Below are 280,552 nucleotides of genomic sequence, written 5' to 3'. Positions count from 1 at the left end.
AAAGGAGGCTTTCCAAGTTTCGTATCTGAAAGTCATTTGCATTATTTGCAGATCAAGATAATTGATATCAACAGCTACCTGCTGTGTATTTTGTAGCCTGCAGCTCACTGTTTCCTCTGCACTGGAAGAAGGACGAAGAAGCCAAGTGAGACACCCAGCTAGCACTTTCCCATTCCCCACCTCAGTGGCCTCATTTTTTAAAATCAATTTGTAATGAACTGCTAGATGTTTGTTTTGGAGGAGAGGGAGAAAGCCATTGGTTTGCTGTTAGCTGTATTTTTTCAAAAGTATTTGGGTCCTTTTTTTAAAAAAAACTTCTTGTTTCCAGCATTGGAAGCTTTGTTGTCTTCATGTAGAACAAGCTTCTCTACAACCTGAAGGGTTTTAATACTGCTGGACAATGTGCGTAAAGAAGATTGGTGGCTAGAGATGGCTTCTTTCATTCCTGGCTGCCACCTTGGAGTAGCTGGGCAGGTTCTGGTGCCATAAGAGGGTGACCAGCTGCATGTGTCACGCCTCAACAGCCATGGAACTGATGCCCCTCCCCCCAAGACCATTAAATACATTACGAGACCAATGTAGGCTGAATCAGACCACAAGTCCATTCCTGCACCAGTGAGATGTTTCTATGCAATCCTTGAATAGAACACGATTGCCATAGGACTGTTCAGCCGTTGATCCCAGGCGGTGGCCTTGAGACTCCTTTGGGGCACCAGCTAATCAACACAGGAGATGGAAGGCTCCTTCTGGCATAGTTTTGCTTGGCAATTTAGTCCTGTTTCCATATTAACTTTTGACTGGGAAAAAGAATGTTTTCATTTGAATATTTTGGTGTGAGACATCTCCCTGGGCTCTGAGCAGCATTCTGAAAGACCTAAGAGAATTATCCTTAAGCTTCCTTCATTCACCCCTTAAGCAGGGTGACTGGTTTCCCTGTGAACTAGAGAAACTAGTTCCTGCCACGGAGAATTTCCCAGGAGACGTGCGCCAAAGGGTCAGGCAATTCCCATCATGCTTGACTTTTGCCCATGCTGGTGGGAGCTGATGGGATTGAATTCAAGGTGCACAGGCGCCTTCACCCCTCTTACAGACTGCTTCAGCCGTACCACCTCCCTCTTTCAGATTCTCTGGCTTATTGTTATCAGGCTTCCCAGCTCTCAGACAAGGGAAGAAGAGAGAAAAGAAAAGAAACTCTCCCCCCCCCCCAACACACACACAGATCCCCAGTGCTTTGGCAGCCAAGACTCAGGAGTGGCAATTCAATTTTGTTTCCTTTTGTTTCTTTTGATTCCTGTCTAATGAGATGTTAGATTAGCCAAATTGCAATTATGATGACAAAACAAAAATCTGGTTAATCAGAAAAAAATTGCCCTTCTGTGGATTGAAAGTTCCAGTTCCTGGCAGGTTGCCCCAAACGGTTGTTAAGCCTTTGCTTTTAAAGAAAGATAATCTTTCAGCCGTAATCTCAATCTTCTTTCTTTGAGAAAATAATATATGAAAATAGTGAGTTTCTTGGCCCAGGCCAGGGGTCTCCAAACTTGGCCACTTTAAGATTTGTGGACTTCAACTCCCAGAATTTCCCATGGCTGGCTGGGAAGTCTGGGAGTTAATGTCCACAAGTCTTAAAGTGACCACACTTGGAAACCCCTGGCCTTAAAAAAGCCATCAGGGAAGGGTGTTTAAGAATTTATATCTATAATGCAATGGGGAAGGGAGGAAGAGAGAGGGAATCAGCTGAAAAGCAGTAGAGAAGACCCTTATCCAGGATTTTCCGGGGTTGGGTTAAGGCTAAAAAAATGTTAAGGTGGTGCCCACAATGGTATAACTGAACTCTGCTATGGTTTTTATGTCTTACAACTGGTCACATGATCAGCAATTGGGCAACTGGCAACCAGCATGTATTTATGACAATTGCAGCATTCTGGGATTGTTGTGACTGCCATTTGCAACCTCCCAGCAAAGTCAGTGTATTCGCTTAACAACCTCATGATTCACTTAATAACTGTGGCAAAAAAGGTCATAAAAATACTGGCCCCAATTGTGGTTGTTAAGTACTCCAGACCAAAAAAGGAGTGGGGGTTTCAATCACATAGTTATGGCTGCCATCTTAACTTTTTAACCCCTGACCGGATGGACAAAGCATAAGTCCACTCAAAAGAGTCACCTCGAAGGGAGATGGGGGGGGGAGGCAAACAAACCAAATAAATAAATAAACTAAATATTCAGATAGGACAAGCAGTTTTCAGCCGCTTGCCTTCCTCTTTTTAACTGTCCATTTCAGATCCAACTTGCAACAATCCAAACGTTTGGGTCCAAAACTCTTTGCCACCCACCTTTTCTCCAGGTACATACTAGTAGCTCCAGAGCAGGTTGCTTCTTCCAAAGGAGCAAAAGCGATGATGAACGGCTAAGTTCAACCCTGGAAGAAGTTTCTCTTTTCACACTTCCCGCAGACCGTGCTTACATAATAATGTTGTTCTGCAATCATGGGCAATTTGGAAAAATCAATGTGAAAACGGATTGATCTAGCAGGGGAAATAAGTGAGAGATGGTTTTTATCCTGACGTGACACTTCTTGGCTGTGTCCTAGGCAGCCACCAGTGTGATGGCAAAAAGAAAACCCAGCATGGAACTGAACCGTGGCATGCAATCCTATCTCAAAGAGGCACATTGAAGAAATATAAATGATTCCTTTGGGTGAAGAATTATCTCATTATCTGAGAAAGTCATCTAAGACCGATGAAATATGACGCCCTCAGCTGTAGCTATCTGCAATCTCAGAAATTTGATCATTTTCAGAATGGAAAATCTCTTTTTCTCTGCTCCAGAAAATCCTATGCTCAGACTCTGAGCTGAGCTGCCAAGCTTGTGCCCAACCCAGAAAAATCAAAAAGGTAAGTCCTCCGTCTTGGGGTGGCAAGTGAACAAGTTGCGCACCCTTACTTAACATGGGGAAACAGAGCCCCAAGCAGTGACTTTCGACCTCATCTCTCGAAGATGTGCGAACTTCAGCTCCCAGAATTCCCCAAGTTTAAGCTCACACAATTGCATCCCAATCCACTACACCAGAATTTAAGAAGATAGTCATTCCAGAGGCAAATGCGGGTGAAATGAGAAGGCTCTTCAGAATTCTTGCTTGTTCCAGTTTAGCAGCACCTGTGAGTAGGTTTAAGAGGAGGTGGTGCTGGACACAGTCCTGGTAAGTTGGACCCAACTTCTATGCTTCTTCTGCCCTCCTTTAAATTCCATCTTTCCTCTTGTTGCCACACAGAGACATCTCATGCACCCATTTTCACATCCATTCTCACAAAAGGCAGCTAGAGGCATATGTGAAAATATCTTCTCATAAAGGAACTCCCAAAGGCTAAATGTGGGGAAGTTCAGACTGAGATGTTGCTCATCTTTTACAAATGGTGCTGACCTTCTCTGGGCAAGACTCCCCAGAGACCGTGATTGCAATCATCAAGGCAATCTCCTAAGACAGACTGGGCTGCATTATCCACTGTTCGCCAGCAACTATGAAACGTGCTAGCTGGTTTCCAAAAATTCTACCCTGATGACTTTTGATAATCAGAACAAATACCCCAAAATATCTTTTTTTTTTTTTTTGAAGTTTGCTCTTGTAATGACCCAAGGAAATATTCCAGCAATGGCTATCTTGAAAGTGACTGAAACCACTCTATAATCAAGGGAATTAAATTCTATTTGGCATATATTCTAAAGCAGGGGTCCCCAACCCTGGGACGTGGATCGGTACTGGTCCACAGCCTGTTGGGAATCAGTCCACACAAGCGGCAGGTGAATGCGTGAAGCTTCATCTTCAACTTCACCAGAGACAGTCAGAAGAAACTGTGCAACGTTCAGAGTGTGTGAACCTAATGGAAGATGCACCTTGGGCCAAGGATACGTCCATCTGGGTTTGTACGCTCCAGAGAAGTGTACAAATGTCTTAAGTGGACATTTCTCGATAAAATCCTAACGTGAGACGCTGTCCTTCTTCCTGCATTCTCCCTCACCCTCTTCTCGCGTTCAGCCTAAGGAATTGCTGGGCAGGCTGAGGCTGCTGGAATTGGCAATGCCATCTTGCCAATACAGGAAGTCCTGTTCACTCAGTGACCATCCAAAGTTACAACGACACTGAAAAAAGTGGCTTATGACCGTTTTTCACACTTACGACCGTGGCAGCATCCCCGTGGTCTGATCAGCAAAATCAATGGGGAAGCCAGGTTCACCTAACATCCGGGTCACAAACGGAACAACCGCAGTGGTTCACTTAACAACTGTGCCAAAAAAGGTTGTAGAATGGGACAAAATTCACTTAACTGCCTCATTTAGCAACGGAAATTTTGAGCTCAATTGTGGCCGTAAGTCGAGGATTACCTGTAAAGTTATTGTCCCTATGAAGGCATATACAGCCCCCCTGTCCAATCTCCCTCCTCTGATTTCCCCCCCTCCAGTTTATCAAGTGTCTAACCGGCTTAGGAAAAATGCAATTTCACAGAATGAATTGGACAGCAGAAAATGGATAACACTCTCTTCAGAGAAGAGAGCCCGTGTTCTCATACAGGCTGCAGGATAATGGGACTTTCAGTGATGCCTTTTATGCTGTAGAAAAATGGTCAAAGCTGTCTTCTAAATCAGATTATATTGTCCACCAAAGGAGAGCCTTCAGCCTGGGTGGGGGCTGTAACAGCCGGAGGCTGGTTTTTTTAATTTTTATTTCAAGTAGAGAAAATCATAGGAAATGAGAGTGAAAAGGCAGCTTTTCTGCAACATATCTAAATGTTAAAGGCAGAAGATTTCCCAATCATTTCCTAAATCATGGCGTTTATATTTAATAATCCCCTTTTTAATATGATTACATGAAAGATCCTTTCCCTTCTTAGTGACTCCAGTTGCTTTTTCCTTCCTTTCTTAGTGACTCTCCTTACTCTCTCCTCCTTTCTCTTCTCCTTCTCCTTTTGTCTCTCTTTCTCCCTCTTCCCTTTCGCCTCTCTGCTCTCACTTGCCCAAGCCAAACATCCCAGGGCAGAAAACCACCATATCAAGGCACAGCCCCTGAGCAAGGCTCACATCGCAAGCAAAAACATCCCAGCAGCCCCACAAGGGTCATGATGTTAAGATTTGGGAGACAACCTGGTTTAACAGCTCCGGTTCTGAAAGGCAAAATGCTGAGAATTGGTCATTGTAAATTCTGTATTTAGAGGTGTGGGAAGTCAGCCCCCCCCCAGAGAAGAAAATATTAAAAGGGCAGAAAAATATATTTCCTCAAAGGTCCTTAAAGAGACAGAAAAGCATGTCCAGTTTTTCTTGATAGCCCCAGGTCTCTCTCCCCCAAGCAGAAGCCAGCTCTGTACAAATGCAGATGTAAACTGTTATGTCCCGAGCCTTGCAAACGGGCTCGGGGCGTTTGCAGGCAGTCCCGGGCAGGTGCAAGCTGCCCGGGACCAGACAGGCTGTCGCCAGCACCTGTGCGCATGCGCGGGTGCTGGCGCGGGAAAAGTAACACATTGACCCGGGAACTGCCTATATAAGAGGCTAGGAGCTTTTGGGCGTTGCTGAAGCCTTCACTTGTAAGCTGAACACAGAATAAAAGGAAACCTGAGAACTACAACTGCTTCTCGCGTCTGCTTTTCGCCAAGGACTCAACATAAACCATCAGGAAAGTTGGAGCTAGGAGATTAGGAAGACAAAGACCTAACATCTGCATACCCCACCTGAGACGGGACCTGGTAGGATTAACTCACAAAGGCCAAAGGGCACAGCCAAACTCAGGTCAGAATACATGACACAGGAAATAGCCTCAAAACAGGAATAGGAAATAACTCCAAACAAAAGGCTCCAGAGGGTATAAAAATCCACTCCCTACGTGTGCTAGTCCCCTTTTTCTGCCAGAGCCATCTTTCTGTCTGGCTCCCCTCTTCAATAAACTACAACCTTCTTCCCAAAGTAGTTGCCATGTTTATTCCCAGCTTGGGTGAACCACGATGAAGACTTTTCTTCCAACAGAGGATCCCGCTTAAAATTTGTCAGCACTCAATAGCAAAGTTCTGCAGCATTGCTTGCCATTCCCTGGGCATCTTTGATGCAGGCACTCTGCCTTCCATCAATGGTGTAGCTTCGAACGGTCACTAAATGAAATCTTATAAGATGAGGATTTCCCTGTACTTATAGGTAGTATTGAGCCCTTTACACTCAGAGGAATACCACTGAAAATGGAGAGTTGGAGGCACCTTCAGAACAATCTTCCAACAATATGAACAAGCAGTTCAAGTCTCAGGCGGGACCTCTGCCCTGTCCTTCCCTCTTAGCAATGACTATTGAGCACCACCACCATGGTAATTCTAGCTTTCCTAGTGAGTCTGCTTCTGTTGCTTTTGCACTTGAGAATTGCAGAGCAAAGTACCAGAGAAGGTGGGGATGGCTCAGGAGAAGCCTCCCAGAGAAATCTCAAAGGCTGGGTGTCTATCGAGATTCTCGGTCATCCAGGTCATGGTTGTCCAAAAGGTGCTTTTTTCAGAAGGCAACTGGACTTCCTTGTTTTTCTTTGAAGATGTTTTGCCTCTCATCCAAGAAGCTTCTTCGGTTCTGACTGGATGGTGGGGAATGGAAAGATTTATACTCCTTGCAGATAGCTGGCCATTTTCATTCTTTTAAAGAGTTGTTGAAGAATGAATGCAAATGGCCAGCCATCTGCAAGGAGTATAAATCCTTCCATTCCCCACCATCCAGTCAGAGCTGAAGAAGCTTCTTGGATGAGAAGTGAAATGTCTTCAAAGAAAAACAAGAAAGTCCAGTTGCCTCCAAAAAGCCCCTTTGGGACAAAGGCTGGGTGATTAAAGGAGACCACGAAGGCCAAGCAAAGCCCTGGCAGAGGTGTCCCTTAAGGACAGAAAGCTTCTCTTTCAGCCTGCCATCCTCTTTGGGAACACGCTGCTCTTGAAAGTAATGACTGCCATGGATCATTAGGGCATCTGCAAAGAGAAGTAAGTTCTCGTAAATTGCTTTCATAAACCTAAGTAAACTATCTCCAGGCAGCAGAGCAGCAAAAAAAGACAGAGGGCAAGTGATTGATTGCCCTGAAGCCACCGTACTTCTATCCCAAAAAGGGAAGTTGGAAGGAAGAGATTGTGTAGAATAGGTGATAAATGAGCTGGACACCCTTTCCCTGGCCTCTGAAGATATTTCTCCCAGAGCACATATTCCAGAGCAGGATTTTGGAATCTTGGCAGCTTGAAGATGAGTGGACATCAACTCCCAGAATTCCTCAGCCAGCTGTCCACCCATCTTCAAGCTGGCAAAGTCCAGAAACACTGGAGTTATCCAACCGCCATTGAGCCAAAAAAAGCACAATATAGAGACAGATGTAGCATTGCCTAAAGATCTTATAAGTTGGGGTGGGCTACAATCTTTGATTAACTGGGTTCCCCTCCTTTTTTATGGGACCACCCCTGAGTTATAGAGCTACTGGTTATAGATCCACTTTTTTTTTAATAGGTCAATTTGTAAGAAGCAGTCAAATTCCCTTCTCTGCATAAAAGCTAAGCCTCTCCAGAAAAAAAATAATAATAGAATACTGAAAATTCAGATTGAGTCAGATGCTGTTTTATTCCAGAAGTCTTTTTTTTTTTTTTTTTGAGAAAGAGGGATTATGAGGATGGCATTTTCCTATAATTGTTTATTGCATGTTGCAGATTTAGTTTTATGGCATGCTTGTGTTTGTTTGCACATTTGTGTTCCCTTTTTGGAAAGAACCCCCCGCCCGAGTAATCACTAAAACAGTGGTTCTCAACCTTTTTAATGCCGCGACCCCCCAACCGGTCATAAGTCAAGGACTACTCAACCGGTCGTAAGTCGAGGACTACTCAACTGGTGCAGCACCGTTTGCAGAATGGGACTTTTGGCGGGCTCAGCAGCAGGGCAGAGGCAGCCTGGACAATTCCTATTGGCTTTTGAAAGCCAATAGAATTAGACTCTATTCAAGAGAGTCTCTTCTATTGGCTTTCAAAAGCCAATAGAATAAAAGGGAGTAGCACAGCTAAGGAAAAGGGGGGGGGGAATGGCAGACTGCGTTGTTTGGCGACCCCCGTGAAATGGTCGTTCGACCCCAAATGGGGTCCCGACCCACAGGTTGAGAACCACTGCACTAAAACAATCAGAAAATGTTTTGTTTGGGATTCTGGGAATTAAAGTACGATTTGCAATCAGATGCAGATTGATTTTAGCAGCTACAAAAGGAAACAGGTGGGTCAATTCATCCTCTCGAACAGAGGATTGCATCTGGGCCAAGATGGGCCTAAACACAGAGAATCAGCTGTTACCTCTGCTTACTGCCCTTCAGGGCCAATGGCTCTCTCGAGGGCTGGCCTTGAACAAAGCCCCAGTACCTCTGCTCTGGTGCGTTTATGGGTCCACCTTGGGACAACCGAAATAACGTTGGCAATGTTCCTGCGCTTGTCTGAAGACCCCAGGGGAGCAATCAAGGTCATTTATGACTCTGCTCCTTGGGAAGGTCCGATCCAGAAACCAGGCGGTGATTTCTTTCTGCCTTCAGGGTTGAATGAGGGTTGGGACCATCAGAGACCAAGCAGGAACAGGCTCTTCCTTTCAATAGGTTCTCCTCTTTTCGGCCAATGGTTGGAGAAAGGAGATGGGTGTCTTGGCCAGGGTTGGGAGGTGGGGGGGGGGCGGAGAGAATCCCTGATGACATTTGGTGTGACCTTTCGGAAGAAGAAGAAGGTGAAGAGGACAGAATTCCCCATCATTCCCATCAGAGTGGACTCATGGAGGAGAAACATGCCTGGCAGCTTTACTTCGTCAAGAGTTCCTCAACTGCAAAGGTCAGCTCGGCCAAGAAACCTCAAGAAATTTGCTCTGAGCTGCATTGGGGGGAGGGGGTGGACAGGGGTGGGCAAAGGTTGCTAAGCAACCACACCTCTTCCTCCTTTTGCAGGCACTCCAGCAAGAGTAGAGAATGGGTAGCAGGCTGGGCAGGAGAAATCAATGGTTTGGCTCAAGTGAAACATACCCAAATTCATCCTTGGGTTGGACAGGAGTAAGCTGGTGCCTATGCACAGGAAGAGAGCAATGGGCACTATTTAAGGAGGATGTAGCTCCAGCCTAGTCAGGGCTCTCCCTCGTAATGGCTGATGCAGCCCAGAAGCCTTAAGAAAACTACAGGTTAAAAACTGTGGAGAGGCAACGTTCCGTCCTTGCTCTTCTGGCAGCCTCAACCCTTGTTAAGTGATGTTGTAGTGTGTCTTTGATGTTGTCTCTCCATCTTCTTCTGGGTCTACCTTGTGTTCTTTGGCCTTCTCCTTTTATATGTGCCTTGTACAGTATGGAATCCCAAGGCAGAATAAGAGAATAACAGTTGGAAGGGACCTTGGAGGCCCTCTAGTCCAACCCCCTGCTCAAGCAGGAGACCCTACACCATTCCGGACAAGCGGCTGTCCAGTCTTTTCTTGAAAGCCTTCAGTGATGGAGCACCCACAACCCCTGGAGGCAAGCCGTTAATTGTTGTGTCAGAAAATTTATCCTTAGTTCTGATTGGACCTCTCCTCCATAAATTTCCATCTGTTACTTTTTGTCCTGCCTTCAGGTGCTTTGGAGAATGTCAAGACCTTCTTCTTTGTGGCAGCCCCTGAGATACAGGAACGCAGCTATCATAAATATTGGGACATGGATTCCAGACAAGGATCCCAAAATCTCAGACTCTCCCAGTGGAGAGATCCATTGTCCCCATTCATTAATTCAGCCCCCTGGTTTAGCTATGCTGCTCCATCCCCCTCCCCTGCTTTTAAAAATGATGAGATACACTTCCCCTAATTGGGCTTGTCCAGCCATGTTGGACGACTCCCCAACCATCCATGGCCAATGTGTTATTTCACGGATTCAATTTCTTTTGTGCCTGAAACAGCCCTCAATCAACTAAACTAGCAGAGAGCAAAACTGGTGCTGAAGTCTCATCAAGGGATAACAGCTTTCGAAATTGCTTTTACAGATGTTGCAAACACATCCCTTTTCGGCAGGAGGACAGCAAGTACAAGCCAGCAATCAGTAGTCCTAATCTGAAACAAGGGGTGGGAAGGGGTTGGTGGGGGTGGGAAGGGGTTGGCTGCAATAGCACTGAACTGGAAGGAAGAGATGGGAGTTTAAAGCAGGAGTGTCCAATGTCTATGGAGATTCTCAGTCCTCCAGGTCACAGTTGTCCCAAAGGTGCTTTTTTCAAGAGGCAACTGGACTTTCTTTGTGTTTCCTTAAAAACGTTTTCCTTCTCATCTAAGAAGCTTCAATTCCGACTGTCAAAACTGAAGAAGCTTCTTGGTGATACATCTTCAAGGAAAAACCAAGTCCAGCTGTCTTTTGAAAAAACACTTTTGGGACAGGAGTGTCTAACCTTGGCAAACTTTAAGATTTGTGGACTTCAACTCCCAGAATTCCCCAACAGCTAGGCATGGTTGGCTGGGGAATTCTGGGAGTTGAAGTCCACAGGTCTTAAAAGTTGGCAAGGTTGGCGACACCCTACCTTAAAGCCTTAATCATCCTAAAGGATCTGTTGAAAAAATCTTATTTCTCATCTCCCCCACCCCAATAAATCTCTCCATTGCTCACTTCCTCTGTAGACTCTTCAGAAAAAAGGTGTGGAAATGTCTCATGGATACCTAAATCTTCTGCTCATCTTTTGCAGATACTTGAAAACCCCTGGCTTTTATCATTCCTTATCCGGCAAAGCCTTTTCTCTACAATTCTGCCTCAACAGTGTTTTATTGATTTACAGCCTCTCCCTTGCCCACCCTTTGCATTTCAGGATAGTGAAAATATTCACCATCTTGGTTTTAGAAATACACAATCACCAGTGAGGGCCAAAAGAGGAAAAATCCCATCAATCTGTTAGCTTAGACTGAACTCCAGGTCCAAATTAACAGTCCTAACTGCCCTCGGCCCTCTCCAAACTGAACTTCCAGCTATGCCAAGACTAGATGCCAAAGCCCAGAACTGCCTTTCCAGTTCTTAAAGGCTGGACTTCACTGATGGAGTAACACACTAATTCAAAATTGCCAAAGCTCCTGAAAGAAATCATTTAACAACCCTAGAACAAAGGCCCTGATACGGCTATTTTCATCACATTCATGATGATTTTGATGCAAGTTTGACTCTTGGTGACTCAAGACAACTTTACTAGAGTGGGGGGTGGGGGAGGTTGTCATTGTTTTATTTCAAAATGTGTTGTTTACTAGCCTACAGCTTTATTATTCTTTGCCTGGCCAAGATTACCAAGATATCAGCTAAAGTTGGCCGTCTACTGCCATCTGCTGAGAGGAGTCAGAAATCAAACTTTTAAAAACTGCGTGTATTCAGAACACACAGAAACAGCAAGGCAGAAGGAAGTCTGAGCACAAAGGGGGTCAGCAGTATCCAACTTTTAAGACCGGTGGACTTCAACTTCCAGAAGTCCCCAGCCAGCCTGGCTCTGTGGACTCCCAGAATACCCCAGCCAGCTGGGAGGCGACATCCACAGGTCTTCAAGTTGACATGGCTGGACACTCTTGGTAAGCGAAAGATGCAGATTGCTGATCAAAAGCAGTTAAGCTAGAATCCTAAAGTTAAACAGCTCCTGAGATTTATCGAGAGGCAACTGGGCTGGAAAATGAGGGACAAATTAACCCACTTATTGGGTTTCTATGGAAGGCCCATGCCAGCTCCCTCGCCTTGGGCAGCCAGTCCTGCGGCTAGCACAGGAAAAGCAGACCGTCTCAATTTCTTTAACTCAAACTTCTGGGGCTTGGAAACAAAAATGGCAGACTCTCCTGAGAATTTGGGTTTTATTGAAGTTGTATGTGTTTGGTCATGAAAAAAATCTCATGGAGGATGTAAATTTAATTCTGCTTTCTGAAGGTAATGCAAGAGGAAATACAGGTTAGATGACTGAAAACATATCCAAAAATTTTGCCCCCCAAAATAATTCAAACATTTACCCCACCCCTAATTGAGCACTTCTTTTAGTCTTTCAACAAGAGGGCAGGCACCGGTTTTTACCTTGTGCAGGTAGAGATTTAAATGCTAAAGAAACTCAAACTGGAAGAGGGATATCACACCAAAAGTACAACCTGCCCCTTCAAATCCTGGTCTTGAGGAGGATTTTATTACAGAGATGCTCTCAGATTCTATACATAGAGACAGAAAAAAAGATGCTTGCCAATAAGATGAAGAATGTTTGCAAATGGCCAATATGCAGGAATTTGACCAGAGGGAGACCTGGCATTGAGGAAACACAGCAAGAGGCATCTGGGCAGGTGCTGGGCATCAAGAAAGGGGACATAACGGAGCCCCAGCCTCACCTTTGCTGCTTGACCAATCAGCCTAATGCAGTCCCCATGCCAGACACTGGTTCCCTGAAGACCGACTTCCATGGGAGCAGAATTCCTGAAAGCCCAGAGGCTTCTCCCATGACACAGGGGTCAGCGGTGCTTGGGGAACAGGAAGTCGGGCATCCAGGGGGGGGGAGGGGACAGGACCAGCCACCTCGCCCCATTTTCCCTTCTTTTAAATCCATTCATTACAGTCTCCCCCCTTCCTCCTCCTCCTCCCAACGCCAGAGTAAAGGGAAAGGCTGGTAAAGTCAAGAAGGCTTTGGCACTTTAAGAGCCTTGAAAGGCTACTGGAAGGTCCCCCCGCCCCCCCCCCTTCAAGTCAGGTGTGCTTTAGAAGCCACTTGCAAAAGAGAAGCGGTTAAGGTGCGCAAGAGGAGGGCTCCCTTGGGAAGAAGCTGCATAGATGCTGTTTCCTCACATCCTGCCCAGAGCTTCAGCATGCCAGCTGGGCTTGGCCAAACGTGTCCAAGATCTGGACCAGTTGGGATCTTCTTTGGGTAGAAGATTCAGTCAGTTGATCACGTGTTCTGCCGGGAAAGTCGTTTTCTGAGGTCCGGAACTGCCACTTGATGGGCTTCCGACTGAGCTCTTCGACCACGGAGCACATCAGCCCCAGCCAGGACTCCACGAGGAGGAAGGGGAGACCAGGCAGGAAGCAGCCTCAGCCCAGGACGATCTTTCAGAGGCCACCAGCTACTTGATGCTGGCCAAGGCAGCTGCCCTCCGCTCTGTGTTCTGGAACAAGGCTCGGATGAGGTTCTTCACCTCGCTGGGGGAGAACTCGGTGGCAAGGGGCCCTTTGCTGCCTGCCCACCTTCAGAGAAGAAAGCAAAGGGGACAGCTGTGATTCCAGAAGGTGGGAGGAGGGATAGGGGGGGAGAGGAGGGCTCAGGGATGGGCAAGGCAGTCACTTTTTCCAGACCCCTTCCTACAGTCTGGTGGATTAGGAGGCTTAAGCCTTGTTAGGGCTTCCCCTGCTCACATCACGGATCCTTGCCCAATTTCGTCTTCCCTTCTCAAACAGAGATGCTTTTACGAAGGCAACAATCTCTTCTGCAAAATCGAGAACTCAGAAGAATCAAATATACCACAGCAGCACATAACTGTTGACACTTTAGCAGTCCAATTGGTTTGCCTAGATCAGGTGTCAGCAGCTGTAGACTCCAGATCCGAGAATTCCTGAGCCAGCCATGCTGGTTCAGGAATTCTGGCAGTTGAAGTTCACGGGTGGTAAAGTTACCCTAGCTGCCAACTCCTGGCCTAGATTAAACTTTCTGACTGGGAGGGAGCCCAGCAGAGGGAGAAGTCCCACCATCTCTGCCTCCTCTGGGTTCCGCTCCCCCCCACCCCCCACCCCAGGTGCAACTGGATGGAGGAACACGCTCACCGGTCCACAATTTCTTGCAGACTGGCCTGTAAGACCAACATGAGCTCCTGGAACATCATCCACTTGGGCACGTAAACGGGCACCTCCTCCTGGAAGTGCCGGTTCTCCTTTTCCTCCGGCAGGGGCACAAAGACCCGGGGGCCCTCGTCCACCACGGTCCTGCACAGGGCATGCAACCGGTCAGCATTCTCCGCGGAGATATCCTGCAAGGGAGGGGAGATGAACGAGGGAGGCAGAAAGGCTGGCCCCAAGCCTTCCAGGGTGGGCCTCCCTTACGCCCTGTCACCGAGAGCCACGTTCCCATAGGACCAAGTGAGCAGAGAGGCTGAAGCAGGAACGGTTTTCAAATGCACAGGAATTTAGTCTTGTCAAGGTCTCAATTGCTACAAAACAGGTAGTCCTCAACTTACAATAATAGAGCTTCCAAGTCCTGGCCACACTTTAGGATGGTTGTAAAGCAGGTCATCGTGTGACCAAATTGATTTTATGACTTTATTTTTGAAAGGGTTCACTAGCAAGCATTTTTTTACCAAAAACCAAAGGTCTTGGCTTCTACAGTAGCTCTCCACAATCTGGAACTGGTTGGGGATTATGGGAAATGAGGTCCAGGGCACCTGACTGCAAAGCCTTTTGGGCCACCATCCAATCCAATGACAGAAGCAACTCCAGAGGTGCTTCTCTTATGCGCCTGTCCCAAATGTGCTCTTTTTAACCATGCTGGGAAATGCACCTGGCAGCCCTCCAATGCAGAGGTGGTTTAGGCAAGGTTTAACTCACCATTGCTTCCACTTCTTCCAAAAAAACAACAAACAAAAAAACCCAGCCACATCCACCAGCTTAATTAAAACCAAGCCCCTTATTTGCCACACGCACATGGCTGTGATAAAACCATCCTTTTTAATGCAGCCCAGCTCTTTCCATGAATCCAGAAGGAATAATCCGAGATGCCGTCAGTGGAGGGAGACCATCAGGGGCTCTAGATGGCCAACTTTTAGATCTGGTGAGCCACCCCACCAAGAAGCAGAGCTGGATCTCCAGAAACATCGAGAATTCCCCGCCCCCCAATGCGGGGCTCCGTCCTCACCTCCAGAGCAACAATCCTGCTCGTGATTTCCACCAGGGCCGTGTTCAGCAGGGTCCCCATGGCCCGACAGTAGACGCTCACCGGTAGGACATCCTGCCAGATCTTGCCCAGTCTCTTCAGTTGGTGCAGAACCTGGAAGAGGGAAACGGCCCTTTCAGCCTCTGCCAGGAGCGGCCGACGGGGAGAGAACCCCTGAGCAATACGGCCACTTTGCGGGCAGGGCTGGGGGTGCAAATCAGTCCAGAGTGGAACAGCAAGGAGGGCAGAGCCCCCTCCTCCTCTGCTCTGCTCACACAAGGGTGCAGGGACATCTGTTGGAAAATGAACTGGCAGCGGGTTCAGGAGGAAGGAGGGGGGGACTCTCCAGCTGGACTGAAAAGAGGTGCTCAGTGGGGGGGGGGGGACTCGGGAATCCTTACACTGCAGAAAGCAGCAGAGAGGCCTGACCCCCCCCCAAAGAATCCCTGGAGCCTTACCTGACCATTCTCAAAGGAATGTGGTCAGTCAGTCTGGTAAGGCCCTTCTAACGTTAGCGAGGTAGTCCCCAACTTACAACCAGAATTGACCCCAAAAGTTATGTTGCTAAGTGAGACATCTGTGAAGTGACTTTTACCCCATTTTACCACTTTTCCAGCCACATTTGTTCAATGAATCACTGCAGTTCTTAAATTAGTAACACGTCGCTAAGTGAGTCTGGTTTCCCCGGCGACTCTGCTTGTCAGACGGTCGCAAAAGGGGATCGCATCACTCCAGGAGGCATCCAAATGTAAATCACGTGAGGCTGCAACGGTCGTAAGTGTGAAAAATGGCCGTCACTTTTTTTTCCAGTGCTGCTGTAACTCTGAGCAGTCACTAAGCGGACTGCTGTAACTTGAGGACTACCTGTACCAAGGAAGCTTGAGGCTATCAGCTGGTGCCCAACAGAAAGAAAGGACTTTGGCACACAATGCCTCATTCGGGGGGCAACTGGCCACAAGCATCAGTGCCTTCAAGGGCCAACGTGGAGCCTCCAGGAGCAGGAGCAGGATGCTGCAGGGAGGGACTGCATGAGGTGGGAGAGAGGGGCTGTTACATTCAGGCTCAGGGAGTGACCTCATGGAATCTGGGGGAGGGGGAGCTAATCTTCCAGGTTCCACCAAACCCTCCCACTCCTGACCTGACGGACAGCTTTGTTGGCCGCAGAGTAGTTGTCCTCGTCGTCCAGGCTGCAGAAATTCCGTGACAGGGAGAGCCTCTCCAGAAGCTCCTCCTTTTGAACCCGCATCTGGGTGAGGAAGCACCTTGTTCCTGGGGGGGGGGAGGAAGAGGCCAATGGCCCAGGTTTCCGGGGGGGGGAGGGAGAGAGGGGGGGGAGGGAGGGAGGGAGGGGGAGAGAGAGGGGGGTTTGCATCCTGGACTGCTTCACCAAAATACCACCAGAAAAGCTTCTTTTGTGGGCCGAGACCCCCACCCCTTTCGGGGGAACAGCCTAAAATCTGACCCAGCTCAGGCCTGGCACTGCTGAAGTACATTTTAATGCAGGGCTGCCCTGGGAGACTGTTTAGCCTGGGAGGCAGAGGAGCTACTTAAATGGCCCACAAGCCACATTCCCTTCAGGCTCACCCAGTTTCCTGAACCCGGGCACCAAGTCGACGAAGGTGGCCGTCCCATCACTCAGCCGGCTCCTGAACTGGTGGCCCATGGTCAGCAGGTGGTGGGCAATGTACATGCAATTGTTGTGGTGAATAGCGGCCAGCTGGGGAAGCTTCTGGAGGTTCTCTCTGGGTGGGCAGAGGAAGAAGAGGAGGGGGCTGCTCAGAGAACGCGGGGGGGGAGGCAATACATGTGGTCCTTGCCAGGTTACAGCAATTCATCGAATACGCTTTTGAGCAGTTATAAAGTCATTAATGTTTTAATATCTCCACAAATTTAAAAGGAGAACTCAACTGAGGCAGTCCTCTTGTAACAACCTGTTACTTCGTGACAATTCGAAGTCACGGCAGACTCTCCCAAAAGCTACTTATGACCCGGTTCCAGAGTTCTGATGCCCGCACACCCCCTGCGGCCACGTGACATTTCCAGCTTTTGACGACGGGCTCTTCTTTATGGCTGGCAGCAGCACTCTGCAGTCACACGACCACGTTCAACACTGTCTTTTGCCGGTTTCTGGCGTTTTGGGGGCCAGTTTCTGGCAAAAACATCCATAGGAATAAATGGATCTTCTTAACGACTATGGCGTTCGCTTAACGACCACCACACAAAAAAGTTGTAAAATCGGGTCCAGTCGTGTGGGTGCCTCGACTTACGACTGTCATGAAATTCCAGGTACTGTTGCGGTCGTAAGTTGAGGACTGCCTGTAATTCAACAGGCTAAATTGGAGCTCTGCCTAGCATCCCCCCCCTCACGGACGGCCATCACTCACTTATGATACATGGGCACCACGTCGCAAAAGAGATGGAAGATGTTGCGCACCAAGTAGAAGAGCTGGTTGCAGCTGCCGGAGAAGACGAGAGGGGATCCGGGTCACATCTACTTTTTCCAGAGCCCGAAAGGGGAGTTTGCCAGCTGCCTAAGCAGCCTGGGCTCAGCTCCCTTTGGATAGCCCAGAGGACCTCACAGGCAGAGGAAGAGTCTGCCGAGGCAATCCGGGGCAGCCTGCCTGCACCCCACCAAAGACCCAGCATCAAGACTGCCAGGGAGCGAGCGCTAGGGGGACACTCCACCCTGTCAGCCCTCACCATTGATCAGTGCTGGCTGATGCCTCCTGGAGGGTCTGATAGGCCAAAGCCATCAATCGGTGGACAGAGTCGCTGATGCGGCAGGTGGGGAAAGAGAAGGTGTGGCGGCTCAGCTTGGTCTTGTTCTCCAAGTTGGTCACCTGCTTGAGAAGCGCCTCGGGCCCTTCGGGCGGCTTTAACTGGTCCCCAGCTCCAGAGGCAGGCAGGGTGGGAAGCGTAACCACAGAGTCTGGGGTGACCTGGGGAAGACACGGGAGGCTCACGTGCCGCCGGGTTCCGTTCTGAGCATGGACCGTGACACCCCCCCCCCAAGGAATGATGCTGCTTTGGGGCCAAATTGAGGGTTGGCAAATGCCAAGGGCAGAATTGCAGGGGGCTTCTTTTTTCTCTCTCCCCGTCTCATTTTGCTCCACTAACTACCTGCCACCAGGTAATACAGCCTGGAAACAGGTGGGCAAAACAGACACGGACAAGAGGAAAGTGCGTCCAATTGCTTTCAGAGAACAACCACCTTGCTCTGATACCTTCACAGTGTTGTGTATTTCTGAGGTCATCAGGTTCCTGGCTGCCACGATGACATCCTGGCATTTCTTGTTGGCAAAATGGCAGTTAACATTGCGGGCGTAGGTCAGCAAGTCCACGGAGTTCTCCGGGAGGAACTTCATGTCTTTTAAGGCTTTTTCAAAGTCTTCTGTTGCTTTAATAACCTGCGGGGTGAGATGGGGGGGGGGGCATAAGGAAGCAGGTCAGCCAGTCCCCTGAGGTCAGCTGATGGGTGGATTCACTCTCCCCCCCTCAGAAACAGGCTGGCTGCAGTGATATTTAGCTCTCCAGCCCCACAAAGGCTCTTCCATGTTGCCGAGAATTCTTCAGCCACCTCGTTCTTTGAAAAGGCTACGGGTAGTCCTCAACGTACGACAATTGAGCCCCAAATTGCTGTTGTTAAGTGAGACCTTTGTTAAGTGAGTTTTGCCCCTTGGCTCAGTTGTTAAGTGAATCGCTTCAGTTGTTAAGTGAGTCGCACAGTTGTTAAGGGAATCCGGCTTCCCCTTGACTTTGCTTGGCAGATGGTCGCAAAAGGGGATCCCGTGACCCTGGGACACAGCAAAGGTCATAAATATGAACCAGTTGCCAAGCGTCTGAATTTTGATCACGGGATCGTGGGGACACTGCAAAGACTGTTAACTGTGAAAAATGGTCACCAGTCCCTCTTTTCAGTGCAACTCTGAACAGTAACTAAATGAACTGTCGTAAGTCAAGGACGGCCCGTATTAGGAAAAGCAGGTGCTAAAAAGCGTAACTTTCATTTCAATCTCCCGTGCAAACCTCCCCCTGCCTAATTTAAGAAGCAGCCCAGAGATCGGAGGTCGTGACACCCACCTCTGTGTACTGTGCAAGCTGGCTGCTGCTGCTGGGGATGGAGTGCACCAAGCAGTCGCAAATGAGGCAGTCGGACAGCTTCCTCCAAATCACACTGCTCAACACCTCGGCCAAGCCGGGCCAGGTGCTGTTTTCCTCCTCCTCTTCCTCGCAAGGGGCAAGTGGGGTGTCTGGAGAGGGGAGAATGCTCTGTGGCTCCTTCTGCAACCCCACCCGACAGGGGCCCCCTGTAAGCCAACAGGAGCAACAGCCCCCGTGGTCTTCCCGGGGTCCGTTTCCTACTGCCCCAGGCTCAAGGCTTTCTTCCAAGCCAGTGTGGGATGAGGTCCTTACCCAGCAGGTGTTGGTGGAGAACTTTGAACACCAATTGGAGCTTCGCAAACACTTCCAAGGGGGGCGGGTGGCCAAGACTGGAGCCCACTGACTCAAATTTGAGCGTGACGCCATCAGGCTGATCTTCCATCAACAGCCGTAAGGAGGGACAACAGATCAAAGGCTTGAGGATGTGCTTCAGCAGTAACTGTCCTGGCAAGAGGGAGAGGAAGGACAGTGAGCAAGGATCGAAGGATAGCGGTTTGATGGCACTTCCCAGGCGGCCTATGGCCTCCTTCTTTGCCTTGTCCTCACTCTGCTTGAAGGAAGGGGGCATTTCCCACAAGGACATCAGGTGGAGATTGGAAGAAGACGGGGGGGGGAGGGGGCTTCCTTTTGGACCAGACAAAAAGGAATTTTAAAGCACTGCCATCCCAAGAAGAGAGTGACAATATCAAAAGCATTTTTGGTATTTACTTAATCTCCTTCCCTAAGTGAGATGCTCCTTTGGACCACTCTGCTTTATAAGGCCATGAAAAATTATGCAGCTGTCCTGGATGGCCCATATAACACCAAGTGTTTCTGCCTCCGCTTATCTTCAGTTAACCGGACAGCACCAAGCTCTCTCCTGACCGTAGAGAGGAACAGGACCCCAGAGGAGCAGGCTATGGTTCAGGTGCCAAATTTAGAATATCTTTGTGCAGGACAAGAATGCAAAGTCAGAAATCGAACCTCTCTGACGCTCAGGAAGCTGCTGCTAGAGAGAAAGAACTTACCAAAATGCTTGAACTTCACATCCAGTTCTCCCAGAATGGCAAAAGCCTGCAGAACCGTTGAAACTCCTGGGTCTGTGGCAACATCTTTTCTGGGCAGACACAGGTACAACTCTGTTTGGGTAGCTGCCTCTGGACAGCTGAGTTCTAGAGAAAGAGAGTTAGAGCACCATCCAGATTACAGCAAACCATGGTTACAAAACTGTAAAAGAGGTGAAAAAATGGCAACCCGGCCTCTGCCCCCAATCTCTTGTCATCCTAAGCAAATAGCTGCAGCACACACTCCCCCACAGCCTTTAGGCCACCCCAGAAACAGCAAGTCTCTAATCAGAATTGCTCAGTGACACAGTTGAAAATGACTTTAGGGACCATCTAGACCAGGGCTTTTCAACCAGTGGTACGGGTACCACCTGTAGTACATTGGCACCTGGCAGGTGGTATGCGACCATCCTAGAAAAGTGGTAGTGGGGAAGGGGAATGAGCTGAACCAGTGGCAGCACCACACAAGCCTGAGCGAGAGATGGCTGGAGCTGCAGGGCTGTCAGGGCTCAGCGGAAGCGCCAGGATCAGTGCCAGGCTCCAGCTGGAGCTCAGCCCTGATCCTGGCGCTTCTGCTAAGCCCAGAAGAAGCGTCGATCAGCTGGAATGTTGCAGCATCTCCAGGGTCTTATGATTTACATTCAGGTGCTTGGCAACTGATTCATATTTATAATGGTCACTAGAGTCATGTGAAGTGACCAAAACTTGCTGCAACCACCCAGCAGACGGGGGGCAATAAAAACCAAACACCCGCCACCCCACCCCCACTGCCAATCCTCAACAGAAATGCTCACAATAATGAAAACTTCGGACAGGAGGAAGAGCACCACTGGTTGGGCAGGTAGGTGTCTTGTTCAGCTGTGGCTTGGGCACTTTTGCAGTGCCATTGTAACTTCAAACAGTCACTAAGCGAACTGTTGTAAGTTGAGGACTACTTGTACTTTATCAATTTTCTTTTTGGGGGGGGGTCATCAAGTTTTTGACACCTTGCTAGGCGACTGGTGGTACTCGGATGTTGCCATATCCTAAAAGTGGTACAATGGGTGAAAAGGTTGAAAAGCCCTGGTCTAGACCAGGAATCTCCAACCTTGGCCACTTTAAGACTTGTGGACTTCAACTCCCGAGGCTGGCTGGGGAATTCTGGGAGTTGAAGTCCACAATTCTTAAAGTGGCCAAGGTTGGAGACCTCCAATCTAGATTAACCCCTCAGCAGGAACGCAGAAAAGGGCCAACCAAATGGCCTCTGCACCTTGTGACTGGGGAAGTTTCCACACCACCATTCGCTGCCACTCCTGATCCAAAAGATACAGAATGTTTTGGGTCTGAATGGTGAGCTCCTGGCCGAGCGCCTTCAGAATCTTCAGCTCAAAGCCCCGACGAGACTCCATGGTTTTCAGGCTTCTCCGGGCCTGACAGGAAACAGGAAAAGGTTGCAGAGTCACACAAAGCCTGCCATGAGCCAAGCCATTCCACTGTAAAGGAGTCTGGAAGCAACCCAGGGAGGACATGAACAGTCCTCCATCCCCAAGAACTACCTTGTTCAGGTAGTTAGTTGCTGAGATGTACTTCTTCAGGGGCAGCAAGGTAGCGAACTGTTTGAGAGCAGTGTCGAACTGAAGAAAGCAGAAAAGAGGAATGCTGGTATCTCGGAGCAAGCCTCCAATCAATATAACCCAAAATGGGCACGCAGAGCTTCACCCTCTGGCTTACCTCCTGGAGCTGCTTCAGCACGCTCAGAACAAGTAGCTCTCTCTCCAGCTGCTGTTTCAGATCAGCAAAGTCTGCAATGGCCACGTTAACATCTTGCTGGACCTGTGGAAGCACCAGAGGTTAAAAACCCATTTAATTTCTTTGGTATACAAAAAAAACCAAAAAAAAACACCTGCTAGTAAGCATGGCGAGATTTCTGCGCGATTTTAGAATGCATTAACATACAACATAGAAAGGCTAGAGCAGTGTTTCTCAACCTTGACAATTTTAAGGCATGTGGACTTCAACTCCCAAAATTCCACAGCCAGCATTGCTGGCTGTGGAATTCTGGGAGTTGAAGTCCACATGTCTTAAAATTGTAAAGGTTGAGAAACACTGGGCTAGAGGAAGGAGGAAAAGAGCACTTTCACAACCTCATTATTTATTCATTCATTTGATTTATATGGCTGCCCATCTCAAAATAATGACTCTGGCGAATCTATATTTTAAAAAATATAAAAGGCAGGAAAAACTAAACACAGCAGTTGGGGTAAAAACGTCTCTCTCAGTAACTACGAATACAACGCATGACCAGGCTCAGCCCTCCCCCCTTCTACGGGGCTTCTTTAGCCAAGGCTAAAGTTCTTCCACATGGTCCTCACCTCATTCTCGATCCTGGATCTCAGCTGGTCGATGCCGGCTGCGAGTTCTTGCACTTGGCTCTCTAGATCCTTGGCGCTCTGCACGCTGGGCAGGAACTCGACGTATCTTTGGTTGATCATGCTGCAAACCTCCTCCTGGAAAGATGGGGGGGGAGGGGAGTAACCAGCAGGACTCCAAGATTAACATCAGGCCAACCATCAAGTCTCTTAGGGGGAGCCTGGAAACCCCCCCCCCCAGCATGTCCCCATGTGGCGCACTGGGGGGCCCTACCCATTATGGCTTTATACTGTAATGGCGAGTTGGAGAGAATCAAATACCTCCCGTGGACCAACAGGCCTGGTGAGTGGCAGCTGGCTCCCCAGTATCGACTAAAGGCGGAGACCATATTGGTTGGGAGGGATTTAGAAGAACACCACACCGTGTGGTGGCAGCCACTTGAACAGCGTGTGCATAGCGGTGTAGAAAGCAAAGGGAAGACTACTACACTATGTATTTCCCATGTTAATGGTGACAAAACAGGATCGCCAACATGATCGCCAACGTCCGATAACGGATATGGCACAAGAAGAAAAAGAAGAGCCATCAAGCAAACAACACCCCAATCCAGGAACTGCCAAACAAGCCAACGGTAAGCAGCCCAACCACAGACCCTCTAAGACAGTGTTTCCCAAACTTGACCATTTTAAGGCATGTGGACTTCAACTCCCAGAATTCCACAGCCAGCGTTGCTGGCTGTGGAATTCTGGGAGTTGAAGTCCACATGCCTTAAAATGGTCAAGTTTGGGAAACACTGCTCTAAGACCACCCATCCATCCCTGACAGGGCAAGTCACTAGAATAGGAACTGACCGCAAACAGCCCGCCAGCCCTGAGGTGGGGAATGAAAGGTCCGCAAGGAAAGCGCCCCGCTCAGGGAGCCCCCCGCCCTCCTCCTCTTCTCCCACAAACCCCCCCACTCCCTTCTAGCCCTGATGACGTCACCTACTTTGGGGCCGCGAAACGTCCGCTCAGGGAGCCCGGAGCTGCCCAGGCTCGCCTTCATCGGGGCTCTTTCGCCAGAGGTGAGCCAAAGGAGACCCCGGGGCCTTAGAGGCGGGGGGAGTCGCATGTCCGCAGCCCCGCCCGGCTCCTCCGCCGCCTACTCCTACTGCCGCCCGGGGCAAAAGGGGGCAATTCTGGGCGGGGGGGGGGAGGAAAGCCACGTGTCATCTCATGCACACGACTCTCCGCCTCGCGGGACTCCCGCTCCCCCCCCCCCGCGCTTCAACTCTGCACACGCTCAGGGGCCCGGCGCTCCCTCCCCTCCCTCTGCAGGCGCCCAGGGGCCGAAGGGAGCGGGGAGACTCCCGGGGGCGTGGCCCAGGTAAGTCCACCCCACCCCTCTCCACCCCGCGCACCTTGAGCTCCTCGGCCCGGCGGGAGAGGCGGGCGAGGCGGCCGGCCAGACCCTCCTTCTCCAGGCGCCCCGAGCAGGCCAGCACGGCCTCCACCAGCGAGGAGCCGCGCGCCGCCATCCCGCCGCCCTGCGCGGAGCCTCACGGGAAGGCGCGACGCGAGCGACGCCGACTACCGTTCCCGGCGTGCCCTTCGGCAGCCTTTTCCCCTCCGTGACCATGGAGTCGAGCTGGGATAGAGAAGGCCTGTTTCTGCCCCCCGCCAATAGTGGCGCTGGCTCCGCTTTTGAACCACAAAGTTGAAAGCCTAGAGGAGCTTCGGGAGGGTAGCTCTTGGGTTGCTGCCCCCCTGGAGGTGGAGCGGGGAACAGAGAAAGCGCGTCAATATATCTGTACATATATTCTGTTTGTGTGAGCGTGTGTATACCTGTACATGCAAATGCCTTTTCCTCAAGCAACCTTCAGGACTGAGTTGAACTACAGGTCTAATAATATTAGGAATTATGGTTTTTGTAGTCCAGCAGCTCTGGAGATCCCCTGCACAGCCCCCTAGCCTCAAAAGCCTTCAAAAAAAAAAAAAAAAGTCCCACTGGAAAAGAATCAGATTCCTCACTGCACTTTTTAAAGAGGCTTTTCAGAAATGATAGCCCAGCGTTGTTCTTAGTGCACTTAATTCACTTCCAGTTTCAGGGATGCATCTTGCAACAGGACCCAGCCTGTTTCTGATAAGATCCTTTGCTGGAGTGGAGTATCTTTTGGGTAGTGCCCGAGGTTAAGTCTGAGAAAAGCTACGAACAAAGAAACCTGAGAAATACGATGTGAGCCAGTTGGAACCAGAAGAGATGCTGGAGAAAACTGCACTGAGCAGGATGCAGCCCAGCCAGTAGAGCCACAAGCGGTGAGACCCCCGCTGAGGTGAAGTGGGGTGGCACATTATAAAAAGGAAGGGATGGATGAGGGACGTGCTTGGAAAACTCTCCCTCCACACCCGATCTCTGGTTTGGAATTCCTCTTCTCCACTCCTGATCAATCGCTTGGCACAGCTGGGTGAACGTGAAAGGGGAGTGCTAAACAAAACCTTGCCAGATTGCAATCAATAAAGCCAGGGGGATTAACAAAGAATTCCTTGTGTCACGTGGCATGATTCATTTGCCCAAACGAGATCACACAAATGTTGGCTTCTACGTGTCTGTGTGTTTCCCACAAATACAGGTAGTCCTCGACTTATGATCACAACTGGGCCCAAAATTTCTATTGTTAAATGAGACATTTGTTAAGTGAGTTTTGCCCCATTTTACGACCTTCCTTGCCACGGCTCTTAAGTGAATCACTAAAGTTGTTAAGTTAGTTGTGCTTCTCCATTGACTTTGTTTGAAGGTCACAAAAGATGTCAACATAATCTCAGGATGCTGCGACTGTCATAAATGTGAGTCAGTTGCCAAGTGGCTAAATACCGATCACATGACCATGGGGAGGCTGCAACTGTCCTAAGTGTGGAAAATGGTCATAAATCACTTTTTTAATGCCGTTGCAACTTCGAACGGTCACTAAACAAAGGGTTGTAAGTCAAGGACTACTTATACCCCATTGTTGACCATGGCTATGTCTCCAGCCACCTCAAGATGCTCCTCCCTGAGCTATGGAGCCACGGAACGCTTCAGGCAGAGGAAACCAATAAGATGTGCCTCGATGGGCAGTGATTGACTGGGAGACGTAATAGAAGGGACAAGCTCTGTGGCTCCCAAGTGCTCTGCGAGAAGGAACTTTATTGCTTTCCAGGGTCCTTCCTTCCCCTCCGGACAAAAGAAAAACTTGCTTACAATAATAACATGGACCCTGCAACAGGTACAGAAGGGGAGTTCGGAACCAAAGGCATCAGTTCGGCAAAAAAAAAAAAAACCAAAGGTAAGAGGCCCAGGTGGGCCGGTGGAGAAAGGGGTTGGGGGCAACACCCACCGTGAGCTCCTATGGCACCATAAAAGATGAAACACATTCATTGCCGTGGCCAGGCCAGTGGCTTAGGATGCTGCAGCACAGATACCTGCAAGGTGTGGGGCACAGCAAAAAGGACCGAGTGGCCTGCAGAACACGATACAAGTTAAGTCCCGGTTTTCCCTGTGGCAAAACAAATAAACACGTTTCAAATAACTGTGGACTAGTTCCACCACTTTGGACAAGGACAGGCATGCCTACAAAAGTAGTTCAACCTTTTTTGTTTTTAAAGTGCAACAGGTTCCACGTGCGATCTCTGCTTGCAGAAACCACAATTCCTAGACAATCCCCTGGGAGTGCAACATGGATTCTGGAATGTTTCCAGCTCTGAGTGGGAAGGGTGGTGATTGGAGGACTAATCCAAAGTCATGACTGCTTTAGTCAGGAGTTTTTGATCTGGATCCCAAATGGTATCCAAACAAGACAATGCTCTGCTTTACATTTGATTCCGCCCTGGATTGCAACACAACCACGCTACGAGGAAGCGATGCGCAGCTGTTTCCTTTCCTCCTTGTTGGTTCACAGAAGCTAAGAAAAGCTGATTCAAAATGCTTAGAGTCTGGTACTATGGTTCCAGTATTCATTGCTCCTCTTCTCCGTGAAGTTGGAGCAGCTTTTCTCGTTGGGACAGCCCCCTCGTTGGGCTTCATGGTTGGGCTCTACTGAACCACAAGGCTGGGCCAGATGATCCCAGTAGAAGTTCAATGTTGATTGCTCCTGATTCTCCATCTCCTTCACATTGTAGATCTCACGTGCGCTCAGCAGCGGCGTCTGCACCTCAAAAGTCTTCTCAAATTTGGTGTAATCTACGTGGAAGACACCTTTTTCCAGGGTCATGCAGGGCTCAAAGCGATGGCCCCAGAGAATTTCATTCTCGATGTACGATGTCCTGGCTTGACATGTCATTCCTAAAATAAGAGAATGTGAAAAGGCAAGATACAGCAAGGAGGGGGGGGGGAGTATGGAACAAATTTAACATTCATTGTGTAGGAGATGACCAGGCTGGGCCAGAGGGAGGTCTCCCCTCACCTCCTGATGAGTTTCCAAACACAATTCAAGGTGTTCTGCTTATATTTAGAGTCTTATTTGGCATATTTTCCTTCCTCTCGTCCTGACTAAAGACTGCCAATCTGGGGAAAATCCCCCTCCCCAAAAGGTGCTTTGTTTGGTCTGGGCTGAGCATGTTAGAAAAACCCAGGTTTTTCTTGTGGGTTATGCAGTACCCTCTCTAGGTAAAGAAATCTTGGCGTAGTACAATATATAATCCGCATAAAGGATGGGGGGATGTGGTGGTGACTGGATTACACGTGGATTGTGTGCAAATGGTGCCAGAATTGCACCTGAAATCAACATGGACTCTGTAAAGAGTACAGACAAGAGCAACAAAGATGATTAGGGGGCAGGACGCTAAAATATATGAAGAATGGTTGCAGGAATTGGGCATGTTTAGTTTAATTGAAAAAAAGGGGCTAGGGATGATACGATAGCAGTCTTCCAATATTGGAGGGGCTGCCCCAAGGAAGAGGGGGGGTCAACCTATTCTCTTGTCCTGAAGGCAGGACAAGAAGCAAAGGATGGAAAATAATCAAGGAGAGAAGCAACCTGGAACTAAGGAGAAACTTCCTGACAGTTAGAACAATTAATCAGTGGAACGACTTGCCTCCAGAAGTTGTAGGTGTTCCATCACTGGAGGTTTATAAGAAAAGACTGGACAACCATTTGTCTGAAATGGTATAGGGCTTCCTGCCTGAGCAGGGGGTCGGACTAGAAGACCTCCAAGATCCCTTCCAACTCTGTTATTCTGTTATTCTATTCTGTTATTCAACATCTGGATTCCCTGAGGTTACATGTATTATGAAGGTAGCTCTGAAACTTTAGAAGTGATAGCCATGATAGGCTTCCAAACCACACATCACAACTGAGACTACAATCTACAAAGTCTTTCCTACAGGAGGCCATTGTGTGACACACTCACCTGTGGCTTCCACAATGCCTTCGAGGATTATGATGATTTCAAACTGCTCCCTCTTCAGCGCCTCTGCAGACATCTCCCAGAAAGGGCTGACCTCGTTGATGATGTGACAAATTATCTGGGGTTCCACCAGGAAGAGACGGTCCTCCCCAGTGCCATAGCCCAGATTCAGTTCTGATTGGTCGAGCGGGATGAACTCTCCTTCCTTGGTTTGCCTGGATTTAATGAGTTTGCCTCTTATTTTTGCGTCCACCATGTGACTATCTCGAAGGTCTCCGATGCGGAACATGAGACAAAGCTTCTCATCCCGGCTGGAGATCACACACTTCTTGCTGAAGATTAAGGTCTGGGCACGCTTTTTGGGTCTGGAGATCTTGACAAACATGCATCCCACCATGAGGGCATCTATCATGGAGCCAATGATGGATTGGGCCATCAGTAAGAGGACTCCCTCAGAACAGTTGGCTGTCACAATGCGGGAGCCGTAGCCAATTGTGCGTTGACTTTCCACCGAGAACAGCAAGGCTGAGATGAAGTTATCGATGTTCTCGATGCAAGCCTTCCATTCAACATCCCCAATGTGGTTGATGTCGTCTCGTATCCAGGCATCCAGGTAATACGTGATGCCGAAGACCACCCAGGTAATGATGTAACACATGCTGAAGATGAAGAGGAACCAGCGATACTTGAGATCCACAATGGTGGTAAAAATGTCAGAGAGGAATCTTTTCTTCTCCTGAATGTTGCCTAAGCTGACCTTGCACTTCCCGACTTTGGTCACGTAGCGCTGCCTTTGCTGCTTATTTCTCCCCACGAACTGCCGGTCGTCGTCAATGAGTTTGCAGAGTTTGCTCTGTGCTTTCTCCGAGGTGGGCATCGATATGACGCTGCGGGTGAGGGTCTTGCTCCGGGAAGAGCTGATGATGTTGGGCACGCTAAAAGCATGCTGAGGGCAGAGCTGAGCGTTGAACTCCCGCAAGAGAGAAGGGGGCAGGGGGTCGGTCCGGGAGGGCCAGCAATACTTAGGCAACTTGTCTGTGCTGTTGGAGAAAGGAGGCTGGTGTTTGGGAGGCCCAGCTGCGCTGAAGCTGGCCTGTTCCACCATGCTGAGTCTTTTCTGCAGAAGGACGGACCTGACGTTGGACACATGCGAACTGCAAGGTACAGGGTGATAGTTGCAAGAGAGAGCACTTCTGTCGGCGCTCACGGTCGCTGCTGGCTGCTGGCTCATGTCTAAAGGTGTCATTTCAGGCTGTGGGGGGGGAGAAAGGACAGGTACTCCTCGAGTTTTGACCACAGCTGTGCCCAAATTTTCTGTCACTAAGCGAGACATTTGTTGAATTTCGCCCCATTTTACAACCTTCCTTGCCACAGCGATTAAGTGAATCGCTGCAGTCATTAGGTTAGTTAACACAATTGTTCAGTGAATCTGGCTTCCCCCTTGACTTTGTCAGAAGGTTGCAAAATGTGATCATATGATCCCGGGACACTGGAACCTTCGTAAGTACATGCCAGTTGCCAAGCATCTGAATTCTGATCACGTGACCCTGGCGATGATGCCTTGCTTGTTGAAAAATGGTCCTAAGTTACTTTTTCCAGTTCCATTGTAACTTTGAACGGTCGCTAAATGAACTCTTGTAAGTCGAATCCTCTTAAAAGCCCCTCTCCCGTGACTTGATTTCCTCCTCCAAACTGGGCTATCCTGAAAGTTTTTGACTAAAGCACAAATGCTCTTTTTTTTAAGTTTAAGAACAATAGTCCATTCCCTCTTGCTGACCAAGTATCGGTCAAATATCTGAACCTTCCTGTAATATTTCTCAAAATTGGCAACTTTAAGGTGTGTGGACTTCAGCTCCCAGAATTCTCCAGCCAGTGTGAGAGGAAAAGTCTATGCATATAAGTTGCCAAGGTTGAGAAACTCTGCATTAACGTCTAAGCCAGAGAGAGGTGGCTGGTCGCCCATGCAACTGAATCTAGTTCCAACCTGCCTGATTAATATAAATTGGAATATATATATATATATAAATAAATATATCAATAAATAAATAACTTAATTGTACTATTGCCACACATATTCTCTAAGCCAGGTTACTTTAAGAGGAACAATCCTGAGATACCGGCAGTCACTGACAAGAAAATGAAAAATTGAAATGGAATGAAGATCTGGAGCGGAGGTTTCCAACCTTGGCCACTTTAAGACTTGTGGATTTCAACTCCCAGAATTCCCCAGCCAGCCATGCGTGGAGTTGAAATCCACAAGTCTTAAAGTGGCCAAGGTTGGAGACCCCCGATACAGGGTTACCTTGGAGACTCTTCAGCTAAAGGGAATGGCATCCAGACAGAGGCGCTTGGCAACATTATTCACGCACGTACCTTCGGAGAAGAGGCCCCATGGCTATCTGTTTCTGTGGGAGGCCGTGGAAGAGAAGCCAATATGTACTTTGCAGTGGGGATCTTAGCTGGGGGAATGGAATTCCTGCGGACCCTGGATTCATCGTACTTCAGTGGCTCCTCTCCGCTGTTCTTGTAGACGTAAAGATTGTCATCAAGCTGCAATTCTATGTTGCTCCTACAATTAGGTAGCACCATGGCTACTTCAGATCAAAAGGTGGTCTAATCCCAAACATCGTGTTTCCTCCAAGGAGGGAGCCTTTCAGGGAAGATCAGAAAAGAAGAGGCAATGAAGAGAAAATTGCCATTTGAATATGGGCAATTCAAATTCATTCTTTTTCAGGCACCATCAAGTTGTCTTACCAGTTTTTGAATCAGATTTATGGTGCTTTATTCAGAAAACAGATTTAAAGCCGTTCAAACATTTCAGGATTGGGTTTTACCAAGTATATAGGTTGATTATGGAGAAAGTGACAAGGATATAAAACAAACCAGAGATCGGTAACTATGAACCTAAGTAAATGTAGCCTTAAAATGGGGCAGAATAAATTTGAATTTTTTATTTCAGTACCAACTCTCTTATCAATGCCCCAAATGGCAGCTGAGGGACATGAAACATTCAGTATAGAAACAAACATTCACGTTGTCAAAAGCTATATACAGTTTTGAGGCTTCCTGATAATTAGGACATTTCTATCCTTTGTCCAATTTTTGACAACTATTGTGTGGAGTGATGGATTTGTAGTGTCTCAGCCACTGCGTACAATAATGGAGTAGTTCATCAACATCTTGAGGAATACTGGTTCCTCAGGCTTGACCTATTGAACTATCAAGAGCACCCATACTGATGAACAGATAATAAAATAGTATCGTCCTACTGTTGTAGAAAAGAAAGTTCGAGTTGAACAAAATGGACCAGGAGATCAATATTCAAATACTTGTAAGCCAAGAGCACCTACAACTCTGACACCCCAATTTTATCCCAGAAACACCATCTAGGACAGGAGTGTTAAATACTCATCTTTCAAGGCAGATTAGGCTTTCAATCCGGATAACTGTATGCTTACCTACAGAACAAAATGTTGGCCCTGGAGGAGCAGAGGGCTGTCAAAGTAGGTTGCTTATTTCTGTGCCTACCTCGTTGGGGTAGCAGGGATCACCCAGAGCAAAAAAGACTGGATCCCAAGCAGTCAAAAAATCTAGGAAGAATGTTGAGATTTCCCGCCCTTTTAACTGATCGGTTGCTACAGTTCGGCTGTGCGTGGATGCCTGCGTTCAAAGTTGCGTTGGACCGTCCACGGGTTAAAATAATGGGTTTAAAATATGGCTATTTGGTCACATTGGGTGAGAGTATGGGAGACAGACTGATTTTTATATAACGTTCCCTTGCATGTTATTGATGTTTGTACTCCGTTTGCCTAGCCGCCCATCTCAAACCAGTGACAGTGAGTGACAGTGAAGAGCAGATGGCAAAACCAATTTCATGCCAGAGGAGCAGTTCACAGATGGTGAGGGCAATAGATTCTCGGCTCTCTTGCTCTGGATTTAAAGCCCTCTGGGCATATGCCAGGTGAAGAAGAGGGGCCAGGATTTTTCTTCCTGGGGGATGGATTCATCCAGCAGTCAGGCAGGCACACAAATGCCTTTAGGACTTTTTTTGTACCTTTTTTTCTTTCAATATCCTGCCATTGTTTGGATTCGTTTGGGGTGAGAGCTTTCTTGGCTTAACCTCTGGGTAAGGAAGTCCCTTCCCCAAAAAACCCAAAGCCAAGCAACTGGAGAATAGGAAATAACAAATTGCCGTTTTATGAACTCATCCTGCAGGAGCTAGGATGATGCGGCTGCTTTGGCTACATGCAGGAAGCCATATCATTCTGAGGGCCGGGAGTCTGGAAGGCGATGGGACGATGCCCAGTCTAGCCTTCCCCGTCTGGTAGCCTCCGTTGTGTTGGGACAGCAACTGTTAGAACTTCCAGCCTAGAGAATTCTGGAAACAATTGTACCAACAGAGTCAGGGGGCTTCAGATGGGGCATAGCTGACACAAACCATCCCAAACTCAGCTCTGTATTTTACACCAGCTGAAGTTTCAGAAGATTCCTCAAGGGCATCATGGATGAACATGGAGGACAATGACAGGAACGGCCATTTTGGGCTGAGGAGGAGGCAACCAAAGTGGAGTCAAAGCTCTGCTTCCGGAGGTATCCCAACCAACAAATAACTGTCTTTTGCCAGAGACAGAATTCTTTGAGGTAACCAAAATAGCAGCGACACCAAGGAAATAAATGGGGAAGAGGTGGAGATCCTCTCTCTAACTAAAGCAACTAAAGGAATACAAGGAATTGCCAGGGGAACCCCAGACTGGAAGAAGGATCCAAAGAGATATCTTTAGCTCAAACTGTTCTAATAGCAATAGCACTTAGACTTATATACCGCTTCACAATGCTTTACATCCCCCTCTAAGCGGTTTACAGAGTCAATCTCTTGTCCCCAACAATCTGGGTCCTCATTTTATTGACCTTGGAAGGATAGAAGGCTGAATCAACCTCTAAACTGAAAGGAATCAGGAAGCAAGGTTGTATATATCAATTTACATGGCAAGCAGCCCCTTCGGCCTCTACTTTCTATCCTAGACATGGCTGGTGTTATATGGTGCACCTACCTCATCTTTCCTGCAAGATGTGATTTGAGGGCCAGGCCAGGCAGCTCCAAAGTTACCGGGAGGCCTCTTGTTCTGCAGAATCTCCCCTGCTGGTCTTTCTTTGCGACTCCAGGGCCGTCCAGTTGGGCTCAAGACCAGGATGTCAACTTAAGACACATCCCTCTGCCTGAAAGATTTCCATCCATCCTGGAAGGATAAACCTTCTCTTTCTCCCATTCAGAGCCTTCAATATTCACAGAAGTGAGGAAGAGAGCCAGAAAACCGCCTTTCAATTCAGCCTTGCAAGGAGAAGGTCATCAGTTAATCTGCTTCAATGACATGCAGAATTATCTCAAGATGATTTAATCAGAGGGACGCGGGTGAGGAGGAGGAGGAGGAGGAGGAGGGGGGGGACTGCTGGGTGGGAGACTAAAGTGTCCACAGGGTTAATCTGCCAGCACTTCTGTCCTGGGAAGAAAGGTCCATGGGGAGAAGAACCCACTTCTCCTCACTTTTGCCCCCATTTTCCCAGGCTTTGCAAGAGACATTGACGTCTGTGGGACACAGAAAATGCCGAGTGAGAATGACTGCATACAGGAAAGGAAATACCGGGAATAAAATAAAAAAAGAGGCAATCTCGAGAAGAAAATTGGAATTCACCCTGAGTTTCATCTTCTCCACCTCGAAAATTCCTGAAAAACTCCTAACCTGTGGAGAGATTAAAGTCTAATTTTACACCTACACCTGCCTATAAAGGAATTTGAGGAGATGCACACCCAGGCAAGGCTAGGGAGAAGAAAAACCAGTTAACCGAAACGCTTCAGCCTAATCCCCACGAGGGATTCCAGATAGAACATTTGAATGACAAAACCATGATGTGGTGAAAACTTTGGCAAAAGACACAGCAGACTGAGGATCCCCATGAGACTCTCCGTGACTTAATTTCTCATCCAGGACCATTTCACAACTTCTTTCCCTCTTGCAGGCTTTAGGTAAATTTAGGCAATTTTTCCTGCTAAATTCTTAAAACAAGCAAATTAAACACATCTCTGAACACGGGGAACAGAATCACCATCTTGCTCCCCAATTTCATCAGCTTCAGATCCTCAACCCTCTAGGGATAGTCCCTGGTCCTACATGGATACTTCACAGGAAGGAACCCGTCCTAAGAAGGGTCAAGAGGATCCATCAGGAATCAAGCGAGGCCTTGACTCTGTTGAAATTAATATGGAAAGTGGAGAAGATTCTGGAGCGGTGTTTTTCAACCTCAGTAACTTTAAGAAGTGTGGACTTCCACAGTGGGAGTTGAAGTCTACCCCTCGTAAAGTTGGCTGAGGTTGAGAAACCTTGTTCTAAAGATTCCTTCACTTGCCCAGATATGAAATGGAGCAGTATTTTTCTAAGAAGTCACCATGCCAGGCGAGACTGGCATTTTGTCAGCCTTGCAAGGTCCATTTTTCCTTTTCTCTTTCACCTGTCCCTTCAGCAGGAGCCTCTGGGTCCTGAGACTGAGATGGTCCGTGTGCCCTATTGCCACACCTTAGCCCAGTCCTATAGGAAGGGCTTAGGCAATGCATTTGAGCAATTTATGGGTCAGGGGAGGGAGTCAGCAAAATGCCTTCTGCCCCATGCATGTTCCGTCTCTAAGAACCAGTGTTTTGCCCTGGAGCTTTCTTGCAATTGGAGATGGTGCTAAAGGCTTTAATATTAAATCCTGTCCAGTCTAGTAAGAGGGCAAGCCAATAGGGTTGCAGCAAAACCTTGGCTGATGTGACTTGGTCCATTTTTGCAATGAAACGTGTTGATAAAAAATGAAGAGGCACCTTGGCACATCTAGATGAGGCAGAATGGTGAGCTTGGATGCTCTACTAATGCCTGACTGAAGGAAGCTGCACAGGAAGAAACAGAGTGCTCAACCTTAGGAGTTGAAGTCTGACAAGACCCGTGGAGACCCTCAGCAGCCCCTCCTGACCTAAGCCACAGCTGGAACCCTGAGTTTTCTCTTTAAAACAGGAATCAACCCAAGGGTGCAACTTTACAATCCCTCCTGAAGGGATTTCCCAGTTTGAGTTGGGCTTCCCTTGTCCAGGACAGCTGCCCTCCCTCTTTTTCCACCAGGGAGGTATGCATTTCTGGTTGCTACCACACCAAATTCTGGCTCCTGAAATAAACACCAGTCCAAGCTTCAAATTGCAAGAAACAAGGAAGTTTGTTGCTATGTGGAACCTGCATTTAAGGGATATCAGAAACCACTTTGCATCTGGTGAAGGGGGGGGGGGAAGAAAGGTAAAGACGCTATGAAGTCACAGCCAATCACTGTTCTAAATCCAGGCGCCAAGGAGAAGAAAGCCACCAAGCTGTAGTCAAACCTTCCTGGGGAAGCCTCGAAATAGCAGTGGTTAACCCACTGGTTATAAATAGCTGTTGAGCCCCTGTTGTAAACGGCTCAAGGTTTATTAATACACACAGGAAATCTTAATTACTTTGACGGTGCTCTCAGAGAAGAAGTAGCAAGTGGCCTTTGCTGCAATCTTAACTTCCATTCAAGGCACTCCAAGTTGCAACATACCGTACCTTATTCCTGAGAAAGGGCCCTTGTAAGTCCAGTATCAGTATGTCTCAACCTTAACAGCTTTCCAGTGCCTGGATTTCAACTCACAGAATTTCCCAGCCAGTATGTTGGGAGTTGAAGCCCAGGCATTTTAACATTGTCAAGTCGGTCCTATAGACAGAACTCCAGGTTGAATCATTAAGCCAAGTTTGCTTCATCAAGAGTTCATTGCTAATACTTGGAGGTATGGATGGTTGTATTTTCCTGTAAGGCTACCCTTAGAGGCAGTCGTTAGTATCCATGAACTCTCAGACAGACTAGGATGAATGGATTTGATCCACTATTGGCTTTTCTTGGAGTAGACTCAATGAAATCAATGGGATTCAAGGGTTAATTCAATTCTAGTTGATTTATATATGGGTCTGCTCTGGGTATGATTCAAGCTGTCCTCTCTGTTCATTCCTCAAGATCTAGTGCTACTAACAGTGCTGTGTTTTCCTCTTTGCATAAGTCATCCTGTGCCCTGTTGAATTTCATCATCCACTTGTTCTGCCACTCCTGAATTTTGGACCCAGGTTTTGGGACAACTGGTTGAGTTGACCTGAAATTTATTTTTCTGTTTGCATTGTCACAATATGTCTTGAAAGATGCCAGCCTCTCCCTTTGGTTCCGTGAATTTTTATACCATTCAGGTTTCTGCACTCGTGTTTGAGTTATCTCCGGCTCAGGTGAGCCAGGGAGCTGTGCTGGCATCATCTGCCTAGGTCAATGTTGCATTTCAGGGCCTGGGATCTGAGTGAGACTCTTTAACTGTTGGAGTAACATTAATTGTCCTGTTGCTGTTGTTATTGTGCTTTTCAAGTGACTAACCAGTATGTAAAGGGAGCTGGATACGAATTGGGTTTTGCTTTAATTTGTTTTAAAACAATGAAAGAAGAAATCACTGCACAAAAGAAAAAAAAAGCAGAGAAAAGACATTGTCAATGGGAAATAAAATATTGGAATATGTTAACAATGCTGTACAAATAGTCCTTGACCTATGACCACAATTGAACCCAAAACTTTTGTTGCTAAGCGAAATATTTGTTAAGCGAATTTTGCCCCATGTTACAACTTTTCTTGCCACAGTTGCTAAGTGAATCACTGCACTTGTTAAGTTAGTGATAGGTTGTTAAGTGAATCTGGCTTCCCCATTGACTTTGCTTGTCAGAATTTCACAAAAGGGGATCACATGACCCCAGGACGCTGCGACCATCATAAATACAAGTCAGCTGCCAAGCATCCGAATTTGGATCATGTGACCCGGGGGATGCTGCAACAGTTGTAAGCGTGAAAAACAGTCATAAGTCACTTTTTTCAGTGCCCTTGTAACTTTGAATGGTCACTAAATGAACTGTTGCTAATCGAGGACTGTACATCCTTTGTTCCTATCACTGGTCCTTTGATTTGAAAAAGTTGTCCCTATTTGAGAAACAGTTGTAAGTTGTAAGAAATGGCCACTCTGACCTTGCACCTTCTACGTTTTTCTTGGGAAAAAATGTGGGATTTAGTCTTGACAGCAAAGATTAGCAGCAAGGGGTAAAGTGGTTTGGTTAGAGGAAGCAGATAATGAAGGTATGTTTGTTCTCCTGCTGAATGGATGCTAACTGCTAGAAGTATAATTACCTGTGCCGAATATGGAAAGACCGGGGCAGGCACACCCAGAGAGAGAAAAACCGGGACTAACTCCCTGCTCAAAAGCTCAAATAAGCACTCACCTTAACATTATAAACTGGACCTGGGAGCCTTTTTCCTCAACAGAAGCAGCCAGGAATCCCACAGGAGCCAACTATTCCTTCCAGCAATACATTCAAGATAACTTCTTTGCGTCGCCATCATCAATCGCAATGTTATGGTTTCTGGTAACTGGAAAAAGCGCCTCTCAAGTGGCTTTTTGCTGCAAGAAAAGCCTGGAATTTGTCCCTGAATCATCTTTCAAGAGAGATCAGCTGTGGAGGGTGCAGGTTTTATTTTGTGCCTAAAAGAAAAGAAGATACGGTGGTTGGTTTTTCATGAAAAGGTCATAGGAATTATTTTTCTTTTAAAAAACTGAAAGGTGAGGTTTTCTTTTCTACTTACTTATTTATAACCGATGTTAGCCTTGAAGAAGTACCAGAATTCCTTCCAATCTAAAGATCAAACTCCTGGAAGAGGAAATACATTAGCAGCGGCAACAGCATCTTATTTTGTAACAGAAGAAAGAGAGTAGGAAAGAGACAGTAATCCTGCAATAACAAGGAAAATCCTTTGAAGGTAGACCTTGTTTGTATGTTGGCTTATAGAAGGCGACACGGGGAAGCAGTCTGTGTGAAGTCCATTCTCTCTCTCTCTCTCTCTCTCTTTTGCAACACAACCAGCTTACATAAAGGAATGTAAGTGCAGGTTTATTGACATTTATGAACTGGGGACGTGCAGGTTTATTGACATTTATGAATTGGGGACATAGCTTGTAACCAATGAAACTCATTATTTGTTACACCATCCAAGAAATGAGATCCAGGATTTTAGTCCTTTGGTATCATCTTCGGATGGCTTTGTTTGTTTAGCTTGCTGAATGCAACACATCTTGTGCTAGAAGGGGATTGCAAGGTAGGTTTCTGGAGTTCAACAGTGAGATTTCTGCTTTTGGGATTTGGAAGTTTTTTAAGCCAGAAAGCAGAGGGTTTTTTTTTTAAAGAAACAAATAAGGCCAACCAGGTATGAAAAAAGGCTTGTGGCCACACCCAAGAATTAATGCTATCAGATTCAGTTTCTCCACCTATTCTGTTCTTAAGAAAGAAAAATATTGGCACCACAAAAGATCTATTCTGGCCTTACAGCCAATTATAGCAGGTTCCTGACAGCATAAAATGCTGCAGGAACATTTTCATCCAAGCTTTGGACAGAGCTCAAAAGTCAGCATAAGAAGAGGTACCCAACAGCCAAGATATGAACTGGCACCAGAGCACCACCATTCAGTTGAGTGGACTAATTGTCTCCCTCTTTGGTTGGGTCTTGTCATGTGTTACGACTTACGTGCCTCTCTGGAAGAGCCTCAACTTGGAATTAAATGACCTTGAAGTCTGGAATCTGGGACTTTGGCAGACCTGCGTCAGTCAGGCAATCACGCAGTGTGAGAACTACGCTTCTCTTCTGGCCCTGCCTTTGGAGATCAAGATTTCCAGGGTGCTTATGGTTACTTCCAACGGACTGGGCTTCCTCGCCTTCTCCTTGGCCCTTTTGGGATCAAACTGCCTGAAGACAAGTGACCCAAGACAGAAAAGACACTTTGGGATTACAGGCGGGATTCTCTTCTGTATCTCTGGAATAACAACTCTTGTTCCCATCTCCTGGTTTGCCTACAACACGGTGCAAGACTTTTGGGATCAAACCGTACCAAATGTTGTCCCGAGGTGGGAATTTGGCGAAGCGCTTTTCCTGGGCTGGTTTGCTGCATTTTTCCTCCTGTTAGGTGGCTGCCTTGTAATCAGTGCTGCCTGTTTCCTAAAGACCCCGAAGGCATCTAAGAGGCCGGCCATCCACCATAAAGCAGAGATAGCCACACTCGCCATCCGGCACCCACACTCATCACCTAAAAATGCAGACCTTGTCATCTGATGCACCTTCCTGAGTGTCTAGATCTCACCTGGAATGGGATGATATATCAACATGTGGAATATTAAAGAGCTGTGATTTAGATTTCTGCAAAGGATGGCTGGGCAAATCACATTGACAAGGGGACAACCTAGCATTCTATTGTGTCGTGTAGCTTTTTGTCCATAATTGCAAATAAGGAATGTATTGAGTATGTACTGTTTGAGGGTACTCGAGCCTGTATCTGCTCTGATGTAGAAGACAATGCTTTCTTCTCCTCCCTGCCCCCACATTTAATCTTTTGGAGAAGAATGAGGTAAAAACATTCTGTTTACTGATGGAAGGAATGTTGGTCAAGGAGGATAGAATGTCTGCAAAATAAAGGTCCATTCAACAAGCATTGTAAGGCTTTAAAAAAGCAATTAAGGGCTTACAAGAAATTGGAACTCTTCTACTTTGCATAAGAGACAGATCAGTAATCTTGAGTGGAGACTTTGGGATATCCTGTTTCAGAAGAGGGTAGAAGGAAGCAGTCCATAAATCTAGGCATTAGGGAGCTTCCAGGGATGAATTCAGGAGCGAGCCTTGTTTGGTTCAGTGAACTTTCCTTTCAAATTTGATGCCTTCTTAAGGCAACCTGTCATCAACAGGAGACACAACAGCTGGATTGTTGTGCCACCATTTTCTATAGAAAGGTCATGTAGGAAGAGTTATCAACTTCAAAACAGTTCTAGATTCAGCCTTCTGCAATCAGAGGCATGCACTGGCACTTTGAAGATTACAGCCAGAGGTGATGAAGCAATTTATTTATTCCCCAAATCTAAGGAAATTAAGAGGTTGTTGGGTTTTGTATGTGAAATAACTGCAAGAGGCAGGCCTTAAGTCTTCAAAATTATTGCTGAAAGTTAAGAGAAGATGACACTGTATTTTTCAGGGATAGAAAAAACTACAAATATCTTTAGGGTAATATTTATTGCACTTTGAAACCAGAAATCTCATCAGATTTGTATTTTCATCTCAATTTGTTAGCGTTCTAATAAAACAGGTTGCTTTAAAAGATCTTGAGGAAAAATATAACCATTAAAAGTGTGACTTATTCAACTTGGTTTTATCCTGACTTCAGTGCGTACTTTGCCAATACTACCCTGGTAATTAAACTTCGGTGATTGACATTCAAGAAATTATTTGGGGGAAGGTTCAAGGAAGCTGCTTCTGATCTCTCCGCTCTGCTGATTCTGCATTACTGTCCTCCGGCACAAATGCCAGTTCCTAAACCAGCAGCCAGGGCAGCAGCTGCATGCCAAGTGGTTCACCCATAAGAATGGCTGCCTAAGAGAGCAGATGGACTGCTAACACATGTATGGTCTCACTGCGAATAAACCTGGTTTACAATTAAAGTTCCTTTACCAAAACTGCCCCACGTGCTATTTAACCCTCTGGCGATGACTTGACTTATGCCTGAACTTGCTATGCTTGAAAGACAGCGAGGGTCAAGGCCCCTCGCCAGTATTCCACGCAGTCCTCCTCACAATCAGTTGCACTGCTGTGGGCTGATCCGTTCATGGAGCCCAGCAGTGCCCAATTAACACATGGGAGACCAGCGGGGGGGACGGGGACAGGCAGGTGCCTTTAAAGTTAAAGGGGTCCACACAACAGAATGCTCTCAAGAAGCACCTTAAACAACTGGCCAGATAAAGCACCCACTTGGCAAGATGGAATTGTCTATATACAACGCTTAGTTTAAAGTGGCAGAGTTCTTCCAAAAACGCCCCCAAGCTCCTTGTAGGAACTAAAGTCAATCATTAACGGGGAACCTCACTGGGCATTCCAAAACCCATGTCTGCATGCAGCTGGTGCACGTCCAAGAGCCCCACACCTGCCAGCTCTTCCCTAGACATGCACTGCATCACTGTTCAGGCTGAAGGTGGAGTCTTTCAGCACAGTCCCTCTCCTCAAGGAGCCTTCCCAGAGTTGTCTGCCCCCCCCCCCCAGATTCCACTCCTGGGGGGCTCAGGGGCCTCCAGGGTTTAAGCCGAGAGGGCTCGCTGCCTTATTTCACGGCCACCGCCGAGGCCCCGTGAATGGACTCCATAACAGCTGCAAACCGGCTGCAGAGATCGTAGGGCGAGTTGGGGCGGATCTTGGGGGGTTCCTTCAGAACCACTCCTTCCGGAGAACAGTCCAGCAGGCGGGGCAGAAATTCACCCAGCTTCATTTGCAGCTTCTCTGCAGGAGAAGAAAGAGAACATTATGGGAACCCAGCAAGCTGGCTCCTTTGAAGTAGCTTCTCAGTAGCTCCATAAGATGGAGGAGATACCTCTGCCGGTCCCTCAGGTCCAGCAGGAGAGGCATGTGGCAGGCCTGCCAAAGAGTTTCACCTAGAGCACAGGGGTCAAACTGCCGGCCCACAGGCCAGTTTCATCATACTGAAGCCGCACCCACCCCATTGCCGGCAATGCAAAAAGTTGTGATACGTCACGACACGTCACATGACGTGGCAAGTTTGACACTCATGACCTAGAGGAACCTGGAAGAGGGGGGGGGCTTCAGCTGTGGCTTTTGCCCTCTGGAACACCCCAAGGGGAGGTTAGCCCCATCCCTGCCAGGAACCCCCGAGACCCCCCCGAGAGGGGGAGCTTGTGAACTGGCTGTTTTGTCTTTGGGCGGTTTTTATTCCCCTACAATCTTGGTTTTCTTTATGCTTAATTGTTTTAATGCTTGTTGTATTGTTTTAGTGGTGGTTGGTTGTATGTTACCCAGAGTTGCATTCGGTGGGTTGGGCAGCTATATAAATTTCTACATAAATAAAAAATACAGCAGCTTCCAGATGACCATATTTTCTTTAGCTGTTTCTGTTCCCAAGAATAAGCCTTTCCTCTGCAGAGCCACCTGCCTTCCAGCTGTACGATTTCTTGTCTCAAATTTCCGTGAGAAAACTTGATGGGCTGCACTTTTCATGGCTCAGCTGAGGAACTGGATCACCAGGCTCAGCCTGCTGCCATGAAAATGGAGTAACAAGTACTATCCTGGGTGCAGAAATGTGCACCTAACCACTTCAGGCCACAGAGAATGCTTGCTGCAACTCCTCACCAAGAAGCAAGCTCAGGCATGCCCCCTCCCTCAATAGAGGAAGCCGCTGAAACTTGCTTGCACTGGAGTAACCATCAATTGACAAGCTTCTCCTCTTAAAGTCACAGAGAATTCCAGGTCCGGGATTTGAATATATCCAGGACTATCAACAACACAGAATGTAACATGACTAAAGTGGCCCTCCAGAGGGAAATCCAATCTTCCATCATCTTCGCCACCTTTGCAGCGTTGGTAGAGCTAGCAGAGATGGCTAAATTAACTCCTTTTATGAAAAAAAAATCCAATTTCATCTCTGCTTGGAAACTGCTTCTAGATGCTGTGCTTCTGACAGGGAAAAAAAAATGCAATCCTGATTTGCTGATAAGTTTGTTGCGATAGAAATAGCTAGTGTATTCCAAGTATGCAAAACTAAAAAGTTGAGGCTGAAATGTTATTACCTTTATTCTACTGCACTGAAAAAAATTAGAAGTTTAATGCTTTTCTTTCTGTTGTTTTCAACTGACACTTTGCACTCTTCGCTCCCCCTTCCCCGTTGTCCTACTATCTTTATTTTTACTTGTATTTCAGGATCACCAACGTCCGATAATGGATATGGTAGGAGGAGGAGGAGGAGGAGGAAGAAGAAGAAGAAGAAAGCCCAATAGATAAAGTCAAGCTGCATGAATATGCAGATGTTTTCTTACAAGTACCAATAAATAGAACACAGAGAGGCAACTAAAGTAGGTAGAAGAAAGTTGGCAGCGTGCCCAGGACACCTTTCTTACCACCCACATCCTTTCCCAGGTAGGCGCACCAGCGATTCCTCATGACCTCAATGGCATCCAGGTCGTCTCTGGAGACATGGTTGTTCATGATAAGGTGCATGCAGGGGATGATCAGCTCGTTCAAGACGCTCACCCCCTCGTCCACTTCCTTCCCGTTGCTGCTTTCAAAGAGGGCAGCTGCGGCGTCGTTCAGCCTCTGCAGCAAAGCAACGTCAGGAGTCGGTTGGTAAGGATCCAGAGAGGCCCGTCCCAGCATTCAGACAGCACATTTTAAAACAACCGAGCATGGGTATTTTGCCCAGCTGTGCCTTTTCTAGAAAGCAGAGTTTCTCAAGCTTGGCCACTTGAAGATGGCCGGAGGTCAACTCCCAGAATTCCCCAGTCAGCCACGCCTCTTAAGGTCAGTAAGGCTGAGAAACACAGTCCAATTAGTGCAGTGTTTGTCAAATGTGGCCACTTGAAGATGACTGGGGGGTTCTGGGAGTTGAAGTCCAGCCATCAAGAGAACCTGTTACATACAGAATCTGCCGGGGAGGGCTGGAAAAAAAAAAAAGGAAATAGCCAAAAGAATTACCCCAAAGTTAAACTGGTCTAGCTGGTATATGCTTCCAAATTTTAAACAACTTCTAAATTAAGAGGGGCAGGTTGGAAGGATAATCATTTGCAGGCACCTGATACGATCTTTTTCAAAGGCAGGCAGTCCTCAGCTTATGACCACAATTGACCCCCAAATTTATGTTACTAATTGAGAAATTTGTTAAGTGATTTTTGCCCTATTTTATGACTTTTCTGGCCACATTTGTGAAGTGAATCACTGTGGTTCTTAAATGAGTAGCACGGTTGTTAAGTGAATCCGGCTTCCCCCTTGACTTTGCTAGTCAAAAGGTCGCAACAGGGGAACACGTGACACTGCAGCTGCATAAATGTGAGTCAGTTTTCAAGTTTCCCAATGTAAATCAGGTGACCGCGGGGATGCTGCAATGGTCGTAAGTCCCTTTTTTTCAATGCCGTTGTAACTTTGAACAGTCACTAAATGAACTGTTGTAAGTCGGTGACTGCCTGTAACTACAGCGATGTAAGGAGCATTCGGCAATATCCCATTTTCAATCTAAACCCAGACGACAGCGAGAGGAATGATTTGAACACCCTGCCTCCGATCCACAGAGGGGGAAGGAGGGGAGGGGTCCCCCAAATACCCACCAAGAGGCACTTCCTTCTGTAAAGAGCGATCAGGGCGGAGTCCGCGCCCCGGCTGGGCCCTTTGGCCTGCAGGACAGAGTTGGTCTCATAGGCGTACACCAGATAGGTCAGGGCCTCGCAGTACCTGAGGAGGGCAAGAAAAAAGGGCGGGTATGTGCCTCACGTCCGGCCACTGTGATGGATGGACACAAACATACCCGGTGTCAGGCTCAACCCTCGGACCATCGTTTTTATTTGGTTTATTCTAGAGCAGGGGTCCCCAACCCCCAGTCTGTGGACCAGTACCGGGCTGCAGCGTGCCAGCAACCGGTCTGCACAGACAAGCAAAGCCCTATCCGCCGGATGCAGGCAGCACACAAAACCACGTCCCCTCCGGTCCATGGAAAAACCTCTCTCCATGTGAACGGTCCCTGGTGCCCAAAAGGTTAGGGGCCTCTGTTCTAGAGGTAAGAGGCTTTATCAAGGGGAGTTGAAGTGAAGTAAAGAAGTTTTAGAATGTCTTTCTGAACTTAAAATCACCAGAAATACATCATTGTTTTGATCCAGTTAGGAATAGCAGAAGGTAGGAATACCAGCAACTTCAGGGAGCCCTTCACAAGTGCAGGAGGAATTTGAACAGCCTGCCTCTGTTCCCAACAAATCTCTCATGACAACGTTCAAGGTGTTTGGAGTCACACAGATTTCTGGACAAAAGAGAACTTTTATTATTGTTTATTAAAATTGAGTAGTTTCTCCTCATATTGTACAAAACCGCACAACCATTCAGCTAAGTGCATAAAACAGAGGCAGAGCGGCCCAAACCCAACTCTGCCCACTTGCAAATAACTTAAGACATGTGGGGACCACACACAACACATTGACAACCTTACACGGTGCGTCTGTCGAAACATCAACTCAACAGGCCCGAAGTCTTCAGCTGCCTCTAAAATCTGAGCTGAGGAACTTACTGGTTCTTCTGATACAGCTCCAACCCGGTCAAGAGATAAACGGACACCTTGCGGAACAAGCTGTAGTCTTCGTGCCATTTCTGCCCAGAAACAGAAAACACAAGCCTGGCGGTGGTTACGTTCAACTTCCTCCCCTCCCTTCTTGGTGCTTGCAGCCCCAGGCGGTCTCCGGCCTCCCCAGGTGATGCCAAGCCACAGCCGAGGTCGGTTATTCCATGTAGGGGCATCTTGTGGCTTAAAGGTGAGCTACTGGACACGCTCAGCCAGCACTCCCCAAAGCAGCAGCAGTACAAGTGCTATTTCAACACAGCAGGCTGTGACAGAGAATCGGGAGCCAGCCTGCTTTTCACAAACGCTCTGTATCTGTGTGTCTGGTTTGAAAATCAGGGCTTCTTACCTTGTACTCTTCCATGTCCACCTCATCTGGGCCAATTCCTTTCAGCTTTTCTCGTGCCACCTTCATAATGCTAATTGATCTGTTTCCCAGAACAGAGAGAAGGAACAATGGGAATCCAGGTGGTGGCATCCAGACAAATATTTAAATTTAATTTGCTTCCATCAAAACTGAGGATAAGTGGTTTTCCAGCAATTCCTTCAATGCCTGGAACCTGATGATGGTTCCTTTATGTCTCATGCTTGTCCCAACCCTAATGAAACCCCTGCAAGCAAACCGCCAAGCTCAGAGAGCATCAAGGACTCCGAAGTTCAACTGTGGGCTACAAATCACTTCTTTTGGTATTGCGTCCCTCTCCACCAGCTTTGGACCAACCTTTCATCGTAGCTGAGGTTTCTGTCTGCAAACTGCTCCAGGAGAGTCCGTTCCACCACCTGCTTTGGGGCGCTGTTCTGCAGCAAGTAAACTAAGACATGCTGAAGGCGGGGGTCACTCTGGGGCGTTGGGGTCTCTCTTGACAACGAGTAGAGTCTGGAATATTCTTCACGGAATGCCTGGGGAAGTTGGTGGTCAAAACTTTATCATTCTGGCTCATTATGAATCCACAACACAGATGCTTCCTTTGTGTTGCAGCTGATTTCAAGGGGAAGGAGATTTTTTTTTTCTCCCTGACATGTGACAGGAATCTACAGGAATCTGCTGGATGCGGCAGAGAAAGCACAGGAATCTCTAAGTTAGTAGCATGAACAAACATCCTGAACAGGTAATCAGTCCAGTGTTAAAGATGAAGTGATTACCCTTTATGATGGTCTAGCTTTTTTTTAGCTCAGTTTATTTTTTGGTGTTTTCCTATTTTATTGTTCTTCAATGTTGATCAGAAAAGGCTGCTTGTATAGCACAGATGTATTCTAAGTGTCTAGAATTCCTACAGTTGTAAAACACAATGGTCACTTCAGATGCTAATGGGCACCTTAAGGTGTATATGATCTTGGACAGATGAATAAACAATTCATGAAGTTTATCTTGAAGATTTATTTTTTCTAACTGTGGAAAGGATTTCCACAAAGGAGTTGGATAACTCCTACTTTCTGCTTTGAATCAAGACTTCCAGATTTTTGGAATTTCAGCCGGGAAGATGAACCTTCCCTAGGTAGAATTTTTTATAAATACGAAATGGGCTCAGATATCAAACAGATACACTGCATTAGTAGGCAGAGCAAGTAATCACCTCTGGCTTCCATTTCTTTTAATGTCCCCTCTTCTCTACTGGATTAATGCTATATTAAGCCTAAAACTCTCCCCCCAAAGGACAAAAGCACCACTCCTGCAGAACTTGGCATCCAGCTGACCACCTGGCCACCACCTGCCTCTACATCCCATCCCATTCCAAGACAAAAGAGGGAAGCAAGGCAGACAGGCCCCTGACCCAGAGAATATACCTCATCCCTTGTGGACAGAAAAAAACAGACATGTACGCTTAGGTGTAACGTACTACCTTGACTAGCCCTGCTTCAGACCCATCGCGATCAAAGGTCTGACGAGCTTTAGCAATGGCCAGGATCACCCCTTGCATGGCGGGGCTAAGCATCACCTGCCACGGAGAAGAGAGGAGAGAGGGAGAGAGAGAGAGAGAGAGAGAGAGAGAGGAGGGAGGAAAGAGGCTGGATTGAAATAAGCTCTCCATTATCCCACAGGCAAAAGAGCCAAGTTCAGCTTAGGGAGGATATTGTTTGGGTGGGTCCCCATATCCAGATCCTTGGAAGGCGACTGACAGAAGAGAATCTTTATAGCTCAGGATTGAAATGTGGGGTCCTTGGTACTCTCTGAGCTTGGTTGTGATCTTGCAGACATTTCATGACCAACTAGGTAACATCATCACTGCTAAAAGGGAGTGGGGTTTGCACTTCTACTACTGATGACGTTACCTAGCTGGATCATGAAATATAACACAAGATCCCAACCAAGCTCAGAGAGCACTACGGACCACACAGATAACCAAAAGCGATAAAATAAGGAGCCACGTAGCCTTTCCTTACAGCACAATCACATTTTACAGGCAGACCCGGATATGATGCACGATGTTAGCTCAGTTGTATATTGATAGCCAGCCATCAATAAAACTGCATGGGACAGCAGAGGAAGTTTCAAAGTGTGGCCGGGGTTTTCCATTTTGTGAAGGAGGCCATCAGGAACAGAACAGCTCTTGGGGCCAGGGGTCGGGCAGTTTCTTGCACATAAACCCTGTGAGGCTCTGGAAGGCTGGGCCGATTCGTCCAGTTTCCCCAGTTCCCAATCAGGCCACCCAAGCTCTCTACTCCCAGGGCTGCCCCCGCAGTGACGGTACCTCCTCGTTATAGCCGTCCGCATCCGACCTAACGAGGATCTTCCCCACACTGGGGATCTCCACCTCCGAGACTTGAGAGCTGGGTGGGGCAGAAGGCTCCATCCGCTCCGCTTCCTGGGGCTCTTCTGCCTGCGCCGTGGGGTTGCCTTCCTCTGAGGGGGCCTTCTCTGGATCTGCCTCCTTGGGCTGTGGCAGCACCGGGGGGGGGGGAAGAGGAGGAGGAGGAGGAGAAGGGAGTGAGAGGAAGGCAAGAGGAGCAGCAACAGAGGCCCAAAGAGGGCAAGAGGCTCAGCAGGACAGGCAGGAAGAGGACCACCGATGAGGACCCTCACCTGGTCCAGAGCGGCCGGGATGCCATCCTTCTCGTAGACATCGGCCGTCTTGGCGATGGCTTGGGCAGTCTGCTCCTTGGCCATCACGGCGTGCTCGGAGGAGAGCGAATGTGGCCCACCCTCGCAGGGGAAGGAGTGTTCTGGAAGGAGAAAGAGCGGAGAGGAATTTTCCAGGTTTTATGCTCCCCAAAGATATTACGGGGAGCTGTTGATGTTGGCAGGACCCAAATCTACAGCTAAAGGATGCCGGGGTAGTCTCCAGAAGACTTCCAGAAAAAAAGGAGCTACTAAACAGCGCCCACATTTAGCGTAGGGAAGATTCAGGGGGAAATGTAAATTTAGGAGCCTGCCCCAGCTAGGACTCCCTGCAAGGATCACACACGTTTTGGTCACCTCCGTTTTACCCATATAGAGTCAATGAGGACCTTCTGATCCAAGGGGGTTCTCCTTCTGGAACCAGGGCCACAACCTTCGTGGACTTTAGAACCCTTAGTGTTTATTCTCTTGCTGCAACCACAGACACAGGTAAGCTTGCAACACAAGAAGGCAGTTCTAGTACATTTGAGGGAACCGCCCAAAACAGATGGAACAATATCTTGTGCTGTTCTCTGCTCACAGGCCCACAAATGTGTTTCTTTTAGCCTGATCAAAGCTCTTTATGCTTTTTTGCGTGACAATCATTTCCTGGCCTGCAATTTCACTCCCTGTTTGCTAGTAGGGTTTCTGAACGGAGTGGGCCTTTTTCTCACCTTGGCTTGAGTCAGAAGACAGGTTCTGAGACTCCACAGGGGCGGAGGATTGCTCTATCTGGGCCATTTTGCAGGACTGTTCTTCCAGTTCAGCCATCTCCTGTTCTACCCTCCAGTTGTCTTCTTCGATGTAACGCTGAAGTTCCAGAGGCAGCACTTCTACTTCTCTCTCTGGTTGCCCATCATCATAAACTACCAAAGAAAGATAAGCAGAGGTTCCCCAAGGAAGACACATGGTTAACTTTCGTAGTTTGTAACCTGTCCTTTGCTCTTATATTGGGATGCTGGGGCCACAAGTTGCTACTGGTGGTCATGATGGTTATATACGGTCTCCAGCATCAAAGACCAGCTGTTGAGAACAGACTTGTGGTGCCTTGTGTGCACGTACAGGACCAAGTAGATGAAGAGTACAGAGTCCCATCTCTTTCCTGCCTTCGCAACCCAACGATTTATGAACTGCCTCTACGTATATTTGGGCCTTCAAGTCAGTCTCGATTCCTGGCAATTGCCTGGACAAGTTCACCCAGTTTTCCTGGCAGCATTTTCGGAAGTGGTTTGTCCCTGCCGTCTCCAACTGGCCCCAGGCTGCTTACCGAATCCTAAGTTTATTCCTCTTGGAACTAAAGTGAGGCTGCTTCCATCCCAAATACACAGAACCAGGATGGAGAGAGAGATTCTCCCCAAGGGCCATTCATTTCAAGGGATGCATATCTCCTCCACAAAGGTACAGGAGAGGAGACCATGGTCCACTCCTAACCAGAGGACAGGAAAGCTCTTCTCAAGCAGCCCTTCTTAACTTATGCAGGGGCATCCAGCCCCCAAGAGGGAAGAGGCATCATCAAGAACTGAGTTCAGATCCTCACCTGCTGCGAAGTGTGGTAGTTTTTTACTAACATAAATGAGGCAATAGGCGCTAGTGTTTTTCAAGCCCCCAAACGAATCCCTTTCCAGTTCTTCCCAGGAGGATTCTGTCACGGCGATGTCGTTGTACTTAAGCCAGGTCTTTTGAGGCAGGCCGTAGATGTAGGCCCAATAATGGCCAGCATTGGCCTGGCCTTCGTGGACCAACACAGCATGCAAGCGATAAGGGACCTGGAAAACACATACACAAACGCAGACACCATCGGTTTTCAGGTTTATTTTTATCAGGTGAAGTAACATGACCACGGGAAGATTTGATGAGGCAAATTCTCAGCTGTTGCGCCTGTTAAGAATGATCCATTCATATAATCAAGGCTTAGCACAGATTCTTTTCCTGGGGGAACAACAAGGCTTTAGATGTTGGTAAGCTGGGCTGCAGAGACCGTTGTGGCCAGAACAGTCAGGGCCACGGCCAGCTACCAATGACACGTCCAACCGAGTGGCACTCAGTGGAAGCCATTCGCCAGAGAGAACTCTTGCAACTAACAGGACCTTGATGTTTGATCCTGCTGGGGATGGAACAGCAAAACACTGTACAATCTGGAACACGCCCAAGCTCCTCTTTGTTATGTACCAAACTTGGCAACTTTAAGACGTGTGGACTTCAACTCCCAGGATTCGGATTCCTCATCTTGGCTGGCTGAGGAATTCTGGGCACTGAAGTCCACAAGTCTTGAAGTTGCCAAGTTTGGAGACCCATGTACTAGAGAGAAAAGGCAGGAGCAATCCCAAAAAAACCCAGGTTCCAGCTCTTCCATTAAAATGCTCAGCCTCTTTTGCGAGACAACAGTGAACCAACCATGCCAGGTGTGATACTCAGAAGTTCCACCTTGCATTTCAGTGTGTGGCAAAAAAAACAGCAGGTAGATGCAAGTGCCTGTGGTTTAGCTTTGACTGACATGAACAAATCATTTTCAAAAACAAGGTAAAGTCATTGTTTGTAAGAGAATATAGAGTCTGAATTCCCAGGTATTCCCAAATCCTGGAAATTTAGTCTGAGACCTCCAGGCTAATTTTATACGGAGGAATAAATTACCTTATCTGAAAAAAATGAAAAGTATTAATTAATTCAACCATGAATCCCTCTCTTATATGACAAGATTTTATTTCTGGGGAACCGGTGCCAATACGATGTCAGAAGCGCTCATACAACCAGGAAGACTGGCAGACACCCTACCTGGCAGAGTTGAGGATCAGCATAGACATGATCCATCGACTCAGAAAGCCTCAGCATGGAAGTCTTCAAGTCTGTTAATCAAAGCAAAACAGTAAGCCAGCGAGCAACAGTTATGTTTTCTTAAAGAAAAGGTAAGATTTGCTTTACCAATCTCTAAAGATGCTTCTCAACTAGTTGTGCAATCAGGCCACCTAAGAGATGTGTGATCACAGATGTCCTCAATTGCATGTCAGGACATTTTGTGGAAAGCAGGGCAAAGACCCCATTCCACCCCCACCCCCCCTGGAGACAAACTGGGGTAATGCTCATATTCAAGGAAAGGCTGGCCCTGAATGATGGCTGGATCTAGAGAGGCCACTTGGATGATTCAAGAGTTTGAAGATGTTCCTCTTTGGCCAGACAAGGTGTTGTCCTTTGCCAAGGAAACTTCAGCCATGAAAACTGCAAAATGCTCTGAGAGAGATCAGTTATGATTTCCTGATCACATCCCATGAACATAAAAAAAGGAGACTTAATACTGTGACAGGCACATGGCATCGATACCTTGCCCCCTTCTCCAGTTCGGGTAAGAACGGAATGGAAATCAGCCCTTATGCAAATAGGGTGCATATCTCAGCTGCTAAACAACAACTCTTGAATGAATGTGAAATCTCTGGGCACAGACCTTCCATGTCTTGCTCAGCCTCCTCCCTCCACTGCTGCAGGCAGGAAATGACCAGACTCATCTCATCTTCGGAGATGGCCCGAGGAGGAAGGGGCTCATCTGACGTCTCCCCTGGGCGCCTGGGTGGAGGGAAAGAGGGGCTCAATCAGCTGCTGCCTCTCGGCCTGGGCTGCTAGCGCTACTCAAAAGCCAGAGATGGCAACAAGACGGAAATCAGGAGGATGGATTTAAAAATGCAGCTGATTGGGACCTACATGCATTTTTCTTTGAGTTTCTAGACCTCCCTCCCCCCAAACAGGCATAATTTCTAGGAGGCAAAACAATCGGATTTATCATCTGATTGTTTCAATTTAGATGCAGCAATGATGGAAAGCCACACCAAGCTTGGCCCAGTTTTACCTGCTTGGCTTGCTATGCGTTTCCGAGGATTCTTTTTCTGCCTTCGTTTCTGCTGTTGTCATAGTTGCTGCGCAGGAAAGTTTGGTCCTGGCAAATTCAAGAACGGACTGCAGCATATCCGGCAAAGGGAAGCGGTCTGTGCCAGAACCATATCTCAGGTACCTAATTAGGAGCAAACCATCATCAGACCCACTTCAAAATCATCAGTCTTCCCTAACTCAATTAAGCAAGGCCTTCCCTTTCAACGGGATCAAACAGCAATAACAATATAGCAATTAATAGACTTATATACTGCTTCACAGTGTTATACAGCCCTTTCTAAGTGAGCATATTTGCCCCCAACAATCTGGGTCGTCATTTTACCGACCTGGGAAGGATGGAAAGCTGAGTCAACCTTGAGCTGATCAGGATCGAACTGGTGGCAGTGAGTTAGCCTGCAATACCGCATTCTAATCGCTGTGCCACCAGGGCTCAAAACTACACCAGTGATAAAAGGGTTATTTTCCTTTGCCCCTTGAACATGGGGCAAATATTAAATCATGGTTGACTACTGATATTTTTGGATATAAGTCCTGTCCTGCTCCTGGGCCTCTTCGAACAGATTCTTCAAATGGTACAAGAGACAGAAGCCTCTCCTTCCGGGCCTGCATTACAGCAGTCGAACAGAGAATGGGCTGGCCAGCTGCAGAAAGGGATGGCAGGTTGGCTGTCTATATCTGAAGAACAACCTTGTGCAGCTCTCCAGAAAATCTAAAATAAATCTACATCGGTAGAGGCTTCTACAAAGCTTCATCACAATACCCCTGTCCAAGGACAGACAGACAAGCTGAAAGCTGGGTTTTTCTCCCCGACAAGAAAGTGGGAAACAGACGCCAGTTGGCTAAGCCTCAGCTCATCGAATCCGCAAGGCAAAATTCAGAGTTTGAGGGAGACTACATACTTTTCCAATTGCTGCTGTAGAATGGCCATCTGTTCTTTCAGTTTCCTGATCTCTTCTCTTTTAGCTTGAATAATTTCTTTATTGTCATACATGAACCTAAAGGAAACATAGTTTTGACAGCTGCGTGCTCTCTCTTAACACAACCCCACAGTATCTTTTTTGCAGGTTTGAAAGTCTCAAGCCACAAAGCTTTTTTTTTTTTTTTTTTTACCTATCCATGTAAATGACTGGCGGGAATTCTAGCTTGTTGTGAATCTTCTCTGGCTGCCCGAGGGACTGATTGAACTCAAAGCGGGAAAGTTCAAAGGTCAGGACTGGGGGCAGCTTTGTAAACCAGCGCTGGAATAGAGATGCAACAGGCTCAGATGCACGGATGCTAATTATAAACCACCTTTTTTTCATTAACAATGTTCTCCACATACAAGCAGGAAAAACAATTACTTGGATCCCATTTCACATCAGACCCAGAAAAAGAGGAATCGCTATTTGAGTTCAGCAAATTTGATTGTATGGTTTGGGTGAAAAATCAGTATATTTTCAAGAGAGTAAAGGCCTCCCACAAACCACCTGCTAAGCAGGAAGCAGATGTACAGAACTTCAACTGATTGGCAGCAGCGTTTCTCAACCTGGGCCACTTTAAGACAGGTGGACTTCAACTCCCAGAATTCACCAGCCAGCACAGCATATACGAGTTGAAGTCCACCCATCTTAAAAGTGGCCCAGGTTGAGAAACACTGAATTAGAATTGCACGCTGCAAATGGATGGGCCAAGACGCTTTTTAGGAAGAGCTGGAAGTTTTAGGGGGCAAACTTGGTACTCCCCATTCCCACTTTCTTTCCACACCCCTTAAAATATAGTTAAAAAGCCGAAGGTCACCAGGCTCATCCATTCTGGAGGATTGCAAAAGTGGAGAGGGATGTTTGCAACCTGCTACACAGGTGCTCCAGAGCCAACTCCTGTCCCAATACTATTTTCTAATTTTTACAAAACCATTTCAAACTGAACATGGGATGAGAACAGTTTCTCTGCAATTCTACAAGCCCTATTGGAAAAACCCCTGCCACGAACTCCAGCTTTTTAATAGACCCAGATGGGCTCCTCATGATTAAAACTGCACCTCCCCTTGGAAGCTATTTGTGGCTAGTCTGTTCTAAGAAGGTGCTGTAACATTTACTCTTTCCATTGTATCTGGGAGAACCTCCCCAAGTTCCTGAAGAAGAAATGAAATGAGTGCTTAACTAAACCAGCCAACTATTTTCAAAGTTTCCCAGGGCAGCTGGAGCCCTTCAGATTCCCCTGGATACCCAGGTGGAAGCTGAATTATTACGCTTCTTCCCACAGTGACCGTGGGAAGGCTTCCTTGGGTGAAGGCCTATGGAGTTTCTCAGCCATCCAGGTCAGGGTTGCCTCAAAGGTGCTTTTTCAAAAGGCAACTGGAAGTTCTTCATTTTTTCTTTGAGATTGTTTCGCTTCCCCATCCAAGAAGTTTCATCAGTTTTGGCTGGAAGGTGAGATCCTGTCCAGTTGACGTTTCTTGGATGCTTTAAACGTTCTCCATATATATGGTCTTCGGACCACAGAAACTGAACTACAATGCTTTGGTTAACATCTCCTAGGCAGATTTAGAAAGTGTGCAAATCCTGAATTCTTTTATTTTCTCTACACCAGTGTAGAAGCCTGGAATTCAACTCCCAGAATTCCTCAGCCAGCCGTAGGAACTGCAGGAAGCAAACGAGGATAGTTCTGAACAGATTTCAAGTATATCAGATGCAAGCAACATGATCACTTTAGGATTTGTTAAGTTAAGATCAGTAGATGATTTTTGGAGAGTGAAAAAAAAAAAGAGTGCCACATATACCCAGATACAAGACAAAGTTATAGACAGAAAAAGCATACCATTAAATCAAAAACTGTAGTTTTATCCCCCGAAAATACGGAGGCACTGGCTCTTTCCTACAGGCAGGCTTCAACAGAAAGAAAAATATTTTTATCACACTCGCACTCCAGACTCAATGCATGAAATATAAAGGTCATACACTGCATGCCGCTAAGTCATTCCACAACATTCCCTCAACTCCAGCCTGCACTCGTACATCATATTCTATGTTTTCAAGTTGGTAACTATCAAGTCTGTTCTGGCTCCCTGTGAGTTGTATAAATGCCACAACACTAACCTCTTGTGTATAGGTCACCGTCTGCTTGGAAGGGTCTGACTCGCTCTCCTTCTCCACCATGGCTCCTTCCAAGCATTCATGCAAATTCTTGTAGCCGTTAACCTGCAGGGGATACTGGCCAAAGGTCTCGATTTTGGAAAACCTCTTGCCTAAATAGGGGAGGGGGGGGGACACCCATCAGTTTAAGGAGAACAAAACCAAATCCCAAACAGATTGTCTTTTTAAGTGTGGTAGAAAAACACCGAAGGAGCCAGCAACAGCGCTGAGAAGACTTCCATGACAATTTGCAAGGTCTTCCAGCTTACCTTTGTGAACCCCTTCAGTTAGAAAAGTCCCATAAAAAAGTTGAACCATGGGGTTCTCCGATTTGTCCTGGGAATTCCTGTCACAGAAGGAGAAAGCAAGGGAACATGAATTGGGTATGCCTAGTTTCATGAAAAGGACGAGCCGGGGTGACACAACAGCAGCGTTTCAATATTTGAGGGGCCCCCATGAAGAAGAGGGGGTCAACCTCCAAAGGACCTGAGAGCAGGACAAGAAGTAACAAAGGGAAGCTTATTAAGGAGAGTTCCAACCTAGAATTATGGAGAAATTTCCTGACAGAACAATTAATCAATGGAACGACTTGCCTCCTGATATTGTGGGTGCTCCAACACTGGACAAGAGACTGGACAAACATTTGTCTGAAATGGTATAGGGTTTCTTGTCTGAGCAGGGGTTGGACTAGGAGACCTCTAAGGTCCTTTCCAACTGTTATTCTGAAAGCAAACTCACCATTTTTCTAAAAAACAGGTTGACAAGGCTAATCGCCAAGGCAACTTGTTTAGAAGCTAAGCAATGCGCTTTCCCCATGTTTGGCTTTTGGAGGATTCATCTGGATCTCACCAAGCTTGGGTGGCAGATGGGAGCTCAGGATGCAATATGCTTTTCCCTTCAAGGAGTCCCCCATTTCTATGAGAAGCCCTCATAGAGGAGCAGACTCAAACCCTTCTCCCCACATATGGGCTTCCTATAGGCAGAGAGCTGCCGGTTACAACCAGGAATTCAGCCAGAGCTCAACCATTCCTGGGAGGTCCTAAACAGCCATACATGATGGGATGTTGTGTCAATTCACTAAAATGTACAGTGCTTAGTCATAGTGAGTCCGGCTGTGAAACCTGAGACCTCAGGAATTTTAAGAGTTCACTTGGTTACAAGCCAACTGTATTGGAACTCATGATCCCTGATAATTTAACTCAGGTGCTCGGAACAGGTCAAGTTACTTGAAGTCAGAAATATACTTTTACATCATTCAGGTTCACCCACAGGCCCACCCAGCCCCCTGACACTTTGCTGTAGCAGAGAGAATCACACCACCGTACAAAGTGGAAAACAAACAGGCATTGGTTTTGGTTTTTTTAATCTTCTTTGCGGCAAATTCTGGCAATTGGGCAGCTTCACAAAATGATCACCGAAGCTCCTTCAGACTCACTCAACTTCCACTGTCAGCTGGAAAGCATCTTCAAGCCAGTCCAGGAGTTTGTGGGTGAACTCGCTCACATCTTGCTAAAAAGGAGACAGAGGGAACATCAAATGTTACTTTGTGGAGACGTTTACTCTGAACAGTTTTCTTACGTTTTTACGTAACCTTGGATGACTTTAATTTTTAATTTTAAAATGGCTTTAAATTTATAATGTTTCTGTATGTTAGAGTTGTGAACTGCCTTCAAGTTAAATCTCTGCAGGCTGGGAAATTTTGGGTGTTGAAGTTCAAACATCTTAAAGTCAGCCAGGTTGAGAAACACTGCTGTACAGCATAGTCCAAGTGTGATCCTGGGCCAAGCGGCCGCCCAGGCCTGGGAAGACCTTCACCTGTTGCTCCTCGGGAGACCTGAATGCCCCTTTCAGAAGTTCAAGGGCGGTCGCTGGGTCTACAAATTTGCGGCGTGTTCCCAGCATTAAAGCAAAGAGATATTGGAGTTCCTGCATGAATGCAATGTTCCTTTTTTCCTGCAAAACAACAAGAGGTGCCATAAACAAGCAGAGAAACAACAAGCCAAGAATGGGTATTAGATCAGCAGAAGTTGTATCTGCTGGAGTGACTGGTGGCGCACAATTCACACAACCCGAATTCCGTTTATAAACCATCTAAGCCAAAACTAACTAGGGCACATTATGGATTAGTATGGGCTGGCTTTGCAGCCAAGAGGAAAGGGACTGGCATCACCATGCTCCCTTCTAGTTAAAACCTGGGCTATTCAACAGCACCCCAACCTGTTTATTTTCTCCAAATTTTCCATCAATAAAAATTCAAGAGAAAGCCTTTATGGGGTGGCCAGCAACCCCAGCATCGTCTCTCTAGATCAGAGTTCATGACCACACATCGTTGTCAAGTTGGTTTTAAAGATATTTGGGATAATTTAATCAAAAGGTAAACTGTAGTAAAAAAGCCAAAACAAGTAGCAATGGTATTCCAACATATGGAAAGCCTTAGAGGCCCAGACTGTGATTAGAGTGACAGTCAAAAGACTGAAAAGGTTTGAAATTTGCTAGAGAAAACAAAAATTGGAGACTCCTGATAAATCATGCCATCGAATCACAGAAAGCTTGGCACAACTTTTGTGTTTTGGATTCTGAACACAGGAGAGTCCTTAAATTTTTTGGAAAAATCAGAAACCCTCTTTCATCTTTAACTATCTCCCACCCCTGCAGGTTGTCAGTGTTCAGCTAGCCCTGTTGTAACAACAAGGAAGTTCCCTTCCTGTCACCCAGGAATCACTTACATTTCGGCTGCGGCAGTTGTCAAGGATGGCTTCTGGCAGGGAATAGTTGAGCACCAGGTGCCGGAATTCTGGCAGCTGGAAGAGAGACTGACAACCCCCCTGAAATTAACCTTCTGCTCCTCAGGTGATTGTATGTTGAGTCTACACGCTCCATTAAGCGAGTTAAAGCCCAGCCCAGTGACAGAGAGCAGGAAGGGAAACCTGAACTAATTAGCTCTTACATCAACTGAAGAAAAATAGTGGTTAATTAGGGAAGTGGTGCTTAATCTCAGCCACTTCAACCAGGTGGATTTCAACTCCCAGAATTCCGTGGCCCACTGAAGTCCACTCACCTTAAAGTGGCTGAGCAAGAGTTTGATGGAGCCCCATTCCAGCAGAGACCCAGAAAAGCATCAGCACCCCAAATTACCTGTATGACTGCACTGAACCAGCAGGTGTTTCCAATGTTCTTCATCCCAACTGGCCATCCGCTGACCCGCCGCCAGTCACGCTGAGTGGTGTTCTCTCCCCAAACTTCACAGCGTTTCCTTTTGGAACGGTTTTTGTTTTCGGCTACGCTCAGCTCACGGGCTCTGCCAGAAACAGAAACAGCAGCAACTGCAAGGAGGTCTTTTTGGCTAGAAGCAATTAGCCATCTTCACTAATTCATCTATCTTGATAAGGTGCTACAAAACAACATGCAATCCCCGAAGGATAATTGTCATCCCTCTTTCAGTAGACTTTGGCCCTCAAGAAAAGCCTGTTCTGCTAGGAACATAGATTATTCTAGTCAGCTGGACATTTGCTGAAAATGGAAAACTTTGATTGGAATAGATTTGGCCACGTTTCTCTTGTGAGGATCGGGAGCATGCAAACGCAGCAGCGACCTCGATAGGGGCAGAGTGGGACAAGGCTGCTGGAGAGAAAGGAGCGTGGGAGATTTTCCCACAGGAAAAATGTGAGAAACAAAACAATGGCATACGCATTCATTGTTGCAGCAAAATCCTTCTTCCCAGTTGAGAAATCTTGGCCATCTGAAGAAGCGGGTTCCTGAAGATCAGCATCCTCTTGGGGGCTCTCATCCTGAGCTGGAAATCAAGAGAGGAACCAATATTAGTCATCAGTGCAGTTCAAATGCTCCGTCTCCCCACCCAAAGAAGCCATTTAATAGCAAAGCTCTCATCCAGAGAGGCAGAGAGAGATCAGAAGGCACCACTGGCCCTTTGTGATCTGCTGACATCTTACCAGCTTGCTTGGCTCTTCGCGTCATCCTCACCCTCAGAACAAGAGTGACTCAACGCAGCCTAGCCACGATGACGGAGATTTCTGAGAACTGTTTTTTTCCACTATATCCCACAAGCGCTAGCTGGGGCTTAGCAAGAGAGCTGAAAGGCCCTTTCTGGTCTCTGGTTCTATTTATAAAGACTCCGTCCCAGAGGGACAGAATGTGTTGTGTAGATTTTCACAGTCTGCACACAGCCTCCCTTGGAAAATTTAATGCTCGCGGGCTGGGAAAAGTCTATGAAGAAAAGTAAGGGCTCACCAATGGCCTGTCTTTCCCTTCCCTCACAGTTGGAAGCAGTGGGGGCTCCCTCTGACTCTCGGTCACTGACTTCTGTGAGGAAGCCAACCGCCTGCATAAGGTTTCCATCTGCAGCCTGAGGAGAAACAAAGGTGGCAGAAGGGGACATTCTCCTCCTCTACAGCAGTGTTTCTCAAATTTGGCAACTTTAAGATGTGTGGACTTCAACTCCTAGAATTTGCTGGCCGGGGAATTCTGGGAGTTGAAGTCTACACTTCTTAAAGTTGAAGTGCACATATATTAAGTTGCCAAGGTTGAGAAGCACTGCTCTAGAGGATTTTTTGTTAAACTTATTGCCCTGGTTTATAGCTAGAGCAAGACAACTTTAAGGAAGACGAAAAAGTATATTTAAAATTGGATGCTCAATTTCATGTACCATGGGGGAACAGTCCATGCACACTCCAGACCAGACAGCACTGGCTGCGAATCACAGGAGCAGAAGCAGAGCAGAGCTGCATGTTGGAGAAGGAATGTGGACAGCTGTCCAAATGCCACTGTTTGTCGAGGCTGGGAGCAACCCCTCCGGGAGAGCGGGGCTGCCCGTTTTGGATTTCAAGGGCCAAAACAAGCAGAGAAGCAGTTGGAAACAGAGTGGATGGCGATGCAATGGTGGCATGTGGGGGGGGGGTCTGCCTTCCAGAACCCACTTTAAACTAATTTCAAGGCAGACCATCCAATGCCCTCTTAACGGGGAGCAGGTTAAGGATTCCATTTCAGCAAAGGGGACTAACCTTCAGTGCCGCCCGGAGGAACTGCGGATTGTGGATGCCCGTGATCTCTTTCAGCTGGCTTAGGAGCAAACTGCAGGTCTGGGTTAAAATGGGAGAGAGAGGGTGTTATCAGAAAGGGAAGAGGCAGACAGCAGGCCTGTAACAAAAACAAGAAAACATGAAAGCACCTTTTTTAAAAAAATAGATTGGTAGACCTTTCCAAGAGCCAATGGTCTGAACAAAGGCTTTTGTTTATTTAATTCTGGGCTACTCGCTACTGCAACCAATAAAAACTAATAAAACGGCCCCACATTATACAGAAGAAGTCACCAGACTCCCAACCCTATCACCTTTGCATCGATACTACTTATGTTGTCAGGAACATGGTTACTCTCGATTAGCAGGTGCCCCTATTCTTGTGACATCACCAGCACATAGCCAAAGTCCCCGCAAAAGTAAGACAAATGCCATTTAAATGGATTAAGTAAACAAAATTCTTTGAAGAAAGCCCTGTCTCTCTTTTAGTAAGATCCTCCTAGCCTGATACACCTGGCTTGGCTAAAAATAATTCCATGCTGAATGTTTTGAGTCTCCTTTACAGAAAAATCCAAACATCCCAACTGAGATGGCTACTTATCTTCAGGAGACCAAAACACACAACCTGAGCATCTTTTCAAGGCCAACAAGTGTTCATAAAACAAAGCACCATCTTCCGGTTTCTTTTTCAAGGCAAGTTAGAACTTTATTATTTGGAAGGAAAAAGAACAGAGCTGTTATCTGAGAAACACCAGCCCAAAGGCCCTTTTCTCCCCCAAATCTGGGAGCAGAGTATTTATTCTACCCACAACACTGGCAGATGCTGCACACAGACATACAAGGAGCCCAAAGAATGCGCAGAGCTTTGGGGAGAAGCTATTTTAAGCTGGCTGCGCATGCCATCGCGGCTGGTCACTTCTCATTTACAACAAGGTGTTGGATATGCAGCCCGCTGAAAATGGCACTCTAACCAGCAAATTGGCATTTGCACAAACCAGTTTAAAAGAAAATGTTAAGAGGTACCGGGAAGCAGACCAGAGTTTAGGGAGTAATAGCAGAGCAGCATCTAAGTTAGGTTCAAATCGACCAAATTCCAGATTACATTTCAAAGAGGTCCTAAATTCCTGTTCAGCTTTTGCTGAAGCTTTTCTTAAAAAAAGAAATGAGCAACCACATTCCGTTACTTTCCAAAGTCCCATTAGAGAAAAAACGGAGAAAATTCTTATTGATGCTTGGCCTAGCATCAACATTATGCCTACATATTTGCTAAAAAACTTATCTTTAGAGAACACAGATTTCAAAAAAACAAAGGCTCAAAAGCAGAGAGAATTCCAACAAACACAACTGTGAGGATCCTCTATCTCAGCTACTGGCAATAACAGCTACTTGTTCTATTAAGAAATTTTGTAACTAATTATCTGACCTGTAATTTTAATTTTTAATATCTGAGGAACTCTAACTTCAGAGTGTTGTATGGTATTTTCAGAGTATGATTATCCCAAGAATTCCTTGGAAGTATATGGTTAGATGACTCAAATAAAATCTACAAGCAAAAATAGCTAACCACAGAGAGCAATTCTTGGAAATATGGCAATCGGACTGAGTGGGTGACACAAGTTAGGCTAAACTGTATTTATCCTGGGAGCTCGAAGTGATAAAATTTGCAATTTTTAGCAGGCCCTGCAATTCCAGGAAGCATTTGATTAATGTAGGACTCCCAAGCAAGATTATTTTGTTATCCTACCCAAATATTAACATCCCATCAGTTTTAATCATTTACAAAATACCATAGGGGCACAGTATACATTGGATCCACGTTACTGGCTTTGATATTGTTTGGAGACCCATTTCTATAAGACTAGGAAGACCATCATCCTGCAGAGGCACCAGGGATCTGCCAGAGTTCTCTCTGGTCCTGTGGAAATAATCATTTATCATTATAAGGCTTGACCCCCCCCAGAGATATCTTGCTCCCTGCTTTGCCATGTTTGTCAAATTTAAGTCAATTTAAATGTTAAAAGTTATTATTCTAATATTTTAATATTTCCTCTCATTTTTTCCTTGTTGTAAACCGCCTAGAGTTATCTCTAGGTGAAATGAGCAGCACACACATTAAATTATAACAAGACTTGATTAAATTTTGTATTGGGTCCGGGTCGGTACAAAAAGTGTCCAATCCCCTTAAGACTGCTTCTCCCAGCTCTGGACCCAGGCAACCAAGGGTAAACTAACGCAACTGCCTTCCTGGGCAGGTAGCAGCTCCCTCATCACACCTTGGCGACTGCAACTTTTTGTCAACAAGGATGAGCTGGGAAGGTCTTTTTGTCTTCGGCACCAAAGTTGGAATTTAAAGGGGCTTATGCAACAAGCAGGCCGGGCAGCTCCTGGTGGGCTGGTGGATGAGGGTCGCAAAAGAGGGCAAGAGGGAAAATATTCGGGGGGGGGCTCTTACTTTCCGAGGAGGGGTCTCCAGCCTGGCTGGACTGGAGAGGCGAGGAGAGGTGTGTCCTCCAAGGGGACCTAAGGGAGACCCCCTGCAGGGGACGCCCCCCGGCCCGCCCCCCCCCGCCATCAGGTGCTTCCCCCACCAGAGCGGGGTCCCGGGGGGGGGAGAGGAAGCACGAGGCTGCTTAAGGGGAGGGGGCGCGCCTTGCCCCGCAGAGAGATCCTCCACACACAGCCCCGAGGGGGAAAGGCCCGTGGGGGGCCTTCTGGTCGGGGGGGCGGCCGAGGGAGGCGGGGAGCCGAGGTCCCGGCCCACCTGGCGGGGCTGTTGTGGGAAAGGTCGGGCGGGGGTCGCTGCCTCACCTGCGCTGGCCCTCCGGCCGCGGCCCGTTCGTCCTGGCCCTGCAGCTGTTGCACCTCGGCCGTCATTCTCCTTCCGGCCCTTCGCCCGCCGGACAGCCCGCCAGACCCGACGCGGCCCAGAGGGAGCTGCCGCTCCGCCCCTTTAACGGACGCCCACCGGCCCCGCCCACCCGCTAGCGGAGAAGACGGCGGCGCCGATTGGTCCGGGCCGGCCGCGCCCCCTCCCGGGCTCCGCCCTCGCGGAGGCTCTTGCCTTCGCCCCCCCCAGGAGACCTTCACAGCCCCGCCCACTGCCGTTCGCCAGGCCAGCGCAGCCGCCCCCCGAAAGGCGCCGGGCAGGTCGAGGGGCGCCGACGGGTGGAGGGGAGGTCACGTGACGCCGGTGGGCGAGGTCCTCGGGAGCGCGGGAAAACGCGGGGCTCTGAGATCCAATCAGGAGCGGGGGCGTTTCCCGTTGAGGCGCTCCTCCTCCTCTTCCGAACTTCGAAGCAGGCCGAAGACCAACCGGTCGAGAGCGCAGCTTCGCCCCTTTTCAACTTTTTCAACTTCTATCACCCCGCTTGGGCTGCACCCCTAGACGAGGCTGGTCTCCAGGCCCCCTTCTCCCGCTGTGGAGCGCAGGGAGAAAGTCCCCTGGGTCCCAAGCAGCCAGTCGGGGGAAAAGACACCACGGGGTGATCCGACGTGTGCCTCTGACTGTAGTGAGGCTGGGGGAGCCACGGACGGGCGCGGGGCTTTGCAGGGGTGAGATGGATGACCTCCCTGCCCTCTCGGTTCGGCCTTGACCTCGTGCTTCTCGGGGCGCCCCGGGGCGCCCGCCCAGCCGGGAGGATCGAGAACCACTCCGGTTGGCCGCTGCGATGCCAGAAGAAGCGGCTCCCCGAAGGACCGCCGAGCCCCTCGCTGACAGCTGCCCCTGCTCGACCTGCCTCGGCCCGCCTCGCCCTTCAGAAAAGCCGCTCTTTTGCAGGGGGGTGCGAAGGGGCCTCCGACGTCATCCAACCCACCCTCGGCCTGGTAGACTGCATCGTGCTTAAGCGCTTCTGGATCGGGGACGGCAACCGCGTCGCCCGTTCCCGTCGCCCGGCTTTCTCTTCCGTCTTGCGGGCGAGGCAGAATTAGTACTGGGCTCACTAATCCTGCGATTTTCCGGCCAAAAAAGCAACGCCGGGAGACCCGCTCGGTTCTCCCAGGACGGTGGACTACCGCCCACCGGCTATAGGACTTAACCGGCAGGACTTCTGCCCTGGTTGGCTGCAGCGAATCTAGGAGAACATTTGTGCGGATCTCATGGAAGCATCGCCTAGGTAGGATAAACATCGCCTAGGACCCCGGCCTAAATATTCCCAAAGGAGAATTGCAAATAGGGCCTTCCCTCTCTTGAGTGGCGCGTCTTCAGCCATTGACCCGGAGAAATGCCCTGGCATTTTGCATCATTCAGACCCCAACCCATTAAAATAATAAAAAAATATAAAATTCAGGCCCTGCATTGGAATGAGGTTTCCAAAGGAAACCCAAATCAATCCCAGTTCTCTGAACCTGCCTGTTTTGTACCCCCAAGCAGAGAAGAGCAGGCTTGAGCCACTCCCCTCCCCAGGTTTGCCAAAGAGTTAATATATCTTTGGAACCAGCCCCCCCCCTCAAAAGAAAAAAGACAACAGGCTTCATTTTGTGGAAAGTTTGGTGGGAGGATTGGTGTGCATATTCACACATGCACAAAGCATAGGACAAACGGAACAGAAGAATCGGAACAACATGCACATTAAGAAGAAAATTATGCTAATGCACTGATTTTCCTGGTGTGTGTGTGTGTGTATTTACCTTGTTGGCTTCCGAGCAGGGGCAACCTACAAGCCATGTAAATCAGCAAATATCTCCTGGCAGGTCCCACTTGGCATGTTTGCAGCGCCCCACTTGGGGAGCTGTTGATGCTGCTTCTGTTAGCAATAATCCAACCTAATCCTCCTTGCTGGGGAGGGGGAGGCCTTGTCACCCACCTCTCCCTCCCCGCTCCCCCCTCTTCTCCTGTCCAGATGTGGCATGAAGAGAAAGGGGGAAGCTCGCTTGCTTTCCTCCCCTCTCCCTAAATTTGTACATCTGTCATCATTCCCGTCATTTTCAGCTCCACTGCCAAGGGAAGGAACAAAGGAAGCTGGTGATTAACTTCAAAGAACTTTGTTGGAGAGGAATAAAGATATTTAGGGCCTATTTTGCGAACTAATTGCATTTGCATATTTATGGGATTTACTGATATAGCAGTAATTAAAAACTATTTAGTAGTCTTAAAGGACACATAACTCAGTTGCTGTTTGCATAATAAACACATCCCTTATTACGTTTATTATGTTTGCATAATAAACCTTTCACATCTCGATAATTCAGAGGGCCATTCCGGAGAGGCCGTGCCTAGATTGGCGGCTTTCCGAGCGAGCGGAACTGGGGCACAGCGAAGAAGGAAAAAAGCCCAAGTTCACATTGGTGGCATCTCCTCCCTGCTAGGAGGAGGGAGAGGGAGATTTTCAGCCCCCTTCTTCCTGTTCTTCGCAAGAAATGATCATGGGATTGTCTCTTCCTGCAGCTCCCCCCCCCCAATTCACCCAGCAGTCTCAGGTCTCTTCAGGATGCAGAGGCTGAGCTGGCCCTAAAAGTCTTTATTATTTTTTTCCAACAAATAAAGATGCATTTTGGAGATCTGTTAGTCTGGGCTTGATGGAAATTCTCACATCCAAAGCGATCTGTTTCTGCCAAACGCAGCTTCTGTCTCCTGGTGGACTCTTTGAGTTTTATAGCCCAACGGAGCAGCAGAAGGCGCTATCTGTCTGTGGAGATGATCAGTCATCTGGGTCATGGTGATCCCAAAGGTGCTTTTTCAAAAGGCAACTGGACTTCCTTTGTTTTTTTCTCCTGAAGACGTTTCGCTTCTCACTCAAGAAGCCTCTTCAGTTCTGACCGAAAGGTGGAAAATGGAAAGATTTATGACAGCAAGGAGTGTAAATCCTTCCATTTCCCGACCCTTCAGTCAGAACTGAAGAAGCCTCTTGGATGAGAAGCAAAACATCTTCAAGAGAAAAAAACAGTCCAGTTGCCTTTTGAAAAAGCACCTTTGGGACCATTTGGACATGCTCAGGAACCTCATGACTTGGTTCACAATACAGCTGGAAGTGGATGGGACCAGCTGTTAGCAAATAATTTGCTTGTGCTTCTCAATTCCAGGTCCATCCCCCTGCACAATTTGATATGCTTGGGTAACTGGGCATCTCTTACATTCCTTGCTGTACCAGTTTGTTGTCGCGCTGGAAAGTACCCATCTCCGGCTTCCTTCCATCAGTTCCTCACCATCAGCACTGGAGCTGCTGGGATGGAGCCCAAACGGCATCCTTCATGAAAAGTGGGGAGAGTCAGCCAGCCCAGCATGTGATGGCGAGAACATCTCATTTACGGTTTCCTGCTGGGACTCTTGTGCTTCAGCAGCTCATCAAAAGAGCCATCAGAAGTGCGGCGAGCAAGCGAAAGCCAGCCAGCGCCAGCGTGTGAGATTTTGCTCACACATGTTGGCAATTTGCTGCGGCAATGCTGGTTCCCGAGGGCTTTTCCGGCATGGGCAGCAAAAACAAAGAGAATCTTTTTGCAGTTCCGAGGGGCTCCTCGGGAAAGTGTCACTTGTAATTTGGGGCCTCTGTGTCACCCTGTGTGGCCTGCTGGGATATTTTCCTCCGTCGCCCATTTTGGGGACTGCAATGGTAGCCGGTTTGCCTAGAAAAGGAGAAGGGAAGGGATGGAAGCACCTGCATGCAGGATCCAGACAAAATCTCATTAGCTCTCAACCCACAGGGGTTTCTGGGTTCACTAATTCCCGTCTCACATTCACTTCCTTAGCTGAGATTCCCTGAGTGAGATCTGCAGAAGGGAAACCCTATTAGCAGGCAGCTGAGTCTATTATCACCACCATGACCCCCCTCCCCCAACTGGTGAGAGAGGCAGGTGGGGAACTCTCAGGGGAGAGCTGTCTGAGGAGGAGGCTCAGCCCAGGTTAGGTAGGACCACACCTGGCTCATCTGCCCACCAAGGCCATGAACTGATGCCCATTCTGCCCCACTGCCCACCTGAGCCCTTGGCGGCCCCCTCCATAAGAAAGCTGGGTCCTTCCAAGTAAGGGTGCACGAGATGGCGCCCTTCGTTACTGTACATCGGCTAAGATCCAAAGGGCCATTAAGGATCCACCAGGATAAGTTCTCATTGGCTCAACAAAGCAGCTCCTCTGTAAATGACAATCGGAAATTTTTTGTCCAGAATGTTCCATTGTTGTGAGGAAATAGAATGGAAAAGTTTCAGTAGTTCTAAGAGTAGCTTTTTTGTCTGGATCCAGAGCGGATTCCCTTTAAAAAGAGCGTGTTTCAGGCTCTCGTTTCTCTGGACTCGGATCGCCTGATACTCTGGGGTCCCTCGTAGCCAAGTAAGGTTGCCCTAAAAGACCTTCTGCAGGAACCTGGTGGAGGTCTTCTCAGGTGGGACAGATGGACCCTGGGCTGGCTCCCAATAATAGAACGGCTTCCAATAATTCATGGGGGACAGCTACCGCATCTTTTGTTGGGGCAGGAGAAGAGCAGGCTGAGCTGGGATCGGAGTTAAGAGTTAACCATCATTAGCCCAGAATCATTACGTCCCCACAAAGGTTTAAGTCAAACCCTCTTGAATTCTGTTGACCCTTATCTGGCACCAATTGAGTACTGAACTTGACCTGACTAGATTCTTCTGTGGAGGCTTGAGCAATAAATCTTCTGAACTGCAACTTTTGGTCCTGTTCCTTTGCACCTGATAGTTCAAGGCCCATCTGCAATGGCCACAAGGTGGGAATACAGCAAGCAGGAGGGACGGCCTTTGCTCCTGGGGCCTCACTTACTCAATGGGGGTCTCCGTGTGTCCTGGAAAAGCAGCAGCCTCCGAAGACACGGCAGCCGAGGACAGCAGGTGCAGCCATTAATCGAGGCAGCCTTTGGCAGCCATCGCTGCGCCTAAAGCTCTCTCGCTCCGTCTTGGCGGCTTCCTTTGTTGATCTTTTGCCTCCTGTTTTATGCCCATAAAAGGGGGGATCAATCTGACGCTCTCCCGTTCTTAGGAGGGCCTTGGGGAAATCTGATTAGACGGATAATCTAGTCAACAAAGAAAAAGGCCCAATTTGTTTAGATTGAGTTTCGTCACTGATGCCGAATTCCACGCACCTTCCCATTCCACTCCAATGACTAGAGCCTCCCTGACAGACGCCAAACATCTGTTCCAGCAGGATGGCAAACCGGCGGAAGACAAATAAGAACATGGAGGAATTATCGGGATGTTTGCTAACCACCAATTTAAGGCTAAGTGGGCTCCCTATGATAGGAAGACTAATGAATTCCAATTCTCCCAAATATCTTTTGCTTTTAACAAGCAAGATGGGAAGGAGGAAGGATTGTTGAGTTGTGAACAATGCAACAATGGGAAGCAATTATCTTGAGAGAACATCAGAAAAGAGTCAAGTTTCGCTTCTGTCTTCTTCCTAACTTTCTCCCTCTTTGGGTGTTGGAGGACGAGGTCCCGGCAGAGAGCTTCCTCAAAGGGGGCAAAAGCTGCTAGGGAATCCTGGGAGTTGAAGTCTTAAAGTCCACCAAGGTCAGAGACCCCTGCTTGGAGCCTGATCAGGCTCTTCTTGAGATCTGCCGGAAGGAGGGAGCTCATGTCTTCATGCCGTTCCCTGGAGCAGGGATGAGGGGGAAAGGAAACGTCCTCTTTGTTTAGATGAGCTTCTCAACTGGGAGCAAACACTTCATTAATTTTTAAAGGTAGCAGCCTGCAAATGTTATTAATGTTGGAGCAAATAAAGGAAAGTGTTTAAATAGAACCATGCCCAAAGCTTCCTCTGTAGGAGTGTAGCAGAGGAAGCGGGTGGATGCATTCTCTGGAGAAAACAGCCCCCCCCCCCGACGTCCATGTGGCCAATTAATTCTGAGCATTTCTGACTGGTCTTTGGGCAGCTGGACAAGGACTCCCTGGCAGTTGCTTCCCTCCCTGTTTGCAAGGGCAGAGTGGTCCTTCAAACAAGCCCAAGGAACCGTATCTCAGGAGTTGAAGCATGGAAGGATGGTGAGCAGGTATCAAGTGGATTCATAGATTAGGAATCTCACCCCTGGGTTGTGTTTGAATTATGCTCACAAGCGCCTTCATGTGCTGGCCATAGATGGTGAGTCCAGTGGGACAGCTATCGTTTCTCTCCAAAATTACCCTCGAAAATGTAGGATTATTCCCGTAGGAAACTGCTCTAAAGATGCAGCCAGACCTTCAAGAGGCATCAGTTTTTATTGGGGGGGAAAGGGAGGGGAGGGTAAGCTTCAGCCACCTCGTACTGAAAGACAACGTTCTTTGCATTTGCACATCTTCACACTGATGGAAGCTGCAGAAGTATCGCTCACATATTCAATTAGCTGGGAGCAGACTGGTTGGCTGCCTGACTGCCTCCCTCCTCCTTCCTCTTCTTTCTGTACAGGCCCCACATTGTTTGATGCTGGAGAAATGAGGAGGGTGGGACCTTGTGGCTGAAAGTCAGCCTCTGTTGGTGTCACAAGGCAGCTATGCAAGATTGAGTGCCAGTGGGGTCCTCTGCCGATCAGACAGTTGGCATCTAACCTTGGGTAATATTCTAGCTCAAGCATGCAAGTGTGGAATGGGGATGGAATGAGAGTGCTTCCATTCATTAGCACCAATGGGCTGCAAATACCTTTTGCGTACTTATTACCTGGTGGTAATGGATAACGAAAAGGCATAATATCACTAACACCTGAAGGGTGTCTAATGGTCGATGTGGCTAAATGGAAACCGTGTCTTCTTTTGCTTCCATTCCTTTGCTGGGGAATTTGAAGGCAGCGAAATGGCTTACTTGGAAGAAAAGGAACAAGAAGCTGAGCAGATGAGCAGGAAGCTCAGGACCATGGACAGTTCACCAGGAAGGGGGCCAGGAGGAGGGCCAGCTTCCCTGACTGGATAGTCAGATCCAACTATCCATCAAATTCAGCAGATTGGCTATCTGAACCGAATCCAACTTTCCTATTGAATCAAAAACTCTACTCAAGCTGTGGAGTCAGATGCCTCTGCATTGATCAGTTGACCGAGGACTTTTCTAAATGTATTTCCTAAACATGGCTTTTTCCAACTCCATGTAAGAGCCCTGGGGGCACAGTGGTTAGATTGCAGCATTTCAGGCTATCTCACTGCTCACCCCAGGAGTTCAATCCTGACCAGCTCCAGGTTGACTCAGTCTTCCGTCCTTCCCAGGTCGGAAAAATGAGGACCCAGGTTGTTGTGGGCCATATGCTGACTCTGTAAACCACTCAGAGAGGGCTGTAAAGTGCTATGAAGTGGTATATAAGTCTAAGTGCTATTGCTACTGGAGAATCAAATCATTCGAGTCAATTCGACTTGATTTCCCAAATCAATTTTAAATTTCAAATTAGTTGATCCGATTTGAACCAATCTTGCAAATACAACAGGAGCTGTTCTGCACATTTAGAGTGGAATCTTTGAATTATCTGGGATAATTTCAATAGGCAGGTAAATCTGGGTAAGCTGATTTCCCCCAAACTGGTGTCGTTCACGCTTCAATGTCAGCTTGAATACGGTGTGGCCAGTCTAGGAACTGGGATGAGCGCCCAGGGGGTCTCTGGGGGTCTCCTGGTCTCTTCATAAACTCTCACTGGAGCCAGTCTGAATCAGCAAGGAGGGAGAGGGTCCCGTTGGGTTCCCTGTGGTCAGAGTACGAGTGACCAGCTCTGATTAAGATCACCCAATCTTTTTGGTACAGGGGGTCCTTGGCTTGCGACCACAATGGAGCCCAACATTTCTGCTGCTAAGTGAGGCATTTATTAAGTGAGTTTTGCCTCATTTTACAACCTTCTTTGCCACAGTTGTTAAGCAAATTCCTTAAGTTTTTAGGTTAGTAACCCGGTGGCTAAGTGACTCTGGTTTTCCTCCACTGACTTTCTTGGTCGGAAGGTCAGAAAAAGTGATCACGTGACCCTCTGGGATGCTGCAACCGTCATAAGTATGAGTCAGTTGCCAAGCGTCAGAATTTTGATCACGTGACCATGAGGGATGCTGCAATGGTCGTAAGTGTGAGAACCAGTCATAAGTCACTTTTTTCAGTGCGTTGTAACTTCGGTCACTAAATGAACTGTTGTACAAACATACACACACACACACACACACACACACACACACACACAGAGAGACAAGCCACCCCTTTTAGAGCTCCAGTAACCCCTTTCAAGATGCTACAGAAGATTTCCTAAAATATCATCCTGATTGTCATAAAATTAAATAAAGGCTCATCCAGTTAAGATCGTATTGCGCCTGAGTGCAGCAGTTGATACATCAACAGCAATTAAGAGGAGCAGCGGCAATTAATAGAAAGCAGAGGGAAATAGAAATGTTTTAAGTGGTTTCTAAAAAAGTTCCAGCTAAAGGCTCTAATTTGCTTCCCAATCCTCCCACCCCACCCCGGGCTTCTACTTTCTCCACATCCTGCTCTCTCCCCTCCCCACGCCCTGACCACTAAGTGGCACAACCCCTTGAAATCAGTGGAGCAGTTGATGAGCAACTAAGTACCATTGATTTGGATCCAGCAATTCCGTCTCTGTCATGGAATTAGATTTAAAGTCACCTGCATGCTTAATCCAGGAGTGCCATCCGCGTCTGCTGGAAAAGGCAAGCCGGAGAGTCCTTTGCTTAAAGGGGGAGGCTATAATTTCTGCAGCCACAGAGAAAACATAAAGAACCAAGAAGGCGAGAGGAGGCCTTTTCCTCATCCCAAACGTATCTTGAGGGCAATTCTAAGAGAAAGAGGGAGTGAAGCCACGCTATTGTGGCTGACCAGACTCACGGACTGCACTGGTTTTCATTCTTCAGACTGAACTAAGAGGACAACAAAGGCCTGGATGTCACCATTTGGGCTGCCTGAGAATGTTGGCTGCTCCTCTCCACTGGATCATGCCTGCTTCCAGCATTCTGGCAGCTGCTTTTGGCAGATTTCATTCCAAACTTCAACAGGATCATGGTGGCTCCATCCAATGATCCTGTTGAAGTTTGGAATGAAATCTGATGGATCCTACTGGGATCACAGGGGGCTATTTTGCCTCCAGCGGATCTGTGTCTAGACCACAGGTCGGCAACCTGCGGCTCTTTGAGCCTTCCCCTGCGGATCCCAGCCTCCTCTGCCATTTGCATTCTCTCTCTCTCTCTCTCTCTCTCTCTCTCTCTCTCTCTCTCTGTGTGTGTGTATATGTGTGTAAAAAAGAAAGTAGCCTCACCCTGTTCCGATGAGCTGACAAGCTTATTGGGCGGGGCTCCTCCCTTTGCTGCATCTCTGCAGGAAGCAGGAAGGGCAGGAGAGAGCTAGCTAGCCCAGCTATGCTGACTCAGGAATTCTGGGAGTTGAAGTCCATGAATCATAAAAGAGCCAAGGTTGCCTATCCCTGAGCTAGCCCAATAAGAATGTGTGTCAGCTTGTTGGAGAACAATTTGAAGTCAGCTTGCCAGGTGAGCAGAAGATTGGAGAGAGGGAGAGGGGGAGAGAGAGAAAGAAAGAGAGAGAGGGAAAGAAAGAGAGAGGGAGGGAGAGAAAGAGAGAGAGAGGGAGAGAAAGAGAGAGGGAGAGAAAGAGAGAGAGGGAGAGAGAGAGAGGGAGGGAGAGACAGAGAGAGTGACTCTTTTGACATCTAAAATGAAGATAACACTGCATATATCCTTTTTTACCTTTATGATATATACAGTGTTATCTTCATTTTAGATATCAAAAGGATTTTGCAGCTCCCAGAGTTTTGTTTTCGTTGGGAAACGGGTCCAAGTGGCTCTTTGAGTGTTTTGGGTTGCCTACCCCTGGTCTCTAGACAAATGCCAGCAAGGATAAAGTATCTCCTCCTTAAGCAAATCAACAGCCAACCCCCCCACCCGCCTTAGTTCTTTGCCACCCTGCAAATTCTTAACACCAGTATCTTCAACTACTCAGCTGTAGACCACGGCCATCTTCAGGTCCCAGGCCACCTCTGTTTAGGCTGAGTTATTTACCTAAAGAGACATTTACAGCTTTGTAATTAGCAAGACAATGCACGCGCCTGCACACACAGACACAGACACCTAACGCTGGTGATGATCTGCTTCTTCGTATAGGAGCAAAACCCATCAGTATTGGAAATGACCCATGACAGCAATTAAATTAGCATGGGGTGCGGCGCGGCTGCCTCCCTCCTCACAAAGTACTCCAAGCCTTCCATGGATCAGATCCAGGAGCGGCAGGGAAGGTTTCGGTTTCATTTCGTCGCACAGCAGAACCGAATTACAGCCACCCCCTGGCTCAGCCTGCGGGACAAGCGAGAGGGAGAGTCTGCAGCCTTTGAAGAAAAGCTTTCTGCTTCTCTGGGCTGCTGATGTGGTGCCACATTTCTAGCCCACTGAGAATTGTCTCCCCTAAAGAGGGATGTTAAAGCAGAGGGGGAAAAGCTGGAAAGAATTAAGGAGCACAGGAGCACGGAGAAGGACTGCCAAGGATTTCGTTTCTGGGAATCTGGGTGGAATTGATGGCTGAACCTCACCTTGCAAAGACAAGGGGGTTCCTCACCCCTCATGAGGTCCCTGAGTTTCTAAACCCATGTGTGGATCCCAGGCTGATAAGTTGCCCAGAGTTGTTTTGTCAGAGCTGCAGAGGAAGAACAGTGACATGGCAGCCAAGCGATACAGAAGATGGCAACTCTTTGCTGCCATCGATGGTCATCGGGTGCCCAGATATGGTGCAATAAGTTCATTGGTGATTTGGGGCAAAGAGATGGGTGGTGAAGGGGATCTGGTGGCAGCTCTCAGTCTAGAGTTACCTTCACTATCTTGCAATCAATCAGAATAGAGCTGGAAGGGACCTTGGAGGTCTTCTAGTCCAACCCCCTGCTCAAGCAGGATTCCCTATACCAGTGGTTCTCCACCTGTGGGTCGGGACCCCATTTGGGGTCGAACGACCATTTCACGGGGGTCACCAAACAAGGCTGTCCGCCATTTTTCCCCCCTTTTCTTTGGCCACGCCCCTGGCACCCGGTGATGTATAAGTGGTTGGGGGTCACCACAACATGGGGAACTGTATTATGGGGTCACGGCATTAGAAAGGTTGAGAACCACTGCCCTATACAATTTGAGACAAGTGATTATCCAGTCTCCAGCGATAGAGCACCCACAGCTTCTGAAGGCAAGCTAAGTTAGGAAGTTTCTCCTGGAATTAAGGAGAATTTATGGCACTGCTGCTGGCCATGGAGGCCCCGCAGGAGAAGGTGGGGACATCTGCAGCTTGTAAGCTACCAGCAGAAGAACAAGGGAGAAGCACACCTTAACCCAAGTCCACCTCACTTTGGCAAGCTGGGCTCCACCTGCAAAGAGGAGGCTTGCAGACCTCTTTGGGGTGGGATTAATGGCCTTTACCTTCTGCTTAGCCTGGGTCTCTCTCATTTGCAAGGAGACATTCTCTTCTAGGACCTCCTCAGTGCTCTCTTTTCAGTGCATCAGAGACTTTGTTCTGGGCTAGCCCTCTGCCCATTTCTCCACTTCAGAAGAAAGTGGCATGCGCTGACCTTGCTGCATTTGTGCAACTGATAGCATGCCACCCCAAGGCTGTGTCAATTTCCACAAAATGGAAGGCTCGGGCAGCCCAACATATTGTCACCTGCCGGATATCCTTCAAAAACCCATTAGCTTTTATGGGGAGCTTGTCTCCATCAAGGAAAGGAATGGCTCACTGCTCAGCCCTTCAAAAAGCTGCTCTCCATCTCAGATGGGGGGCAGGGGCTCTGCCTTGGGGTCTCTTCTCTGCAGCTTCAAGGATCTTTGCTAACTGCAGGAAACGGTGTGGGGGGGAGGAGAAACCAGGGTCCAGTCCTATTCTTTCTCCTGTCCCACTTTCTCAGAAAGTAATTGGGAAGAAATTAAGGGGGTGGAATGGGATGAAGTCAGCAGACTGAGACAAGCATTTATGAAGTCTTTCTTAGTCCTCGCTCTCTTTCTCTTCCTTTCTCTCTCTCTCTCATTTCATTTTGCCTAGGTAGGAGCATCTCCAGGACGTGAGAAGAATATTAAGTACAAGTCCACTTTTAATTTCAGGTCATGTGGAACCATGCAGATGATCACAACTCCACTCTTCCCCCTGTTGTTAATTTCAACTTTTGAATAGCCTCCAAGGGATGCCCCAATACCAAACCTAACAGAACACAATATAATTTAACTTGGGAGTTACTGGAGTATGAGGGATTGAAGCCAAATGATCTGTTCTGGAAGGAATATGTTGAGCCACCATTCTATGCTGGTAAATGGTGCCTCTTGAGACAAAGATAGACGGATCTCTTCTTTCACCCTCTTCTTGTACGTAACAAACACAGGGGTCACAGGAATCCCTTGGTTGAGTTGCTCCCATTTTGTCTAGAATGAGTGTCAGTTGCTTAGTCCTCTTCCAGATGGTTAACCAGGCCCCAAAGTCACCTTGTGTTGCTTTGCTTAAAAGAACAAGAGAAAAAGGAGTCCACCATCACTTAGGAAGAAGGATGCCATTGTGTCTTGACCACCTTCCTCCATAACTATCTCCCTGCCCACTTTTGATCCAATCTCCCAGGTTTGGTGGGCAAAGGGAGAGAAGCTTATACATTGTTCCCTGCTGAGGTGCAGTCATAACCGGAAGTCTCAGGAGTAGACTCTCTGTGCGCTCCTCTCCTGGGGGTCCTCCCTAACATACTCTCAGCCGTGCTGATGAAGTGTGTGCGCACGGCACGCACGCCTTACCAGCAGCCCCTGCGCTGATAAAGGGGCTGTGCCTGTGCTTGCCTGTCAGTCGGCGGCGGCGCAGGCTGAAGTTTGCGGCGGGGACACAGTGAATGAGTGAGTGTGGGTGGGGGAGATCACACGTCCCGCCCCCCGTTCCTCCAGCACAGAGCGTATTTCTTTCATCCTTCCTGGATCCAAGGCCGTAGTGGTACGGTTGCTCTAGGGGGGCGGTAGTCATAATGGGAGAGTTTTAGGGGTTCGAGTCCCACATAACCTGGTGACCTGCCAGGTATCCGTGGGGATTTCTCTTCCGTGGCGAAAACAAAAAAAAAAATTCTTTCATCCTTGGCGTGCAGGAGCCGAGGATGAATTGCATAAAATCGCATGAAATCCTGCGCGTGTCACCCCAAATGGCGTGTCATAGGTTCGCCATCACTGTTATACAACCTGAGACACTGAAGTGTGAAGGTCTCGGCTTGGCCATCAGGCTCAACCACGGACTGATTTGTTTGGAGACAGCAAAGTTTGTTACGGCCCAGGGAATGCTCCTTCCTTCCTGCCTTCCTCCACTTGGCTGTCTCTAGACGCTGAGAGTCTTTGATTTCCTGGAAAACCAATTACTGAACAGCAGATTAGAGCACTAATAAAATCCCATTATACCATTTTCAGAAAATAAATCTGATCAGATGCTGCCAATTTATCTCTGATGGCCCGCAAGGCAGGCCTCCATTCTGCCGGGCATCCTGTGAGCCATTCAAGATGGATGAGACAAAGGCAGGGAGGTGGGGGAATAGCAAATGCCAGGCTAGCAAGTTAATTAGATGGGGCATGGAAACTAAATCTGTGTCCCAGCTTGGAATGAATAATTTGAAGAGACCGTTCCCTTTATTTGTTTTATTAAATTTATTAGCACCTCCCATTCCAAGAAGGAAAGAAGGTCAGCCCAGCTCTGAGGTAAGATCAGGCCAAGAGCTCCTTTCCATCTCCTTTCCCACATTGAGGGATTTCCAAGCAAGGGACAAAGGCCACTGACCTGCTTCCCAGCAACTGGATGTTGCCTGTGATGGGTCAATGCCTACGGAGAGTCTCCGTCTTCCAGGTCATGGTTGTCTCAAAGGTGCTTTTTCAAGAGGCAACGGGACTTTCTGGTTTTTCCTTTGAAGACGTTTCGCTTCTCATCCAGGAAGCTGAAGAAGTCCAGTTGTCTCTTGAAGAAGCACCTTTGGGACTTTTGATGGATAATAAACCCCATAACATCTCCCCACAATCAGTCCCTTTATTAGCTGGGTCTTCTGTGAATTTTTCCAGGCTCCTTTTAAACTTTAAACTCTTCAATGAGTAGCTGTCAACCTAAACAACGACTCCAGTTTAACAGCGTGAAAAAGGGTTCATCACGGCTGATCAGCTGTGATTCAACTGCTCTCTGCATTTTATTTATTATCAAAATTCAATAACAGCTAGCTGTCTTTCTGAGCCATTTCCACTTGGCCGGGAGGAGGCTTTCTATCTGCTAACAGAGTCAGGTAATCAAATTAGCACTGGTTTTACACTCGCTTTCTCTGCAACACGACAACTGGCAACCAAGGACCAAGTCCATCAGCACTGTGCACTAATTTCCTAACTCCCTTAAGTGACTCTGGGCTGCTCTGGGATGCAGCTGGATCTGGACGGAGACAGAGGAGGGGATGTGAGCACCCTCCTGTCTCCTCTCCTTTCTGGCCTGTTGGTGGAAGATGGGATTCTCTCCCTCTCCATATTAACAACCCCACCCCGTCTGTCTACATACCTATTATCTGCTTATCTAAAGGAGCACGGTGGCTCATGAAGTTAAACTGCTAGGCTGATGATCGGCAGCCTCATGTTCAAGTCCCATTGCTGACATGGAGCCGGGTGAGTTCCAGCTCCAGTTGACCCAGCAGTTCAAAAGCAGGCAACTGCAAGTAGATAAATGGGTACCACTTCACAGGGACACAAAAGAAGCCCCCAACTGGACATCCTCCAGGCAACGATGATGTCAGCGGCAAATCCTTTCACCATGGAACCTCTTCAGTGCTTCTGACACAGAAGTTATTAATATTATCTGTTTATCTATATCTATCTGTCTCTATATAGCTCTATCTATCCATCACATTATCTGTCTATCATCTATCTATCTATCTATCTATCTATCTATCTATCTATCTATCTATCTATCTATCTATCTATCTATCTATCTAACTATCCACCCACCTACAAGGGATTAACAAGAGAATAAACTTCACCAGGAATGCAGGTTCTTCCTTCCCTCATCTAATTTCCAAGATTGTCATGCTGAAGTTTGGGATTTCTGTCCAATCCTCACCTCCTACCCAGATGTTCACACTGGAGGCAGAAATTGGCCACTGCAAAGGGTGGTGGACATGGTGGACACAACAAAAAGGGAGAGCTTGGGTCACGGAGTCATGGCTGAGTCCCTGGTCCTGGCTTTTTTGACTCCCCACTGAGGATGCTGCCGTGGGCTGCCCGAGAGAACTAAGCTCCAAACTGGACACGCTGATGTGGTGGTCAAGGGGATGCTGTGAGACTGGAGAGATCCAGATTTGAGTTCACCACTAAATGGGGGCCAACCTTCTCTCTCTGACCCACCCCACCCACCCACCTCACAGATCTTTTCTTGAGTGGATATAATCAGAAAGAACATTGAGAGAAACTCCCCGAAACTATTGGGGGAAGGAGACAGAATACAGGTTGATAGAATAGCATTGTTGTTGTTCTCCTCCTCATGCAGAAGATCAAAGGGTAAAGAAGAACTGGGTAAAAGGGCTGCCAGATCCCTTTTCTGTAGCCCCTCTGCACGGCTTCCAACTCACGGAACCATGGAGTGAGAGCCGGAGGCCCCCAATGCTAAAGGAGGGGTCTATTTCAAGCTGACAGCCACTTCCTGCACCCATCCTGGGTCCACCAAAGAACTTGGCTCTTCCCTCATTAGAATTCTTGTGCTGTGGAGCTGAGGGTGCCCCGCCAGGGATGGCGCCAATATTATCTGCCCCTGATCACCATCCTTGAGAGGTTAATGGGGAGACACTTGCTGAAACCTCCCCAGCAATTTGCCAAGACAGCCTCAAGCAGGGCTCGTGTAATGCAACTCCTCTCTCGGGTTGTCACACGGCATGGATCTGCCCCTGGTGGCCGTCTCCACAAGAGGCAGCAGCCAAGAGGATCCGTCCACAATCAGTTTGCATGACATCAGCTGGGGGAGGGCAGGCAGAGAGTGAGTCTCTTTGAATCTTCTCCGCTTGAAACTTGAGGCACTGGAGAGGGGCTGATGGCCACATCAATTATGCATTTTTGAAAAATCCAACGGACAGGGGAAAATGAGAAAGGAGAGCCAAGCCCTCCCAGCTTCCTTAATTACATTTAATTTCTCTGCTGAGGCAAAGGCAGAGGAAGGGGTGGGAGCAATTTGCAAGGCTTGCTCTGCTGTCCACAAGCTGATCCGAAGAAGGAAAACGAATTAAGCTGTTTCCACCCTCTTGGAAGCATTCATGGCTCGTTCTGCCCTGGGGGTCTCCCTGCTCCTGCTTGCCGTGGCTTCCATGGTGCACAGCAAAGGTAAGAAACTCAACAAAAGTTCCAAGGGATGTCTCATGGCTGGGAGGATTTGCATGAGTGGGGTCTGTGTAGAGAGATGGCCAGGTCTTCCAACTTGACAACAGACCTGTGCTTCAAAAGTTGAGGGACATTGACAAATGTTGATAGAAGAATGAGGGTGAATAGCCCTTGATGCTGGTGTGAAAATGAACTGGTTGAGGGCAGTCCTCTGGACTTTGTGCTAAATATTCCTCATCATAAAACAAAAGTTGCAAGAATAAGTAAAATAAGTAAAATTCTTGTTATCCAAGATGAGGGTGCAAATGCTTGCTCCCAAATGCAGAGATGGATACTATCTAAAGAATGAGGAAGGAGGATTAGACATATTAATAAAGGATGGCCTGGAACAGAAATTCACCAGGATATCTTAATGTAGAGCTCCATGTTCAGAGACAGTCTACTTCCAAAGAAAAGATGCAGGGACAAGTGACGGGACTTGCTCTCCTGCCCAATCTGAGATAGTTCCAGGGAAAGGGAGCCATTGCTAGCCAGGCTTGGAAACAAGATGGTCTATAGACCTTTGGTTTACACACTCGTTTAGATCCCTCAGAACCAAGACCCTCTCGCTGAAGGTCCTGGTGGATGTTAAGAACATTCTCAAAGATAGTTGTTTAGTGGTTGCAAAAGTTAAGTCTAAATTCATCATTGGTGCAAGAGGAACTCACTGTGGGGTCCTTGGTACTTTGGGTTTTCTTGCAGACCTTTCATTACCAAACTAAGTAACGTCATCAATGCTACAGAACTCACATTTAGTGTCCCATTCGTTGTCTTCTCCACTGTAAGCCTTCTTTTTGCACATTTGGAAAATTATTAAAAAATGTACACTGGCTGAGAACCACGCACCAATATATAATGACACAATTTGTGAAGTTGAAGTCTAAGACCAGTGGACTCAGGAAAACACTCCTAAATTCTTTGTTGCTTGGAATGGTGAGGGCTGAATCACTGGATGATACCAAGAGCACAGAGAACAGATGACTGCATAGCTGTTCAAACTTCCTGTTTCCGTAGGCACCATGTGCGGGTGTTCCTAATGTTAATCTGTTAATTAGGAGCTTTTCATCTTGCTAAGCCACAAGAACAGAAACGCCAGGAGCTGAAAATACCAACAGGGGACAATTGGGCTTATTTGGTTGCTATCCTAGGACACCTTTTGAGACACACAAACACATCCCCTGTGTTTTGATTTCTTTTGTCCAGAGTGATCTTCCTGACTGGCACTAGTTTTCTATGTTCTCAGGGGTCCAGGAAATATCCACACATGTCACCTGTAGAAAATCTTTTATTATTGTCTTTAGAACTTTATCTTGGACTTCCCATCACCAAGAGTCAATACTCGACTCTAAAGCCAAGAGATGTTTGATTGCATACCAAACATTCCATAATTAGGGCCGCTCTGTTCGCTCATGAAACCATGTTTCTTGGGAACTGAGTGAAATGGAAAACTGGGTCTTCACATTTGTCCCATTCCTCACAATGTGATCTCGTCCTGCTGCATATGAACACAAAGCTGGTCCAGAAGGAGGAATCAAGATGACGACACACAAGCAGCTTCAGAAACAAGCTCCCGGCTTGCAACGTGTCTTGCCACTTCTTGGCTTAATCCAACACCCCCCAAATGTCACCCAAGGGCAAGAAAAGAACCCAGACCAGCCCCAGAAACTTTACCAAAACCCATAAATCTAATAATGTGGTCCAGCTGTTGCCAACAATCTGCCGCTTTACCTTTTTCATGGGGCAAAGGACTTGGTTTCCCAGGCATCGTAAAGCTCTAACTGATAAGGGGGCTTCTTTACGGATCCCACTTCAACTGCTGATGCAAAAAAAAAAAAAAAAAAAAGAGGGCAGAAGTGATGGTAACTGTCGTCCTCAAAAGATGCTAAGCAATGGAGGCAGAGACACCCCCAAAGTGTCTGCCAAAGATCAAGGTCTTCTTCATGAGAATGGGGGTCAGCCAATTTTGGCACTCCACCTTGGACTCCAAGAGAAGGTCAAACGTGTTGACTCAAGGTCTTCCTGAATGGATGAAACATATTTATCTGAGACTTCTCTTGTAGCCCGCAGAACTATCCCTTTTCCTTTATAATAATGGGAGTGAGATGGGATGGGATGGGGAAGTGAAGGCATCTAAGAGCTGATCCTGGAGCCCGGCCAGCTGTAGAATTGGCCACCTGTCAGTTGTGCTTTAAAGGGTCACTGAGACAAAAACAAAGGCACACCCTGCTGCACGGTTAGGGAGGCCACCTTCTTGCTGCCAAATCCCCTAATTTGTTTTCCTCCTTCTCTTCTGCCCTCTTCATCGTCTCGCCATCCAGCTGCCCAGAGGTGCTCGTGCACAAAATGAACTCCCAGGCATTAGGGATTGTGTGAAAAGGCAGAGGGGCCTGCTTGAAAAGCCGCCTCTGAGCCTGCTTCCCCCAAGCCCTGGCAGATCTATTCCAATTAGGAGCTGCTTGGGAGGTGCAAATTGTGCCCAAGTGGAAGAAAGTCATGTACAAGAAGAGGCTTTGCAAAGAGCAGCTTTGATGTTTGTCTCTCGTCACGAGTTGCCTTACAGGGGAAGGTTGTCTCAGAAGCCACAGTTTTACTGCTAACGCTGGAAAAATTGTTCCTGGAAACTTGGACAGTATCATAAGATTAGCCAAATATAGTATTCAACCGGTTGCCCATCAGCTGGCCCCAAAATTGAATCCTCCTGGGTAGAAAACATTCTCTCAACATAAATTGTGTATAGTTAGTGGTTATTTATTATTGTTTACCCCATCTCATCAAAGCATATAAGAAAGGCTGCAGAAATGCGCCAGGCTTTGGCAGAAGATGTTCCGTCTAAATGTCAGTAAATTAGCAAACAAGGTTCTCTGGCTCCGGGTGGGTTTGGCCAAAGGATATTGTTAATGTCATGGCTTGAGTTATACAGTAGCATGGATGGAAAGCAGAGCAGGCAGGACTGTGAATGTGGAGGGACCTGATCTTGTGAATGGGGAAGACATGAGCAAGCCATTGGGGAAGTACTTGCAGAAAAAAATATTTGGTCCTGAGAATGGGGTGAGTATCAGAAAGAAACTCAGAATAACCCCACCCATTTTTTTGGGTGTGAGACGGGGCAGAGAGGAAGCTTTCTGGGAAGTCAGCCATGCCTGATTCTCGATGTGGCCTACCTCAAAGGACTGATGGAAACCAGCAAAAGGCAGCCAAACAGGAACTCAGACAATGAAGAAGAAAAGCGCACCTAGGAAAGATGTGGTGCTGCACAACAGAGCATAAGGTTAATAGGAAGCTTTAAGAAAAGATACAGAAATAAGAGGAGGCCAAGAGCACAGAAGGCTTGCGTGGACAGGAGAAGGCTCCCATGCTCTGAATAAGAGCCGGAAGGCCACAGCGGGAATGCTAGGTAGGAAAGATGGAGAATAACTCTAATAGAGACAAATCAGTAGTGCTTACAATGGCGTGCTTGGTTTGTTTTGCAGTTTCTCAGAAAATACCCAGCAAAGCGTCCAGCTCCAGCAAGGCTGCCCTCCGCCAGCTCTCCGATTATTTATTTGCCAATTACAAGAAGGACGTTCGGCCAGTCTGGAACTGGAGGAAGACCACCAATGTGGCCATCGACGTCATGATTTATGCCATTCTGAGCGTGGTAGGAGCCCTCTCTTCCCTCAAGAAATCCCCTTTTTTTTGGCTTCTTTGGATACATGGGTGGGGAGCGGGTCACAGGCCACATCAGGGTTTGAGAAGGGTTTAGTGCTAAAGGGCCCCTCAGGAACCTCCCTCACCTTGCCTTTTTTTTAAGATCTTTTTTTTAAAAATGGAAAATACAAACATGAGAAGTTTGAAATTGTAGGTATTTAAAGCATCTGAAGCTCCTGCCTCTGCTTCATGTACATTTCCTGCTGCTGTGAAGCTGAAATTCAGAAACTGGCCTCATAAACAGAATAATTATCTAGACCAGGGGTTCTCAACCTTGGCCACTTTAAGACTTGTGGACTTCAACTCCCAGAATTCTGGGAGTTGAAGTCCACAAGTCTTAAAGTGGCCAAGGTTGAGAACCCCTGATCTAGACCCAGGGCTGCTTCTTCTAACTGACAGCTGCTCAGGGAACTCTCCGGTTGAGGTTTTGCCTGTTGGCTAGAAATGCCAAGGACAGAATCTGCTTTAGGATGGGTTTTTTTATGTACTACTTTTTCGAATTTAGTTAATCTGGCATCCAAAGTATTCCTGATATTGGACAATAAAACTGCACAATCATGATTAGTACAGACAGACAGACAGGCAGACAGACCTCCTTTAGATAAAGCCAACTCTCCAGACTTGGGTCATGAGAAAAGCAGCAAAATCTTCCTTCCTTCCCTATCTTGGCTAGTTTTGGAGGCAGACCTAGGAATGACCCAACCTTTCCAGCCCTTCAGCCTCATCTTTGTTTTTCTGCTTTCCACAGGATGAAAAAAACCAAGTTCTGACCACCTATATTTGGTACAGGCAGGTAAGAAGGCTGAGCCCTCTCAGTAGCGTGGCGTTTGACTTTATCTCCCTCCTGGTTGGTTCTCCTTCACTCCTTGTACTAAGCAGGGCTTGTTTAATTGTGGATGGTAGCCTAACGTTGCTTGAATGGTTCAGCATCTACTTGTGAGGTAAACACAATATCTGCCACCATTTCCCATCCATTTTGCAGCACTGGATCGACGAATTCTTGAAATGGAATCCAGAGGACTTCGACAACATCACCCAGATGTCCATCCCCACCGAAGCCATCTGGGTCCCAGATATCCTGATCAATGAATTGTAAGTCTGCGGAAGCCTCCTCAGGCTCCTCTCCCATGCCAATGGTGTGTGTCAGGACAGGTTAGTGGGGAAACCAGACAGTTTGGTTGGTCCTCCCTTCCCCCCCCTGGTGCTTCATTGTGCTTAGTATTCCCAGCCTGTTTTTCCTTGGCTCATAACTGGCTCCATCTTCGGTGTGCTGTACATTGCAGATGGAGAGAAGGCTGAGGAATTGGGATGGTTCCAGGAATGGAAAACTATAAACAGCCATAATTACCCTTCTTGGGCTGGGCGTTCTGAGGAAGTCTTTGTGGAGACAATGGAGGGGCAGCTGCAGAGCTGCCAAACTCCTCTGGAAAGAATCAGAGAAGCCATTTCTGGGGCCAACGGGCCTTCTATTGCTGCTATTGCCAGACCTTTGCAATAGGGCTAGAATGGCCCTCTGGGGAGGAGAACTCCTTCCCCCCCTTCCAGAGCAAATGACTTCACCAGCCAACCCCCGTTTTCTTAGAGCAATACGGTGTACAGAAGTCACCAGGCACCCCAAATGTTCCTTGTTTGTTCTCATTTCCTCTTCCTCTTGATCTGAATTTTGAACAGATTCTTTTGCACAAATGAATTGGTGGGAAGCAGGCAGGTTGCAAAACAGAGTGTTTTCTTTTAAGGTCACATTTCTTGAGAGAATCCATTCTCCACCTTGGAAAATCTGCTCTGGGGATGTTCCAGGGTTGATCTCCACTTATGAATTTGCCTATAAGTTAGACCATTGGGGTAGCTTTTTCTTGAGTTCCTGTTTCTCCTCTTCCATTTCCTGCAGTGTGGATGTGGGCAAATCCCCCGAAATCCCCTACGTCTACATCCTCTATAATGGGGAAGTGAGGAATCTCAAGCCTGTCCAGGTAGTGACCGCCTGCAGCCTGGACATCTACAACTTCCCCTTCGATGTACAGAACTGCTCTCTGACCTTCACCAGTTGGCTGCATAACAGTAGGTCACACGCTGTATTGCTGGACTCTTGGGGCCTCCTATATGCTGGGGACAAACCATTTCTACAGTCCAACTAGAGAGGGTCAAACCGATGTCTACCACCTCTGGTTGCTGACAATATCCTCCTGTCAACCTAAACAATCCTTTTGATGATGGAGAACTAGTCTAGCAATGGCTGATCTCCACCCAGCTTGGCGGGATTCTACAATTAGAAGCTATCTGCCCTTTTGCTCCAGAGAGAGTCCCTGGGGAATTTGTTTGTTATTGCTGAGTACAGTCTCCTGCATGATTGGAAGGATCCAATGGAGAAAAGATTCCATTTTCAAGACTCAGATGGTCACTATAGAACCATTAGAAAAAGAATCGTGCATGACTGCAGACTGAGTTGACTTAAGAATGGGTCGGCTGCAGCCCGTTTGTCTTTTTGTTTTTCAGGAATTTCATGACTGTTGTAACAAAACTTTCCTATGTTGCCAGGGAGCTAAAGTGAGGTGACCTGAGTAAAGAGCCCAGTCAGGCTCTGTGACAGTTTTCCATAACACAGCACTTGGATTCACATAACATGCTAAAGTCTTGATCTGGGTTACACGTTGGCTGTCTTCTCATAACTTGCTATGAAGCCTGTGGTTCACACCTTATTTAAGTCAACAGTTGGCTTTTGATCAACCAGTCTAGTGCTTGGTACAAACCACTCTTCTCTGGCATCCTTTTCCATTTCTTTATCTTCAGTACGAGACATCAACCTCTCCCTGTGGAGGACCCCAGAGGAGGTGAAAACTGACAGGAGTGTCTTCATGAATCAGGGCGAATGGGAGCTTCTTCACGTGCTCAGCCAGTTTCGAGAGTTCAGTGTGGGGGACAATGATTACTATGCTGAGATGAAGTTCTTTGTAAGTTGCTGGGGTGAGCATAGGAGGGGAAGCTGGGCTGGGTGCCAGGAGCCCCACTGGCACTGTAACTACCCAAAAGACTGGAGGTGGGAGGATGATGGGATCCCAGAAAGAACTAGTAACCGTCTGATCAGATACGGTAGTTATAACATAGTTTATGGGCAACCATCCTTCTCATGATCTAGAAGCTGCAGCTGGGGTAATGTATGAATAAAATGGCTGTTGATCTTTCATCTACTGAGCCAGTCTGAAGGTTTTGCTTTGGGCCTCCATATCTCTGGACAACACCCAAAGCTTCCAGATCTCTCTTTCTGTCCCAACAGGTAGTCATTCGGAGGCGTCCCCTTTTCTATGCTGTCAGTCTGCTGCTCCCCAGTATCTTTCTAATGGTCATGGATATTGTGGGCTTCTACCTGCCCCCTGATAGTGGGGAAAGAGTCTCATTCAAGATCACCTTGCTCCTTGGCTACTCCGTCTTCCTAATCATTGTGTCTGACACGCTGCCTGCGACTGCTATCGGGACCCCCCTTATAGGTACGAGAGTAACAGCAATAGCATTTAGACTTCCTTACTGCCCCATAGTGCTTTGCAGCCCTCTCTGGATGGTTTACAGAGTCAGTCTGTTGCCCCCAACAATCGGCTCCTCATCTTACCAACCTCGGAAGGATGGAAGGCTGAGTCAACCTCGAGTCCCGCCAGGATTGAACTCCAGACTCTAGACAAGAGTTGGCCTGCAATCCTGCACTCTAACCAGAACTCCTAATATACCTTCAGTGTCTTTTGCACTGCTGGGATATGACAACTTAGTGGCAACACAGTCAGGTTGAGGAAAAGAAGAAAACCTTCTGAGATCTGCAGTGGTCAGATGCAATCCAAGAAGAACATCCGTCTTGTAGAAAACGTCCTCTGGGTTGCTATAAGAAATGGTGCTGGGAGTGATCGCTAAGACCAGGGAATGTCACATGTAAAGAGTAGCTGGGACCAAACATGTTACCTGAGTTGAAATCTAGGATCAACTGAAGAGGAGGCTGGAATAGATGAGAATCAGGAGAAACTAGGATCCTGGATATGAGTGGTAGAGAGGAGTTAGAAATGAGGGCTTGCTGAAGTTGCTGCTTTGCTCCTGCAGGTATCTATTTTGTGGTTTGCATGGCCTTGCTGGTCATCAGCTTGACAGAGACCATCCTCATTGTACGCCTGGTGCACAAACAGGACCTTCAGCCCCATGTTCCTGACTGGGTGAAACGCTGGGTTCTGGAGCGGGCCACCATCCTGCTCTGCATCCAAGACAGGAAAGCCTTCCACCCCGTCTGCACTCAAAGTTCAAACATCTCCAGGAACATCGAGAATAACGACAGCACAGGTGAGAAGTCCCAAATCACAGCCTGATCACTCAGCCATCTGCCACTGGAGTCAGACTGCATTAAGCCATGATTTGTCAAATACACCCCAGTTGGCTGGGTTCACACAAGATACAGTTTTGTGTAAGGGGTAAACCTAGCTACAGGTAGTCCTCAGTTTACAACACTTCATTTAAATACAACGGCACTGGGAAAAGTGACTTAGGACAGTTGCAGAATCCCCAGGGTCACGTGATTTATATTTGGATGCTTGACAACTGACTCACATTTATGATGGTTGCAGTGTCCTGGGTCATGTGATCCCCTTTTGAAACCTTCTGACAAGCAAAGTCACTGGGGAAACCAGATTCACTTAATAACCGTGTTACTAATTCAAGAACTGCAGGGATTCACTTAGCAATTGTGGTGAGAAAAGTTGTAAAAGGGGGCAAAACAAATGTCTCACTTAGAGACATAAATTTGGGGCTCAGTTGTGGTCGTAAGTTGAGGAGTCCCCATACATTGGGGTGAATATTTCTCTTCTGCAGAGAGAGAGGGGGATTTTACTTGGTGAGCCTTAGAAGGTTCTTGAAGGTTGGTGACAGGCTAAACCTCGTACTGAGCCTCTGTTTCAGCAGGCAGGGAGGGTCACACATGTCTCCTCTGGGTCTGATTCAGCTTTCTCCGTTCCGTCTCCACCCACTTCCTCCAGCCAAGCTGAACCACTACAGCTGTGATGCCACACGTGACTTCGAAGGCAGAACAGGGGCTGTCACAGACCCCCTGCAGGGCGAGAGCCCAGAGTCGGTTGCGCATATCCTACAGGAGATTGCAGCCATCCGCCAGTTCCTGGAGAAGCGAGATGAATTCCGAGATATTGCCTGCGAGTGGCTGCAGGTCGGCTACGTTTTGGATGTCCTCCTCTTCCGTGCCTACCTGGTGGCAGTGCTGGCCTACAGCATCACCCTTGGCACACTGTGGTCCATCTGGCAGTATGCCTGAGTGCCCGTCTTACCAGAGAAGGGCTCAGCAGACCAGGCACCACGAGCCTTTGGCAGATCTTTGGAACCACTGAATGAATATTGGTTAAACTTTTACGTTCTCCATAAAGTCCCAAACCCCAGTCTGTCTTGCTGAGGGAAGAGTACCAGTTATTGTAAGCCTCTTTATCCCAGGTTTTTACATTTCAGGGTATTTTTTTAGTTAGGTTTTTCTAAGGACTTTATGTCCTTCGCATTTTCTTGTCTTTATTTGTGTAATCTGTTTGCAAATGGAAGTTTTGGTCACTGGGAACTATTTCTTTTTCAGTGAATTTCAGTCCCCAAGATGGATAACAGAAAGTTTAAGTGTGTTTTAAAGTAGTGTGCAACAGCATTTATATATTGTGTGGCTATTTGCACTAGCATTGTAAATTGGCCTGTCTGTAAAATGGGCAGATGCTTTTCTTGCTGTGCTTCTATTTGTTCTACAATAAACAAAATTAAACTGAACACATTCAAGAACCGTGGACCGGATTGCCTAGCTTATAAATGAAGAATCACAGAAGACTTCTCTGTTGAGTATCTAGCAGAGGTAAATTGTTGCAGCTGTTCTTAAAGGGAGCATTGATTCGAGTGGAAATAAAATGCTTATTTAAATGGCTAATTTAAAGAATTACCTTCAGAATTGTAAACTGCCCAGAGTCACTTGGCTGAGATGGGCAGCTATAGAAATTGTATAAATAAATAAGTAAACAAACAAATAAATAGTCTTGAACAGGGCTGAATATTTTGAAGGCAATAATAATATTTCAAAAAGGTAGAAGGTCTGAAACCGATTTGGGATGAGGGAGATGGAAAACGTCTGCTTTGCACAAGAGCAAATTCTGTTGAAAGTAACAGAAAAATCTGATAATTTCCTGGAATGTAAATGATTTAGAATTACATTTCACCTCTCAAATTATTTATCCTCTTGTTCTGAAAGACCATCAGCACATCCACTGCCAACCTTAACATAATAACAGATTTGGAAGGGACCTTGGAGGTCTTCTAGTCTAACCCCTTGCTCAGCCAGGAAACCCTAAACCATTTCAGACAAATGGTTGTCCAATCTCGTCTTAAAAATCTCCAGTGATGGAGCACTCACAACTTCTGAAGGCAAGCTGTTCCACTGATTAATTGTTCTAACCATCATGAAATTTCTCCTTAGTTCTAGGTAGCTTCTCTCCTTGATTAATTTCCATCCTTTGCTTCTTGTCCATTGTTGATTAGTTTTCATCCATTGCTTCTTGCTTCCTTACAAGATGCAGAAGTTAAAGATTTAGGGATGAACTGGTAATTTGATATAACTCCATTAAAAAGTTCGTGTAAGCTAAAAGAGCAAGGAACGACATCGATCCCATATATTGTATCACCTGATCCACTCCAGCTTTACACACGTTTTCTCAAGTCAGAGGTTTATGGTTAGGGGGATCTGGTTCAGCACCATGGACAGAGCAAGCGGATTTGCAGCCGGGCAGGGAACAGCTCCTGATCCTTTTTTTAAAAAAAAATCTCAAGAATCCTAAACTAGTAAGTACCCGAGCATCTCTCCCTCCGCATGGTGCTAACCAGGGGTGTAAAAGCCACGTGTGAGCTTTAGACCACACAAAACTCAAGAGAATGAAAATTAGAGAGAAATAAATGCCTCATTCTGCATGGAAAGAGCTGAAACAGGAGCTGGTGTCTGTAAGGACTCACCACTTACCCTTCTGCCTATTTGCCACTTTGGCAAATATTAGAGCAAGTCTTAATGCATCCCAGACAATGGCCCTTGATGCCAAAAGGCACAAGAAATAGGCAGAATAATCATCAAGTTCCCGCCCTTCTCTTGGATGGCAATCATTTTCCCAGATTCATCCTATAGAAGCCATACATGGGGTGACAATTCCTGGCCAATTAGAACTTTGCATTTCAACTAACTTAGAAGAGCCTCACCAACCTGGTGTCCTTCCTCTATCTTGGACATCAACTCCAGAATCCCTAACTCTTTTTTTTTTATTAAAAGTTTTAAAAATTTCACACAGTATATATCCCCAATCCCTCCCCACCTCCCCCATAACCTACTTTAACTCTTCTTCAAAATAAATATCAACAAATTGAAAACAAAAATAATTATATGATTCTATAATTATATAATTAAACCATAATACTAAAAATAATATAATATAAAATAAAGTAATATAAATTCAATCATATTAAACTATTAATAATAATCTAAAAATTACTCATAAGAAAGATAATATTTTTCAGTCTGATATTTCTTTTGAATATAATCAATCCATCTTCTCCAAACCGAAATATATTTTTCTTGTGAGTGATCCTTTAAATAAGCGGAGATTTTTGCCATTTCTGCTAAATTAGACACCTTAAGTATCAATTCTTCCATAGTAGGCAAAATATTTTTCTTCCAATATTGCCCCACCAGTAATCTTGCAGCTGTTATAAGATTCAATATCAAATTAATTTCTTTAACATCAAAATCTACAATAACACCCAACAAAAAGAATTGCGGCGTGAACTTTATCTTTCTCTTAAAAATCTTTTGAATATTCCACCAAATCTTAATCCAAAAAGCTTTTATATCTTTACAAGTCCACCAAATACGAAAATAGGTTGCATCTAAGCTTCCACATCTCCAACATTTAGGCTGTAAATTAGGATACATACAGGACAGCTTTTGAGGAACTCTTGTGCATGACTAGAGATTCTGGTAGTTGGTTCAGGGCTTCGGGGAGAGGTTGGTATTTTAAGTCCTTGAGCAATTCTTTTGGGATGTGTGACAAACAAGCCTCTGAAGAACAACAGCTTACAAACCGTCATCCAAGCATCCATCTGTTGGGGAAACGAGTGCTAGTCACATCCCACTGTTCCTCACCATCAGTTATTTATAAAAGCTGATCTTTCAGTCCCTCTCCATCTTGCATTCGCCCAGAAGGTCAGGGCTCCAGCTGAAGCATACATCAGCTAGAAAATGAAGGATGATGAGTTTGCCAGGACCTGCCAGGAGGAAGACACTCAAAATGCACAACCAACAGGAAGGGAAATTTGTCACAAGCTGCATATGTCGTATATGCCTTGCCAGGGAATGCAGCATTAGACACCAATTAATACGGGCCAATATTTTATAGGTATCAGGTGAGTGCATGGAAGTCTTGGCTTCTGCTAAAATATCTACTAGCAGCTATAATTTTGAGCATGCAACATTTTAGGCTAAAGACCAGGGACTGCATTCCAATGCAGGGGTGGAATTAAGTCCAACACAGAATTGGATTCATTTTAATTGAAATTGAATTAAAACAGAATCACATTTCAGTTAATACTATTACCTGCCATGTATTGTATTATGTTCCTTTTCTGTTGCCTTACAAATTAGAGCTTCAAACAGAACTGTTGGGCTACTTCCAAGTCCTTGTGCTACTCTGGAACTGAAGTTGTGCCCTTCGAAACAGCACCTGCCTTTTTCTGTGAAACATCTGGGCTTGCTGTCATCCCTATGAAAAGCATTGAATCTCTGGCAATATGTTAAGATAGAGGTTTTCAAACCCATAATCAGCTGAATGCTTCACTTCCAACACACTTGTATGTGTACCAAAATAGTGCAATCTTCTCCAAAGTTACGATTCAACTGATCTTTGTGTCATTGATAGTTCAGCCTGTGATCTTCATACATTGCACATCAAGTAGAACTTGTTTCTCTGAAGCAATTGTGTATTCCACAGCCAGCCATCAAAGAACAAACCAGATTTTCAACAGGAAGGGTGAATGAGTAGCACTGAATATGAAATGGATATGGAATTTACCTGAAATAAATTGAAGATCAATGCATTTAGAAGTATAAAAGAGCCTTCTAAAGAGTCAGAACAAATTGGCCCTTTAGTCTAGTCTTGATAGCACTGATAACCTTCCAGAAGATGGCAGAACTTGACTTTGGAGCTGTCTGCATGTAAAAGGTAAGTACTTTTACTACTCAGCAATGAATCTTCCCCACATAATTTTTTTTTTAAAAAATCACACTCTTATGGATAAGACATTTCAGAAGGTTGAATTTTGCCTTGTTCTAGCAAATCTCTCACCTACAGGAACCATTCAGGATGACTGGCAAGTGGGAAGTAGGTTGGTGCCAGTGTGGGATCTTGGCAATGGGGTCCTGCAATAATGTACTGATGATCTGTAAGTGGCTGGCTATTGATGAGGTGTCCTGTTAAAGAGTTAGTAAGACACTAAATCAGCCCCATTGATCCTGGTGAGATCGATGTTGCTACAGACCTGATCACTACAATGGGCAATTAACAAGCACTGGAATGAGCTCCCTTCATGTAACATCAAATGCTTCAACAGACAAATCCAATCGACACATCGATCTGGTACTTCCTGGTGCTCTGACAAAGTATGTGTGTGTGTACATATACCATATACAGTTGCAAGAAATGAATGCCTTGGCACTCTGGTGTCTGAGGAGCACTCCTGCCTGTAGGCTGGGTTACCATAATATCTAAACCCATTCAACAAAATACAACAGTCTATTCACATAACATGCTATGTCCAAACAAAGAAATCCTACAGCTGGTTCATGAGCCAGAGATGGGTCAACTTCTGAAAATGGAGAATGGAGATCAGCATTGTCTCCCCTGTCCCCTCTCATCTTCTCCCCACCAGGGCTTTTTTTTGCCAGTTGTCTCATAGGTTACAAATCCCAAGAGATCCTCTCTATATGGCGTTGGTCAAGCTGCACGCAATTCTCAGCACCTACATTTAGAACAGAGCATCTCAAGAGCCCAGACAGTAAGGGGTTGCAAAGAAAAACTTGTAAGGAATGGTTGGAAGAGTTGTTGTGTTTAGTCTGGAGAAGCCTAACTAAAATCCTTCATCTGCCAAGGATCACAGCCCAGCCAAATGGAGGGAGCAATCTGGCTCAGAAGTGGGTGACTCTTGTAGGCCTCATCTCTTCATTGCCCATGGTTGGACATCAGAAAGAAGGTCTTCTGAAAGAGCTGTGTAGCCATGGAATGGAGAATGGATTTCCCTCTGCTGGAACATTTCAAACAGAGGCTCTTGTGTGGATTCCTGAACTGGGCAAGTGTTGGATTAGAGCAGGGTGGGGAACTAAGGCCCTTTTTTGACTTGTGGACTTCAACTCCTAGAATCCCTGAGCCAGCCAATTCTGGGAGTTGAAGTCCACAAGTCATAAAAGGGCCATAGTTTTCCACCTCTGCATTAGGGTATCACTTTGTCTTTTTTCAGCCTTGCACTGAATGATTCTGTGAACTGGTGAACACACAAAGCAATTTCCTTCACGGCTTTGGAATTCTCTCCCAGGCAGCAACACAGCTTGAACTCAGAAGGAGATGGTAAGGGTTTATGCAGCCACCCAAGGGAAAGAGACCAGCTCTCTCTCTCTTTTGCCAGAAAAACTGTGCTTTCTAGTTACTCACATTGCCCTGTCCAGCAAGGTTAGGGCTGTGTGTTTGAGCTGCCCACACGATGGCGGCAGAGCCCAGGGATTCCGTGGCTTACAAGCTTCCAAAGACAAGGAGACATTCCCGCTGGCATAGATATGCTGGATAGTAGATATATTCGGATAACGAGGCCTTGAAACGGAGTGTAGGATTGTCATGCAAAATCCACAAGCGGGCTTTGGGGACAAGCCCTTGGTTTCCAGTCAGGATAGGAATGGTGGCAGTAGCATCTTCAACACAGGATGGTGGCTTGCAATCTCAAGTCTACGAATTCTCTGGCCCATAAGCTTGCAACAGCCTCATCTTTGCGTGGTGAGTCGAAGCTCAAAATAATTTTTAAAAAGTTCTCCTTGACTAGAAGTGTTAAGTTGAAGCAGCTATCGACATGTTGAGTGAATGGTTTGCAGCCCAGAATATACGGAATTGCTCCAGAGTTGATGAGGCAGAAAATCAGGAAAAGCCTTCAGAAGATCTGGTCCAGCTATATTAGGTAGGGACACCCTAACCTAGTTCCAGAGCTTTGGCAATTAAATAGAGACAAAGGCTTGTGGGAACAAATATGCCAGAATTCATCCGATATTAAAGGGAATTTCTGTTCTGGTCACACACATCTTCCATATCTTGAAGTTCTAAACAAATTCTGCCCAGAGTTCCAGCATATCAGGGTGGGGGAAAATCAAACAGATTGACAGCTACAATAAACAAGAAGTAAACTATATAGCACCAGAAGATAAAGGACTAGAAGCTGGAAAGAGAGTTGAAGCTTTGAGAAGGCATAACTCTCTCTGAAGCAACAGAGAAAAGTTAATTTTAGTACTGAGAATTTGCAGTGGGGTCACAGGCAGATCTTCTGAAAGGGCCTCTTTTCTAAAGCTTTATTGTCTGCTGATGTTCAGAGTATTTACCCTCCATTTGCCAACCGGCTAACAACCTTGAGTTTCTTCAGCTCTTCTATAGCCCATGTTCCAGTGCTCCTGTTCCCATAGGGGTGCTCTGTCATCCTTTGCAGTGTCCCTATGGGTTGCTCTCCAAAACCCAGGAATGTGGGAGGGACAGGCTGTTCTTTGCCATCGTGTATCTGAACGGCTGACCTCACCAGAGGTTAGTAAATGCACTGCATGACATGATCTATCCAAAATAGCACATAGGCTAAAAAATAAAAGCTGATGAAGAGCTGGAGCAAATGAGGATAGTATGAAAGAGTAAGACAGCATTTTCAAATAAAATCTCTAAAATCATCCAGCAAAAGAAACAGGGTGGGGAGAGATATTATTTTAAAATATGTCATTCTTTATGTCTTGGTTATGATGCTCTGACATTTTATTTCAGGATAGAAGTGCATAAATTCAGTGCTGCTGAAGAAGTAGCTGGCTTGCCAATGTTTGCAAAAAGATATATTTGGCACAGACTTAAATTACTCTGTGCTTTTTCATGCTGAAGTTATTTAAACATGATTTGTTGATAAATTGTAACGGCTGACTCCATATAACATAGCGAATGAAAAAGACGTTGGCACGGGGAGGGGGTGTTATTGGGCATGTAAACTTGGTTACTTTGACTAGGGAAGTGGAGGCTAAAACATAGGAAGAACAATTGCAGGAATTGGGTATGGCCAGTCTAGAGAAAAGAAGGACGTGGGGGGGAGGGGAGACATGATAGCAACATTCCAGTATTTGAGGGGCTGCCACAGAGAGGAGGGGGTTCACCTGATCTCGAAGCACCAGATGGCAGGACAAGAAGCAATGGATGGAAACTCATCAAGGAGAGAAGCAATCTGGGATTAAGGAGAAACATCCTAACAGTGAGAACAATTAATCAGTGGAACAACTTGCCTCCAAAAGTTGTAGATGCTCCATCGCTGGAGGATCTTAAGAAGAGACTGGACAGCCACTGGTCTGAAATAATATAGAGTTTACTACTTGAGCAGGGGGTTGGACTAGAAGACCTCCAAGGTGCCTTCCAACTATTATGTTGACTAGTATGCCCAACATGCTAAACCATTAATCATCATCGACTAACCAAACGAAGCTATGAAAAAAGGAAAAAAATGGCCTTCTTGCCTTGTTCTATTATCCCAGTTCCTTTCCTTCCTGGGGAAAAGGAAGGAGGCAATTCAGCCATTTTTCTGGATGGGGCAGCTGAAAATGTCTATATATGCTCATAAATAATTTGAATATAAACAGCACACTATATTTAAGTAACACTAATTACCCCGTTGCTTCCATGTAATTAACGTTTAACTGCATTTTAATTTTCATGGGATTACGCAGCTTGGCAGGGCAAATCTCCTCTGCTCCCCTCCTCCCAGGAAGGCTAAAGTCATAAAAATCCCACCGGATGTCCCCATTTTCAATTTAGAAGCCGAGAGCCGAGAAGGGGCAACCCTGGCAGAGCTCCCTTAAGCTGGCATGGATGATGGCAGCTCAAGGCACATTTTAAATTTGGCTTGGGGTGCTGAGCCGGGTGGAGGCCCCAAAGGACCCCCCCTCTAGGGACAGCCTTCTTTCCTGCCTGCCAAAGCAGGGCGGGGCGGTGTCTGCCCACCGGCTCTCTCCCTGCTGGGGTGTGGAGCTGCTGCGTGGTGCCTCCCCTCCCCCCCAACCAAGCGGGTGCCGAGCCTCGGTTGTGGGCAAAGGGCTGTACCGCTTGCATCTCAATAAAAAGAGGGCCGGCGCAGCAGTTAATGTAGTCAGTAAATAAATAAAGGAGGGCTTAAGCATAGTGTACAGCAATCAGTTTAGAACTACAGGATAATTAACCCAGCAGGAGGCCAGAGCAGCCTATAGTCAGGTTTAAATGAGCGAGTTCACTTTCATTGAAGCAAACTTGCTCAGCTCCCTGGGGAGCATCAGATACACCCAGAAGAGTCGGCAAAAGACCCAGAGAGAGAAGAGGAATGCCTGGGTCGGCAGCAAGCCCCCCCCCAACCCCCCAATGCTCAAACCCAGACCAACTCTTGTCCTAGAATGTACTCGATTCAGGGTGTCTTATTTTGAGACAGCAGGTGAAATACCCGGCATCTTAGGACTCAGCTTAGCTTCCCTCCCCCCCCCCCCGCCGCCACTCAAACACACCCCTGCCTGGATGGGTTCTGTTCCTCCCTCCCCAAAGCCAAATGTCCACTTGGGTAGACGCAATCCGAGAAAGCCATGCAGGAGTCACAGCTTTTTCGAATTCTGACTTCATTTAGCCCATTCTCCATCCCCAGACCTGTCTAAATATCCAGGTCATTGGCACGAAGTCAGCGAGGTTCTCGCTTGGATAATAAAACCCTGATTCATGAGACAGATGTAATTATAATCATAGGCGGCTGACTTCTAGCTTTCTTTGTGTCAAGACCACGAGAACCGACAGCCCTCCCGGTGATGATTGTGGCCCTTTCCAGCCCGCATGGAAAGACGGTCACGGATGAGTATCGGCATTCCTTCCTAGCCTCAGGGCTGGGCATCTGACCATGTTCCGAAAGGCACAGGGCAATGTTTCTCAACCTCAGCCATTTGAAGGTGGGTGGGTTTCAACTCATGGAATCCCCCAGCATTGCTGGTTGGGGGATTCTGGGAGTTGAAGTCCACCCATCTTCAAGTGGCTGAGGTTGAGAAGCACTGCCCTATGGAGTTCATTCCCAGAACTACAGCAAAGCTCCAAGCTTTGGGTGCAACAGAATTTGTATCTTGTCTAGTGAAAATCTGGAGAGCTGTGGGAAAGGGTTTCATTCATCACACAAAGCCTTTGTTAGACTTGGCTTTGTCCGGATCAGTCCCGGTTCTGGCTTGGTGAACAGATTTATGGCTTGGAAGACACGAAGCTGGTCGCCATACATCAGTCAACTAACCACAGTTGTGGCTTGGTGTGCTGTATGAAGCCGGTCTCTCTCTCTCCTCCAGCGGCCAATCCTGGACGATGACTTTGCAAGGTGACGTAAGGATAAGATAAAGTTCAATGGTATCATAAATTGACTCACAGACCACTCCTTTATCCCAGCTGTGAAACTGCAAAGAATAAAAGCAAACAACGAGCCGCCCGCATCAACGACTGAATTAACTTTATTGGGTTTTTTTCCTAATTGCAGATTCAAGGTATACAACTGAACATTGCTATTTTCCTTATGAGACTTATAAATAAAAATACAAAAAATGTCCACTACAAAAAAATCTACTGTTAGTAGGATGTAAAAAATATTCTCTTTGCTATAGAAGGCACAAACTTCACTTAGTGACAAATGGAGAAAAAAAAAAACCTGCAGCAATACATCTTTTTTGGGGGAAAAAATCCTTTTGTCATTTTTTTTCCCCCTCGCCAGAAAACTCAGGTTTACAGAGGACACTCCTGTGCCTTACAGAATAGATGCAGGAGAGAATTGGCAACTAGAAAAGGGACATCACAACTTTCTTTGGGAGGGTGTGTGTGGAGGGAGGACTTATTTATTTGTTTTGTGTGTATGTGTGTATGTGTGTGTGTTTAACTTAAATGCGTCTAAGACTCTAGAGAAAGCTTATAATAAGACGCACAAGCTGCACTGCAAAAGAACTAACAGAAAATATACATAACACAGTATTTGAAAAATAAACTAAATAACAAAAGAACAACTGGCACCTTCTTAAGTCAAGCTAGCAGGAGGTGCTGAGGTAGACCGAGCCAGGACAGCAATTAAAAAACATGATTTCTCTTTTAACATGAAGCAATCAAACTGACACTTTTAACTGTGACAACATGAAGAGATAAGAGATAAAACACAACAAGTGAAGAATAAGCTTTAAGTTTGCTTGGTCCAGAAGGACAAAATTGGTCCTCAGTGCTTATGAACATCCATGGAGATTTAGCATGGCTTCTGGGCCTCCAAAAAGTCACGCCTCCTTTAAACACTATGCCCAACAAATACTGAGACGTGTGTTAAGAAAACAGCCCTGGGCTGAGGGAGGTCATGGTAAGGGGAGAGCGAAAGCTGGCACAGATATCCAGCCCCAGGAGACCCTGAACATCTTTCCCACCCCCCTGCCTTCTCTGCCAAAAACCTTTGGCACCAATCAAGGGAAAGCAGACCCCTCTTGCAGCCTTTAGAGACTGGGGGCGGGGCCAGGATGAAGTGGGTGGGGCTAGGAGAACAATGGCATTGCATTACTTTGAATTGAAAGACTGCTTAAGAGATTGAGACTGCTTAAAGCTTGGAAGGTGCCCATTCCCTGCGCTTTGACTAATTCTCTGCAGCTGCCAACAGAGTAAGGCTTGGCAGCTCTGGCATGGGCTTTGAGTGCATGTGCAAGTCATGTTGCTGTGAAGCAAAACACAGCCTTGTGGGGTGGGGGTGGGGGACAAAGGATGGGGGTGACTGGAAGGCAATGTGGCCTGGGCACCCTTTCTTGCACCAACAGAGCCCCTTCCACCAGCTCTAGGGGACCTCGGGTTGAGAATTGCAGGGGTGCCAGATTTTGTCCTCCAAGAATAAAGATGGGGAATACCATGACATTCCTTAGCTAGCAAGTCCCACCAGATCCCCCAAGGTACCAAATCATTAATTAAGAAAGCACTGCAGCATTTTATTCCTCCCCCCCCCCAAAATGTGCAGAAATCAACACACACACAAACACACTCCTTTTCAGGCACAAAGGTTGACAAAAAAAAAGGAAAAAGCCATTTTTTCAAAGCTGTGTTGAGGATCGTACTATGAAGCCGTCCCGGTCTTGTTTCCCACCACAAAGAAGCCACAAAGTTATATTTCTCCATTGGACGGATACGCACGAAACACACACCGGCAAGGGTTTGTATACAATAATCGTACTGCTTTCAGTTTCTGAAATGTAATCCCAAAGCAACATTCACAGACAGCCAGGAATATATACTTGTAAAGGGAAGCCAAATCAAGCCCACAAAAGGGGTCGGGGGACACCACAGAGGGCTGGGTTGGTGGGAGGGAATCACACGTGGTAAGGCGCTCAGAACAGGGAGCCAGAACGGCAAACTGTTAAGGGGCCAAGGAAGAGAGGAGGGGACCCCAGAGAAGCTATGGGGCTCTAGCCCTTGGAAGCCCCCGAATTCCATCTGGTTTGTGCAGGTCCCGTCGGGTGGCACACCCTCTTCCTCCCTCCCATGGCACCAAGCGCTTTGCCACCCTGTCACCAGTCAAGCTAGCTTGGATCATGCCATGCAATGGCAGAAAGCCAACCATCATTAAGAGAGAGGAAGCGAGGGAGGCAAGTGGCAAGAGGCCAGCCCACCATCTGCTCCCCAAAACCAGTTGAGTGCCCTTCCCACTCTGCTCCAGCCCGTCCTCTCCACGGCCCATCAAGGGTCCCCCCCCGAGAAACCCGGGATCCTGTGCCCTTTCCAAATGAGCTTTGCAAGCCGGGATTCCCGCCCACGTTGAGTACCATCTGATATGGCAAACTCTTTACAACAATACTGCATGATTTATTATTTAATACTAGGTTTCCAACGCAGACCCGCAGACGCAAACATGTTCCTGTTCACATTTACAAAGGGAAGAAGAGGGACGACATCCTGCTTGACACAGAGACTAACAAAGGTTACAAAAATATTACACTTTTGAAATAATTTATCAGTCCAACACTTTTAGCTTGGTGAGGGGTGGGGAAGGGAGGAAGACTCCCCAAACACTTCCCCCTCCCCATTTTAAAAAGACAAACCCCAACAAGGTTGGGGCTACATCAGAAGGGCCGGTTGCAGTTGCCGCTTCTGACAAATGTCACACTGGTACATTTACTGCATGTTGTTCATTAAACGATCTGCTTTAAATGCTGTCATTTCTCTTTTTTTCACATTATAAACAAAACTCTACTTAACTATTCACATATTCAAGTTTAACTGGTTTATTTTTTTTCTTTTACCAAATTGCTAAAGGTTTCACTAAATTTTCAGCTCTCTGGACTTACAAGGACATAGGGTCTCTTTTATCATTTTTTTTCTCTCTCCCCCCACCCCATTTTTAAGGCCTTCAGTATTTTCCAACATTGAGGAAGGATCGGGGTCAGATTTAGGAGGGTAAGTGTGTTGGGCAACAGGATAGAGAGATATCGCTTAAAATTCTTCCATCTACATCAGTGTTTCTCAACTTTGATCACTTTAAACTTCAGTTCCCAGAACTCCCTAGCCAGTATAGCTGGCTGGGGAATTCTGGGAATTGGAGTCCACACCGCTTAAAGTGGTCAAGGTTGAGAAACAATGATCTACACTTTCTTTGCTAAACATTTCCCCATATATAAAAAGCAGCTAAATTACAACATAAAATGTACAATTGCAAATATAAAGCATGAGATGAGAACTGAAGTGAAATTTACAAAGCCACCCACCCACAAATATTGCAAAAAAAAACCTGTGCTTCTGTAACTGCCAAACAAAAAAAACAAAAACAAAATAGGAACAAGAAACTTAACAATAACAACATCAACTGAAAAAGAGGTAGCTTTTCAAGATCATCTCTGAACCCCGTCAGGCTGGATCATAAAAACAAACACCAATTTTGGTAGTAACAATAATAATAATGCACAATCAACACGAAACAAGAAGGCTGGGGTAGAGAACACTGTCCGTGGGGTTTTGTCGGCTGTGTTTGAACACGGGTGCAAACCTTCCTTTCCAGCCCTGCCTGGTGGCCTCTTCAGCAATGAACCCCCAACTCATCCCCCTTCCCCACAGAAAGCCAACTCAAAGAAGCTCATGAGGTCACAAGAAACTGAGGTCTTTTCAAGTACAATGTGCGAAAATGAGAAAATCATCAAAAGGAAAGCAAAGACACCACAAAGACAGAGGACATTGCATTCCCCTCTCAGTTGCGATGGTGACAGAAGTCTTGGGCAGGAAGGGCCTCAGAGAAGTCTTGAGGGGACCGTGTTCAATGGGGGGGGGGTGCAAGAGAGAAGAGAAAGGACCTCTCCCCTTGGTTGAAGGCACCAAGGGTCAAGATGGAGAAGCAAGGAAGCCTCAAGCCACTTGCCAGTCTTTCAAGCGGGCAGAAGGCCACCTTTTCAAGCTAAGGTGGCCCTCCAGAAGGGGCATCCCAGGACAAGGACATTGAGGGAGGGGGACAAGTAAAAATTTAAACTGGATTGAATTCTGATTGCACTTAAATCAAGGGCATGAAGTCCACTTAACAGTTCTTCCAGACCTGTATGCCTTCCTTCCTTCCTTCTGCCCAATTGCAATTTGGTAGCTATTCTGGGAAAAGCCCTGGAAGCTGCCCCTAATCTAAGGTTTTGGAGGGGCGGAGAAAGGTCCCAGGGGGCACAACTTCCCTGGAGTAGAAAGAAGGATGAGCTGGAAGAGAGTCTCAGTCCCCCCCCCCCAAGAGATAGGACTATATAAGGACTCTCCCGTCCTCTTGGCAATGTTGTTATGTGCAAAATGGAAATGGAGGAGCCTCCCCAGAAGAAACTATTGGGGACGTGAAGATTTGCTGATGGCTGCAAGGGGGCCACTCAGTGCAAAAGGCTCTCTTGCCTCTCAGAGAAGCCCAGGTGGCTGTCAGGAGACACACCTGCACAGAGACAGCATTAGCTGCTCTACCTCTTGGAATTGGTCTTCCGAGAGGAGCAAGCAGTGTTTCAAGGGACTCTCAACTTTGGGTCAGACCTGCTCAATCCATTTCTCTGGTTGTTGCTGATGCACAAAGAGCAGAAAAAGTACGAGGCCAAAGCAGCCCTGTCTCTTTAGCCACCCATCCCCACATTTGCTAGGCAGTCCTGGGCAGAAGAAAGATCCAAATTGATCCTTGGAGAGCTCCATGGGCCAAGAAGGCTGCTCTGTGGGCAGAGGTCAAGACTGTGAGTTCCCCCCCCCCCGTTCTGCACTGCAGCCTTGACACACCTCAAACCTGGGTTCCATGATCAGCTACAGGAGGTAAGACTCTTCAGAAAGCCCATCCACATGAACAAACGAAGCCACGGCTGGGTTGGTTCCCATCCACTGATGGCGGGTTCTCTCCAGCTTCATGTGAGTGGAGCTGAGACTTCCATGGACTTTGACTTGTGGATCTACAGAGGAGGGAGTGCGACTGAGGCTGTTGACTAGGAGAAAGCACAGCCCTTTCACCCCCATGGAAGTCAGTGGGGAAGGGCTGGAGAATGGGGGCTTCCCAGAGCTTCCCCAAAGCCTTGGCAGGTAGGATCGGGGCCTCTCCAGCAGCTGCTGGGCTTCCCTTAAGCCTTGTCATTTGGCTTTCTCCTCTGCTCAGACACGGCTGGCCGTCCAAGCTAGCAAATGTGCAAACTTACGCTGCCTCTCTCCTCCTCATCCCTCCCTCCCCTCTTGCTTCAAAAATAAATAAATAAAAATAAATGCATAGAATGGTCTTTGGTCAGAAGAAAGGATCGCCGCTCCCAGGGAATAACTGGAGGCCAATTCCGAGCACATCCAGGGCCACGTTCTTTGAGGCAACCATCCCCAATACTTGAGCTGCCAAGGCCAAAACGTGGTCAGTTCTAATCATGCTGTAGGTTCTAATGCTCTCCTGTAGCAGACCCCCGGGAGAACCTCTGCACTTCCTAGATCTTCTCAAGCAACCGCCAGATGGGATCTAGGATGTCCCAAGGCAGCTGGTACCTTCCCCACAGTTGTGGCATCACAGAGCTCCCTGGCTGTTCTTCTCCCTAACAGTTCCATCTCGCCCAACATGTCCTTGAAGTTGGCAGCTAGGTCACCTCTCAAAGGAACCAGTGAGGATGGGGAGTGTGTGTGTGTGTGTGTGTGTGTGTGTGTGAGAGAGAGAGAGAGAGAGAGAGAGAGAGAGAGAGAGAGAGAGAGAGAGAGAGAGAGAGAGAGAGAGAGAGAGAGAGAGAATTTGGGGGGAATTCCAGGAGGAGCATGGGTGTGTTAGGCATCAGCAATGGAACAAAATGAAAGGAACCCAACAGAGACTCCTCATGATGCTACAATTCCAAGGATCCTTGGGAAACCAAGGCAGCAGTGCAGGGAGTTGATTAGATCTCAGCTTACACCATGACAGAATTAGCCGTCCCCCCCGCCCAAGGAGCACCAAGGGCCAGACGAACCCCAGAGCCATGAGCCTCCCCCCCCACTCAGGAGACATGACCACCATGCAAGACAACTTCACAGCTGGCCAGGGCTTGCGATGGGCTGAGGGGGATGCTCTTTTGGGGATTCTTGGAGGGACCCCAATGGGGTCTCTTCCCTTTTCCTTGTTTCTCCCTGCCCCACTCGCTCCTTGCAACCTTAAGGACAATGGAAGCTGGGAAAGAAGGAGCCAGCAAATCCTGGATGAACAGAACCAAAAGCAAAATAAGAAAAAAAATTGGGGTGGAAAAAAGGAAAAGGAAAGGGAGCAATTGAGGGGGTTGATTCTGTCTAGTCCTTTCCAGTTTCTTTTCTCCATGTGTCCCATCAGACGTAGCACAGGTAGAGATAGGTCTTCTCTATCCTCCAGTCAGCTGGAATCTCCTCCGGCTTGTGGCCTTTCATGTGTTTCTGCATGGCGGAAAGGCTGGGACAGTATTCCAGGCAGATGGTGCACTGGTAGGGGGAGGCTCCGTTGTGGGTCCTGAGATGCTTGATCATGGCGGAGTAATCTCGGGACCGCTGGTGGCAGAGTTTGCACTCAAACGGCTTCTCGCCTGTGGAGTGGGAGAAGAAGGAAGAGGGAGAGGAGAAGGGGAAAGGAGGAGAAGAAGAAAGGAGAGAGAAAAGAGGAAGAGGAGGAAAAGAAGGAGGAGGAGGAGGAGGAGAAAAAGAAGGAGGAGAAGGGGAAGAAGAAAGGAGAGAGAAAAGATGAGGAGGAGGAAGAGGAAAAGGAGGAGGGAGAGCAGAAGGAGAAGAAGGGAGAAGGAGGAGAAAGGAAAAAAGAGGAGGAGATGTAGGGGAAGGAGAAATAAGAGAGGAAAGCGGAAAGGGGGGAGGAGGAGGAGGAAAAAGGAAAGGAGGAGGAGAGAATCATGGGGGGGGGAGGGGAAATGTTTCAATTATTGCAACCATGCTCAGGGAACCCTTTTTCCTGGAACCCCCCAGAGCTAGGGAAGTGGCCTTCAGAATGAGAATGGCCACCTGGTCTTGGGCCTTCCTTACGCTGACCAGTCAGGGGTTAATCCTGCAGCCAGCTTCCCCTGCAAGAGCCAGCTGGGCTGGTGGTTCCTCTCAGGAAGCCCCTCCAGATGCTGCAGGCAGCAGCTGCGGTGGAAAGGCGAGGAGGCTTCCTTCAGTGCAGTAATCAACAGCCTTGGTTTTCCTCAGTATCAATACCCATTCCATGCCCAGGCAGAGCAAATAATGAAGTAATGAACAGAAAAAGCAATCTAAATATTGATCTGCTATTTACAAAAGCTGCAGGCTGCCAGCGCCCAACGCCATGATATAGAAGCTGCCGGAGGAAAAACTGCCTCCTGCGGGCTGGGCGTCCCCTTACCCGTGTGGACCCTGTAGTGGGTTTCCAGCTGATGCTTCAGGCTGAACTTCTTCCCGCAGCCGTTGCATTCGTAGGGCTTCTCCCCGGTGTGGATGCGCTTGTGTCCTTTCAAAGTGCTCTCGTCTCGGAAGCAGCTCCCGCAGAATTCACACTCGTACGGATGGTCGCCTGCAGCCAAGACAGTAGGGTCAGAGGGAAGCCATCTGTAGGCCAAAAGACCAAATCCATGCTTGCTCACAAGGTGCAGCTCCTGGGCACACAAAGGGTAGGCGGGTGGCTTCAGCAAAGAGTCTGCAAGGGAGGCTGGAGATGGTCAACCGACCTCTACCGTGGTCAGGAGGTTCTAAGCTATTGTTTAGTGGAGGACATGCCTCCAAGGCCTGGTGGATGGTCAGGGTCATTTTGGAAGTCTGGGCAGGAGAAAGGAGAGTTCAACAAAGGGGAAACTTCTACCACCTCTAACAGAAGCAAAGGAAGAGAGATCTTGGCCCATTGATCCTCAGTGCCCAAAAGCTTGAGTCATGAGGACCAAGTGGGAAGAGAAGGACATGCCTCAAAGGCTCTTTCCTGACATTTCAAAGTTAGTCTCTTCCCTCCCATCTCCATAAAGGTGTGACAGTGGATGCAGAAACTTTCAATGCCCATTTATAAAGCCTGCATCCTCTTCTACCTATCCCATTGGACCATGGGATCTACCTAGAAGAACCTCTAGTCCAGTGGAATGGTTTCCAAAGACTGAAGAATTGACCCACTCCCTCACTCCATAGGGCAGATTTCAATCTTCTACAATCCCCAAATAACTTTGGTTAATGAGGAGTAAAATAATCTCCAAGAGGGTTTTAATCTTGATTCTAGAAATCTTCCAGAAGGACCATAGTAAAATTTGTCAAATGAGCTTTCTGAAGTCGCCATGCTTATGAGGGGAGCCTTCCTGGGCTTGAAACCTAGAGCCTATAGGAAAGCAGAATGGTTACCAAGAAAGCCTCCTTTTATGGCTGAGAAGCCTATCTAGAAAAGGCCTTGCCAACTCTAGAAGAGGTGAGGAAGAGTCTAGAGATGTGCAGAGACCTCAGCATGTTGCTAATGAGGTGAGTCTATGGTGGAGACCAAAAAGGTGGGCTTGATCACTTTTGTGGGTGAAGTGGAAACAAGCCACATCTTCCCAAGGAACCCAGAAGGTGAGGTTCTTCTCAGAGGTGAAATGATTTTTTTAAAATTTCATTTGTCCTCCCCACCCCCAATTTTGGAATTCTACTAAATTTGCTTCATTTATTTAATACACACATGCAGTACCTATAAACTTCCATACTAAGGAAGGAGAATATAAAGATTTGAAATGAGTGCTAGGGACTATGTTACTGATGATATTGCCTAGTTTGGGTAATGAAACGTCTGCAAGAAAACAACCAAGCTCAGAGAACACCAAGGACTGTAATACTAAGTAATTAGCTTACAATTGAAATCTTTATTGTGCAACGAATACTTAGAAGCAATTTGCAGTGGTTCTTATTCAATGTTATACTCAACTTCGGGTAGAAAAGACAAAATAATTTTATGCTTGTAATGTTGACATCCTAAATTATAACTAATACGGATGGTGTAGTTTTTTGCTTTATCTGTAACAATCTAAGTTATCTAAATAACAGAATGCCAATAACATTCAATTATGGTTATAAAAACATCACTGTGATGAAAGAATACATCTCAAAGTTTATAACAATATAATAAAAAAGGGGTGAAAAATTAGATCTACTCTGAAGGTTCAGAAGCCAGGATGGCTTGCTGTGGTCCTGTCGGAGAATCTGATCACAAGGACTAGGGATCTCCAAGAGGGATGGAGATGTGCTTTAGTAGACCTTTGAGTACAAGGTGGTATCCAAAGAACTGTGGGATGGAAGCAGGAGTAAAAAAAAAAAAAAAAAAAACCACAGATTCTGGGCCACCTCAGGGAATGACTTGTCTTCTTCTTGAGATAGACCTTATTTCTGGAGTAACTAGTCAACAGGCTGTGGAATATGGAAAGCTTTTTCACCCAGGGATGTTGGTTCTTTTGGTGTCTTCTGCTGCTCTCCATCCATGCAGCTGCCCAGGAGAAGTTCTCAGTGAATTGTTCACCCCTTCAGCTTGTTTCTGGTGACCATGGCTGAGAAGATCCAGATTTGAGCACCAAGCTCTCCCTTCCAAATCTCAGGACTCCTTCTTTGGGGGGGGGGAGGGGGGAGAAGCAGAGAGGGAGCAGCTTCAACTCCCATTCCCTCACTTTTAAAAAATATTTATTACAGAAGTCGAATGGAAGGACAATAAAGATAGATTGATCACCCCAGACTTTGTTCATGAATATTTAAATATTGCTGATTTGTCTTGTCAGTGTAATTACAATCTTCTCCAGGCTCGGCAAATCCGATGGCCACAAGTTTATGGTAAAGAATGGCCCCACTGTATTTCACTTGTCCCGCTGCAGATGCGCGGAGCTGCCAAGCGTGTAATGCTGCTCCCATTTCATACATTTTCCTCCGTTGCTGAAAGCTTAAGTCATCCACAATGACCTACGCTTTTTCATTATCCCCATGTCAAACCCAACTCGTGCCTGAGCATAAATTCTCCTCCTTGTTATAGACTCGCAGGCGGCTGCCTCCACTTCCTTGGGCCCAGGATATTCTGCTCCCTTTCTGTCCTCCCTCCTGCTGCTTCCCAACTCCTCCTCCTCCTCCTCCTCCTCCTCCTCCTCCTCCTCCTCCTCCTCCTCCTCTTCCTCCTAGCTTCTGAAAAAGCTGCTCTGTTTCTCTATTTCTGATACCAAACGAAAACTAGTTTGCAGAAGGGGAGAAGAAGTTGGCTCCAGAGCTGACCCAGGAAATCTGTTGGGTTTGGAGCAAAGGCAAAGTGTTGGTTCCCTCATGGCTAGAGATTCTTCCTTTGAATTCTCAGCCTCAGTTTTCCCTCCTTGTAAAATGGGAATGGCTTCAACTAACTTTCCAGGAGCAGGCACACCTGATTCCATGTGGCTGTAAAGACTCTGGAATTCTGCTTGTGATGAGGGGTGTCCATAGGGTGAGGTCAGAAAAGTCAAGATGGAGGCTGCAATCGTGGGATGGGAACTTCAACCTGGTTTTACTGTTCGGGTATCCCACAGGGTATCCATCGTCTTGGCTTTTTTAAAGCACCTTCTATGGTCACTCTGCCTCTGCTGCTGCTTTTCCCTTATTTCACACTTTTTGTACTCCTAAACTTCTTATTCCTGGAGACAAGAGGAAACACACACACACCCACACCCACACAAACTCTCCATGCAGCAACAGTCCCCTCTATGCATCTCTGTTGGGAGTGACAACAGATCTGTCAAATTAATTTTTCAGAGGAAGCCACTCTGAGCCTTGATGATGCTCAGCTGCCACCGAAGTCACCTCTTCCAACTGCCTGCCCTGGGTGGGGAGCTTTTCAAAGTGCTCAGAAATATTTTTTATTCCCAGCTTGTGGTTATTTAGAATAGGCTCCCGAGGCTCAACCAGGGGCTAATATCTCGCAGAAGCCTCTTTGGGAAATTCAGCGGAGTGTGCCAGGCCCGTGTTAGCAGGTTTAAATCTGGCCTCTCCTGGTCTAGCCAAGAACAGCTGGCCTGACAAGCTTCTCAGAAGCCGGAAGACGCGGCTGATTCTTTGTCTAGTGTACTACTGTTGGTCCTTTTGTTTTTTCGTTTTAAGAAAGATCCAATTTATGGCTCGTTGATTCACTTTGCAAGGCCACTTAATGAGGTTGACATGAAGTCCAGGACAAGCGGGACTAATTATAGCCCCCTCTGGCTGGTGGGCTGCACCTGGGACCCAGTCTCCCTCCCTCCACCTCCCAATCTCTTGTTACCTGGTGGACTCGTTAGCCAGGGAGGCAGCCAATTCTCAAAGCGTGAGCCCACCACCTCGCTGGTGCAGCAACCTGGTTTTATTACCCAATCAGCCAAGTGAATCAGGGATCTGTCAGTGCCAGGATCTGGCCCGGCCTGGGCCCCAAAGGCAGCTCTGAGGCTCAGGATGCCCCTCCGGAAGCAAACGGCTGGAGGAGATGGAAGAGGAATCAGCCCACATGAGGCTCTTTGCAGAGGGCAAAGGGCAGCCAAAGGGAAAGGGAGCTGCAGTCCAACAGGTGCAGTGAGCCCTAAGACTGCTTTCAGTAGTTAGAGGACAGCAATCCAGGACATCATACCCTTAACACTCTTTTTCTTTCTTTCTTTCTTTCTTTCTTTCTTTCTTTCTTTCTTTCTTTCTTTCTTTCTTTCTTTCTTTCTTTCTTTCTTTCTTTCTTTCCCTTCCCTCCCTCCCTCCCTCCCTCCCTTCCTCCCCTCTTTCTTTTTCTTTCTTTCTTTCTTTCTTTCTTTCTTTCTTTCTTTCTTTCTTTCTTTCTTTCTTTTTCTTTCTTTCTTTTTCTTTCTTTCTCTCTTCCCTTTCCTTCCTCCCTCCCCTCTCATTCTTTCTCTCTCTCTCTCTCTCTCTCTCTCTCTCTCTCTCTCTCTCTCACACACACACACACACACACACACACACACACAAACACACACACAAATGTGATTTGTGCTAAAAGTGGCTGGTGCATCTGTTATGATTAGGTTCAGCCAAGCCATGCCTGCTGGTGCCGCAGCAGCTGTGGCATCTCCTGGATGGTGCCCTCGAACGCGCATAATGCAGAGACACAATTCAAAATGGCTCAAATCTTATCTGACCCTTGTCCAGGAAGCTGGAGCTGAGAATGAACAAATAGATTCTACTCCTTGAAATCGCATTGTTTTTAAAAGCTCACAGCATCCTGAGATATTTTGGGACAGTGTCTTTGGAGGACAGATCGCCAAGGACCCACTCAAATGAAGCACCCATCAATAGCAAGTGAACGTTTAAGGTCTGGGATGTCTTTCTGTATTATTTGCAGCAAGGAGGGGAGCAGGAAGGATGAACACCAATGGGTAAACGAGCAGCCTGCCCCACTTCCAAGCAAGCACTGGCCCTTCCCTTTTTGGGAAGCGAGGACTAGCCAAAGCAATGGTCCTCAACCTCGGCAACTTTAAGATGCATAGACTGCAACTCCCAGAATTCCCTGGCCCTAAAGGTATATTTGAAGGAGAAGCACTAGTGGAGCCATGATGCGCCCTGTGCTGCTCATCAGAACCAGATGGTTAAACCTCACCCTCATGCCCACCACTGTCCGGGCACGTTTCCCAGGCAGCCCATCCTGCTTACCTGTATGCGACCGTAGGTGCCTTTTGAGGGCTGTGTGGCTGGGGAATGTGCGGTTGCACTCGCTGCAGATGTAGCTTCGCACACCAGCATGCACTTCCATGTGCTGCTGCAGGGCTGTCTGCGTTTGGAAGCGTTTCCCACAGAGCAGGCAGAAGACGGCCATGTCTGAGCCTGGAGGAAGAGGGAAATGGAAGGTCACCTCCAGAAGAAATACCTGGCCAGATCGGCAGAAGGCCTGTATCCTCAGGCTTCTCTTCCCTGTGTCTCTGACATGGACAATTCCTGGTAAATGGCCAAAGAAAGGGAGACAGTGGCCAACATGTCCATCGGTCACAACCTTCAGTAATTGCTACCTGGATTGAACAGCAAAGCCAATCAGGAAGACTTTGCAAATTAGTTTTCAATCATCACCTATATTCATAGTTTCTTCTAATTTTGATGATCTGGGAAAAAGATAAGAATTATGTATGGATCAGGCAGGTTTTCACAAATTTGTGAAAAAAAGAGTTTCTGTCACTAAAGAACCTTTTCTCTCCATGGTTGACCTTCACACAACATGCAGAGAACATGGCCTGTTCCCCTCTTGGAAAAATGAAATTATGCAAACTTGACTCAAGAGGACATTCAGCATTCAGAGTTTTCATCTCTTTATTTATTTGTCTTTGTGTCCATCGGTCCGTCCATCCATCCATCCATCCATCCCCCCCACCCCCTACCTACCTATCTACTTGCCTGCCTACCTGTTTTACAGCATGGAATACAAGCAAGTTTTCACAACACAACTTCCTTGCAAGAAGACTATAGTAGCGAAGCTTTTGACTTTTAATATATTGAATTCTATCAAAGGCAACAATCAAAGGAACTTATTAACTAAACATTCCTCTCCCCTTCACTAATGAAACCTGATTATTATACTAGTTAGGGAGCAAATTAGAACAGAATAATATAAAATGAAATAGTAGGTAAATTAAAGAGAGACGGAAAATAAGAAATGCAAGCATATTCATAGGGTAGATGTGTAATTTCACCATCTGAAATTGAGAAGAGATGGTTTCTCTAATGGGCTTCCCACATATCCAGAGGCAAACCAGAGATTATTTTGGAAATGTAATTTTTTTAAAAAAATAACAATAACTACTGCTGGAAAAACTTCTGCATTTAACTCCAAAAGAATCAGGACTTTCTTCACATGGCTCTCAAAACCTGAACTCCAAATATTCTGAAAATTATCTTTCTGGGGTGGGTGGGCAGGACCCATCTTGGCCTCCACAGTTTGGGGGAATCAAGGACATTTATGGGGTTTTCCTGAGCAATATGGGCAGCTTCAGACGATGCTTTCTCTTTGAAGCAGGAACCCCCCCCCCGGCTCAGTTGGAAACATTTTCACAGCTGTGAAAGACCTGATGCCACTTGAACACCTGATTGTGTCCCCTCTGATCTGTCTCCACAAGCATGTCCCTCACTTGAGACACACGCGTGTGAAGCCAGATCAGAAGGAAGCATCCCTCATCCTCACTGCCAGCTCAGCACAACCTCCAACAGCTTCCACACAAAATTGTGAAGGGGTGTCTGGATGTGTTCAGTCACTACAAGGGTGGGGGTCAACGTTTGGACTTTTGTCTCCTGCTTATGAATCCTTGGAGAAACCCCAGGCAAGTATCTACAGCCACTTGACACAAGACGCTTCTCCGCTCTGTGTCTGCAGAGGTGACAAATCTCTTCCACCCCCATTTCAATTGTTACACATGGCCGATACAGTACGAAACACCCAGTGTGATCTTTTGCACCATAAGACCCATTTCTCTTACTTGATGCATAGTTGAGTATCTTGAACCATATGAAACAGTAAAAATCACATCACCCCGGCAAGAATAAAGCGAGTAAACGGCGGCTTTCTGAAGACTCTTTCCGAGAAAGGTGAAAAATAAAATTATCTAGAAAATTATATTAGCAATTCATTAGCAGCAGCACAACATTACAAGGTAGCCACGAATCTGTGCTGCCTTTAAAGAATGAAGGGGGAGGGGGAAGGGAAAAGAAAATGAGAAGCAATTGTGACTTCATTTGCATGCCAGAAATGAACTGTCCATGATTATGTTTGCGAGGAAACTGGGGATGGGAGAGTGATGCCAATTGCCTTTATTACAAAGGCTAAATATGGTTCCATGCAGAACGGGGTCACTCCAGGGAGGTGTCCAAAGTTAGAGCTGCCCCTGAGTAATGTCCTTTCGGTCCAGAAAAGATCTCCCCCCCCCTCTAAAGAATATTGGCAATACATTTTGAAATCAATTTTTGTGGCTTCCAATGAAAGAAAACCATTGGGAGGGGGGAACCAGCACTCCAAATGTCTCTGCCTCGTGAAATCTTGCAGCATTTCTACGTGTCAGTTTTCCACTTGTGAGGTGGAGTTTGGTTTTTGAGAGAGGACAACGTGATGGGCAACCCAAGGGGAGGAAGAAGCTGAGAAAAGTGGTTTTTGCCTCCTTCTTATCAGGGAGGTTTGGAAGGGAAGAGGGGCTGTGTTGGGGGACAAGCCGCGACAGCTTCATCTGCAGCCAGGCAGGCGTAATCTCAGGGTGGCTTTTGCAGGCAACCTGAAGACCCCCGTCATGCTCAGTTGTGGGGCTTTTATTTCTCATGCACTTCTAACTTGGTTTGGCACAGACAAAGAATGTTACAACCACCTTCTGGCCATTACAGTATCATCATATAAAACAAAGGCGATTAACACAGAATAACAGAGTGGGAAGGGACCTTGGAAGTTTTCTAGTCCAACCCCCTGCTCAGGCAGGAAACCCAACACCAGTGGCCCCCAATCTTTTGGGCCCAAGGACCGGTTCGGTGGAGAGAGGTTTTTCCATTGACCTGCATCCTGCTTGTTTGCATGGCCTGGTTTCTGCTCTGCTGCAGCCTGGTGCTGGTCCATGGCCCGGGGGTTGGGGACCCCTGCCCTGTACCATTTCAGACTAATGGCTGTCCAGTCTCTTCTTGAAACCTTCCAGTGTTGGAGCATTCACCGCTTCTGGAGGCAGGTGGTTCCACTGGTTAATTGTTCTCACTGCCAGGAAATTACTCCTTAGTTCTAGGTTGCTTCTTTTTTTGATTAATTTCCACCCATTGCTTCTTGTCCTGCCTTCAGGTGCTTTGGAGAATAGCTGGACTCCCTCTCCTTTGGGGCAGCCCCTCAAATATTGGAAGGCTGCTATCACGTCACCCTTCTTTTCATTAAACTAGGCTGCATTCAATCATCAGACTTAGACCATAAGCCATGGTTTGGAAAATGCAGTGGCTTGGTAGTGGATTGCAATGGTAGATTAGGTTGACTGCCTCTTCTTTGTGACAGATGCTCAAAAATTGAAATATTGCTATCCTGTCCCCCCCCCCCAGTCCTTCTTTTCACTAAACTAGACATACTCAGTTCCTGCAACCGGTCTTTATAGCTTTTAGTCTCCGGACCCTTAATCATCTTTGTTGTTCTTCTCTGTATTCTATTTATTTAATGTATATCCTGCCTTTATTATTTTTAGAAACAACACAAGACGGCGAACAACGCTAGTACTCCTTCCTCCTCCTATTTTCCCCACAACAACAACACTGTGAGGGGAGTTGGGCTGAGAGAGAGATTGACTGGCCCAAAGTCACCCTGTGGCTTTCGTATCTGAGACTGGAACTAGAACTCGCTGTCTCCTGGTTTCTAGCCTGGAGCCTTAAAAAAATGTACAAAACACATTAAGTATGTTTGGTGTGCCAAAGATCCCAAGTGGGCTTCCAAGACAGGCCAACTTGAGACCCCTGGGAAGCTGAAGACCCCCCCAAAAGCCAGGGGTGCTGAGAAATCGGGGGTCCTGGGGGCAGCAACTGCTCCTTCTCTTCTGGGTCTTTGCACAGAGCTGCTTATGAAGCCACACAAGCTGTCAGTTGTCGGCAGAGCTTTTGGCAGGCACAGGTCTGCGATAAATACTTCCTGATGCCGATAAAAGCTCAGATCCTTCCTCTCTCTCCGACACAGCCACGCGCCTTGGGAGCCAATCCAACTGGGGTGCCAGCAAAGCAGCCTCTCTGTTCACACCTGCACTGGCTTCTACCCCAATTAGACCCCAGAGGGGAGGGGCCCATCTGGAGCAGGTCCCAGGTGCGCACACCTTCCCGGCGCAAAGCTCTCATTATCTTGTGTGGCAAACGCCAACTTCATTGTGGAAAGGGATCTCTAAATAGACACAGGCTGTTTTAGGGCGGCAATTTGTAAAACAGTGGGCATTCCAGTGCCGGTGATTTTGGGGGGATGGAGGGGGGGGCTAGAGGACAAATGTGAAGTCACTGAGCCTACTTGTCTCCCAAATGTAGGAAGCAGCCTCTGAGTTTCTCAACTCTCCAAGGCCAGGAGATGGACAAGCAGGGATTCCAGGCATTCATACTGGACTGATAAAGATGAAAGCAGAGTTGTCGTCTTCATGGAAGATATGATGGCCCTCAGAATAAGATTTGGAATAGAGCTGGAAGAGACTTTGGAGGTCTTCTAGTTCAACCCCTGATCAACCAGGAGACCCACTACCATTTCAGACAAGTGATTGTCCAGTCTCCTCTTAAAGACCTCCAGTGTTGAAGCAGCGACAATTTCTGGAGGCAAGTTGTTCCACTGGTTAGTTGTCCTCATTGTCAGGAAGTGTCTCCTTAGTTTCAGGTTGCTTCTCTCCTCGATTAGTTTCCATCCATTGTTTCTTGTCTTGCCTTCTGGTGCTTTGGAAAATAAGTTGACCCCCTCCTCTTCTTTGTGGCAGCCCCTGAGATATTGGAAGACAGCTACAGATTATACCCTCCACTGTGTAGGGTATAATCTGGCTCACTGTAAGGGTGTCAAATGGGCCAAGTAGGAAATACAACCAAATAAGCTAATTCTACTTTATTATACGGCTGCTTTAACAGAATCTTGCAAATCTGAAAGTCCAAATCTCCCAGTGCTTCCTTTACGCTGTGAGGATTTAGGGAGAGTCTCTTCTGAGCCCCTCGCCCTGCCCACTATCCAGCTGTGGCTAATGCTGACCATTCCCTTGACAGCCTCCCTTGCCCAGTCTTTCCCATGTCATCCTCACATGCCATGACAAATGGCCTGGTCCATAAAAAGTCCTAAAACAATGTCTGGATGCCCACAAAACGCACACCCACAGAATACCCAACTCCGTTCATGTTAGCTGAGCTTAGTGTGCTGTGTGCCCCCAGACTTTGAGTTGTACCAACCTCATGGAGGAATGACCCCAGAGGCTCTACATCACGTAGTTAAAGACCTGTATCAATAGTCAACTTTTATTCAAGATATTTCAAAATTGAGAGGTACGTGAGATGCTGCAAGGAAGACCGACAGGTGGCCTTTGACTTATGATCTCGATGGGGGCCGGAATTTTAATGGCTAAGCAAACTGGTTGTTAAAGTGAGTTGGGCCCGATTTTGCAACTTTTTTTTATGCCACCGTTGTTAAGTGAATCACTTGGTCCTTAAGCAAATCCAGTTTTCCCCATTGACTTTGCTTCTCGGAAGCCCCCCCCCCAGAAGGTCACAGCTGGCAATCACATGACCCAGGAACACTGCACCTGTCGAGAATACAGTGCCAAGCACCCAAACTTTGATCATGTGACTGTAATGGTTGTAAGTGCGAGGACAGGCTGTAAGTGACCTTTTTGGTACTGGGGTAAGTTCGAACAGATGCTAAACTAATAGTTGTAAGTTAAGGACTACCAGTGCCAAGACAGGGGGGATGAGCCAGCCCTGAACCAAGATGAGGGTTTGAGTCCCACAGGTGTAATCCAAGAGCTTCCAAGCCAACAGAGCTGTTTCCATCATGCATCCCCTTCTCTGCATCCCCTCCAAAGTGTTTGCCAACAGCCGTTTTTTTAATCCAAGCACACACCTACCTCCTCCCCCAGCCCTGAAGCAGCTCAGCTCTGGGGAGACGGCTGTCCGTCTGCATCTTAAGAGGATGCAAAAGAAGCTGAGTTGACCAGAGCAACTCCGGGTTGGTTCCTCCTTCTGCCCTTGTTCCCCTTCTTTCCCTGGGAGCACCCCTTTCACGCAATATTTTCATTTTTTTATTTTTATACCTTGCATCACAGAGGCTTCAAAAGGAAGGAGATAAATGCCATTTGCACCACAAGAAACTCCATCCATGAGTCTCTCTTTGGGATGCACCCCTTGCCCCATTCCTTAGCTTCAGACTTATTAATGTGGTCCACCGGCTGGATGGGTTGTGGGCTTCCAGCACTGATGGTGCTACCTAGTTGCGTAATGAAAGTTCTGCAAGGAAACAGCCAGGTTCAGAGACCCAGAGAACCCACAGTTCTCCTCCTCCTCCTTCTTCCTCTTCTCCTTCTCCCCCTCCTCCTCTACTACTCAAACTCCCCTCCCTGCTAACACTGATAATGTTCCCTAGTTTGGCAGTGAACGGTCTGCAAGAAAACCACCACTTCGGAGAGGACTGAGGACCCCACAGATATAGGCTTTGATAGCCAAGACAACAGGAGCAACTGGACAACTGCCCTTTCTTCCCTGAGCGAGTCTGTGAAAAGTGCAGCTCCTGAGTGCACCTGTTGGTTTGCAGACGTCCCCATCGCCAAGCGGGGGGGGGGGGGGAAGCAGGAATTATCCGATCTCTGCCGAGCCCTGCCAGTGACAAGCAAAGACTGTGCCTGGCGATGAATTAATGAGGCAAAGAAAGAAAAACACACTTTAACAGAAGCCATGGCTCTTGATGCGGGGCAGAATCCCTCTTATCTACTTCCCACCTGGGGAGGGGGAGATGAGGCAGGCCCCCCTCCCCAGCCCCACACACAGCCTGGCCAAGCCTCGCTGGTGTTCCCAGCCCTGCCACTTCTGGCAACAAAAGGGGGGAGGCACCCACCAAGAGTAAATCCCCCGAAGTATGCAGGCCTCGGGCTGTCACTTTCAAAATGTCAGCAGGGCCGGGGGCAAAGGTCAGGGGTCCGAGGGCCTGAGCACCTCGGCCAGCTGTGGCAAAGCGGCCCCCAGCCACTGACCAGAGAGCTCTCCTGTAAGTTGCACCCGCTGAGGCCAAGATAAAGGCTGCCAGCAGGAGAGGAAGGCTGGACAATGCCGCCGGGCTGGTGTGCAGAGCTGGAACAAATCCACAGAGGCACCCCTGGATCCTCATTTGTGTAACTAATTGGGCCCCCCCTATGGGGGGAGGGGCAGGAAGAAGCATTATGCGTGCTAAACCTGCTTCTACAGCCATTGCCCAACACAAAATAATTCTGTCCCCCAAAGAAGATTTGGTTTTCAACCCAACTGGGTAGAAGGCAATGGCACCACCCGAGACCATCCAGCTCGCTCTTGGGGAGAGCAGCAGATTCTTGAGATCTACTTCCAAGAGGCAGGGATCCTGTCTTGGCAGGGCTGGATCAGTTCCCTTCTTTGTCCAGGGGCTGAGGCAGCAAGGTGTCCAGTTGGGGACCACAGCAAGGCCTTTGGGGAGAGCAACTCCCTACATCTGCAGGGAGCCCCTTTCAGAGGGACACCTTCTCTGGGAAGGCAGGTCAGCTGCAGATTCCAGCAAGGAGAAGAAATCAAACCAGGCCATTGTACCCCCTGCTTTGCAAAGACCAACCATCACGAGACTGAGTTGATTCCTTCAGACAACACACAAGGTGGTTCTTCAAAGAAACCATGTTTGGGGTCTGCATGATGCAAGGAATCACAAAAGTGCAACCCCCTCCCTGCCACTTTAATTTTGGTGCCACCTACTCCAGAGGAGTGCTGGGGAGCGCAAAGGGGAGAGGGGGTAAACAAGCCTGGCTAGGGGCCACGCATGCTCGACCTAAAGAAGCACAGGGGCTTGGCTGCACGGCAGGCCTGGCCGGGGGAGGCATAGGGCTGCCACCCCAACTGGAAGCTCCCTGAGGTGCCATCACCTTGCAAAGGTTCTTCTAGCCCAGCTCCATGTCTTCAGCTGCTGCTTGGAGGATCAGGGAGACCTCCAAGGCAGGACTTAAGGACAGGCTCAGCATCTTTTCCTTCGCAGGAGAAAGAGGAGACAGGCAAAAGGGATTCTCTTGCCAAAATGGCTCTTTTGCCTCAGGCAGAGATCAAGTTGTATTTTCATGGAGTTTGCAAGAAACATATTTTTGTCCCAAATTACTCTTAATTCCTGGCCCCATTGCCAATACCTCAAATAAAATCTTTTCCTCCCACCTAGATAACACTTTGTTTTCTGTTGGTATAGTTATTCACTGTTATTCAGTTATTCTGAAAAGACAAGCAGGCTGTGCGTCCTTGTATAAACTAAAGGTGCTCTTAGAGCATTTAAGCAGCTACATGGATCTAAAACTTCTGCCTCTGCTGCAGAATCTTTCCATCATTTGGGGGGAAGGGGCGCCTTTTTCTCTGCCAGACCACCGGAGGAGGGGTAGCCAAATCCCTGGACCATCATTGGTGCTGTGGACCCCTTTGAGAGTCTGAGGAAATCTCAGAACTCTTTTTAGAAACATGTCTTTAAAAGCATAAAAAGCACAGATATAGGTTGTATTGTAGTTATGTAAAGTACAGTTATCCAAATTTTAACAAATATGCAATATACATGCTTCTCTATTAAGTCATGGAAGGAATAGGAATATAATATTCTTTTTTAGGATTTCAGATCATTTGAGACAGTGAGATTTATTGAAATTATCCAACATTTTTAGAGTCCAGAGGGCTGCATACAATATTGAATAAAATCTAAGTTTAGGTTAAAGGTTAGTCAAAATAGAGTTAGTACATTTTTCTCATTTGGGTTCATAGACCCTGGGACTCCTGTCTGGTCAAAATCTTCCTAGGTATTTCTCCCCCATGTTTGAAGAACTGGGAGCCATCCAGGTTGGCTGAAAAATGGGTGGCTATGTAAATGTCTTAAATAAATAAAAATAAACAACTCCATTGCAAGAATCTCTCCATCAATCACATCTCTTTGGCTGATACTATACAGTCCTCTTGTCCCCAAATGAAATACAGTAAGAGCGTGCAAATCTTATTTTATTTGCAAAATTTTGTAGGCGAGTGGGAAGCAGGACGGCTGGAAGACAGAGGGCTGCTTTTCCAGCAGCCTGAGTATTAAGAAGGGGACAAAGGGCACTATCCTTTCTCCACTGTTCCCTTTGGCCAACTTTGGCAGGTGTTCAGCTGAGAGAGAGCCTGAAGGGGCCGGCTGGCATGGGGCCAGGAAATAAAGAGGTTTTCCTGAGCCAAATCGTGTGTGGAGGTGAGGTGGGGGCTTGACCCAGTTCGTGGCAACTGCCAAGGCTGTTTGTCTAGTCTCTGGCAGCCTTGCCAATTGCTGGCACAACACCCTTCGCACCATTGTCCCCCCAGGCAGCCGCTCAATCTGCCACGTGGCTAATTCCCACAGCCAAATCTGTAATTTTAAAGAAAAACCCTTCCTCCAAAATATATTCATTCCAGATATGGGACTAAGCAGCAGCAGAAATGCCCCGGCTCTTTCTGTTTTTCCATCTTTGTTTTATCATTGCATTCTCAAGGCCTTATCGTTTTTTCCAAGTATTTCTTCTGCTCGTTGAATTCATTTAAGAATGTGATGCTGAGATTGTTTTTCTTTTCTTTTGGTGGGCCTCATCTTCCTACTGTAGCTTCTTTGGTTTTTCCTCAAGGTATCAATATTCATTGAGACAGGGATGATGGCCAGCAAGTCAAGATGGCGGCTGCAAGGCCCCATCACAAAGGCGGGTGCATCCATCCTGCATTTGCAAGTCACCAGTTTGACTTTGGGGGACTCGGCTGCTCTCATGCTTCCTGATCAGCCAAAACCTGGAGACCTTCTCAGGACTTGATTAAATCTAAGAGGGCATGCAGAGTGCTGGAGAGATGGTTGTCCCAGGATCAGCCCCATGTCCTTCTACCTCTGAACCCCCAGCCCGATTTCAGCAAATGTTCCTGTTTTAACAGAATAATAGAGTTGGAAGGGACCTTGGAGATCGTCTAGTCCAGCCCCCTGCTCAGGCGGGAAATCTTATAGAGGCTCACAAATGGAGGCTAGAAGCCAGCAATGGAGCTGGGGAGGAGCAAAGCTTTTAAAACTGGTCCAAACTATAAATCATGTAGTCCATTTGCACTGAATTTGTGTGTGTGTGTGTGTGTGTGTGTGTGTTGGGGGGCACCATTTGCTTCTTTTGGGGGCTCTTAAGAACAACCCTTTTTCCATCATTTGTCCTGTCCGGAACTGGACAAATTGGATCGCTTGTGAAAATGGCAATTCCTCCTCCTTGTTTTGAAGATGCATTTTGCCATTGGAACATTCAGGCCTGGAAAGGAAAGGAATATGGGGAGAAGCCACCCCCAAATAACATCCAGCCCCAGAGGCATTGGGGGGGGGGTGGAAGAAGGGAGATGCAATCCCAGAAGTAGGAAAGGGGGTAGACTTATTCATGGGCTTGACATTTTAATGTTTTTCCCTCCCTTTTTCCTTCTCTAGAAGATGATTACAAATTTAGAGCATTTAAATGCTTTTTACTGTCAACAATTAAAACGGGAGAATATGGATGGGGAAAAGCACTGCGGCCATTCATTTCCACGGTAACGGCGCTATCAGAAAACACCACGGGGCCTCGACAGGACTGTACGGCACACAATAGCCCAAAGAGAGAGAAAAGTATACCATTAATTTTGTAGGACATTCAAAAGCAAATTAAAATATAAAAAGCTTCCAGCACAAAGATAGATATGGAAAGAAGGGGCAGGAGAGGTCAAGCTTGGGGAATTAAAGTCCCCACAACAGCGGAGGAGGCTTAAGGAGGGCCCCGTGACGTGGTGGCACGGCTTGGCCACCTTTTCTCTCCTTTCTTGCTTTTGGGGGAGGGGAGGGAGGGGAAGGAGATCAAGGGGTGGGGGTGGGAGAGAGGAACAAGTGGGGTCAGGCATGTGTGGCTTTGTCAGGGAAACACCCGGACACAGGCCTGTTTCCTTCAAGTCAGCAGGAGCAAACCATAAATGCAACATGCATCAAAGGTGAAAACAGGCTGGCACTCAGTTTGGGAGACACAACGGAGTGGCTGAGAGAGACAGAGAGAAAAAAAGATGCAGGGAGCCATGAGCTGGTCCCCTGTGTGCACAGTTGCTTTTAAGTATTAGCTGTTTGAAAAGCAGCATTTGTGGAACTGATGCTCTACCAGGAGCTGTTCTTACTTGCAAACTCCAACTTGCTCACTGCTGGATGTTATAAATGCTAGGATTGGATCATTCCTGATTTATCTTTCAAACCCTTCCCTTCCCTTTCCTTTTTCGTCCTCTCTCCGTCCTTTCCACTTCTCTCTCTCTCTCTCTCTCCCTTCCTTCCTTCTTTCCTTCCTCTCCCCTTCCCCCTCCCTCCAATGCCCACTTCCTCCCCCCCTCCCCAAAACCAGAGGCACCACTGGCTAAATGCACAGCCGCGCATCCTCCCCCAGCCGTCCGAGGTGGCTCTGCCAGTGAGCGTGGGGGAAATAAATACGTCTGGAGACACACATCCCATTAAAAGTTAAACCAGGCACAGTTTCTTCTTCCATCCCGTCATGTTTAATATGCAGCAGGCAGGCCGAAGGCATAAAAGAGACACGTCCCCTTTAAAAGGAAATATAATTTACAGTGTGCAGCCAGGCGCTCCATAGCTCCAATCTCGTTTACTATAGAGAAAACTCTGCTAGCTGCTCTGTATCCCACAAATCCGATTTAATCAGACAAGCCAGCCAGCGTGGCTTGAAGTAAAAACGGATAATTAGTAAACAGAGAGCTACTTCAGTGCTTCATTGGCATTCGAGCCAGGCTACTGTGTCGCATTTAAAATGCAGTCTGATGAAGTTTACAAAATCAAACCATTTGTTACTCCTATTGAAGAGGCTTCGGGCCACTTGCAATTAAATTGGAATTAGTGCTCGGAATGAGATACAGCAAATTCATACTAAAAAGGGATCTGACTTTGAGACATTTGACTTCAAGTCTTCTTACCCTCCACCCTGAAAAAAATACAGAAACACACACCACTGTGGCCCGCCTGGCTGAGTCCACAGGACACACACTTTGTGAAGCTGGTTAGGGTTGGGGAAGAGGGGTTTGTGAGGCAGCATCTTGTGAGACCCCAGCTCTGGGGGCTGTGTGTGTGTGTGTGCAAATATTGCAGGCATCCTGGGCTTTCTTTTGGGGGTGCAACCTGTTGTGTGCGTATGGCCATGATGCTTGCTAAGGTACCTTTAGAGTTTAGTGGGTTGGGTGATTATTGTGTCTGGTGCTTGGGGATTGTGTGGGATAAATCTATTGTGAAGCTTTCCGAAGGGGGGTCCTCGGGAAATGAATGTCTTGGGGTACAACAGAGTCCCGAAAGAGTCCATAAGACCTCTCCAAAAAGCAGAGTCTCAACCATTCTCTGTCCTTGTGCCCCTCACACAATATGGATACAGGGCCACCTTCTTCTCTTGCTTTGAATGTCACCTTTTCCATGAAATATTTTGACTCAACCCCTCAGGAACTGTCCTGAACTGAAATTCCTGTGAATATTAGTAGTGTGGTTTCCTGCACTCACCCACTGGTCTTCTTAGGGAGTCACTGCCTCAACTAACTAGATCCACCTAGCTCAATAGCATCCCTCCCAACGGGGAGAAGTTCTCCAGGATAGTCTAGCAGTTGTTCCTTCCTGACCCTCTCTGGAGATGAAACTGAATCTCAAAGAGTTTGCTTGCTTGACTTTGAAGTCAACCCTGATGTGGTAACACCCACAAGGACAAGCGGGTCAAAAGAAAGCCTGCCCTGTTTCCTGAAAGCAAGGTCCATCATCCTGCCTCCTTTTCACTTCTGACTCCTTATCCCAATGAGAACAGTCTAGCTGGTGTTTCTCAGCCTTAGCAACTTTAAGACAAGTGGACTTCAACTCTCAGAATTCTCTAGCCAGCAAAGCTGAAGTCTACTTGTCTTAAAGCTGGCTGGGGAATTCTGGGAATTGAAGTCCACTTGTCTTAAAGTTGTTAAGGTTGAGAAACACTGGACTAAGCAGACTCCAATACCCATCAATTGAAATATGCTTAACTGGAGAAATATCTCATTCCCACAACATTTCTGAATGATTTGGCCATCCAGTGTAGCTGTACACTTTAGGAATGTCAATGATATACTTTTGAGGAGTGCCTCACAGATTTCTGGAAATGGCCAGAATAAATAAATATTGTGTAATTGGGAAAGCAAAATCTGTTCTTGACCACCAGCTCTACTGGATTTTTTAAAAAAGCATGCCTGGAAATTCAATATTACAATTCTCAAAGATCATTGATTAAGACACAAGCACAGCAGAGGGTGGGATCAGCCTTCCTCAGTCGAACACCCTCCATGATCAACAGCACTCCTGGTTGGGGATGATAGGATTTATAGCCCAATGCATCAATAGATTGGCAGCTTGAGGAAGTTTGTGTTTCTGGAGATAGGCTCATTGAGTGATCAGTATCAAACTCTGACTGGATCAATAGAGACCTGCTTGGCCGCTGAGATTCTGGAATCCTTTTCTGCTGAGCCTTAAACAGGCCTTCTGGAGCTCCATCAGTGAGAGCTCAATAGACTTCCTGGCCTCATCTGGGATGTGTTTTCCAACACAGAGACATGGAGAAGCAGGGTTTGGAAGGAGCTAGCAAAGCCACAGAATAGAGTTTATATATATATATGTATATGTGTATATATGTATATGAATATTTATATGTATATGTAGGTCTTTGGTTGTTCGGGTTTTCTCCCGCGTAAAATTGGAAGTGTCTTGGCGACGTTTCGACGAAGTCCCATTCGTCATCTTCAGGCTGGTGTTTTCAGCTTCGTGCTTTACTAAAAACCGCCAAACTTTCTTAGCCCTGATGATGTTGGGAGCCTCCCAACGAAAGCTCGGCGGTTTTTAGTAAAGTATATTTTTATACCTATATTCTCCTGGTGGTCGCATTTTATTTGTATTACATATATATGTGTGTGTGTGTGTGTGTGTGTGTGTGTGTGTGTCTTTGGTTATTCGGGTTTTGTCCCGCGTCAATTTGGAAGTGTCTTGGTGATGTTTCTACGAAGTCCCATTCGTCATCTTCAGGCTGGTGTTTTTGGCTTCTTGCTCCTAGAAGCATGAAGCCGAAAACACCAGCCTGAAGATGACGAATGGGACTTCGTCGAAATGTCACCAAGACACTTCCAATTTGACACGGGAGAAAACCCGAATAACCAAAGACCTACATACAAACACCCGCGAAAACCTCAGAAAACATATATATATATATATATATATATATATATATATATATATATATATATATATATATATATGTACTTCCATGGTCTTTGATGGAGACTATTTTTTTTTTCAGGAGAAGGAGGTCCAGAGAAGAGACATTTAACTCAGAATAGAGCTGGAAGGGAACGTGGAGGTCTTCTAGTCCCCCCTGCTCTAGCAGGAAGCCCTATACCATTTCAGACAAGTGGCTGTCCATTCTCTTCTTAAAAACCTTCAGTGATAAAGCACCCACAACTTCTGGAGGCAAGCTCTTCCACTGATTAATTGTCCTCACTGTTAGGAAGTTTCTCCTTAATTCCAGATTGCTTCTCTTCTCGATTAGTTTCCATCCATTTTTTCCTGCCTTGCCTTCAGGTGCTTTAGAGGATAGCTTTGACTCCCTCTTCTTTCTGGCAACCCCTCAAATACTGGAATACATTTTCTGAAAGAGACACTCTTGTCTCTTGGGGAGAGAGAGGACCATGTGCCTTCCCATAGGGGTAATAAAGGTGTCAGGAAACAAGTAAGCCGATTAACTTGTTCTTGCTATCCTTTGCACTCATTGTGTACACTTTGTGGAGAAAGCCACATGGAGAGTGGCTCTCGCCCCAAATAGCTTTTGCAATGAAATCCAGAGAAATAAACCTTTCATAATTACTGGTTTCTGGTGACATTTTCATTCCTGGACAGAACACACAAACAAGCACCTACACACGCAGAGAGGGTGCCCCCCTATTATGGCCATGTTTGCAAAACCCATCCTTTTATACATCCTCCCATCTCATGTCATTCAGCTGACACACACTTCTGCATAAAACAATGACACTTCCAAGGGATGATTGCTGTTTGTGTCTAACGTGGCAGCTTCACAATGCTAAGAGCACCCTTCCAAAAAGGATATTGTATTTAAAAACTCTGTCAAAATGGAAGCAAGCTAGAACATTCTAATGCTGGATTGTGTTGGAAATTGAAGAGAAAAAAAAGATGCAGGTATGCCCATATGGCTCAGAATAACAGAATTGGAAGGGACTTTAGATGTCTTCCAGTCCAACCCCTTGCTCAAACAGGAAACTCTATACCATTTCAGACAAATGGTTGTCCAAGGCTCAACTGTTCTGCCCGGCCAAAATGGAGCCAGTAAATTTTGAGTTACTTGTTATCAAAGCAGAATTCTGGGCCAAAAGGACAGGGATGGAGGCTTGGTTTCATCACTGACCACCAGTGAGACTTTGCTGTTCTGTCTCAAATGCTTGGGGAACATCACTCAACCAGCAGAAGCCCAAAGTAAAGAAACCTATGAGTAATTTTCCAGCAGGGATTAAGAAAAGAAAGGCTGCCTCCAACTGGCAGAAACACTGAACTTCTAGAGGTGCTGATGTAGACCTCCTGCCCTTCCTAAACTGGAGAGTGATGTATTTCAGTTACTTGCTACTTGAGAATCTTTTATCTGAAGATGCCCCCTAGACCAGGGGTAGGCAACCTTGGCTCTTTTATGACTCGTGGACTTCAACTCGCAGAATTCCTGGCTCGCTCAGGAATTCTGGGAGTTGAAGTCCATGAGTCATAAAAGAGTCAAGGTTGCCTACCCCTGCCCTAGACCAATGCTTCTCAGCAACTTTAATTGGTGTGGACCTCAACCCTTGGAATTCCCCATCCAGTTGATGAGAAGCATTGCCCCAGACTGAGGTGGGGGCAAAGCATGAGCTTCGTTCTACTTAAGGACACACTCTTCTGTTGTTTAAAATCACAACATGGATGAATGTCTTTTGAACGAGAGGGGAAATAAGATCTTAGAAGACACGCATAAGTCTTTAAAAAAACTTAGTGTTTGTGTTAGAATGGATTTGGCTATTTCTCTAGCTTAACTTCAAAGGCTGTTTTCCAAAACTTAGGACTAAACTGGGCAAGGAACAAGCAAACACAATTTCTCACACAGGTTACATGCTGGTCATGTTCATAGCAAAAAGGACAGCTTCTTTTCCTAAGCATTTACATGGAAGAACTAGTTTTTTTCCTCCCTGAGCTGTGTGGAACTTATCCCTCTACCAGCAGGGTTTCAGAAACTGAGGAAGAGATCTGTTCAACCAGGACAGCTGTATTTCATCCCTTTTAAGCATGTCTCCCACCCACAAGAAGAGTCCCCACCTCGCAAAGGAGCAGCTGAGAGGTGTGTAGAGTAACCTGGCCATTCCTGCTTCTTGCAAAGTTCCTTGACCCTTCAATTGCTCTCAGCCACTTCCAACAACAACAACAACAACAGCCTCACATATACAGGCTTTGCTGCCAATTCAGGAATGACAGAACAAAGTATCCTATGATAATACACATAACAGAAGTTGAGAATTTAACAAAAGTTAAATTCTCAAAATCCCTAAAAGTTGGAGTGTAATATGTCTTTAAAAAAAGCAGAGACCCCCAAATGAAGGGAAATAGAACATGCTTGGACTGGCTGCAGTCTGAGAGGAATTTTCTGGTGTCTAAATGTCTGTTTCTGAAGAGCAGATCCTGGGTCTGCCTCCCCATTGCATTAGTGAGTTGTGAACAAACTTTCTTGCATGCTGGAAGACTGCTTCGGCCTCCACTGATTTATTCCAAGGGCCATCTGGACTTTGGAACAATGTGGTCCCATCTTTGAATGACTGGCCACGTTAGTCACACCCTCCTCCCTCGACCTCTGCATCCCTCCTCTTCACACAGCCCCTTTGAGTGCCACAAAATGATGGGATCTCTTTCTCCCCTCGCTTTCGGTGCCTGAAGTTCAGAGGAGACAAAGAGGCTTGCCACCCATCGATGCAACCGGCAACATAAAAATGAGATATGGGATGACCAACCGGACGGCCCAGAAGAGCCTTCCAAATCCCCAACCAAAAGCCTCTTCACCATCTCAGGAGTCACCCGTGTTGGGTTCTCCATCTTTGAAGCGTGGATTTTCGGGGAGAGCAACCCAAAATGCCCACAATGGGGAAACCATTCAAAATTCTTTCTGCTCAAAATCCTCTTGCCCAATGAAGACCCAGCCTACACATCTGCTTCGAACCATCTCAAGCCAAGTTCAGGATGAGCGCCAGTTTGGCCTAGTGGTTAAAGCTCCAGCCAGATAGCAACAGACCATGAGTTCAAGTCCTGCCTAGCCATGAAAGCCAGCTTGGTGACTTTGGGCCAGTCCCTCTCTCTCAGACCAACTCATCCCACAGGGTTGTTGTGGTGCGGAAAATAGGAGGAGGAGGAAAGTGTTTGCTGCCTTGAGTTATCTGCAAACATAATAAAGACGGGATTTAAGTAAATATGTAAATAAAGAAAATGCCCAATCTTAGATACCTAAAGGAAGACAAGAAACAACAGATGGAGACTAATCAAGGAGAGAACCAACCTGGAAATAAGGAGAAACTTCCTAACAGTGAGGACAATTAACCAGTGGAACGGCTTGCCACAAGAAAACTGGAGGTTTTCAAGAGGAGACTGGACAGCCACTTGTCTCAAATTGTATAGGGGTCTCCTGCTTAGGCAAGGGGTTGGACTAGAAGACCTCCAAGGTACCTTCCAGCTCTATTCTGATTGAGTGACCTTCCTTGGGTTTGAGATCTTCTAAGGATCTCAAAGCTTGCCTGAAGAGGATTCCCCAAATCTCTTGAGATTCTATTATGGGTGACGTTATGAGGACAACAGGTTTCTAGTCAGTCAAGGGTTGATGCAGACTTCATCACGTGCCACAAAGAGCACTAAGGTATGAACGTTTATTCAGGAAAAGGCTATGCCAACCAAGGGCCACAGTGGAAAGCTGGACTAAGTCCTCTCAAAAACTTATCTTCCTTTTGGGGTTGGGGAAAAATGCTTTTTCTCTAGGAGGCTGGAGCAGCGCCAGGTCTGGTGTTCTGGACCTTCCTCCTCCTGTCAACCCACCTCCCCACACCATCCTGGCCAGCCGCTATCCTCAGTTTACTTAAACTTTATTGCGCTTTTTCCGGCAATTGCCCAAGGAAGGCTGATTATGCCAAGAGTGGAGGCAGAAAGGACGGGAATCAAGCAGCTATTAGTGGCAGCCGTTTTATGGCAACAGGGACAAAAAACGTGTTCCTTTCATGTTGGACGGAATATAAAAGCCTTGAAACATTTTAATTTTAAATTCTTATCACTGAATTTACTGCTTTTCTCTCCCCGTGATTTGTGTGGCTTTTTAATTTTTACTGTCTCTCCAGCAGCCAGATGCTCACGCCTTGGGCCAAAATAATAAAAAGAAAGGCTACCGCAGTCAGGAGTTACAAAACTGCCCCTCCTCCAAAAAGGCATGCTTGAAAGAAGTTAATATCTCAATTTAACAGTGCTGCATTGCTAATGATGCTTTGATATGTGGTTATTTTAAAAGGTCTGATCCGATCTGGATAGGAAAAGCAAAGCCACAAAGTCTTCCTGAGAGGGGGAGGGAGGGAGGAAAAGAAGGGAAGGGTGGGGTGTCTGTGTGTGTGTGCAGGATTTTATTTCAATTTTACCTTGTGGACAGACCATCATCCAGATAGTGAGACTCTGCATGAAAAGTCCCCAAGAGTGGAGGAGACCAGCTTCTTCCCTGAATGTATGGATGCATGGGGGTTTCAAGGAAGGTGAGGTTAAGTCTGGGGTGGGGAAGAGAAAAAAAAAATACCGAAGCTATGGGGTCTGCTCCACTTGTGGGATCTGCTGGCTGACTGAAGCTGAGTCCGGGCGATGGAAGCAGAGGAAGAAACGAAGCCGGTCTGAATGTTGCTCTCCCGGCCATCCGTCTGGGGGAGCCCATTTGGCGGGGAGAGCCTAGTGGTGAAGGTACCAGGTTAGAAACCAGGAGACCCTGAGTTCCAGTCCTGCCCTGGGCACACAGCCAACTGGGCCTGTCACTCTCTCTCAGCCCTAGGAAGGAGGCAACTTCATTTCTGAAAACCTTGCCAAGAAAACTGCAGGGACTAGTCAAGGTAGCTTCCAAGAATCGGACATGATTGAATGGAAGGGGAAAAAATGGAGGTGGCAAATGCGACTGGTGGGGTTAATTTATTTAGTTTTATTTATGTATTTATTTATTAAATTTCTATGGGAGAAAAGTGGCTGGCTGGTTTACGTGAAGACCAGTATAAAATCCATCGATTTTCTGTGTCCTTGAGGAGACCCGTCTGTTTTATGGCTGTCCCACTAAAGGGACTGCAGCGGGGGTGGACAGGATTCAAAGCAACTCTCCGTAAGCTGGCAGACCAGAATCAAACCCTGATTTGGCAATAATTCTCAGGATGGTCTCCTTTCCTTGGGCACTGAGCACAGCAAATGGAGGAGCAGCTCCTTCAGACGGCTAAAAGCAGGTGGTTGGCTGGTTGCTCTGTTTTTTCACAAGTTGTGAGAGGTCCACACAGAGCAGTAAATGGGATTCTCCCCTGAAAGACTTTCCATAATCATGAGAAATAACATTTCAAACCTTGGCTGGAGATTATGGATCTGGCGGTTGAAAGTGTCTAGGATGGGGTCCCAAAGAAGCAGCTGGGGAAGGGAATGAGATGATCCATAAAACCAGTGAAACAATTAGCTAAATCTAATGAATACAAACACAGAACAGCCACAACGGGAAATAAGAGATTGTATAATTCAGTCAGCTGCAGACATGAGAGAGGACAGTATCTAGCATTTGCACACTTTCTCAAACTTGTGCAAGGCATGCACGCACACACACATGCACACACACACACACACACAGATGTTGACTTAGGTTGTTCTTACCAAGAATAAAGTTTAGAAAAGAGGGCTGCATCAGGTTAAGCAGCTGAACGGTGAACGTTCGAAGAATCTACTCCATCCCAACCGACAGTTCTAATATTTAGTTTCACAAAGTTGAAGCAGCTGCATTTCAATTTTTAGACCAGGTCAAATAAAGCTATCGTTTTGGATCTAGAAGGATCATGCTAGGTCCTATGCCTCCTTTTCCCAGCCTGCAGCCCTTCCCACCCCCATACCAAACTGAGCAATTTTCAGAATGGGACCAGCAATTAAACAAGCTGCCCCATCCAGGCAAACTGTCTACAACTCAGCAGCTAATGATGAATCTTCTCCGTAAAATTTCCTGTTTCCAGATAAAGGCAAATGTGAGGTGGGAACTAATGTAAACCAAAGCATCTTATCATCTCTTTTATCAGATCCCAGTCTAGACTCTGGCTTAATAATAAAAAATAAAAAAAAGCTTAAGAAAACTTAACACATTGCATATGACTTCCTATTTATTTGTCCCCCCCACCCTACTTAAAGTAAAGGTCATTCATTTTTTTAAAAAAACCCTTTGTTGCAATAGTCAAATTCAATTACAAATAATTTCCTTGTCTTCTTGCAGAATTTCAGAGCTACGTGTCTTCAGAAATGAAGTATTTTAACAAAGGAAATGGTAAAGTGAGACCAAAGACACGGTTAGGCCCCTGAGATACAGGAAATGAAAAGGTGAGGACGTATCAACAGTGATCCAAACTAGGACCGAGAACTGAGCTGCTGCATGATGCAGAAAGGCTGGGGAGATTTTGGATATGAAGCTTATGGTCCAAGGGAGTCCAAGAGTCTGGACATTTCAGGTTACAGGGAAAGAATAGTTGGCTTTATCTCCACAGAATCAACGCACCATCTCAGGAGAATGCAATCAGCTCCAACCTTGAGGACCTCCTTGCTTTAATTGAGGAATGTGCTCACCCCTTTCTGGATATGTGAGCAGAGAAGGGTATCCACAGAAGAGGGTATTTGCAGCTCAGGGTTGAACTATGTTCTCTGAGCGTGGTGATTTTCTTGCAACTGTTTCATGACGCAAGTAGGTCTCTATTCCTTCTAGCACTGATGATGTTTTGTAGTTAAATAATGAAATGTCTGCAAGAAAACAACCAAGCTCAAAGAGCACCAAGGACCCCAGAGAATATTAAGTGCCCCAGAGAAGTTAGTAGAGGTGATGGGGCTTAATTTTACTCAAAATAGGCATACTAACTGTATTCAGGGAGCCAGTCACACTTTTTTTTAACGCATTGTCCTGTTTCAGCCATCAATTGGCCAATTCTCAAGGGTTACCACTCTCCACCCTGTCATTTTACCTGCATGGGGTTGGCTTCCCCTCATTGCTTCTCCCAGCTGCTCAAGAAGTTTGGTAGTAAACAATATTTGGGAACATTCCAAACAAATGACAATCTCTCTTTGGAGAAGTTGTTCTTGGAAGTTCTCATCGTTGTGAGCCAGCTCAAAATAAAGCAGAGTCTCGCAGCCAAAAGGAAAGATGAAAGACTACACAGGAGAAGGGAAGGGACCATCACTGCCACCCTCTGGAGCTATGAGCACATTCACAATATTCTCTCCCTAGATTCAGATTTAACCCGTGCCCCCTTTGACAATATTTTCCCTGAAACTGACCGTCTCTGAGGGGACAGCCAAATGACCCCAGATGTCATGGTGGAACATTTTTGTAATAGATATTTAGGAATTTGAATGGATGAAGATAGTCACCTTGGGGGAAAAGTCCTATATTTCTATAACTTCGCAGACCCACCGGTGCAGTGCCGAATCTTGCTGTCAGAACCAAAGAAAAATCTGGGCAACCCTCCTCTAGAAAGCTGTCATAGTTTTGAAAACCAGATGCCCAATCTGCAAGCATATTCCACATTGTTCCCATTGTTCCCAATGTAAGGCTAACAATGCCATCTAAAGCTGTTCAAAGCGAGTTCCTCTGTGTCGTCAATTATCACCAAGCTGCATCAATTAAGAATTTAAGGTTTCTTGTAATTCTGGGCTAAAGGGAATCCTAATTTCAAAGCCCACTGGAATTTTTCATGGATTGCAAGGCCCAAATCCTCCCACAGAATTGCAAGAACCGATGAGATGTACCCCGGTGGGCTTAAAAAAAAAAAAAAGATACACGCAACCCAACTTTTGATTTTGTTCCTCTTGTTTGAGACCCAGCTTTAATTAAAACCATAGACCAACTCGTTAGTCATGCTGGAGCGGGGGAAATCAAGAAAACCCACCCCCACCCAGCAAATGTGGGTTTGAAGGTCCCAGGACAGCACATAAGGTAAGCTAACCCTTGTCAAGATGAACTTTCCCCTGCTACTTTTAATTAAAGTTCTTTAGAATTAAAAAGGACACTATTCAGAATGGCTGAAGGGAAAAAAAAATCATTGACACTGGTCTGTCCCCCTCCCCTTTTTCCCAAGGAAAAGAAAAAGGTGCTTTTTGTGTGCTGCTCACCCAGCCCTCACTGTACAAAAGGAAACGGATTTTCAGCAGGACACACAAGATGACCCCTTGACCCGCAACTGCTGAAAACTCCTCAGTGGCATAAATACCAGATAATCAATCACATACCAGGAGGCCTGGGCTGGCTGCCCTTAGCCCAGCGGTGGAGTTTATGAGGGATGAACTGTAAGTGGACACCGGCTTAAGAGAGGCCCCTTCTGGCATTCCACAGGCCCTTCGGAGGATTTTAGGGTGGACGGAGAGGCGGGGAGGGCCTCTTTATACATTTTCAGGGCTAATTATCCAGAGGAAGGCTTGGGGGCTTGCCCTGCCGGGGATGCTCCTGCTCCTTCGTGGACACGTCAAGGGAGGAGGAGGAAAAGGAGGAGGAGGAGGAACCTGGGCCAACAGAAGGACTGGACCTGGGACACCCAAAGACAGGACTCAACTCCTGTCCTCCTGCACCATGTCAATGGAAGCAAGCTCAGATACAATCAAAACCGAGCAGGAAAGGACCTTGGAGGTCTTCTAGTCCAGGGGTCCCCAGCTCCTAGTCCGTGGACCAGTACCGGGCTGCAGCATGCCAGCAACCAGTCCGCATAAACAAGCAAAGCCCCAACCGCGGGATGCAGGCAGCACACACAACCACGCTGCCTCCGGTCCACGGAAAAACCTCTCTCCACGGAACCGGTCCCTGGTCTCTGTTCTAGTCCCACCGCCTGTTCAAGCAGGAGACCCTGTAGCATTTCAGACAAGTGGCTGTCCAGTCTTTTCTTAAAACGCTGCAGTGATGAAGCACTCACCAACTTCTGGAGGCAACGTCCATTCCACTGGTTAATTGTCCACACTGTTCAGAAGTTTGCTTGGTCTCCCCATGTGGTGGAGAGCTAGTGCCCCAAAGCGCTGATTTGGGCACCACGGAAGGAACATTCATGGGAAAGAGCCTGTCCGGCATACTCAGCTGAGCCGAGGGCAGGCTGGCTGAAGACCTCGGGGGTCCTTAGAAAACCACCCTGGTCTGGTCCGGCTCACCAGCTTTTCTATACCTGTTCAGACAAGGTCAGTGTTTGCTCTTCTTCTCCTGTCTGGGTCCTGGACACCTTTTCAAATTTCACCCTCTATCTGAAGAAGAGATTTCAGAAGGGTCTCATCGAAGGATAGATTTTGGGGAGGTAGGGGAGGGAAGAAAAAAAGGGGGCAAAGCCCCAAAACAAACACCCCCTCCCTTCCCCAATGCCAAGATGCTGAACTGGCTCAGTTAAATGGAGTCCCACTTGGCCACTAAATTTGATAATGCTTTTGTCCAAAGGTCAGAGGCTAAATATGTTCACGCTAATCCTGTTCATCTAGAATTAAAGGACAAGAAAGGTTTTCTGTAGCTTAGCAAAAAAGGGCTTTTCTCATCGCTCCCTAAATAGTTTTTGCAAAAGGGGAAAATTAAACTGGGGCTATTCACTGTTCTTGCATATTTTCCTATTCTTTTAAGCAGATAGAGCTGCAGCTTCAGAAAACCAGCAGCCCAGAACTATAACTTTGCTACCGACTTAAAAAAAAAAAAATCTGAACAGGCTGTTTCAGCCCCCTCCCCTCCTTTCTGTGTTGAAAACCAGGGAGATTTCCCGGTTTTCAGAATGTGTACTTAGATTCAGATTTCAAATGCTGTCACACAACATTAAAGTCACACAAAGAGTCTCTCTGTTTAGATATCTTAGAATTGGGGAGGGGAAAATGCTTTAAACCTACAAGAGCCCAAAAACTCTAACCTTAACTAACCCCTGATTCTATGCACTGCAAACACAACTTGTGATATATAGCTATTTTAAGGCTGGAAAACCACATTGCCAAAAGCTCACAAAGATACACTAGAAGGAAACCGAGCCTTGCAAAACACAACTTATAAGCTTGTGTTGGCAGAAATCCCTAATATTTGGCCTTCTAGCTGCAGAGAGAATTAGGTAGCCAAAAAGAGAGATGGAATAAATGTTATAGCAAAAAAGCTGTTTCAGTAATGTCATCTGCAAATTAACAGCAAGAATTTGGGCCACGACTCTGGAATACTTTTTAGATTGTTTCACCTAACAACAGCGCTACAACTACAGAAAGATAGTTGTTCAGTCATGGGATAAACGCTTGGGAAGACACAGTGGATCCCTCTTCTGAAACTCTGAAGAAGAACCACCAATGCAGAAGATACCAACTGAAGTGGGCCAAGTTTGAATTGTCCCTTGTCAGTCAATGTATGAAGTTGCTTCATACTTCAGGCTGAAGGGAAGAGAGGGAAGAGGCTACCAGCGTTGGTTTTGCTCAACATTTCATTTTTCCAGCCTTAAGGGGGTTTACTCCTGCTTGTATATCAATTTGCAATAAGAACACAAAAGGTCCACATAAGAACCCCCAAATTGCCAGATGAATTTCTTCTCTTCTGATCCTTTGCTGCATGAAGGTCAGAAGGACCTAGCAGGAATACCCCAAATCAATCCAGAAGGACCATCCCTGGTCTAGAAGCACCTATATCGTCATAATGAGTTGTGTGATTTTGGCAAAACTGTCTGGATGGAATCAAGGAAAACTTTTAACTCCATATAATAATGTAATAATGTACTACTACTACTATTAATAATAATAATAATAATGGAAGGGACCTTGGAGGTCATCTAGTCCAACCCCCTGCTCAGGCAGGTAACCCTATATCATTTCAGACAAATGGCTGTCCAGTCTCTTCTTAAAAATCTCCAGTGTTGGAGCATTCACAGCTTCTGGAGGCAGGTGGTTCCACTGATTAATGTCTATGTGATTTCATGTCTATGTGATTCATTAGCATCCTATACAAGATTTCTGTGACAGAAAGATGGGAGATGAATATTCTCTCCTACACTTAATCAACCTCTGCGGTAGAATTCAGAAAGAATTCTATGCGAGACAAGCGCATATGAACAGAGACCAAACCCCATTCCCTTCTAGCACTGATGAGGTTACCTAGTTGGGTGATGAAGCCTCTGCAAGAAAACCATGGGCCCACCATTCAGAAATACTAGGTTAGAGAAAGGCACCAAGACGTCCTCCAGGTGTTTGGGAATCCTCTCACTCTCAATCACTGGGGCAATGGCAGGGGGTTATGGGACCTATCCAAAGAGCAGACCTCCCATAACCCTTCTGGTGAGAGAGAAGTTCCCCGAGGATGGGCTCCATCACAAGTCCAGAAAGCTCGGAAGACTAAATCCCTGGTCCTAGTGACTGACCCAGACTGGATCCTGAAGATTGTTTGTTTCCACCTCTTCCCTGGCGCCTTTCCCCCCTCTGTGTTCTTCTATCATTAGAACCATTCAGAGCAGGAATGAGTAAAAACGAAAAAAAAAACCCGACTCTCCACTGCAGTTTGAGGTGGTGCAGCTGACAGAGAGACCTCAGAAAGCACATGGGATGTTGGGAGTTTGCCATCCGAGGACTGTGCCCCTCTGCAAAGGAGACCTTTGGGGCCACCCTCCCCCCCCCGAGGGAAGAAGGCATGAATTGGGCAGTGTGCCCCGTGAAGGGGGAAGAGCCCAACGGCCACCCTTCCAGGGCTTCCTCTGATGCTCTCTTGCCCAAACAACCTCAGGAGGGAGGGTGAAAGTTGTTTTTGTGTGAGGCATTTGATTTTCAACGTCGGAGCCAAGACTCGCAGCAAACTCATTTCAGCTGCAAGTCATAAGGCTCCGATTATAGAAAGGAGCCTTTTCCAAAAAGAGACACCAGCTCCAGGACTTTCTGTTCCTCTCTAAACATTCTGATGGCCCCTTTTCAAGTACATCAGGCAGATTCTGTTACAAGGAGGCAAAGTAACGCCCCGCGTGGCCAGGAGCCAATCCAGGGTGGAAAAAAACACATGTCTCAAGCGAGACTTTTAGATCCAATACTTAGGCACCAAAAATAAGTGGTGGGATTGTTTGAGGCCTCCTAACATAGCTTCGACCGTCAGCCGCGGATGTTATTGCCAGTGAGAACTTGCTGGGGAAAATGCGGCTGGACTTATTTATTTGTCCTTGTCTTAGACATTCACACCACATCATCTAAAATGAGAGGGAGGGTGAGAGAGAGAGAGAGAGACAATGCTATTTGTAACTCCAGCTGTCCCATCTCAGAAAAGTTGTTAGGGAATACACAAAAGAGTAACTAAAACAATTGTAGAACTAGAACATTTTCTGTATGAAGACAGAGGGATTCATACAAAAAGGTCAGCAATGAATTTCTTATTTTCACGAAGGCCAGCAGGATGAGAAGGTGGTTCCCTTCTCTCCCAGATGTTGCTGGAATTCTTGTAATACAAATAATCTCTGTGATAAGCAACCTTTCACTTACTTGTTTGAATCCCCCATGAAAGACCGGAAGGGAAAGAGGAAGAGGGTGATGACAGAGTCTACCAATCAGCACTGGGGTAGAGAGGGAATCTCCCCCTTTTTTCTTTCAAGGTTTACATAATCCACTGAAAGATTTGGGCAAGCAGGAACAACATGGATGATGGATTCCTATGGTATCCCACTGATTGGTCCATCAGAACACGATGGCTGACTTGAACATCTTCCTTGCAAATTTAGGGAGCCATGGCACACATATATAAAGAGGCATGCCTTGCTAGCAAAAAGTCCCCAGATCAATAAAAATCTACATCATTACTGAGAAGGAGGCCTGGCTCAAAGGTTCTGGGTAGGATCTCAGGACTTAGGAGTGCTGCATTGCAGATCTCTGCAAAAGAGGGCTTGTTCCAGGCACATTGGTCAACTTTAGAAGGTCCAACCTTGCCAATTTTAAGACCTGTGGACTTCAACTCCCAGAATTCCTGCTGGCTGGGGAATTCTGGGAGTTGACATCTACAAACCTTAAAGTTGCTAAGGTTGGACATCCCTGCATTAGGGCAAAATGTGGTGCTAGCTACCGTTGTGGAGGATCTATGTAGGGAAGACTATTCATCCTGAGGCCTCCAAGTTACCTTTGGATCAGAAGACTTGCCACTTGTGGAGAAACAACCAAGAGAAAGGGGAAGGACTCAGCCTTCTAACTGACCACTCCTCCAAGGTTAGCCACTGTCAGAAACAAAATGCCACACTAAAATGGGCATCAACCTGTTCCAGCAGGACTCTTCTTATGCTCCCCAAATAGTCTTATGGTCCCAAATATATAACATTTATTTTGGATTGTAGATTTCCTACATTCCCTTAATGTAGCTCCTTGGCTTTGGGTCAAGAAGCACATGGAACAGTTTGTCAAAGTTTTGATTTTGGGTTGTAAATCAATCAATCTTGAGAAAGTCAAAGAGAGATGTTGGCCTTGGATTACGCAACAGCTGTGTTATATCTAAAGAGGTTCGTAAAACTCTCCTTGGTTATAAGTTAGAGATCAGCCCAAGACTCAGCTAGCAGAAGAGTGAAAAGGGAATTCCAAACTTAAAAGGTGTGGTGAGCGGCGGTGGCTAGCGAGGAGAACAATGGGTCCTCTGTGACCGAAAACCTCCTCTTGAGAAAACCCCATAGCCATCCTTCCCTCAAAGAAAGCACCTCCCTTGACAGGTAAAGGACAAAAATAAGTAGGGGCCAGTGTTTCACCCAGGACCCTTCCTGCCCTCCAGGTGCTCCCTTCACCTGTCCCTGCTGAATGTGGAGTCCGAATTCCCCTTCCTCGCATTTCTTTCCATGTAACCAATATGAAAAGGGGAAAGATAATTACCCTTAAACATACTTAATGCCAACAGTACATTATCCCGGTCTGTGGAGTACCAAGCTGATAGTATTTTCCCCACAAGCTTAATCAAGCTGCTATCTTAAAACTCTCTAGAGTACTGTGAAACAGTAATAGAAACTCATTTGCTTCCCAGGGAAGAAATTTTCATTTATTCAGGCTGGGGAGGGAGTGGGGGAGGGGGAGAGACAAGCTTCCAAGAGTCAATGCGGGCATGGATGGCACCGTCAGAAGGGAGGAGAGTTCTGGATTGTCCAACAAGGATGAAAATCCAACGAGACTCCACCTATCCATTGTTTGCCTTTTTAATGAATTATACACACACTTGTGGTGACACCAGAGTTCAGACAGAAGCGTTTATTGATAGGACCTGGACTTCGGCCAAGGGAGAAGAGAAAAAGGTCAACTAAAACCAAGACCCAGCTCCAAAAACTTCCCTAAAGAGGAAGAGACACATCAGAGGGTTTATCAACATGTGCTGTAACTGCTGAGGTGGACCGAAAGACCTTCTTCTCTCTTCTATGGCATTTCATGGAACTGGTAGAGGAGTCAGGATGGAGAAGAAGACTCACGCCAGAAGAAAGATGTGGTTGCTTCACCCAGCCCATTACTAAATTTTGGAATTATTACTTACAAAATGTGGGCTGGCCATTGTCTATAATAAAATGTCCCCAAGAATTAGATAATATCATGAAGACAGATCTATTAATGCTTATTGCTGGTAATTCTGATGGCAATCTGGAACCTCTATTTCAGAGGCTGTAGAGAAGTTGCTTGAGGAGAAGGACTACTGGTTTCCAAACGTTCCTTTGGATGTCCCAGGGACTATTTGAGGAACATCTGAGAGAAACCAGATGCCAGTCTTTTGATATTAGCATGTTGCTTCTTGAAAAGTTAAGAACATGGTCTAAGGTTCCACACACCCCAACATCTTCAGTAGAAGTTAATGGAGGTGGAAATCTCTGGATAATGGAGGAAGATCTTCAACCAGTCCAGAGAGTGAAGTTTGTTGGGTCAGATCTTTTCCATGCATGCAGTAAACGTGCGGCCACAGCCATTCTCTCATGGGTTCTTTCATCAGGGCCATTACTCGATCCTCCCCCACACACAATTATTTGTAGATTTTGGGTTGCTCGTATGGATACAAGCACCAATAGGATCCTGGTGGCACAGCAGTTAGAATACAGTATTGCAGGCAAACTCTGCCCACAGCCTGGAGTTTGATCCTGATGGGCTCAAGGTTGACTCAGCCTTCCATCCTTTGGAGGTCGGTAAAATGAGGACCCAGATTGTTGGGGGCAACATGCAAATAATGCTGACATTGTAAATTGTTTAGAGAGTGCTATAAAGCACTATGGGGTGGCATATAAGCCTAAATGCTATTGCTATGCTATCCTCTTGCTGGGCATTTGTTAGTGCCCTTTTGTGTGGGTGCAATGCCACAGAAAGCTGGCATCCTCTGTTCACATGGAATGAAGGAGGCCCCTCAGCTGCCACAAACTGATCTTTCCAGGTAAGACGGGCACAAAAGCGATCTGTATTGTCTCCAGATGTGAAAACTGGCTGGAAAAACAGTCCCTAGCGCAATCCTTCGACAGTTCTGATCGGAGGAAATGAAGCTTGTTTTAATGCTTCCTCCGAGGTGCTGCCAGACAACTTTTGCTCTTTAAAAAAAAAAAACCATGCCAAAAAAAAAAAGAGGGCAAGTTGTGAGCTACACACTCCACTCTGTCTCCTTCCCAGCAATTGCCACCCTGGTGGGAGACGATCCCCACCCTCTCCTGGTACCTCCACTTACCACAATACTGTTTTGAATCTCTAAAATAATGTGACAACTTAATGATGGCACAATTATCTAAATGTTTAACAGACATGTTATCTAAGTGAATCGGATGGAGATTCCATCCCGCTGACAATAAACATCAATGGAAGCAGCGAAAGTGATGGGCAAATTATCACAAACCCTGCAATTTCAATGCTATTAAATTTGGAAGAATAATAGCCCCAAGGCCTGGGAGTGCTGAATAAAAAAGACCCTTGTGTTTGTCCAATATTAAATCAAAATGCTACCAACATCTCCGGGAAGGGGGCGGGAGGAGTAGGAAAAAGCAAAAGCAATCGCTTTTCATGTTTCGGTTACACATTGGATTTTACTGACTTCTCCCTTCCTTCGGGATAGGCTGTTTTGGGGTCTTCTCCAGAGATGCTGGAGCAAGGGGACAACTGCACATCCCAAGGCTTTTACCCAGAGTTACAAGAAACAGAGGGAGGGAAAAAAAATCCTCTTTTTTTCCTCTTTTTGGTTTGCCAGCAGCAACTGCAGTGATTTTCTAACGTGTTTACTAACGATCTGGAAAGAGATGGAGGGGGAAGGGGAGGGGGTGTGGCAGAAGCTGCCAATAACCCAAATCAAAATCAGAAAAGGCGTCAAGCAGGGCTGAGATGGAAGGTGTGCAGGAGCTGAGGAAGCATCTGGCTGACCAACTGAAGCAACAGTCAGAAGAGCTGGGGAAGTCAAAATGGTCAGATTCACACATGTGGACAACCCATCTTGGCCTCATCATGCATTATGTTCAAATAAGTCAATTCCATCCATTTCTCGGAGAGGAAGAGACCCATCAAATGCTACCTTCAGAGCCCCACCTTTACCCCACTTCTAATTCTTTTGGGGAGAAATTCCTTCACACTCAGTCGGGACAAAACACATTTCTTGACTTCAGGGCAGAAAGTTGACAGCTCTTATGGTGGCTAAACTCTTCTGCCTTCAAGTCTCCACTTTGCTTGGTTGTGACAAGTCAACACCTATTCACATCTGGGCAGGCGTGCAGGTGTTGGGCTGCCTGGAGCAGGACAGGTGTAAGCAGCAGGTACAGCTGAATCCTTCAGGAGGTCCGCCCAGCTCTGAAGACCAGGACTGGGTTATGGCTGAGAAATGACAGGCTCATAAACTATCCTTGATATTAGTCACCCCACATGTCAGGGTAGCGTGAAAGAGTGGACTGTGGTTAGGAGTCAATCCTTGCCAGAGGATGGGTGTACAATGACAAACACACTTCCCTAGTGGGACGTCAGACCCCATTCTGCTGCAAGAACTTTGCTCATGTGAAATATCTTGGCCGGCCTTGAGAAACCTGATACAAACCACCTCTGATATTTTAAAGTCATCTGCTTCTAGAGAAGAAGAGAAAAAATAATGCTCGCGTACACAACCCCTGGGTAATCTGGATAAGGTGACCAGGCTGCTGGCAGCTGGCAGGAGTTGAGTTGATCTTTTTCTCATTTGACAAGAACATGGTTTCACTCCCCTCACCTTTTCCAACTAAGGCAGAAACAAGGAGATTCCAATCTGCTTCTCCAGAGATTTGGAAGCCTTGTTCTTGAGAAGAAGAAAAATTGGGAGGGAGGAAGGCATATTTCCACTTCCACTACAACCAAAAATACCACACACACTTTGGTGTGGCCCAGTTTGATTAAACTGTTGGTCAGGATCAACAGATCCTCAACCTGTACCAATTGGTTGCCCTCCAGATTTGGGAAGATGGAATTGTGAAATATCTGGAGACTGAGGAAGGCTGGAATAGAAGGCATCACTACCAGGATCTGTTAGAAATGTCCAGTCATTCCAGAGACTCATGAAGAATCCAAGTATCCACTTCTCTGAATGTCCTGCCTGCATCATAGATGCTACAGCAAGTGGAAGACATTGCAACCAGCCTCCAAAACGTATCAGATCTTCTTGATGTTCCTCATAACCACAGAGCCTAAATGCAACGGTTCATTCCAGAGTCACACCTGTGGGTATACCCATGCTCAACAATTATCATCCTCGTTTTTAGTAATAACACAAAAACACTTCTTCACTTGACATTTCATTAAAAATAACTGTTTAATCTGTTCAATTAAGCTCAGTTCTTGGTAACTGCAAAGATGTATCCATGTTACTTTCTTGGCAAAAGTAGGAAAGGGCCTGCAGCCCTGGGACATCTCATTAGTTTGTGGAATTTGCTCTTATGTGAAGGGACAGTTGGCTTTGAAATGGCATGGACCAAATCCAGAGATGACAGATGATAGGATGGAGATGTCCTACCAGTTCCTTAGAGGGACGTTTCAGGTGTGCCCTGATCTTACCTGTCTTATAGCAATATAGTAAAGAGACACATTCTCCACTTTGTCTAGGCTAGCTTTTCCAAATCTGCTAGCAATAACCACAATTCTTATAATTTTAGGGAGCCCACACATGTAGAAGGAGCAGGTGGGAAAGACCTGGGAAGCGTAGAAAGAAGATAAAAAATAATCAGCTTTTCTTGCTGGGGCCTGAAAACCAGACTGCTGTTACACACAGCACTCCTGACATGGTGGGGAGGGGCATCACTGGGCCCCTCAAATCCAGTTTGGATCCTGTACAGGCATCCCAATGAAAGCCTCCAGGCTCTGCTCCAATCCCTCTAGCAAAGGGGGACCCGGCACCTGCCTGCCTCACTGGTTCCGCTGTTGACTGAATCTTAATTTGGGATTTTGTGTCCTGCTCTCTGGAAGGATGGAGCAGAGGTTGGAGGCTTCCTCTGGGAGGGCATCCCTTTGGGTCATTAAAGGGGGCTTTTATATTCCCCTTCTGTCTCGTCTTCTCAAGGTTCAGCACCCTGCCTAATTCCCACGAATAAGACAGTATCCAAGTGCTGCAAGTGAACCAAGTAGCCCATCCATTGGATTTTGGTTTTCTACGTTCTTAATTCTGCATTTGGCTCAGTTTCTTGGTTAATTTCAGCCCATCGATCTAACTTCCTTTCCACAAACGATCCATTCCACCCCGCAATCAGAAGCCCTCTTGGCTCTGCCAATGAACTCTTAGAAAAAAAAGACTTATTTTTGACCCACCAAGGCACCTGATATTCCCTGAGACTTAACCGATATTTGAGGTCCATTTTGACCCTCCCCCCAACCATCCCCAATCTGAAGGGGGAGGCAGCTAAATGATGCTTGCTCTCCCCAATGGAAGTTGAGGAAACTCCTCAGCCTTGTAGGATTTTGAAAAGGTGCCTTTGCTTGGAGTACAGACCGTCTTCCTCCCCCAAGGGCAACCTCATGTCCTGCTCAGCAAGAGGAAGCTATCCATTTCTTGGCAAGGAGGCAGCCCACTCTGGAAATACGGCCCCTTTCTGACACGTAACCGAGAAGCCCTTGTTTACAGCTCAAGAGTGCGATGATAAAGCCTCCCATCGGGTCACAGTGACCCAAAGCCGCCTATTTTGGTTCCTCTCCATTCTGCGTTTCGATGTCACCCTCGGGGCCCTGGCACAGACGCCGATCTCCTTGGCAGCCCCTGACATGTCATCCCAAAGTTTTCAATCAAAACATACTTCATGCCTCTTTACGAGTCCCTCCCTGCCCAAGGTCATCGGAGATATTGGCAGCTGACGACTCTCCCTGACTTTAGTTCCAGGAGGGCCCCTGGGAGAGATGTTTCCTAGAAGGAAGCATGATACAAACAGGTGTGGGGGGGTCCTCTTTTGCCCCGGGACAGGAGAGACGCAGAACGTCCACCTTTCCCTCTGCCTGGCAGCTTTAATCACCTGCCACATGTGATCTTTCGGTCTGGGGCAAACTCCAAGGACATCACATGTGACCAACATCACTGCATTAATTGTATCATTTCATATATGAAGGGCCACGATGCACGTGCTGCCTGTTGGCAGACATACGTGCAGAGGCATGGGAGGGGTATCAAAAAAAATATCACAATGATGTGGAAAAATAGTGTGGAAAAGCCAGGCACAGGAGAGCATCCAACGTCTTATGCTTCAGCTCGCAAATGTAAGTATTTCATCCTTAATGACCTGTGTTGCTTGATCAGTACTAAACAGATTTGTTTGCCCTAATGCAGTCCAGGAGACAGCTTGGGGAATTCCCTTGTGGTCTCAGAAGCCAAGTTCATGCACCATGCAAAGTTGCCACTTGTTGCCACTTGTTTAATCAGAGGCTATTGTGAAAACTACCACCGGCTAGTTTCTACCAGCACTAAGCCACATATTTACATCTTGCAGCGTATGGAGCCATATAATCTTCTAAGCCAGGGGTGGGGAACCATGACCCTTCTATGACTTGTAGACGTCAGCTCCCAGAATTCCTGAGCCAGCCATGCTGGCTCAGGAATTCTGGGTGTTGAAGTCCAAAAGTCATAAAAGAGCCATGGTTCCCCAGTTCTACTGTAAGCCAACATCAAGATCCCACATGATCTAATCTAAGTGTGACAGTAGGTGACATGGGTGCTCCCCATAGATCTAATGGAGCTGATAAAATGTTTGAACAGATTATTTAATACTAGAATGGGTCAGCTGGATGAAATCAGTGGCTATAAGGCCAGGATTTGCCTCTCACCTTCCCCTTGATTCCCTAATGGTGGTTGATAACCTAACAAAGGATGCCCAATTTCATTTCCCTGAGCACCTTTTCCTAAAGTCTCACTCAAAAAATCTGGAGAGGTATCTCCCCTCCTTTCCTGCTTTTGAATAGTAGCAATTCTCCATGGTTGTTTTCTCTTCCAGATTCAAAGTTTAGCTGGCAGGCCTTGAATTGCCTGAGTATTAAAGGCAAGATGTCTTCATAATGGAATAAGTGGATCCTCTCCTCATGTTTTGGAAACAACTGACCCATCCTGGGATGCAGCCATACCGACTGGAGATCAGAGTTGTTGAAAACTTCTAGAAGGATCTTGGTTGCTACGTCTCTCCTAAGGGATCAGAGTTTCACACACTCTGGGATCTACATGATGGTAAGCATCAGCCCAGCACCTCAGCTGCCCTCTGGGACACCCAGTTCAAAACATATCTTGTTTCATACTGTATGCAGTGACAACTTGATAACTTCTCCTTGCTATGGAGCAATCACCCCGTCTTCTGGTGGGAACCTCTGCTCATCAGGCATATCATATCTCAGGTGAACCCAATTAAAACAGGCACTGATCCAATCAGAAATGGGGCAACCACCGTTGAGCAATAGCTGTTGAGCAAAGTGCTGATTGGCAGGGTTCATACCCCTCCTCACCTCACCCTGCCTCTCCAAAGTGGGGCCAACCCGCCTCACCCAATTAGAAAACTATTGATGATCTACCAGAGATGACTGTTGCAATGTCTCACATAACACCCACACTGGTTTTGCTAGTGGTGGAACCAGTCCAGGAAGTTAACCTTTCCAACAGGAGTTTCTATTCCCTAGATCGGGGTGGGGAACGATGGCCCCTTTACAACTTGTGGACTTCAACTCCCAGAATTCCTGAGCCAGGTGACTCAGGAATTCTGGGAGTTGAAGTCCACAAGTCGTAAAGGGGCTATTGTTCCCCACTCCTGCCCTAGATGTAGATGCTTTACATTCAGTAGGCCTACCTATTTCTATTTATAGACTGCATAACTGAACAAGATCAGCTTTCCCAATTGGTGTCCGCTACGTGGTTATCAAACTTGGACAGTCTGGGACCTTTAGTCCCAGTGCCTCTGAAGCTACCATGAATGCAGATCTTCCAGTTCCTTTCCTGGTCAAGCTCACACTGTGAAAACGTGGAGGAGAAACTGGGCAGAAGAGAATTAGACTTCCTCTCCAATGTTAAGAACTCTTGTTGCCTTCCATGTCAACATCAGCAACACCCACAGAACATCCTAGTGAAAAGCTGGTCTAACAGCCAATTTTACTGACACACCAGTTCAAGAAAAAGGCCCATATTAGGAAGAGGTGCCACCAAACCATCTCCAAGAGGATACTATCTCCAGATGCAGAGGAACCCCAAAGGAGACTTACCAGTGTGGGTCTGCCTGTGACTTTCCAGGGCATCTTCTTTAGAGAATTGTGCACCACAATGGTCACAGAGAAAGGCTTTGGCACCTGCTATAAGGAAAAAGAAAGAGAGAGGGGGAAAAATACATTAATATCAAGAAATCCTGACAAATCCTTATAGCAGTCACTAAACTGATTCTGAGTCACTGAATTGTGACCACAAACTGAAAGATCCCAAAATAGAGTTGACCGTATCCAGGGCAAAAATTTGTTTTTAACTGAATACTGGAATCCATGATCTTCACTCAAATATACATGTTTCCTCTTGCAAGGCATATCATGCTCTTATTCCATTTGGGGACATTATTCACTCAAACGTCACAAACATCAAATATACAGTCCAGAGAAAACTGTGCATAGAATTGATAAGAGATCTGAATGGTTCCCTGATATCTAATAATGTTCTTATTTTTGTACTTTTTCATTTCCGTGGGTTATGGAGATTTGCAAGATTGATTCTTTTTAGCTAGTCCAGCATTAAAACCACATTTTAAAATTATTCAGCGGTTGAGGCTGTGCTTAGAGCAGCACTACACTATCACCACCAATCTAATCCTGAATCATGCTACAAACAAGCTCTGATTTACATGTTTTTGTGACATTTTATTGGCGTTTGGAATAAATGAAAATCTAAAGAAATAAGCCATATACTGAAATGGTAGAGATATTTATACCGTAGATAGGGATGGATGTAAAGAAAAACAGGAAGAAAGAAAATTTAGATAGATAGATAGATAGATAGATAGATAGATAGATAGATAGATAGATAGAAATATAGAAATAGAATGTCTGTATATTACAAATGCTGGAAGTGAATTAGATGGTTTTACTTTCAGCAGATCTCAGACTGGACAACTGTTAGCAGGAACAAAGTTTGGGTGATTTTCCCTGAAAACAGTCCCTCCTAAATTTTGACAATACATGATGTAATTACATGATCATTTCAAGAAAGGCTGGGAGAGACGCTACCCTTGCATGAAGAGTCACTTGGAACATCTGGAGAAGTTATATGAATAAGAAAAGGAACAGAGATGCTCTCCAGCTGCCTTATACATCTTCAAAGTGCATATGACCTCTCCTTCTGCTAAGCAAGGCAGCACATCTTTTCTCCAGAACTTTTAGTTTAAAAAATAAAAAAGATAGAGAAAAGATACAGGATTGGAACTCTGCTCTCCACTACAGGGAGATAAATGGTGCTGATGTGAAGGGTCCATTCAGTCCTTTTTCCTGGTGTTCTAATTTCCTCCACTCTGAAATAACTGCTGGCCTCTCGTCCTTGAAAGGGTCCTCAGGCTAGCAGCAGCTGAGGAAGGAGAGGTGGAACTTCTTGTGCTCCTAAGAGCAGCTTCTGACCAGACCATCCACAATGCAGCAAGGAGGACCTGGCATTTATCCTGCACTTCACTTCATGGCGATGATGGTTCCAGAAACAGCCAAGTTGGATTGTCAAGGAGAGAATAGCTGAATCCTCAGGAGATCATTCGATCCTTTACATCACATGGAGCCAGCAGTGCTACTCTTAGTTGGTTCCCTACAGTGAGCTAAACTCAGGGACTGAGGAATCCAGAAGATCCTTTCCTGCCTAGCCATCCAAGGCTGCTACAGACAGGCTCAGATGCCTTTTAAGAAAACAAAGAGAGCAGAAAGAACAGAAAAAGTTCACCTGGATTGGAGCGCTGGAGAATTATGTTGGCTGAAGAGGCCCATTCCATCATCCAAGCTTTGGGCTGTTGTGATGGAAGGAGGAGCCACGAAGGCACAACACAGGGGTTAGAATCAACCCGCAGAAGAACTGAACACAAGCCGAAGCTTGCTCCGAGGAAGTTCATCCTGTACTTGAGAATGGCCTCAACAGAGCATCTCCAGGCCCTTGTGATGTGGAGGACACGTGCTCATAAATCCCTTTAAGTTCAGGAAGAAAGCAGGCAAGCAACCCAACTGGATGTCTATGGAGATTCTCAGTCCTCCAGGTCATAGTTATCCCAAGGATACTTTTTCACCAGGCAACTGGACTTCCTTGCTTTTCTTCGAAGATGTTTTGCTTCTCATCCAAGAAGCTTCTACAGCTCCATCCAGTCAGAGCTGAAGAAGCTTCTTGGATAAGAAGCGAAAGGTCTTCAAAGAAAATACAAGAAAGTCCAGTTGCCTCGTGAAAAAGCATCTTTGGGACAACCCAACTGGATGATGGCACAGAAGAAAGATGCCAGGAGTAAAAAGAAACCAAAAGGCAATGCCAGGGGAAAGTGCTTAGGGCAGGGCTAGCCTGCATTCCCAGTCTGCTCCGTGAGAGGGGAAGAGAGCCGGTATCCTTGTCAAATACTCCAGGTCAAGGGCCCAAAATGCCCCCGTCTGTGGAGCTCCTGGCTGGGGAAAGATGGCTGAATAGATGGATAGGGGATCCAGCAATGCAGAGATGGGATTATCTGGGCCACGTGAGTTTCTTTTTTAAAAAAAAAATATTGATTTTTTTCCCATACATTCAGTAGTATTTGTTCAACAAACATGCTGCTGAGTTAACATTCGCTAATACATATTTAGTTCCTAATCCTTTATTTTTTCCCTCTAGCCAAGTCCCAAGTTTGATAATATTCCGTTTCTTCTTTTTCTTTCAGTCTCAGAGTCAGTCTAGCCATCTCCACCCATTCTAATATTTTGGATACAATATAGAATTAGAAAAATGGCAAAATTTGTGGGAAAGAAATTACAAACTGACAATGTCAACTCCCTACAAAGAAAATTTATATCAAATGTTTCATAGATGGCACTTGCCACCAGCAAGACTAGCAAAAATGTTTAAAAACATGTCAGATAGATGTTGGAAATGCAAACATAAGTCAGGCACTTATTACCACGTTTGGTGGACATGTGTCAAAGCAAAGAGTTATTGGAAAAAGATACACGCCTGGCTAGAAAAGATGTTGGGAAAACACCTAGATTTTAAACCTGAACTTTTTTTTATTAGGTATAATGCCAGAAAAGACTGGTAAACGAAGCATATACGGTATTTGACTTTGCATGTTATAATAGTGGCAAGAATTATATTTGCGCAGTATTGGAAAAATGAAGGAACACCATCAGATGGGTCGTGTGAGTTTCAATGTGGACACAAAGTATTCTCTTTTGCAAAAAAGAGTAATGAAAAACAAACACCGAATTTCCAGCTAGAATTAAGAGGGTCCAACATCCTGATTAGCAGAGTGGTAAGCAGCCTTGTTTTTCTGTGCTTTCTAACACTCCCCTAATGATCACAACACCCCGTCAGCACACAAAAGGCTCGAGACAACAGCGATGACACTATCAGATAAGAACGACACACCAGACCGAAAGATAATTTCCACAACTATCGTTAAAGTGTGGTATTTGTGGGATTTCTTAGAAAATGTGCACCAAGGCAGGAGGCAACTGTTGGTTGGTAGGGCTCTTATTATAACAAGGGAAATGAACCCAGGGCTCCCATCTGCACAGCCATGAGTAACTGGCAAATTGAAATAAAGCCCCTTAGAGAGACTAGGCCAAAATGGTGAACTCAAGGGCTGGACCCGGAAGTTTGATTCACCACTTCCAAGGAGATTGAGGGACGGCCTGACAAAAGAAAGGAAGAAAGAAAGAAAGAAAGAAAGGAAGGAAGGAAGGAAGGAAGGAAGGAAGGAAGGAAGGAAGGAAGGAAGGAAGGAAGGAAGGAAGGAAGATAAAACCTAAAAATGGTTTTCTAGAATGAAAAGGTAGGGGGAATTTCGTCTTTAAGGAAGAGAGGGCTCTCCTAGAAGAACCCCAAGTGGGTGATTCCTCCCAGCCAAGACGTAGAGCAGCAACAGGCCCACCACTCTGAGGCCACCTTTTCTCCCCCTCCCCCCAGAACAGGCCCCGGTCCCAGGGCGGCTCTTCCAGAAAACTACAGCCCCGTTGGACTAGATCAGCCTCCCACACCAGCCATGCCATGCTCTCATCGCTTCCAGCCAGCCATGCCACAGGTTGGCCAAAGCTGTTCTAGAAGGCATAGTTTCCCCGTGCCTTCAAGTAGGCATCGAGAAACATAATCCATCAGCCAGAGTAGAGTGGATGGGGATGAACCCATGATGCTGCTGGGTTCACTATGGAGAAGTTGCAGGTTGTGTCTGGGGTGTGTGTATGTGTGCTCCTCAGTGCTTTCCAAAGGCTGGCCATGCGAGGCCTCTGCCGAAGACCTTGCAGCAGAGACTTAGGACATCTGAAAACCTTCCGGGCTTCTCGCCGTGTAATCCGTGGCCTGACTGAGCAGGGCCAAAATCTCCTTCCAGCCCTCATGGACAACCTTCCCTTAGCCCTCCACACCTCTGCCTTCCCACCCCAGCGACCCTCCCAGGTCCTCCCTCGCCCGGTGTGCCCCTAGAAGGGAGGAAATAAACAGATGCCCCTTGCCCCCCCTCCCCTCCAGAGAATAATTCCCCTGCCTTTAAATTGCCTCAGTAACGGCTGGCTCAGAGGCAGAAAAATTTGGCAGCAGTGAAATTAAAAGTGATAAATTTTCTCGCCAAGCTTTGATCGATAATAAAGGCCTCATCTGTTAATCAATAAGACAGTCTGCCTGTTTACTGTGCGTAAGCCGTTCCCGGCTGCTTTGTGGGGGGGGAACAGGAGGGGTGGATGTCAAGTTTGCATTCAAAACAACTCAAGTGTACCTAAGCCAAATGGCCGGGCCCTCAAAAGAAAGCAGGATCCAGGGGGCTGGGGGAGTGGGGTGGGGGGAAGGCAGGGCCCTGACATCACAGCCAGGGCGGGGAGGAGAAGGCAGGGTAAGGTTAGCGATGCTCCCGCAGGGGAAAGAGACAGGCAGCGGGAGCTGGTTTGCAAAATCAGGGCCCTGCAAGGCAGCACAGATGGGCCCCAGGGCTCTCTGTCCGAGAAGCAAGAAGAGAGGAAGGGAACGGGAGGGGATGTCACCTTCAGCCAGCCCTGTTGCTTAAATAATAAACACGGCTTCATTACCTTCCTAATTAGAAAGGTCAGCTCTACTTGAGAAACCGGAGATGCCTGCCACCCGGGGGAGGGGGGGCTCTTTGGGAGACGTTTTGTTCCAGAATCTGGTCACAAAAGGGCAGCTCTCACTGCCAGGGTGGGGGGCAAGGATCAGAAGGTTTCTCTTGACCCACCGGCAATCTCTTCGGTCCCTGCAGCTCCGCTTCCCCACTGGACTACTGCCAGCAACTCAGGGAGAAGAGGAAGTAACTCTGCACATGGGCAGGGGCGAGGAAGGAGTGGGGCTTGCAAACCGAACTCTGGTCTGGGTTTGAAAGCAGCTTCCATAAAAGAAGGTGATTGGCTTGACCAGGCATTCTTCAGCCCTTCAGGGGGCCCTGGGCAATTGGGGGAGATGTGTGTGTTACAGGAGGGTTGTATAGCAACAGTTTCCATCTGGGCCTCCTTCTCCAGCGTTTCTGATGGACAGATAAGGGTAGAACCCCAAAATTATGCTGTGTCAACTTCCATTATTTCAGCAATGGGTTTGGGGGCTAAGCCCAATGCAAAACATTTTATTTACTCCTGGGTAGATCTGGTATATCTTGGGTTTCTGTTCCAGGAAACACTTGAAGTGACCAGCAACGTTAAACTCCAAAACAGAATAACAGAGTTGGAAGGGACCTTGGAGGTCTTCTAGTCCAATCCGCTGTTCAGGCAGGAAACCCTATAGGGTCTCCTGCGTGAGTAGAGGGTTGGACTAGAAGACCTCCAAGGTCCCATCCAACTCTGTTATTCTGTTATAAAAGATAAAATTAATTAAGCGTGATCATGGACAACTGGTGCAAATCCAGTATCCATGCTAAGCAACCACTGGCAGCCAAACTGGTCCTTGAAAGTCAAGGGCAGCTTGGGATTCCTGTGTGCCTACCAAGATTTACTCTTATGTAAACATATACAGTACGAAACGTAGCCAGTTATTCATAGATGGCTCTAAAATGCTAAACAGGGAAGTAAATATTAACGAAACATTCCTGATTTGCATTCATGCTGCTAGTCCTGTGTAGGAATCACCAGTATTTTAGATAACTGGGGAGAGTCTGGGAAAGCTTCAGGCTCAAGTGAAGTCTACCAGCCTCTTTTAATGCCCTCTTCACAAAACAATGGTCCAAGAGTTTATAAATGTCCTAGCCAAACTTGTCCACTATCCACAAGGAAGGAGAAAGGAACAAGAAAGAAAAGACACAAAAAAGGAGGCAACATGAGGCTTGGAGAAACTCAGATTGAGAGGTTCGTCTTCACCACATGGGATGCACTTCCAAAAGGCAACTGGACTTTCTTGGTTATTTTCCTTGAAAACATGTCGTTTCTCATGCAAGAAGCTTCTTCACTTCAGAACTTCTGAAGAACTGAAGAAGCTTCTTGGATGAGAAGAGAAAAGTTTCCAAGGGGGAAAAAAATCCCAAGAAAGTCCAGTGGCTTTTTGGAAAAAGCACCTTTGGGACAACCATGACCCAGATGATCAAGAGCCTTCCTAAACACGTGAAAGGCCAGAGGGCAGAGATCTCCAGGTCAATTCCCAAACATCAACATTTTGCCATCATCCAGTCCTGGAGACTTTCAAGACTCAACCCAACCCAGCCGGGACTTCCAAATAAACATCTTGAATGTTCCATTGAGGCTTGATTGCATAAGGGAAGTACAGCGCGTACCCAGAGAGCTGACCCGAAAAACACAGCGAGAGAACAATGAGTGCAGGCCGGGGCATCTTACAGCAGCCCGTACAGTCTTATTTACAGTACTCCTTATCAGTCAGGGAACAGCGAGGGAAGCGGCCTGCCAGTTTCCAAAGGCCAGGGACTGGCTGTTCTTTCGCTCGCTCAAGTAGATGTGTACTGGAAGCAGAAACTGCTGCCTGCCCTCCAGCACACACACACACACCACACACACACACACACACTACACAAATGCGAGCATACACACCCTCCTGCCCACCCCGTGCTAAATCAAATCAGGAAAACAAAAAGTGAGACCTGGGCAGAAATCTTGCAATCTGCACAGTCAGGCATAAAAGGACCAGAGAAGCGCGTGTGTTTGTGTGTGCTTATGTGTGTGTACACACACGCGCACACAAACACAGGGAGAGGAAAATAGGAGCCAGGGAACACAGCGGCTGCATATGCAAATAGTTCAAGGTTAATTTTACTATGTGAGTCACCAGGAAAATGTCAGCCAGCCTCAGCCAGCCTCATCATGACTCCGGGGTTTCAGAAAAACAAGGAGAGAGATTTATTAAAAGCCCAGAACATTGAGGACAGAACACTCAAAAGTCATACAGTACATCAAGGAAGGGTAACTGGATTCAACCTCCCTCCCCCATCATAACAAAGCCCAGCAGCTTTCACAGAAGCAGGACTTTTAAAAACAGAATAAAACCCGGCACCACTTTGGGGAAGGTGCGGTCAGCGAAAGGAAAAGACAAAAGGAAGTATTTTTAGCAAGCTGCCCATGGTGGCAGCCGACTTCCTGATGGCTGAACCTGGAAGGACGGGACCCAAGAATGTGCTGCCAAGAAGCTGCAATGTGTTGGAGGAGCTGGATCAGACTGGGCACCAGATCCTAAGCAGATCCTCCCCCTTCAACAAGGTTGGCAAAAACAAGTGATTTTTCTGTACCACGAGGATTCTGCTGAAAGCCTGACCTTCCGGAATAAGACCATGTTCTCAAGTTGTCCCACCTGGCTGCCCCTTTACCTTTGCCATGTGTAATGGGGGCAGGAGGGGGGGGGAGGCACACCTTTTGAACTCTTAATCAATGGGAATGGGTTGTGGGGGAGGAGGGGGAGGACTGTGGGGTCCTTGGTGCTCACTGAGCTTGGTTGTTTTCTTGCAGTCGTTTTATAACCCAACTAGGTAGCATCATCAGGGCTAGGAGGGAGCAGAGTTTGCCCTTTATTTATATGCAGTGGCTTATACTATCAGTGCTGGTGGGATTGTTCTTGGTTCTTCCTTGATTAGGTGGCTTCCTATTTGATTGCTCATCTGCATGTTGGCAGAACTAATTCAGACACTCTTTTCATCAAATAAATTCCACCTAGGACAGAAAAGTGGGATTGATGTAGAACATCTCTGGGGCGACAGCATCCATTTTTCTCCACCTGAAAATGGTCCCCATCCATTCGAGAGAGGCCATTCTGATTTCAGAACCCAACACACCTCACCTGGACAAGGCTTTCTACTTTCCCCTGGAGGCAACCAGCCAGAGGAGATGCAGAAGGTGAAGACCAAGGCAGGAAGCACGTTCCAGTTGGAGACCCAAATCCACCAAGCTCCATCTGCCAAATCTTCCTAGGAAAAGGGTTGTTTTGCATTTGTTTAAAGGGGGAAAAATAGATTCCCTTCTATCCCTCCTGGGATTTGAGGCTGAAAAATGCAGAGGCAATTGATCAGCTGCTGCCTGTCTAGATCAACTCCTTTGAATAAAAGCCAGCAGCCAGTCTTTTAAAGATGGGTTTATGCCTTCTGCAAAAACATTCAGTGGGCCACGAAATATGGGAACCCAGCAGAGCTGTGTCTAGCCCCCCTTCTTTCTGCTCACCAAACCCCAATTTTACTGGCTTGATGGAGGAGGCAAATCTACCCTGCTCAGAAGGTTGTACTTCTGATGTTAGGAAGTAGTAAAAATGTTCTAACTGGTTAAAAAGTGACACCTACCCAATTGCCTTTGGTGTGTATAAGCCTTAACTGTCACACACAGACACGGCTGGATGCAAAGATCCCTCTCGCCTCCAACCCTTTGATTTCTCCTTCCCCTTCTCTCTCTAACTGAAGTGTGATGTTGTACAGTGCAACGGTTGATGTTCTGGAAAGGGAGATGCAAGCAGACACATCCAAACAACAGCCTGCGTGCACACAAACGCCCCTCCTTGTCTCATTTGTCTCTTCTTCATTTTAAGCAGTGCGAGAAATCTGTATGCGAAACCTGTTTTTACTACCTCCTTTCCAAAGCATTATTAAATGGCACCTGCCAGGTAAAAATGACATTCAAATTGCTGGTTGAGAAAGTGGAAAGATTTGGGTGGTTAGAGAGGAAGTGAAAAAAATGGGCAATGCTGATGCAGGCAGGGCCAGTGATTAATTTTTGTGCAGCCATTTGCATGAGGGAGAGATGGGATCAACCTGCTGAGCAGAACTGCGACCTCACCACCCTCAACTTATTTATTTATTTGTAACAGAGGAGTTGAGAGCATGACTAAAATATGTGGAAGACACTGCCAGGGCAAGAGGCAACCACACGCATCAAGCACATTCTCTTTTCCATGAATACTAGCTCAGTGATTTAAAAACCAAAATACTCTGTCTAGCATTCCCCCTTTTTAACCAAGTCAATCCACTGCTATCAAGAATATCAACAAGGAACATCTGTTTAAATACTAAAGTGCCCTTGACGCTTTCCTTTCCTTTGCCTAGGTGTACAAATGCCACCAATAAACCTGTTGTCTCTTCCAGAGGGCCAGATAAATGATGGCCTATTAACTTTATAAACCTACTAATTCAATTATTTGCCCGTCCCTAGCATTTTATGAGGTAGAAGAGAAAAGGAGATGGAGAGAAGCAAATGAGGAGAAACAGAGAGCTGGAGGAAGAGCTCCCAAAGTTGACAGGATTTGAGAATTCAGTTCTTTCCAGTTTGGTAAAAACAGAAGGATTTGAACCAAGGACTAAGGACTATATTTGTCCAGAATTCATGCTCTGGGACTCCCACAAGGGTACTGTTTCTCATGGGTCACAAGACCATTTCTCTTTAGCCCTAGTACGGTATCTCTGTGAAGAAAGGACTTGGCTAGCCCTTTCTTTATGGGTGGTGGCAAGCCAGATGTTTGATGTTTCCTGGCTTGGCCTGAGATATTCTGCCGTCCTTCATAACTTTCAACTTTACTCATCCCAAATCTCCTGAGGTCATTGACTAGAGCAAGGAGAAGCTTCAACTCTCATGGGCTGAGAGAGACAGACAGCACCTCAGGGCCGTTCCTCCTTGTTTAAGCAAATGATCTCTCTCTCTCTCTCTCTCTCCCTCCCTCCCTCCCTCCCTCCCCCCCCCGCTCTCTAAGAAATAGATTATCAAAGGCAGGATATGATCACATTTCCATTCAATGATAACAGCATAAATGTGTTTTCTGAACATTTAAAAAAAGGGGGGGTAAGTTGGACAACGTACCGGTCAGTTTGTGAATCTGGGCCTTTCAAGTTCAGCTCCAGTATGGGTATAGAGTTGGGTCCTCATCTACTGGAATGACTGAAATTGTTTTATGAATGTGTGTCCAGGTTGAGAAAGAACCCATCCTGCTCCAAACCCCATTCCTTGAAGATCTCTCCACATTAAATTGAGTAATCATCTGAAAAGATCCTCTCACATAAAACCAACCGATTCAGACACCATGAAATAAGCAAAATTCTATTGTATGCTGCTTTGGGAGAGGTGGTTGGGATAAGATTGGTTAGATGGCAGGTTGAGCTGAAGACACCAAGGAACAGAGAGCAAATGCTTCTGGGATCAGGCCACCTGGATGTGATTGTACCCTTTTCCCTCTCTTTGGGTGGGACTGAGGGCTCTCTTTGTTCAGCAGGCAGCGGTGCAGAAACGAGACCCCAATGCTCTGACTTTGGAGTCCTGGAGTGATTCACTGCAAGTGGTTGTAAGTTATGAGGTCACATTGTTCCTGAATGCAACTGGGCTACCCTTATATGATTCTGACGTGTGATGTCTCACTTTTTAACACACAATTGGGCTCACAACCAAGGAGGGGGATCAGGACAGGATGCTGCAGATTTGGGGAGGGGGCAGATGGCAAGATGTGTGCAACTGGCATCCTGCCCTTACCTCAAATGAAATCTGACCAGAACCCCCCAAAGGTACACCATTCTCTCTTTTCTCTGAAGGCCTCTCAACTTTCCTTGCTGGCAGCCCCACTTTGAGGACAGGATTGCCATGTCCATGGGCCTGAATCCTGAAGAAGCTGGTATTGAGTTCCAAGGTGCTCCAGATCATTATTGATGCATCAGAAGGTTGGTTTTGACGGACAAATTTTAAAAGATGATATGCACTGAAGTCAACAATTTGTCTTCTAACTGATAGAAGAGAAGATCTGCAGCTCAGGCTTGAACTGTGGGGTCCTAAGTGTCTTCTCACTTCCAATTCATTTATCAGTCTTCATTTTTGCCTCTTACCTTTGGCCTGGAGCCACTACTGGGGAGGGGGAGATCACTCAGGTGAGACTGTTGGTTCGAAAAAGTTGACCAAAAGTTGGGCAGGCCGTGGGAATCAACCAAGAGTTGAGGACAGAGAGAGCTGTCAACCCGCCTCTCTTCTGGACCAGGCAATGGCCAGTGCAGACCTGTCAGCCTGGACTTTTCCATCGCCTCCTCTACCAGTGAAACCCGGAGGAGCCAAGCTGGAGAAGGGAAGAAAGGGATCTTCTGTTTCTTTTCCATGTCTGAAAACAGCCTATAAGGAATAGATGAGGGGACCCTTTGGCAGATAGGCTGGCTCTCTGGCCCTTGGTTCTGGGCCTCTTTCTAGTTGAGACTGGCACAACAGCTGCACACCACACTCTGCAAAACAGGGCCAGATTGGCAGGCGGTCAAATCTTCTGCTGCGAGAGCCCCCCTGGACAGGCTCTGGCCCCAAATGCAATTTGCTTGGCCCCTGTTTTGGGGGTCCCTGGGATCAAAAACATGACTTGTGTGTGCAGAGGCACATTGCCCCTTCTTCTCTTCGTCCCCCCCTTTCCTGTCCTTTTTTCTGCCGAGGGTTGCTGTTTCTGTTGCTGTTAGCAGGGCCATATAACTGGCCCGGGTGTCAAGGATGGCACCTCCATCCTTCACGGCTTACAAATGTATTTCGCCTGTTTACATCTAGAGAGACATGAAAGAGAGCAGTCACGTTTTTTGGCAGCCTCTCCCCATTCCTGAGTTATGGCCAGCCATGACTCCGAGCTGCCTTCCTTTCCAGCCACAGTTTCATAACTCGCATATTTTCTGACGTTGCAATCCTCCAAAATTTCACAGGCACCCAATCTTCCCTCTCTCCGCTTGCCAGAGCACACCGTGTGCCATCAGTGACCCTAAAATGCGCCCTCAAACATGATTCAGCCAGCGTCAAAAATGGAGATGGAAGAAGGCAGGGCCAGACAGAGAAGGGGAGAAAGGTGGAGGTAATCAGATGTTTGCAAAAGAAGAGGAAAATAAAAAAAAAAAAATTAAAAAAACTTGGCAAAGCAAATTTATGCCCTGCCGTCACTTTACTACCTAATTAATTCAGTCATTTCAAAAACAATTTTATTTATGTCCCATTTACCACATCAAAAGTGCAAAAAGGGAAAAAAAGAAGAAAAAGAAACATTCTCCACACACTGATGCTAAAATAATACCTCAAGGCATCTATTTTTAATCAGTCTACACACATACACACAAACATACACCTACAGAAAAAATATCACACAAAGCCCGGGTTCTATAGAATCTCTCTCGGGCAGACCACCAACTCTAAAAGAGAGAGAGAGAGAAAGTCAGCCAAGTCTTCAGAGCACCCTTGCTGGTTGCCGAAAACGGCTTGTCAAAAAAGAGGGGGTGGGGGGAAGTGGGGGAAGGAAGCAAAAGGGGGGGGAAGCTAAAAAAAAAAAAAAACCAAACCCAGAGAAATCCATAATGGCTTGAGGCTCTTCTCCAATCTATTTTCTGCTCAGCTGGTTTTAAATGAAGTTATTATGAGTCATTAAAACACCCGCAAGCTTGTGGAAGTCAGCCAATTACAATTTTAAATTTAGCCTGTTCTCTACCCCATTCCCTCGTTTTCTTCTTTTGCCCAGGAAAAAAGAAAAAGGAAGGGAAAAAAAGAAGAAAGCCACTGGGTTTACTCTAGTTTCCTCTCTCTGTTCCCCCAGATAAAAGTCTCCCCTCCTCACCGAATCTGGTCCAAGACCCATTTCCTTTGCTGTTGAACATACAGAAGACAATAATTCAGCTTCCAAAGCCACAGACAGAAGCATATTAAGGGCAGGGGTATGTGCTTTTTTTCTTTCTTCTTTTTTTTTTCTAAACAGATCACAAGGCAGATTTTTAAATTGAAGATCCATGTCAATGTCTTATTTCCTTTTTTAAACCACAAAGCAACACTCTCTGCAGGATTATTTGAGCCTCCAATGCTTCGTTTTCTGGGTTAAGGCCCCCCCCACATCACCAACTTGGCCATTATCGCTATTACAGATGGGGCTGATGTGGCTTTGGTATTTTCATGCAGATTTTCTTATTTTTATCAGTGATCTGCCCAGAGGTGTAAAATTTTAATAAATAGAGAAATAAAGTTTCCGAAACTAATTCACGAAGGGGAAAATAAGCACAATTTGAATTCTGCACTGTGGGTTTCACCGCCAAGCTATATCGCCCCATCATATTCATTACTCTCATGGGCTGCTTTAAAGGGAACATTGTCAAACATATGGAAAGCGGACAGGACAAAAGTATACTAGAGCAGGGGTGTCCAAACCTGGCAACTTTAAGACTTGTGGACTTCAACTCCCAGAATTCCCTAGACAGCCATGAATTCTGGGAGTTGAAGTCCACAAGTCTTAAAGTGGCCAAGTTTGGAGATCCCTATACTAGAGGAACACACACAAACATACAAAGAGACAGAGAGAAAGAGAGACAGAGAAAGAGAGCACTTCGGAGAAGTCTGAAGACATCTGTCCAACCATAAGGCATCCTGGACCTCTCTCCCCTCTGAGCAGACTTTATCCAGAACATCCATTCGCGAAGCTCCCTCAAAACAAACCAGGAGTCATCCATTTCCCAAAGGACTCAGCCATGGATTCAGTACCTCTATAAGATTTGAAGCCTCCATGGAAGAACCAAAGGCCACAGCAGAACATCTGTGTTGCCTACTGAAGCCTTGGTTCAACTTTCAGCATCCCCAGGCTAAAGTAGCATTTCTCAACTGTGGCAATTTGGAAGGCGGGTGGACTTCAGCTTCCAGAATCCCCCAAGCTAGCAACTGTCTTCAACCTGCCAAGGGCGAGAATCATTGGTCTAAGCGATCAGAGAGCCAGATGTGATCTCACTGAAGGTCCCTTTGGATGGCACATCTGGGGACATCTGCACCTGCCCCACGGCAGGATTGTATGGTCCCTGTGACCTGGAGCAAGAATCACAAAGGATGCATCAGGAGTTCCAGTGCTTGGCCCAGACTGTGGTTCCGTAGAAGACTATGGCGGTTAACAAGGATACTGCAAATTAGGTTGGATCCCTGGTTGTTGGTTCTTTGGGCTGCAGATGAAATGAAGCAGAGCATCCTTACTTCTGGACCACCGATGGTTGAAGCTTCTGCTTCACCCCAGCCCTTGCTGATCTGAATGGACTCCTAGCTGGGTCTAAAACAGAGGAGCCTAAACCTCCTCACCAGGAGCAAGTAGTGTTCCTGAGTGTGTGTGCTTGTGTGTAGAAGGACTTGCACCATACACCATCAAGATATTGATCCAACCTCTGCCCAACTTCCAGACAAACAAGAGTGTAACACTAAAAACACTTCCTCCCTCTTGCACACTAATCCTCCCTAAAGGAGACTTTTAAATCCAAAAATCCAGCCAGCTCCCCGAAATGCCACACTACACTGGAAGAGCCATCAGAGGGTCACACTGACCACCCACCCCCTAAAAAGGGAGGGAGAAAAAGCACGGAAGGAACAAAATCTTGATCTCTCCCTCTCTGACACCCTCCCATCCTTTGAGGCCCCAAACCCCAACTCTGCCCCCCAAAAGTGGGAAGCGAAGTTATTACACAATGTCCACCTCCCTGCTCCTGCCCCAGAAAACCAAGTTCTCTCTGACTGTGCAAGCTGGGGGGGGGGGAGAGCATGACACCCCTTATCCAAAATTCAACAGCCTGTGTTCCGTTTCAGAAGGCACGCAGTGTACTGTACGGCCTATAAAACTCCCCAACAGCCTCCAGACACTCTGCAATCGTTCTCCATCAAAACACTTTGCCTTGCATACAAAAATAAAATACAGTGCTGAACAGAATACACAATCAGCCCATTACAGTACGGAGAGCGGCTCCTTAGCAACGCGGGGGCTTTACAGCGGAGATGCTCAACAGGAAGCAGAAATCTGTCGAGCCTGTTGGCAAATGATAAACATTAGCAAGGTTTTTTTTTTTTGTGGGCTTGGGTTTAGGGTTTTTTGGGGGAGGGCACAACAACCAAAGCCATGTAAAAGTAGTAAATTGTCTGCATTTACCCACACACCCTGCATTTCTGGGTGGTGTCCATAAAAACAGCATCCAGGCTGGATGGAGACTGGGGACAAATCAGCTCCCCGTCACAAACTGCTCTGATTTTTGATCCTGAAACCATATTTTCTATTATCCTGGTCTCTGCTAAACTCTTGGAAGTTCTGGCTCCCCTGCAGAGGACTAGCATCTTAAAAAACAAAAGCTTGCTGAAAGGTTAGTCACCCTGGACACTGAACAGCAGCAAACAGCCTGAAACAAGAAGCAGCCAGGGCTGTTTTGCTTTCCCAAGGGTGTTGCAGAAGCGAGCCCTTGAAGAAGAGAAAAATGGGGGGGGGGGGGGGAAGAGGTCTTCAGGAAGACCGAGTACGGAGAAGGAAAAAACCTGGATCGTCGGGTAAAAGCTGGGTGGGGAGAAGGGGGGGCAGAACAGGGGCAGCAGCTCAGCATCCCTGCCAATACAGGAGCTGAAAGCAAAAAAACAATTATTTGAATCAGCTTAAACTCTCGAGGCTGAAAATAAATAAATTAAAAGATAGATTTAAAAAGGTATGCGCAGGAGGAGGAAGGGAAAGAAATGTATTTTTCATCAGCAAGTGTATAATTTATAAACAGCATTAAACAGTTTGTGTTTTCTCTCTCTCTCTCTCCCTCCCCCTCCCCCCCTCCAGCCCTGCCGCCCGCCTTCCTCTCTTGTGTATCGGGGTTGGCCTCCACTCAAGCCTGCATTAATTTCTGCTGCGGGTACAGTGTGTTCTTGGCTGCGCATCTGCCAACGATCATAAACTCGCTGGAATGTTGGCAGAACATCCAGCCCTGCCGGCAAGCCGATGACATCACTTGGGGAATAAATTTGGGCACCCGGCCAAAACCCGAGGAGGCCGCGGGAGCCCGGCCAGGGAAGAGCAGCAGCAGAGCCACCCTGGGCAGCCGTGGGAAGGGGCGGCCGCTGCCCCCTGAAGAGGGGCAAAGGCGGATGGCTGGCCGGCAGGAGGGCACCCCAAGAGGGCAAGGGGCGCAGGGGCCCTTTGCTCTGGGAGGAAGGCTGGCTGGGTGGGGGGACAGCCTGAGCGTGAACCTCGAACCCCAGAGGCATTTCAGAAGAGACGGGACCACCGTTCGTCTGAAACAGTATGGGGTTCCTGCTTGAGCAGGGGGTTGGACTAGAGGACCTTCAAGGTTCCTCCCAATTCTGTTATTCTGTTACAGATGGTCCTCAATTTACAAGAGTTATTTTAGTGACCGTCTGAAGTTACAAGGGCACTGAAAAAAGTGGCTTATGGACCTTTTTCACACTTACGACCGTTGCAGCATTCCCCTGGTCACGTGATCAAAATTTGGATGATTGGCAACTGGCTCATATCTATGATGGCTGCAGTGTCCCAGAGTCACGTGTTCCCGTTTTGTAACCTTTTGACAAGCACAGCCAATGGGGAAGCCGGATTCACAGAACCGCCGTGTTGCTAACTTAACAACTGTAGTGATTGACTTAATAACTGTGGCAAGAAGGCAAAACTCACTTAACACCCATTTCAGTTAATGACAGAAATGTGGGGATTGTGTTCGTAAGCCGAGGACCGCCTGGATTCTGCTAATCTGATCCTGCACCTTCCAGGTGGGCTTCCCGCAGGAATCGAAGGGGAAAGTGAGCTATTGGGGGGCTGCACGGAAAGCCCAAGTGCTGAGATGTGGGTCTTCCAGGGCTGCAGGGCCAAGAGAGGGGAGGGGGCAGAAGCCCCTCAAGAAGGCTGCTCAGGGGGCAAACCCCCCTCGGGGAGAGCTGGCATCTACAGGTCTTGCCCCCCCCCCCCTGAATGGATGGCCAGCACTTTAAGTGTGGGGGGGGGGCTGGGCTCCTCTGGTTCATCCCAGAGGATCCCATAACCTCTGGAGTGGGTCCAGCTGTGGCTCCATCAAGGATGCTTCTTATCCTGTCAGCCACTGGAGCTGAGGACCTGGCCCCGTTTACCTCGGCGGCCATGGAGCTTGCATTCCAGGGGGAAGGGAAGCAGGGGAAGCAGGCATGGTCTCCAGAAAAAGGGACACAGAGAAGACCACTTGGACAGGGGGGGGAAGGGGGCAGGCACTCCCCTAACCAAGAAAACAAGGAACAAGGGCCACCTGAGTCTGAAGGGCTACCACTTCAGTAGATAAACCGCAGCCGCCTCGTGAGAGTTCACACAGCACCTCCGCTCCAGATGCCCAGATTGGCTTCCTCAATGAAGTTTAGACTGCAAGTTCTGATCCTGTAGAGTTAATTTCCCTAATATGCCCCCTAGAAAGAGTGGGCTACTTTATGAATGTGGCGGGTGTGGTAGGTGCCTAAGGTCCCATTCTACCTGTCCTTCAAACAATCAACCATTTCCTCAACTACAGCTCCAGAGGTGGCTATTTCTGTCTTCCATCCAAGCACAGTCACCCTCTTGCTGCACAAGGTCAGGGGTTGTTTCCTGAGGCTGGTGGGGCTCAACAGACCCACCTGCCCTTTGAAAAGGCCCGGTGAGCTATGGACCCCAAAGCGTGGTCAGATCCCAGCCTCAACCCTCCTTGGGCCTCTTTTGTGATTTGGAGGAAAAAGCAGAGATAGAAGAGTTGCGGTTGCTGGTTTTGCACCACCTTAATTTTTTCAGGGGTAACTTTGGTTTGCCTCATTCCTGTCCTAGTTTGGGAGGAAGGAACTGGAAAAAAAAGTTTGTACTAAAATCTGAGCTGTGCACGTCACTCCAAAGCTATGCTTTTCTTTTTAGAAGCTCTTCTAAACAATATTCTCCAGTTGTGTTTTGGTGCCTTAGTTACATGAGGGCATGCATTTTTGAGAAGACATTTCCCTGACACATATTGTACTGTTTAAAACTAAATTGACAAATTGCATTATAGTATAAAATTCAGGAGATGCTCAAATTTGTAATTTGAGCATTGGCTTGAAAACATGGAATTAAAGAAAGCCACGCTGATAACATAGACTAAACAGATTTTCCACCATCCCTCTTTCCAAGCCATGCATTTTTTGGTCACACACCCAGGTTACCACATAGGTGTTTGCATGTGCATGTGCTTTCCACAGCTATAATTATCCTGCATGTACACGAAACAGTTGCTATAAACACTGCCATGAGAAAACACACCTACACAATCTTTCAATGTAAACACAACAAGAGAGCAATTTTAATGAAAAGTGGCATTTTTCCAAGGGTAGGCACCATGTTTCTCTACTTTTCAGTTGCTGCAGGGGCACACTTGAGACAGTGGGGAATAATGTCCCCCCTGCACTTAATTCTTCTGATCCATGGCTCCATACAAAACTGAAATGAATATCTAGGGGAGGGATGTACCCAAAGGCACCTCTTCCCCAAGACCAGTTCTTCTTCCCATTCTCTACTTCTCACCATCATATCTTCTCAAAGTTTGACTCTTTTCCTACATTGTTGATGTTAGGAACAACCTTAGATGGGGTGAAGTCCTCCTGACATCAGGCACCAATTTTAAGATCAGGAGCAACAAATATCAACACCGAAGACCCTGCTGTAGATGTTCCCACAACCACTTCTTTGCATGGAAGAATGGAGGAACTTCCGCCACTGTTGCTCTTTACCGATGAAGGATCTATGGAGGCCTTCTGCTCCACCATTCGTTCCTAAGAGGAATGGGGTAAGGGGTTCTAATATATAGGAAGGAACTAAAGGGATCCATCAGGTGATCCAAAGGAGAGTGATGATTTGTTCTTGCTGGTCATTCTGAGTGGGATGCTCACTTGTGGCCTTCAAAAGACCCAGCCAGGAGAATGTCTGAAGAAGGAAGGGAATTTGGAGTTGAGCACTGAAATCAGTATGAACCTGATTTCATTCTAGCAAACTTAAAAGTACAGGAGCCACGGGATTATCCTGATCTACCTTGTTATTTAAGGGCTGGCTTTATTGCTTGAAAATTAATCTTAAAGTATACCTCACACCTGAAGATTAGCGCTCTCTTAAATGCCTGCTTAGCTGATGTGCATCCAAAATTGATTGGAATTCAATTCTTTAACCTCAGGATTTTGCAAACGCTGTATGCGCATTACACCCCCAACAGACCAGAGGCTCCTCCATGTGGGGAGCCGACTTCTAATTAAACAAGTCATGAATTTCTCTGCATGGCCCCCCTCCCACCCTGAAAAAAAGCCCTCCCAAAAAAACCCACAACCCCATTGTGGGAGCATTAAGAAGCGGCCCTCCTCCGGCCCTTTCTGCCTCGGCTTATCTGGCGAGAAGGGGACTGCACAGCTTGGGAGGAAAAGAAAGTCCAAGGTGTAGCTGGTGCTTTTGTCAACAACGTGTCTGGAATTTAACATGGCTGTTTTCGAGCATCAGGGCGCCTCCCCCTCCCACCCAGGCAGGAAGGGAAAAAACATAATCATCTTTCATGATGACAAACTTGGCTCAGCGCTGGCTTTACATACTGTACCCTCAAAACGGGCCGGCAGCCAGCCAGCGCTTGGCATGAGGCCAGGGCCACGGCAACAAACAGAAGCCGCGTGCGCCAAGGGAGCGGGCGGGGAGGATGGGGGACGGGGCAAGAAGGGGGAGGCAGCCGAGAAGCAAACACATTTTACACCCTGCGTGTCCCGGGCTGCCCTCCGACTAGGGAAACGATGGTTGGGAAGTTGCCAGCCCTCCTCACCCCCCCATTTCCTCCCCACACTCCCAGTGGGCCCAAGGAAGGGACACCTGCTGATAAAAACACAAATCCTGTACATGCATAATTCCCCAGAATCTACAAGGACCCAAAAGGGAGGTTTCTGGGGGACCCAGCTGCAGTTGGCATAGCTCCCCCAGGGGCAAAAGGAAAGAAAGGGGGGCTTTTGAGGAATTTGTGAGGTTCATGGAAGTTTCCTGAAATTAGAGCCCCAAGAGCAAACAGATCTCCCCAATTTTTCTGCCATGGCTGATTCACCAAGATCAGCCCCAAATGCAGTGCTGTCCCACTGACGGTCGTTCCATGACCTGATAACATTTACTCCCCCAACAACAGAAGAAACGGAGGAAGAGGGCGGGCGAGGGGGGCTTCTGCTCCCCACGTATTTGTTCCTCCTCCAAATTCAAATCAAAACCTCTCTTGGGTAAGATGTGAGCATTTTCCTATCCATTGTTAAGCTTTATGGCGATGTTTCCTCTAGAGCATTCTTCTCTCTATTTACAGAATTATTAAATGGTCCCAGAATTAGGCTGGAAACAGAATGTTACAACTTCCATCCTTCTCTCCTCCTGCCGGGACTTTTGCACCTCTCAGGAATGAGGAGTAAAGCTTCACAACCAGGGGCCTTTACTTGGGAGTGACAACTAAATGTTGCAGCACAGCAACCCTGTTGAGGACCCTCAATTCCATCCATCATCTTTATATAGTCCCACCACCCCACCTCACCCCGGGTGGTCCTCCCAGAAATTAATCTGTATGCCAGTTTGCCTGAATAGCATCAAAAAAGTTTCCAATGATGAAGATGGTAATGGTGATGTCGGGGATTAAAAATCTCAAGATTTTATCCAGATTCTTGGGCATTAAGAACACTATAGTGGCACCCCAAGAACCGAGTTTTCTATTAGTGTGGGTGCCCACAGACACTCTGTTCAGAGATGCCCCTATGAGAGAGTTGGGAACTAAATTAGCTCCTAGAAAGCCAAGTATCGTCACAAGCTTAACATTCTAGTTCCTCTGTGTACATTTAATTAAAGGGCCTGCATCATTTCAACCTAATAGTGAAATTCATTAAACAAGTGCCCAGTTCTGCCACTTTTGCTAATGAAACTTTGGTAGATGCTTGAATTTGGAGAAGAGATGCACAACATATGTTTGAAACTGAAAAATACATCAGTGCAGAAGGAAGACAGTGGGTGGAGTAGAAGAAGGCCTGTCCAGGTTGGAAGCTGATGGACGAGGCCTCAAATTCACCCAAGCCAGAGGGCTTCCTGACTGCCATTCAGAGCTTCCCTTGTACAGCTGGGGAGCCCCGAACAACCTTTATGAACAAGAAGGTCTCACTCTGGGCCTCTCTAAACATCCCAAGCAGGAAGGACGCCTGGTCCACCATCTCAGAAAGAACCCAGATACTCTAGTTTTTGTTCCTCTGCAGGGCAGAATCAAGAGCTCCTGATCTGAATGCCTCAGCATCCAAATAAACTGAATCCCCGGCCTGCAACTCTAGTTCTGTTTCTTGAGAAATCTCTGGACCAATGATGGCCACAAATCACATCTCCCTCCAAGACTCAAGAAACCGCAGCAGCTGAGCCCCATCGCTAAATCCCCCCACAACACAGCCAGGGATGGGATATTAAAGACATCAATCTGTTTCATGGTTGGTTTTACTCTCTTAAAAACAGCCACAAGAGTTTCTTGCCTAGATGGGTTTTTCCTCAGGAAGATCCATGACAGTCAGTCCCAGGTGGCATTCACCCCAGGAAAGAATCTTTTTCAGTGGAGGCAAAATATCCAGGACTAACCAGAGTTCTGGGAAGAGGGAAAAGGAGAAGGCTGGAGGCAGAGGTAACCCCCTTCTTGTACACTACTATCCAAACAAGGCATCCAGCCATTTAGCACCACGCCTCCTGGGGTCCTAAGCACACCTGTTGGGAACATACCTGCCCTACTGGAGGACCAGGTTGAATGCTTTACAACCAAGGATTTGAGCAAGTTATAATTCCAGGACAAGACCAAACAGCATGAACTTTGGGAAAAGAGGGGAGAACACTCAAATACACATACACACACCAACAACTCTAAACTTACCTGAATGAGCCAGTAAGTGCATCCGAAGGCGGAGACTGTCAAGGAATCTTTTTCCACACAATTCACACCCGTATGTCTTCATTGCACTGTGCAGTTTCCTGGGGGGGGGGGAGGGAAATGAACAAGATGAGAGAAAGTCTAGGTCCATAGCTTATGGGAAGTGGGGTCTAAGTGGGGAGAAAAACTCTTGAAAAACTCAACCTGCATTAGGGACCCTTCCCCAAATTCTATTGATGCAGAGATTCTCATCTGCTCAGAACACCACCACCCCCCAAAAAAGATTGCCTGTTTTGCTGCAACAACCATCATTAAAGGAGGGGCAGGATTCTTACATGGGAGGAGAAGCAATGACATTAATTTTACAAGAGTGGCTCATATTTCTTTAATTGATCTGACATCTTAGTGAAGATCCTGTATACTGAAGGACATACACACACCTCGTTTGTGATGGGTGTGTATTCAATGGGTTGACTTATATTCTATTCCCTGCTTGTCTCCACACCGCACTTCTGGTTGCCTTGTTTCATCTGGGAAAGAACTTTTTCACATTTCCAAAACAGGGTGGAAATGACTGGTGAAAAGAAGCAACAATGTCCGTACACATGAAATGCAAACAACATGGTTGGAAGAGGCCCAAAGACACTAAAACAAGTCTTGGAGAGGTTTACTTTCCTACTTCCCGCTTGGGCTGTGATCTTCCCAAGGCAGAAGCAAAAGCCGACTGATGGAGACCCCCTCAACCTCTTCTATAAAGAGTCAGCCTGCTTTTGGGGAGCTTCAAAGCCACTGATCAGCTCCCCAAAACACTGAGTACACTCAACCCTTCACCAAAGATAGCAGAGTCAACCAACCAAGAGCAATAATGGGAGCTTTTTCAAGCCCGCTAAAGGCGATCCTGGAGGGTTTGGGGCACAAGAAGGAGGAGCCACACAAACACAGACTTTTTGGTAGGTGATGGAGGGGAGTCTCCAGCTTTCTAAAGTGAGGCCTCTTCAACTGTAGCCTGTGTACTATCCATGTTTTTAACTCGGACAGGATTCAGACAACGTATGAAATGGCAAGCAAGATTTTCAGAGATTTTAACAAAACTATCAATGTTCCCACTTCTTAAAACCACCTTGCTATGTTCTCAACCTTTCTAAAGAAGGATTTTTCCCCCTGAGATTTATATAGCTAAAGCTCTAATCCAGCAGCACAATCAGATATCTGGCACTTCTGAATTTCGTCAAAAGCAAACATTTCAAGGGCAGTTTTGAGGTTTTTCTTCCAGTGGAACATTTGAGAAATGTTGCAGCAAACACAGTTTTTGTTAAAAAGGAACAACTTTTCTCAAGACAAGTACCTACAGTACTTACACAGATTCTTAGTTTGGTTGTAAATAAGGTGCTACGTTTGGCATATTTTAGAACTTCTGAAAGACACAGTTCAGCTAGAAGCAGGGAGAGGTTGGAGAAGACAGGGAAAGGAACAAATTTCTATATCAGTTTTATTTATTTATTGTTTTGGCTTTCCAGCCATGTTCACAGTCCAGTTGTGGGCAAAGCAAGGGTGGGTATTAGAGGTGTCTATGTGTAGAAAGATCCAGCAGCTGCTTGTGGCAGTTGCTGAAAAAACAATTCTTCAATTGCACAGTTTCAAGAAAGGGGGGGGGGGAACCCACTAATTATAACCTTAGAAATTACACAGGGACAGTTGCTGCTATTTGCCATCTAAATGGCCGTTCAATTTGTTTCTAGCTGAAAAGAAAAGAAGAAGCAAAACTCACTGAGATATTTTATCTAGAACAGAAAAGGAAGAACACAAAACCTTTTAAAACTTCATTTAATAAAAGGAAGATGATGTGCAAAGTACCAAAGCCAACTCCGGGGGACTAAAATGCCAGCCATGCCCCAAAAGAACAATTCTCTATGCCCCCTACACCCTGGATGAACGGTAGGAAAAGAGTACAATAAACTGCTTTTATTTTCGTACTATGTAAGCAGGTACCAAAGGGTTCATTCAGCTAGCTGGAATAATGAAGCACATCAAACTAACATAAAAATAAGAGACTCTGCTTGGACCGTTTCATAATGTCAGATGATGACATATTTATCAGGCTTCCAATCCGGCACAAATATTTATGAAGACCATGTGCATTTCTGAGAAGAGCTCAAGATGACACAAGTGTGGGCCAGCTACAGTGGAAGAAGAAGCTTCTTTCAAACAAACAACACATGGAGCAGAGAGTCTGCCAAAAGTCACCACAAGTCTAGATTTCCTGAAGAAACTGGGAGGGCTGACTTGTTAGACAAGACTCTTCTGAATCCAGAAGCGTTTTCTCACCAGCTTTGCGTCCTGCCAGGACACACTCACAGCAACCCAGAAGCCCTGTGGAGTTAAGGTCAAAAGAAGACGAAGCTTTTCCAAAGAATTTGTGTAACCTGATTTCTCTCCATGTAATTATCCTCAAGATGTTCCTCAAAACAGTCCCATCAGAGTCAGGTGCTGGACCATTGGCAAAACCCTGCAAAGCTAAACATGAAGGAGACGAGAAGGGGGGGAGTGGGGGGGGACCAGCAGCTACTGGGATCGGATAGTTGAAATGAGCAAAGACATCACATATGAATGCCAATGGGGAGGTTTAATGTAGGGGTGTCCAACTTTAAGACATGTGGACTTCAACTCCCAGAATTCCCCAGCCAGCAATAATAGTGACCCATCTTAAAGTGACCCAGGTTGAGAAACCCTGTTCTATGATATTAGAGCTAGGAATGTTGTATTAATTTAATAGGCAGGTGTTGTCTCAGAGAAAATTAGTTTGATCAGATGGATTTGTAATTGGCTCCTTAATTCAAGCAATTGAGGTCAGACACGGCCATCTTCACGTGTCCTTGATCCTTTCCCATCCTTTCCCAGTCAATTTTTCCTGTGCGGGACGATCTTCAACTACCCCTATTAATTTAATATTGGTTTCTCTAAACTGGTATCTTCAAGGCCAAGAGGGAAACTGAGGAGCAGAAAACCAACACTTCCAATGGAGGACCACTTGGAGGAAGGAGCCTGGATCTTATCAAAACACAACTTTGTGTGTAAGAATGCCAAGAAGCTTGTGTTGCAGTTTGCAATGAGTGTCTGATGGAGAGTTTCAAAGATACCCCAAAGTCTGCACACTTTCTAAGGGTCGTCTTGCCACTTCGGAGCCCAATGTTCTCTCCCAGGACCTTGACTCTCTTCTGGACGAAGAGGGACAGCACGATAGGACGGGACATACAGGTAATCCCTGACTTACAGTTATTCGTTGAGCGACATTACCACAGCACTGAAAAAAAAGCACAACTGCTCTTCACACTTATGACGGCCGCAGCATCCCCAGGGTCACAGGATCAAAATTGGGTTGCTTAGCAACTGGCATGTGTTTATGATAGTGGCAGCATCACATCTGCAACCTTCCCAGACGTCTTTTGATAAGCAAAGTCAATTGGGAAAGCTGGCTCCACTTAACGGCCGAATGATTCGCCTAATGACTGCAGTGGTTCACTTAACCACCCTGGCCAAAAAAGGTTGCAGAATTGGGCGGTCCTTCCCGCTTAACAACTGCTTTGCTGAGCAACAGACATGCTGGTTCCAGTTGTGGTCCTAAACTGAGGACTGCCTGTAAGTCCCGTGTAATATAATAATAAAGAGTCCAGGAAAGGCTGTCAAGGGAAGTGGCCGCTGTTAAGCCCTCTGTCAGCGCAAGTTCTTTGGCCGTCCTCGTGATTTTGCAAAGATGCACAAGAGGCTATTAACCCCCCCCCCCAATGTCTTCCTCTGCCTCCTCTGCTGCTCCCACCTCCTCGAACAAAGTTCTCACCGGGTGTCAGAAATGACAAAGGGACAAATTAATCTCACTCAGGCCAACTGCTCACCTAGAGGTCTACACCAGCTTTGCTATTGGTTGCATAAGCAGGCCCCTTTGTTTTAAACAAATAAATAAAGAACACGCTGGCCTTTCGGCAAGTAATTTATTTGAAATATCTCTATCAACAAATTTCAACAGGGAACAAAAGTTTTCCATTTGGCACCTGCTTAGAGGATGATGTTATCACGCTCTGTTTCATGCCAGTCTCCTTTCAACGAGGTCTTAAAGCACGTTATCTCTGGTTTCCGGGTAGCAAAATATGATTGAAATGTTCTATTTATGCTCACTGGATTAAGGCAATGTTGCAGAAAAAGAGGAGAAACCATAGCAGATGTAAGCAAGGTATTATAGCCTCTTGTGCTGTTAAGATCAGACAGGGAGAGATCAATAGACAAGCCAGCTATTTTTGCTAAAGTTGTGCTTTTAGGAAGGAAGGAGAATAAAATAAAACAATTCCATAGATATTGATTCTCAATTATAATCTCCAAAAGGCAGGGCACAGAAAAACGAACTGTACTTTAATAATTCAACACCCGACTGATCTAACTTCCAGATTTCATGTGCATTCTTAAAAACTAAGTTCCGTACCAGCAAATTAAACCCACAGAGTTGGTGCCCGGGGATTAGACTGACTTTCCTATCAGAAAAGACCATTGGGGTATATACAACCAACAAATTAACAATAATGCACCACGGAAGGCATTGTGCTGGAATAATTTTGCCCGAGTGGCGGAAAGTCACTGATTTACAGAAGCATTTTACAATATTCTTAAAGGGAAAAGAAAAACTGGAAATCTGTGCCATCTCTTGAATGCATGCAAAGAGTGTAGCGCATGGTGAGGAATCCTGGGGAAGGAAGCAAAAAATAAATCTGCCATTAAAAAAAAAAAAGACTTTAAGCACATTGATGATGCATCCACACCTGGAATGCGGCCTATGGATTTGAGAGCTTCATTTTAAAGTGAAGCTAGAAAGAGTTTGTAAAGGTAATGAGGAGCTACCAAAAAGACTGAGCAAAAGAAGCCACACTGGGATCCTTGCTTGTGTAAAGGGGATGCAAAAGAGGTGGGTGAAATGAGGCATAGCGTGGCAAACATTGGATAGCAAGGTCTATGGAGATTCTCAGTCATCCGGGTCGTGGTTGTCCCAAAGATGCTTTGAAAAAAGCAACTGGAGTTTCTTGTTTGTTCTTGAAGATGTTTCACTTCTCATCCAAGCAGCTTCTCCAGGTCTAACCAACAGGTGAGGAATGGAAGGAGTTCTACAGTGATAACAACTGACTGGCTCCAAACGGTATAAAGGAAGAGACTCCCACTCTGCAACAAAGGTAGAGCCATCCTGCTAATTATGGCAAGTCAAAGAAGTGGGGTCCTGGACAACAAACTCTGTTTGCAATCATGTGTGGGGAAAATTGTCTTCAAACCCTCTCGCAAAGCCTTTTAGGGGGCACATTTAGTGACATTCCCTTGGGTGAGTTGTGCTGTCTTGCATTTGTCTTTGTCACAATGGGAGTGGGGATTCAGGGTATCTGGTGACTTTTAATAGATGATCCTTTCTCCCGAGTCTGCAACCTCGTAGAGTCGAGTGACAATGAGATGGGCGGAATATAAATTTAATAAGTAAGAAATGAAAGCTCCCTGGTTTCCTCACTTCCATGAAGTCCCAAAGAAAAATCCCAAAAGAATTGCCTTCAAGGGGCTTGTTCTGGGAGCAGCCCAGGAGGCTGTGGGGGCAAAAAGGGCGGATTGCTTTATTTAGTTACTGACTTGGCTTCTTTGCTGCTCCAGTTACAAAACTGGCCCTGAGTGACCAACATTAAAGCATCAATTAAGGAAACAATCCAACACACACACACAAGAGCCAACAAACAGCCCAACATCATACAATACAACTTGCCCCTACAGGAAGGCAAATTCAACACTGGAAAAAGCCGAGAATACTTTATGAAACCTTCCAAGAATTAGGATTTTGAATTGCAAGGAATACTTTGCAATAATAATGAAAAATGAAAAACACCCATGTCAAGAAAGTAAGATAAGCTGTCAAGTATTTGGGGAATGTGATGGAGAAAAAGGAATCTCTTTAGCCCAGGAAGGACAACTCAGAACCAGGAAATGTTGACACAGTTGGAGGAAAGTGGAAGGATTAAGCCAGAGCATCCTGATTATTGGCCAAAGCATAACACCATCCAGATTTCTTTGCCAAGTCCTTAAGCACCAGCACTTCATTAGCACAGGGGTCCTCAAGCTTGGCAACTTTTAAGACTTGTGGACTTCAACTCCCAGAATTCCTCAGCCAGCAAAGCTGGGAGTTGAAGCCCACAAGTCTTAAAGTTGCCAAGGTTGAGGAACCCTGCATTAGCAGATCATACTTCTCCCCATCAGCCAGACTAATGCCAATTAGCCCAGAGGGTTGAGATGGGCAGACAGATGTAGCATCTGAGCAGCCATCAGAAAGAACAGCATATTTTAAATTCGAGAAGCTTGTTTGCTGCTCGATTTTTTTCATATAGATGACTTATCTGTTATCTCTCTCTCTCTCTCTCTCTCTCTGTCTCATATGGCTGCCCATCTTACAAGAGCAAAGAGATTCTGCTTTGTTTGATTTTATTTTCAAACCCTGATGAAGCCTCTTCCTCCATTTCTTTTCAGAGCAGATTCCTGATCCAGGAGACCAAACAACGAAGTCTTCTTTCTCCAACAAAAGGGTTAAAGTCCACGTCGGCCTTTGGCACACCTATCTGCCCTGAATTGGACAACTTCACAACTTAACAGCCATTTAAAATCAATCTGAGTGCGAAGGAAGCGTGTACAAGAGTCCAGGCTTTTGGCACAGGCCAGTCTTGCCAAGATTGTGCAGGCGAAGGCAGTAAGAGGACCCAGCCCTCTTCATAGCCCAGGCCAACCCAACCACTTCTGTCAGGGTGGGACATCACAAGTTAAGAAAAGAGGACCCAACTGCCTACAGCTGGCCAATAATTAGTCCTGAGCAATTTTAACTTCAGGAAAGTGGAGGATCTTTGGGCCACAGAGATCAACTGTAGAGATAGACGATCAACCTCAAGTTCCTGCTCTATTCAGAAATTTGTCTGTTTGATTGCTGAACAGGCTTCTAGTTCTTTCACCTTGGGCTACCAATCGCTGGATAGATTTTTCTTCTGTTGACTGCCACTCATCTCTTGCCTGAAGAAACTAGGAAGACGGAGGGCAGAGGTTTTGAAAGAAAGCGGTTCCTAGGATGGCCTCTCTCTCTCTCCCCCCCCCAACAGGAAGCAGGACCAGGAAAGCCCAAGGGGGGGTTCTTGGGAGAATGACAGAGTGGTGGGCTAGAGAGGGGTGGGCTGGGGGGCTGGTCTGGGGAATTGCTGCACCTTGGCTTCTGAACAGGCCACGGGAAAAGAACAAACCATCAAAAGCTGGACTGGAAAGGCGGCCTCTCACAAGCTGTAGGTAATTAAAAAGGCCTGTAAAATCTCCTGCAAAAAGCACTTCAAAGCAACAGTCATTCCCACGCTGACCAATCAGGACCGTGAGGTGTAAAAATTATGAGTTTACCCAACAGGGTGCTCGGTGTGAAAGAGAAGGGGGATTGGTGGCAAGTGACTTCAGCCCATTCGGGAGAGTCTCATGTTTGTGTGTGTACAATGGGCGTGCACGGGCATTTGTCAAAGCAGATTGAATCCACCCGCACACAGGAACAGTAGGGGGGAAGGAGGAGGAGAGAGGGCCTCGCACACCCACCCCACAGCTCATGGGAGGGGGCTTTGTTCCCACAGAGCCAAAGGAACTGCCATTCCTTCGTCTTCCCAGTAGCACAGGGTGAAGCGGTCAGTGCTGTTGGTCTAGCAACCTGCCAAGGTAACCACCACCTGGTCTGGATTAGGACAAAAAAAAAAATCTGCCTGGTCCCATTCTTGCTTTCCAAAGTGTTCAATTCAATCCTCTGAAAAGGTTCCACGATCCGCAGTTCTGCGAGGTCTGCAAAGATACCTATCACCCCTGCACCCCAGTACCAAGAGGTCTTGAGGGACCGGCCTTCTGCAGACAAACACACTTTGAAAAATCATGGTTTTCCCCACCACGGAAGGTAGAGGGTTCCCTGGAAAACCAGTCAACCCTACTTCCAGTCTATTGCGCCAAGTAATTTATAAGAGGAGTTCAGAAAGTTGTCTGAAGAAGAGGGAAAGAGTTGAGAACATTGATTTGATGATCCCATCTTTACTGTAAACCGCAATCTAAAACATCCCGAGGCCATCAGAATTCCTGACAAATCACAATTTGGCTTCTTATAGGGTTTAGAGGGAAGGTTGGAGTCCAACGTCCTCACTCTCCAATGTGCAGGTCACGTAGGAAACGCACTTCCTTTCTCTAGGTGAGGAACGTCTACAAGTCCTGCTTCCTGTTTGAGGATCCCAACTCATAAAAGCTCACAAAAGCTTTACACTATTTTATAGTCCCACTCAAGAAGGGTTTTCATCCCTCTCTGGCTGAGGGTCATTTATTGAAAGATAAATAGCTGGATCAAAATTTACAGAGGCTCAAAAAAGACCCTCAATGTTTCCGGGGCTTTGATTAGCTGTGGCTCGTTTCCTCCTCTACAGTAATTTGGGGCCCTCTATTCAAGGCAGAGCTAAATCTGAATCCAAACAACAGAAATTAATTTTCTAGCAGAAGTAGGTCAAGCCTGTATTACTGGACTGTGCAGAGATAAGAAGAAATCTGATGTAAGCTTTTCAGACCCTACAGTATTTTTGGGATACTATGGAAGGTTGCATCTCCCACAGGTCTAAAGCAGGGATGTCCATCCTTGGCAACTTTAAGACTTATAGACTTCAAGCTGTGCTGGCTGGGGAATTCTGGGAGCTGAAGCCCACAGGTCTTCAATTTGCCAAGGTTAGACACCCCTGGCCTAAAGCCATCCCTGAAATGGCCAATTCTGCTGGTACTATATGCAATGTGGTCATTATTTTGTTCCTCAAGCTAACAAAGGGGGCATACCCACAAACCCTTGAAAACTGGGACAAATGTTATTTCACAGCACCTGAAAGTGACTATTGGGAGACTCTCAGAGCAAAAATCTCCTCCTTAAAAATTGGTGCATCCAACCTCCTTGCCTGCTTTAATGGGGTCCCCTTTCCACCTACCCCCTTTTCCTTGATTAATGAGAAAGAAAGGGGAGAGGCAGGGGTGGGGCAGAATGCAATCCAGGCCATATAAAAGCAAAGGTTAATAACTTTGCACCCGGATCTTCTTCCTTCTCCAGGTTTGAGGAAACCTCCACCCCACCACCCATCCCCTAGACAAATTTTAAGGCAGGCGTGCATGATCCCACCCCCGACTCCTCAAACAGACCAAGCACAATGCTTTGAAAATTTGACAGAAAACTCTTCCCAGCCATTTATTGCCTTAATATGCACCTTTGTCCAACAGGCAGTTTTGACAAGAGCAATAAATTCCAAATTTATGTCAACAGAGCATATGTTGAACACCTCATTTCTGAGCTAAAACGGCAGGCCGTCCCATAAATCACAGCTCTGTTTGAAATGAAAGTAGATTACACAGCCGGGTTATTGAGCAGTTAGAGCCACAGTCATATAAATCAGAACTTTTAACTCTGGGCGATCCGTCATGCAATTAACTAAAGGGTGCTTTGTCATTTCAAGGGTCCCTCACAGCCTTGGCCAATTGCACGGTTCAACTGGCAGAGATATTTGGCGACAGGGTGGGGAGAGGGGAGGGGAAGAGAGGGGGAAAAAATGTTTGTTTGTCATCTGGAAGATTTGGGGCTCGGGAATCCTGTAGGATCAGCTAGCAAGCCAATCCTTTCCAACTGTTGAGAGAGAAGGAAGATAGGGAACTGGGTGGGCGTGCTCCCCAGCTTTGTATCTAACAGGCACTAAATACCTCAACTACAGAAGAAACCCTAACAGATTAGAAAGTAATTTAGTGCAGCTATTGTGGTGCAAAGTTGGGGCCTTGGAAAATACAAACATACTACGTGTCAGGAAGAAACTTTAATGAACACGTCTTTTTCCCTCAAAAAATCAGGGGCTTGATGGCATGCCTATTTAATATTTAATAAAAAAGTGGATTGGGTTTTTAAGTCTCATATTATAAGAAACTCTTTGCTAAGAGTGTGGAGAAAGTATTATAAAAGTGACTTCAAAATACCATTATGGGCTATACCTCGGCATGCCATAGAAGGTATAAGGAAAGGGGTAAATATGGACAAGGTCTCTTACGTACAGTTACTAAGATGGGATGGCCAAGACTGGCAGTTAAAATCTTTGGAAGAATTAACACATGAAAATTTAACTTATTCATGGTTCCAATATAGACAAATAGTGGATAGATGGAAGATGGATTGTAAAATGGGCTGGCTTAGAGAAGATGAAATTTTTTTAAAACAAGTAAGAGATCAAAGGCCAACCCATATTAAGAGAGTTTATGGGGTTTTAGTGGAATTAGATTCAGAACTTGAACTAGTTAAAGATTGTATGATTAAATGGGCACAGAATATTGGTGAAACGATTTCAATGGATACTTGGGAACTTATTTGGATAAGAAATGTTAAATTCACACAAGCGCAAAATTTAAGAGAGAATTTTTATAAGATGTTTTATAGATGGCACCTTGACCCAAAGAAAATGTCCATTATGTACCCTAATCTACAGCCGAAATGCTGGAGATGTGGATATTTGGATGCTACCTATTACCATATTTGGTGGACGTGTAAGCATATAAAAGCTTTTTGGATTAAGATATGGTGGAATATTCAAAGAATTTTTAAAAGGAGGGTAAAATTTACTCCGCAATTATTTTTACTAGGTATTGTTATTGACTGTGATGCTAAGGAGGTTATATTGATGTTAAATTTGATTACAGCCGCTAGGTTGTTAATAGGACAATATTGGAAGAAGGAATCTTTGCCTACTTTACAAGAATGGTTTCATAAAGTTTCGTATTTGGCAGAAATGGCAAAGATTTCGGCTTTCTTAAAGGAGCAATCTCAAGAAAAATTTTTTGCGGTATGGGAAAAATGGATAAATTTTATACAACATAATTTGGATATGGAAAAATATTATTTAGCCTTTTTATAATTTGTAATGATTGTTTTTTCTTTCTTTCTTTCTTCTTTTTCTTTTTTATATATATACATTTTTTACGTATTATTATTCATATATATATTTTTTTTTTTATATATATATGCTTTATTCTTCGTCTACTTTCTTCTTTCTTCTTTCTCTCTCTCTCTTCTTTTTTTATTTTTTTTTCTTTTTTAGTATATATTATTCATTTTAAAGTTTATGTTATGCATATTATTATTATATATATTATTACTGTGATTATTATTATTATTAATTATTTTATAAATTGCAAATGTTATTTTTAAAATATTTCTTAAATAATCCTATATTCAGTTCTGGGAAGTCGGGGGGGGGTGGGGTGGTTGGGGAGGGGAGGGTGGATTCTTATTTGTAAAACTTTTGAAAAATTTTAATAAAAAAAAAAAAAAAATCAGGGGCTTATGCGTCTCCAGGGGGCTGTGAATTCTTTGTTAGAGGGCTTCACTTATCCCACAGATGTGGCTAATGTTCCTTGGAGTGGAACATGTATGTACAGTAGTTTTTGATATATTGCACCTGCTCAACAATCTGAGATTCTTCATGAAAAGGTCCAAAGTTCAACACCAACATCTCTGGGCTTAGCAACAATCTAACAACCTTCACAAAAAGGTTTGAAGTTTAACAACTAGCATCTCTGGGCTTAGCTTCAGGTAGCAGGTGATGGGAAAGAGTATGCCTAAACCTTCCAACCAAGCCACTGAACAACTGTCCTCAGAGGACAAAATGCTGAGGTAGATGAACAAAGAAACCATCTCCCCCATATTCATTTTATCCAGAGATGGCAACTCCAGAATTCCCACCTGGCTGTGGAAATCTTGAATAGTTGGGCAATTTCCTGATTCAGACTTCAGAATGTTATGCTGAAAAAGAAACCATGTGAAGTAATCTTGAGTTGGCCAACAGACAAGAGAACCCTCCAGAAAGTATCCTCTTAATAAGATACTTCTAATCAGCTCTATCACAGAGAATGGACATACTTGACTATATTTTATCAACCTGCAGTCTACACCTAAAGAGTTCAGCCTGCAGATAGCAATGTCTGAGAGCATGTGGAACCACACTTGCAACTCATCCTAGAATCCTCTAAGGCAGATATGTCAAACTCGCGACGTCACATGACGTCGCACGACATATCGGGACTGTTTTGCCATTGCCGGCAATGGGATGGGCGCGGTTTCCACATGACACGTCCGGCTCGCGGGCCGGCAGTTTAACACCCCTGCTCTAAGGGTTTGGATCATATTACAATGGCCAATAGGAGGACAAAATGCTTCCAGAGTACCAAATGATCCATAGTTGCTCATAAATTTCCTTAATACACTTTGCTACCTTGGCATGTAACAGAAAGAGCCTCTTAGACTATCAAGTCCTGGCAGAATTGTTTGAAGACAACATAAATTGGGCGAGGATTGGAGTACCCAACACAATGGGAGAATGTCATAAACATCTAAAATAAGAGATGTGTCTCTACAGGGTAGGGAAGAGATGCCAAAGATATTTGGGTAAATCAGCTTTTCTCACATCTGGCTCTTGAGATGGGTAGGACCGAACATGGTATCCTTCCATGCTGGCCAAAGACTATGGACTTTGTAGCCAAGCACATCTGGAGGGGCTGTGATAGGAGAAGGTAATGTGCACATTTCAAAAGGGTGAGATCTGGAAAGTGACTAACACCCAGCCTCACTATAAAAAGATTCAGACACACCATGTATTTCCTTCCCCATAAAATATTCATGGGAGCACGCGAGAACTAAAGAGCTGAAACCTGGAGACTTTTCCAACTTTGCACTGCAGTAATAACAGAGTTTTATAGAACCTTCTCATTTTATTTATATCAGGCTATAAATATGCTGCTCCATCAGAGACAGAATCGCAGGCCTAGACTCTGTGGGGACACAAGACCAACAATGGAAAGGAAGCCGGATTATGCAATCTGATGTTGGGTGCACATTTTAAGATGAATAAATCAATACTATGATGTTTAAAGGAAGGTGGAAAAATTAACTACCTGCGTTGTTATTTTTAAAGCACATCCATTTGTAAACAAGATTTCCACTGCTGCTTTATTGGGGGGGGGGTTAGTGCAACGCAATAGTACACAAACAGCCAAATGTTAGCTTAACCTCACCTATCATAACAAGAGTTAAATCAGTGGTCAGTTTAGACTTTGGACTTAAGCGTGTGCTTAAGAATATCTGCTTTGCTTTGGGCATGGACAGTAGGAACTGGCAAAGATTCTCCAGCAGGCAGGAATTACAGCCCCCTCTCTTTTACCCATCCTTCTCTCTTTTCATCCCCCCAAAACTGTTTAAGGAGGGTTTGGGAGAAGAGATTGCAGGAACGGCTACAAACTCAGGAATGTAATGCAAATCAGGAGGGAGTGTGTGACCGGTGGCTTCCTTGCTATACCCCAAGTGCCTAAACAGGAAGCCACAGTCAGGAAAAGAAAAACTCTGCCATCATTTGTCACGGAGTAGGAAATGTTCCTTCTGATCTTCGCAGGCACCATTCATAGCTTTTCACAGCTTGCAGAAGCTGGGCATGGAAATGACATCTCCTGGCTCGGAGAAGAGCAAAAATCTCTAACGGAAGCAAAAATATCCAAGAGCTGAATGTATTCCAGAACTGAAGAGAGCAACCAGGCAACCAGCCTTCCCAATGGGATGCTGAGTCACACCTCCTGTTTGGAGGTGAGGTGCAGCTGCCTACTGAGGATCAGCCAAGCTACTCATTACACTTCCTTCTATATCATGGGTGTCAACTCGCCACGTCATGTGATGTGTCGTGACGTATTGTGACTTTTTTTGCATTGCTGGAGCTGGGGTGAGTGCGGCCTCTGTACAATGCAGCCGAGGTGGCGCAGCAGTTAGAGTGCAGTACTGCAGGCCACTTTAGCTGACTGTGTTCAGTAGGTCAGCGGTTCAAATCTCACCGGCTCAAGGTTGACTCAACCTTCCATCCTTTCGAGGTAGGTAAAATGAGGACCCAGATTGTTGGGGGCAATGTAAATATATGTATGTGTGTGTGTGTGTATATATATATATATATATATATATATATATATATATATATATATATATATATACACACACACACACACACACACACACACACACACACACACATTGCTTACTGGTGTACACCGCTTAGAGAGTGCTTGCACTTAAAGCGGTATATAGGTCTCATAAATAAATAAATAAATAAACTGGCCCGCAGGCCGGCAGTTTGACACCCCCGTTCTACATCATGCTTCTCATTTTTCTTTGCAGAGAAGCTGTTTCCCCAGCTGAGGACCAAGAGCATCAAGTTGTGTTTGGGGACTGGGAAATGCTTGAAATATTTACTTCCCTGCTTTTCTGATAGCTGTCCCCAAGCCTGTTTTGACAGGTTTCTTTTGAACACAACTGACACCACATAAAAGTACACAATATCAAATTTCATGGGTTGCATCACACTGAGGTTAGGGGTCAGGGCACACTCCAGTATTAAATCTGAATCTGGTGGGGAAGAGGGTCCCGTCTCTTTAAACTTGCAGCTTGGCATTCTTTTAGACAATACAGCTTAATGGCAGAGAGGTTTGATTGGGTCTGGAGAGTTCTTGTCCTGACAATCAGGATGGTAACAATGCAGCTAGATTATTCAAATCAGCATGTTAACTGCACAGCGATGCCTTTGAAATGGTTTAAAGCTTCAACTGGTGAAGCAAGTAGCTGGGCCTAGTTGCTGTTCCAGGCTGTGAACAAACTATTCCATCATTGGTTGTTTATTTTAAACTATGCTGGTACCCCATTAGCTCTTCAACTGTTTTTAGAACATAATTCAGCTAACTAGCTTTGGGTGTTCTGTGTTAAGGAAAGTTGGTCTAAACAAGGCATTTGTCCATGGCTCTATTTGGACTGTGGAGTCCTTGGTGGAGTCTCTGAGCTTGGTCATTTGCTTGCAGATATTTCATTACCCAACTAGGTAACATCATCCGGGCCAGTGAGTGTGGGGTTTGCTCCCAATTCATATGCAGTAGTTTGTCCTTCTACCTCTGGTGGGGATGTGCTTTCTCCTTGGCATCTATGAACACTAACTGGTAGTCAGAAGACACAATGGAAACTCCTTAATTGCACAGCACATGTACAGGCTCAATCTTTACTTTTATTATAGACACGCCGAAATAAACCATATTTACAGTTATTCAAATGAGACAATAAAAAAGCTAAGAAGGAAACAAAGCGATCAAGACATGCCCCCTGCAGCAACAAATACCCAGATAAGCAGAAATGGACTCCAGACAAACCATCAAGCAGAAACTAATACATTACTCAAAGAACTAGCAAGGAGAAAGCCACACATCCCAACATTGGCAGGACAAGTTACTGTGCATAAACTAAGTGCAAACCTCACAGCCACTAGTACCAATGATGTTCTCTAGTTGGGTAATGAGGTATCTTAAGAACATAACAAGCTTAGGCAGCACCAAGGAGTACCCAATTTGAACCCTGAGGAGCGTATATTTTCTTCTATTGGGATCTATTTGATTTTTTTTTGATTTTTTAAAAAAACTTTGATTTTTCCTCCTATCCAATCAACCACTGAACTAACCTTGCCTGTCACTAAAATAGGAAGAAGAATCCCGCGAGTCTCCGCAGGTCTTACGGGAGATGCTGCTCACTTCTGCTTTGCCTCTGAATCCTTAATGCTGTTGGAATAGGGCCCTCCACAGAGGGGGCCGGGTGGGAGAGGGCTGCCCACTCTTCCCCACTTGTGTCATTCCCTGCAGCAGTAAATCAATATGAAAATCAATTCATCCACTGATATATTTTATCAAGATACATGAGACAATGCCACATTTCATTTACAGTGCAGATGCTTCAAAAAGCCAAGGTCATCAGGCAGAAAAGCAGGCTGCCAATGAGCAAAATTCCAGCGCTCCAGATTGCCTGCAAATCAAAAGAACAAATGGGACGGGTAGAAGAAATGAACCTGCAGAGGCGACAATTACAAAGCCACGGGGAAGGCTGGGCCCCTCCAAAGAGCCCTTGCAAAGGACTGCATCCATGTGGGGAGCAGAGCATGGCACGGCAGCGTGAACTGTCTGCCTTCAGTCGGGTGACAGAAGCCGTGGTCTGTCACTCAGCAAAGACACGTTCAAGAATAATTCCCCCTCTGCTTTCAAGTCATTTTCTTTCTCAATAACCTCAATAAAAATGAGAACCCAAGAGGTTTTCTGGTAACATCTCTTGTGGGACTAGAAAACCACAAGGACTCAATGAGTGGTGTTAACTCAGCGGGAGCTCTGTTTTTTGTTTTACTTCTCCTCTTTCTTGGAAGCAGACATGAGAGATGACAGCCTTCGTCTTCACCGTTTTATTTTCAGGGCTTCAATCTCAAGACTTCTAGATGAGGTCCCAAGGCAGCTCACAAATAAAGGCATGTCCACAAAACGATGTTTAGTAGCACTGGAAAACACAGAGAGGCAGACCTTCAGCCCAGGCTGAAAATATGTTCCAGTTGAGGACATGAAGAATCTGAAGCGCCAAAAAGTTAGTAGAAGCTCAAAGCATCAGGATATCCTTAGTCGAGGTCAATATACTCTTGACAGGGCCAAAAAAATCATGTCTTGTGAAAAGGTCCCCAATTTAAGCCCCAGAATAGGTAAGGCCCTTTTTCTTTGAGGAGCCTTTTGGTTGAACTGGAGATACCTTAAATGAATCACTGGGCAGGTTGGTTGCATGAAGCGAGACTATCCCTTAAGCATCTTGAGACTTTTGAACCCCAAACTTGCACCCTACACTTACATGAAGCAGCCAAACATCAACAAGTCATCCCTAACATGCAAGGGGGAAGAGGCCCTCTTTTGAACCCGCCACAATTTCTGAACACTCTTTAAAGACAAGCCTCACCAAGAATAAATCATCACAGCAGTGTCGTCCTATCTAGCACCTTGTCAAAGCAATAATATTCTATATTAACAGTGCCTTAACACACCTTAACACACTTTAACTTTTTCTGGCTGTGATTAAGACAATGAACGTATCTGGGAAAAGTCCAGGGTATGCCAACAATCCCTTGATGATGGGCATATCAAGGAGAGTTGAAGTCCAAAATACTTGGAAGGCACAAAATTAGCACTGATGAGGTTACCTAGTTTGAGTAATGAAAAGCCTCAAAGAGCACCAAGGACCCCTCATTTCAACCCTCCTATAAAGGAGAATACAAATATTCTCCTTTATATGCATAAAACTGCTTGGTGCAATTCTTTGTGGGCCTTTTAATATTAACTCCAGCTTCAGAGCTTGTAGCCCCTTTGCCAAAGTGAGACCCCACCACTGAAGAAGGGAGGGAGGCTGCTTCTGCAGAGCACTGTGCTCCCAAAAGTGAAGGAACTGATTTTGCAGAGGACAAAACCCATCCCCCTTCATGTTGAGTCTGCTAGAAACAAGTTTATATTCTTTAAACAACCTCACTGATCAACAAGCCACAAGTATGGAACTGATGTGCTGCAGCGATGAGGCCACCATCGTCCCGCTAATTTTGGAAGCTGGATGGACCACTGAGGATGGACCACTCAGATGTCTGATGGTTCATAGAAAGCTTATCTGATCTGCTCTCCTCAATGCTAATAATTATCACAGTAAAAACAATCCAGGTTCCTTCTCTGACAGTTTTAAGCCTACATGAGTTTCTGTACTGGGTTTAGCTCTTGGGGATTCACTGAGAGCCCTGCACTTGTGTCCCAATTTCCTTGAACTTTAGCCAGGTCAACCTTCAGCTGAGCTGACTGACAATGACCTGGATTTTATAATCCATAATATTTGGGAGGGACTAAATTAGAGATTAGCTTACAAAATTATCTGATGCCCTCCAGGCACTTTGGATGGTCTCTCCCACCATGAGCTCTGCTGGATGGAGCCAAGAAGAATTGAAATCCCAACCTCTGGGAGCTGTCAGTCTACCCAGGTGAGCCCACCTCCTCAGCTCAACTGAAACACAACCCAGATTGAGAGAGATTGGTTTATTTAGTTGCAGGAAAGCAATCAAATATGCAAAAGATGCTAATTTTGTGTGCACACCTGAGGTCTCCTGATAACGTCAGTAAGGTCTCTATGCTGCCGGTGGATTAAAATTTCATAGAGCCATGATTTCATCAGTTGCTAAACTACAAAGGATTAATTAACAGCCAGGGAAGAGCTCCTGGGGTGGAAGAACAGTATTATACAGAAATATCTCTATCTTTGCTCTCCAGATGTCACTCCTCACAGGAGGGGAGTGGGGGGCTTTGATGAGAACACACACTCCCTCGTACTGTGAAAAGGTTCAAACTACCTATTGTTTCTGAGGCCAGATTTCAATTGGGAGGACCAGATTCTTCCTAGGTTGAGGGAAGCTGCCTCAAAAGGTAAAGCAATGGGGCCTTTCCCCCTCCGTAGAACAGAGGGAGGGAGGGAGGAATTATCTATTTATTTTTAATTGCACTCTGATTATTTTTAGAAAAAACTCAAAGTAGCGAACATAACTAATACTTCTTCCTTCTCCTAGTTTCTTCACAACAACCCTTTGAGGTGGGCTAGATGGAGAGAGAGAATGATTGGCTCAAAGTCACCCAGCTGGCTTTTGTACCTAAGGCGGAACTAGAACTTATGGCCTTCCGGTTTCCAAGCCTTCTGCTTTCACCAATTGGCTCTCCTTTATTTTGAATGGCTTAAAATCGCCCTCCACACACCTCTTCCCTCCTGAAGTAAGGACTGTGACCATTGGAGTCAGCATACACAGGGCGAGAACAGGTCTTGCGCTACGAACCGTACCTCAACTTCCATCAAGTCATTTCCTTAGCAGGTTGTGGGAATGCTGGACTTGTGCGAAGCCTCTGATTTGGAGGGAGACTTGGCAACCAGCCTCAGAATGCGCTCTTCAATCGTTCTTCTTCAAACGGAGTGAGGCCCAGAGTGGAGGACCCCAAGGGTGAGTCGTGAGCCTGGCAGCCTGTCCAGAAAGGCTTACTTTGCATTCTGCCCTGAAGGGAGGCTGGGCTAGATGGTCTCGAGCGCCAGGCCCAAAGGGGTGATCTTAGCCGGCTCTGAAGAGATGGGAGTGAAATCCGTTTTAGAAGCTCCAAGGAGCTTCTTGGCACCTATTTTAAGCCCCGTGGTCTTCTCCACTCTCTCCAGCAGCAGAGAAAGGAGACAGAGGGGCCACCTCTGCTCCCTGGAAAACTAAATCCCTGCACCAGGTTTTAATCTCCGCAGGCAAAGCGTCCACAGCTGATGGCCCTCGTCCCTGGAGAAGCCAGTGTGGCTGAAGTTTGCCTGGCACAAGTGGCAGAGGGAGCGACCCGCTTTTCTTCCCTTCCTCTTGTCCCGGGGAAGATAAAGGAACGAGCTGTCAGCCAAAGGCAGGCCAAGCAGTTGTATTTCTGTAAAGGGGCACTGGAAGTGTCTTTGATTAATGAAACCCTAATACATAGTTGCTCCAGAGCCCCTTTTCAGACAGGAATCACAGAAGAGAGATTCCTCCCCGGTAAGGAAGGAGGAAAACGGGTGGAGATTCCCCAGGATTCTGGGCAAAGAGAAAGGCTTTGACAAGAGAGATGAGGAAGAGGAAGATAGAAGAAGCTTTTTTACACCAACTTGAAGAAACCTCACAAGCAACCCCTGTTCTTGCCTGGCCGAGGAATGGCAAGTCCCGGGTAAAAGCCTCTCCGATCCATCGCCTGGCGGGCCCTGCCCTGAAGCCTTAATCGTGCATCCGAGGTGAGGCTTTCAGGAAACCAACCAGCAATGTGGGTCGACCCAACAGCCACAGCAAGAAAGCAGCAGGAAAGCAGTCTTAATTTGGGGAGGGCAGCTGGACAGTTCTCCTAGCTTAGGCCAGCGGCATCCTGCGCTTCAGTGCGTGTGGCCTCCTTGATTCAGTGGGGAATTCAGCACCTTGGAGGGCACCAGGATCTGGTTGAGTCTGCTCTTCCTCTGGGGGAGAGAGGAAGCCTCCCTTTATCCCTAGTCCCCTGGCCTTGAGCGTGCCTAAGAAGGGGGCCAACAGGGCTCTCCCTCCCTCCCCATCCTTCACAAAACATCTCTACTGTCCATCCGTGGGGACCACCTTTCTTCCAAAGAGCTGAAGATGGACTAAAGAGTTGTCCCTTCCTCCACTGTGGCCTTGCAAGTTAGTTGGGGTCCCCAAGCTGGAGACCTCCAAGGAAGTGGTTACTGAACAGCAAACTCTGCTCCTTCGTGGCCTTTTTCAGAAGAGTCCAGGATCTTCTTAGCACGAATTCTGCTATTTCCTTTTCAGCCACAGGACGTCGGCTGGAGAAAGGCGTCACAGACCCATTGCACAATGCTTTCCAACAGAATTATGAAACTGGCCTTGTGTGAGAAACAAGTGCAAAAACTAGAGAAGACCTACATCCCCTTTTGAGCCTTGGAGGGAGCCCGGGGGAAGATCTCCAGAGAGCCTTTTGGCCCCCCAAGCTGTTCGTGACTTGGACAGATGCGCGTATGCTTCAAAATGTCTTTTTTTAATCAAAGAGCTGCCAGAACCATCATCCTGCTGTGCTAAAAACCAAGGCTGGGTTTTGCAAAGCCCTGGATGTGCAGGCTCTAGGCTTTCAGGAGAAACCAGGTCATTTACTCAGGCAAGTAAACAAGGCCCTTCAGCGCTTCATTGTCAAATGTCCATATTGAAACTCTTGGCCCAGCACACAAGAGGCAGTTGGCAAGGCTGAGGTCTGTGAGGCAAGAGCCTGGCCATCTCTCTCTCCTCCCAAACAAGTTCTCGGGCTCTGAAGGAGCAAAACCAATGGCTTCTGATGCATCATGGTGAGAAAGAGTTGGCAGAAGAGCTTGCTCTGAAATACCAACGGGCAGAGGAGAGTGGAGGGCAATGTAGTCGATGATTGTCTCATATATGGACCTCAAAGTCTGGCCCAAAGTCTTTGGACATAACAAGAGTTCTGTACCTCAGATAAAACATTGTTTAGGCTGGGGCAATTTTAAGATATGTGGACTTTAACTCCCAGAATTCCCCAGCCAGCCTGGGGAATTCTGGGAGTTGAAGTCCACAAGTTTGTGAGTCCATTGTGAAGTCCACAATTCTGACAGTTGAAGTTTTAAAGTTGCCCAAGTTGGACACCCCTGGTTTAGCCCCCCCTCCTCCCAAAAAGCAAAATATTTTTAAAACCCTTTCAAATCAGGAGGTATTGCTTGTATCAAATCTCTCCCTGAGGATTTTTCAGTATTACACGGCACACCGTGGTCTCTGTAAAACTTAGTCCTAGTGTTTAGTTTGGCTCTGTTTCCAAAACCACACCGACAAATACAAAAATGTACACAGAGACATCTTCAGATAAGAAAGCAACAGGCTTCCATGCAAATAATTCTGGAAACTTAACAAAAAAAAGGGGGGGCAATTTCCGGAACGGAATGGTGTCATTAATGGTTTTGGCTTGGAAAGACAGGGGCGGTTGGCATGCCCGGATCTTTCAGCAACTCCCTAACAAGGGAGTTGTGTGTTGGGTGTGTATGTGAGACCATTGAAGAAGTGAGGCCAAGTACACAGGGGTCACTTGGATTTTTAAAGGCTGCTTTTCTTTTTCCCTGTTTTATGGCCCGGCCTATGGAACGTACCCTGAGCAAACAGAGCTGCTCAGTTTCAAACTTGCTCTGGGAGAAACAATGAGACACAGCAGGAGAGGGAAGGACCCATAGCACGGCTCCCCCCCCCCGCTGCCCTCCAGAAACAAGGGAGGATGCCACACAAGGCAGCCACGGGGGCACCTGTCCCCCAGAAGGGACCAGTTGGTGGCACAAAGCCCCAGTAGAGCTAAAAAAACCTCCCAGCTGCTTGGGCACGTGCAGCAGGAGATGCTTGCTTCTACCAGAAACTCAATAAGGTCTTAAGAAAGGGTGGGCAACTATGGGCCCTTTACGACCTGTGGACTTCAACTCCCAGAATTCCTGAACCAGCATGGTTCAACTCCACCTTCCCACTGAATTCTCCCCACCCCAGCACGGCTGGCTCAGGAATTCTGGGAATTGAAGTCCACAGATCGTAAAGGGGCCATAGTTGTCCACCCCTGGTCTTAAGTGTCCCTGATGCAAAGAACAACCAACACGGGGGGGGGGCCTCAGACAGCAATTTCTCCAGGCTTCTCTGGAGATTCCAGGAAGAAAGATGGGATCCCAGAAGTCCCTGGAGACCTGGTTCACCCAAGCTCATTGAGAATGTGACTCCTTTGGTACAGAATATCCCAAAACGTATCTACAAAAGACAAGCCTGGACTTAGTTCAAACACATTAATTTTCACCTGCAAACCCTCACTTTGGAGTTAGAGAATCATGACAACTGGCTGCTTGGTAGTTAGATAATCATGGTTAAATGAGCTACAGCCCAACATAATGTGTGAACACAACAGTTTCTGGTTCTAGATTCACCACCACATCTAGTTCCTGTGTCCTGCTCCTTCCCAAGCCGACACCTTTCCAAACCTCTGTGATTGTGTGGATGCTGTGGAGAGCAGCGAGAGATGTTCACTGGCCTTCCCCCCCCCCCAACAGCTTCTTTTAAAGGCTCTTCTGCTTCTCCTTCCAACATAAATTGTTTCACGGGCTGACACGCGTGTGCGCAGAACACACAGCCCAGCCCCTCCCCACCATCACCCAGCACCAGAGACTCCTTGCAAATTCAAAAGCTTTTAAATTATACTGTTAATGAAAGCAAATAAAAGCAGTTAAAAGGCAATTTGCTCAATTGGTGTTAATATTTAAGCACAGCATGGGCAAAGTGAAGATCACGGAATACAGGGCTATTTTTTTTTCCCTCTGAAGAAAAAAAAAACATGTCTGCAACTTCATCGAGACAGTTTAAAATAAAATAAAATCAAAATTCAGGGCGTGTGGATGCCATTTCTCCTTTTCTACCTTGTCTCCAGGTAACGACGCTGTTTATTAAATGGGATTTTCTTGCATTCGCTTCATCTGTTTCCATCACTCACCTTCCCCCAACACCACACCCTTGATAAAATAAAGACAGCTCTGGTTCTTGGGAGTCCAGGGCCCAGCCTCACCCGGAAGGCTCTGAAAAGTCTTTTCATTCCGTACTTTGGGGTTGACTTCGTTCCATCTCAAAAATCTTTTTTCTCGGAGCGTTTTCGTAAGAAAATCTGGACATCGACTTGCCAGCCACGGGATCTGCTCCTAAGCATCTGCCCCCCCTGCGGTAAGAGCCAAAGAAAGAATCCCGAACAGTGAATTGTATTCAATGCGCTATTTGGCTCTCCACGGCGGCTCCCCCTTCATGGAGATGGGCTGGGGTTTTCTGCACCACCACGGAGTGGCTCAGATGCTCAGCTCTGTTTCTTCTGGGGGGGGGGGGGACGTAGTCTTCCTCTGTCCTTCTAGGTGCCTTGTTCAGAGGGGGGGACTGAGTTGGTGGCAGCTCACAGAAGGCCTACCCATCAGACCATGGCTTGTGACTTTGAGGAAGACTTCTCGGGCCACTTGGCTGGGAATTATGAGAGCTGAAGTCCTTCCTTCTAATCTCTATTGCTTGTACTTATTTAACACGAATAAGCAGGGAAAGGATGCTTAATTTCTGGCTGTCATTCATTTCTGGGAAGGATGCAGCTTTGCAGAAAATGAATCAAGTTTACCCCAAATGTTGGAAGAATTGACAGTAGTCAAGAACCTGAGTGATATAATTCTCTCTCTCTCTCTCTCTCTCTCTCTCTCTCTCTCTCTCTCTCTCTCACGCACACGCACCCACACATTCTCTCTCTCTCACACACACACACACACACACCCTCTTGATGCAAGAAAGCCCGCTGCAATATTTTTACTAAAGTATCTTTTTTATTGTTGTTAAGAGAGACTCTATCTAATCCACACATACAGCAAAAATAAACCCTGATTGACAGTAGGCTAAACAAGCATTCCGTCTGCAGAGCATGGTCCCCGGGACTGTGGCATCTCAGCCTGGCTTTCTCATGCCGGAAAATGCTTGATACATTCTGCGGTTGCCCTGGTGTATCTTTGTCAGGGTCCCCAAGTTAAAGCAAAAGGCCATCTGTGGCTCCAGCCTTGACGGAGAAGGTTAAACAGAAGGATGAATGAGCAGCCCGGTGAATGAATAAATGAATGAATGACGAGGCCGTATGGTTCTACTCAACTGCCCATATGGGCATGCGCCATTCAGAAACTCCTAGCCTTCTGCTACAATAAGGGGGCTTTCTAAGGTACAAAGAGAGAGAGAGAGAGATGGAAGGAGGGGGCACATGGATTTAATACACACACACACACACACACACACACAAGGCAAGACTAAACCAGCAACTGGTGTCAAAGTTCCCATCCATCTGAGCCATTTTATACAAATCATGTTTCCACCAGGGCAAACAGGACCCATTAACTGCAAATAGGACCTAAATGTCTATGGAGATTCTCAATCATCCAGGATATAGTTGTCCCAAAGATGCTTTGCCAAAAGGCAGCCAGACTTTGTTTTTGTTTTTTTTCTTTCAAAGGAAAAAAAACCCCAAGAAATCCCAGCTGCCTTTTGGAAAAGCAACTTTGGGACATTCACCCCTAATGCCCCAGGAGAGACGCTCTACACGTTGGAGATGTGCTCTGATCAATAATACAATCCGAGTTAAAAATTAGGGGGGGGGGAGATGAGACAAGTGACCCAGCTCTACTTAACATTTGTACCAAGGCAGGGTGATATCCACCAGAATTTCAAGGTGCATCTTCCATAAAAATGACGTTTCTGGCATAGGTTTGGGCCCCCTTCTTCTCTGAAAAAAATGCTTCTGGATAGAATACACGGCCCAGGAGCTAAAAAGCAATTCATTTTTATAACTCCAAAGAGGCCCAAATTAAGTACAAGCCATGTTCTGACTAGAAATTTTCTTAAGAAGTCCAGAGCAGAGAAGACAATCTCCAGAGCAGTGTTTTTCACCCGTGGCAGCTTGAAGATGGCTGGACTTCAACTCCCAGAATTCCTCAGCCAGCATGGCTGGGGAATTCTGGGAGTTGAAGTCCAGCCATCTTCAAGCTGCCCCAGTTGAGAAACTCTGTTGCAGAGGATGGGGCTCAGCTGATGTACTAAAGGAACATTTGCTCTTGCCTCTTGGGTGGCAGTCAAGCTTCTAAGTGGAGTGGTCTTTCCTAGGACCCTCGCACTTTCCCCTTGCTGGCTTTGAGCCCCTGCCTGGCTCTCCATGCCACCCTCCAGACCAGGCCTCCATCTCATTTCTTCTCCACCCCTCCCGTCCACGAATCCGCAGGCGGCTCCCATGATCGGCTTTTCCAAGCGGGCATCTTCATTCCTTGCATCGGCGGTGGAAGCCCCCAAGACTCTTAGCAAAGAGGAAGAGAGAAGCAGCAACGGTCTGAAGACTCCCAGCGGCGGAGCAGAAGGTGTCCATCTTTGGCCTTGGGAGTCCAGCGGGAGACCCTGGTGCCTGTGGGTTGCCTCCCCCAACCCGCCGAGGAAAGGTTAGCACAAGACGCGAAGCAGAGCCGTTCCCAATCTAAGGACGCTACTTTTATTTTAAGAGCCATCATGTGTAAAAACGTTAGTGTTTTTGAAATTGCATTCTCGGAGTTAATTAAATGGACAATCTTTTACACATAAAAAGTGAGAGGAAAGCAATTAAAAGCTAAACAGAGAGAAACACTGGTGCAGGGAGGTGGGCTCCCCCTAACTCCCCCTGCATCCTCCTGTGTGTGTTTTTTGCAAAAATACAGTCCTCCATGGTGCAACACGTGCCCCCCCCCAACAGCAGCCCTGGTGACAGTTTGGGAGTACAGTACTTATTTCCCCTCCACGTTGAACTGGTAGACTTGGCCCACTGAATGCAGTCCTGCTCAGGCAGAAAACCATTGGCACCCCAAAGCTGAAAACCTATTAACGGCCAGAACATCCCCCAAACAGACACTCCCACACAGAGAATCTGAGGCCAAATGCAAAGAGGGGGGGGGGGGCTGTTTGACAATTAAGATCCTCCATGCCGAGATGGATCCAGCAGGAGCCACAGAAAGCTCTCCAGGTTCTCCTAGCAGGTTGATGTCACTTGACAGAGCTTTGGGATGTGAAATAAAACAGCATAAGAGGAGGGAGAAGAGGACGCATACTCACAACTGAAGAGGTGCCAGTTGTATTGATGATCCACCAAACTTCCAGAATGCTACTTCCCTGCAGCCTGTGATAGTTTCACAGTGAGGTTGTGGTGGACTCAGTGAACACATTGCTTGAGCCAAGGATGGGCTACACTTCCCAAAAGGAAGCTTCTGGCACTGTTTCTCCATTGAGAAGCTCCCCAAAGGTCTTCCAAAGGGCCCTGAACTGAAGATGGAACTCACACCATGCAAAGCAAGCCTTCTTCTGCCCCAGGACTGTAGTCAGTGGGTGTCCTGAAAATGTCTTCTTCTCCACCTGTGAATGCAGCAAAGGCAGATAGGCCTGGCCAGCCTGGGAACACCCGCGCGGAGGCCCAATGACTTGCACATTTGGAGAACCAGGCAAGGTTCAGCCAAGGTTGAGTTTTATGCCTACAAGCTCTGATGCTCAGCATCCCTCGGTCACACAACTACCACAGTCAAGAACAGAGATCTCGAAACTTGACAACTTTAAAACTTGTAGACTTCAATGTTGCTGTCTGGGGAATTCTGGGAGTTGAAGTCTTCAAAGTAGTCAAGTTTGGAGACCCCTGGTCAAGAATGTGGCCCAAGAGAGTGGTCAAAGTTCTGTTCCCCACAGAAAGCTGCCTTGTGTACATTGAGCTGCAGAACTAACCATATCTCAGACTCACTGTTTGGTGGGGGGGGGAGAGATTTATATAAATGATGTCCATTATCTGGTCCAACTTTGGAAACAATGGATTAAATCATTATTATTTCAGTGTGAAGCTGAACTTCAGATTCGATCCATGGAATCCAAAACTCCCTTAATTAGGGATTTGCTAAACTGAGGTTTCACCAGATTCTCTGATTGATGTTGAATGCATTTAACCACAGCAGTCTTGGTTGTTGGGTTTTTTCTTTCTTTCTTTTTTTCCATCTCCTGATTCAATTTCTGTTTTTAAAAACGTGCACAGATCAAACCACGGTGACTGATACTGAAAAGTGCTTGATGCTTCCTTCCTCTTTATATTAGCCTGTTTTCTACGTTAAGCTCATTTTCCAGATAGAGAAGGCTTATCCTTTGCCTTATCATGGGGGGGGAGGCAAAGGTGCCCCTCCAAGCTCTTGACGGGTGAGTGAGGAGATGTGGAAAGCCAGGTGTGTCAGAGCTCTGTCTAAAAGACACACCTGAAAGAGAGGAGGAGGAGGAGGAGGAGGAATGGGCTCTCCTTGCCCCAGGAAGAATCCTATCCCGTCTCTGGCTAGATGGATTGACTGGCTGACTGATCTCGACGTTATACATCTCCCTGGCTTTTCATAACTCAGGGTTCAGAAAATCTCAGGCAACCACCAAGAAAAAAAGCAGCTCAAAGCATGGGAAAAAAAGAGATGGCCGAGAAGCCGAGACAAAGAGCCCGGGGTTTCCCCTCCTGTGGGTTGCACCCAGTTTGCTCCCTGCAAGCCTCCCAGCTGCCTTTTCTCGCTCTTGCAGAGCCCTCTGACTCTCCAGCGGCTCTCGAGAGCAGCACCTGTGGGTTTTCACCTTTGCAGTTTCCACAGCCGTGCACCAGGCCACGTTTGGTCTCACGTAGGATGTGTCACATCCTTGGGGCAGAAAATGCCTCACCTCTGCACGGCAGCGCTCTGGAGGCGACCTTTTTAGGTTAAGCCATCTGGGAGGGTCAGCCCTGAGAAGGCAGCCTCTGAGCCCAGGGATTATGGAGCAGAAGGTCCAAAGGCAAAAAGAAATCACCCCTCAGTGGTGCATTTCCTTCCTTCCTTCCTTCCTTCCTTCCTTCCTTCCTTCCTTCCTTCCTTCCTTCCTTCCTTCCTTCCTTCCTTCCTTCTTCTTCTTCTTCTCTCTCCTGAAATTTCCTTTGGAAAGATGCAATTTGTGGGAAACAGACCCTGCTTTTCTCTGTGGTTTGGACTTCTGTACACATCTACTAGGTTGCAAATGGCCGCATAATAGCAATTCCTACAATGAGAAGTCTGTTACAATCCTTGGTAGCCAGGACCCAACCCACTGGAGAAGAGGAACGGACCAACCAAGGTGGCTGCCCAGCAAGCTGATTCCTATCCGACAAAGAAAGTTTAAAAAAAAGAGGGGGGGGGGAAGTCTACAGCCCAGCCTGTTAAAGGCTCCCAGGCTGTGTCGGAGGGGAGGGCCCCTGCCTGCCAGAAGCGGGCTGAATTCCTAGAAGCCAGCGGTGCTTCTCGCCCATGGATGCTGCTCTCATCATTTCCCCTCTGAATCACTGAGAAGCTCTGACGATGCAGATGCCACCCAGGAGACTGGGCATTTTTACACGTAGGGTAAAAAGGACATTTCCAAGAAAGGGCAGGTCAAGGCAGGGCATGAGACTGGGCATTCCCCTCTGCAGGTGAACTTCATCGGCCACGAGTTCGAAAGACCTAGCCGAGGGAGTCTCAGAATGAGAAAAAAACCCTTTCCTCTTTAAGTGGCTGCAGCACCTTTTCTTTCTGGGATGGTCTCCAGTTTTCACAAGCAGTTGGGGGGGGGATCAAGGGGCATCTGGCCTCTGAGTCAAAATGGGGAAGCTCCCCAGTGCCCAGGGGGGCTCAAAGGGGCCAAAGGTTGCAACGTGGGAAGAAAATCTTGCCTCCAACAGGAGGAAAGGGGATCACCGCCCCTTCCAAAGGAAGATGGCCCATTTCTCTGCAGGAGGGGGGCATTCAATCACTTCAATTGCTCCCTTCACCTGGATTTTGGCAATCGTAATATAGGTGATCAAAAGAAAACGTAGGAAGTTGAGACTGTCTGCAAAGTTAGAAAAGAAAGGCTGGTGCAGCCTGGACTCCAACTCATTTCCTTCTTTTGTTCCTATCTTATGCCTTTCATTTCTTGGGTTCCCCATTTTTTTTCTCTCCTGGGCATCCCATAATGCTGCCCATCGAGAAGGAAGCCGTGTTCAGGAAGAAGTTCCACTGAGAGCAGGCAGGTTGGCTAAGTTGCAGGCGTCTGTTTCTCTACCCCCAGCCCTCCGATAATGCCAAAACCAGGAGGCGAATACTTCATTGTGCATAGACAACAGGACTGCTTACTCATGTGTAAGTCCAACTGACCATAATGAGGCTTCAGAGTAGACAGATATAGAACCACACTGTCAGGGTAGAAAATTCCCAGTTCCAGGGACAATTACACATGGTTTGACAGATGCCAAAGTAACATCTCAGAAAGTACCGGATGAATAGGTTCAACCAGCCAACAAGACTTCCCTCTGCACAGACTTCAGCCAGATTGCCGGCCACAAGATCACCGGGGATTTGACCCAGAGCCAAGAGTGTTCAAAGGCCGTAATCCCATGACTGAGTCTGGCTCATGCTGTGTTTTCTTATTGCAGAGTATTTCCTTGCAGGCACTGGAATCCCCATGTTGGGACTGAGTCATTGCGTGAACGCCTTCCATGAAAATGTGGGTTTTAAGGTAGAGACCATGGCTCTCAGCTGGTATCAGATGATGACCTAAATCCCAGCAGGATGGGAGTTTTAAGTGCACCTTTCCTAGCCACAACAAACTACGCAATTCTAACCAAACAGCTAGGCATTCGTCCATGAGCTCCGGGGCTCATCTCAGCCCCCCATGTGAACCCCCAGGACAGAAAGTCTCCAATTACAGTTGAAGGCCAACCCAGCTTGGTAGGAGTCTAGAGGCCGGGTTGACCTACCCCACTAAACCAGGATTGGTGTGGCTAGCTGTCACTGAGAAAAGTAGCGATTGCATTCTGGTTCAGGGCTGTGAGTGAAAGCAGTTGTAGATTCTCCTGCTTTTAGACCAGGGTGGGAGATGGCCACGCTCTCTTCTGAACAAGATGGCAGCCCCCTCATTCTCAGCTAATGCGGAAAGGACCACCTGGTGCCACATTCTACCCAGGGTACCAGCCACTCTAACCTGAGTGTGAAAATGAGTGCCTGTTATCTTTGCCCAATAAAACGTGACCTCTGTTTAGGAGAAAGGTAAAGTTCAGTATTGATTGGCCCTCCAACAATCTCCTCATAATTACTATTATCTTGCTGGCTTCATCTTGTGAAGAGGTCAGTGATTTTGCAAAAATCCTCTAAACCAGGTTCTTCACTTGGCCACTTGAAATTTGGGCCAAAGAATCGACATGTACGTTATTTCCCCTCCCTGTGGGTGGTTTTATTTATGTATTTAGTTATTGGACAGGGAGATTAAGAGAGTCATTAAATTTGATTTTACTTTACCACTTGATCCTTAAGTAGATACAGCGTTGGAATCAGGGCAAGGAATGCTAAGGGCTGCTTGCTCGCCCTTGAGTTCATTATGACTAAACCCTGAGTTGTAAATGTACAAGGAGGTTTCAGTTCAACCTCCCTTCATTCTCTTAGGGTGGAGCAATACGGTCTTCTCACACTCTGCTAAATCCACACCCTCCTCCTCGTTATTTCAGTGTCCTAATGGTACCCTGTGTAAGTTGCAGTGCTGGGCAGGGAGCAGATGTCAGCCTAGCCTAGGAGGGCCTTTCAGTGGTCTCCCTAATAATCCAAGCCAGGATCTGCTTGCCACGTAACACCACTCTTAATTTAGAAGCCTGGCAGTGTCACTCCAAAGATCCTCAAAACTAGGTTAATGATTGGCACTGAATGACCTACAAAAATGTGCCTCTTTGGGAGAAATCAGATGCAAAGATCTCCAAAGGTGAGTCATTCGGACTGTAGCATGACTTCCCTGCATGGGCTTATCTCACCGGGATTTATGGTGTGTCCCTATCCAAATCTCAAACAAGGTAAATACAATGCCTTTTCTTATCTAGCATCTTCTCAATGGCCTTCCACTGGTCACTGAGGATGTTGTCATCTAGGATAATACTGACCCAGTTCTCTTTCAGACCAAACTGCTTTCCAAAGCTTCCCTGGGTGAGATGACTGTTTAGCTGCAGCTACCAGAGATTAAATCTGCAATTTTCAGGGATGATGTGTGCATGAATCTACGTCCTCACACCCAACTCTCCCCTATTAATGGCCCGTCGACTCAACCCGCACACCTAACTTGATATCTGACTTACCAAAATTCCAGTGGACAAATGCTGAAGATAAGGTGGACATCAGCAGACCTTTGAGAAGATACGTCCAATTCCTCAGTCAACAGCCAAAGAAGAGGAGAAACAAATACCCAGAAAGATAGTGTTCAGAAGGGATTTGCTAGCACATTTTTGTTTTATCAAAAGGCAGGAGCTTTTGTGAGCTACAGTTGATGCCTTTAATGAAACTTGTCTGTCTGAAAAGCTACTTCCAGATGCCTTTGGATTTTTGACTACCATCAATTAACACGATTCTTCTCCTATACCTTCTCCACAATCACTATTTATGTGATGCCATAAGCCAAGAATCTGGCAATGGAGCCTCTTCCAGAAGTTTTGGTCTTTAATTTTCACCATCCGGTTGGGGATCATCAAAACTCCAAAACCCTTTCCCTGCTCCCTTGCAAGTTTTCCAAAGGCTGGGCTGAAGTAAGATAGGGTGATGAGGATGGCCCTACCAAAGAAAGGGCAGCAAAATAATATTCATCTTCTCCACCATCACCACCAGGTACCTCCTACAGTGCCTCTGCTTAAAGAGAAAGAATCGCTCCCAAAATTCATTGCCGGGTGTGGGTCCATTTTAAAAAGCTTTGGTTCACCTTCTGCAGAACTGCTGCTTTGAGGGGCTCCAAATCCCTCCTCCCCACATGTGACTGTAGCCCAACTGGGTGCAAGTTTTACTTTCTAGGTGAGGCAATCCTTTCCTCTGTATTTGGGTTTCCAAAGTGAGCCCACGCTTCATCTCAGTCATATCAATGGCTGGGAAAAAAAACCCTAAAACCTGCCTCCAGCCCAACTGTCCGGGTGCCAGCAGTCCAGCTGAGGGGCAAGGCCCTGGGCTGAATCAAACGTATGCCCTTCGCTCCTTCCAGGCACCAGTGCCTCTTTCAATAAACAGGCTGAAATGTGTCCCCATCAAACTGACTGGGGAAATCTGAAATGATGCTGGGGAGGGAGGGGAGGGCAAGGTGGCAAACGAGAAGGACATCAAAGCAAGAATGAAATGGAGAAGGAGAAACTCTTAGATCTTCCATTTAGGTCTAGCCATTATTGCACCCTGGCCTGATTTGTGCATTATGCACACATCTGGCCCTGCAAGGGGTTTTTATGGCCTGTTGGAAGGGGGGAAGCTGGGCAGCCTCCTGAAACCCCATGACAGCAGTGTTCGGAGAAGGAGGCGATGCACAGTTAAGAAGGGAGAGAAATCAATAAGCGCTGCACCTTTTCCTGGTCCGAGCACGGCTCAGTCAACGAGAAGGTGGTGGCAGTGGCGGCAGCCACTTTTCTGAAATGTAGTTTTAACCAACAGAAAGTGCTCCGCCGCTCCAGAAGCGAGTGTCATAAACAAGCAGGCACATGGCAAACATATTGATTTCCTCAACCTTATCGCACAGCAACCCCTGTTCGGTTACCAAGATCCTTTAATATGTAATTTACTGCCAGAGGAGACAAGGAGAAGGAGGGTGTCTAAAATATTTACTGTAGAAACTGATGGGTGAAAGCTTTGCTCCCCCTTCATCCCTGCCAAGCGGCCCACAGCAGACCAGCAAAAAAAGGAGGCTGCAATTTGTTCGGTTTTGACGCTGTCAGTGTTGTGGGTGTCCACACGGAGACCTCGATATCCCACAGGAGGCACGCACTTCCATCTGCGAAAAGGTTGTGGAGAAGACCCCCCCCCCCAACCGGGTGGGCTCCCAAGTGTTGCTCAAAGGTGCGACTCATTCAGTCTTTCCAGGCTGGGAGGAAATGCAACAGAAATGCAATTTCTAAATCTGCACTGGGACGGGAGAGGGATTGCAGTTTTAGTCTTCAAGTGTTGATTGGAAATGAGTCACTTCTCAAAGAACATGATTTAAGTCTAGGCTGTTGGTATCTCACCCTCAAAGATGAAAAAAGGGCGGGAAAGCTGGAGGGGAGGGGGAGACAGCATGAGTTGGTGGTTGAGTTCACACGCCACATTAAACCACATAATGGAACTTGGCTGATGATGACTTCATATGTTGTGTGTGGTTTGTGCCCACCCATGTTTCCAACTCTGCATGATGCACCAAGCAAGGCAACTGTGGTGAATGCAGTAAACCATGCTCAAGGATGATTTAGTGGCCAGGTTCTCACCCTGTGTCCAACCTGGAGACGGTCAGTGGGTGGATGCAATGTAGGCACTTTTAATAAATAAGAATAAGAACTGAGTGTTGATGGAGAAACTGGCAGGGGAATCAGAGGAGGGCCCGTTGGGCAGGGAGATAAATTCAGCACACAGACACAAACACACAAACACACACACCAGCCTATCAGCAAATGCTGGTCCTTCTTTCTTGGTCTCCAGGAAGTCCCACTTGGGACGCTGCCTTTGATCTGGATGATGAGGACGGTGACAATCAGACAAGCATGCAGACACCAAGGAAGCTCCCCAGCCATTCATCAGGTGCAGCTCAGCCTGGCCTTCCATGCCCACCAGGCAGAGGAGGGCAAGGAAAACTATAGCAACTCCTGGAAACCTCCTTCCTCCAGAGGGAAAGAGTTGAGCAGAGTTCAACCTCACCAGCCTGCAGTAATAAATGATTTGTAGCATATGGTAAATCTCTCTGAACAGTTTAATGGGGAAATGAAAGTTTTAACCAAGGAAGCCCTTTGTGAGGCCAAGGTGTTAGGGGGCTCAGCCACATTCAGCGTCCAAACACTTCTTCTGGGGCTGATGAAACACGTGGATCGAACAGAATAATGGTCCTTCAAGCATTGGACTTCCAAATCTCCGAGATTATTTATTTTGCCCATAAAGCATGCGTTTAATAGAAGTTATGGCTTTTATGGGGTCTTACAAACAAAGCTAAGTCACCTTCATGAAAAGAAAGAGGTTACGACGGATGCATTTTCATGCTTCGGGGGCCACCAGTAATTCTAACCCGCCACGGAGATTTGTCATCATCTAGGAAGGCAACCTTTTTTTTGCAAAGGCTCATTCAGGCTGGGCTCCATTTCATAAAAAATCCAGGGTGAGCTGACTCTGACCTGGAAAGTGAGAATTCATCAGCAAAAAGGCTCCTGAGGATGTGCAAAGTGCCAGTTGGGAACCTTGAGGAATGGCCAATTTGAGCCCCAGGGTCAGCTGTTCAGAAAGCGACCCCTGATAGCTGCAGGAAAGGCTGGGCCCCGGGATGGGATAATTCTGAACTATCCGAGCACATTCTTCCAAGCTGAAAGGCAGGAGGAGTTTACATTTTGTAGCCTAAAATGTGATGCGATGTCCCCTGTCGTAAATCCTTTTTTATATCGCATCTTAAGTAGATCTTCTGGAATTTACAAGATAAATACTGGTAATTTGATTCTTATCTCCTTTAAATCCAATTCTAAGCCAATTCCATGTAAGGGACCCTAATTATAGCCTAGGGAGAGAGTTGGGGGGGGAGGGAAGGTAACCTATCAACGCTAACCGTTTGCAACACTTAAAAGGGTGCAAAGTGCTGAAAAGGTAAATGGATTTCAAAGCTGCTCTGGTAGGGCTGTAATTTGTTACCGGAGCATTATTTGCTCTGCCGGCTTCCATCAGAGATCACAAGGGTGCTGGGGGTAATCTGATCAAGACTGCTCAAAAAATGCGCTCGGCTGCCAAGGTGGACCTGCTTCGGCAGCAACGTTCGAGCGACCTGCTTCCTGAACATCCCTGGCCTTCCTGCAGAAGCTTCATGCCTGATCCAGAAAGGAGACCCTCTCGCTTCCGATGAATGCCTCCCCTCATCACCCTCTCCAAACAGAGGAACTGAATCTACAAGCAACCAGAGTGGATCCCAACTCCTTTCCCCAAGAGCAGTCTGTCTTCATGTCCTGCTCTTAGGAGGCTGGACTACATGACCTCCAAGATCCCAAGTTGGAAATCCTGCAGGTTTAGCCAGTGGTGTTTCATATAGGTCGTCCTTAACCTATGAACGTGATAGAGCCTGCCCATCGTAGTTGTCTGCCATGGTGGTCGTAAAGAGAGGATCTCCTGCCCGGTCATACCACGTGGCCACTTTGGGGGGTGGTGCTCATAACACACCCCAACTTCCAGAGACCTGGACCAGCCGCCTTAAAAGGGTTGCCTCCCTCTGCCTTAGAGGAGACGGCTGGAAAGCACCAACTTGGCCTGCATAATATTATTAGGGTTTTAATGGCATCGCATTACAAGTGAACCCAAATTGTAGAGAAGACGTGGAAAGACCCCATTTGCATGACAAAAAGAGGCACCAAAATAGCGGGCAGGGCTTGTATACCCGACTGGGCTCCTGCCCACATCTGCTCCACACACAAGACTGTCGCCTCTTCCAAGCAAGGTGCTGGTTGAACGGGCTGTGGAGAGGCTTGGCTCCTTTAGGAATGGCCTTGGGGAGTCCCAGGGAAGTTGGGGTGTTTTCAAAATCCACTTGCTGCAAGTGAAGGGCCTTTGTTGGCCTGGAGGTCCAATGAGTTGGATATCATTGGCAAGAACAGCCGTGGTTACCAGGTTGGCCTGCCGTGGCCAGCATAGACAGGTGAAAACTCTATTGATGGACAATGAAATGAAAGGCAGGGCACGAGGGGAAAATCAGGTTTTTGACTGCACAAAAGTCACGAGTAAAGAGCAGGCAGAGCATCAGTGGCACCATGGCAGCCGCCCTCTTGGGCCACCTTCTGGACCCTCTTGAGCTGTAACGTCAGAGTCTGCCAGGACAGAGCAAAAGGCGTCTTTCCTCGTTGCAGACCATGTGGACTCTGCTTCTCCTGAGGAGGCCCCCATTTCAAATGGCAGGAGAAGATGCACCCATGACGGCTGTGACTAGCCCTGGGCATTGATTAAAGGCAGAGAGACCGGAGGCAATATTGAAAGAAGCTTCAGACTATGGGGAAAAGGCACATGTGTGTGTGGTCCTCATTCCACCGTCTATTCTGTTAGCCAAGTCCGGCTGAGACTTAGAAGAGAGTCCTCCTGGGTCTCCAGCCACCTGTGCTTCAATGCTTGGCCTCCCTTCCCACCAGCGTTTGGGCTCTGCCCTCTCCAGACCCGGGGAAGCCCGACTGAACAGACACAGAAGCTTTTTATGGTGGTCCTGGGGACCCCCACTACCCTGAAAGGGATAACTGTAAATAAATATGCCCAGCCCGCCCAGGCCATTGTGGCTCACCCTTGACCTCTGGACCCCTCTACTGTAAGCTCCCCCAGCCTCCAGACAAAAGGCCAGCCTTCCAGATGCCTCTGGAGGGAAGTGGCTCTGCTCCTGGGGTGACCAGTGGGTGGGGGGCAGGGAAGTGGGGGTCCTGAGGGATAGAAGGCAAGCGGTCAGGATATCTCCTTCAAACGAGGAGTTCAGACAAAAAAAATCTGACAGTAAACGACAGCCTAATCAAGGAACCACCAAGAGCACAAACAGAGACAGGGCAAGCCACTATATAAACAAGAGAGCAAACCCCACTCCCTTCTGGGGCTGATGATGTTCCCTAGTTGGGTCATGAAACGTCCGCAAGAAAACTTTCAAGCTCAGAAAGCACCAAGCACCCCACGTATTTCCTTCTCTGTGCACGTGTGGACTTGACTTTGATTCTCTGCCGACAGCCTTCCCCAGAGAGCCCACGGAGAAGAGGGCAGGAGGGCTGAAGGATCCCGTCCAAGAGAAAATCGCCTATCCAGACCTTCTGTCATCGGGAGAGGAGGACGTTCTCCTCTAGGAATGAATCCGTTTCCTCTTGACTCCTCCAAGTCCTCCCTGGAGCAGGAATCAATACCTATCTCTTCCTCCCATGAAGGGATTTGGGGGGATTGGGACCCCCCCAGAAAGCCAACAAAGAGGACTCATCAAAAGCAAACTAAACCCTTTTTGTTCTTGATATTGCTGGATGCTTTTTTTAAAAAAAGAAAAAAGAAAAAAATGCCCCCAGGTTTCTTTCGAAGCCTCCAACTCTTGAACCCCGGATGCATTTCCTGCACAGGGGAGGCGGCTGTGCCTGCGCCAGCCCGGCCCCAGCCCAGCCACCTCCCTGCCCGTCTCTCCACGATCGCCAGGGGAGGCTGCTGTGGCTTTTCCCCCTCTAAATAATGCATTGGCCAGCCCTAATTAATGCGAGCAAGGGGGTGATATACCTTTCTGCCTTGCTTTAAGTTACATCTGGTTAGAAGAGCTGCCTCTAGCTAAAGGGCCAGATAAGCTCAAGATCAATACCGGCAAGGACTTTGAATTCTTTAAACCAGGAGACCTGTTTGCAAACCCTCCCTGGAGCCACCGGGAAAGATACAACCGGAGCCGCTAATAAATCAGCCCCATTCACAACAGGGAAATCTCTGCTTACCAGCTTGGCCGGCCAGCCAGCCTCACGACCAGCCCCAAAGCGCCTGACCCCCTTCCTGCCAGACAGGAGGAGCTGCTGTGAAATGCTGTGGTGTTGGGGGGGGGGGCTGGGGAGGAGGACCAGGGGGTCTCTCCAAGCAAGATGCCAGCAGCCCATCCCGGGTGAGGCCAGTTCGAGCACCGGAGAAGATCAACGAGGCAGGAACAGGACCAGCACAGACAATCAGGGTCCCCCCCCCTCCCCGAAGCCTACTGCCCGAACCCTCCAGAAGTGATCAGCTTCCTAGACAAGGAGGCCCAGGTTGATTGCAACTCCATCTTTATTGGGGAAGCATTTGATTTTCTGCCAATTTCTGATTGTCCCTTCACTTATTATTCCCAGGGTGGATAAAAAGCGAAGGGGTTTCTCACACCGCCTTCTCCTAGTCATCTCAGTCTCTTCCCTAACCAGCTTTTCCGTGAAGCACAAACCAAGTTTACCCTTTTAATGCATGTAACACAAACCTCTCCACATCCTGGAAGATTGTGCACGTGTACAGGGCTACGTCAACTATTAAGCTCTACTGGGGGTCTTGTGATTTTAAGACAGCAGTCACTAAACCTTTCTAGGCATCTGGTGCCATGGCACAATCTGACCCAAATCTCATGCCTCTGCCCAATTTGCACCATCTCACCCCCTGTGATCTTGCAAAATGTGGAGCTGTTCTTTAAAATGGCATTTTTATTGAACTAGGTAATCCATGACTGCCATTTGGGGGTGCTCTAGATGCCTTGAAACTTAAGAAGTGTTCCATAACTTTTTCAATAAGAAAAGCTACTTGTCCGGGATTGAATAAGGTCTCCTGCCTTGGGACCTCCCAGGTTCCTTCTAGCCCTAGGAATCTATGATTCGAATCAGCAACTGGCTGCCTGTACACTTTCCCCCCTCCAATCTTCCTATCTCGCTCTCTCTGTCCATCTCTTTCTTTCTCTTTCAGTGTTTCTCATCCTTGGCAATTTGAACCTGTGTTGACTTCAACTCCCAGAATTCCCCAATCAGCGTGCTGGTGAATTATTGACATCTGCACATCTTCAAGTTGCCAAGGACAAAAAACACTGCCCTGAAGCTATGCATTAAATGCCTTCTACTTGGCGTAGGTGTTGCTGTTTTGTCACCAAGGTGTAAGGACCCCGTGGAGGGAGAACTGGCCACCACATCAACAGAGGTTGGGAAGTGGGTTAGCGCCTCTAAAATAACCCCAGAGCAACGACCCAGCCTCCGACACCCCCCTTTCTTCCTCCTCTCTCCTACGCAACGACAGCTTGTGCGCCTTGCAAAGAGTGTGGTACAACCACAGGATTCTTCAGCCATTGACAAATAAAGTTTTGGCACCTCCAACTGAAGGCCAAATATGCGCACAGCAGTTAACATAGGCCAGATCGAAACACTTTCCATTTTTTTTTTTTAAAAAAAAAATCAAGATAGGCTCATCCGTTCAGTTAGCACTTCCCTCTGTTGGTGTGTGAAGCAGCGAAGCCTTTGTCTGTGGCGAGGGGGATGCGGCCAGTGTGGTTTGCAGAGTTCAATCCTTGATCACGGGAGACCAAGCAGCGCCTCTTCCTTCAGCCCCATTCAGAGGGGCCCGGGCAGCCCCCCAGCCTTCAAGCCACAGCCAGTCTACCTCCCGGCCCGTTCAAAGGAGGAAGGCCGTTCATGTAACTTCCCTTAGCAAAAATGATGGTGCTTTATGGCTTGGTTCCCACAACAACACAAACCTCTGATTTTAGAAGTACCAGAAGGCCCCCTTCTATCTCCTCCTCCTCCCCCCTTTAGGAAAAGTGGGTTTTCTGCCCTTCCTACAAGCGGCACCCAATGTCAGAACTAGGTCCGCACAATCTTTAGCCTTAGAATATATTTAGCCAGTCTTATTCCAGAGATGGAGGTCAAAGCAAGGTCTGCCAAAGAAACCCTCTGATACAGCTTAAACATCCCATTAAGTTTTTTTAATCCATATGATATGGGGGGGGGCTAAAGAATAGGAGTAAACATACTGTTTTTGTTTATTTTTATTTTTTTAAATAGAACAATTCCTAGAGGTTTTGGATTACTAAATATGTATACATTCTCTCTCTTCCCCCCCCCCCTCTCTCTCTCTGTGTGTACATGGGTGAGTGCAATTGTATTTTGAGGTCTCCAAGTAAAAAGTAATGTGAATCTCAGCCCTAGAGTGCAAATTGACATAGAGAAGCATCTCCTAAAACTTCTTCATTGAGCGTTTTTGGGGCAAAAAAGCGAAGGGCAATCAGGAAGTGGGCTCTCCTATACATGAAGCGTCCATTTTTGGCTGCTCTGCAGTTCGTCTGCTCTTCCACAGAAGGAAGAGAAAAGTCCACGCCTGTTGAAATGACTTCTGTTTCCCCAAGGCTTTTCCCCCTTACACCTGTCATCTCTTCAACTCAGCAGAATTTTTTTTTTAAAGGTGCTTTTCCGTTACCCTTCAAAATAGTTACAAGAAAGGTGAATCATATCACTGCCTTTACATTCTTCTATTATTTACTATAAATCAGTGTCAGAATGGGAAGGATGGAAATACAGCTGTTCAGACTAAGAATGAACCAGATGATGAGCTGTAATTTTATTAGGTAAAACCCGCAACTCTGACTTGAGCCATAGACAAAGGTCTGTAACCACACATTCCTCATTTCTTTTCGGTGGAAAAAGGACCCAAAGTTTGTGACTGGCCACCAACCGTGGCCAGCAATTAAAGTTGTCCTGCTCCTATTTTCAAGTCTACTTTGCACTTAAGAGAGGTTTTGCATTTCTGAATATTTCCACTACATCAAATGACAACTTTCCTAGACGTCATCTTGGGAACATCAGCACAGGCTAAAGATGCAAAATTCATCCACACATCTGCATAAATGAGCTCATCATTAAAAATATCCAGCTTGGCTGGCATTAAAACAGGCAAAGCAGAAACCAACGGAGTCTTCCATACAATCTTGTAGGGTCTTTACAAAAGGAAAAATGAGTTGCCCTGGTAAAGGCAACCTTCATGTCCTTGCGCTGTTCATTGTAACTGAGCAACTAGGCCAATATTTAAAAGTCCCTTTCAGCTCTGTAAGTTCTGGAGAACGTCACATTCTTTATTTTTAAATAGCAACACAAAGAAAATAAACCACTAAGCAAAATCAATAAGCTCAGAAATGATCAAGAACCGGAAAACCAAGTGTCCAACCATCACCAGGCCAACAACAGCAGTACTCCCATGAAACACCCCACTGGAGTGGTTCGGAAGTTTCTAGAAGGTGAAGAACTGGGACTGACAGTTTTTCTGTGGTATAGTCTTGTTTCAGTTGCATGTTTTCAGTTATATTTAGCATCTCTTTTAATGAAAAAGCCACATTCAACTTGCTTGAGAGGAGAAGCACCTCCGTAGACCTCACAGAAATGTAAGCTACAATCTAGCCAGGACAATATTGAATGGGAATCTCCATGTGATTCATGCAGAATATTCCAGATTATCAAAACATCCATGAGTAGAGGGGGTTGAAAGCATGGAGCAGCGTTTCTGAACTAGGTGTCCTCCAGACCTTTGAGGTCACAACTACCAGTATTTGCAGCCCGTCAAAAGTCTGACACCTCTGCTCCCAACTCAAGATTGGATAAATGTAGGACACCGAAAACCTGTTAAAAGATGGAGATCCACAGATCTGGTCTCCATCCCACAGACTGGTTTACAGCTTGGTGGAATTCTTGAGAAGCTTTGCTCACGTTGGTGGAGAAATGTGGATCTGCACAACTATAGAGGTCCTTCCTCAGCTTTTTTGGCCATCTTTCACATTCCTCATAAAATCCTTCCCCCCCACCCCCAATTATACCCTGGTACAAAATTGTCTGTGCCTCCTTCATGATGAAAGCAGCAAACAACAAAAGAACGGACTTTGCATTGTTTCTTGTTTGCTTCCTGGGACAATAAACTTTTTGAGCAGATACTGGAGTTCTTGAAATAGTTGGCTAAGTTCTGCAAACACTGGACAGCAAAACCTCAGCACACAATTTAAACAGCTTGGGGACTGCAGTCTTGCAGGACAGATCACGGGAGTCGATTGTGGAGCTGGGGGGTGGGAGGAATGAGTGGATTCCACTTATCTAATCCAATCTGACTTGTACAAACACAAATGCACACTTACACTAACACACACTTTATTTCAGAAAGCTCAGCCCCAAATATGCTAGTACACCAACATGACCCACAAGAAAGGACTGTATGTATGCCCTACACCAGTGTCTTCCAACTTTGGTAATTTTAAAATGTCTAGATTTCAACTCCCAGAATTCCCCAGCCACATACTGCATTTACAGAAAGAAATATGCAGAGTTCCAGGACTCCTGTTGAGTTATAGCATCATCTGTATGCAAAACTAATTTACTTTTTTTTAGCATGATTTAATACGGTGAACCAGGCACAGCAAAATAGAGACAGAGATAGAGATATGCACATCGGTATATTTACCATCTTTGGTTTAGCATAATAAACTACAAATGACTCAGAAATTGATTTCATGCAAATTCCAAGAGGCATTAACTTGCTTTGAATTTCGGCATAGAGTTGTCCAATTCCAAATGTACCAATGCCAGTCTGATGCAATGTTTTTTTAAAGAAAAATATGGACCGAGGTGTTCTTGAGAATTATGTACGAGTATATACAAGAAGTGAGCACCACATCCTAGAGTCGGACGTAACTCCTCAGAGAAATCTTTACCCTTTTTACATACAAGACACAAACATGCATGCACACACGCTTTACACAAATATGTGGTAACCATTTGTTTTATTGCTGGCGGCCCATTCCTCCAGCCATGCCTAGATCTTCCCTTCCATCTGAAATCATTTCCAGCTTAATTGCTTTTGTATATTAGAAAAAAACCCCGGAAGTTTAAGCAAAATTCAACAGACCACAAGGCTAACAGAACCAAGACAGAGTTGGATTAAATGCCAAATTGTTTGTACCAATGCCGTACCAATGTCCCCCCCCCTCCCTCTCTCCCTCCCTCTCTCTCTCTCTCTCTCTCTCTCTCTCTCTTTCTCTCTTCTTTTTATGCCCAAGATGTTATAAAAACATCCTTGGAAAAATAAAGCGCTTTTAACCCCATAGGTTAAACCCCAACTGGGGGGCTTAAGCATCTCCGTTCCCCTTGTGCCTCTCTGCCCCTAAATGAAAGGGGCAGCTTTATCTGGGGAGGGGGCTGGGTTGCCCTTTTTGTCCTCTCACACAAGCCCAAATGCTCCCCCCTCCCAAAAAATAACCCATCCTGGGTCAAGGGGGGGCTTTGTCCACTAGGGGGAGCAGCTCTGAGCCTCACTAAAGGGGGCTGGGGGGGCAGAGAGTCTCTCCCCACCCTTGCAAGCAAGATGCTTTTGAGGATCCTGAAAATATAGGTAGTCCTCAACTTACAACGGTTCACTTAATGACCATTCAAAGTTACAACGGCACTTATGACCTTTCCTCACACTTACGACCATTGCAGCCTCCCCCATGGTCACGCGATTAAAATTCAGACACTATGCAACTGACTCGTATTTATGACGGTCGCAGGGTCCTGGGATCATGTGATCCCCTTTTGCGGCTTTCTGACAAGCAAAGTCAAATGAGGCAAAGTTCACTTTACCACCATCTTGCTCAGCAACAAACATTTTGGGCTCAATTGTGATCATAAATTGAGGACTGCCTGTAAACGCAGACATAGGAAGCACCCCTTTTGACCCAACAGCATCAGAAACCAATAGCCTAGATTTGGGGGTGCTGGGGGGTCAGTACACATAGGGTCAAGTGTTCCTTTCCACCCCAAACTCCCTGGACCCTCGTAACATCTCCTGAAGACAGAGCAGGCTCCATCCAGCAGGCCAGCAGCTCCTGGCCTCTCCTTGTAATAATAATAATAATAATAATAAAGTTGGAAGGCACCTTGGAGGTCATCTAGTCCAACCCCCTCCTCACGCAGGAAACCCTATACCATTTCAGACAAATGGCCATCCAGTCTCTTCTTAAAAATTTCCAGTGTTGGAGCATTCACTGCTTCTGGAGGCAGGTTGTTCCACTGATTAATTGTTCTCACTGTCAGGAAGTTTCTCCTTAGTTCTAGGTTGCTTCTCTCCTTGATTAGTTTCCATCTGTTGCTTCTTGTCCTGCCTTCAGGTGCTTTAGAAAATAGCTTGACTCCCTCTTCTTTGTGGCAGAGATATTGGAATACTGCTACCATGTCCCCCCTCGTCCTTCTCTTCATTAAACTAGACATACCCAATTCCAGCAGCCATTCCTTATTTTTTTTAGCCTCCAGTCCCCTAATCATCTTTGTTGCTCTTCTCTGTGCTCTTTCTAGAGTTGTTTCCGAAGACTTCAAGCCTCTGCTGCCCTCGGGGTCTTCGGAGGCCCAGATTCCCTCCCCCCCCACTCACCAGAGCTGGCCTGGCCAAGAGCCGGCATCCCAGGCCATCTGGACCTCCCCCGTCCGGAACCCAGGAGCATCACTGCAAGGAGAGCAAAAAAGCTGCCCTCTTCTCCAGTCCCAAGGCTCGCAGGCTGCCATTTTAAATTTCCCAGAATGCCCCCAAGGCAACGCCAGCAGAAGGCCATCTGCTTCGGGGAGGTTGTGACCCTTAACCGGGCATCTTCTGAAAGCCAGGCAAGGAGACCAAAGAGAGCCAGGGCAAAGGAGCTTTCTCCTCCTAAGGTCAGGCCAGCAGAAGGGGGGCCGACACCCCGGTGACACAAGCCAGGTCTGGCCAGTATGAATAGAACAAGCTAATTTACACAGGAAGTAAGCACTTACCAGACCCTTCATCCCCACACACAAAAATATCGGCCCTATCTGGAAACAATTACAGCCGGTTAACTTGATCGGCCTGCCGCTAGAATTAGCTGCAAACAGAAATATTTTTTTTCACCTCCTCGGCATCAGGCAGCGAAGCGGCCCCTGAGTTTGACTGATGGGACATATGCAGTAATTACTCATTTTTAGAAGTCGTTCCTTGAAAACCATCAGGGTGGGTAAAACAGTTGCTAATTCTGAATGAAAAGGAGCACCTCGTGAGGGAAGAAATCAGAACCGTTTTGGGCGGGCACTGGGATAAGGAAACTATGAATCTGCTCCATGTTTGAAAAGAGCAGGCAATTACTCAGATGTGGCGTTTGGTGTCATTGTGACATTCACAATTATTTGTGGCATCTTTGCGTAAGTGAGGGGAGGGAGCTTCCTTTTCCATGATGTTTTAGTGGTCTTTGTTTCTTCTCCTAGCGGTGCAATCCAAAGTTGCAGCGTTCAGCGGCAAAAGAAAGTTGCATCCCAGACTTGAGAGAGGGAGGGAGGGAGGGAGGGAGAGAGAGAGAGAGAGGGGGGGGGGGATCATCAATTTTAGTTGTGGTTAATTCAACTTTGCAAAAGAGGGTGAGAAATTAAATGGCCAATAACGAGGCTGTGGCTCACTGCTCATTTCATCCTTCAAGTATTTCTTCCTTCCCTCGAAAATAATCAAGTCGGTGTGAATTGGCTAATTGGCTGGGTTGATGTCCCACAACGTCTCTCTCTCTCTCTCTCTCTCTCTCTCTCTGTGTGTGTGTGTGTGTGTGTGTGTGTGTGTGTGTGTGAGAGAGAGAGAGAGAGAGAGAGAGAGAGAGAGAGAAAGAGAATAAGTGAGCAATGCGTATTAACCCTGCTGCTTTCTCAGATGGCCAGTGCAAAGGACATCCATGATGGCTGCACTGATTTAAAGGGGACCCATCCGTCATATCCAGGGGTCCTTTGATCTTACAGGATTGTGGGACCCTTCCAAACACCGTCAGTCAGAAAGCAGAGGCCACGGGGCCATTTTAAGACAGAAATTAATTAATTAGAATTAGTGTGTTGCCTCTTGATTCAAAGAATTTGTCGTTGGATGGAATACAGCTGGGAAGTTCAAATTTGTGACATTGGAATCCTTTGCAAAAAGCAAAGTCTGAGGCTTTCCCAGACACTCAGACCCAGCTTTGTGGATATCCAGAGCTCTGCAGTGATCAACAAGCTGTTAACCAGGTTTATTAACCATCCATCAGGCAGAAGCCCCCGCTGCTGTTCAGCATCATCATTTTTGCACTGAGCCAAGAAAGGAAGAGGTTTTCTCTGGAGGTGGCCCTTCGGGCTCCCCCAATAATCGTCCAGGTCTGGAGGTCAGTTAATCCTGGGGGCCCCTCTGCTCAAAGGAGCCCTGAGCAGCAGCCGAGGTCATTTCCCCACCGCTTCTCCAGCCATGCCAAAAGGTCCGGCTTTGTGTCCCTTCAGCGAGGTTGCCACGAAGTTGTCAATCACCAGTGATTCAGGGGCTTTGTTTGGAAGCGGGGAGGCAGTTACACTTTTAAGGAAGCCCTCCCCCCCCCCCCCCAAGCTTGCAGGAGTCTGACTTGATGCAGTTGTAGAAAGCATAAGCTTCCCTTTTGGACCTGGAGTAATTCATCACCACCACAATCCAGATTATTATTATTATTTAAAAAAAACAGGGTTCTCCCTATTGAGAAGCATGGCCAGCAGAGCTTCCCAAAGCAATGCATTGAGTTTTAACCTCCTCAAAGGGCCGGAGAAAGTCCGAAAGGCGCCTTCATGTGCCTGGCTACACTTCTGCTCCCCAAGTTGCTATGGCATCCAGTGGCCAATTCAGGACCAGTTGAAATGGAATAGGGTTTCCTGCCTGAGCAGGTGGTTGGACTAGAAGACCTCCAAGGTCCCCTCCAACTTTTCTGTTGTTCTGTTGTTCTGATTTGTGGGACCGCCTCTCCATGATTATATCTACTCACTCCACTAGACTCAGCAGGAAAGGTGATCCTATTGGTCAAAATTGCCATCTTGTGGGACCCAGGAAGCAGGACTTTTCTGTTGCAATGCCTGCTCTCTGGCGGTCTGTGCCCTCCGCCCCAGAGATTAGGCTGGCCCAGAACTGCTGCCACGGACGCATTCCCAGGCAAAGGAATTGCAGTGTTAGGGAAAGTCCATGATGTGGTTGTTACTTATCTAGCTGGTCTGATGCCTCAGCTGTTGTTTATGCTCCATATTATCTTTGATTCTTGTCGTTTTTATATGTTGTAAGCCACCTTGAGTCGCTACTGAAAGAGGCACACTATATCAATCAATCAATCAATCAATCAGTTAGTCAGTCAATCATCCATCCATCCATCCCTGACATCAAAAGCACTATTTCATAGTCACCACCACCAAAGGGAGGAACTGCCAAAGTAACTCAATATCTTCTCCCCACCCAAGATCTCTTGGAAGGACAAGGGGACCTCGGCCCCCTTTCCCTACCACCTGCCTGCATTCCATGGATGGAAACAGTTAACTCCCAAAGTTCAAGGCCACTCGCAGCTCTCCACCTCGGAGAGAAAGAGCTCCCCCCCCCCCCCCGGCTTCCTTCTGGGGAGGGCTCCTTCCACACTCCCAGCTCCCAACCAGGGCCTGAACCTGGGTGGCAGCACTCATTTCTGGAGTCCTCTCGACCATAAAGCAAAGAAGAAGCACCTCCGTGGCCAGATCAGGGCTGGCCCACAAAGCCCCTTACCAGATGGGCGGCTGCAGGAGCAGCCACCCCACTGCTTTCCATTAGCCAGCCGCAATGCCAGGTGCCACTAATAAGGTCCATCAGCCAGAAAGGAGAGCACGCCAAGCCAGCCCCACACATTCTGGAAGTTATCACTGTCAAACATTTGGGGGGGGGGGAGCCAGAGCTGTGGAGAAGCCAGAGGCAATCCATCGCAGAGCGGTTAGTGCAACATAGGAGAGAAAAACACACATGAAGTCATTGTCTTCTTCAAGGTCCAAAGTTGGAGGTGATCGTAGCACCTGGCCAACGTGCTAGAGATGCAGCTGTACCATTTGGCCACCAAGTTGAAGTTTTGATCACACACTGAGCACACACACACATACGTGCCTGATCCAAAGCCCCAGGCGTGGGATGAGCCCCTCCCCCAAATTCCACGCATCACCTAAAATTAAAAGCATAATTCCTTTTGAAAAAAACGAATGACGCTTTCATTCATTTCACTGCATTTAAAAGCATCCGTGCTATTATTCCCTTCCCCAAACTGGCAACTAAAAGCTGCAATCAATGCAAATATTAAATTAAATCTGATCTTCTCTGAATGTTGTTGGAAACTTTCTATTTACAGAAGTTGACGGTTCGGTGCTCACTGCTTGTTCTGTGCGTCAGAACCACAGCCCCCATTTGGGAGAGAGAAACAGGTGGTGGCAAAGTTGCAGGTCTCAAATAAGAAGAAATTTTGGTCAAGAGGTTCCCCAAATTCAGCAGCCTTCAAAGACCTTCGGGAAGCCGGAACAAGAAGCAACAGAGGAATCGCAGTCATCAACTCTGAATTTCTTCTGTCTGAATATCTTCTGTTACACACATTTTGCCCAGAAATATCTTGTCACCATTTTCTGCCATGCAGAATTTAGCAAAAAAGCACCATTCAAAAGAATAACAAAGATTCAATTAACGCTGACTTTCATTTGTGATTCTAAAGTAATGTCACGAATGAAGCCAGCATATATTAGAAAGTCCTGTGCAGATTTGGCTAAAATTCCTCAAATTATCCCACATTTTAAATTAAGGTTTACACAGTTCTGAACATTAGTTAGCTTTTGATATGAGAATTATCACTTGGTATTAATAAATGATGGGAAAACAATAACGTAGGTAACTCAAGGTACAGGGGGATTCCTCAAATTTCTCAGTAAGTGTGATAAAATATGGTACATCAAACATTCTTTATTATGTGTCAACTTTTTCAGACAAATAAGAATGAAATCTGTCCATTGTCAAAGCTCTAAACAATTCAAATTTACTCTTATTTTCCAAGCGTCCCACTGCCTTTTGGAAATCATGATTATTAACAAAACCTCTTTAGTTTTCTGATCTGTGCCTTAAAAATTGTTTAACCAAAATGACCTCCAAAGAAGGGGGAGTTAACAGAAAATCAAGAAACCACAGGCACTGGTATCAATGTGTCACGTCTCATAAAAATTCAGGTTGCAATAAATATCAGGGAGACCAAAATTGTCAGCACCTTCAGATGAAATTTTCCAGATTCGATGGCCTGATTTAAATGACAAGCAAAGTTTAACTAAATCTGGGGCATATTGTGGAATTAGTCTTCTCATTGTCGTCCTCGGAATCTTCCTTTTTCGCCCTACATTTTCCCTCTCCCCTGGAAAAAAAATGCACTAGCCAGACTGTATTAAGAGCATCATAAATAAGTAATTCCTCCCGCTACAGGTGTTGCTTCAATTACATCTAAAAGAACACAGAACATGACGCTTAAAAAAAGCAGCTTTTTTTAGACGAAAAACCCACCAGCCCTTCTATTTCTTTTTTTAAAAGTACCTTTTTAAGAGTGAAAAATCTGCCACCTTACTCATCAATTCAGCAGTTCACGTGGAGCCAAGCAACCATTTGACGGGATTAAGGAAATTCAAACCTCAGAGTGAAGCCGGCAGGGACAGAAGAAACAACCAAGGTTATCGACCAGCTCTGGCAATTCCAGAATGGCTCAGTATTTAAAATCCCCAACCGTGACACTTCCCAGCTGGGCAAGGCTTGATGCCAGAGCACCTCAGAAGGCAGGCAGGCAGGCACCTGATCCTTGAACCAGAGGGTAGCAAGGGGCGGCGGGGGGGGGGATCCCCTTGGACCACTGGTTCCTGGCGTGACCTGGCCTTCAAAAGCCTGCTGTGATTTTATAGAATAATGTTTCTTCCTGACTTCCATGATATTTGAGACCCGGCTTCTTCCTCTTTGTTTTCTTGGAGACAGAGACCCCAGCCATTTCCACAGCCCAGGTGAGGAGCAGACATTAGGGATTGGCACAGAGAAGACAAACCAGGTTATGAGGTGGGCTTCAGATCCCTCTGTCCCTCACAGTGTATCCAGGAAAGCCCCCTCCAACTTGCTCCTCTCTTCCCATTATCCTCAAATCTTTAGGAGGCTCAACGCTCCCCGGGGAACTGTGCCCCTTCCTGGGGGGGGGGGTTTCAGCTCAGGAACAGGAACTGGTCCCTGGCTACAGAGCAGGGTCAATAGAGCCAAGGTTAGCAGGGGCGAGGAGCTGAAAAGCCAGCCCTGAATGCCGGCAAAGCCATTTTTGTGGGAGGGGGAATCAATCCTTCCTGGGTGGCCCAATGGCCAAGGGGTTGACCTCAATGGGCAAAGCGCGTGGGACAGGTGCCAGAGGCAGCCCAACTGCCCGTAAGTTGTGGCCCTGCTCAGAAGAGAGGATTTGCTGCTCCACCCTAGATTAGAGTTACTGTTCCTAAAAGTCACCAAGCCCAAAGCAGCCTGCTCCTCGCCGGCCTTGCCAATGTACATTATGTACATTTGGACTACAGTAATTAAACTTGTCGGCTCATTAAAACATCTCTGAGCATCTTCTGCATTGTGGCTCAAATCCTATTAGCAGGCTGCCTTCTAATATGTTTACACAGTGTTAGAGGCACAAGAAATATGTTTCACTCTGCACCTCGGCTACAAATGTTTGCACAAGACGAAGGCACCGAAGGCACCGGGCTGCTGGGCACGCTTTTTGTTTTTCTGCATGACAAGTAAGGCCAGGTACAGCCAAGGAGCCCTGCCAAGCCCTTTCTACCTTCCAGACCCTTGCAGACAGACTGAGCAGGGGGGGGGTCCTTATTGGGGCTGAGCAAAAAGAATCCCCCAAAGGATCAACTGCCTGCTCAGGAAATGGAGAAGCCCAGAAATGAAGCACAAACCGGCATTCATGAAAAATAATAAGTGAGTTAAGTCCCCCCAAGAAACAGACAGACCCACAATATTTTTCGAGAAAGCGCTGCCTTTATAGGAACAGCTGCCTATCAAAATGGACTCTCCCCTTCCGTGCATTTGATATGATTTTTTAACAATAGGGACCTCTTAAGCAGCCGAGTTCAAATGAAAGCAATGCTCAAAACTACAACTGAGTGAAGACAGATTTTCATATATTAACCTCCCTTCAGAGATCAATTTGTTTTTTAATGTGCTGCTCCACTTAAAGCCACTGTGGAGGTTGATGACCCAAAAGGACATTTTAAACTTTTTTAAAGGGAATCTGTCACCAAGAAGAGCATTAAACTACTTCAGAGGAGCAGCAACTACACATTCTGAGCAGTGTGCTTGGTTTTTAGTTACTGTGGACATATTACAAAGATTTACATGGGAACTTTGCAGAAATTCTAACAATATTTAAAACAGACCAATAAATAAAAACAAACTTTGGCAATCATCTTAAACTGATCCAGTGCCCAAAACAGCAATTTCTGCATAAACCTAAAAATGCATGTTGGGGTCAAAATTTGCCATTCAGAAGGCTGAGCCTAAGCTGGCCTAAACGAAAGTAGCTACTAGCAAGCAACTCAGCCCAGCAAACATTACTTAAATCCTGCTTTGCATTAATAAACTGGAGCAGCTTCTACAAGAATAAAGCTGAGTTTAGGGGGGCAAATTAAACTGAGTAAAGAATGGCCATCCAGATGCTACTGACTGCAACTCCCATCACCACCGCTGGCCTTGGATGGGGGGGGGGACAGCATTTCACAGCACGCAAAGGATTAAACATTTCTCCTTGGACTGCAGCCTCCCAATTTCATCTCAGCAGCATAGAAGAATCTCTGTTCTTTCTTGGAACACACACTTATGTGGCTTCCACAGTTTCTGTCCTCCCACAGTTTGTTCCCAAAGACAAACTTAAGAGGAGTCCTGCGACTGGACCAGACCAAGGGACACGCTTACTCCAGACTTCCATGGCTGAGCAAATATATTCAGGAAGCCTGCATACCGGGGCAATAGGACGCTGGTCCGCCTTCTACTGTTGCTCCCTAGCAAGGCTGCTGTCTCCAAGTGGCTAACAGAGAGCAGCTTCATTGTCAGCCTGGCCAAAGAAGAGAAGTTCCTCCTTGAGTCACCATTTCTATTCTGAAGACCAACTTACAATGATGTCACTACAGAGCTTTTTCCCGGCTTTAAATTTTTCTTTTTCTCCCTAGCTGCTTTTATTTTCCCTTACTAGCAAGAGGCGTTTCCTGCAACTCAGTGCCTTGCCCTGAATTTTTTAAAAAGAAACATCATCAAGTCCATCAGAACCACAGCCAGTTTGCCTCCGCCCCCCCAGAATGACCTTTTTGAGCCCAAGCACAAAACACCAAAAGGGGGGAGGAGAATAAGGGCTACCTGTGCTGTTCCACTGTCTCGTTGTCCGGCAGCTCCACCCCACAAACGCTGCACTGCTCACCGACAGTCCGGTGTTCGGTTTTGATTCCCACGGCCAGTTCCCCGAGTTTGTTAAAGAGCTCTCTCTGGATGAAGCCCTGAGGGAGCAGCCCTCCGTAGGAGCCGAAGTCCATGGAGACTGCCAGGGCCGGCTGCACGTGCAGGGTGGGGGCCATGGAGACGGGCAGGCCGAGCACGGACTCGCTCTTGTGATTGGGCAGTACTGAATAGATGCCCATCGGCTTCTCCCCGCGGGAGGCCAAGAGGTCTGGCCCAACCATGGGGCCTGGCACTGCCTCAGTGGGCTGCTCCGTGTTGTCATCCCGGGGGTAGTGAAGTTCCCGGGCGCTTGTGATGACGCTGCTGCGGGTCGGGGTTCCAGGCCCTTGCTTGCTCTTATCCTCTGCTTTGTCCCCCCCGGAAGCGCCCAGCTCGGCTGACCTGGGGCTCTCGTGGCTGGAGGCCTCCTCCACCTGCATGGCTTCGGTCTTCAGCTCAGACACGGCCAGGGACCGGCCACTGGCAGAGTGCAGATCCTGGAGGGCCTGGTGGGGCAGAGCCCCCTGCAAGAGCGACTGGCCGATGCTCATCAAGCTGTCCACAGCAGTCTTGGTGGGGCTCATAGCCGCCAAGCCGAAGGAGGTGGAGACCGAGGGGCTGTGCTCCCCCATCGTCCCCATCAGGGTCTGGCTGGCCAGGCTGGAGTAGCCGCTCTCCTCGCTGGAATGGTTGGAGATCAGAATGTTCTTAATGTATCTGGACTTGCGGTCCTCCTCCTCTTCGGCCCCACCGTCGGTCATGCTGACTTCAGCCTCGTTGTCTTCTGATGCCTGGATGGTCTCCAGGATCTTCAAGCACTGTTCCTCCAGATACTCAATCTCCAGGATCTCGGCCGCATAGAGCAGGTCATCCAGGTCCTCAACTCTGGCCTGCAAGGTGGCAGTGTAGGCGTACTCCAGAATCTGCTGGAAGGTCTTTGGCGAGAGAAAGTCCAAGGTGTAATGCTGACTGTTGCGGTGGAAAAGGATCTCAAACATCTTGCTGGTGCATGCCAAGACGGTCCGGTGGGCATGGAATTCTTGGCTGTCCACCAGGATCACCACGTCGCACAGGGTGCCAGCCAGGCGCATCTGGTTGGCTTTCTGGAGAAGGCCAGTAGCGTGGCTGGAGTTCTGGAGCTGAACTGTACCCATCTTAGTCAAATCCATAATGCTCCTCCCGGGCTGCAGGCATTAGGGAGTCTTTCTACAGTCTTTCTGTCCAAAACCGTCTCTTGGGGGGGTCAACAATCTGGAAGGGGAAAGGAGGAAGAGAAGTTTTATAGGGGAAACGTGGTTCAGCGACGTGGGATCACAGCGATGGAAACCCGCCAGAGAACCCAACCTGAGGACAGGGAAGGGCTGTTAGTCCAGGTGGGGGTGGGAAAGGGAAGGAACATCAGCCTTGGTTCTTCATGTGGTCAAGTCCTTCTCTGACCAAAAGGAAACTGAACCCCATTAGGTGGGCACAGGAAGGGCATAGGGGGGTCAATGGGAGAAGGACCCACCATCTAACCCAGATTGCCATCCCGAGCAGTCTTTTTCCAACCAGCCCAACTTCTTCAATATCCAGCTTGCCCAAACACAGCTGTGTGGTTTCCCTGGCAACACCAAGGAAGCGGCTTGTCCCTGCCTACTTGTGGGATGCTTTTCCACTTTCCAGGTTAGTTGTTTATCAAAACCCTTAGCCTGACATTCAGATTTCTTAATGGTATCCCATCCCTAATAGTTATCTATCTCTCCCAAACTGAATTGGGACAGTATAGTAGCATCACTGCACGCACACACCTCGCCACCATTGAAAATCTTTTGAGGCAGGAATTTTGTGTTGTTTCCCCCCCCCCCCATAAGTTCTTAAAATTGAGAAAAAAAGAGGAAAATAGAGGGAAGAAATAGGGGCTCAATTCTAGTCCCCAAATGGGGTAGCCGCGCTCTCTCTCCCAAGCACTTTGACTTCCAGTGGATCCCAAAATGACCTCTCTCCCCACAGACTCCAGTGGGAAAGCAAAGTCTGCCCCCCCCGACCCCTCCCCAGGAGAAGAGGCAGCTTTTGTTAAAGGCTTAAGGCCAACTTCTTTGCCTTAAAAAGCTTGAAAAGCAGTGGCTCCTCGACCCCACAGACCCCCCCTCTGGGAGGGGGGATTATTTCCAAGAAGGAAAGTTGCCCTTAAAAGCTGCCCCATCCAGCCCGGATAACTCGGCCCACTTGGCCCCAATTCTTACCTTTTGGCGCGGGGGGGGGTAGGGGGGGGGCTCCCGTGCAAAACCACGGCTCCCTCAGCAGCAGCAGCAGCAGAGCAGCAGCTGGAGCCCCACAGATTCGGGGCACCTGACTGAGGGGGGGTCGGGGCGAAGGAGGGCACGAGAAATCTAGCAATTTCCCCCCCTCCCCAATATTCGAGGACTCGGGATGGGCCCTTTCGGGGACCTCCGCCCCCCCGTTTCCTCGGCGAGCTTCGCCCAGAGCTGAAGTCTTGCAGAGGGGCGGCCTGGACCCCCCTCAAACAAGGCAAAAAAGGGGGAGATAACACGGTTGCGGGCCCCCCCGGGCCAGGCAGCTGCGCAGCGCGGGACCTGTTGGCCTCCGGTGAGCCTTTCCTCGCCCGTGGCGGCCCCCCCGGAGCGCCTCCCGCCCGCCCAAGGGGGAGGCCGGCGGTTCTCGGGCTGGCCGGCGAAGGAAGGGCGAAAGTGACCCGCCCGCCCCGTCCGGCCGGCCGGCCTCGGAGACGTCCCGCCGACCGCGCTCCCACGACCCTCGGTCGCGTGTCGGCGGCAAACCCGCGCTCCCACGAACCGCGGGCTGGCTCCGGAGAAAGCCGCTCTCCCCGGGCTGTCCTCGCCCGCCCAGCGCGCATCTCGGGCAGCTCCGCGGCCGCCCGACTTGGAAGCAGCCGCCCTTCCCCTCCGCTGGCACCACGCGCCGGCCCCGGGAGCCCGTCTTTCCCCGGCGGAGAGGAGGGGGCGGCTCCCCTCCCGGGACGCTCCTGAGCCGCCCCTAATGCGGAGCGGCCTGAGGGGGCGACGCCGCTCCGCTTCCCCCAGAGCGGCTCCCCCCGCCCCCCCCCGCGCCTCGCCCGGCTCCCGTCCGAGGGGCCGCCGCCCCGAACAGCCCGGGAGCCCCGCCAGCGCCGGGGGGAGCAGCGCGCCCCGTCCCGAGACTTCCCGGAGCCCGCTCGGCAGAAGCGCGCACGAGGCGGTCGAGACGGCGAAGTTGCCGCCGCTCCGGCCCCGCCACTCACCGGCGCGCGGCGTCCCGGGCCAGGCGGGCGGGCGGCTGGAGAGCCCGCGGCGGCGGCGGCGGCGGCGGCGAGGGCAGCGGCGGCGTCGGGCGAGGGCAGAGCATCGCCGGCGGCGCGGCAGGCGAGTTCGCAGCGCCCGCTTCCAGACTCTCTAGCGGGGCTCGGCTGCGCGGCCAGCAAATCACCAGCCGCTGCCTGACGTTGCCGGGCTGGCGAGGCGCGTCGGAGCCGCCCCTCCTCCGCCTCCCCCGCGAAGCCCCGGCCGGGCTCCATCTTGAGTGCTGGCACCGACCGCGCCGCCACCCCCGCCCGCCCGCCTGGCCGGGGCTGCCCTGACCCCTAGTGCCCGGCCCCGGGGAACACAGGCGGACGCCGCTCGGCCCGCCGCCCCGGCTCAGTAGGCGCCTCCCCCGGGGCCAGCCGCCCCGGCGCCGCCCCCTCGGGGGAGATGCGCGCCTGGTGCCGGAGCGGCGCTCTGCACGTGCTCTGGCACCTCTGGGCGGGTGTCCCAGGACGCCGCTGACCGGGAAAGATGCCGGCTTGGCCCCTTCCCCTGCCCGGCCCTGCCTGTGGACGGGGCCGGGGCTGCATCCGCGCGGGAGGGAGGGGCAAAGGGGGCCCCGAGGGCGAAGGGCCCCACCCGCGCCTCGCTTCAGGCGGGTTAGGGGTGCCAATCAGGACTGGGGGGGGAACAGAGGCAGCAGCGGTGCCGGGACGGGCGGGGCCAGCCCGGTTGCGGCCCCGCCCTCGCAAGCGCCCCCCCCCGCCGACCATGGAGCGGACCCGCGCCGGTGCTGGACAGCGCTCGCCGCTTGCCCGCATCCAACATGGAGGCGGCGGCGGCGGCGGCGGCGGGGGAGGGTGGGCGGAGGCGCCCCGCCCCTTTCTCCCGGCCCCGCCCCGCCGCACCTGCTGCTGCCCCCGCTGGCCCGCGCCCAGACTCTGAGTGGGGGGGGGGGCCGCGAGAGCCCCTCCGCCCCGCCAAAGCGCCCGTGCCGAGGCTTCCCCGGGAGATCCGGCCGGCCCTGCCCGCCCGAACGGCCGCCCCGTCCAGCAGGAGCCGGAAGGCGGGTGGGAAGCGCGACTTCGGCCGCTCCAGGCCCGTTTGGCTGCCCTGGGCTCGCCCGGGCCCCTGCCCGACGCAGCTGGAGGGCGCCAGGCGGGGAAGACCAACCTTGGGGGAGGCCAGCGAGGGGCTACAAGCAAGGAAAGGGGCCGAGTCCCCCTCAGCCCCCTGGGCTGCCCTGCCCTAAGAAGGATCCAGGAGAGGGGGGGAGCAGGAGGGGCCCCTTCCCTCTGGGAGAGTCTCTCCCAAGGGAATCTGCTCTGGGGTGCCAGTGGTTCCGCACCCCTTTGCTCCGCCTGGAGCAGCTGCCTGGGATGGCTTCGAGCGGGGACTCGTGCAGAGAGGCGGAGGTGCCACCCAGGGCTCATCCTTCCCCCTTATTTGCTATAATAAGGGATGGGAAACGGCCCATGAAGGTGGGGCCTCCTTTATTTGAATTCATGGGTTCTTCCCCTACACAGAATTTTGGAAATCACCAGACGTCCTCTCGTCCTCTCAGACACCTGGAGAGCTGAGGAGCAAACAGGCTGAATGACACATTATGTCTACACAATTTGAAAAGAAGGAAGCTGCCTTCCCTCGGCTCTTTCTTTCCAGCCATTTCCGTCCTTGGGGGGTGCCAGAATAAGTCCACCTTTGCTGAAAGGAGGAAGACACAAGGCCTGCTAGTCTGCAAAGCTTCATCTGACGCACACACCCCCACACATACATCTTGCCTGGGCTGGGCCAAAATGCACCACACAAGAAGCGGTGTGGAGAGACACCAGTCCCCTCCTGGATTGCATCCTTCACATCCCTGGGCGCTAGAAGCAAACATTTTCAAAAAGCACTTTCCATCTGGCTTCCAGAGATTGTGTAGAAGCAGGGTTGTCCTTCCTTGTCCAGCTGTTGCACCTTGCAATTTTAGTCAAAAGGCTGGAAGCATCTCGTTAGGAGAAAAACCGGGCGGATCCCTCCCTTCCAAGTACAACCTGGCTTATTGGGGGGCAGGGGTATCTGCTTAGAGACATCAAAGACGTTCTCTGTCCAAAGGCAAGAAGAACCTGGACCCCCCCCCAAAACTGCTGAGGCTCAGAACTTCCCCAGTTTCCCTCAAGCAAGCTGGTTACTCACGTCTTGTCTTGCCACACTCAAAAGGCCAGTTGTGGCAACATCTCCCACCCCTCATCGTTCAGCCGGGATCTTTTGGGAGGAGACCCTGGGCTTTTCTTGCCACCTGTAAACCAAGCAAGCGAGCTGGCCAGGCCAGCAGAGTCCTCTGCAGAGCAGAGCCCAGGAGAACATTTGGGTTTCCCTATCTCGGCGAGGTGGATTTGCTCTCTGCCTCTTGGGAAGACCGCCTGGCCTGGCCCTGAGATGCTACAAATAGGCCGTGACCCAATATTGTTGCCAGTTAAATAGCAAAATAAGAAATGCATTAAGGACAGAGATGCCCCAAGGCTCATGCCAGGGCGAATGTAATCTGCAGAAGGGAGAAGTGCTGATAATTATAATGGTGTTTAATGTATGCAGGGAGCAGATAAAAGCACCTATTTAGCTGGAACAGCCTCGTTGCAAAGGGCAGGTTTGCCACAGCAAAGGGCAGGACTCTCCCAAGCGCTGAGCTCAGCTGCAGAGAAGCACCAGGACGCCTCCAGGCAGAGCTTATGACTTGCAGCTGAGGGAAAGATTAAATCAGTTCCTCTGCAGGTAGATGGGAAATACTGGGATGGCCAAGGGCCTCGTAGGTAAGCCACCCTGGTTTTAAGTCTGGCCTTTTTGCGGGTTTCAAATATGTCAGAGGGGAGGGGTCCTAAGGAGGAGAACAGCCTGCTTGCTGGTAGCTTCTGTTGGAATCCCATTCTGTCAAAACACATGTGGAACCTGCAGGAGACATGAATTCTGGCTCGACCGCCCATGTTTGGTGGCAAGTGCTGAGAAGGCAAAGTGTCCTTTTAGATGGAATCAGCCAAGGACACGTAGAGGACATAGCTGGAATTTCAGCATGGGAGCCAGAATAGCCAAATTCTAACTTCTCTACCAATAAAGGAGAATCTTTGTAGCTGAGGGTTGAAACGAGGGGTCCTGGGTGCTCTCTGAGCTTGGTGGTTTTCTTGCAGAACTGCTAGAACAAATGCAATAAGTTGCTTTTTTGCTAGCACTGATGATGTTACCTAGTTGGGTCACAAAACGCCTGCAAGGAAACCACCAAGCTCAGAGAGCACCCAGGACCTCTCTGCCTTCTCTGTCTGAAATCAAATCACACAAATGCAGAATATGAGACCTTGGAGTTCTACCAAAAAAGAGCAGAAACGAGGCTTATCCTCTGCCCCAACCAACTCCATAATCTGGGCCGGGAAGAGCTGCCGCAGAACAGAGATCAGAAGGAGTCGTATGACATGCAGGCTCCTATTTTTAATCTCTGAGACCCTGGAGGGAGGGATCTGGCCACATCCCTAAGGGAAGAAGGGGCCCTTGGGAGCTTAAGGCCCTAAACCTGCAAACGCTTGGAGACTTTACTCGGCGGTGGGCCAGGACCGTTTGGACAAGCAGCCCAGATCGCAGAATTTCATTCTCCGGATTCCCTGAACCAGCTAGGGAAAAAGGAAGCTGTTATCAAGAGTGGCTCAGCAAGAGAGGGTAGCTTCCATTGCGCGGGAAAATGGGTCTGCCAGCCCTGGGCTGTCAAGCTCCCCCTCCCCTTTTCTCCCTCTGACTATGCAGTTCAGCTCATAATTGCCCTAAAATGCCTCTTGGAGCAGCCATGAACTAACCATCTTTATAAGCCCTAGGTAGACAGAAGCTCTCCTTTGTATTCTGGGGAATTAATGTTGGAAGGAACAACCTGGGCTGAGGTGAGAGGTGTGTGCTTCACCAAACTGGCTGCACAATGGTGCGTTTTCTTTCCCCGTCCTGGGTCTGTCCGTCTCGTCCCTTTGACCACTAGAAATGGGACAGGATCTTAATCATCTTCAGGGCAATCCACCAGACTTTATTCTGCTATCTCCGTGCCATTACCAATTTTTATTAGTTTATCAACATATAAAATACAAACATGGAAAGAAAAATGAGAATAATTGGAAAATAGGGAAGGAGAAGAGGAAGAGGGAAAAGTGTAAAAAGGAAAAAAAGGGAAAAGAAAAAGAAAAGCATTGACTTCCCACTCTTTTTGGTGCAGTAGAATAAGGTAATAACGCACAACCTCAACTTTTAACTTTTACATAATATTTTAGCGACTTCTGTAATAACAAACCCATCTAACCAGCAAAATCCAAAATCAAAGTTTCATTTTTTTCCCACCTCAAGCACAAAGTCCAGGAGTGGTTTCCAATGGAAATTAATTAATTATATTCTTTAATCAATGCAGTCAATTTAGCCATCTCTGCTAACTCAGGTCCACTTTTGTAGCCGTCCATCCTTCCAAAACAGCCAGACCCAGGCAAAGTTAAAGCATGAGGATGTACTCTTTAGGAGGGCCCAGTGAAGGGATCTGGCCGGAATCCTTGTCGGTAATCTTAGAGGTCTCCTGATTATGTCTCCAAGGATGGGACAGAGAAGAAGAGAAGGAAGGGGAAGGACTGTGAAAGATTATCCTATATCAAAAGGTTTGTGGAAGAATGAGAAGTTGAGTTAAGATCTTGTTGTCTCATCAGACATGCTGACTGCTATAAATGCTGCTTTTTGGGAAATTATGAACCTAAGATTGTAAAGACCATTTATAGATTCATTTACTTTTATTTCATTGTGAGGGAAAATTTCAAGAGGGACTCAAGTGGTGAATCCGTCCCAGCCCCTCAGATCTTCTCTTGCAGGGAAGTGAGATGGCTCCTTCTGAGGCAAGGCAGCCCATGAACTAAGCTGAGGAACATGGGCTTTCATTTCTTTTGGCTTCAGTTGAAGGACACACATGAATCTTCCTCCTTTTGACCTAGATGATTACAGGAGCATCTTCTACTGTCAGAGAACTGGTTTCTGATCTCCTCCCAGAGACCTAAAGCCTCTTCAAGTAGTTACACCCAACTATGACAAGTTGCTAAGTTATCTATTAACCCATTTTATTTCTTTAATATTTGCAGGAGATATAGCAGCCCTTGGTCTCTTATCCTGCTAGGAATTCCAATGCCTCTGAGACTTCTGATAGTTTTGTCAACCAAGACAATTGACAAAGTCTTTTGGCTTGAAAGACAAGGAGAAGCAGTTGCAGAAACCTTCATATCTAAATCATGAGAAACTTCCTGAGATCACTGCATACCTTTGCTAGTTGGTGGACATCAAGGTTTTTCTCGATTGCATTTCCATTCTGCTCGACTCTAAAGAATTCCAGTTGGTATGCTGCTGTGTGTGTGTGTGAAACTTTGCATCAAGAATCTTCCTGCAACTTTCATTGGAGAAACCCCCTTCCCATTCCTTTCAAAGCCCAGCCAAAATCGTGCAGAGAAGGGCTGTCCACACAGATCTCAAACCCTTGTCCGTACATATCATTGCCCAATCTGCTGCTTCACAGGGTCTGGATCAGATGCCTTAAGATGCTTCTTAAAAGTCCAACTACATTTTTGCATTTGACCATTGACTTCCTAAGCAGCCATGCAACCCCCTCCCCATCCAAAAACAAAAAACTAGACTATAATTCTAATTACAGCCATATCATTTCCCTGTACAGTAGTTTTTGGCCCCACACAACATTTTTTTTTAAAAAAAAAATATGATCAGGACTTAGGGAACTGTGCACAATTAAATTCATGCTACATTTCTGCCTGGTACAGAACTGAAGGAATAATGGGCTTTGCACATCCCAAGGGGCTGTTTTGCAAGAAATTTATGTCCAAGGGGTTAAGCATGAAGAATTCCTGAGGGCAGAAACTGAGCCATTCAAGAGCCACAGCAAAGTAATTGGACTGAAATCAGGCATTGCTCCAGCCAGTCGATAAGATCAATTGCCCATTGAGTAAGGAGGGCTTCATAAGAGGTCTTGGTCGAGGGACAGAGCAGCAGCCTGGGGAGAGGCTGGAGATCCACAGGTAGTCCATCAGAGTTTTGCAATACCAGTCCTGGTTAATCAAGACACAGCCTCTGTGATGCAATTCCCTTGGCATAAATGAACGGATCTATTCCTTGGTGTTAAAAATGGGAGGCAGGTTTTGAACATGTTGAGGGCCACTGATTTAGGCTGCCAGAATCATGGAGAGTGTTGCTATCATCTTGATGTCACCAAATCAAAGAATGGCTCAAAAATCACAGACTGGGTTCCTTACTTAAATACCAGCTGCTGGAAAACATCTGCAGAACTTCAGCCCAGGTTTGCAAGCCCGAGATGGACTTGGTGGGCCATTGAGGGCCATGGAATAGTAGGCTAAGGGAATTCTGGATCTGACCCAGGGCTCACCACTTTCTGAGTTTTCCTTCTTCTCCCACCAAGGGAGAAGCAATTTGCAAGACCTGCCAGCTCCTTTGTGAATGCTTTGCAGATATGCTAGCTGACTCCCAGAATTCCTCCCCCTCCCCCTTAATTTGACAGGAGAAAAGCTGGGGGACCAGTAGAAATAGCCCAGCCTTCTGAATTGAAGCCTGGACTCTCCACCAGGGCAAGAACTTGTGACTTAGGAGAAACTTTGTCACCAACAAAGCAAGACTCCCATAGGTGCTCGATTTCTTCCAAGACAGCTATACCACGTGGGCAGCTCATTTTTAATCAAAAGGGTGGCTTATTTATTTTTAGACCCATTTCTCCCCAAGAAGCTATAGCTAATTTTTGTCTTCCTCCTTTGGATTCCTGCCCAGTTTTTCCTGGCGGGCGCTTCTCTTGCCAGGCTGGCAGCTCTGGAGTGCCAGTCAGGTGGGAACAAAGAGGACGGATGGCTCAAACCCAGGGCACTTGCTGCCAGCTGCAACCATCTGGGGATGGTGCCTGACCTCTGGTGGCTTCTGAGGAGAACTTGCAGCCCTCTTCCAACTTGAGTGGAATGCCAAGGCTTTGGGAAGCCCTCCTCTTCCACATGGCATGACCATCTTCCAGTGCTTCTAGATGGGCATGAAAGCAAAGGGGCCATTAAAAAAAAAAAAAGTGGATTCCGTTCATTGCAGGCTATTCTGTTGCTGCAATAAATATCTCGGGAGCTTTGCTACTCCAGATTAATCTAGCTGTGTCTCTAAGGATGTTCAGTTCTTAAGGGGGCGACCAATCTGAGGGACCAATCTCTCCCCTGTTACATCCTCTATTCCATTGAGAAGGGGCCACCCCTGAGAAGGCCCATTTTCATGATCCCACCAGATGTACATCCCTAATAGAAGGGACCACAAAAAGGGCCTTTGGGTTGGATGGGCAAATAAATGTGTTCAATAAATTAAATAAATGCCAGGCCAACTTTGACTGCAGAGTTGCAGCTGTCTTCTTGCCTTTATTTTAATGACACCCTGAGAAATCTCAGCCGCTGTTGCACCCACATGCTGTGAGGATGGGCTAAAGAGGGGCCCTTGGCAGGATCCAGCTGAGCTAAGATCTAGGTGCGTGCTAGAAATCCCTTTTTATTTTTTTTATTCTTGTTCTTGCTCCGTGGAAAGATGAGATTCAGGAAGGTTGGCAAATCCTGGTGAATCCATTCTGCCAGCCTTCCTGGGCCAATTCTTTATCTTCTGCATACCAGGGGGAAAGAGAAAGAAATATGTCCTCATATTCCTCCCCACTGTTCCTGACCCCAAAACCAAGGGAGCCCCTTTGCCCCCAAGAGCTGTAACATTATTTGTTAACATTTTTATGACACCAAACGGTTTGTGCCGGAGCGGGTGCCATTCTTTAGCTGGGAAACCATATGGCACGCTGCGTAATAAATAAGGTATTGTGATAGTTAATGAACCTAATTGCCAGCAAAGACTTTAATACAAAGTTGAGGCTGCTGAGAATTTAGCGTGGCATCAGGGAGCTCCCCCGACTTCTGTGGCTTAATTTAAGTTCTATATTGCAAACTCCAGAAAATAATTCTAAACCCTCCTGCTGGAAAAGCAACCTGCTGCTAGACTGTGATTATACCACATTGCTAAAAAACCAAAAAACAACAACCCCAACCCTAAAAAAACAAAGCCGCATTTATTTTATATATTCAGTTTAACCCTTGCTAGGGTAGTCGTTCCAGCTGCTTAAGCCCAAGCCAAGAAGGCAAAATAAGACAAATTCTTGAGCAGAATTCCTTGTTCTCCAGGCCATTCTTTCACTTTAATAACAACAGCAAGATCTGCAAAGAGCTTGCAACATGGTGTTTTTGGTAATTGAAGCAGAGAGAGAGAGACACTGAGTAGTAGCCAAATGGCCCTGGGTTGTCCACCCAGCAACTTCCGACTGGCCTTCTAACAAGAGGCCTCCATTCCGTTTGACCACTTGCTATTTTAAACATTTCTTAAATATTTTCACTCCTGTTGCTGCCGCCTCTGTGGCTGTCTGTGCTCCAGAGCAATGTTGCAAGACAATCACTTGGGCCTCAAAGGAGGACAGGTGGTGGAATATATAACTGAATAACAGAATAACAGAGTCGGAAGGGACCTTGGAGGTTTTCTAGTCCATCCCCTTGCTCGAGCAGGAGACCCTATACAATCCTGGTCTAATGGCTGTCCAGTCTCTTCTTAAAAGCCTCCAGTGATGGAGCACCCACCACTTCTCAAGACAAGCTGTTCCACTGATTAATTGTTCTGCCAGGAAATTTCTTGGTTGGATGCCTCCTTGATTAGTTTCCATCCGTTGTCGCTTCTTGTCTTGCCCTCAGGTGCTTTGGAGAATAGGTTGACACCCCCCCTTCTTTATGGCAGCCCCTTAGATACTACTAGAGGTAGTCCAGGTTCTCAGGAGGGAGGGAGAGGCGGCTTTCCAGATAACCAAGAGACAGCAAAGTATAGATAGTTTGGTTGGAAGGAAGAGAGTTAAGATTCCTCCTCCTCCTCCTCCTCCCTAGACGTTCTTAAAGAAAATCTTTCATGATGCAAGTAATTGCTTTAGTTTGGCAAGATTCTGAGGAACAAGAAAGGAACTCCTGCTTAGAAGCAACTTGTGGGGCCTGACAGGACAGGAAGGACCTACAGGTTGTAAGTTCTTTGATCTCTTGCCAAGGGAACAGTCAACCTATAGAACAGATTCAAGTACGCCCCAAGGCCTGAGTTCCAACGTGAGCTTTGGACGTCCCTTCGGAAGATCTCCTCTGAGCAGGAGGATCCTCTAAAGCAGAGTCAGTGTCAGATATCATGTGCAGAGCACAAAGGAGTCCATCATGTGCTTGCTCTCAGGGTACTCTTGTTATGGGGCTACTGGAGGTTTTCAGCTGATGGTTCCATCAATTACTTTTGAAGAAGGCTTCTTTTTCCTTCTAGGACCAGACCCCAGAAGAGCTACCGCTGCCTGCTGGACCTCAGGGGGGCCGTATGGTGCTTGCTCGGTGACATCCATCCTTGCTGTGCCCAGGAGGACAGAATTAGTTGTAGGGGAGTCCACGAAGGCACCACAGATCCTGTGGTAGGGAAGCCCTCACACATGACTTCAGCTTTCATGGACCAATCATGGACCTTGCAAAGCACCTCCAAGCCTCCTGTGTGATGGAAGCAGCTGAGATGAACTTATGGAGACAGGAAGGCATCCACAGAGGGAAAATGCCAAAATGGAGGCCTGCATCGAGTGGACTTAATATTGAACATAAATACCCTCTTACAGTTAGTGAAAGGCTGGGAGCCGAGAGGGTCTGCCTCCCCAACTGTGGAATATTTTATAGTGATGCAGATCGAATGAAAGAGGCTGAGAATATATAAAAAAACGGAGGAGGGGGAGATAATTATTTGATGGAGCTCTCTTAGGATATGCCACAGCAGGGAACATTTACAGAGAATACATATTACTGAGCAGCCACAGCTATTCAAGCATCAAACCCGCCTATAAATTGTCACTGGAGAAAATTGGAGGAGAGGAATGGAGAAGGGCTGAAGTGCCGGCCACATTATTAACGTCGGGTTCCGCTTCCCACCTCGCTCACTCGCTTGCTCGCTGGCGGCCGCTGTCAGGAGATGCACAGCCCCGCAAGAAAAGGGGGGGGGGAATGCATCTCATAAATGTCGAGGAGGAATTATAGCCCAAAAGCTACAGTAAAAAGATGGCACCATTTATCTCGCTACCATCTGTGCACGATCATTTGGCCCGGTGGCAGCATCCTGCGCCTGGGAAAGTTTTATTTCTCTGGCTGGGTCGCTTATTTCATCAAGGGAAATCAGGGCAGGTTGAAAAGGGCTGTTTCCATCCACTGCCCAGGTGTTGCAAAGTCACGACAGATCTAGTAGCAGGGAGTTCCACTGGGTTTGCAAGTAGTCCTTGACCACGGTGGGGAGCAGAATTTCTAAGCAAGATGAAGTGAGTCACATCTGATTTTTGTGGTCTTTTTCGCCATGGTTGTTAAGCGAATCACTTAAGTGATTCCATGGCTGGCCAGGGAATTCTGGGGGTTGAAGACCACAGGTTTTATATGAAATGGTCTAGGGCAGGGGTCTCCAAACTTGGCTGCTTTAAGACTTGTGGACTTCAACTCCCAGAATTCTGGGAATTGAAGTCCACAAGTCTTAAAGGGGCCACATTTGAAGACCCCTGGTCTAGGGTCTCCTGCTTGAGCAGGAGGTTGGACTAGAAGACCTCCAAGGTCCCGTCCAGCTCTATTCTGATTGAGCTGAGGGCAGAGGCTGGGAGGAAGGGCCCTAATCCAACTTGGCCTTGCTGCAAGGGGTTCCTGGTTATGGGGAGCCCCGATGCCTCCCCAATTGGGTGGTGCATTTGCTAACCGCTCGGCCCCGGAGCTGCCTAGCAAGGGGTGGGGAGATGAAAGCCTACTTTACGAGCGAGAAATCTCTGCAGAGGGAGCCATAAATGGTAAAGCAAAGTGGCAGGTTTGCCAAAAACGCCATCAAGTTTTATATTCCTGAAAGCAAGAAATAAAAGACGGAAGAGTTTTAAACAAAGAGGATAACAGGAGCCTTGTGTGTGCGTGTACGGTAAAGCTATCTCCAGGCTGTAATTACTGGCTTTTTTGTGGCTGAACAGGCAAGACAAACTCTTAGCCCTCGAAAGCCTGAGAAATCATCTCATGGGAGGCAAGAAACAACCTGGCCAAATAGCCAGGGGTGGACTTTCTCCTACATCTGACCTACATCCCTTCTTTCACCCGGAGTCCTGAAGAAGTAAGTGGTGGAGGAGCCCAAACCCAGTGAAATTGACAGCTGTCTCTGGGAGGGGAGACAAGGAAAATCAGGCAGGAAGCAAAATGCAATTTGGCAGGCCAGGTAATTAGCCAATTAATGGTAAAAGACCATTGCATCACTGGTCTGCAGCAGTGCTGCACATCTGGCCACTGAAACGTGATGCAATGCAAGACTTGGTCGACTCAATACTCTAAAATGAAGACTTTAAATGTCAGATAGAAAAGGGATACTTAAAATTCATACCTTTGACATTTTTATTCAGGATTCCAAGCATGCGCGCGCATGCACACACACTCATTCAAATCTTGATTTTAATTCTCACTCTTTAAGCACACACTGCAGATTGTACACTTAATGGACCCAATTCAATACTGCTCTCCAAGCTTGTGCAAATGGTCTCCCAGAAATGCACTTTTCCACTGAGTTGGGAATAGGAAGGGGGTCTGCGGCTTTTTTTAGCCCAGGCATATCATGAGATGCCCAGAAGCTTTTGCTCAATCCCAGAAGAGTAATTTGAGAACAGTGCTTGAGAAAATAAAGTGGATGTTATCCCTTAAAAGCTCTGTTGTTTCTCTCCCTTTTATAACAAGGAAGGGCGAGGACTGAGTGCCCAAGCCGTTTGATCTTCTCTCTCCCCAGAAGGACAATTAATAAGAATTTGGGGTTTTATGGAAGAGTTGCTGGGCTTAGTGCTGCCAAACACTTGACCTCATTCACTTTGGCTTCGCTTGGGAGGGGGTTTGCACGCACAATGGCTTGATTTTGTACCTGTCTACTTGCTTCAAGTGGGAGAGGATGGAAAATGCACTAAGTCGCTCAAAAAATGGTTGTTCAGCCTCAGTTTTCAACATGAGCCCAAGGAGATACCTGGAGGGACACACCCCATAGCACAGCCATGTGGGGAATTTAAAACTAGGCTATGGATTAGCAAAGCCAGGCTGGGGTCCACACCCCCTGTGGAAGTGCCAGAGCCCAGTTGGCACCATGCATAAGGGTAAAAGATGGTCTCTAGTTTGCCATGTGGGGCAACCACAGGCAAGTCCCCAGCTCTGGACTTGCAAGGTCTTAAGCTAAGGCAGGGTGTCCAACCTTGGCCACTTTAAGACTTGTGGACGTCGGCTCCCTGCAGAACTGGCTGGGGAATTCTGAGAGTTGACATCTACAAGTCTTAAAAGTTGTCAGAGTCGGGACAGCCTGAGCTAAGCAGTTTTAGCCCCATGCAAGGCTCAGCTGGAGACCTTCTCCTTGCCAAACCCCTCCTGGGGAGCAGCTCATGACATTGACTTTGGCAGCTCAGTTCCTGTGGGGTCACTCCTTGTCTGCCCGCGAAGCGCTCAGCACCTCTGCCTGGGCACCTCCTGCCTGCCCTCTGCTGGGTTGTGGGCATCACCACTGGCTCTGCTTCCCTTCTCCCTTTCCTGCCCCCAGCCCTGCCTCACCCCCCTCCAGTGGTGGGATTCAAATAGGTGAACATCTGGTTCTCTGTGTGGATGCCGCTTCCAGAAGCCCATTCTGGGCCTGGGCAACGAAAAATTAGCTATCGGTTCTGCCAAAGTGGTGTGAACCGGCTGAATCCCACCACTGCCCCCCCTCCCTCCCAGCTTCTCCAGGGTCTGCTCTCCACTGGGCACCCGCCTTTTCCCAGGCCTTCCCTGCCATCTAGCGAGAAGCGCCCAGAACTGCAAGACTGCTTTAGCTCTGGGAGAAACGCTCCCTTCTGAAGGAAGTCACCCTTCTCTTGCAAAGAGCAGAAATTCTGGCTTGGGAGCTTCTGGTTAGCTGCAGTGACTTACTGCAATATTTTGAATCCTTTTGACTGTCTGGTGTGGGTTGTGCTCTTTGGGGCGAAGTTGTTAAACTGTGAAGATTCCATGGTTGTGTACTGTCCATTTTTCAAAATACCCTCTATTCTTGTTGACACAGTTCCATATTTTTATTGCCCAATGTACATTCAGCCAAAGACATTGAGGTTGCTGGAGATTGATGTGTTTTCTAGCGTGGACCGAGGACAGGATTAACACCAGGATGACTACCAGACCAACAATCAAGCATTAACCAATACCCCGAAGAACTACCAACTCAGGCAAACAATCAAGCAGTAAATAACAGCTTAATCAAGGAAACATCAAGAAGAAAATAACACTCCTACCAACATTGACCGGACAAGTCACTCATATATAAACAGAAAACCCCCGTGCCTTCTACCACTGATGATGTTCCCTAATTGGTTCATGAAACATTTGCAAGAAAACCACCAAGCTCAGAGAGCACCAAAAATTCCCTAGCAATGGATGGATGGATGGATGGATGAGAAACCATCTTCCCTGCCAACACCAACAGGGTAAGCCACTGTATATAAACAGAAAGCAAACCTCACTCCCTTCTAGCACTGAGGATGTTCCCTAGTTGGGTCATAAAATGTCTTCAAGAAAGCAACCAAGCTCAGAGAGCACTAAAGACCCCACTGGGATCTGTGGATGGTCCAGGTCAAGTTATACTTCAGAGCGGAAGCAGCACCTGGGATGCCTTCCCTCCCAATTCCTACCAGGAAGCAAGTCCTTTGCTTCACCAAACCTCACACTCACTAGCCCTGAGGAGGTTACCTAGTCGGATAATCAAATATTTGCACACAAACAACCAAGCCCGGAGAGCACCAAGGACTCTACCCTTCAACCCTGAGCTACATACATCCTCTTCCATTGCTATGCACCTGAGGGCCAACAGATCCTTGATCCTGAAGGAAACTTTCTCTCTTCTTTGTAAGCAGTAACAAAGTTAGAAGTTTTTGCAAACTTCTTCACATCCTGCATTAGACAGAGCGACACCAGGAGAGGGAGCCAAAGACTTAATAAAGTGAAACATCCTTGAGTTTTTAAGCACAGCACAATATCTGTGCAAATTATTCTTATCTGACTTTTATCCTGCCTTTTTAAAGTATATATACACAACTCAAGGTGGTGAATATATGTAGTACTCCTTTGACCTACTATCTTCCCTGCAATCCAGCCATGAGGTGGGTTTGCTGAGAAAGGGTTTGTCTGTCTGTCTGATGCTTCTTTCTTTCTTTCTTTCTTTCTTTCTTTCTTTCTTTCTTTCTTTCTTTCTTTCTTTCTTTCTTTCTTTCTTTCTTTCTTTCTTTCCACACAAGGGAGTTTCCAAGTGTTCCTTCAGTCCAGCAGAGAAACAACCTGTGGCCACAAGCCAATTTCACAATTTCAATTTTCATGTTTTGACCGTTTCCGTGAGAGCAATTTCTTTGGAAGGAACAAAAATTCCTTTCTACAGAAACAAAAACAAATGCCCTATTGAAATGTCACAAGATTGCAACATCACAACATGAACTGATTGTCAAGGGATCTGGCCTGCACCAACACCAAGCAAGCAGCTCAGTCTAGACGTCGCCTGCCTATCTTGCTTCACATGCAACCACAGCCGACCCTTTGGAGACCTACACCTGGAGTCCAAGCAGGATGAACAGGGCCTTTGCAGAATACCTTTACTGTATGAAATAGCCAGATTTAAGTCTTGTTGAATTCATGGATAAGGAAAGCTTATGGGAGCTTGTATAATAAAGGTAGGAAAAATAATAAAATAAAATACATCTGAAAATATGTCCTATGGTGCTTTTATGTGTAAATGAACATGAGATTGAAAAAATGGAAGTCAATGGACTGTAACTGCCCCAAATGATAGGCTTAGGGTAGGATAATAAAGCCCTGCCTGAAGTTTGGTAGGAAGAATCCCAGCGGAATTAATCTGTGTCCTTCATCCAGCTCTTCCAAACATTTTTGGTTTGTTTGCTCTTAAAGTCCTGAATGGGGTCTTGGAAAGGATGCACTTAGTTCATGTCCTCCTTCATGATTTGTAGCATCTTATCATCCTGCCCCACCATCGATGGGGTGAGACATGACCAGTGAAGAGAGACTTTGTGAGAACTCTTGAAAATGCTATGAATCTCACACTGAAACATAAATGCTAAAAAATAAAATCTTGTTCTCTCCTTTTTTTACATATAGTTCTCGAAATACTAGGTCACAATTTCAAGTTTGCTTTAGGCACTTTTAATCCATGTCTCAGCTGACCACGTACCTCGATCAGCTTCTGTGAGGTCTGCAAAATTTGGAGAAGCTTATCTGCTGGTTCTCCAGAACTGCTCTGTGATTTGTAAATGGTCCTGCTCAACAGTTCAGATAGTTTATTATAAACACCATTTAGTCATCCTTAATGGTCCTTTTTGTGATGTATTTTTACTGACGCTATCTTAAAGATCACCCAAATAGTTTGCAAATGTTTCTTTGTTTGCTGGGAATTGTGTTGAAAGAGTTTAATTTTTCAGTCCAGCTGCTTCTATTGCTGATAGGCCGAGGAGAAGTGCTGGCTGAGGCCAACTGGCGCAGTCTTCTCTTCTGGAGGCTTCTGGCAGGGAGAGTGTACATTTGATATCTGCACGCCCAGAGACCACATTGTGATGGAATTCACTGGAGGAGACGTTTACCAGAATGCATTTGATCCCAAAGTTTATCTGGAATATTTTCATTTTGGAAAAGGGTCGGTAGAAGATGAATTCCTGGAGTTTATTTTGAAATGCTTTTGCAAAATCTTTACTTCAGGTAGGTGATCCATTCATTGCTGCAACTCTGAAAGGGGAGAAAGTTTATAAAAAGAAACAGACTGAAACTCCAGGGAAAAGTTCTTTGAAAGTTTTCAGCACTAGATAAGGCCTCTATTGGAAACTCTGAGCCGAGGGCTGGCTTATTCTTAAGCAACTTTTCGTGCCTCTGAAAGGTGATTTTCTTCAAGCTATATTGAGCTCACAGTCTGCTGATTCAACGATCCTGTTGGCTTCTTATGCTTTATTTATTTCATATATGTAATTGCATATATTTCATATATGTAATTTATTGGCTGTTGGCTTCTTATGTAATTTATTTCATATATGTAAACATCTGAAATTGGTGAACATAACACCTAATAAAATACAACCGGGGGAGGGGGGGAGATAAGATTCCAGTAAATGAATTTATAATGAATTGAAAGCATTCCACATAAATGTGCAGAAGTTTAAAAGAAATCAAGAAAAATTGGAGGAGATAAACTGTGTTCAAGTACGGGATTCACGGAGGACTTCGGTGTAGGGTGGAACTTCAAGAGGATCTGAAACAGAGGTCTGCTGGAATCTTCCAAATATTATCAGGTATTCTCAGGACTTTTAACATCTGGGCTGTAAGAAATGGTTTCAGTCTTCCCAAGGATGATTTAAAAAAAGCTACAGGTGAATCTCCATTCTGTTGCTTAAAGAAATTAAATTTTTTCTTGATCCCATCAGTTCAATATCATCAAGGAATTCACATATGACTTTCCTTGGCAAAAGAGATTGGGGGAGATAAACCTGACTCTTCCCCCCTTCTCTTCCCCCTCCCAACCCCTCCTCTTCTTTATTCCAGGGGTGCTGAAAGGGGGCACCCTAATCAATATTGGCAGTGGCCCCACCATCTACCAGCTGCTCCCAGCCTGTGGGTCCTTCGAGAACATCATAGCCACCGATTATCTGGACCAGAACTGCCAGGAAATTACAACATGGCTGAAAAAGGAGCCAGAGGCTTTTGACTGGTCCTCGGTGGTGCAGTATGTGTGCCAGCTGGAGGGAAACAGGTAGGGGGGCACAAGGATATCTGCCCATTAAAAAAAAACCCCATGAGGTTAATTTTACAACTGATCAGATCAAAGTTCCAGAGAAAGTTCATTATTGACTAATAGCAGGAATGGAGAAAAGCCAGCCAAGCCATGTTGACCATTGAAACGCTCTGTGTGGTAAGGGAAAGGCCATCCTGATTAGCAACAAAAGGGACAGAAGCCAGAGGGAAAGGACCAAGCAGATCAAGAAAAAGAGAGCAAGGAGAAAAAGAGAGAGAGGTGGGAGGGAATATTCAGCCCAAGCTGAGTGGGGAGTGCTAAACCAGCTCATTGGTGAAGCTTAGATGTTAACAACAGAAGAGAATATTTGTAGCCCAGGATTGAATTGTGGGCTCCTTCATGCTCACTGAGCTTGGTTGTTTGCTTGCAGATGTTTCATGACCCAACTAGGGAACTTCTTCAGTACTACAAGGGAATGGGATTTGCAGGGAGGAGGAGGAGGAGGAGGACTGTGGGGTCCTTGGTGCACTCTGAGCTTGGTTGTTTGCTTGCAGACATTTCAGGAGCCAACCAGGGAACATCCTCAGTATTAGAAGGGAGTGGGGTTGCTCTCATTTTATGAACTAGTGGTTACCTAGCTGGATAATGAAACATCTGCAAGGAAACAGCCATGCTCAGAGAGCATTAAGGACCTCACAATCCTGATGCATATTTAGCACATTTCCCTCTCCATATTTTTGAGCCCCTTTATTGATAGGAATTTCACTCTATCTAAGGCTGCACATACCAGCCAAAGGGACTTCAATTGTTCTCCTTCTCAACATATTTTGGGTGTGCTGGAGAGCTACTTCAAGCCACCACTTCTAAGCTGGTTCAGTTGCATTCCACCGAGGTCTCAGAGCCATCTATTTATTGTCTTGTCAATGTCCCTCTAGGGAGACGTGTGCAGAGAAGGAAGCCAAGCTGCGAAGAAGCATCAAGCAGGTCCTCAGATGTGATGTCCACCAAAGCAACCCACTGGCTCCCATTTCTCTGGCCCAAGCTGACTGCCTTCTGTCCACCGAGTACCTGGAGTCGGCCTGCAAAGACCAGCCGAGTTTCCAGGCCGCCTTGAAGAATCTCAGTTCTCTGCTGAAACTCGGGGGACACTTGGTGCTCGGTGGGGTTTTGGGGTGCACGTTCTACAGGGTGGGCCCTCATAAGTTCTCCAGTATGCTCTTCACGGAGGACATGCTGAAAAATGGCCTGAGTGCCGCTGGGTTTGCCATTGTAGAATTCAATGTGGAGCCCAGAGTTTTTAAGACCAATATGGAGGACTGTGATTTCTCTGGAAAGTATGTCATTCTTGCCCGCAAGGACAAAGAAGTGTAAACCTTGGTGGCTTTATTGTATCCTAAAAGCCACAGCATCACTTTGGATCTAGAATGTGCTTGTTCCAAGCTCGTCTCTACTGTAGTCTCATCTCCATTTTAGCTTTCTAAGTGTCACATGAAGGCCATGATAAGCCAGCTTATAGGCCAGTTGTGAGGTCACACCCTCAATAAAGATGGAAGAAGTTAAAATAAAGCACTTTCTAAAACAAGCACACGTTGTGTTGATCTATTTTTAGTGAACATTTAATGAAAAATAAACAAATCAGGCAGAGAACAATGAAGATGCCAGCATTCACCTGGGTTTTTGTTCTGTTCTGTTGGTAAGGCATTGAGATGAGGCAGAGTAACAACAGTTGCATCTTTATTGAAACTCCAACAGAACCAAAACAAAATGGCATGGATTCCTTTTATACCCTTTTGCAGGGACAGTGTCAGCCAATCAATGCAACATATTTCTCCCGCCTTGCACATGCACAATAGGCTGGAGACAGCCTGTCTGGCCCAGGCAGCCATGTGGTCTGCCCGGGTCTCTCTCCAGCTTCCTGCACCTGCTCTGTCAATCACAGGCCCAGGACATAACAGTTTTCATGAATGGGCCAAATTTATTTATTTATCTGTCAATGGTAAGTGTTGATTTTTCAGTGAGCTTAAAAAATTTGGGCACCAAGATTAGCCAAAGTTTCTCTCAGGCTGCATTTACACCATACACGTGATTAAAATGGAACTTCTACATTTGGGTAAAGGAAGACGTCCTTCAATCCTCTTGTGTTTTTATGTCACAATTTCTACTTTGTTGTTCTGTGTGGTCATGATATGATTTGCATTTGACAAACACAAGCCAGATGTTTCTCAGCTGAAGGGGAGGCCCTGGAGGACCCCATGTCCCCTGGCCACGTCTGTCAAGATTTGAGGGGGAACCGAGAAGAGGGCGGCCCCCAGGAAAATTCATCCCTGCCTTGGAGGAGGACCCAGACTGGATAATGCCTGAATTTCAGGCAGCTCAGCAGAAGAAGAACATCTTGGCCTTTCCTCTGAAAATACCACCAACAAAACATCTATTGCAGTGTATACTGATACGTGGTTGGATACCAAGTTTCTAATCCAGCACCTCCACCTTTACACCTAAGTATCTCATTTTATGAGCTTGCACATCAGAGTTACAAATTAACAAAGCAGTTGGTGGAGGTCACATGCTAAGCCATAGGTCACCATAGATAAGGGCTCTTGTGGGGCATGTTGTAGAAGGACTGCATTCCTGAAACATTCTTGGAGCCTCTGCATCTGACTGGCTGTTGCTCATAAAAGTGTTTGCAGATTGCCAAATTGCTAGGTGTTTTGGAAGGGCAAAGATTCTCCCAAGGGGACTTTATTTTATTTTATTATTTTATTTTATTTTATTATGTTATTATTTTATTTTATTATTTTCTTTTATTTATTTTAGACAAAAAAAAAAACATACACACCAGGAAAGCTGCATCTTTCTTAAATCTAGTATATCTTCTTTGTGGACATAAACCACGGAGAAGTTGTTTAACAACAAGAAGTTGTTAAATGAAGGGTAGCTACATGGCCAATGTGGCTTCTTTCTCCATACCTGTCTCCCTCCAACTCACAGACCTATTTCATGATGGGGATCCAGTCAAAAGCCCCCGGTTCCTTCTTCAGCCATTGCTGCACCTCCTCCCGGTTCTGGTCAGTGTAATCGATGGCTATGATCTCCCGGAAGGACTCGCAGGTGGAGAGGAAGTGATAGATGGATGTGCCAATGTCGATCAGGGTGTCTCCCTGGATGCCATCTGGATCATATCAACCCAAACACATTTTTTCAAGATGCACAATTTCCTTGACTAGGTTCCCCTAATATGGCTAACTTGCTGGCCTGTTTTGGGCAGGGTTGTGTTTTGCTAAAGTGCTTGAGATGTAGGCGCACTTAGAAACCTCACCACTGAAGCATGATTTGTGGCAATGATCTTTCATGTCACACAAAAAAATTCAACAACACTATCGGACTAAAAATTGTCTCTTTACGAAATAGATACAACCCTCCTTTTTACATTTTTGAAGTGGACACTGAGTGTGTTTGTCTACTTCAGTTGCGAAACACGATTTTCAGCCTATACATGTTATTCATTTTCATACCCATTCTCCCAATGAAGATTTGGGGAGAAGGGCTGTTGGCCTCACGTTGTGTCTTCCCACAGGGAAAAATGGCCAGAGAAGGAAGCAAAAGTCCAGAGAGCCATCAAACAAGTCTTAAAGTGTGACGTGAGCAAATCAAAGCTTTTGGCTCCAATGGTTCATCCTCCTGCAGATTGTTTGATGTCTTCTCTGTGCTTGGAAATGGCTTGCAAAGACCTCTGCACCTACCGATCTGCTCTGAAACACATCAACTCACTGGTCAAACCAGGAGGGCATTTCATTTTATCCACTGTCCTCGAAGAAAACTTCTACATCGTCAGCAGCATACCTTCTCCAACCTCTACCTGTAGAGGGAGGTGGTGGAAGAGGCAGTGAGAGAGGCTGGCTTTGTTATTAGCTGGGCTGAAGAGATCAGGTTCAAATTGCACTCCTCAATGACTGATTCTAGGGGGTTATGCATACTCCTAGCTCAGAAGAGCAGTATCTGAGGTGAAGTAGCAACTTGAAGCTATTGAGGTTTACAGTTGTCTGGTGGTTAGTTGCGAAGTCGTGTCCGACCTATCACAACCCCATGGACAACATTCCTCCAGGCCTTCCTGTCCTCTACCATCTTCTGGAGTCCATTTAAGCTCACGTCTAGTACTTCAGTGACTCCATCCAGCCACCTCATTCTCTGTTGTCCCATTCTTCTATTGCCCTCAATCTTTCCTAGCATTAGACTCTTCTCCAATGAATCCTTCCTTCTCATTAGGTGGCCAAAGTAGTTGAGTTTCAGCTTCAGGATCTGGCCTTCTAAAGAGCAGTCAGGGTTGATCTCCTCTAGGATTGACCGGTTTGATCACCTTGCAGTCCAGGGGACTCGCAGGAGTCTTCTTCAGCACCATAGTTCAAAGGCCTCCATTCTTTGGTGCTTGAAAGCTGTTCCAAATCAGTTGTGCTGTACCGAGAAAAGCACAAATATATAATTTGAACCAATAGAAGGGAATATTTGTAACTCAGAGTTGAAATGGGGTCCTTGGTGCTCTCTGAGCTTAGTGGTTTTCTTGCAGACATTTCATTACCCAAACTAGGTATAACATCATCAGTGCTAGAAGTGCAAATTCTAGCCCCTTTTAACATTGATGATGTTACCTAGTTGGGTAAAGAAATGTCTGTAAGCAAGCAAGCAAGCACAGAAAGTACCAAGGACTCCATATTTGGTCTCAGAACTGCAGCTGTCCCTGTCAGGAATTTCCCAGATGTTATACTACAATTTCCATAATTCTTCTGCCAGTTTCCTATAAATAATGAAGACTACATTGCAATATATCTGTAAAGTCACAAAATTGGGACTCAATTTAAAATGCTATTGCACCAATGTGCAGGCACACAAATATAACACAAAGACAGTCACACAGAGAGAGCCATGACTAAGAAAGATACAGGTAGCACCAGAGCAGGGTGGAAATGAGTTTGGCTGAGATTTCTGGCTGCATAATTTTAAATTCCCATTTGTCTCTGCTTACCTGAGTCCCATAAAGAGTCTATGTGAATTCTAGCTATAACAGAATGATTTATGAATGTGAACCTGTCCTCATTTTGCCTTCTGAAAATGGAGCAAAAATAAATGGATTTCCATTCTGTCTTGTCAAAGTTATTTAAGGGCTGATTAAAGAAAGGTTTTCTGTCTACATTCTGCCTCTATTCAGAAAGGTTGCCTCTAACCCAAAGTCACCCCTTCATTTCCTGAGATTGGAGGGCTTGTCTAGGGATTTTCAGGTGCCAAGAGACACGGCTCTTTGTAGAAACCATAAAAAAGTGGGTTCAGAAATAACTCCCAGGGAAAGCTGGGTTTTTTTGGACAAGTCCAAAGAATGCTTGTTATCATCCTGGACCAGCCAGGATTCGTTACATCAGTAGGAATCCCAGAACTGGAAGCAATTCCTCAAAGAAGCAATTCAGCACGAGTAGAGAGTTTAAAATGAGACAAAAGTGAAGCTGGAGATGGAAGGGAAAAGGTTCCCTGAAGTCTACCAGGGATGGAAGGCCAGTTACAGGCTGAATTGTTCTTTTGTCTTACTTTGCAAATGGGAAAAAATGTGGGTTGAAGCTCAAGCAAAGATTTGCTTCTGTGTCCTGAATAAAATTAGCAGGCCATCTGTAGAGGTCCTGAAGGCACGTCCAAAGGTCACCTGCATGCCTTCAGAGCCTGAAGTAGTCTTCTGCAAAATGGGGGAAGGGTGGCCTCATAGGAAGGACCCCAGGTAGGGAAGAAGAGGCCTTAAACTCTTCTGTGTCTAATGAGATAGGAGACATGAATGGAGTAATTCTGCTTTCCAGATGCAGGAGAAGAAGCCCCATTTCTGCTGGACTTCCATCATCTTGAGGACATTCCAAGGCTCTGTCATCCAAAACCTTTCGGAGAACAGAGTACATTCTTCAGATTTTCCAGGGAAAGATTCTGCCTCAGAATTCATCCTGCTGGCCAGTTTAGAAGAACAGCCCCCGCAGCCCTAAGGATCGGGGCAGCCCAGCAGGCAAAACATGTTAGTTTTAGAGGGCATCTCCAAGGATCTTGGGTCAGATCAGATAATATCCGATTTTAAGTCCTGACTGCAAGACTTGGAGCCAATAAGCAGGAAGTAAGAGATGAATAGATTAGGGCGAAAGCTAGCAGGGGAGCTGGACATGTAAGAAACAGAGCTGGGATTCAGCAAAGAAAGGGAAGAGAGGTTGTCTCAAAGGTGAGGTGGACTCTGGATCAAAACTGAAGCCCAAATGAAAAGGGATCCCTGGCAAGAGAAATAGCTTAAAAGGGGGGGGGGGGAGGAGAATAAAAGAAAAGTGGTGTTTGTGTATGTCTCTGTGTCACTCTCTGCAATGGAGAAAAAGGGAAGTGACTGGAGAAGCCAACTGTATGGCATAATTATAAGTGCAACTGTGCCAGGGAAGGAGTTAGCAGGAAAAGCAAATGACAAAAAAATTATAGAAGAGAAAAATTATAGGAGCCCCACCAAGCCCCCTTCCATGCCCTCCTCTGACTCACAGAGGAGCAAAATAGATGTTCTCTGCCCCAGATGGAGGGTGTGTGGAGAGGGGAGGTGGAACCTGACAACTGGCCTGGAGGGGACAATTCTCTACCATGCCTCTCCTGCTTCTCCTGCCCTCCCCCTCCTTTCTCCCTTCCTGCCCTTTTGTGCAGAGAGGAAGGGGGTCTCCTGCTGCCTCCTTTCCAAGAGAGAACAACTGATTGCATAAGATGGAGAGGACAGGTCAGGTCCTGGCTTCAAATCTCTTGGCAGGAGGTGGGCAAGATGATCACGTTGCAAAATAGAACAGTGTGATTTGTTGAGAAACCAATCAATAAAAGAAATTAGGGGGTGGCGCTAACAAACATAAAAATATAAAAATGCTCAGAGTTTGAAAGATTCAACCAGCTTTTGGTAAGAGTTTGTGGGGTGATGGAGGAGCCTTTCACACACAAAGATTTCTACTCTGAGCATTTTGTTTCCAAAGACTATCTGCAAACCTGTTATAAATTTAACTTAGATGATGATGGAGTGAATAAGCATCTAACCTTTTCCTGAAAGGGGCCCACAGGACATTCACCCAAGGTAAGTGCTGACTTCCCCAATTCTAACCTCAAAGTAGGGACGTTGATCTGAGATGGTCTGGAGGAGCCGAGAGGCAGATCTCAAAGTTATCCCTTCATCTTCATAATTCTGCTGATCGTAACCTGCACCACTTAGATGTCCTCTTCAGGATAACAGCCACAAACTGGAAGCCTCTTACAAAAGGCAGATGCCAAAATGTTGACAAACATTACTTGACTTTTTCTGCAGACTAATGTAGAAATGAAACACAAGCTATTGGCTTGTGGGCAAATGTTTCCCCAATTTCGTTCACAAGTGTTTACTTCTTCATGAGATAGGGGAGAACAGGTGGGTTGGAAATAGGTTCATGGGGATTCTAAGAGGAGAAGGGGTTGCCAGGGGATCAGGTGGCCTCCGGGATGCTCTTTGAAGAGCTTCTGGTGCTTCTGAGGCAGTTTAGATGGGGGAAATTGGCACCAGCATGTAGCATAGCACATGTGAAGGACCCAAAGCGGACTGAGCTTCAAAAACTCTGCATTTGGTTTGATGGGCTGCAGATGGCATCAAGGGAGATACCCTGATTGACATTGGCACCGGCCCAACCATCCACCAGTTCCTCTCTGCCTGCGAGTCCTTCCAGGAGATCATAGCTACCGATTACACCGACCAGAACCGAGAGGAAGTGCAGCGATGGCTGAAGAAGGAACCTGGGGCTTTCGACTGGATGCCTGTCGTGAAATACATCTGTGAGTTGGAGGGGGACAAGTAGGTAGAGGAAGAACATAGCTTTTGCTTTGAGAGTTTTTAAGATTATAAGATTAATTTAGCCTCAGCCAAAGAAGGCAATCAGGGACACTTCTTCCAACTTTACCTAATCTGTGCATATATAAAAATACAGCATCAGAGATTTTGCAATCAGGAGCTCAACAGGAGAATAATTGTGCAGACCAGAAAGGTCCGCATTGAAGAACCAAAGTGGACTCTCTTTCAGAAAGCATGACTTGCTAGTGCCTCAGTAGCTTTTGTGTCCATTCTGCTGGTAAAGAAAAGTGACAATAAGTGCACATTTTCTTCTGAGCAGATGGGAAGTGGAGAACCAGTTGTTCCAGACTTGGTCTCTGTCTTAATTCTTCTGCAGTGCTTCAGAAGGACCTGCAGGGTCATCTCCTCCTCAGTGGTCCATGTCTTCTTTGGGACTCCATTTCCCTGGTGCTCTCTCCTGGTGGGACCTCTATCTAAGTAGGGTCTCTCTAGCCAAAGCCCTCCATTGGCTTCCATCTCTGTTTCTTCTTGCATCGGACTCAGAAAGATGAGTAGCAGCCTATTCAGCCTTCCACGCCTTGATGTTCTCCCCCATTTTTCAATTTTTTATTTTTCATTGCCCGGTAGACTCACCCATTAAATTGAAAATAAAAAGTGTGGTTCTTCTCCTGCCGGTTCCAACTGTAGAAAGCAGTGAGAATTCAACTTTTGCTCAGGAATTAACTGAATTAACTCTTAATTAACTGCACGTATAAACTGACCATTTCCACAGCAGCCCTATAATGCCAGAGAGAAGACTTCATGACACAGAGGTTGCCATTATCTATTTCCACCCTGACCTTTGACCCAGAGACTTAAGCTATGATATAACCAAAATCATTCATTATTATTTTATTGAAATTATTTATAGCTCCTCCCCATCTGTGATGCCAAGACAAATATATTGGCACTAGAGCCGTGGCAGCTACCTGGGGAGAGGCTCCTGGACCAATGTTACTATTGTTGACTGGGAAAGTTCTGGGAGCTGGGACCTTCCAGGTCCCTGACTGATATTTGAATCCAGGCAAGAAGGAATTCTTGCAGAGAGAAGGGCTTTCCTTTTCTTGAAGGACAGCAGACTCCATAAAAAGAAGGACAACTCTAGGCTGATAAAGGTTTGGAGGTAGGCAGGTCATACTCTTCCTCTCTTCCTCCCCTGCCCAGAGAAAAATGGCCAGAGAAGGAAGAGAAGGTCCGAAGAGCCATCAAGCAGTACCTGAAATGCGAGGTGACCCAACCCAACCCTTTGGCTCCGCTGGTTCTTCCTCCTGCAGATTGTCTGCTCTCCAACTTGTGCTTCGATGGGGCTTGCAGAGACATCCCCACCTACCAATCAGCCTTCAGGAACATCAGTTCCCTTCTGAAACCAGGGGGGCACCTTGTCTTTCATTCAACGCTTGAGGGATATTACTACATGGTTGGCCAACGGAAGTTCTCTGCCCGCTACTTGGAGAAGGAGATGATAGAAGAGGCAGTGAGACAGGCTGGCTTTGTCATTAAATGGATTGAGGAGACCAGGATCCATTTCCCCCCTTCTCTATCAGATGCGAAGGGGCTGTGTATTCTTTTTGCCCAGAAATGTAGCCTGTGAATATTAGGCAGCTATTGATGTAACACCCAGAGATTTCCCCAACAACTCATAATAAAGTAACATCTTGCCTCTGTGTTTGCATGTTGGTGTGTGTTTCCCTTATGTTGTGTCTCTCTGTTTTCTATGTACCAGTACGTGGATTCTCTGAGCCTGCATTGCCCTGTGCTGCCTTCGGCCCTACCCTTTCTGAGATGGCACTCCCTTCTTCTTCTCTTACTCTCTCTCTCTCTCTCCCTCTCTCTCTGTGTGTGTATGTTTGTGCATGTGTGCCTCTCTCCATCACTTTCTGCAAAGGAGAGAAAGGAAGATGGCCGGACAGGAATCCAAAAATTGGAAGGCTGGACTGTCTGGCAGAATTAGAATGCTGCTCTCCAGTGCAGGACTTATGAAAAAAAGGAAACCACAAAACCTTTCTGGAGCAAAAAAGCTTCCTTCCACCTGATCCTCGGTCTCACAGAGGAGCAAACAAGACATTCTCCTCTTTAGGGTGGTCAGAGAGGGGAGGTGGAGCCTGGCTCTTTGAACATCTGGCCGTGAAACCCTCTTCTCTGTCATGCCTCTTCTCCTGCCCTCCGGGAAGAGGACCCTCCCCCACTTCCCCCTTGCTTCCCTTTTGCCCAGAGAGAAAGGGGGTCTTTCCAAGGGAGAACATCTGATTGCATAAGACGGGGAGGACAGGTCAGGTCAGGTCCTGGCATCAAATCTCTTGTCAGGAGGTGAGCAAGATGATCACGCTGTAGCATACAAAAGTCTGCTTTGTTGAGAATCTGATCCGTAAGAGAAATCTGGGGGCAGAGCCAACAAAGATAAAAATATTATAAAGCTCAGGGCTTGAAGGGAGCAACCCACAGTTGGGAAAAGAGTTTGTGGGGTGATGGAGGAGCCTTTCACAGAGGGAGATTTCTATGCTGAGAATTTTCGTCCCAAAGATTATCTGGAAACGTATTATAAAGTTAACCTTGATGTTGATGATCAGCTTGTAAACTTTTTCCTGAAAGGGGCCCACAGGGCATTCACCGTAGGTAAGTGTTGACTTTCTCAATTTTAATCTCAAGGTGAGGGTCGTTTCTTGATCTGAGATAGTCATGAGGAACCAAGGGCACAACGCAAGCTCATTGATTCCACCAGCAGTGAGGGAAAAGGGGGTGGAAATGTAACACCTGAGATTGTCACTGGAAGGATGGTGGGGTGGGGTGGGGTGGGGCTGCTGGGGACCCCTTAAAACCTTGAACCATCGGGCTTGGGCCCCAGGTCCTGTCTAGAATGCCTGCAACCATTTTCTCTTAATAAAGGATGTCTGTTGGAAGAAAGATTCCAAGAGTTCTGTCTTCTTAAGATGCAAAGTGGGGTGGGTCCTTACAAAGTTGAAATTGACTGATTGATTGAAACTTTTTCTTTTTTTGCACATGGCGGCGGAAGCCTAAAGCAAAATGGTTTTATAAAACCCAGCTGAAGGCCTAGGACTGGGCGACAGCGCGTGTGCCCACAGAGAGGGCTCTGAGTGCTGCCTCTGGCACCTGTGCCATAGATTCACCACCACTGACTTAGGTGTTCTCTTCAGGGTACAAACAGTCACAAAGTGAAAGTAGCTTACAAAAGGCAGATGCCAGAATGGTCACAAACATTATTTGACCTTGAGTAGAGTAGAGTAGAGTAGAGTAGAGTAGAGTAGAAGAGAGAAGAGAAGAGAAGAGAAGAGAAGAGAAGAGAAGAGAAGAGAAGAGAAGAGAAGAAATTCTTTATTGGCCAAATGTGATTGGACACACAAGGAATTTGTCTCCAGTGCATAGCTCTCAGTGTACATATAAACAACAAGGTAATAGGTCATAGATCATAGTTACAATCATTAATTATAAGATAAAATATCAGGTGATAAATCATAGATACCAATAGGAGAAGGTATTAGGAAAATGAGAAAGATGAGAAAATGAGAAAGATGAGAAAGATAATACAGCCTAATAAATGGGCAACTATCTTTAGGCCTACAACAGTGCTGTGGAAATTAAGTGTTCAGCTGAATGATGGCATGGAGAAAAAACTAAATGTCTAATTGTTTTGGCATGTGATGACGTATAGCGGTGTCTAGAGGGGAGAACTTGAAACAGTTTACTGACAGATATGGAAATGAAACCCAAGCAATTGTCTTGTGGACTAAAGTTTTCACATGTGTGTACTTCTTCTTGTGAAATGAACAAACAGCTGGGTTGGAAATAGGTTCATGGGAATGCTATGAAGACAAGGGGTTGCCAAATGGTAAGGTGGTCTCCAGGATGCTCTTTGAGGGGCTTCTGGTGCTTCTGAGGCAGTTTAGATGGGCAAAATAGGCAAGAGTGTGAAGAATAGCAGATGTGAAGGACCCAAAGCAGACTGAGCTTCAAAAACTCTGCATTTGGTTTGATGGGCTGCAGATGGCATCAAGGGAGATACCCTGATCGACATTGGCACCGGCCCAACCATCCACCAGTTCCTCTCTGCCTGTCAGTCCTTCCAGGAGATCATAGCTACCGATTACACCGACCAGAACCGAGAGGAAGTGCAGCGATGGCTGAAGAAGGAACCTGGGGCTTTCGACTGGACGCCCATTGTCAAATATGTCTGTGAGTTGGAGGGAGACAGGTAGGTAGAAGGAGAATATATCTTTTTGTTTGAAAGACTTTAAGATGCGGATTAATTTAGCCTTAGCCAAAGAAAACAATCAGGAACTTTTCTTCCAACTTTACCTAATCTGTCCATCTATGAAAATGTAACAGGAGAGATTTTGTATCAGGAACTTAACAGGAGAACAATTGTGCAGATCCAAAGAGTCCACATTGAAGAACCCAAGTAGACTCTCTCTCTCAGATAGCTTTGCTAGCCACTGCTGATTTAGATGTGCCCATTGTGCTAGCAAAACAAAGTCCATTATCTCTCCTGAGCAAATGAGAAATGGAGATCCAGTTGTTCCAAGCTCAGTCTCTGTTTCAATTCTTCTGAAGTGCTTCAGAAGACCTGCAGGGTCATTTCCTGCTCAATGGTCCATGTCGTCTTTGGGCCTGAGCGGTTCTTCTCCTGCCAGAAAGGCAGTGGGAATCCATGTGCTGCTCAGGAGTGAATTAACTAATTAACTGAACATACAAATTGACCATTTACATAGCAACCCTATGAGGCCAGAGAGGAGACATCCTCACATAAAGACTGCCATTATCTTTTTGCATCCCGACCTTTTATCCAGGGACAGAAATAATGGTATATTTATGATGACATGGTCACACATGACTCTTTATTAATTTATTGAAATAATGTATAGCACCCTCTGCATCTGTGAGGCCTGTGGTGGCAAGACAAAGATTGATGACCATGATGACAGCTACATGGGGATCCAACCCTAATCCTGTGTTCCTTGCGTTGGCTGGGGAATTCTGGGAGCTGGAACCCCAACATCTTAAGAGTTGCCAAAGCTGAGAAACACTGTTCTAGACCTTCCAGGTCCCCGACTGATATTTGAATCCAGGCAAGAAGGAATTCTTGCAGAGAGAAGGGCTTTCCTTTTCTTGAAGGACAGCAGACTTGGGAAGCCTGCCCTGTCTCCATCCATAAAAAGAAGGGCAACTCTAGGCTGATAAAGGTTTGGAGGTAGGCAGGTCATACTCTTCCTCTCTTTCACCCCCCCCTCCCCAGGGAAAAATGGCCAGAGAAGGAAGAGAAGGTCCGAAGAGCCGTCAAGCAGTACCTGAAATGCGATGTGACCCAACCCAACCCTTTGGCTCCGCTGGTTCTTCCTCCTGCAGATTGTCTGCTCTCCAACTTGTGCCTCGATGGGGCTTGCAGAGACATCCCCACCTACCAATCAGCCTTCAGGAACATCAGTTCCCTTCTGAAACCAGGGGGGCACCTTGTCTTTCATTCAACGCTTGAGGGATATTACTACATGGTTGGCCAACGGAAGTTCTCTGCCCTCTACTTGGAGAAGGAGATGATAGAAGAGGCAGTGAGACAGGCTGGTTTTGTCATTAAATGGATTGAGGAAACCAGGATCCACCTCCCTCCTTCTGTGGCAGATGCAAAGGGGCTGTGCATTCTTCTTGCCCAGAAATGTAGGCCATGAATATTAGGCAACTGTTGATATAACACTCAGAGATTTCCCCAACAATTGTTATGAAACTATTATACAAGTTAGAGAAAGTACACACCACGTGGCTTCTGTGATCTTTTCTATGCCTTTCCTAGTAGGTTCTGTGTGTAATAAAGTAACATCTTGCCTCTCTGTTTGTGTGTTGATTTGTGCTTCCCTTTCCTCTGTTTCCTATGTACGTGGATCCTCTGTTCATGTTCTCCTGTGCTGCCTTTGGCCCTACCCTTTCTGAGATGGTACCCCCTTCTTCTTGGCTACCTCCCACTTGGTGACTCTCTCTGTGCCTCCAGCCACTACTCTCCTACAAGTCAGAGCCCCACATCCCCCTCTCTCCATTGCCCCAATGAGCGGCAGTGCAGAGCCCGTTCAAAGCAGAGGCAGATCACCCATGGGGCTACCACTGGCCCCTGGGAAGTGAGGGGGAAGCCTCCTTCAGCCCTCTTGGCCTTACCCCCTTCCTATCTGCTTACTGTCTCACCTCTAAATGTCCTTCCACACACATTTGGATCATACAGAGTTGGGTAAAAGATCTTGCACTCTGGTTCTTCGCCCAGGCAGGGACTCCGCCAGAATTTGTCTTCATGTGGGGTCTTTCCAGGATGTGGGAGGCTGATTTGCAAAACATCTGCATGCCAGTGTGGTTTAAGCTGGTGACCTGATCCACTCTTCCATCTTGATAGGTCCCACGCCCTTTGGCATGATTCAGGCTGCCCAGAGGTACCCTTGTGCCAGGCAGCTGCACATTTTTAAAATGCTGCAATCTGCAGAAGGAGAAATTGTGGAACAGTTTAGGACAAGGAATCACCGCTGGCAAAGAGGCAGAACAAGGCTGGGGCCAGGCTACCTGGTCCCGTGCCCAGAAGTGGTGGCTGGTTGACAAACACTTTGGAGCCACAGGCGAAAAAGGATGGGTTGGTGCAGAGTTGAGCTGTCCAGGCATATCTGAGCAGCTCTGCCCTTTTGTCCTCAAGTGGATTTGCTTCTGTATTGTTAGAATTCCTGAATGAACTTAGCAGGTTATCTGTAGAGGTTCTGTCCAATGGTCACCTGCCTGCCTTCAGAGCCTGAAATAGTCTCCTGTTAAATTGTCTGTTGAGAATTTGGGAAGGGTAGTATTTGAAGTATTTGAAGGATCCAGGTTGGAATGGAGAGGTCTAAAGCTCTCTTGAAGATCAATGGGAGATATGAAACTGGAGGAGGTTGTCCTCTGTGGCAGAATAAGATTGCAACATTTTATGCCCTAAATAAAGATAGGGAGAATGCAACTGTATTTTTTCTGGGGCAATTTGCAATCCATAAAGATCTAAATCATTTTGTATTTCTGAATGCCATTTAGAGTGTATCTTTCATGCTCCAATTAAAATATCATCCATATAATGATATACCAAAGCCAATGGATGACGTTTGCGAAAAGGAGCCAATGCTGCAGCGACATAAAGCTGACATAATGTGGGGCTTATAGCATTCCTTGTGGCAAAACTGTCCAGTGATAACGTTTATTGGGTTCTGAATGATTCACTGCAGGCACAGTAAATGCAAACTTTTTCTGATCAGGGGCATAGAGGAATGGAGAAAAAAACAATCCTTTAAGTCAATTACCATTACTTCATGATCTTGAGGAATCAAATTAGGGTTAAGCGTTCCATACTGCAAAGGACCCATAGGTTGAATACAGGCATTAACAGCTCTAAGGTCATGAAGGAAGTGCCATCGATCGCTTTTCTTTTTTATGACAAAAAAAGGGGCTCCCCCTTCTTCTTTCTGTCTCTCTTGCTCTTAAAGCAACACAGCCAACGGAGAAATGAAAGAGACAGAAAAAAAATCTCACCACTAAAAAATAGTTTTCTCTCCTTCATGTGCATGTTCTATAAATTCTCCCACACATCTTGATTCTATCCCTCTGTTAATGCAGCCTAGCACTGTGTTGGCCTTTTTGGCAGCTGCAGCACACTGCTGGCTCATATTTAGGTGATTGTCTACTAGGACTCCGAGGTCCCTCTCACAGTTATTACTATTGAGCATGGTGCCACCTATGCTGTACTTGTGCATTTGGTTTTTCTTGCCTAAATGTAGAACCTTGCTTTTTTCACCATTGAATTTCATTTTGTTAAATAGTACTCAGTGTTCAAGTCTGTCCAGATCTTTCTGTATCTTAAGCCTGTCTTCTGAAGTGTTAGCTATTCCTGCCAGCTTGGTGTCGTCTGCAAATTTGATGAGTTCTCCATCTATCCCTTCATCCAAATCGTTGATGAAGATGTTGAAGAGTACTGGGCCCAGAACAGAGCCCTGGGGCACCCCATTACACACTTCCCTCCATATCGATGCAGTTCCATTGAGGACCACTCGCTGAGTACGGCCGGTCAGCCAGCTACGGATCCATCTGGTGGTGATTCTGTCTACCCACATTTTTCTATCTTATCAAGTAGTAGGTTGTGATCTACTTTATCAAATGCCTTACTGAAGTCCAAGTAAATTATGTCCACAGCATTCCTCTGATCCACTAATTTTGTCACTATAATAATGAGGTTTTATGATAAGGATTTTTCCAGGGCCCCCAAGTAACCAAAAGTAAAAATAGTCAATAAAAAGTTTTTTCTTTTGTTATGGAAAGCTCTTTTCCCCAGATAAACAAAGGCAGCTCTTTCAAAGCAGGGAAGTAATTCCAAAAGGCTTTTAACGGGAAAGTAGGTAGGCAAAAAGAGAGAGGGAAAAGTCTCACCAGGATCATTCATGATGGTTTCTTAATGCTTAGATGTTCTTTTGACTTTCAGCTGCAGCAGCTAAATGATCGGCCATGTTACTAGCCAATCTTTTCTCCCTCGGCCCTGAGGAGCTGCCTCGGACCACGGAGGGAGCTGCCTCTTCCTCCTCCAATCAGCGAGAGTCCTCCTCATTAGTAGTCAGCCCTCCAGGGTGACTTTCAACCCAATTAAGGGTCCACCGGAAGAGGAAAGGCAGATAAAGAAGAGAGAAGCCTCTTCGTGTACCTGCAGCCACTGCAACCCAAACCAGAAGTCTCTGTGTGTGTGTCTTCTGATGCCTCTTTTCCAAGAGAGAATATCGGATTGCATAAGGGGAGGCTCCAGGTGCCTTCCACACACCCCACCACCGTGATTCTGTGTTCTGTTGTCCCCAAAAGGGGTCAGCCTGCTGCGGAAGCCAATCAGAGCCAGACAGGAGTGATGGACCTTTGCAACACTTTCACTGAGGCATTTCAGCAAAAGGATCCCAGCTGCTAACGGAGCCGAGACTCTGAACAACAGCAAAGCACCATATTTTATACCATTGAATACCAGAAATAGGGAAATACAAATTTCACAAACTATCACCTTTTATGAAGTTATACTTTGCTTTAGTCTACGTGTCCTTTGCCCATTTGCAATTTCTGCAATTGATCCATATTTGGTTATTCTACCTCTATTGCCAAGCCTCATGACTTCCTATTCAGTTTTGGGGTATGTGTTATCCCATTTTGTCCATTCCTAACTGTCACTTCTAAGTTATCGCTCCCTCCCTGGATGGGGACATATGTTTGTTTCATTAGATCAGGGCAGGGCAGGACTTGGCTTCAAATCTGTTGGCAAGACGTGAGCAACACCTGGATGGTTGTTTTTGTATTGTTGTTTGTTATGTTTTATGTGTTTTTTATTGTTAGCCGCCCAGAGTCCTTCGGGAGTGGGGCGGCTTATAAATTTTAAAAATAAAATAAAAATAAAATAAAATAAAACATGTTCACGCTGTGACATGCAAAGATGATCTTTGTTGAGAAACCAGTCTGTAAGGGAAATCAGGAGGTGGAGCCAGCAAAGACCAAAGTGTAATAATCATCCGAGCATGAAAGGAACAACCAGAAATTGGTAAAAGTGTTTCTGGGATGATGGAAGAGTCTTACACAGGGAAAGATTTTTACACTGAGAATTTTAATCCCAGAGCCCATCTGGAAAACTACTACAAAGTTAAGTTGGAGGATGGTGGACTGGGTCAGTTTGTAACCTTTTTCCTGAAAGGGGCCCACAGGGCATTTACCATAGGTAAGTGTTGACTTTCCCAATTTTAACCTCAAGGTGAGGGAAGCTTGTTGATCTGAGATGGTCAGGAGGAGCCAAGAGGCAGATCACAAAGTCATGCTTTCATTTTCCTAACTCTGCTGATTATCAGTTGTACCACTTAGAGGTCCTCTTTGGGTAAAAACAGCCACCAAGTGGAAGTAGCTTACAAAAGTCAGATGCCAACATGTTCACAAACATCCCTTCCAGACCTTTAATTCTATGTTCTATTACTTGAACCTTTCTGCAGACTGATCAGGAAATGAAACCCAAGGAAGAAATTTCCCCAATCTCTTTCAGTTTATTTTTTCTTGAGAGAGGGACAAATGGGTGGGTTGGAAATAGGTTCATGGGAACGCTAAGATGAAAAGGGGTTTCCAGGTGATCAGGTGGCCTTCAGGATGCTCTTCGAAGGGCTTCTGGTGTTTCTGGGACAGTTTAGATGGGAGAAAATGGCACCAGCATGTAGCATAGCACATGTGAAGGACCCAAAGCATGCGGAACTTGAAAAAAACTGTGTTTGGGTTGACGGGCTCCAGATGGCATCAAGGGAGACACCCTCATCGACATTGGCAGTGGTGCAACCATCCATCAATTCCTCTCTGCCTGCGAGTCATTCCGGGAGATCATAGCCACCGATTACGCTCTCCAGAACCGCGAGGAAGTTCAACGATGGCTGAAGAAGGAGCCAGGAGCCTTTGATTGGACCCCCATTGTGAAATATGTCTGTGATTTGGAAGGAGACAGGTATGTAGAGGAAGAACGTAGTCTTTGCTTTGACAAGAGTTGGGAAGAACTGAATCAGTTGTTCCAGACTTGGTCTCTGTTTCAATTTTTCTGCAGTGCTTCAGAAGGAACTGCAGGGTCATCTCCTCCTCAATGGTCCATGTCTTCTTTGGGCCTCCCCTTTCCAAGTTCTTTCTTTGGTGGGACCTCTATCTAAGCAAGCCCTCTATCTATTCTAGTCAAAGCCCTCCATTAGCTTCCATCTCTGTTCCTTCTTGCGTTGGACTCAGAAAGATGAATAGTCAAAGTTTGCAGCCTATCCAACCCTCCATGCTTTGATGTTGGCCCATTGCCTGGTGGACTCACCCATTACTCTTGGCCATTAACCCGATAAGGAAAAGTGTGCCTCTTCTTCTGTCAGTTCCTACTGGAGAAAAGCAGTGAGAATCCATGTTTTGTTCAGGAGTGAATTAACGGAATATATACATTGACCGTTTCCACAGCGACCCTAAGATGCCAGAGAGGAGAGGAGACATCATCACACAGAGGTTGCCATTACCTATTTCTATACTGACCTTTGAATTGGGGACATAATTCATGAGATTTGTATGATGTCATAGTTACACATGGCTCACTGAAATTATTTATACCCCGTCCCCATCTCTGAGGTAAGTGGTGCCAAGCTAAGAGACTGGTGGCTGCCGTGGAAGCCACGTGGGGACCCAACCCTAGACCGGTGTTACTTGTGTTGTCTGGACAATTCTTTGAGCTGAATCCCACACATCTTAAGAGTTACCAAGGTTGAGGAACATGTCCTCAACCTGTCCAGAGCGATATTTGAATCAAACCAACAAGGAATTCTTGCAGAGAAGGGCTTTTCTTTTCTTGAAGGACAGCAGACCTGGGAAGCCTGCCCTATCTCTATCCATTAAAAGGACAACTCTAGGTTGACCTCAGTTTGGATGTAGGCAGGTCATACTCTTCCTGTCTTTCTGCCCCCCAGGGAAAAATGGCCAGAGAAGGAAGAGAAGGTCCGAAGAACTGTCAAGAAGTATCTGAAATGTGATGTGACCCAACCCAACCCTTTGGCTCCACTGGTTCTTCCTCCTGCAGATTGTCTGCTCTCCAGTTTGTGCTTTGATGGGGCTTGCAGAGACATCCCCACCTACCGATCGGCCTTCAGGAACATCAGTTCCCTTCTGAAACCAGGGGGGCACCTCCTGTTTTATTCCACCCTTGAAGGGCACTACTATAAGGTTGGCCAACACCGATTCTCTAACATTTTCTTGGAGAAGGATATGATAGAAAAGGCAGTGAGACAGGCTGGCTTTGTTATTAAATGGATTGAAGAGACCAGGATCAACTGCCCCCCTTCTATAGCAGATGGGAAGGGGCGGTGCATTCTTCTCTCCCAGAAATGTAGCTCATGAAATAAGGCAGCTGTTGATGTAAAACCCAGAGGCTTCCGCAACCATTGTTATGAATCTATTATACCAGTTAGGGAAAGCACAGACCACGTGTCTTCTGTGATCTTTTCCACAGCTTTCCTAGTAGCTATTTAGGAAATGGCTCTATGTGTAATAAAGTAACATCTTGCCTATGTGTTTGTGTGATGGTTTGTGTGCTTTCCTTGTGTTGTGTCTGTCTGTTTTCTATGTACGTGGATTCTCCATGTATGTGCTGTCCTGTATTGTCCATGGTCCTGCCTGTTCTGAGATGGCATTACCTTCTTCTTAGCTCCCCTAACACTGATGGATGGGTGACCCTCTTTGTGCCTCTGGACACCGCAAGTGTCAGAGCTGCCCTTCCCTCTCTCTCTGCTGCCCCCATGAGAGGCAATGCTGAGCCAGAGACAGATCAGCCACGGGGCCACTGCTGGCTGCTGGGCGGTGAGAGGGCAGCCTTCTTCAGCCCTCTTGGTCTTATCCACTTTGCATCTGCCCAATACCCCACCTCTAAATGTGTTCCACCCATATCTGGCGCTCGCAGGGTTGGGAAAAACATATTGCACTCTGGTTTTTTGGTCAGGCTGGGCCAGCTGTGTTTCCAATGGACAGACTCGGCTAGAGTTTGTCTGCATGTGGGGTTTTCTTTCCAGAACACAAGGGTGCTCTTTTCCAAAGCAGCTGCATGCCGGTGCTGGTTTAGGCTGTGAGCCAATCCACTCCTCCACCTTGATAGGTCCCATGCTCCTTGGCACGGCTCAGGCTGCCCACAGGCACCCTTGTACTAGGCAGCTTTCCCACTTTTTATGGACACTGCAAGCTGCAGAAGCGGAAATTGTGGAGCAGGTCAGGACAAGAAACTGCAGCTGGCAAAGAGGCAGAACAAGGCAGGGGCCAGGCTACTTTTCTGCGCTCGTTCCCAGAACAGGCAGCCAGTTGGTGAGCGCTTTGGTGAGACCGGAGACACATTGGGCTGGGGCCTAGCTGAGCTCCCTTCATTTGGCTGCTAGTGTCTGCCAAGCTGCTTTTGCGCCTCATCGGATGAGTGAGGCAGCAGAAGTTTCTTTGGTGCAAACATTGCAAGCTCTTCTTGAGCACAAATACTTCTTCTGAACCCCAGGCAGCCCCAGGCCCTGCTGGGTGATTCAGCTGATCTTTATGGCTCCAGAAGCTGCTTTGCTTCCTTGGCATCTCAAAGATGGGTGGACTTCTGGAATTCCTCAGCCAGCTATGAAAATAACTTGATTTATTCCCAGGGAACTGAGAGATGCCTTTCTTTTACTTTGGGCCCTGGATTATGACCTCCTCATTTTAGCTCCCCCTGAGGCTCCTTTGGCCTGGCATCCAGGCTCGCAACCCCAAATGCCCTCTGGTATTTCCCTCTGCAGCCCCCCAGATCTCTCACGGGACTAAGTCAGGATGCTGCAGCCGTGAGATTCTGTAGGGACTCTGCAGCCCTCTGCAAAGCTGCATTCCGGGGAACCTGGCCCCTTGCACTGGCATCTGGTCCCAAAATAGAAAGGCTATTACTTTCCCCAGTCCCAAGTGCCAAGGAAGAGTTGGCCAGGCATGGAGGTGGCCTTCAGCTCCCTTGAGGGGGAACCTGCCTCTTGAACTAGGATAAAGGGTGATTCCCAGGAGAAGTGGGGCAGCTGGGCGCAATGCGAGAAAAGCTTCAAGCCCAAAACAGATGTTTTCTGCCCCAGAAGTAGGGTGGTCAGAAAAGGGAAGCGGACCTGGCTGTTTGGACAAGTGGCCCTGAAGGCACTTTTCTCTGCCAAGTCTCTTCCACTGTACTTCTCCTGACCTCCGGTGAGAGGACCTTTCCTTTCCCCCTTGCGTTCTTGCCTGGAGAGGAAGGGTGTGAGTGTGTGTGTGTCTTCTGATGCCTCTTTTCCAAGAGAGAATATCGGATTGCATAAGGGGAGGCTCCAGGTGCCTTCCACACACCCCACCACCGTGATTCTGTGTTCTGTTGTCCCCAAAAGGGGTCAGCCTGCTGCGGAAGCCAATCAGAGCCAGACAGGAGTGATGGACCTTTGCAACACTTTCATTGAGGCATTTCAGCAAAAGGATCCCAGCTGCTAACGGAGCCGAGACTCTGAACAACAGCAAAGCACCATATTTTATACCATTGAATACCAGAAATAGGGAACTACAAATTTCACAAACCATCACCTTTTATGAAGTTATACTTTGCTTTAATCTATGTGTCCTTTGCCCATTTGCAATTTCTGCAATTGATCCATATTTGGTTATTCTACCTCTATTGCCAAGCCTCATGACTTCCTATTCAGTTTGGGGGTATGTGTTATCCCATTTTGTCCATTCCTAACTGTCACTTCTCCCTCCCTGGATGGGGACATATGTTTGTTTCATTAGATCAGGGCAGGGCAGGACTTGGCTTCAAATCTGTTGGCAAGACGTGAGCAACATGTTCACGCTGTGACATGCAAAGATGATCTTTGTTGAGAAACCAGTCTGTAAGGGAAATCAGGAGGTGGAGCCAGCAAAGACCAAAGTGTAATAATCATCCGAGCATGAAAGGAACAACCAGAAATTGGTAAAAGTGTTTCTGGGATGATGGAAGAGTCTTACACAGGGAAAGATTTTTACACTGAGCATTTTAATCCCAGAGCCCATCTGGAAAACTACTACAAAGTTAAGTTGGAGGATGGTGGACTGGGTCAGTTTGTAACCTTTTTCCTGAAAGGGGCCCACAGGGCATTTACCATAGGTAAGTGTTGACTTTCCCAATTTTAACCTCAAGGTGAGGGAAGCTTGTTGATCTGAGATGGTCAGGAGGAGCCAAGAGGCAGATCACAAAGTCATGCTTTCATTTTCCTAACTCTGCTGATTATCAGTTGTACCACTTAGAGGTCCTCTTTGGGTAAAAACAGCCACCAAGTGGAAGTAGCTTACAAAAGTCAGATGCCAACATGTTCACAAACATCCCTTCCAGACCTTTAATTCTATGTTCTATTACTTGAACCTTTCTGCAGACTGATCAGGAAATGAAACCCAAGGAAGAAATTTCCCCAATCTCTTTCAGTTTATTTTTTCTTGAGAGAGGGACAAATGGGTGGGTTGGAAATAGGTTCATGGGAACGCTAAGATGAAAAGGGGTTTCCAGGTGATCAGGTGGCCTTCAGGATGCTCTTCGAAGGGCTTCTGGTGTTTCTGGGACAGTTTAGATGGGAGAAAATGGCACCAGCATGTAGCATAGCACATGTGAAGGACCCAAAGCATGTGGAACTTGAAAAAAACTGTGTTTGGGTTGACGGGCTCCAGATGGCATCAAGGGAGACACCCTCATCGACATTGGCAGTGGCGCAACCATCCATCAATTCCTCTCTGCCTGCGAGTCATTCCGGGAGATCATAGCCACCGATTACGCTCTCCAGAACCGCGAGGAAGTTCAACGATGGCTGAAGAAGGAGCCAGGAGCCTTTGATTGGACCCCCATTGTGAAATATGTCTGTGAGTTGGAAGGAGACAGGTATGTAGAGGAAGAACGTAGCTTTTGCTTTGACACTTTCAAAACTCTTGATTTATACTGAACTAGGGAAGGCAACCAGATGCCTTTCTTTCGAATTTTGCTAGTTTTTTTCATTTATGAAAATGCAGCAAGAGAGATTTTGCAATCAGGAGCTTAACAGGAAAACAACTCTGCAGACCAGAAGAATCCAGATTGAACAACCAAGGGAGACTCTTTTTCAGAAAGCATGGCTAGCTGCTCTTGAGATAGAGACATGGCTTTTGTGTCAATTCTGCTATGAAAGCGAAGTGGCAACAAGTCCACAATTTCTTCTGAGCAGATAGGAAATGGAGAATTAGTTGTTCCAAACCCGGTCTCTGTTTCAATTCTTCTGCAGTGCTTCAGAAAGACCTGCAAGGTTATTTCTTCCTCAATGGTCCATGTCTTCTTTGAGCCTCTCCTTTCCAATCTCTTTCTCCTGGTGGGTCTATCTTAGCAGAGTCTCTCTAGCCAAAGCCGTCCATTGAGAAACGCTGCCCTCGAACTTCCAGGTCCCAAACTGATATTTGAATCAGGGAAAGAAGTGCTTTCCTGTTTTTGAAGGACAGCAGAACTGGGAAGCCTGCCCTATCTCTATCCATTAAAAGGACAACTCTAGATTGACCTCAGTTTGGATGTAGGCAGGTCATACTCTTCCTATCTTTCTGCCCTCCAGGGAAAAATGGCCAGAGAAGGAAGAGAAGGTCCGAAGAACCGTCAAGAAGTACCTGAAATGTGATGTGACCCAACCCAACCCTTTGGCTCCGCTGGTTCTTCCTCCTGCAGATTGTCTGCTCTCCACCCTGTGCTTCGATGCAGTTTTCAAAGACATCCCCACCTACCGATCGGCCTTCAGGAACATCAGTTCCCTTCTGAAACCAGGGGGGCACCTCCTGTTTAATTCATCCCTTGAAGGGCACTACTATACGGTTGGCCAACATCGTTTCTCTGTCCTTTACCTGGAGAGGGAGGTAATAGAAGAGGCAGTGAAGCAGGCTGGCTTTTTCATTAAATGGATTGAGGAGACTAGAATCAACTGCCCCCCGTCCGAAGCGGATTCAAAAGGGCGGTGCATCCTTCTTGCCCAGAAATGTAGCCCATGAAATAAGGCAGCTGTCAATGTAACTTCCAGCTTCCCCAGCCGTTGTAAGGATTTTGTTATACAAGTTAGGGAAAGCACACACCACATGGCTTCTGTGATCCTTTCCTAGAAGATGCATAGAAAATGGTTTTCTGTGTAATAAAGTAACCTTTTGCATCTCTGTGGTGTGTGATGGTTTCTGCTTTGCTTGACGTGCATGTTCAATAACATTGTGATCAACTGTAAACTGAGGGTATATATTGGTCCAGTGTGATTTTTTAAAAAAATAATTAAATGATGCTGTGCTTCAATGGTTAGATGGGCTATAGACTGGTATTTGAATACAGATCTTTTTACCATTTATATTTGATTGTGTTTTACTGATATAGGTGAAATGTTTATATTGCTGGTCCATTGGTAATATGCCGTACGCTAAATAAATCAATAAATCTCCTTTCCTTGTGTCGAGTTTGTGCGTGTGGCTTCTCTGGGCAGCTAGAGGGGGCAGCATTGGGAGGGGGGTCGTGCTTCCAGGAAAGAGGAGGGGGAACTTAGGTCAGAGTGGGCAAGGGGCACCGGGGGGAATTATCAGGAACATTTTTCTCTGCAGCCGACAAACAGAGGCACCCCATTTGTTGAGCCCAGTCTCGTTTTTGCTGGCTTCTCTCCGTGGCTTAAATTTGGTCCCTTCTGGTTAAATTTTGGGAGAGGCAGACACGTCCCGGGCCCCTCGACCTGCTGGCTTTCCAGGATTCCTGCGGCTGGAATGACCCAAGCGCGGGCCGCTTTAGGAAGCGCCTGCCGAGGACCGTGCAGAAGAGCGGCGCTTCCGATGAACAGCAGCCCAGGTGTTGCGCTCGGGCTCCCCCTCCTCCCCAGACCGGCTTCGGGCGGATGGCAGTCCAGGCGAGGAGCCTTTTTAGTTCTTTTTTGGACGACCGGCGACCGCTTTGAAAAACCGGTTTTAGGGATGCTTCAATCTACTGCGCTGGTTTATGTAATTAAGAATTGATTATGTGCCAATGATTAAAGTACTGGTTTAGGGAAGTATTTTAAAAAAATAGAGTCTGCTCAGGGGAGGCTAAAGCGAGGAGGCAACAGAATTTTTTAAAAAGGAAAAGCTTTTCAGGCGGGGCCGCTTTCGTGCAAAATCCTCCTTTCTTGCTCCCTTCTCAAACTCACCAGGGACTCTAGCAGAGAGGTCGGAGACACGTATTCAAATCGCCTAACCCTTTTGACTCTCATCGCTCGCCGTTCCTCTCCAGCTGTGCAGCCACCAAAAACGTACCTTCTACGCCTGCGCAGTTGACCGTTCCGGGAGGGGAGCCGAGAGCCCGCGAGAGATTGCGAAGTTCGGCTCTTCTTAGCGCGCATGCGCCCCGCAGCCGCCGTCGTGCGGAAGAGATGGGAGCGGCGGAGGCGGACCGGACGCTCTTCGTGGGCAACCTCGACCCCCGCGTGACCGAGGAGCTGGTCTTCGAGCTCTTCCACCAGGTAGGGGACGGAGCGCGGAGGCCGGGGAGGGTCTCTCCTTCCCGGCCCGCCGCTGAGCTAGGCCGCGGGGGCGCTTCATCGGAGGCCTCCCCCGCGCCCGCCAACACCCCTGTGAGGTAGGCAGGCAGGCAGGCTGGCTGGCTGCCTGGCTGAGGAAGAGAGGCCGGCCTGCGGGTTTCCAAGGCTGGGGGGAGGAGGGAATGCTTTAAGGATTGCCCCTTGGTCTCAAAGGCCGCTGAGGGCCTCCCGGGGATCCAGCCGAGGGTCTCCAGCCAGGGTGGGGTGAGGGGCAGCTCTGCGTGGGGAGGGGGAGGCAAATGCCGCGAGGGCTCCTCGTGGGAAGAAACCGTCCAAGGACGAGGGGAAGGGTGGGGGCTCTTTCTCTGGAGAACCCCCCCTCCGCCTCGGATGATAGCCTTCCTGCGCCTTCCAGGTTATTATTAATAATAATACAAATGATTAAATGTATCTCTTGCCCAGAGTTGGTTAATCGGTGAGTTGGGTGGCATATAAATTTAATAATCAAACTGAGAGCCCCCCCTCCCCCCCCAAGGTCTGGAGAAAGGCCAGGCACCTCTGGGGGAAAACTGACCCCCCCCCGTGGTTCTTGGGCTGGGACTTCCTCACTCAGGACTGGGATGAGCTGAGGCAAAAAGGAGAGGCTGCAGATCTGGCTGCTGCCCGTTTTCTTTTATCTATCTGGCCCCAAGGAAGAGGAGGCGGAGAGCTTCAAGAGGCTTCCTGCTGCCCAGGGTGCCCACTCCGCCCTCCCCTGAGCCCCCTTAGGTGTCCTGTGAGTGGCCAAGCCCAATGGATGGACTGCATGCACCAGTGCTCTTTTTTAATTGGGAATCAAGTCCGAACTTGAAATCGGTGAAATCAGGGGTGCCCAGCCTTAACAACTTTAATATCTGTGGACTTCAGCTCCCAGAAATCCCCAGCCTGCCCTGGACACCCCTGAGTTAAAGGTTTGATTTCCCTTGGAATACAAGGAAAGGGGATTTCTGCTGCTTTTTTTTGAGGGTGTATTGTTACCCATGCTGGGTTGGTGTGTTCTTCAGTGCATGGTCATTGGTTACATCCTGAAGAAACTTGGGCACTTTTTGCCCATAAGATTAGCTTCAGCATCATTCTGATGGGACTTTTTCCGATGATAATTCCCTTCTCACTTGAGTCTGGCACTTAACTGTTGGAACTTCTTTCCATCCATTTGTGAGAGTGTGAAAGATGTTGACTTGGTTTCTCATTTTCAGGACAGAATGCTTTTAAAATCTAAACATAAGAGCATTTAATGTTGAGGAAATATTTGCAAAACCATCATAACAATTGATCGACCGTTTGATTGGCAGAGGGTTTTCCCCTCTTCAAAGATTTATTTGAAACATGGGCGTGTTAAGCGACATACATGCCAGGAAAGAGATGGTCTATTTTTATTTAATGTTTTGTTTTGTTTCTTGGTTTGCAGGCAGGCCCAGTCATTAAAGTAAAGATCCCGAACGACAGGGATGGGAAACCAAAACAGTTTGCATTTGTGAATTTCAAACATGAAGAATCTGTTCCCTATGGCATGAGTCTGCTTAATGGGATCAAACTTTTTGGGAGACCACTCAAAATTCAGTTCCGATCAGGTATCCATAAAATGTTTCAAGCAGCCTAGATAATCTTGGCAAAGTAGAAGGATTTTATTACTTCCCTTAGAGCTCTAGTGTGTAAATTATTAGTCCAAATTGCTGTATGTAACCATGCTGAATTAAACAGTTGCCAAACCTTTAAATAGAAGATATGATAATAGTGACACCGCATTGTCTATGTATTAACATGAACTAATTCTTTTGAGAAGAGGATAGTTTGTCAGTGTTGGAGAACCATCTGCTGGGATCTTCTAAATTTTAGTTAATTTTATATTTAAATACATGATGCATCTAAATATTATAAAGATCCTAAAACCATTGTGCCACAAATAATAGTTCTGTTTCCTTGAATGCTGCATGCATTTTGAGTTGTTCAGTTGTGAAATACAATCTGCTGTTACCACAAAACATTCTACTTTAAATAAATTTATTCTCAATTCTGCCCCATTGCTGAAATGAATTCTGGAGTCTTGATTTCAGTGTGTCAATACACTTTAAGTCTCACTTCTGCTTTAAACAAAAATGTGAAATTAACTTTTGCAAATTGGGGCTGATATATTTGTTTGAAAGAATGTTCTTAGTTCTTTTTCAGCTCAGGATGGCTCCTTTTCAGCCGACATGGGACTGCAGTTAACTTGGACTTTAGTGTTGCATTGTGATTGCATTATCACCTACTGGGTATTTCAGAAGGTTGCAGCATTTGTTTTGGAAATCTGTTTGCGTGCTGTAGTAGTACTCTGGTGTGATACCTCAGAGCCAATTAATTGCTCCATCTTGGTTTCTGGCTGCTGGCATCTCGCAGTTTGTCTCCCTCTGGAGTCTTGCTTTAGTTCGTCTCCCAAAATGTGTTTCAGGGAGCAGTCATGCATCTCAAGAGGTCACTTCACCATGTGCCCCCCATGGATTTGCAAACGGAAACCCCTCAAGTCCACAGCATCTAGCAGCAGCATACAGCAACAGGTGAGGGCTTCTCTGCTGGCTTTTAAATTGGCATAATTTGCATAGTGTAGTCAGGGTGAAAAATGAAATTCATGAAATGAACACACTAAAATGGAGAAGAAATAACAGCTGAATGTTATTTAAAAATATTTCAAAACTAATTAAAACAAATGTTCTGAATACTTTTCAGAATACTGAATTATGATCCATGATTTGAAATAATTACTAGGTTTCCTTCTGAGGCATTTGACAAATATGCCTATTATAAAACTGGTTAATTATAATTTTCTTTAAAAAGGTGCCATATGTGGTTAGTTTACAAATATATGAAATGTTCCTTGCTTGGAAAAAAAATTGAATGTGAACTTTATTAAAATTATTTCTGGTTTCAACCTAACAGATTCGAGAGGAACAGCGAGAACATGTCAGCTGTTCAGAGATCCTTCTCACCTCTAGACAACCATCAAACAAAGGCCATGGTGAGTGGTCTTCCCCAGTGCGATTTGGAAGAGCACAGATCTCTTGAGGGTTCACATATGGGGTGTGAGCCTGTATTTTCCACTCGGGGCAGTGGTCTTTTCTTAACATGCAGAATTCCTGCAACATCAGCCATGTTTATTTTGTGCTGCAGTTATCTCAAGTAACATCAAACTTGACAATTCATTAGTCCACCAGTTTTTCTAAGCCCTTTTTCCCCACATGCTATGGATTACTTCCTTCCCTGCATGATAACTGCCCCCACCCTAAAGATTTTATGAATGGCTCCAGTGGAAGGTCTTGTACACATTTATACGCGAGTGAAATAAAGAAATGTGTGCATTGATGGTCCATATTGTCTTGTCACAGTGCTTTGTCTTCCTCAGGCATCCTCCTTGTTGGTTCCCTCTAGAGCAGGGCTCTGCAAACTTGGCCACTTTAAGACTTGCGGATTTCAACTCCCAGAATTCCTCAGCCAGCATGGAGTTGAAGTCCACAAGTCTTAAAGTGGCCAATTTTGGAGACCCCCGCTCTAGAACTCTGGGAGGCTCAAAACAGAAGAGACGTTTTCCTCTGCCCTCCGTTGCTTGGCGGAGAATACTTCCACCTCTGCACATTCAACGGCTGCAGTTGAGGGCTGAGAAGCCTTCCTAACATTCTCAGCTGGGAGGAGGAGGGGGGTGGACACTGGGGTTTGGCAGAGGCTACCCCTGCCATGGGAATTCTTCTTGGCAGCAGGGCCCTCCTTGCCCCTCTTGCTGAAGATTGCTGGTGACCCAAGCCTCTTGCCTCCCTGTCCAGATGACTTTGGCATGGCAGCAGGTCCCATCGTATGGTGGAAGACACAGCTCTTCGCTTCCGGAGTCTTTGCCTGCAGGCCAGCAGGGTTACTCCTTCCCCCGGTCCTCGGCCTCCCCAGCGCACTGGCGCTCTGAGCCTCCCCGCAAGGGCAGAGTGGCTTCCCACCCGTACCAGTCTGGCCACAGGCACCACGGCCAGGAGCAGAGGGGGGTTGTGGACTGCGGCTCCAATTACGCCTTCCGAGGGAACCGGGAAGAGCATTACCACGATGACAGGAACTATGGGGGCTGGAGCTGAATTACGACAGCCAGCGTTTCCAAGATGGCAAATGGCACCCTTCCCGTCACTAGCAAGTATTTTATGAACGGATTTTATGAACATTTTTTCTTGACGGTTCTTTCCCTTTTTAAAGCTTCTTTTCTTGTCTTTATGAAGAGCTTGTAGATGGTAACTCCATAAGTTACCTTTTTAAAAAAAAAAGTTTTATACGTATCATCTGCAATGTGTATTTTGAGAGAAAATAATTTTTGAATTGTATTAACTTCCCCTCAGGGTTTAGGCAAAAGAAAGAAGAAGAAAAAAGTGCCACACTTTTAAACAGGTAAAGAAAAGAAGACATTGTGTTTATTTTATAAGGAAAAAAGTTCTGCTGCTTTGGTTTTATTTTAAAACCAGTGTTGGTATTTTTATACAAGAGCCCCTGAGGTGGTTCTGGTGTTGCTCAGAAAAGGGCCGGGAAGGAGAAAGTTTGGTGACCGTTGATAATTTGGGTAACAGTGTTTTGCTACGGGAATGAAATTATTGAATATTCGTTGTATTAAGTGTTTTGCCTTGTGAGATCTACAAATAGAGCAAATTTGCTAGAGAATTTGATAATCGGTAATGAAGGATGTGTTATTTATACTAACAGACTCCTTAGTTTTTTTTTTAGTTGATCTGATCTCATGGTTTTTATATTAAGGAGAGCCTGCAGTATCATTAAGTGATTACTGCTTCTCAGGAAATTATTGCATGCCTCTGCCCCGTACTACATATGTAGAAAAAAATCAACGTTTTTTTGTAAAACACTTTAAAAATTAGAAATTTCTAATTTAGGTAAAATTAGAAAACCAATATTCAATGAAATGAGAAAGAGGTAAGTATTGATGAGAATATGCACCCATTACAAGCTTATAAGTAAACATTTCATCATAAAATGACTAGTTCCTGAGGAACTCAAAATACTCAGTACCTGGAGAGTAAAATCTTGCTTTTCAGTCCCCCAGTGTTTACACTTCCCATCCCTTTCCTGGATTTTGCGTCTGAAATGCCATCACTGCATGCAACTGTAGTTCTTTGTATTCTGAAAAATCTTGATGTGGCACTTCGGAAAAAGTGTTTTAGACTAGGGGCACTTTTAATTGTAGGAAACTAGCAGGCCTAGCTTTCACTTGGCTTCAGTGTACATCCCCAGTGCTTCCTTTAACATTAGTCATTGGAGTGGTAATTAAGTGTTTGTGTTTCTGGGCACAGATTGTGTTTCAAATTGCTGCTTTGAGTGAAATTAGTACTCAGCCTGCATTTGCAATTGGTATACGTTTCACTTGGAGCCATATCCTTTTAGGGAAGAAGAAGCAGCAGTTGTAACCTGGTTCATCCTAATCTCTTTCCCACTTCTACAGTCTCAAGATCACTATTATTTTTCTACCAAACAGAATTCCCGAAGGAACATAACTAGTGTTTTTTGCTGCTGTTGCTGCTTTGCTTTTTTCCCTTTTTGTTTTGAGAAGAAAGTTTTTAAGCCTTGGTTGTACTGCATGTCTGAAGGGGTTGATTTTTGTTATATTAATGTTGACAACATTGCTCATATATAAAATCTATTTTCTATTAGTATTTCAATGACCATGTTTTTGATGATGCCATAATTTTATAAAGCCCCTAAAATTTATTTCTAACATTTTTCCAAGAAATATCTTTGAGAGTATTAAACATGCCCTTCCTTAGGCTTATGTATATGTATATAATGGCAAAAAATAAATTCTTTTCTTGTAAAACTGTTCTGTGTGTGCAAACAAAATTTTGTAAGGTCTAAAATCATAACTAGTGGTTCTTTTCAGTTTTCCAAATGTATTTGCATCTCATATGGAGTCAGCTATGTGCACCTGTCTGAAAATGCCTGCATGGTTTGAATACCTTAATCTCCCTGTTCCCCCTAAAATCTAAATTCCTAGAGAGGATCTGGCAGAATTGATCTGCTTCCTCCCCCCCAAGAGGGGCTGTATATTCTGGATGTCCAAATCTTGTGTGGGGTGGATATTAAATGCCCCCTTTGTTCTTTCTCTTCAGTCATAGGTCGCTTTATCTTCTGTTACTATTCTGACTCTGAGTTAAAAACGCCTTCTTTTAAATCAAGTCAGATAGATAACTCAATAGAAATGATTTCATAACAAAAATATATTTTAATCAGAAAGATTACTTGCATTTCATGTGGCTGTTACTTCTGGGAAATACACCTTTTGTCCATTCCTACAGGTAAAAGAATGATGCTCTCTTCCATACCATGTTTATAACGGGGCCCATGCTTCTTTCAGACAAAGACATTCCAATCTGGCTTGTGTCCAGGAAGTCTCCCAATGCCTCCCACTGACCCATCAACAAACCCAGCATTTAACCCAATAAATGCCAGATATTCTAACATACTGATACATGCTCTCTAGTTAGGGTTACATAGAGCTATACGAGGTTACATAGATTCAAAATAGTTACTGCCATTTTTTCCTTCCCAATTCATACTCAAAAGAACGAACGTATTGAGATTGCTGTCTCCCAGCATGTTGGGGCTGAGAATCGTAGGCCTGCTTGAAAGGAGGCCTCTGAGGGCTTTTGGCAGCTGGGCTGCACCAGCTGTTTGCTGCTGCTTGAAGGGGGTGGAATGCAGGTTCCTTCAGGAGCGACGGCGCCCCCTCCTCTGGGACAGAGGCAGAAGCGGTTCCGCAAAGCCCACCCAGGAGGCTCCCCTCTCTGGCCTTGGAAGTGCAGCTTCTGGTCCTTCCGGGCGCCTCCGCCTCCCTCTTCTGCTCGCTTTGCTCCCTCTGCTCGGCAACAGGACAAAGGTTAGCAGCCCCTCTTGGCAGAGAGACCGCCTAGAGCAGCCCGTGGGGGGGGGGGGCGCTGCTGGATTTCCTTTCCCAGCCGGGGAGGTGGGCAGCCCCGGTCTGGGGGTCTCGGGTGGCCCTCCGACCGCCAATGCGGAGGCTTCTGCCATGGTTTTGGGGAAAGGACTACGCTTCCCAGCATGCTAGGCGCGGCGGGGACGCCTGGTCTCGGGGCTCGTCTCAGGACTCCGCCTCCCGGCAGCCATTGCGACGGTGCCGCAGCCGGCGTCGAGCGGGGCGCGGTGGCGCGCGGCCTGCCGGGAGCCGTAGTCTCCGGCGACTTCGGCGGGGATGCGTGGCGTTGGCGGAAGCGCGCGCGGCTGGCTGCGGCTCTGCGGAGGCGGCCCGGGGCGCGGCGGGAGGCGAGCCATGGCCGAGGCGGCCGCCCTGATGGGCCAGAGGATCGTCTGGGTGGACCTGGAGGTGAGGGGCCGGGGCGAGCCGAAGTCCCGGGGGAGAACAGAGAGGGGACAGGCAGGGGGGTCCCCATGGGGCGGGGGCCGGGGGGCTGGCCCCTTCTAAAACGGCACCCGGCAGCTCCCTCCCCAGGTTGGGGGGGGGGCTTGGATCTGAGGGTGCGTCTCCTCCCTGGCCCTCTGCTGAACGGGGGGTGGCTCAACTTCCTCCCTTCATACCAGGCAGGCAGAAGCCAATGGGGGGGCGGGGGGCGTTCCTGGGGTCTGCATGCTGTAAAATGAAGGGCCAGAAGGACCCCCCCCCCTTCATGTGCTCCCCATTTGATGGGGGGGGGGTTGGAGTTTTGGCTTCGGTGCCAGAATCCGCAGGGCGTTTGGGGAGACTTCAGAGCCGCATTGCGGGTAGAGCATGGCCAGTCGGTCAAGGGGTCTGGCTTGATAAGGCTAGGAGACCCCGGCCTCCTGGTGCCCAGGCCAGCTGCAAAAAGCATCATCCCACCAAGGGGAGAAGGTGTGGGGACCCCTCCACTGGTGGCCCTTGCAGGTTCTCCGTAGTCATTGTCACCCCGTTGCCTTCTCCTCTTGCACAGGTGGGGGTGAACTTCTTCCCCTTTCTCCTGACAGCCCCCCTCGCTCCGAAAGCCTCCCCCCATCCCCCATCAGTAGTGGAAGGTTAAACCTAATTCCCACAATCTTCCGCTGCCGGGCACCCACTGGCTTTGCTTCTCGGACCCTCAGATGACCGGCCTCGACATTGAAAAAGACCAGATCCTGGAGATGGCTTGCCTCATCACAGATTCAGGGCTGAACATCCTGGCCGAAGTAAGTTGCAGCTCCTCCTGGCTATCCTGATGGTTAGTTAAAGGTTTCCACGTTCTCCTGAGTGATGGACTCAGGTGGGAATGTCTTGGCACTGAGTTCTCTGCAGGCCTCTGGCTGATGAAATCCTCTTTCTCCGCCTGAAATGTCCAGATGTTTCCAGGCTGGGGAACGGCTGCTGCCAACTGGGCAAGGCACGACAAACTGGACAGCTGGCTGGCTTACAGCTGTTTTCTCTCCCGGTGGCTTCTGAGAAAACGTGAATCCCACTGCAGCATAAATCTGCATGCTCCCTCAATGAGGTGCTGCCTGTTACTTCTCTTGACAAGACAGATTTATTGTTTACAAAAGGAATTGTGAAACCTTCAGTGAAAAGTGGCTGGGCTTCTGACTGCTATGTTTTTAAGTTTCTTCTTTTCCCTCTCTTCTGTTCCTGCTTTTCTTTGTAACAGATGTTTGATTATATCCTCTTTTATTTTTGCAAAGGATGGCCCACACCTCTAGATATAAGCAGTAGATTAAAAAAATGGGAGAAAATTAGAAGAGGTGGATTCTTCTAATTAGCATGAGATTGTTGGATGAGTGCAGGACCTGACCTGCTCCTCTCTAGTGGAGAAAGCTGCTAGAGATGATGAGACAGAACCATACTTTATGTGGGGATACGAGCGGCCTACTGTGAACCTCACAAGTTCTGGAACAAGCTTCTGTTTGCTGACTGCTGGATTCCTAAAAACTCAAATAAGAATCGGCATGCTTGGCCTGGTTTCTCTGTGGGAAAGAGTCATGTTCTTTTTTGTTAGATGTGAGGGAGGCTGACATGGCTGAGAGTGAACATTGCACCTGAACATAAAAAGAATCTGGCTCAATTGTTGGAAAATCCTTTTGGGTTCAGAGGCTGTTTGCCCTGAAATCAGCCAGGAATGTCAGGGACATCCACAAGTACGGGGTGGCCGATGCCCTGAGACTGGGGTCCATTACAGGAGGTCCCTACCCATTTTTCAGCTCTGGCCTTGCAGTCCCAGTATGGCAGTGGTCTGATCTGACCTTCTTTGCCTTATGGATTGTTGTCTCCAGGGAGGCGTGGGGGTTATTGCGTTTTATTATTTTTGTATTGGGCATTTTATCCTTGTGAGCTGCCCAGAGTCACTAATGGTCAGTTTATTTATTATTATTTATTTATTTATTAAAATTTATAGACCGCCCCACTCCCGCAGGACTCCGGGCGGCTACGGGCGGCTAACAATAAAAACACAATATAACTTAACAAGACAAACAATACAGTAACATTCATCCAGGGGTCAGATTTTATAAAGCCCAGGCCTGCCGGAAAAGCCAGGTCTTAAGCAGCTTGCGGAAAACCAACAGAGTGTTAGCGGTCCTAATCTCCGGGGGGAGCTGCTTCCAGTTGGGTGGCCGTATAAATTTTCATTCCATTCGTTCATTCATTCATTCATTCATTCATTCATAAATGTCTTCTCTTCGTTGATAGGGTCCTAACCTGATCATTAACCAGCCCGATGAGTTGCTTGACGGCATGTCAGACTGGTGCAAAGAGCATCACGGGAAGGTAAAACCTCCAGTTTCTTAGAATTTTGTGCCCAAGTAAGAAAAACAGTTTCGTCTTCTCAGCTTCACCATCCCACCTCCTTCCTAGGGTTCCCTTTTGCCCCTCCAAAGGAAGGGATCCTTTTCCTTGGGGAACGGTTCAGTGGTTTTGTAGCACAGAGGTGGGCAAGCCAGAATCGCCCTGATGTTGGCATCAAAGCTGCAGCCAGCAAAACCAAAGCTTGGAGACTCGGAGGTCGCCCATTCCATGCCTGCTGGAACCTGATATTTGAATTAAAATCTTTTTCCCGATTCTCCCATTCTTTGTTAGAGGAACTAAAATGGAGCTCATGTATGGGAAGGCCATTGACGTTTGTGTTGCCAAGGAATAATTCCCCCCAGCAATTGGGCCAGGGTCCTGCCCATGTCTGCAGCTTTTTCAGTGGTGGGCTCAGTCAGTCTTCTTTCCCTGGTTCCCCTGGAGTGGGGGTCTCTAGAGATCCTTCAGATGCTCTTAAATAATAGCACCTGCTTACCCCTTCTTAAACTCCTTCTGGCATCTTCGAGGTGTCCTTATTCCAAAACTCCTCCCCCAACCCTAGTCAGCCCTCGCCTTGCTGCTCCGAGTCCCCGTCTTGGGCAACAACCCTCAGAAATGGGTCCCTTGAAGCATGTGGTGGTTGGATCTGAGTGACTCTCTTGATGCACAAGCAGCTTCACTTTTCTTTTCACTTCTCTTTTCTCACAGTCCGGTCTTACCAAGGCAGTGAAAGAGAGCACGATCTCCCTGCGCCAAGCAGAGTACGAGTTTCTGTCTTTCATCCGGCAACAGACTCCACCAGGGCTCTGCCCTCTTGCAGGTTGGAGCAGTGAGCTTTGCCTCTTTCAATCTTTTAAACCGGGATTCCCCAAGTTTGGCAGCTTTTAAGATGTGTGGCCTTCAACTCCCAGAAATACCCAGCCAGCAGGCTGCTTGGAGGAATTCTGGGAGTTGAAGTTCACACAACTTAAAGCTGGAGAAGTTGAGAAGCACCGCAGTGGTTGGCTTAATGGATTTCAGTGTTAATGGAGAAGGACCCTGCAAGAGAGTGGCATGGAGCTGGCCCTGGCAGCTGGAGGTGGGAGTGGGGGGAGTGGGGGGAGCCAGGCCAATGGGGTGGCCAGGCTGGGAGCTGTGGAGGGGAAAGAGGGCAGCAAGGTTAACTGGATTAACTGTAGCTTGTTGCTTTGGTGTTCAGGATAGCCCTCCATTTAATGGACATTTGGCTTCAATGCACCTTTAGTCTGTTAAATCCAGGCTTGGCTCTGATGGACAGAGATGAAATGTTGGCCTTTGCCTTTTTCTCCATCTCCCGGCCGAGCATCCTGGTTTGATGTGGTGCTTTTGCCTCTCCTGTAGGAAACTCTGTTCATGCTGATAAGAAGTTTCTGGACAAACACATGCCGCAGTTCATGAAGCATCTCCATTACCGGATCATCGACGTCAGCACCTTGAAGGAACTCTGCAGGTTAATGAGCGCCCAATGCTGGACTTCTTCAAGCTGGCACCCACCAGACTTCCCAGCCGGGGGATCCAGTTGGTGGGGGGGGGCGGGAGGGTGGAATGGGGAGACTCGCCTGATGGGAGCAGAGGTTGGAGAGTGTAGCCCAGCGAGGCAGAGACTCCTTTCAGGAAAATACCTGGCATTTAGGCAACATGTCACAGTTCTCCTGCCCTAGAATTAGGTGGAGATTTTAAGAACTTCATACTTTCCACTTGGCTTTGCTGAAAATGTATATATAGTCCTTGACTTATCACCACAACTGAGCCCAATATTTCTGTTGCTAAAGAAGACAGTTGTTAAGTGAATTTTGCCCACTTTATGACCTTTCTCACCATACTTGTTAAGAGAATCACCACAGTCATTAAGTGAATAACAGGGTTGTTGAGTGAATCCGGCTTCCCCCTGGACTGGGCTTGTTAGGAGCTGGCAAGAGGCGGCCACGTGGCCCCCGGGACTCTGCAACTCTCGTTCATGTGCTCACGTGGCCATGGGGATGCATGCTGCAACGGCCATACGTGTGGAAAATGGAGTCGGTGCGGTTGTAACTTTGCATGGTCACTAACTGAACTGTTGTAAGTCAAGGGTTACCTGTATTTCTGTTTGTCGTGGCCTTTTTAGGAGTGGAGGTTGACAAATAATATCTGTTTTTAGAAAAAGTGTTTACAGACCGCAAACTGTTTTCAGTAAAGCTGAATTGCCAGCACTTGAATCTCATGGCCTCGGTTCTTCCGAGCATCTGCCGGCCCTCCGTTGGTGTGGCTTCTGCATGGGCAGCTCCTTTGGGTTTCTCAGCAGGGAGACAATTGTTCCTTCTTCTCATCCAGGCGCTGGTATCCTGAGGACTACGAGATTGCTCCCAAGAAGTCTGCTTCTCATAGGTGAGCTCTCAGGGGGGGGGGGTGTCTGTCTGCTCCTAAACTCTTTCAGCATTTCATTCCTGCTTCTTCTGCCCAGCATGATTTATGCAAAGAGCTTAAGGGCAGCTGGCACAGTTACCTTGTGGGCATCCTCCGCAGCTGAGGAAGGGCTCCGCAGTCTGCAACTAGGGATGTTCCCTCCTTTAGCAAAGGCCTTCAGTGATGTTGGGGTTTCAATTTCCAGAATTCCCAACTGACAGGAGCGCCAGGTTTAACACCTCCACAGGCTGGGGGAAGGCTGGGTCCTGTTACCCCCATCCCATTCCCTTCTTCAGACTTCTGATTTCCCAGAATTTACAGCTGGCAGCTCTGAGTTGGTAAGGGCAGTTGTCGTGGCCCTTCTGCTGCCATGGAAGGATGAGCTGGCAGGGAACCATTTGAAAAGCTGCTCCAGTACTATGCAATCTGAGTTGGGGGCTCCTCTGAGCCCCCCCTGATCTGCATCTCTGGGAATAACATGGAGAATGAAACAGGCCCCCATAATCCCCCCAGTTCCGCGGGTGGCACGGTCCCTAGATATTCGAGCAGAGGGCTCAGCTTGGAAAACAGACCAAAAGGCTTTGAGATGTAATCAAGTCGAAGAAGACATGCCCCCTACAGCTGGAATTGGTAGAAACGGGCCAGTTTTTCCAGCCTTAATTTTTTTCAGTAGTTGCTTGTCTGTATGAATGCAGGGCAAGCAGCACGATAGGAAGAGCTTTGAATTTGTGTTGAATATTTTTGCTGCCTCAGAATTCTTTCCATTCTCAGGCATTCATTGCACAGAAAGATGGATTTCAATAGAACTTCCTCTCCCTACTGAGAGTGCAAAACTTGCGTTTGTATTCCTCATTTATTTATCAAATTTCTACACCGCTCATCTCACCTAAGTGACTCTAGGCAGTTTGCTAACCACATCATAAAATAATATAAAAGTGTGACTGTTTCCTTATCGGTAAAATATATTGACTTCCTGAATTATTTTTTTAGAGCCCTGGATGACATCCGGGAGAGCATCAAAGAATTGCAGTTCTACAGAAATAACATCTTTAAAAGGAAAACAGACGAAAAGAAAAGAAAACTGGTCGAAAATGGGGAAAGTGAACAGTCTGTTAGTTGATCCTGCATCCCGATCCTTTAGGAAAACCTCCAGAGCCCAGGGCAGTCTTCCTGCTGAAGAGAAGAAGAACCTTTCAGCTCCGTTGTTGTCTCAAGAGGGCGATGTGACAGGATCCCAGATGGGACAGGCGTTCAAGGCCTGCCCCTGACTCTCGGTGGTTGTTCAGTTCAAAAGGACAGAATACCTTCTTTCCTTGGAGAATTGCTTTCATTTGGCCCAAACCCCCTCATTTGTTTCAGAATTAAAATCAACCTCACTGCAAAATAGTTGCCTTTTCCTTGTCTCCCGTGGCTCCGTGGTGGTGGTGGTGGTGGTGGTGGTGGTGGAGGAGGAGGAGATGTGGGGGCATTAGCAGGATCTCATTTATGCCGCCTTTTATCATCTCGGCTGTCGCAGCTACTTCATGAGGCAGATTAATTCTCTCATTCTGTTCCAGAAGGGGAATATGGAGACAGGTAGTGTGTGGACTGTAAAATCATCTGAATAATCTCTGGCAAGGCAATAGGTTTGCCTCCTAAACGTAATGCATCCTTCACTGTCCGGTGCAAAGCTGAATCTTAAAAGATTTGGTGTCATTTTGGTATAGGCCATCCGGTGTAATCTGTTAGGAACGCCTGGAGCCCTGACAGAGCTCCGTCTTCTGAGAAACAACTTTAGACGCCTCGTCCAGTTTGGCCCAAAGGTGCTTTTCCAAAAGGCAAATGGACTTGGTTTTTTTCTTGGAAAACGTTTCGCTTCTTATCCAAGAAGCTTCTTCAGTTCTGCCTGAGAATCTCCATAGGCATCCAGCATGGTCTTGCCTTGTAGCCTGTGGTGGTGGGGAGAAGCCTTCGTCCTCTTGGATGCGGGGACCCAGGTAGAGTCAGTTGGAGCAGAGCCTCAGCTGAAGCTGCCAGGGCAGCCGCTTCCTGTGACAACTGAAGGCTACCGAGAAAAACAAAGCAGCGAAGGATTAAGACAATGGCAGAAAAAATACAACTAACATAAATCTTAAGGTTGCAGTTTTGTCTTTGAGAAATAGAAAATTGAAACTAAGTTTTTAAAAGCTGCT

At 47.0% G+C, this 280,552-nt stretch overlaps 13 protein-coding genes and 3 long non-coding RNA genes across 30 annotated transcripts; 11 read left to right on the top strand and 5 right to left on the bottom strand.

Moving 5' to 3' along the window:
- Positions 1 to 11,808: 11,808 nt before the first annotated feature.
- On the bottom strand, positions 11,809 to 23,979 carry ZW10 (zw10 kinetochore protein). The gene is made up of 16 exons (XM_039350512.1): positions 23,816 to 23,979; positions 22,419 to 22,553; positions 21,778 to 21,879; positions 21,603 to 21,680; positions 21,317 to 21,476; positions 20,032 to 20,175; positions 19,277 to 19,468; positions 18,944 to 19,113; positions 18,088 to 18,270; positions 17,564 to 17,802; positions 17,248 to 17,319; positions 16,448 to 16,605; positions 16,002 to 16,132; positions 14,846 to 14,977; positions 13,762 to 13,964; positions 11,809 to 13,188 (listed from the first exon to the last, which is right to left on the bottom strand). The coding sequence occupies exons 1-16, from the start codon at positions 23,930 to 23,932 to the stop codon at positions 13,068 to 13,070; spliced, it is 2,337 nt and encodes a 778-aa protein (XP_039206446.1). The 5' UTR covers positions 23,933 to 23,979; the 3' UTR covers positions 11,809 to 13,067.
- Positions 23,980 to 25,558: 1,579 nt separating this feature from the next.
- On the bottom strand, positions 25,559 to 37,253 carry LOC120311247 (G protein-activated inward rectifier potassium channel 4-like). 3 transcript variants are annotated; one of them, XM_039350508.1, is made up of 5 exons: positions 37,115 to 37,253; positions 32,828 to 33,050; positions 30,150 to 30,426; positions 27,780 to 29,028; positions 25,559 to 26,712 (listed from the first exon to the last, which is right to left on the bottom strand). In XM_039350508.1, the coding sequence occupies exons 3-5, from the start codon at positions 30,363 to 30,365 to the stop codon at positions 26,357 to 26,359; spliced, it is 1,821 nt and encodes a 606-aa protein (XP_039206442.1). In that variant the 5' UTR covers positions 30,366 to 30,426; positions 32,828 to 33,050; positions 37,115 to 37,253; the 3' UTR covers positions 25,559 to 26,356. The 3 variants fall into 3 exon arrangements, with proteins under 3 accessions (XP_039206442.1, XP_039206441.1, XP_039206444.1); XM_039350507.1 differs by having other exon boundaries at positions 32,828 to 33,105; positions 37,115 to 37,250; XM_039350510.1 differs by lacking the exons at positions 32,828 to 33,050; positions 37,115 to 37,253 and adding an exon at positions 31,235 to 32,791.
- Positions 37,254 to 38,289: 1,036 nt separating this feature from the next.
- Positions 38,290 to 40,070, top strand: CLDN25 (claudin 25). The gene has a single exon (XM_039350511.1). It carries the CDS (start codon positions 38,325 to 38,327, stop codon positions 38,991 to 38,993), a length of 669 nt encoding a protein of 222 aa, XP_039206445.1. The 5' UTR covers positions 38,290 to 38,324; the 3' UTR covers positions 38,994 to 40,070.
- USP28 (ubiquitin specific peptidase 28) lies at positions 39,925 to 63,100 on the bottom strand. Of its 10 annotated transcripts, none has more exons than XM_039350498.1 (27): positions 62,943 to 63,100; positions 60,120 to 60,197; positions 59,350 to 59,464; positions 58,789 to 58,894; positions 58,237 to 58,399; positions 57,828 to 57,914; positions 56,917 to 57,054; positions 56,537 to 56,610; positions 55,371 to 55,447; positions 55,066 to 55,214; positions 54,794 to 54,855; positions 53,102 to 53,230; positions 52,891 to 52,986; positions 51,951 to 52,112; positions 51,552 to 51,670; positions 50,888 to 50,958; positions 49,653 to 49,881; positions 48,790 to 48,981; positions 48,041 to 48,180; positions 47,709 to 47,894; positions 46,860 to 46,955; positions 45,740 to 45,918; positions 45,368 to 45,446; positions 44,971 to 45,050; positions 44,024 to 44,147; positions 42,815 to 43,019; positions 39,925 to 41,195 (listed from the first exon to the last, which is right to left on the bottom strand). In XM_039350498.1, exons 1-27 carry the CDS (start codon positions 63,006 to 63,008, stop codon positions 41,020 to 41,022), a joined length of 3,378 nt encoding a protein of 1,125 aa, XP_039206432.1. In that variant the 5' UTR covers positions 63,009 to 63,100; the 3' UTR covers positions 39,925 to 41,019. The 10 variants fall into 10 exon arrangements, 8 of the variants coding, with proteins under 8 accessions (XP_039206432.1, XP_039206435.1, XP_039206439.1 ...); XM_039350499.1 differs by having other exon boundaries at positions 41,020 to 41,195; positions 42,824 to 43,019; XM_039350502.1 differs by having other exon boundaries at positions 41,064 to 41,195; positions 42,853 to 43,019.
- Positions 63,101 to 79,276: 16,176 nt separating this feature from the next.
- Positions 79,277 to 88,356, top strand: LOC120311296 (5-hydroxytryptamine receptor 3A-like). Its single transcript, XM_039350638.1, has 9 exons — positions 79,277 to 79,343; positions 82,850 to 83,016; positions 83,815 to 83,859; positions 84,049 to 84,158; positions 84,955 to 85,124; positions 85,854 to 86,014; positions 86,338 to 86,548; positions 87,144 to 87,377; positions 88,067 to 88,356. Exons 1-9 carry the CDS (start codon positions 79,277 to 79,279, stop codon positions 88,354 to 88,356), a joined length of 1,455 nt encoding a protein of 484 aa, XP_039206572.1.
- Positions 88,357 to 97,852: 9,496 nt separating this feature from the next.
- Positions 97,853 to 223,640, bottom strand: ZBTB16 (zinc finger and BTB domain containing 16). Of its 2 annotated transcripts, none has more exons than XM_039350497.1 (7): positions 223,393 to 223,640; positions 220,077 to 221,405; positions 168,386 to 168,483; positions 146,379 to 146,462; positions 110,417 to 110,587; positions 105,195 to 105,362; positions 97,853 to 104,409 (listed from the first exon to the last, which is right to left on the bottom strand). In XM_039350497.1, exons 2-7 carry the CDS (start codon positions 221,321 to 221,323, stop codon positions 104,180 to 104,182), a joined length of 1,998 nt encoding a protein of 665 aa, XP_039206431.1. In that variant the 5' UTR covers positions 221,324 to 221,405; positions 223,393 to 223,640; the 3' UTR covers positions 97,853 to 104,179. The 2 variants fall into 2 exon arrangements, with proteins under 2 accessions (XP_039206431.1, XP_039206430.1); XM_039350496.1 differs by having other exon boundaries at positions 146,379 to 146,465; positions 223,393 to 223,639.
- LOC120311243 lies at positions 153,754 to 154,854 on the top strand. Its single transcript, XR_005557561.1, has 2 exons — positions 153,754 to 153,995; positions 154,447 to 154,854. It is a non-coding gene; the product is annotated as an uncharacterized LOC120311243 (long non-coding RNA).
- Positions 156,562 to 159,877, top strand: LOC120311244. Its single transcript, XR_005557562.1, has 3 exons — positions 156,562 to 157,044; positions 157,289 to 157,414; positions 159,292 to 159,877. It is a non-coding gene; the product is annotated as an uncharacterized LOC120311244 (long non-coding RNA).
- Positions 164,765 to 165,773, bottom strand: LOC120311245. The gene is made up of 2 exons (XR_005557563.1): positions 165,572 to 165,773; positions 164,765 to 165,414 (listed from the first exon to the last, which is right to left on the bottom strand). It is a non-coding gene; the product is annotated as an uncharacterized LOC120311245 (long non-coding RNA).
- A 14,441-nt stretch (positions 223,641 to 238,081) lies between the features above and the next one.
- LOC120311241 (nicotinamide N-methyltransferase-like) lies at positions 238,082 to 241,865 on the top strand. Its single transcript, XM_039350495.1, has 4 exons — positions 238,082 to 238,223; positions 239,010 to 239,259; positions 240,094 to 240,301; positions 241,219 to 241,865. The coding sequence occupies exons 1-4, from the start codon at positions 238,203 to 238,205 to the stop codon at positions 241,652 to 241,654; spliced, it is 915 nt and encodes a 304-aa protein (XP_039206429.1). The 5' UTR covers positions 238,082 to 238,202; the 3' UTR covers positions 241,655 to 241,865.
- A 5,168-nt stretch (positions 241,866 to 247,033) lies between these two features.
- LOC120311294 (nicotinamide N-methyltransferase-like) lies at positions 247,034 to 249,759 on the top strand. The gene is made up of 4 exons (XM_039350636.1): positions 247,034 to 247,046; positions 247,455 to 247,539; positions 247,914 to 248,132; positions 249,333 to 249,759. Exons 1-4 carry the CDS (start codon positions 247,034 to 247,036, stop codon positions 249,757 to 249,759), a joined length of 744 nt encoding a protein of 247 aa, XP_039206570.1.
- Positions 249,760 to 250,591: 832 nt separating this feature from the next.
- On the top strand, positions 250,592 to 254,002 carry LOC120311239 (nicotinamide N-methyltransferase-like). The gene is made up of 3 exons (XM_039350490.1): positions 250,592 to 250,781; positions 252,168 to 252,375; positions 253,417 to 254,002. Exons 1-3 carry the CDS (start codon positions 250,634 to 250,636, stop codon positions 253,841 to 253,843), a joined length of 783 nt encoding a protein of 260 aa, XP_039206424.1. The 5' UTR covers positions 250,592 to 250,633; the 3' UTR covers positions 253,844 to 254,002.
- Positions 254,003 to 256,546: 2,544 nt separating this feature from the next.
- On the top strand, positions 256,547 to 260,242 carry LOC120311237 (nicotinamide N-methyltransferase-like). The gene is made up of 3 exons (XM_039350488.1): positions 256,547 to 257,901; positions 258,456 to 258,663; positions 259,646 to 260,242. Exons 1-3 carry the CDS (start codon positions 257,745 to 257,747, stop codon positions 260,070 to 260,072), a joined length of 792 nt encoding a protein of 263 aa, XP_039206422.1. The 5' UTR covers positions 256,547 to 257,744; the 3' UTR covers positions 260,073 to 260,242.
- Positions 260,243 to 262,595: 2,353 nt separating this feature from the next.
- On the top strand, positions 262,596 to 265,139 carry LOC120311236 (nicotinamide N-methyltransferase-like). Its single transcript, XM_039350487.1, has 3 exons — positions 262,596 to 262,824; positions 263,379 to 263,586; positions 264,281 to 265,139. Exons 1-3 carry the CDS (start codon positions 262,668 to 262,670, stop codon positions 264,705 to 264,707), a joined length of 792 nt encoding a protein of 263 aa, XP_039206421.1. The 5' UTR covers positions 262,596 to 262,667; the 3' UTR covers positions 264,708 to 265,139.
- Positions 265,140 to 266,025: 886 nt separating this feature from the next.
- Positions 266,026 to 272,064, top strand: RBM7 (RNA binding motif protein 7). Its single transcript, XM_039350489.1, is given in 6 exon segments — positions 266,026 to 266,179; positions 267,645 to 267,807; positions 268,665 to 268,770; positions 269,150 to 269,228; positions 270,028 to 270,319; positions 270,322 to 272,064. Coding segments are annotated over 6 exon segments (786 nt in total). The 5' UTR covers positions 266,026 to 266,089; the 3' UTR covers positions 270,378 to 272,064.
- Positions 272,065 to 273,371: 1,307 nt separating this feature from the next.
- REXO2 (RNA exonuclease 2) lies at positions 273,372 to 279,767 on the top strand. Of its 3 annotated transcripts, none has more exons than XM_039350491.1 (7): positions 273,372 to 273,584; positions 274,316 to 274,399; positions 275,886 to 275,963; positions 276,690 to 276,801; positions 277,341 to 277,449; positions 278,310 to 278,363; positions 279,372 to 279,767. In XM_039350491.1, the coding sequence occupies exons 1-7, from the start codon at positions 273,453 to 273,455 to the stop codon at positions 279,499 to 279,501; spliced, it is 699 nt and encodes a 232-aa protein (XP_039206425.1). In that variant the 5' UTR covers positions 273,372 to 273,452; the 3' UTR covers positions 279,502 to 279,767. The 3 variants fall into 3 exon arrangements, with proteins under 3 accessions (XP_039206425.1, XP_039206426.1, XP_039206428.1); XM_039350492.1 differs by having other exon boundaries at positions 274,202 to 274,399; XM_039350494.1 differs by having other exon boundaries at positions 274,168 to 274,399.
- The last annotated feature ends 785 nt before the right edge of the window (positions 279,768 to 280,552 follow it).

Source organism: Crotalus tigris, unplaced genomic scaffold (genome assembly GCF_016545835.1).
Source record: "Crotalus tigris isolate CLP2741 ecotype Arizona unplaced genomic scaffold, ASM1654583v1 scf7180000018340.3345759, whole genome shotgun sequence".
NCBI classification, from domain to species: Eukaryota; Metazoa; Chordata; class Lepidosauria; order Squamata; family Viperidae; genus Crotalus; species Crotalus tigris.
This window is presented reverse-complemented; position numbering and strand designations above follow the sequence as displayed.

Coding starts and splice junctions, on each gene's coding strand:
- ZW10 (XM_039350512.1), bottom strand. CDS start 23,932: ATGGCGGCGCGCGGCTCCTCGCTGGTGGAGGCCGTGCTGGCCTGCTCG. Junction 22,554..23,815: donor GCCGGGCCGAGGAGCTCAAG/GTGCGCGGGGTG, acceptor CCATCTTTCCAG/GAGGAGGTTTGCAGCATGAT. Junction 16,606..17,247: donor GTGGTGCCCATGTATCATAA/GTGAGTGATGGC, acceptor CTGCCCACCCAG/AGAGAACCTCCAGAAGCTTC.
- LOC120311247 (XM_039350508.1), bottom strand. CDS start 30,365: ATGGTGCTACCTAATTGTAGGAGCAACATAGAATTGCAGCTTGATGAC. Junction 29,029..30,149: donor ATGGGGCCTCTTCTCCGAAG/GTACGTGCGTGA, acceptor CCCCCCCCACAG/CCTGAAATGACACCTTTAGA. Junction 26,713..27,779: donor AGGCATTGTGGAAGCCACAG/GTGAGTGTGTCA, acceptor CTCTTATTTTAG/GAATGACATGTCAAGCCAGG.
- CLDN25 (XM_039350511.1), top strand. CDS start 38,325: ATGAACTGGCACCAGAGCACCACCATTCAGTTGAGTGGACTAATTGTC.
- USP28 (XM_039350498.1), bottom strand. CDS start 63,008: ATGACGGCCGAGGTGCAACAGCTGCAGGGCCAGGACGAACGGGCCGCG. Junction 57,055..57,827: donor ACAACTGCCGCAGCCGAAAT/GTAAGTGATTCC, acceptor GTTGTTTTGCAG/GAAAAAAGGAACATTGCATT. Junction 52,113..52,890: donor CTACAGCAGCAATTGGAAAA/GTATGTAGTCTC, acceptor GCTCCTAATTAG/GTACCTGAGATATGGTTCTG.
- LOC120311296 (XM_039350638.1), top strand. CDS start 79,277: ATGGCTCGTTCTGCCCTGGGGGTCTCCCTGCTCCTGCTTGCCGTGGCT. Junction 84,159..84,954: donor GATATCCTGATCAATGAATT/GTAAGTCTGCGG, acceptor CATTTCCTGCAG/TGTGGATGTGGGCAAATCCC. Junction 86,015..86,337: donor ATGCTGAGATGAAGTTCTTT/GTAAGTTGCTGG, acceptor CTGTCCCAACAG/GTAGTCATTCGGAGGCGTCC.
- ZBTB16 (XM_039350496.1), bottom strand. CDS start 221,323: ATGGATTTGACTAAGATGGGTACAGTTCAGCTCCAGAACTCCAGCCAC. Junction 105,363..110,416: donor GCACCTACGGTCGCATACAG/GTAAGCAGGATG, acceptor TCTTGGCTGCAG/GCGACCATCCGTACGAGTGT. Junction 104,410..105,194: donor CCACTACAGGGTCCACACGG/GTAAGGGGACGC, acceptor CCCACTCCACAG/GCGAGAAGCCGTTTGAGTGC.
- LOC120311241 (XM_039350495.1), top strand. CDS start 238,203: ATGGGAGCTTGTATAATAAAG. Junction 238,224..239,009: donor TGGGAGCTTGTATAATAAAG/GTAGGAAAAATA, acceptor TATTGCTGATAG/GCCGAGGAGAAGTGCTGGCT. Junction 240,302..241,218: donor TGCCAGCTGGAGGGAAACAG/GTAGGGGGGCAC, acceptor ATGTCCCTCTAG/GGAGACGTGTGCAGAGAAGG.
- LOC120311294 (XM_039350636.1), top strand. Junction 247,540..247,913: donor TTAGATGTCCTCTTCAGGAT/AACAGCCACAAA, acceptor GCATTTGGTTTG/ATGGGCTGCAGATGGCATCA. Junction 248,133..249,332: donor TGTGAGTTGGAGGGGGACAA/GTAGGTAGAGGA, acceptor TCCCCTGCCCAG/AGAAAAATGGCCAGAGAAGG.
- LOC120311239 (XM_039350490.1), top strand. CDS start 250,634: ATGGAGGAGCCTTTCACAGAGGGAGATTTCTATGCTGAGAATTTTCGT. Junction 250,782..252,167: donor CCACAGGGCATTCACCGTAG/GTAAGTGTTGAC, acceptor GATGGGCTGCAG/ATGGCATCAAGGGAGATACC. Junction 252,376..253,416: donor TGTGAGTTGGAGGGAGACAG/GTAGGTAGAAGG, acceptor CCCCCTCCCCAG/GGAAAAATGGCCAGAGAAGG.
- LOC120311237 (XM_039350488.1), top strand. CDS start 257,745: ATGATGGAAGAGTCTTACACAGGGAAAGATTTTTACACTGAGAATTTT. Junction 257,902..258,455: donor CCACAGGGCATTTACCATAG/GTAAGTGTTGAC, acceptor GACGGGCTCCAG/ATGGCATCAAGGGAGACACC. Junction 258,664..259,645: donor TGTGATTTGGAAGGAGACAG/GTATGTAGAGGA, acceptor TCTGCCCCCCAG/GGAAAAATGGCCAGAGAAGG.
- LOC120311236 (XM_039350487.1), top strand. CDS start 262,668: ATGATGGAAGAGTCTTACACAGGGAAAGATTTTTACACTGAGCATTTT. Junction 262,825..263,378: donor CCACAGGGCATTTACCATAG/GTAAGTGTTGAC, acceptor GACGGGCTCCAG/ATGGCATCAAGGGAGACACC. Junction 263,587..264,280: donor TGTGAGTTGGAAGGAGACAG/GTATGTAGAGGA, acceptor TCTGCCCTCCAG/GGAAAAATGGCCAGAGAAGG.
- REXO2 (XM_039350491.1), top strand. CDS start 273,453: ATGCGTGGCGTTGGCGGAAGCGCGCGCGGCTGGCTGCGGCTCTGCGGA. Junction 275,964..276,689: donor GCAAAGAGCATCACGGGAAG/GTAAAACCTCCA, acceptor CTTTTCTCACAG/TCCGGTCTTACCAAGGCAGT. Junction 276,802..277,340: donor AGGGCTCTGCCCTCTTGCAG/GTTGGAGCAGTG, acceptor CCTCTCCTGTAG/GAAACTCTGTTCATGCTGAT.